Below are 268,590 nucleotides of genomic sequence, written 5' to 3'. Positions count from 1 at the left end.
CCCTGCTCGGGGCCACATGGCCGTGCAGGAACCGCTGGCTATTGCACTGCTCCCCACTGGACTGACCTCAGCAAGAATAATCAGCTGATCGCCCTGTATTCTGAGCCTTTCATATGCTCATACTGAAAAACAAATTTTAAAAAAAATCATGCTTTGCCTTTGTATGTTGCACCAAGCCTTCTCCCCTCGCACAGACACGAACATGTGAATAACAACTTTGTTATGTTTCCAATGCAAGGAAAAGTGTAGGTTAGGATATTAGGTTAATACATGAGAGGATGTTGCAAAATCTCAAATTGTATCGAGCAATTCAGGATCAGTTCTCTGTACTATACCAACAAATGCCACCACAGCAATCTGCTTTCATATATCTTTATGTGAATATTATTTCAACGGCAGAAAACAGCCAAATAAAAATATGTTTTGCTAAAGGGTTATTGACAAGATACCTGATTTATAATCTAGACTGCTTCAGTTTCAGTATGTCAAATGCAATTTTTCGCTATGCGGAAAATTGCATTATTTGTGTGTTTTTATTACAAACATGTCTGTTGCGTTCAGCCCCTTGTAGTATCTTTTGAGGACAGGACAGGACAAGACAGGACAGGACAGGACAGGACAGGACAGGACAGGACAGGATAGGATAGGATAGGATAGTTCTTTTGAAAGGTGCCTACAACTATTATCTGCTACAACTGCCTGGCAGCTTCAGGACTGACCAAAAGAAGCACGTTGTTAAGAATTGCACCCTGAGGAGCACCGCTGGTGGCTGGTCACCAGCCAGATACAGTCCCTCACCCAGCACACCATGAACCCACTGTTGGACAGCATGTTCAGGAGGATGCTGTCAGGGACAGCATCAGAAGGCTTAATCCAAATTTAAGAATTCTTAATCCTTCCTAAATCCAGGAAAACTCCAGCCATGTCCTTCCCTTCAACCACTAGGCCAGTAACCTTGTCAAACAGGACTTTCCTTCTGTGAAACTTTGTTGACTCTGCCCGATGATTGCATTATTCTTCAAGTGCCTTTCAACTGCAGCCAGTGTGATCTTCTCCATATTTTTTCCAGGTAATGAGACTGTACCAACAGGTCTTCCTGGATCTTCCTTCATGCCCTTTTTGTAAATTGAAATAATATTTCCTAGCTTCCAGTCCAGGACCCCCAAAGACTCCAAGATCTGTGGGAGCTATCTGTACATGTATCTCTGTACTTGGGTTACTCAGCCATTTATGTGAGCATTACAACTCTTAGAGAAGTTAAGGGTCCCTGTTTGGTCTGTAGTTTGTAAATCTTGGCAGAATATAACAATATAAATTTATTAGGTTCTGTTTCTGAGATGTTGTATCTAATGGTATCATGGTAAGAAGGTTTTGCAGGCTGTATAGCTAAGTTAAAAGTAGGTGGGTATTACGTAAGTATATCCTATTTCTGGTAAAATTGCGTATTTGGCTAGAGGGGACACAGTTACATTTCTGATGTCTGAATGTCAAATTCAGATACATCTTCCAAAATAAGCACTGACTTAGTCAGCAGCTATATAAAAGCTTTTTAATATAACCCCTGCAAAATTAATTTCTCGTTCCAGTCTTTCGCATGATAGAAATTGTCTGATCTGTCTGCCTTTCAATGTTTTCTCTGCCTTATTGCTTTAAAAAGAAGTACCTGATTTGTTGTGGCAGGGAAGAAAAAAAAAAAGGCATGTATTCTTAATTCACTTTTCCTTGAAAACAGATCTTAATTACTTTTCCTACTGTCCTTCTCCTCCTAACAGTTTGTGAAGCTATTCACTGGTTATATTGGCAAAGTAGTAGAAGTCTTGTACATAATAATTTTGCTCCTTTTAAGATCTGTGAAAACCAGACCAGACCTTGACTGAAAGCTGCGGTGCATCTTTAATAGGAATGAGGAGGTGTTATGGGAATACTATCAGATAGGGAGGCTTCATTTGTGGCTTGCACTTTACCAAATTCAGAATAATTCAGCCATGAGGCTGTGGGCAGATCAGGATACTTGTTTTGGTTTTCTGATTTCATCAGCTCTTGTACCTTAGGTAGTCAAAGAGAGACAGAAATTTCAGAATTAACTACAACTTTCACAAAACTTCACAACCCTTAGTACACCATTAGGGAACTTCAGAAGACCACATTAAGCATGTTTTATGTTAACCATAGTTTTGCCACTGAATTGCTACTTTGCAAATCTGCACTTTCTTTTACATCTAATCTAGAATTCCTTTACATGACCCTGTTCTGTTATTTATAGGTATGTATGTGCCTGTGTGTATTTTAAGACAGTCATTAATTTTGTATCTCTTAGGGAAGGATCCACTGATCAAAGATCACAATGAGGGAGTGCGCAGGGAAACGGAAACAGCGCTCCAAAAATCCAGAAATAATAAAATAAGATACAATGCTGGGAATGCAATACAGGCATAGAAAATGGGAGAGTTACTTGCGTGAAAGCAAAGCCTTTCTCACACCATTAGTGGCTGAAGGGTCTGTGAAGTGTTTGGTTATGTGTGGTGAAGACAAGCTTTGAGTAAATGTATTCATTTCACTCAGATGTGTTGCCATGTATCAGTAGTCCAGAATCTTTCTGTATAAGGAAGCTGCTAAAAATTTCCCTCAATGTAATCTCTAGCTACCCTTCTCTCATTTGTACTCTTCTTTCATTTGTACAGTCTGAGGATAAACTAGTTCCTTGAAGCTTGTTTTTTTTCCTACATAGAGCATGAATTCTCCAGTAATCCTTATGAGTACTTACTAATGTGCTGGGCATGTCCAGGTCCACTTGCTGAATATCTCTGTTTCTGGAAGAGCTAATTGGAATTCTTGTGCCACTGCATGATGGTGGGGTTTTTTAGGAGTTTTGTAAAGTAAAAAGACTGTTTATTTTTTCTCCAGCCTGTTGAATAGCTAAGCTGTGAAAGCTTTATTGGCAGTTTTCTGACCATGTATGATATTCACACTATGTGCCAGCCAATAAACAGTGTGTTTTTTACAATTGTACTTAAGCCAACAAAACTCCTTTGCAGCACTGGGGATTAAAGATTCTTTCCCTGCTATAAATCTTTAAGAACTTTGGTGTTTTGTGTTGAAGAGGATTTGCAGTCTGTCTTTATTCTGTAAATTGCATGATCAACCCCAAATATTTGTAGTTTGGCTATCATTCCCAACAGTTAGATCTGATTATCCAAGATGAAAGTGGTGAAACCCATGATTAATACTGCTGCTGTACTAAATTAACTTCAAACAACCCTTATAAATTGTTCTACTCCTATGTATATTCAAGGACAAGACATGTTGGGACAGTGCATGACCCAACTTCATGCTTTTTTATCTTAAGAAGGTAACAGAACATAGAAGTACATTTCTCTAATATTTGATTAAAGAATGATCAAATGCTTCTGTGCCCTAGGTGGGCTCATTTATGTAGTAGCATTGTTTTTACTACTCTTGTAATGAAAAATATAGCTGAAGAACTAAAGTGTATCATGCCTTACTTTAGCCTTCATTTGTTCCTGTTGTAGGTGTTATTGTAGTTCAAAAAGGAAAAAGAATTATCCAAGGTAGTAAAAGGAGCTGTTCAAATGGTAGGGATCTTTTCATCTCCTGGATCATTACTGTGTTCTGTTATGGTCATGACTGATGCAGGTATTACCTGACTTCTAGAACTGTGGATATATTAGAGGGAAGAAAAGGGAAATAATCATTATCAATACAGCTTTATAAATCGTTGGATCTTTTCCCAGAGGTACTTTAGTGTAGCAGGGAGGATAAGAAATGGGAATCATGGGAAAATACAGCAGCTGTGACATTAGGCCTGGGCTGATTTGGAAAATTTTAGCCATTTCCACAGAGGTCTCATCTCCATTTCAACAAAGTTGAAAGGCACTGGAGAAAGATTGGTAGTAGTAGAAAAATTGGTAGGTTTGAACAGTAATTCAGGCCCTCCACAATGCAAGTCATTCTCTGAAGCTGCCTGCTTATGCTCACAGATAATGGAGGGCTTAAGGACTGAGGATTAAACACCTCAGTGAAATGCCAAACTGAAGTGCAAGAAACACAAACCAAACAGCGTATCTTCCAGTGAATCAACTCCATGTATAGTAGGGGCTAATGTTATTATTTATTCACCTTCTTAAAATATTTTGAAGTTCTTGAATAAAAGAAGCAGTGTTAGCATGACTATTAGTTGAACTTCTAGGATTCAGGTTTTCCTTGATTTTGTAGAAGCGTGAGTTTAACAAGCAACTTATGTCTGTTACAAAGCTGTGTGCAAGTAAGGGTTTTAAATACAACTTTTCCAAGTTCAGGGAGTAGGGTTTCACTTCTAAAACTTCTTATATTTGTGTTTTTACCCTATTCCTGTTTATAGATGTTGGTATTTCTAGTGTGCAGCTAGACATCTCAAAACTGTGTACAACTGAGTTAATTTTTGTCACTTCTTCAGCAGACAAGACAAAATTGAGAAGAGGAATTGACATTAAAGTCTTAAATGACATCCTGTTTTAACTTGACTGATGTATACTCTAAGGTAAAACACCTGGAGTGTACATAAGTCCTTTGTATGTTCTGAGAACTAGAGAAGGAGGTTCTGAGAGCTAGAGAACAAGAGGCCACACTTCTGTGTAACCACCACATTTCATCATGGGAAAGCCCAACACAGTTACTGTTTTCAGAGTTTCTTTCCAAGAACAGTAAGAAGTAACAATATTGATTCACTGAGTGTTACAGCTGCTTTCTGCAGGTCACACTGTCCCTAACTAGGGTTGAAAAAATGTCCCTGGGTAGTGTCTGCAACAACCTCTTTACTTGAACCATCGTGATCTGTGTATTTCGTAAGAATGAGTTCCTGATACTTCAGTAATAATAATAATTGTACTGTTTATTGTTTCAGTACTTTGAAGTGTTCATTACATAGAGTACATCTCACAGCTCTTCTAGTGCCTTTGCTAAATTCAACTTTAAATAATACATTTTCCTCAACAAAATTCCTTTTCATACCTCCAGTGGTTTTGATTTCCTTTTTTCAGGGCACCAGATATTCCACCATAAAAGTGAAGTTGGAGACTCTGATAATATGACATACTTTAGTGAGTCAGGACTTCTGTAATAGTAAGGCACCCTAATTCTAATTCCTTATTCCTTTTTGGGCAAATAGAACTTATGGTAAATTTTTTCCTGTGTTTTACAGCTGTCATTTTCCATCTGAACATGGCAGGTTTTTGTTTTTGTTTTTTTGCTTATAAGTGTTTATGAAGTTTGAACTTTTAATAAAGTATTGTGATCTCTCTGCTGCTGAAAGACACTGTATAAATCTTCAGTATTGATAATGGGGGCCCATTTCAAAATTAATTTACTTTGGAAGAGTAGTGTATGCATGAATCACAGATCTGAAAGGCAGCCAGCATTGCTGGCTGCTTCCTGCTCTATCTTACATGGAAAGAAGCTGTTGTCAGTGGCAGTGGGAGTCTGTACCTTGTGTGAATTCTTAGCTCTATGAAATGGAATGCTTTAACAGCCTGTAGCATTATGTGTACATCCCTCTTGCCTTCTGCTTGTTAGCAAAGGAGTCTTTAGCAAAACAAAAAGAAAATTCTAATATGTTCCCTTACTTAGCTTTCATGCCAGAATTAAAACACCTAAAGCTAAAAGCTTTTCAGCTCATTCTTAGCAAACAAGAATTATTAAACCTAAAGAAGCATCACCACAATTACAATATCTAAACATCAGCCAGCCTTGATGATGATTCTGTTGTCTGAAGTACCTCAGCCTCAGGATCACATGTTCAAATTGTACCGCATGCTCAAAAGAAAATCAAAAAAGTAATTCTACTACGTATAATACATACTACATAATTCCACTATGGAATTTGTACTCATTTACTTCTTCTTAAGATTATAGGAAATAATGTTCTTACAAGAGCCTTCACAGCTGAGAAATCTCATGGACATAAATTTACCTTCATCACAACACTGGGGGTCAGTTTTGCATATGTAAAAATGTATGTTCTTGAAAGTGAATTGTTCATGACACACTTATCATTTTGGGTAGGTGGCAGCTTCTCTGTCCTTGTCAATGCCAGGTCCACTTCTAAGTTTCAAACATATGGAGTATACGTTTAGAATAACATCACTAAGAAGCAACCAACGAAACTTGTACAACTTAGATTGTTACCAAATACAATAGCATGTATCTGATTTGTTTAGAACCAGCTTGACAGAGTAGCTTACAAAGCTCAGACAGCCAAAAGCTGCTGTCAGGATGTTTCACACTGAAACAAAATCAGGTGCTTTTCCCTCAGTTGTTTCTCCATTCTAAGGCATAGAAGAGAAGTAGATTCAAATGCTCATCTGACTCTCTTGGTAACAGAAATTCTGTGTGAGAGCTCAGGTATGCTTTTAAAGGTGGAGGTGTTCCTTGCTGGGCTCGTGGTTTTTAAGAGCTCTGGGACTGATTCTGTACCCTGCAAAGGATCCCAGCCACAGTGAGCAGGAAGCAGTGGGGACAGGCCACTCTGGGAGCAGGCGAGCCGGGGGTGAAGCGGGCAGGCACTGCCAAGGGTGCAGCCCCACAGTGCCTGAGCACGAAGAGCAGAGCAGGCCTGGTGATGGCATCAAGGCTCAGCTCACAGACCAGACCAGGCAAGCCTGTAGGAATGAGACAGTCCAAGACAGAGTAGGAAGTGATCAGGTCAGGATCAGATCCAACAGGCTGGAAGGTGGAAGACCAAACACAAGTGGAAACTAAGGGCAAGAGCCTGAGCTTAGAAGCTGCTGTGCAGCAAAAGTGGACAGAACCCCACCACCTACAGCTTTTTCCCACACCACCTTTTCTAGGCACCTCTGACTCAAGGTCACAGAGTTGCATGAAGCCAGAGGTGAGCTTGAGGCTTTGGCAGCTAAATCACAGAATCAGAGAAAAACAGAATATCTCCAGTTGGAAGGAAGCTTGCAGGATCATCAAGCCCAACTCTCTGCTCCTCACAGGACTGCTTCAAACTAAACCTACTGTGATGACTAAAAGCATCATCCATGTGCTCCTTGAACTCCGGCAGGCTTTGTGTCATGATCATTTCCCTGGGAAGAGCTGTTCAAGTGACTGGCCACCCTCTCAGTGGAAAACCATTTCCTAATGTCCTATCTGAACTTTAATGCAGCTTGATACCAATTCCTTGTGTCCTGTCACTGGGACCAGAGAGAGGAGGTCAGGACTACCCCCTCCCCTGCTCTCCTAGAGGAAGTTGTAATCTGCCAGGAGCTCACAACTCACCTTTGTCTTCTCCAAGCCAAAGAAGCCAAGTGAACTTAGCTGCTGCTCCAAAGTTCTGTCCTCAGGATCTTGCACCATCATGGCCACTGTTCTCTGGACATACCCTAATGGTTTGGTGTTCTTCATATATTGAGGTGTACAAAACTTTGAACAGTGCTTGACCACTGTTCCTGAAGAAGAGATGCATTTGAGGCCCTAATAAATCTCAATATTCCAAGATCCAATAGAGATCTATTTAATTTCTGTTGCTTTCCTTTGATGCCTAGAGAGAGAAATTAAGATCCATAGCTGTGGTTTTGGCCATGGTAAGGTGAACTGCTCTGCCCATAGCCAGAATCAAACAGCATGTGTACTAGGTGGCCACAGGGGACTTCATCTGTTACATATTTAGTGAATATTCTGTTAAATCGAAGCTACTGCTCCTAGTGGTAACAATGCCTGTTGATGGTGGCACTCGAAGAAAATTTTTGTCTCCTATACATAGTTTTTATTTCCAATTAAAAACCATAATTTTATCACTATTGCTTTTGAAACAGTCTTATTCAATATTATGTTACATTGTGTAATGAACCTCCAGATTATGAGACAGGACTCTTTTGTGAGTCTGATTCACTTTATTTCCCAACAATGTTATCTTTCATCTACATTGAATGATGAGGTCGGTGTTCATGCTCTGTGTCACACCTCTCCAAGTTGTTTGTTCTGTTATTTTACACATTATATAATCTTTGCTGGAGAAAGCCAAGGGCTATGACATCCTTTTTGTATGGAAGTGTTTCATAATGTGTTTGAGGGCTATGATTCAGCCCAGCCTTTTATGTCATGTGGATACTGAATTACCTGCTCTCACATTTCAAGACTCCTCAGCCTAATATGACACAATGTCCTTGATTCTGAGACTTGCCAGTAAACTGTGATTAACAAAGAAACCACCTGCATGACTATTTTTGCATTCCAAGTTTTCCTTCATTTCTGTCCTTAAATTTTATGCTTTTTCCTCCAATTTGCTTCTGAAAGGGAAGCGTTTTCTTCCCTGCTGCTATCAGGCATGTATTATAGCAGGCAATGTGTTTTCTCCAAGGAGAGCTTTCACTTCATCAAAAATATCAAGGAAATATTCCAAAAACCAGAAGGCACAGTTTTTCCTGCTCTGATTTAAAAGCATTTTTCACATTAGTCACAGTCCCTTTCAAGGCAGGGAGAGCCATAGTCCCTCATTTTCATTCTTAAAACATTTTTAACCAATCAAGAATATTTATACTCAGTCCTGAAGTTTTAACTTCTCTGTGCTTGTTGTGTTTATTTAATTGCCAAAACATTTCTATAGGAAATTTTTCTCTCTCTGTTTTGGAACAGAGAATAGAAAGAAATGTGAATTCTGGTGGTTCCCACAAACTGCTCCAAGCAGAGATCTCAGACTCCTTGGTCACATGAAGGATATTCATGACTCCTAGTCTAATTCTGCCTTGCCCATGTTGGCGTTGTATCTCCTACTGACTTGACTGGAATGAGAGTCAAAGTCACAAAGATGACATTGAGGAGCATGATGCAAAATACATACTCATAAAAGCATTTTTCTCCATCAGTCTAGGAGGCTGGTATTGAATTATTGGGCTTTTTTGGGAGCTGCATCTTCATTTTACACCACTGGAGAACCTGCAGAAAAAAATAAGTTGAGAGAACCTGCAGAAAAAAAAGAAGTTGAAGGCAGAGAAGAGGGCTGTGTGAAATGCTTAGAGATGATTGCTGAATTTCATGTTGGGCAAGTGCTTTACAAAATGCCTGTGCCTCAGGAAGGCAATAAATTAAAACAGACGTGCGTAATCAAGACAGGTTAAGCATGTAGGAGGACTTCTTCTTTGCACAGTGCTTTACTCAGAAAGTACAAAATAGTTGTGTCCCAATGCCCTGTTATCAGGGATTCAGAGAAGATCCTTTAATACTGGCAGCAGCTGACCAGGGAGGATATGTTCTCAGATAATATTTTCTTTTTTTAACATTCTGGTGGTGCCAGAAAAGTATAAAACATCTTGGAACTGAGGATTGGGATGCCACAGTGGTGGGTTTGTTGATTCCTCATAGGAAATGCCTATATTAATAGTCCCATAAATCATAGGTGGGAAAAAATTGTCTAAGTTAAATATCACCACTTTGCTGCCATGTGGCAGAGCTTGGGGTTCAAGAAGTTACTTGATTTTGGCTCTTTGGAGAGAAATCAGCAATCCTTCCTAAGAGGTGCTGATAAGTCAGACACAATCAATTCTGATTTTTTTCAGAAATCTTCAGTCCTGATTCCAATATGTTCACTGGAAACATTTTTTAAAAGACTATGACTTTCAATCAACTATAGGCTGCAAAAGTTTATTGGAAAAAAAATCTGTTGAAAACAAAAGATATATTGAAAACAACATAGTAAATGCAAATGTAACAAGGTAGTGATTTCATGAAATGGTATAAGTTGAGTGTTCACTTGAAACTTATTTTTTTATTACCTGTCCTTTTGTTTTTTGAAAAGTTGGCCAGTTCAGTACTGTGGTCAGTAAGTATGAAAAAGCACATGAGGTTTGACATTTACCTTCTGCATTAGAGTGCATCACTTCATTCACCATCTCTGAGATGTTTGCTTGTAAGCAGGTTGCACTTTGATCTTGGCTGCAGTTCTCATATAATTAGTGTTCTATACAGAAACTTCTTTGTCTACATCTTAGTCAGGATTTCTCCCATGGCCCCACTTCTTTCCTAGCTGGGGATGTGTACAGTGAGAATGCTATAAAATGGTATGTGCTGGGGCATTATTAAAGCTCTAATTTTAGTAACATTCAAGGCAGGAAATGTCAAACTTATTTTGATATCCCTTCTGTCATTTTGCACTTTTACACCCTAATAGGCTATTGAATTTGATAATCCCAAAACTTCAGATACCAAGATGCAGCGTACCACAGGCAAAACTGAACTGCACTGTTGTCTGTAATAAACCAGGCAAATATATAACTATATGCATATGTGTTCATATACACATATATATAAACATACATATAAACAGAATAGTATTCTATCATACTGTATTTGGGGATGTGTATTGTATGATCATGCAATAAAAAAACCAGTTAATACTAATGTCTACCACTGCTATTTTAAAGACACTTGGAATTATTCTATTCGAACACCAAAGGGAATTCATTTATTTTCTATGCAGAAAGTGGTAAAATAAGGGGAAATTTAATTCTATAAACACAATTCTCATTTAGACCAAAGCTTATTTAAGAGGGACTTAGTCCTATCTGCATTTTTATCTTCTCTAATACCCTGGTATTTTGTTTGCATGATGTAAAGGAGCCAACCTATGGATATATCTGTCTTTGTAGCTAGTATTAATGAACTTATGTTGAAGATTTTTATTGTTTTGATTTTTGTTTGGAGGAGAAACAGTGTATATTGGTTATTACTTGTTTGGTTAACATTTAGAATACAATGCACTAAATTACCTCACAAGCTGCTGAACCTAGACACAGCTCAGACCACTTCAGCTTCCAGACCACTTCACTATTACTTTAGCATTATTGTCTGAATCTTTCTCAGTTATGATTTGTGATATTTGAGAATGTTATTCTACTTGACCACAATTCCCTCAAACATTGCATGTAACTTTTTCTCATCAAAAAAAAAAGGACAGCATAATGGGCAGCTTTCTTTTTACAGTTTACATTCATTTTTATTTATTGATTTTATTTCTGCAGCACCAATTTGATTTTGTAGTATATAAGGATATACTAGTGTCTCTCTAAATCACTCATGGAGCTTTTAGTTACACAGTTTAGTGCTTGTAGTGCTAACAGTTCAGAGAAGCTGCCAGAAACCAGCCAGAGCAGCAGCACGCCTCCAGCTGTATCTTGCATATTTGTGTATTATTTAGCAAGTGTGTTTATTTGGTATATTTGGTTCAATGATACTGCGTGGTTTCTCCAAGCTATGTTCACTGTGGAACAAGTAAAAGATGCACAGTGCCCCACAGCTCTAAGCACCTGTCAGCGTGTATCCTGGTGAAAGCTTTCAAGGCTTCAGTACATAATTCAGAATTCAGTTAATCAGAATTTTCTGTTCTTGGTGCTACTATTTACACATTCTCCCACAAAAAAAAAAAAGCACTTTGGGGACCAGCGTTATGAAACTCCACCTACGCTGTTCTTCATTATTTCCAGCCTTTCCATCTCTCAGGCCTCATCCTCTTCAAACATCATGACAAGAAGAACTGTGTAGCATGCCTGCAATGTTTCTAAATCCAGGGGAATCAGATCCCAGAGCCTGGGGCCTCACTTGAAGAGTATTCTCTTATACTCTCTTATTCCTGAACTTCCAAGCAGTTTGGGAAGTGTCAGACTTTGGGCTTTGCTTTTGGGCCACTTCTATCTAACACATATCTAGTGATAACACACAAGAAATATAAAGAAGAAAATAAGAGATATGTAATTTCTTTTTCTCAGTACTGGTTAGCATTTCTAATTCTGAAGACCAAACAGAACTACATCGTCACAGAGAATGTATAGACTAAAGTGTTTTCTGCTTATTAAATACATCTCTCATTGTTTAGATATTTGAAAAAGGAGAATTTGAAATGAAATAGAAAAGAGAATATGAAGTGTCCATCTGGCAGAGGCCATGATTTTTCCTATGATTTGACTTGAGATTTATTCTTCCTAGAATACGTGACGCACTGGAAAGGGCCAAGTCTTTGACCTATACTTTGGTCCAATACTGAAGATGTACAGAGACTGTGGAAGACACAGACTTCTTTGTGGACCAGAATGAAATATCAAATTTCTTACACCTTGCAGCCTTTCCTAAGAGTTACAATCAGAACCCAGAATTTCCATTTTTTCAGAAACTTTTTCTGAAACAAACAATTACATTAGTTCAGGGCAATTACACTTTGCCTAAAGCAGGAATTGAGATAAGTGTATTTTGGGACAGTTTTTATTTAAATTAATTTTAAAGAAGTGTATAGATTTTTTGTGTTTTTATTAGCTGTGCATTCTTCTACTAACTGGGAATCAAAGTATTTTTATTGTAAAATCCTTGGTGCAAGCTAAAAGATCTCCTTTCCTAAGTTAGATTGCCACCAGATTTTTACCAATGAAATAGCTGGATACTTGGAAGTCATCTATTTGTGACTGTTAGTATAAAATAAAGTCAGACAAGCTTTATAGAATCAGTCTGCTTGCATACATTCATATTGCATATATTTCTCTTTACCTTTTCTGCTTCCAAAGTGAATTAAAGGCAGCAAAGCTCGGTTTTTGTTGGACGCTAAGAAATTTGCAACCGCCATGGCTTTTCAGTTCTCTGACAAATGTTCAAATAAACTCACCTTTTATGATAGGCTAACTTTCTAGCCCATTTTGCTACTCAGTTGACAAATGCCGCCCCAGGTGGAGTGCAGGACCTCCGTGCTGGCATTTCCCCATGCACACGCCACTGCTTCTCCTTCCTGCAGCCAGCGAGTGACACCGTGGCCGCTCGGAGATGTGTGTGGTCAGCCTGATCTCCTGGCCCGTGCCAAGAAGGAATTAGTGCAAGACTGGCCACCCCCTCTCCTCCCCTCGGCCGGGCCTGGGTGGCGGTGGAACAGGGCTGCTTCACTCCCAGAGGCAGCAAAGCTGCTCTGTGCGGCTACTGTTGGAATCCCGAGTTGAGAAATCAGCAATAAAGAAAAGAGAAGGATCACCTGTGGGGCTTCCAAAATGGTTCTAATCCTCGAGAGAGTCCCGAAACGAGTGATGACAAGTACAAGGTTACAGCAGATAAGCATGAGGGAGGGAGCAAGGGGAGGATACCAACTTTAACCACTGGCAGGAAAGCTGGGGAGGAGCGCAGGGGGTATACATTGTGATAACCAATGGGGAACAACAGGGGAGGAGAGTAGACTAAGCACACCAATGGGTATTCGAGGGATACGGGATGGACACAGAAGTATCTGGAGATAAAGGTGGGGTTCCTGTGATGGACAGGGACGAAGGCAGGGTTTCCCTGAGTGGCATGGAAGGATCTGGAATAAGAGGTCAATCTTTAGGTAGGCGGACAGGGGAATGGCAGGGTTCATCTCTGGGGCTAACCAACATGCATGGGGGACAACCAGAACAAGCTACTTTCACTTGTAACAGGAAAGAACAAAACACTTTAAACTCATAATAGAAAAAGGCACACCACCACAAGCCAGGTTTTTCCAAGACACTTTTCCACGTGCCAGGGCATGAAGTGTAAGTAGAGGTGAGGAGGAATTGCTGGTGTTGGTAGCAGATGGCTGTTAAATTTGTTTCACAGTAATGTCAAACCACATTACCTGCCTTTCCAGTGTGATACTCTTCTTATCTCTGTTCATTTTATCATAAACAACTTGGTATTGACCACAGTGCTTTGAAAGAAATTTGTAAACCAGAAAGAAACATGCAGGAGAGCCTTTATAAATACACATGAATCTCTTTTCATTGCATCTGGAAATTAAAAGTGTTTGTATTGAAATCATATGGCAGAAATTAGGGAATCAATTTTTAACATGCATACTTGGTTAACCTGTTTGTCCATAGCGAAAAATACCAATAAGGAAAGAAAAATCTGTCATAAATGAAAAATAAAACTTCACTTATAATAAAATCAGTTTTATTAATGCCAACATTGTGCTGTAAATCTCTATATAAATATGAGTTATTGCACATCACATAAAGGAGAGTAGTCTGGTCTCTCAGGTGAGTACCACCACCCCAAATAACAATAAAAGTAGGGAAAAAATGCTGCAGCACCCTGGCAACAGAATCTCCTTGGAATCATATGATGTGGAGGTGGGATTTTTTTTCATACATACCCACAAAGAAATGCACATGGAAAGGACTTCACCAGCTAAAGGAACATCAGGATGCCTGTCCATTTCCTTGTCTTATTATTCTTTCCCTGTCAGTATGACACCTTCCCAAGTCCCACACCAGTTACTCAGGCCTCTCACAGCCTCCCTCCTCAGGGCAGGGTGTGGGTGCTGTTGTGAGCCACAGAAGAGCTCAAAAGCACTGCCTGACCCTGTGCTGCAAACTGGGATGCATGGGGTCATCTTGACTAGGCTTGCTATCACTTTCCACATGTTTATTTTAGAAAGTGTGTGTGGTTTTTGTGAAACTTTATGCAGGCTGTAAGCACTGTACCATCCAAAAGTACCTTTGTGTGTAAACTGACGAAGTTTTTGAGAATCTCTCTGGAATCTTGTAGCCTGTACCTTCTCACTTAGCCTCTTGTCCAATACCATGGAAACACATAGGTCCAGAACCTGGCTGTGGGATCTGCCATAGCACACACGAAGAAAGTATTTCTCTAAATAATGTTATACTTTTTAAGTATTCCTGTAGGTGCCGAAGCCCTCTTCTTATTGGAAGTCAGCAGCTTGCCTCAGAATATCCTTGAGGTAGCCCAGGGAGATGTTGCTGTAAGTTATTCTTGTTCCTAGTGTGTAAAATGCTTGCATAACGAAAGCACATATTTTCTTTTGGCTTTAGAAGGAATTATTTTCTGTTTCACTTTTTTTTGTATTTGTATGGATAAATACTTAAAATGCAGTGGATGTTGCCTGGGAAAGGATACCCTTGGATTTCTTGGACAGCTCTCACCTTTGTTAGTAAACCATTATCAATTTTTGTTCTGTTGCCCAATGTACTTTACTATTCATAAGAAAATTTTAAAAAAATTAATTGATTTTCCTTCTATTCTCCTCTACCAGAATAAATCCAGTGTTGTATCCATGAAACTTGACTGCAGTCCTCTTTCCTAATATGGAAGTAGAAAGCTAGGAAATAAGTATATGACAAGCCTTTAAAAGTAACCTCTTTCTTTATGCATTCAGAAACTTTTCTAATTTAGCTATTCTTGGACATGCCAAATATTTCCTTTAAAAAGATGAATCCCTATTTTCTGTTGAGCATAAGGAAAAGTTTGTAAAAGGACTTCACAATAGTGACTAAAATATGAGCATATATATTTATAAGAAGAAATTTCCCATCTATAGGTTGATTTAAACTCATGCAAAGGTGACTAACTGCATGATTCAGTGCACATAGAAGTGAGTGGAAGGATTTTTATTAATTTCTGCCTGGATGAATTGGCAATATGGACCTCCTTTTTGGGACCTAATCTGGTTTAAGCTTGGATATATTCATGGATATAGATGTCTTCCTGTGTTCACAAGAGTAATACTTCATAATTTTAAAGAAAATAAAGCAGTGGAAATGGACATTCTCTCCTGCATTAAGTGAGGTTCTGTAAATATTTGCTTTGAATGGCTGTTTGCTTAGTGCAGTTAACATGGAGCATTATCTGCTTTGTCCACAGAATGACATTTCCAAGTGTTGAGTAAATGGCTAAGGAATTACAAAATTAGTTGTTTGAAATTTAGCCAAAGGGATGATGCCAATTTCTACGGACAGTGTGTGTTACAGGTTGAAAGTAGTTTTTATTTCATCACTGAAGTGTAACAAACCAGCTGCAAACAGAAATGTTGCAGATTTTGTTCCCCTGTTTTTAAGAGAAATGCTGTATTGTACCCTTTTTCTATGGCTTTTATTTTTAAGTCATACTGAGCAAGAAGTATAAAAAAATCCCACTGAGACTGTTATACTTTTTAAACTGTGTTTTCCATGCACAAAAATATAATTGTGAATTCAACAGTGAGCACAAAAGAAAACAGCCTTTTAGAGTTTTTTCTCCCCCCCTTGTTTACTTTGTAGAGTACTGTATAGAGTTCTGCTTGTAGGATAATGTTTCACAGCTCAAGCTGCCCTATAGGAAACTGCTTCTTTTGTTGCCACAGTTCTAGTACCTTATCAATTTAATTTCTCAGCTTTTTTTTTTTTTTTTTTTTTTTTTTTTTGATAAGGAATAATTCTAGATGTGTGTTACTGGTGCAGGCCACTTGCAGGCCCTTTGCAGGTGATGAAAGTCTTACTGAATGTACTGCACTCAGTACACAAATAATTGCTGTGGTTTCAGCTAGATGGTCCTAAGGAAACCCTAATGTGATTGTACTATTATCATAAAGCATAATTTTGTGGATAATGATCTATGCTTTAGAGTAGGCACTGTATTTTTTCCATATTAACAAGTTATTTGGATGTTATGGGAATTTAATCACATATCACTGACTTTTAATTATTGGTCAAATTTTGTGTTTCAGTCAATAAATCGGTTTATAAAATAGCTGCAACAGAAATCAAAATGAATATGACTGAACTGGTTACTGCTACTGCTGTTATCACTGAGCTGCATAATGGAACTACCTGCTCATGTGGAAAGTAAAGGCTAAGTTCATGTGGATTTTTTTTATTAGTTGCTGACAAATGTGGCTTGCTGCTTCCTGTGCTTTTCTTCAGGTACTCTTTTAGTCTGAAATTTGTGGGAAAACCCCCCTTCATACCTTTCAACACCTGTTATCTCTAAGTATGATTTCATGTTCAACATCTACCCTCCTTTTCTCATAGCCATGCTGACATATCTGTTGCTGTGGGGGCTGTCATAATGAAATAATTGGTGGTCCTTAACTGCAAAAAACTCCTGAGTTGTCTTAGAAGCAGAGAATAACCTTTTATGGGTGAGCCTAAAGTCCTGGGCCTCAGTATACTGCAACTGCATATAGAGTGGATGAAATCTTGGCTTCACTACATGCAAGTGGCAAAGATCCCACTGCCTTCGTCAGCAGAGCCAAGATTTCACTAATTGGGTATTGAAGTAGTAATGCCTCTCAAAGACATACTTGTGGAGAGGCATCGGCAGACCAGTGGTGATCCTGCTGCAAGCCCTCTCCTCCCAGAATTGGAAGCAGCACCTCCTGTCAGCTCTGATAAGAGGCACTGATTGAAGAGTTTCAGGGTACAAGAAACAGCAGCACAGATGAAGTTAAACTAAAAGAGATAGGATCAGTTTCAGCATACAGGCTGATTGAAACTACTATACAGCCAGCATATTTCAGCTAGATTTGATTCTAAACAAATATATGTGTTTAAGAGCATTAAGAAGGAGAGAAGTGAGAATGATTTGGTGATCTTGGAGTCTTTTCGAACTTAAGTGATTGTCTGAAAGGAATTCAGCAGATGCAGTTGTGAAGAAACATGATAATAAGAACAATGTACTTAGACTATGTAATATGGAGTTGCTCTTAGTCTTTGTACTTCCTCGTTCTCACTCGCATTAGTGTGGTCTTACAATAACCTGTATTCATCTCAATTTTACAAAAGGCGAGATTGGAATAAATGAATGGTGAGGATAAAACATATATGTTCAAATCAGCCTTGAAACATGACTTCCTCAGAGGGAATTCTTACTTCTCCTTACTACCTCTGTGCTTCCCTGCACCCCTCTAATGCTTGTGAGGCCACATAGGAGGATGACTCAAGGATCTGATCCAGAAGATATGTAAACCCCCACAATGAGTATTTCTGCCAGTTTAGCCCCTGGCTCTGTGCTGTCAGACCTATCCCAAGAAAACCCAAAGCAGCTCATGGGAGAATCAGGTGGGAGCAGGGCAGCTCTTATCCAGCAGTCTACTGGCCAATCATTTTTGCCATAACATGAAACCTCATCCTTAGCTGTTCAGAACTTGGCTTGAGATATTTATGACTTCATCCAGAGAATATCCCATCTGATTATGGGGAGAACTGCAGGTGTCCAGAGCTTTTGAAAAGAGACTCAGTGTCTAAAGCAAAGCATCTGGAATTAGAAGCTGCTCTTGAGTATTTGAATCTTTGTGATTCACTCAGAAACAAGCCAGTGGCACAGTCTGAAATAGATCCGCTGCCTCCTGCCTCTCAGCCATGTTCCCTGTGCAGCAATGCTCATGCCAGACCCTGCCATCTCCCACATGCTTTGTGACTCATTTTGTCCCTAAAACTATTTGCACCTGCTGTTTTATTAACAGTGTAATGGTTTAAAAATATGGCTTTCAGAAGAGTTTAATTGAATCACAATAATTTTCTTATTGTAAGTCTCCAAGCTTTTATCCTTTGTATGTTCCCCAGTTGATGCCTAGAGAGGCTGCCTGGAACAGAGGCTAGACAGAGTTAAAGGAATAAAGTAGGTATTTATTGAAAAGCCTTTAAAGATACACCTTGGGCAGCACAAGAGCCTGGCCAGAGCTCTACCCAACCTGGACCCCAGGTACACCCCCCTTGGACATCAAGATGGACAATGGTCACGAGTTTTCACACTTTTATAGGTTTTGGTCCATTTACATATTGGCGTGAATTGTCCAATTACAGCTTCAGGTTATGAAGTCCCATCCTCCCAGACTGCTCTCCTCAATTTGCTGCTTGTACTTTTTGGGCCTGAAGCTGCAATGGTGTCCTTGGTTCTCAGCTGGAAAAGGATTGCTTGGTCTAACTAAACTGTGAAGAGAACTGGCTAACACTTTATATGAAGTTCAGAGTTCCATCCTAAAGCAGTACAGAATCTGGAAAACATGAAAGCTAAAACTGAAGGCATCACAGTACCTGCAGTCTTCCAGGGCAGTTTGCCCTTGACTCTGGCCAGCAGCAGCTATGGGCAGATGAACACATATGGGGGGGAAATGTAGCTTTCATTTTTCTTACCTGTGTTTCCTCCTTGGTTTGTCCAGTGTATTCTTTATTACAATTAAATCCATCTCTAAAATTTTGTCGTTCCATGAAGCTCTCATCTTGTGCTCCTCACCAAAGATGCTCTCTGTTTTTAAATTTCTGTTCTGTGTTGCTAAATCAGAGCAAATATCTTTAGAGCTGGCACAGCATCTATATGCTTTCCTATAACAACAAGGGCATCTGCAGCCCTCATTTTTACTGCTGTCCTGAATCTCCTTTACAACATAACTCTTACCCTCTTTTACAACATAATAGATTCCCTGTGTATTGCTTTTGTATATCTTCTGGCATGACATTAGGCAGACCTGTGTTTGTGAATGTGAGACACATATCCCAAAAAGAGAAAGGAGAAGTAAGCTAGCCAGCTAGCTAGAAATTCTCTGATACAGAAAGCATTTAGGATGCTTTGGTGATAAAGGCATAATATTTACGAAGCAGCAAAGTGAGAACATTGTGAGTACTGTAGGCCTTCAAATTAACATGGTGTGTATGATTGTTTCACTCCTTCCTCTCTGAATGTGTTTGGAGTTTGTGGTGGGAGCTGAAGCATAAGGTGAATTCTGACATTTTTCCTGGGAGAAGAGCTGTGACCCACTGCAAAATCACGCCCTTTACTTGCCACTCTGCTGTCCAGTATAACTTGCTTTTTTTGCTTCATAACCTGTTTCCCAGGCATTTATACTGCCTTCTGAGGAGGAAGATTTGTGGGATCGCTGGCTAATAAGTATCTGAACTTGGTTTTCTCATTTCAGATAAGTGCTCTAGTCCTGGGACTGGGTACATGAGTTACCTGTGCCACTAGGAGCAGCATCGGAAAACGATTAACAGAGCAGTCTGAAAAGGATAACAAATGCAATTGCATTCAGTGAAGGATCTCATTCTGTCATCTCTAGTTAGGTGTGCTTGGAGAACATTTACTGAGCAGGGCTTACATGTCATTCCATGAGTTTCTAGGTCTCATGGTGACACTGTAGGCTGATCTGATGGGATTTAGGTAGTGCTTATGGAATTCTGGGGCCCAGAGGCAGTAAGACTAACTTATAAAATTAGCACTGTGTGGATGAAGGGTGTCATCACAGAAAAGGACTTAAAACACCTCAGTCATGCCTTTATCTCACTCTGTTTGCTCACATTCATCTAACTAAGGCTGCAAGAGATAGCAGGCAGAAAAGATGAGAGCAGAATCAAGGGTGTTCTCTGGACCAAACTTTTCTGCTCAAAACTCTGCTTCATCAAATCTTGTGTATGTAGGTCTCAGTGCTTAAATTTTCCCACTTACTTCAACAGCTTATTTGGCTAAGATAGGGATTTAATGCATTATATGAGTCTCGAATTAATTATTTATTTCAAGATATTTACTGTTTCTGATTTTGGTTCCCAAGGATATCAAAGAAAAATTAAAACATCAGTAGGTCCACTGGGACCTACTGATGTGACATCAGGCTGTCCACTGAGCTCGTCGAATGAGGGGAAACTGGGTATCACCCAAACAGAACACAATTTATCCCTAGCATTTCAACAGTTCACAGTTTCAAGGGGAGAGGAAAAAAGTTTTTAGAAGGAAGTATTTACCTTTCCTGCAATTTTTCAGTTGCAAAGTGTGACATATGATTTCATTAAAAATATTCAATTCATTAGTCAAGTGAAGTACCTGAATAACCAGCCTGAGGTGGAAAGTTTTTGGAGTGACATTTCACATCCTAGAGTGCCATATTTTTACAAATGTGCTAAGAAGTCTTTGTTTGGTGATCTAAAAATAGCATTGGGGGAAAAGATTGGGTTTTGAATGAGGCTTCAAAGTATGCACATAGTTGACTAAATTATACTTTATAGGACAACAGTTTTTTTAAAGTGAAGACAAATTTAGTGCTCTTCTATCTGCAAGCACTGAATCCAGGTCCTTCCTGTCAGCCATAAGTGATGAGGAGTTTCATTCTGTGCACCGTCTTGTGGGCCACAGTTAGTGTATTCACAGCTGTGCAGGGCCTTGAATCCTACTGCCAAAGAAACAGTTCCTTTCTGTGAAAATGTCTGATCTAAACCCTGCAGATTCAGCTGGAAATGCAGATGAAATCTTTGCTGATCATGGCTGGACTGGAAGCTCATCTTTATTCTGAGTTATTGTTATCTCCTAATTTTTTACTGGTTTGGTGTTTTATTTTTAATTTTGGGGAAAATACACACCACACTGTAATGAAGAGTGAAGAATAAGAAATGCTGTTTTGGATTCCTAAATAATTACACCAGTCCTGGAGATGGCAAACACATTAATGATCAAGGAGGGCCAAGAGAGGGAGAACTACCACGTTCTTTCTCTTGCATTTCTTGGGTTACTAGCTGTGTGTCCATTTCACTAGGACAAAGGCATTCTGTATTTTATAGGTTTAAAATGAATTATTATAATGTGGGATTTTACTGGTCGTGGGGAAATGATTAATGATATGCTCCTGTGAGAACAAAAACATTAAGTTGCTAACAAGTTGTAAAGAGTGTGCTTGTAGAGTTTACAGTTAGATATTGGATGTCTGCCATGAAGTGTTTAAGAGTGACTGAGCAAAATCCTGGCAATTCAAGTCAATGTAGCTTTGCCATTTACTGCAGCAGGTTGAGGTTTCATGCACTGGGGAGGGCTACTGGAAAGAATTGTGAGCAAAGTTTTCAGCCTGGTCTTCTCTCATGCAAGAGCTGAACCCAAAAGTCTTAGTAGTTACTTTGTGATAACTGTTTACATATCTTGTGAACACTGGAAAAGGAAGATATTTAATGAAGAAAAAAATCTTCATTAAAAATGTAGGAAGGTAAGAAAATATTATTGCTCATGATCTCCTCTCTGGGAGACAAGGCTGTCCACCACCCTGCATTCCAGTCCAGTTACTTATTTTGGAGAATTCAATTCTTATCAATTTTCCCTCCTGCGTGGAAAGTATTTAACAAAAAATCCAAAACAAATGAAACAATCACACAAACAAACAAACAAAAATCCCAAACAACACACAAATAAAAAGGCGCAAAAGAATGCCTCTTCAATGGAACATTTCTAAGATACTTTATGTTTTCAGTAGCCAACAAGGTGTGTCCAGCCAGTGTGCTATGAAGTGTGTGAGACACAGATGTCAAACAGCAGTACTGACTGCTTTGCTTTGACTTCCTTAGTTTTTAGTTGTTACAATTATTCTCTATTCTCATTTCAGTCTTAGTGATTTTATATTTTTAAATCCCTTTGGACACTGAAATCCACTTGGATCAGAATCTTCTCTTTAATACCAGTTTTCTCTATCAATAGAAAACCAGCTGACAAATTCTCCCCTCTACCCAGCCTTTGCCCATGAAATGAAAGAGTGCTTGCCTGCTCCAGTTGCTAACACACTTGTATTTCTGTGTCAGAAGCCCATGCCACATCTTGAGCTCCTGTACAGAATGGCTGCTGAGAATGACTGGATTGGAGACAAGTCAATCTTTTCAACTTCACATACAGTTTATGGCAGACCCCTGTACTTCGAAAATGCTTTTAAAATTAAGAAACACATTTTGAAAACTACATACTCAAAGTGAAATTGTCTAGTCTTTCATCTCTAAATCAAAAAATCTGGGACAGTGCTGGTAGAAGAGTGCAATCCTAAGGAAAGCTGTATTTCTTTAATTTCAGGGAATTGCTAGGGAGAAATTGACTTTTCTTATCAAATGGTTTTGCAGGCAGCAGTTATAGATCATGCACTACTTTTCTACTGGGGCTGATCCTGGATGTTGTTCATAGCTCAGTATGTCCCTGTGAACAGAGGGGATCAGGGTGTATCTCAACAATGTGCTAAATACCTGATGGGAGGGAATTAAGAAGGAGATTATTCCTGGGTGCTCAGTGAGGGCACAAGAGACAGCGCATACAAATTGAATCACACAAAAATCTATCTGAACACAAGAAAACGTTTCTTACGTCAAACACTGAAACAGGTTTCGCGGAAACATTATGAAGTTTCCGTGTGTGGAGATACTCAAAACCCAGCTGGACATGGTTCTGGGCAAGCTGCTGCAGCTGACCCTAACTGAGCATGGGACATGGATCTGCTTTCACTTTGAAGTGGCTGTTAGTGAAAAAAAATTTATTTATACTTAAGAGGGTCAGGTATGTACTACTGAAATTTTCATGTAAGAAGTATGAAACATCCCATACAAGCTGATAGCATGTAATTTGGAGAGAGACATAAGGACAAAATTGTAAGATTTTGTTTTTTCTTAATTCTTCCCATATCCCTTGTGGTTTTAGATATTTGTGGAGTCTAGATAGAAATGTTAGCCTTTAACACTCATGTTGACATTTACTCCATGTGTAATATATGTAATAGATATAAATAATTTTAAGGTACGTTCCATTATTTCAATGAAAAATCCCATGTCTGAATGGTCAATGTGACAAACAAACACACGTTAATTTCAATTTTTCTGGTATTATTATCAAAAAGGAATTAAAAATGAATACTCTAATAGTTAGATTCACTTTGTAAGAATATAAAAAGCAATAATAGACCCAGGACTAACAAATGACAAGTGCAACGTTAGCATTCTTGTCAAAGATCTGCTTGCCACATTTGCTCTTTAAAATTCAAATTTATTTAGCTAATTGGACAATACATGGCTCAGATTCTGGCTGCATTACAGCTTTGTCTCTTTACAACACCAGTGGCCAGTATATCAGCAATTCTGGAATATTGCCAGGACAGAGCCACTGTAGGCTAAGTCTAAACCATTTTCTGCTTGAGGATGCAGTGGATGCTGAGGTGGTGAAGTCAAAGCAGTCTCAGGAGACTGGGCCTTGAGCAGTCTGTGGGCAGTTGTGCACTGTGATCCCTTGCTGATCCCTTGTATAATCTACAAAGCTGTGGAAAGAATCTTAGCAGGGTCACCCATAGCCCTGTCTGAACTCACATGGTGTGACAGTGTGCACATTGGCCTTTCTTCAGGATGAGAGGAACCCCTGTTGTGCCTCCTCTGTGTCATAGCTAACTTGCCAGGCATTGCAGTTCTCTCTTCACATGCAATAGACAATTTGTTATTAATTGATAGTGTAATATATAATTTGTCAGATATTACTGTTCTTGGATGCAATGGAAAGAGTGTCTCCATGGGACCAATCCCATGTGTCCTATCACTGGATCCCAGGGAGGGGAAACATTTGTCTCTTCAATTCCCCTCCTAAGGAAACTGGAGAGGAATCAGGGTACCCCTCAGCTCCTTCTCTACTAAGTAGAGAAGCCCAGAGTCCTCAGCAGTTCCCCCCAGGACATGCCTTCCAGCCCCTCACCAGCTTTGTTGCCCTCCTCTGGATGCACTCGAGGACCTTCATAACCTTCTTAAACTGTGGGGCACAAACTGCACTGAGCACTACAGGTGAGGCTTCATGGCCCTGACCACAGGGACAATCCCCTCTCCTGTGGCTGGCAGTGCCATGCTCAGGGTTCCTGGGATGCCGTGTGCCCTCCGGGCTGCCAGGGCACCCTGTGGGCTCTGTCCCCTCTCCTGTGGCTGGCAGGGCCATGCTCAGGGTTCCTGGGATGCCGTGGCCCTCCGGCTGCCAGGGCACCCTGTGGGCTCTGTCCCTCTCCTGTGGCTGGCAGTGCCATGCTCAGGGTTCCTGGGATGCCGTGTGCCCTCCGGGCTGCCAGGGCGCACTGTGGGCTCTGTCCCTCTCCTGTGGCTGGCAGTGCCATGCTCAGGGTTCCTGGGATGCCGTGTGCCCTCCGGGCTGCCAGGGCACCCTGTGGGCTCTGTCCCCTCTCCTGTGGCTGGCAGTGCCATGCTCAGGGTTCCTGGGATGCCGTGTGCCCTCCGGGCTGCCAGGGCACCCTGTGGGCTCTGTCCCCTCTCCTGTGGCTGGCAGTGCCATGCTCAGGGTTCCTGGGATGCCGTGTGTCCTCCGGGCTGCCAGGGCGCACTGTGGGCTCTGTCCCCTCTCCTGTGGCTGGCAGTGCCATGCTCAGGGTTCCTGGGATGCCGTGTGCCCTCTGGGCTGCCAGGGCGCACTGTGGGCTTGCCCTGAGCCACTGTCAGCCAGCATCCTCAGAGCCCTTCCTGCAGAGCTGCACAACAGCCACTCCTTTCCCACTGGTTTGCTGGTATTAGATGTCATGATGCCACTGAGGATTGCCCAATGTTCTAAGCCAGCTCAACCCCTCTGCAAGGCCTCTGGTCCCTCCAGAATGCCAACCATCGTCCAGTTCGGAGTCATCAGCCAGTGTGCTCACAGTGCATTCCAATCCTTCATCCAGATCACTGATAAACACGTGGAACAGAGCTGAGCTGCACCCTGAGGAACACCGCTGGTGGCTGGTCACCAGCCAGATACAGCCCCAGTCACTGCACCCCCTGACATGGGCTCAGGTTAGTGACTGAGCTCCCTCAGGCCCATATCAGGTCATACTGTAGAGATTTGCTCTGAATTTAGGGAATAATTCTGCTTTTGATTCTGTAATGGGCATCTTGGACAAGCTGGGGCTAAACACTTCATGTCTTTGTGGCTTCCTTTCCCATTCTGTTGAAGCAGGGTGGAAGGGAATACAGAGACTAGCTCCAACATTAAAAAATACTAGCTTAAGTCTGAAGTCCTGAATTTATTATTATTTAAGCTTTTATTATAATTTTTACCCTTACTCAGCAAAATCATTGAATTCTGTCATGAATACTGACCATGAATTGTGACTGAGTGCACAGACATTTCATACAGTTCATAAGTTCATAAATACCTAAAAATTGCATTTTGCAATCACATTTAAAAGCAAATTTTAGACCTTTTAAATTAATGTTTCTTATGAACACTCATAGAAAACAATTCCAAAATATGTTAGTATCTACAGTGAGTTTTTTATAAAAACAGAGTGTATGAGTACATTTTCAATGTACACAGCCAAGGGCAATTGCTAGTTCTAACCATTGTATTTGAAAAAGGTTATTTTCTGTTTTAGTGCAATGTGCTCTTTTCTTTACTTTAAATGAAACTTTTCCCAACATTGGTAAACAGTAGACAAAAAATAACAGCAGACAAATAATAAGTAGATAGGCTTCCAATGTATACAAACAGCAATTGGATGTGCAGCATATATGACATCAGAAACAATACCTAGTCACCTAGGTTATTTTTTGTTATTTCTTGGGGTTTTCTTGGTGTTTGGTTTGTTGTTATTGCTGTCGTTGAAGAAAACAAGGTGATGCCTTTCTTTGTTTTGCAGCTCTAGAGCAAACCTGTCATTGACTACATTTTCCCACGTGCTTCTTTGAAGTGTATATATATACGTTATATATAAATGGTCGGCTAAAAGTGACACCCAAACATGTCACCTGCTTCAAAGTTATTTTTGCCCTGAAATAGCATGGATAGTGAGGAATTCCCCTGAAGCATTCCAAAAGTAAATCTATTTTTTTTCGGCTTGAGAGAAATAGCTGCTAATTCTAAGGTAGCATTTTCATTTCTCTACATCAGGAATGCACATTTTCCCCAACCATAAAATTTTCTCATAATAGAAATGAGCCATTCCCCAAGGGCGTGGTTATCAAAAGATAATCTCACCCAATCTGATTGGAGGCATAAGGCTCATGTCTCAAAATGCTCCAGGGTATGATTATCTGATGATAACCATACACTGTATCATGTCTTATTGATTAACTAATAAAGGTTCAGCATTATTATTTGGGTGAGGAATTAAGATATCAGCAAGAGGTCTGATTCTGGAATGGGAAAGACTTTTTTGAAGCTCTCCAAATAACCTCTCTTGTTCTGATTGTAGCATTGCTGAAATTATGGGGTCACCAGATGCCAGCTTTTCCTTCTTATTGTGATTATATCAACAGTAAGTTAAAACTGAACCATACCCAGATATGTAAAGACACAATTGCACTCAACTGCATGCTTTGCATCTATATTGCAGGTGTAGGTTACACAGCAGAACAGAATTCCACTCTGTGGAGAGGATTTTTTAGTCTGGACACTAGCTGTGCACTTCATTCAGGGTAATTCTGAGTTTTGTGAGCAGTTACACTGGGGAGGGATCTCTGTTCTCACAGGGAATTGCTCCCTCCTTGCCCACACACTTCTTAAGAAAAGGGACAGTAAAGGCCACCCTTGGGCTCCTGAGTCTCCCAGTCCAAGTCATCCAAGCCACCAGCTTTGTAAAGCTATTTATCCCTTGAATCTCCTAAACAGCAGTGCAAAGAGGCCTTAATCTGGTGCTGGAGCTTTAACTGCATAGCCACCTCCACACTTGCTGTAGTGCAGTTTGTTCTGTACAAAAAAAACTGCTTAATGGTGTGAGACTTGCTTGAACAGGCAATCTGAAGGCTAATGTTGCAGCCAGCACACATTGGACTGCTCTGCATCAGTAAAAAGCTGGAATGATTTCACTGACTTCAGTGGAGCAAACCTAGGTTAATAGACATATCTAAGAAGAAAGTATGTCTGGTGTATGCAACAAAGACCTCACTCAAAATTCCCTTGCAATGCAACGTCTACATACTGAGATTAGAGGAGGCAATATGCCTTTCTGTTAAGAGTTAGATGATTTTTTGGAAAAGGAGGGAATATTTAAGTCTGTATGCAATTTCATTCTTAGCTGAGTATTTAAAACAATTAAACATTAGATCACACCTCTCATATAGGGGTGTGCAGCTTAAACCGAACAAAGGGATCTATGTGGCAGTGCAATCCACACCACAGTAATCCACTACAATGAACTCTTTGGGAAATCTGCTGTGTCTGTTGTATTGTTATCCACTCTGTTAATGGACAATGTTAATTTATGGAACTAGCTGGAGAAGTGTCATCCCACCCTTTCATGCTGCATGGCAAAAATGGCTTGCTGTTCCTACTTGCCAGCACTGCTCCCCTTCAGCTACTCACAGAGGGAATGTGGATATAGACCAGGCTTTGAAAAATTGTGGCATTTGCACTGTCATGAGCCAGCAGTGCCCTGGCAGCCAGGATGGCCAGTTGTGTCCTGGGGGCATCAGGGACAGCATCACCAGCCAGTCAAGGGGGCGGATTGTCCTGCTCTGCTCTGCACTGGGGCAGCCTCACCTTGAATATTGTGTGCAGTTTTGAGTCCCACAGTATTGTAAGGATATGAAGCTATTAGAGAGCGTTCAAAGGAGGGCCATGGAGACAGCAAAGAGTTTGGAGGGGAAGCCATGTGAGGAGTGGCTGAGATCACTCAGTTTGTTCAGGCTGGAGAAGAGGAGACTGAGGGGACACCTCACTGCAGCTACAACTTCCTCATGAGGTAAAGCAGAGGGACAGACACTGATGTGTTCACTCTTGTGACCAGTGACAGGACCTGAGGAAAAGGCCTGAAGACGTGTCAGGGAAGGTTTGGGTCGGAAATGGTCACAGCACCAAGCTGACCAGAGTTGAAAAAGTGTTTGGACAATACTCTTGGGCACATAATATAATTTTGGGGTTGGTTCTGTTCAGGGCCAGGAGCTGGACTTGATGATCCTTATGTATCCATTCCAACTCACCTTGTTCTATGAGTCTGTGATTCTGTTATTATTACATTGTCTATGAGTCTATTATATTCCATGACCTGCAGCATCCTGAGGTAGGTTCACATGAAGTAGGTTCAACAGCAAAAAAAGTTGTTTTCCTTCAGCATTTTCACAGATTCTTCTACCATTGTGACAGTGCTGCCATTTTTAATTGGAAGCTGCTAAAATCTCTGAAAGAGGCAAGGTGTTAACACTGTAACCTGTCTCAGTTCAAGATTTCTTTCAGAATGAGTGATATTATCCTAAGGCATGTACCTATAAGTGGAAGGATAAATTACTTTTCAGAGTAACTCTCTGAGTCTGTTTCTCACTGTTGACAAGAGGGAAAGAATCAAGATGACTAACTTGGATGGGATGCCTAGTTTTTATAGAGCCAGGGGAGATGAAGGGATTTCTGCCTGTAATATAGCAGAGTCTCAGCTGAAACTTGAGTTATTAGTATACATCCTCTGCTGTTGCCATCCTTTCCTGATCTGCATAGCAAGTACTGCTCAGCCAAGCTGCACACCATGGAGCTCTGTGCAGCAGATCCTCCTGTCTTCTGCACTGAAGATTTAGTGCCAGATGCCAACCTTGCTCTCAAGCCTTATCTTTCTCTGTAAGAAAGGTCTCCTGAAAAGAAATGTACTGTTCCTATTAGAGACAAATCTTGCTAAGGAACACTCTTCCTTCAATGATTCCTTTTTGATTAATTGTTGATTTGTAGGAATGGGGTTCATCCTGAGTCATAATACATGTTTTTCTTGTCTTGAATTGGTTACAGTCTAGGTGGCAGAAAAAGAGGAGGCAGGGCAGATTTAAAATCTAGAAATTGAAAAGTGTATATAAAGTGCTTTTTTTAAAAATGTCAAGATATTTGATTCTCTGTTTTTCCACTCCCCATGACAATTACAGCTTTATTTTTCTATTATGTCTATGAAGTACTTTTGCAAAAGTGTTTCTGTTTTTGTCTGTCCTTTTGTAGTGAAATACGTCATGTTCTCTATTTATGTACAACAAGCTTAATCTAGTTCCAAGACAGAAAAAACCCCCACATAGCCATCCTCAACATCAAAAATTAAGTCACTATCTTTCCTTTCCCTGAAACATCTTTGAATGAAAAGGACAGCTTCAAGACAGGGCAAATGGTTGACTACTAAAACAAAGGACTGCCATGACAACCATTGTACAACACACTTTCTACTCATCTTGAGCAAGACCCCACTGTCTGAAATACAGGATGCACTTAGCAGTCCTGGTCCCTTCAATTAAGATGGACAAGAAACCTGACTTGCACTTGAGGAAGAGCTTTTTAATAGTGCCAGAGCCATTTTGAAATTTAAGAACTGATCATCTGTTTTCTACAGAATTACTTTATATGCAGAAAAGATAAAGTGGAATATAAAATCTCTACTTCTTCAAAATCTGAGACATACATTTATGAATGAAAAAAAAAGTCTTCTGGTACTCCCTATCAATTTCAGGCATATATTCAGTGACTGGACTGTTTTTTTCCATGCTGCTCACGGATATACAAGCCAACAGCAGATGCTGTGAGAATGTCCATTTACCTTCATTTCTTTCTGTATGACTTCTCTCCCTCTGCTCCTGTTACTTAGCTGTCCTGGCCCACATGGTATGCTCCTGTGTAGAACCAGCTGCACTGAGGCCCTCAAGGAGTGAGCAGCAAGGAGCTGAGAGTCCTGCGCAGCCTGCAGAGAGTTTCTAGGATTACACGAGATTACTGATCTCCCATCCCTCTTCATTGCCAGCACAGATCATCAGCAACAGAACTGTTATTTCAACAAGACAGATAATACATGTTGGTGATGGCCTAGAGACATGCTGCATTATCATGAGTCTAAATATGTGTGTGTGTGCATACAAAGTGATGCCCTGGAACAAGATATTCTACATTATCATTAGTCTAAATGGTTTTTTGCGTGTGTGTGTGTTTGCGTGTATACAGTGATACCCTAGAACAAGACAAACTACGTTATTGTGAGTCTAAATGTGTGTGTGTGTGTGTGTGTGAAATCTTCAGAAACTGGTAGTACTTCAGCTTAAACTTAACATTTCCCTGACTTCTTGACTCATTTTCCCCTAAATACAGCAATATTTTAAGCATCTTGGAAAAGCAGAGCATATCAACAGACTTTCATTTATGCATAATATTTTAAATTAAGTATTAATTAAATATTTCTATAGAATAAAGACATAAGAGATGCTATATCTGGAAAATACTAATCCAAGAATTCTTATGTAGTTAGCCGCCCATTTAAATGTAAGACCATGCAGGTAACCCACAAGGGAGGGTTTACTGTTTGTTTGCTAATTTGTTTAGGGTTTTTTTCGTAGTCACAATCGTAGGCAATGAATTTGGTTTGGTACATGGCTGAAGTTCCACTGCTGTAATGAAGGGTTAAATGTCAGGATCTTCACTATTCTCAAATGGTGCCTTACTCTGCAGATACTTTCACTGGTTCAATAGAAATAGTTTTGTCCACTGGAAGTTTGAGAGTATTTTTAAAAAATGTGTGTGTTACTTTCATCTCTGCAACAGGAAATGCAACTACTTAAGACAACACATAAAAAGGCATCCTATGGAGTTGAGCATAATGCCTAAAAGTAGTAATGCAAGAGAAATGGCACTTTAAATGCTCCACAGGGCTATTTTTAGCAGAGGCTTTTGACAGTTATTAATTCTTTGTAAAGACCACAAAAGTGTTGTTTTTACTGGAGAAAAATAACAGCTGCAAGGGAGACTGAAATTCTTTTGGAGATAACAAAGAACAAAGGAAAGACTTTGCATCAGGATTTGTGTCATCTTTAACATCTAAATTGTGCTCTTAGCTCAGTGGTCAGGACTGCCACTGAGCACATTGTGGGAGGATGTTAGACCATGCCCAAAGGAAGAATCTGGCCCAAACGGATGACCAAACCCAGGGCTGAGGGCTGCCAGCCAGTGAATGAATTGTCCTTTTGTTGAAACCCTCCAGAAAGTGAGGAGGCTTATCCCTAAATCTGTGTGCTCTTACAGGAATGGCAGCAAGAGGGATTTAAGCCATGTCAGTCCTCCGCCCTGGCTGGCAGTGCAGCCCAGAAAACTCTAGTGCAGCACAAATGAGAAAGGAGCACACAGCAGCACAAGACTGAGTGGCTACACTTCAGAAGAAGTAGGACACAGCTGAATGCCATATTTAGAGTGCAGATCAGTTTTACTACTGCTCAGAAAATGAGTAATATTTCTAATTGGAATCTTTTGTTTTCAGGTCTAGGACCAAACAAAAGGCAATTTGGTCCCTAGATCCCTAAGCCAGAAATGGGTCTCTGTGTATGATGTGTATCAGTCTGGAAGGTTTGTTCTGTGCACACCAAAGAACAACAGCATAGAGCAGAATTTGTTGATTCCTTAATAAGTTAGCACATGTGCCCCGAGGATATTTTCATCTTGCAGACTTTGGTATACCAGGTCTTTGGTCAATGGCTTCAGGTAATTATGCTTTTCTAAGTCTTTAACATAATTTTTTAACAGATGGGCTGGTTCTGAACTTTTTGGCACTGCAATGTGAAATGAAAAATATGAATGCTCTAAGAATGTATTTTTAAAATTATTAGAGTGTGTATTTCATTTCACTCCTAAGACAAAAGGCAGAAGGAGCTAGCAATGTAGATTTCTCTCGGAAGTTGAAGTTAAGAAGCCTCAGATTCTGCTCTTGAATGGTGTGGCTCTGGGTCATGCTGTTGTGGAGGCCAAGGCAGATGAAGCACCCCCATTATGGGGTGGTAGGTTGAGACAGAAGGATGAAACCCCCATCAGACAAAGTCAGTGCCAGTAGCCACTCACAGGTCACCAAAGTTTATACCAAACTATTTGGATGATTTACAAGTTATATTTTCAGCACAACCTCATCTTTTCCTGGCTTTTGCCTTGACCTGAGCAACATGTGCCCCTGTGAAATGTAAATCTGAGCATGTAAATGAATAAATCAATCCAGCATAGATTAATGTAACTGCTAATAAATACACACCTAAAGACAGAGCAAAGGGAATGAGTAGATGCGCAAATATTTGTTTAAATATGAAAGAGATGTTTATGGCCTTTTTGTCATGCTCTCTGTTTACTGCAAAGATTTAATACTAAGCAAGATATGAAGCAAATAAGCCCCTGCACTGAGTCTGTAAAAAAATAAAATGAGCCCTTCATGAGCTACGAGCATCTTTCTCCCACTCCTCCAGTCTGAGCCACCATGGATGAGGCCATGAAGCCCAGGAGCTGAACAGGTGGGGCTAATGAGGAGGGGTAATGAGTTAAAGTTTCTTCCCAACATGCAAGTATGGGACAATGAAAAACAGCCAGGATAGTTCCTGTGCCTTTCCCCTACAAAGCTAAGCCTCCCTGTTTGGCAGTGAACTCCTGATCAGGGAACCCTCCAGGGTCCATTGCATCCAGCAGATTGGCTTGTTTGAATTCTGTGTGCCTTTGGCCCTTAATCTTAATGTAGCACATGCCCTATGGATATTGTTCTAAAACTGGAGTATTTTTTATTTCTTTAGGAAGAGCTGTACTGAACAGCAAGTGCACTGCAGATTGGAAACTGACAGCCTAGGAAGAGATATGGTATTGCTAGCTAAAACATGCGTGAGCAGCCTCTCTGTTTCTCTTTCTATGAGGCCTTTCAGAATCTTTGGTCTGTAGCCAAAGACACTTGGACATTATACTGCTGAAAGTCATAGTTCCTCAGTTGTAGACACCTAGTGGTATTTCTAGCATCCAAATCTGATCCATGGGTATGCTGGAAATCTGGCATCTTGGAGTGGGATTTGTGGAAGGCAGCTGAGTGAGGAGCTGCCAAAGCTGAGCAATACTGCTGCCAAGGGGATAAGGATATGTTTTAAATTGCATCCTTTGCTGAGAATTGACACGTTTACTCTAGGCAAAAGATGCCATTTTCTAATCACTCTACTGGGCATAATCTATTCTGTGAAGGAGTAGAGAACCTCATGCTTGGGTTGCCATGTTGTCTTGGTTCTCTGGAGCCCACTACAAATCTCTGTAGAATGCCAGCTTGTCTCCATCAAGTTATTTTCTTCCATGATGTTTTCAGAGGCCTGAATTAGCCAGGCTGCTGAAGCCCAACATGTACTGACTGATAACTTGTCTGTTACTGACATTATTCCCATATTCCTCTTATTGGATCTTTTTTTGGTTTTGTTTTGGTTTTGGTTTTGGTTTTTATATTAGGATTGTAGGTCATTTAGAGGAGAATATGTCATTTTGTTCTTGGTTTTCCTTTTTTGTCTTGCATGACATTATTTCACTGTGGTCCTAGACCAGGAAAGAAATGCAGATCTTGCTCTGTGTGTGTTCTTGCATCTGTTCAGGAAATAGATGCAGTGTTAGCTGATGTGTAACCAGGAGAGCAGAAATTAAGACTGTTGGTACTGAGCTTTTTACAAACAGTGTCTTGGCAAGGCAACACTTGCTGACCACCATCACAGGTAAGTAATTTGGAAATCTGGAGTGGTATGTAAGTTCAAAGAGTCTATATACTACATACTGCATATTTATAATACTACATACTCTATATTTGTATGTGGCTAGCCACATTAATGTCTGAGCAATTCTTTGTTGTCTGCTTAAATAGCAGGGAGTGGAAGAGAAAAATCATTATGTCTTCCCCTGGGATGTCATGGGCAATGATATCTGGAATGGACTTTGATTAAAAGGCTATCATGGCACAGGATGGAAATTGTGCATTAGTTGTCTTATGTGGTAACAAGAACTGCTGCTAATCAAGACAAAAATCTATAATAGCTGGTTTGACCCATTTCACTACTAAATAAATGTTTGGCTCCAGATAACAGTAAACATTAAAAAGAAAAAATAATCAACATTAGAAGAGCACTTGGGGGATGGTATTACCATGTTTATATTAATCTATATTGAGCTCATCTGACTTAATTTTTGCTACCTGAAGGTTTAGTCTCCCTGTCTAGTTTATGGAGAAATTGCTACATGGGATGAATCACCTGCCAGGGCTGGCCTCTTTAGGATATCTGTCTCAAATGGCATGAATGTGTCTCAGGAAGTGCCTATTACTCTCCTGTGTCTATTAGTGGAGGGTTGTGACTACCCCAGCTAAAAGCCCAACTTTTAAACACACACAGCTGAGTAATACCAACGCCACCTTTCCATGTGGGCACTCCTCATTTTTCCATCTTTTCTCTTTCACAGGAAATGGAAAAGCTTGTTAGGTTTCCTGTGCTGAAGTGGTGTGGTAGTATTATACTGTCCCTCACTTGTCAGGTTATTGTAACCATCAAGTTTGGTTGGGGAAGAGAAGTTCTGGGCTGGCGAGACACCTCATCTCCCATGAGAATTCATGGGATGTGCCAGGGCTCCTAGCTGTGCTAGGTGAGCCCAGCATCTGCTGGTGGGACCAGCAGGGATTCCCAGGTTACCTGTGGCTGTTGTGTCAAGCATAGGTGCCACATGCACATGTACCAAGTGCCAAGTATAGGTACCACCAGTACCACAAGAGCTAAATGAGCTAGGGAAGCACAAGCCAGATTTGCCTAGGGAGTAGGAAATAGATTTTTCATGTGTGAACAGTGATACAGAAATGGAAAAGCATGTTTTTTATGGGAAAGAGAGAGCTGGCAGAACTGCAGCTACATTCCCTCCTGGAGAGCTCCTTCTTTACACTAATTCCGCCTGCACTGGACTCCTCACTTGGGTCCCTTTCAGGAGGTGTGGAAAGAAATCAGGCTCTGTGACTGCCTCTCACTTCTGCCAATAAACAACAGTCATTCAAGTCCTTAGTTCTTGTGTTCAATGAAGTAACAATTAGTTCTGGACAACCATGACGATTGCCAAATTTCAATTTGCTTAGCAAATAATTTAATAGACAGCATTGTGAAGCTCACGTAGAGATAGCCAGCTTAGCCAGTTGTCAAACCTAGCTAGAGAAAAAAAGCATATTAAATCCAATCATGTTACTGCTCCACCTTAGCTAGCCTGTACTGCAAACTTTTTCTCTCCACTTGTCTGCCACTCAGACATTTAGACAGGCTGTCATTATAAGCCATTCACTGCCCCAGCTTCGCCCCAATTTTTTTACGCCCTACAGCACTGTCATTTGATGTGTCTGGTGAGAGAATTAAAGTAGATGAAGACTGAGGATACCACTCCCTTAGGTAATGATATATTCTGATTCCCTGCAGCTATCTTCCTGACAACTCAGTCCTCCTCATCCTGGCCTTACTTTCCACTTCCACAGACCGAAGAATAATTAAAACTCCTCCACATAAAGCATGGCTTCATTCAACATTCAGCTTAGACTCTGTAAAAAAATGCTTCTGACACATGAGGTACATTCTGTGCCCCAGCAATAAGTTAGCTGGCATGCAATAGCCAGCAGGAAAAGAAGACATAAATACCTGGCATGGAAAAGCCAAGGAGGAAGGGAGACAAAAACACTGAAGTGGTGCTTGAAATGAGGCCTCATCAGTTTAAACAAAAAAGTGCCAGACCTTGAAATTATGATGGAGGTGCTATCCTGAATGTCTTCAGCAGAAGTAAAACCACTGAAATATATCTCATGATCCATCAGGTATTCAAAATATTTTAGAATGAGATAGGAACATACAGTTATTTAGGAGATCCATCAGTGCTACAAGTCATAAGAGTTGCAGCTTGGAGGTCATCATGAGTGGGTCAAATTTCCTTGCCCCGAATTGTTCTGGAAATCAAACAGTAGATCTTAAATCAAAGGAGGCACAATCACTTCAAGTCACCAAATGAGGAACCTTGGAAAGAAATTTTCTAAAATAAGTAATTTTAAACACCATCAGCCTGCCAAAAGGCACATGCTGGGGTGATCCTGGAAATTATCATTCTCATAACTGTTCTTCCTACCAACACTAGCACTGGTTGTCCCTGATGTAATTAGTTACATTTAGAGGCAGCATTTAGCACTAGGAAGCATCCTTCCAATCTTAAAAGCACAGTCAAGGGAATAAAAAGTTGTGCCCAAAAAACCCTACAAAACTAATTGTTAACCCAAAGGCATCCACACCCAGCCATTCTGACAAGAAGATACTCTCAAAAAGTAAGGCTCTCATGGCTTGTGATGTTATCACAGCCTTGGAATGTGTGCAGTCTTACTTGCAGTGTTACTCTTTCTTTGTTTGTTTTTTTTTTCTTAATTGCAATGAAAAGCTGATACATTACATGCTATTATAACAAGAAAAACAGGTTTGAGAAAACAAAATAAATATGCCAGCGTAGTTATAATTGCATTTAAGAGATAAAATAGGCAAACATGAGATGTAGGACCAGAATAAATCTGAATGTGCCATGTTTCCCTAATTATGTGGACATAGCTTCATGTTTCTCAAAATTGATTGATACAAAGGATACAAACTGGCTGCCAAATAATTGCTCTCCAAGCAGTTTTTCTTTGTTACATATTGGGCAAGGCAACACACAGGGCTGCAAAGAGAGCCAGGGCTGTGGGGAGCCAGGGAACCCTGCAGTGTGCATTCATTCCACCCTACAAAGTCCCCATCATTTTTGGTGCAACCTGAATTGTCCACTTAATGTCAGTAAAACAGACCGAGAAACAAAAATATTCCCATGAGAGTAATAACCAGGGAAGCTGTCTTGCCTGACAGCTGAAAGCTACTAACAAGTATAGGTGAGCAATTTTAAAAGAGGAAGGAGAATGTCAACATCCAGTAAAGGGGAAGAAGTTCTCCAGCTCATGCTGGAAGAGTGACCACAGATACAGAGGAAGCAGGACTGCTCAGAGGCACTGAGGGTCATAAATTGCCCCAATTTTTTTGTTCAGGTCTGAGCTCTCTTAGGGTTTATTGTTGTTGTTTTGTTTGTTTGTGGTTTGTGCATGGTTTTCTTGCTGACTGCTTGATAGAAAGTTTGTTTGGGAGGGCTGTAAATGCTGTACCCATCATGTAGTTCACAGACAATCAAGCCGGGAGCTGGAACAGCCATGCTATTGACTGCATAATTCCCAGAGAGGGTACCTGCTCCTTAGTGAGGTCCATGAAGACAATGAAGGCTTAGGCACTCTGTTGGAGCAACTCAACTGAGCTGACTTGAAAGCAAATATAATCCAAAAGGCGGATCCAGTACATCAGTCCTGTGACTACTCACAGAGAGGAGCCCAGTGGGGACTGTGGCAAGGCTTCCTGTAGGTAAGAGACTATGGCTGAAGGTGTCAGAGGTTCCTAAAGGTGAGGCAGTACAATCTCTGTGTTTTTTCTTTCTTGTTTTATTAACCTTAATAGATTAATTTTTTTGGAGCTGTAGTTTAGGTATCAAAGGCAATTATGCACTTGATTAAAGTTTATTTGCCTATAATATTTTTTTTTTGTCCACATAATTTAATGAGCTGCAAGATACTGGTTTTCCCCTCTTTGGTTGTTGGTGTTAAGTACAGCTTTTGGTTGCAGGAACTGGAGGGATCCATCAGGATGGTGGCTGGGTAGAAGTTTTATCACCATGTACAAGGTATTCACTCTGCACAGAGTTATATCTGTAACTGGCCTTTTACAGAAGAAAACTGAAGAAGACTGTTCCTGGCTACCTGGTCTTCCTTTAGTGGCTAATCAGAGAGCTTTTCTGCTAAACTCATGAAAAGGAGATATATTTACCCTCTTATCTGAGGAGATATGCAGAAAGTGGCTTCCAAGAATGGGATCTGTTCAGGATTGCTAAGGAAGGCGGTCGGAGCTTGTGGATATGCCTCCTAAAGACAGTTGTGCTGAGCTGGCTGGATTGGGAAACTGAATTTCTCTCATGTGTAGATTTTGTTTTGATGTTTTCTGGTTCACAGTTGACCTTCTTACCTGAGACTGGGAGGAGGTTTTGTAGGAATGCCTCTAGTGAAAGTATAGGGTTTGATATGGAAGACTCTGTGTTTCCTTGTTTGCACGTGTAACTAATAAAGGAAGAGGAGTCACTTTGTGCCCTAGGAACATAACACTCTGTTGCCCAGTATTCATGGAGAAACATGGGATAACAAATGACACACTGAATAGAGAGGGACTGACTATTTGGAAAAATATTCCCAGCAGGAAAGCTGGGGGGTTGCAGGAGACCATGGAATGGAAGAGCAGCCTCATTCCCCAAAATGGCTTTTGCAGACAACCCTCCTAGGTTTTGGTTTTGCTTAAGGAAAATAAGCTACCACAGAGCACACTGCCTATTGATGATTGCTAACTATGCCAGTTGAAACAAATTTGAGATGATATGACCAAAAAAAATTAAAAACAGATCATATTTTGTATTTTCATTTGAGCACATCAATCTGGGCTTTGTTCTTTAAAATAAATACCATATCTAATCAAGTTTGAATGCATTGGAAACACATTTCTACTTTTATGAACAAGTAAAAAATTTAGTATGGCACTCTGACAACAACCTGAGATTATGAGTTTTCAATAAGTTGTAGTGGTTTTGCTTAACTTTCATTACTTGTGTTTGAACATATAGTACATGAATAGTAATATTGAAAAGTAATATTGGAATGAAGAGACCAAATATGAAAAGTCATAAAATTCTACAAATTCAGAGTTCAGTATTAATTTGTTGGTGCGTGTCTTGTATGTTTTTCACAGGCAAGCTAACAACAAACTGCCCTAGGATTTTATTAGGACTGTATGTACCATATGGTGAGAAAACCTTAGGTGTTCCTGGGCATTGTCAGCCACCTGAACATATCTTAGCAAAGGTCAGAGCACATGTGAGACCAAATGGTTTCTAGATCTGCCTTCCTGATGTAACTCCTCCTTCTCCATGTCATTACTTCCCACCCATCTCCTTGGCTATGGGTTCCCTGCTGGAGTTTTTCTCATTGCTCCTTCTGGAAATGATCCACTACCTCCCACATCTCTCCAGCTTCCCTCACCTGTCTAGCTTGTCTAGTTACTTCCCAGTTCCTGTGACAATTCATAGCTCCTGTGGGCCATGAATTTCCACCTTTAAGTTTCATTGCTGAATGCAACAAAAAAAGTGAAAACAGAAAAACTTCAGGCAGAGTTATGAATTCTTTGATGCAGTTTGTGCAAAAAGTCTCAGTATGAGTCTAGATGCATAATCTGCTTTCTGCAGTGTGACTGTGAGTGTGTGAATCTGCTAATCCTAACTCTGTCTGCATCAAAGGCTGGGTTTATTTTCATTACAGAGCTATTTTTCCTCCCCATAGTCTCCTTTTCATCTATCCTTGCACAGTGTAGTAGCAAGCACACACAGAACAGTGTCAAAGAGCAACAGAAATTAATTCTGGCTGGAATGAGAGTGAACTAGTGACAATAGAACATAATAAGTCCACTATTTGTGATTTTTTTTTTATTATCTCAGATGCATTTGGAGATGTAGAACTTTATGTCTTTGATGCAGCTCTGAAGAGATGTAAAACTGCACTCAAACTTGTAAAACATTGCTGTAAATAATTTTGATAACATTGTAAGAGGAAATATTAAATCATCATTTAAGGCCTCTTTTATGTGATATGAGCATTGCTGCCATTATTGGCAGCACTAAGTTTGGGTTGGACAAGATGGCTTAGAGTAGCATGAATTTTGGGGTTAAAATTAGTGGGAAGTATTTTTAGAGATGTCACACTGACTGTAGTTTTCCTCTGTGATTGTTACACACATTCACCTGCAACCTGTTGTTACCACTACAAAACTCAGCAATGACCAAGTGGCAGTGAAATAATTGAAGAATTCTGCCTAGCTCTAATCTCTCTTCCCTAGTCTTCTGTTCTTTGCCCTATAACAGGCGATCTGAAGGCCATCTGATTTTTATGTAGGATATCTTCCAAACTCTGCTTGAAAAATTGCAATCACAGTGGTTTCTTTACTGCTGTGCTCCCTGTATGAAGTGCTGGGAGGTGAAAGCTGTGAATTCACCTTGTGCAGATTGAGATGAATGCAGAGCATGAAAACAGAAGGAGCTGGTGCTTCCAGTCCTGGAGGTAGTCAGGTACTTCTTGACTTCCACATAGCCAGTGATGTCGCTTCCATGTAGCCAGTGATGGGGGTACCTCAGCAGATGGATTGCACCAAATGGTGTAGTGTTGAGCTCTTGAGTGTCAGCAAGATCCATTCTAAGGCAGACACAGGGATAAAAATGCGTTATGCAGGTAATAAAACTCATTACTCCTCAAAAAGAAAACTGTAACTCAACAATCCTGGTGAGGAATCCTCTTTCCATTCCCCTTCTGCTTACTCAGGCACTGTAATCAGCTTAGGCAATTACTGTACAAATATAAATCAGTGATGAAACATGTATGGCACCTGATATTTATTTATGCAGACAAACATGTCATTAAGAAAAAAAGATAACTGCTTAGTGTAATTGGATATTATGCAGATTGCAGTAGCCTAAAAAGTACAATAGCGTTTGAATTCCCTGCAAAATACAGAAGGATGCCCTATCTACTGATTACAGTGTTTGCTGGGATGTGGCCAGACACCCTTCACACCCTGGCTGACCAGCCAAGCTGGTGAACTCGGTCCCATGGTTTGCCACCACAGAGAGGTGTTTTCTGTTTCTCCACAATGAACTGCTTGCTTTATTGGTCTTTAGGAGAAATTGATGGTCTGTGGAATCCCCAAAAAGGATTTGGGAAAGCAGGACTATGGAAGGGTAGCCCCAAATGATGCAGTGAGGGATGTGGTATTAAAATACTTCCATTTGGCCAACAGAATATGCACTTGTTTCTTATCTATACCAAACAGACCAATCTCGTTTTTTAATTTAGGGATTGCATAGGTTTGTGGATGCCAGTGATCTTCAAATTTGAAAGAGGAAGCAAATAACTGCTTTCAAAATGCATTTATCTAAGCAAGAAAGACAAAAGACACTAAGACATTCTAACACCGTAAGGTATTGAGGAATCTACATGGCTTGATATCCATATAATTTCGATATTCCAAAGAATATTGTGTGAGTATTCCAAAGAATAAAGTGGGCTTGGATTCTAGCACAAACCAGTTACTATCTGCCTATTAAATAAGAAACCTATTTAATGACAATAGGTGGTAGCAAGGATACTGAAAGTTTTTCCAACATTACCACCTTGTGCATCAGTTCAATTAGGTTTTTATGCACAATCATCTCAATTATCTTCTTTATTTATTTTACTTTATTTTATTTATAAAATTCCAGTTTTCTTACCAACAAATTGAGCTGAGCAAAGAAGAAAAGGGGAATCATTCTGATTCTCTTCTTTGATCCTGTCAGGAGAAAAAGGAGGTGGCAAAACCCAAACCTTAGTAGAACAGTTCTATTTATTGTCTGTTGGATCAAAGGTAAGAATGTCAGGCTTGAACACCAGCTACATCCTGCAGGTGCCAGGCAAGCCAAGCTCCTGTCCATCATGTCACCATGGTGTTTCGTACTGTAACAGAACCTGTGGGTCAAAATCAGAATTGAATGTCACTGACTGCACAAAATAAAAAGTAAAATGCCAGCTCCTCTCCTATCCTGTAGATTTTCTACATTTATGATATGATCTGATGTTTCCATCTCAGGCAGCTGGGCTGTGGGATCCAGACTGTCTTTGCCTTCACTGGATGGCTTGTGCAAAGTGACACTGCCCTGGGCATTCCTGTTGATGCTTTTCTCGCCCTGCATGCTTGTTTCTTCTCAGTGCCCACCCTGTTGCAGGAACAGGGACAGGTTATGTTGCAGTTGACACCTTTCCCTCTAAACTATGTTTAGCCTATTTATACTTGGGCCCTTGACTAGTGCTGGGCTTTCTTGCAGCTAAGTATTTAGAACAGACTCTAAATACTAACACTGTGCTTTGTGTTTTCTGTATTCTAAAAGCGATACTAAAATGTTGTTGAACTTGCTGTGCTGCTGTTCCTAAATGCACAGCTCTGTCCCATCTTTCTCTGTCTGACTGGAATAGCAAGACCAGACCGGTTTCACTTGCATGTCCTCACTGATAAGTATATCATTATTATTCTTGCCAGAACAGCAGTATTTTTTCATCATTATAACTGTTAGATTCACCTCATCATCCTTTCACCCTTTCTACCATTAAAAATAACAACAAACCTGAAATGTGTCCATCAAGAATAGTAGGTTCCGCCACTGTATCCCCAGAGAACTGGGATACTGTGTAGTCCAAAAGTAAGGAAATACAGTAATTGATTTGATGCTTTTAATGATCTCCTTCTCATAGTTTAAAAAAAATTATTTCTCTGTTTTTCATGTGAAAGTCACAGGCTTTTTAGCATTATTTTCCACACTTTTATGTATTTCCTGGGTCTAAAGATTACGATTACTGTTTTGTGAAGAAGCAGAAATGTGAAACTTGTGCATGGCATAGAAGCAGTAGGATACAAAACTGGCATAGAGATAGTGTATATTTATATAATAAATTTTTGGTTTGAGTCTAATACCACCTTGTAAAAATGCAGTTCTTACAAAATTTTCCACAAATTATCTTGAGGCAAGTATGGAGTAATTGTGTGTTGAAAAAAATGTACTGTAGAAACAGCTCTGGACAAGTACAGTCCTTATTGCTCTGGAAGCTGTAACATGTAAATCCTTTAAGTGCATCTTTGAAGTATATATAAATTCCTAGTTTAAGCACCATCAGTACAAAGATGCTTATTGGCATGGGTAGAAACATTCTGGAGATAGGAACTTCTTTCTTTTTCTCTTTGTTTGGTTAAAGTGACATATATCACTAAAAATGCTGTGGGGATCCAATTTCAACTTTGAGAATTCCAGAAGGCCTTCAGTCATGACAACAGCCTGTCAGTTTTTTGTCCTGTTGGAGTCTGGCTAGAAAACAAGAATTTTGTCTATGAAAACATTCACAATGTCTTTTACTTCTATATTCACCAGATAGTTTATTTCACATTTAAGCACAAAACTGCACTTTCCAATAAAAGCAGGAAAGAGCAGAGAGATGGTCCCTCAATAATGAGGTCCGCACTTCAGAAACACTAGGTGTTTCCAAGCATGGGGAAACTGGATCAGCTGCCCCACAGGGCATTGGCCCTGCCTGCAAGCCCTGCCCAGCACAGCCAGGCAGCCACAGCCTCTCTCCTGCAGCCCACCACAGACAACTTGGGACTATTTCTCTAAAGGGGAGTATCTCCAGCAGAAAAGTGAGGACAGAGAATGGCTCCACAGCCACTGTCTAGGGTAGTGGGAAAACCCCTTTTGTTCCCAAGGAATCTGACTAGTGTAGGTATATACCCTTCCTCTCATCCCACAAAATTGCCATGACCCAGGTTCTTCACGTCTGTGTTCTTGTTGCTGTTGTCAAAACCATGCCATTCCTGGAAAATATTCGGTTTAACCAACTGTCATTTAGATGGAAAAAACCTTTCCTCAAAAATGCTGCTACCCGCTGTACTGAGCACGTACTCACTCCAGTACAGGAACGCGTTGCTTCAGAAGGATTTTTCATAGCAGTTGGTTTTTGTGAAACCCTCATCCTGGCCTGATGCCCCATGATTTTAATTGGGGAAAATAGTAGCACAAAACTGAGGGGGACTGCTATGAATTCTTTGAGACATTTAAGCTGCCACTCAGAAATCAGACCCTGCAAACACAAAGCTACTACAGACATCAAGGTGGCCAGCTAATGAAAAAAACCCATTTTAAAAAAAAATTAGCATTTTTTTCTTCAGATTTCTCAGAATTAGTAGTGCTGATGACATGTCTGCCAGATTTACAGGAAGAGGAAACTTCTGACACTTGCCCATGAAAATTTTTATAGATTTTTTAAAATTTAAATAGAAGCATATGACAAATGACTATCATAATTTAAAATATTGCTGTCTTTGTGCAAATACAGAGCGAAGTTTGCTGATGCCTTGACTGATCTGACAGAAGCATATTCAACTAGGAGAGGACTTAAAAATGAAAAAAGAGGATAGGAGAGGTGTCCGTTTCCATTAGACACTGTCTTGTCAGGAATCCTCTCTCCCTTTGGAGCAGTACTAGTGCTGAGTGGAGCACAGCTGCCTGCAAACCAGCCCAAAATGGGGAGCTCTGCAGATGCAGGCTCATCCCCTGCCTCCCTGCCAAACACAGCACTGCTTCAGAAAGGTGCCCCTGGGAAAGTACTACGAAGGGCTGGCCGGGTAAGAGAGGCAATTTAGCCTGCTTTAATAGTCTTTTCACAGAATTGCTTGGTAATTACAGAAAATGTGTTCTGATTCAGTATTTATATTTAATTGGATTTATCCAGGAAAATAATTTTGGATTTGGTTTGACAAGGTTTGAATTGCAAAACAAGCTTTGCAACTATATTAATCAAGTCAGCCTGCTATGAGAATGACAGCCTATTTTGCCACAGTAGGACTTTTTTGTTGGTGGATCTAAGTGCCAAAGTAAGCATAAATTATGTGCTTATTCTCTAGGGGAAAGTACAGAGCAGTGTGTTTTTAATTCACCCTTTGAAGGCCTTCTCACAAAATCATATAGGTGTAAGCTTTGTCAGAAGCTCCTTGCAGCTGAGAGGTCAGCATGAGAGCTCTTCATGCATGGGTCTGTGGAGCAGGCAGTCATTCTCTTCAGCTGCAGCTCATCTGTGTGGGAAAGCTTACTTTAGGCACAGCATCTTTCTGCACTAGGTGCTTGGGAATTCACCTTTCCATATCCATGATGACCTGTGGGAAGAGGGTGTGTAATGCTTTCACTTCTGAGCACGTTATGATGCTGGGGCAGCGTGGCTGGAAAGCTGCCCATGAGCCAGACTGTGCCCAGGTGGCCAAGAAGGCCAGTGGCATCCTGGCCTGGATCAGCCATGGTGTGGCCAGCAGGGCCAGGGCAGGGATTGTCCCCCTGTGCTGGGCACTGCTGAGGCCACACCTCCAGTGCTGTGTCCAGCTCTGGGCCCTCACTGCAGGAAAGGCACTGAGGGGCTGCAGAGAGTCCAGAGAAGGGCAATGGAGCTGGGGCACGGTCTGGAGCACAAGCGCTGTGAGGAGCAGCTGAGGGAGCTGGGGGTGTTTATCCTGGGGAAAAGGAGGTTTAGGGTGGCCTTATCACTCCCTACACCTGCCTGGAAAGGAGGCTGTGGCCAGGTGGGGTTGGGCTCTTCTCCAAGGTAACCACTGACAGGACAAGAACACACAGTCTCAAGCTCCATCAGGGAACATTTAGCTTAGGTATCAGGAAAAATTTCTTCATAGAAGGGGCTGTCAAGCACTGGCATGGGCTGTCTGGAGAAGTGGTGGTCGCCACACCTAGCAGTGTTCACAAAATGACTGACATGCCACTTAGTCCTCTGGTTTACTTGAAAGGGTGGTGTTTGGTCAAAGGTTGGGCTCAATTATCTTGGAAGTCTTTTCCAACACTAATGGATCTATGAAAGCTGTGGAGCAAGAGTCTGTGAGTGCCCCAACAGGAAGTAATGCTGCTCATTACCACTAAAGATTAGATAACATCGTAACTGCTGCTCTACCATAGTAAGACCTTATGTAAGCACTTGTAATGGGAATGTTCACAGATTAAAAAAGGCCTGTGCCAAGGTCCCAACCTTAACTGAAGCAGTAGTCCTGTTAACTTTACCAGTTTGCTTGCTAAATACATACCACTCTTGTGAAGAATGTGGTATATTATTTAGCCCTAAACAAATTAGAATATGCTAAGGAGATTGGTAGGGGAGGAGACCCTTAAAAGATGAGATCACAGAGTTGGTTTTGAAAATTTGTTTGATTATTCTTTACAAGAGTACAGAATGAAAGATATTCACATTTATTTTTGTTCAAAGTAATCCGACCCTGTGCTAACTTTCAGCAGGCAGAATAAGCCAATTTATGAAATTTTTGATTAGCCATTTTCCTTCTGAAGAGTGGCTACTGTACTACCTCTGGAGCACAACCCCACAGTCTGCTTGCTTTCCTGAGACACTCCTGTGGTGCAGATACAACTGAGATCATCTGGAAAGCCTCTGCACAGAACCTGACAGCCTTTTGGAGACATCTGTGCTCCTTCAGCCTAAACTGGATAAGCAGCAGCTAGAAAACAAAACCTTCTTCAGAAGTTTAGGTGCACTGGTGGTAATACAGGATAAAAATAAAAGAGGGAGCATGATGATTTCTATTTAAATCATGGTTGCAGCTCCTCATAACTTTCTGTCAGAAGGGATATTCAAAAAGTTCAAGCATATTTTTTTGCTATACAATAAGCTAGAGGTGCTCAGCAGAGAGATAGAAATAGAGAGAAATAGAGTAGTTAGTACTCAGCCCAACAGCAGAGTGCCTTCTGCATTTCCCATGAATTTTGTAGTTACTTCAGTTGAATGCTCAGTCTTTGAAAACTGGATTTATGTATACTCTGTAACAATTGTTCATATAAGCATTTGACAATGACTGGTAAAAGCCCTGCAGTCTGCTTTTTACCTGGTTTATTTGCAGTCAGATATTTAGCACTCTCAAGCCAGAGAGGTGTTACATACAGATACTTCTGCCAAAAACACATCCTAGAAAAAAAATTTGGTTGAGCATTTTTTCTTTTTTGAAATTTTCTCTTTCAGTTCAGTACAGATCAGGGGTGTTACTTGCTGGTGTTAGTACATTCCATTCCTTTGCCATCACTGGCTGCTGATGAAAGGGGCCTTATAAAGATATTTAACATTTATTCTAATTCAGTGAGAAACAGTATATCAGATCACTTATTTCACTAAGGTATGAACCTGGAACCAACTTAATCAATGATACAGGGAAAGGATATAAACTTAGGTTTCTAAAGAAGCTGACAAATCAAGTTGGAATTAATAGGAACAAATGATATAATCGAATTTTCTTTCTGCACAATTACTTTCTGTAATTTCTGGGTCTTTGTTTGAGGCCTACATTCTCTTGTAGTGAATATTGTTGAGGATGCAAGGATAGCAAGGAACTCTTCCTCAATAAATACTTTTTTACAAATACCAGGCATACTATTTACTTCATGTAGGTTTTTAGATTAAAATATTAATTTGGACATTTAGGGCAATATAAGTAAAAAGACCTTCAAGGTAACTAATACTTCATTTTAATTGAAGATTTACTTTATTATCACATTTTTATTAAAATAACTCTCAGCAAAATTAATTTCCTTCCAAGAAACAAAAGACTGAATGAAAACAGTTCTGAATCATGTGCGAAGATACCCAGTAGTGGTTAAATTTAATCAGTAAGCATTGCATCTAATGAGCCCAGTTGTAGAGCTACTCAATTAATGTACCCTTGTTATGGTGGAGTTAGTCTGAATTAAATGTAAACTACCACAAAGGAACTAGCCATTTAATCAGCTCTGTTAAGACACTAGTTTTTTTAACCAAATACTACCTAAACTTGCTACATAAGGATGAAAATATATCAGTTAGTAAAGGCACAAACTTTATGTGAAAGGCTGAAAAACCTGTTTTACTACACATGTCCAAACAGCAGGTAAACTTTCTTCGGTACTGGCTTAGCCTAGCCAATTTATATAAAAAAACAAAACAAACAAAAGGATGGAGCCATCGCTTGAATGAATGACTCTGCCAAACTGAAGAAATCTTATTAATTTAAATTTGTTGACATGGGCTGAGTGACAAAGCAGCTTGCAAAACAGAGTGAGTGAAAAAGAAAACTTAAAAATGCTGTAAGCTTTAAATAAAACATAAAACCACTTTGTGTGTATGTGTGTGTGGGGAGGACCATTACACACAAGTCGGTGTTTGATATGTGGCATATAATTACAGGAAGTAAGTAGAAGGTGCCATGATACCTGTCAATTATCAGCATGCAGAAAATGAAGATAACATACATAATTCATCAGCACACTGCCCTTTGTTGTTAAGCCAACTGATTTGGCTCCATAACTGCTTATTTAAAACAAGACATTTAAATTCAAATGAAACACTGTTACCTCTTTTAAATGTGTTGTTATTATTGTTATTTCAAAATCACTTATTATACTGATTCAGATGGATGTATATGCATTTTTATATGTTGGCAAGAAAGACAACAACTACTTTGTTGCTTTTTAAGAGGTGTATGGGTAAATTCAGATTGATTTCTGTAGCATTTAATTCTGCCTGCTTGAAATTAGAGATGGATCTTTAGAAAAAAAGCCATTTAGATAAGGGCTACCGGTACATACTGATCAGATATTATGTGGAGGGTTTTCATGGTTTTTTTTTCTGTCAAGGAATGCCCTCATTTAAGATTAAGAAAGAAAAAATTTTAAAAACCCAACAGCTGCCCAAAAAAAAAAAAACCAAACCAAAAAAACAAAAAAAACCCCAACAAAACAAAACAAAAAAAAAAACAGGATATGAAGACACAACAATTCAATTCAACATTTGGAGGGAGGGAGACAGACCTGAGAGATGATATAAAGAAAATATCACAGAGATATGAGAAAACTCATCAAGGGAAATGGCTTCCACATAAAAGCAGTGTGTTCACAGTTGGAGTTCACTTCCACAAGATGAATGGGAGCAAAAAAGCTCTGTTGCATTAGCAGGATTTCTACAAAGGTTAAACTTTAGGAATGATGAATGCATTCACACCTTTATTTATATAAAGGAAGCTGTGGATGTTCTCATTGTGTATAAATTTCCAAAGTTCCACTGTGTACCAAAGCTAGTACATCTGATGAATGCATTTCACCTAGAGGAGATTGTCAGCACTTGTCTGTGCTGGGTTTGATTCTAGACAGGGGTAGATGTACCGTGCACCCTGAATGCAGTACACTCTGTGTTACTGCTATACAAGCATAACAATTTTCCTAGAGGCAAATTGTTTTCATACAGAAAATTATTTTTCTAGGTAGAATAACAAGATCTAGTAAATCAGATGACATGAAGAAACACATTACATGAAACTAATCTGAAAAGGAGAAGGTAGTAAAATGGACATGGGATCTGTCCTTTCCATGTAGGCTGCAGTTAACCAAAGACCCTCCCTGGCAGTCTGGTCTTGGGCCTGGAACCCCTTCCTAGCTTTTGCATTTCCATTACTGGCCTGTATGAGGCCTTGAACAAGAACAGTCTCTCTCACAGCTGAAAGGGAAGTTCTATCAGTTCAGCTTAGGGAAATGTTTGGGTTAACTTTTCAAAAGACTGTTGATGAGACTAGCAAAACAAAAAGCAATTAATTACATAAAAACCAGGACAACAGTCTGCAAAACCAGCTTTCTGGGAGAGGCTGACTCCCATCCCCATCTCTGAAGATTCCCCTGGAGCCCAGGTACTTTCTCCTCAGCTACTAAGGTGTTTATCCTTGCTGTGTGGGTTCTGGAGCCAACTGATTACTCCATGGCTGGGGTATCCTTTCTCCCTTGAGGAGCAGTTACAGGTACTGCACCTCATTCCATATTTTATGATCCAAACTCACCTCTGACATTAGAGGTGGTCTATTTTTTCTAGCAAATGCCAAACTGAAAATCCATACTTAATATAAGGCTTTGGATATGGTGCTTTGGTTAGCTGCAAAGAAATTCAAATGAATTTGTCATCATGTAAAACAACACAAAGTGTTGCCATATTTGTGTTCAACACACAACATACATTATTTATCTATCCATAGTAGCATTGTAAAAAGTAGAATATTTTGAAGGATGTGTGAAATAGTCATTTCTCATAAGTAGGTAAAACTGTATTCAAACATGTGCTGCATAAACAAAATACTTATTAGTCTCACAAATTATCTGTATGCTCTAAATGTAAAAAAGTACTATACTGCTGATTATTTCCCCTGAGTACACATAAAACAATGCCAAAGGGCAGAACAGTACCAGACTAGTTCAACCACACCTCAGGCTTCCTGCAGGGGCACTGAAACGATGATCTCAACACATTTATTTTTCTTTGTTGTGCTTTCTCTCACCCTCAGTGATTACTTTACACACTTGGCCACCACATGGGAACAAGACGGCAGAGCTGGAAAACAGCTGCAGTTCAGGAAGGGCAGAGGACCTCATCCCTCTGTAGCAAGACAGAGTGACCCAAACGTGGACAGTTTGGGTGACAGTAAGGATATGGGGAGGGCAAGAAAGGGAAGGACAGGACAAGTTTGGGGACATCCTGACTTCAGTTTTGCCATCAAAATAGAGACACTTTGGATGAACTTCGTGGTGTTTTTTTCACCTTGGCTCAGCTGGGTAATTTTCATCATGTTTCTGTTTGTATCTCCAAAAGCCTTCTGAAGGGAGAATGTGCTCTTTTCACATATATTTGGTTCTGCTGTGTGATGCAGCTGCCGCTCTTCTCCAAAACAACCACCCCAGGATCCCCTTACTGGAGGATCATGACTGTCCCATGACTGTAGTAGAACTTGACACATATTTTCCTAATATCTGTCCCAGTCTCTCAAGCACCTTTGATTTCCTTCACTCTTCCTACTCATTCTTGTTTACATATTTCTAGCAAAATTTGAGAATGGAGGAAAAAGAAAAAATGCTTCTTCTGACACCCATCCAGCATCACCACCATTCTTAGAGGGTTTGGGTTTTAGTGCTGGCTAGAATAAAGTATGTGGTAGTGTATTAAACGAAGGGGATGATGCAGAGCAAACACAAAACAACCAGCCCTATAGACATAAAAGATGATCTTTGGGTAGCAGGAAAAAAAATCTTAACTACAGCATTTTGTCATTTATCAATGCTGCTACCTCATGCTTAACAAGAAAAGATACTTAAAAAGTCTAAATGAATGTAAAAACAAAAAGAGAACAAAAAGACACAAAAAGAGAACCAGAGAAGTGATTTCTGAGGAATAAGCTGGAATGAATTTCCTTGTCTTTTCTTGCTGATCTGTTAAGGATGAGTTTAGAGCAGGGACAGAAACTTCTGTTGTTCAGTAAAAGTACCCCACAGGGTATCAGACAGGGAGTATGCCTGAGCCAGAACCAAAAGTGATTTACAGTAGAGATGGTGTTTATTGATACTAAAAGAAAAAACTATAACTGCATATAAATTTAAAAGTAAGGGGGGAAATTTTATACTTTATGGCACAAAGAGTTCTTTATAGGCAACACTGCATAACATAATCTAGGCATATAAAAATGGTGATTTGTTCTGTGTGGACAGTTAAAAAATGGTAAATAAAAGGATGCCTTTTCTTCAAACTTTATTTACAATGTCTCATTATGGAATAGAATCACAGAATGATAGAGTGGATTGAATTGTAAGGGACATTACAGATCATATAGTTCCAGCCCCCCTGTTGTGGGTAGGGATGTGGCCCACCTGATCAGGTTGCTCTAAGTCCCATCCCACCCAGCCCTGAACACTTCCAGTAATGAGGCATTTACAACAGGTGGTGAGGCAACTTCTTTCAATGCCTCACCACCCTCACTGTGAAGACTCTCTTTGTAACATTTAATACAAATCTGTGCAGTTTTGTCTGGGGTAGGGTTAATTTTTTTCACACTGGCTGGTATGAGGCTGTGTTTTGGAATTGTGCTGAACACAGAGTTCATAATATAGAGATGTTTTTGTTATTGCTGAGCAGGGCTTACACAGAGCCAAGGCCGTTTCTGCTTCTTGTGCTGCCACACTGGTGAAGGGGCTGGGGGTGCCTGGGAGGTTGGGAGGAGACACAGACAGGACAGGTGAGCCCTGGTCAGCTGATGAAACAGATATTCCAGACCATGTGGCATCATGCTCAGTATATAAAATGAGAGGGAAGAAGGAGGAAGGGGGGACATTTGGAGTGATGGAGTTTGCCTTCCCAAGTCACTGCTGTGCGTAATAGGGCCATGCTCTCCTGGAGATGGCTGAACACCCACCTGCCCATGGGAAGCAGTGAATTAATTCCTTATTTTGTTTTGATTTGCTTTGCTTGCATGTGCGGCTTTTATTTTCCCTGTCAAATGGTCTGAACCTCAACCCACAAGTTTTCCAGCTTTTACCTTCATTATTCTCTCCCCAGTCTCACTGGTGGGTCATAGTTGCTGGCTGGCGTTAAATCACAACAAAACCTTTGTAATTGTAGCTTAAACCCATTCCCCATTGCCCTATCACTATCTACCTTCGTAAAAAGAATCTCTCTGGCACTCCTGTAGCCCCCTTTAGGCACCAGAAAATGCTAAAAGGTCTTTCTGGAACCTTTTCTCCTCCATGCTCAGCAACATCAACTTTCTCAGCCCTTCCTCATGAGAGAGGTGCTCCATCCTTCAGATCATCTTTGTGGCTCTCCTCTGGCCCCGGTCCAACAGGTCACAGAATGGCAGGGTAAACTAATTTGGAAGAGACTCACAAAGATCATGAAGTTCAACTCCTGGCCCTGCACAGCACCAACCCAAAAGCTGCATCATGTGTGTTGAGAGCGCTGTTCAAATGCTTCTTGAACTCCGTCAGGCTGCTTGCTGCGACCACTTCCCTGGGGAGCCTGTCCCTGGGGAGCCTTCCTTCCACCCTCTGGATGAGGAACATTTTCTTAAAATCCAACCTAAACCTCCCCTGACACAACTTCAGGCCATCCCCTCAGTCCTGTCAGTGGTTACCATAGAGAAGAAATCAGTGCCTGCCCCTCCTCTTCCCCCCAGGAGGAAGTTGTGACTGCAATGGTGTCTCCCCTCTGTCTCCTCCAGGCTGAACAGACCAAGTGACCTCAGCTGTTCCTCATACAGCTTCCCCTCAAGGCCCTTCACCATCTTTGTCACACTCCTTTGGACTCTAATAGTTTAGTATCTTACACTGGAGTCCCCAGAAGTGCCCCCAGCACTGGAGGTGAGGCTGCCCCAGTGCAGAGCAGAGCAGGACAATCCCCTCCCTTGCCTGGCTGGTGATGCTGTCCCTGATGCCCCCAGGACACACTTGGCCCTCCTGGCTGCCAGGGCACTGCTGGCTCATGTTCAGCTTGCCATGGACCAGAGCCCCAGGGCCCTTTCCATGGCACTGCTGTGCAGCCTCTCATTCCCCTGTCTGTACATCCAGCATTGCCCCACATCAGGTGCATAACGTGGCACTTTCCCTTACTCTTGAACTTCATATGGTTGTGACCACCCAGCCCTCTGATTTGTCAAGGTCTCTCTGCAGGGCCTTCCAGCCCTTGAGGGAGTCAATTTTTCTAACATCTGCAAACTTACTTAGCATCCCTTACAGTTCTGCAAGTCATTATGTCATCCCTTATAGTCATCCAAGACATTATGAGACTGCTGAAGAGCTCATGGCTGAGGATGAAGCCCTGTGGAATCCCACCAGGTCCCCAGTCTGATGTCACCCCATTAACTGTAACCCTTTGTGCTTAAGCCATGAGCCAGCTGTTCACCTGTTGCATGATATGTTTGTCCAGCAGTGGGCTGGATATTTTGTCCAGAAGAATTTGATGCTAGGGACTCCAGAGCTGGATGCAGCACTCCAGCTGGAATCTCAACCAGAGCAGCGCAGAGGGGCAGAATCCCCTCCCTGCCCTGCTGCCCACGGGGCTCTGGATGCAGCCCAGGACACGTGTGGCTCTCTGGGCTGGGAGTGCCCATGGCTGGGTCATGTCCAGGCTCTCAGCCATGACACCCCCTAAGTTCTTGCCAGCAGCAGGGCTGCTCTCAATCCTGTTATCCCCCCACCCACTGTTGATATTGGGGATTGCCCCAACCCAGGTGCAGCACCTTGCACTTGGCCTTGTTGGACCTCATGATATTCACATGGGCTCACTTTCCAAGCTTGTCCAGGTCCCTCTGGATGGCATACCTTCTTCCTTAAGTTGAATAAAGCAGAGATCTTTTCCAATTCTATTCTTTTCAAATTCAGAGACCTATTCCTCTGAATAGATCCCAGACCATGTTTTCTGAGAAACACTACAAAGTCTTATCATAATCTCGATGGAAATAGTTTATACCCATGCAATCTCATATTCTTTATAAGTTCAAACTGATGCTAAACTTTTAGTAATATTCATATGGCTTGAAGATGAACATAGAAACCAAAACTAAACCACATTAAAGTGAAAAGCTCAGGTGACTAAAAACTGCATATATGTAATACATGTAAAGTTCATGGTCATGGCTAAAGGTATGTTTAGCTTCTAGCAGAGCCAAATTCACATGCTTTGCTGATAGAGTATGGGCTTTTCCATCTTCCTGAAAAAGCTGCTGTCAAAGACTATGGCAGTCTCTGTCCAACTATCATTTTTGTCAAAATAATGGATAGAATCCCACTCACTCAGATGCAAGGTAAAGGACTTTAAATCTCCCATATGTAAGGGTGTTCTGGCAGTTGAGTAACATGTATTAAGATAGCTAGACTCAGACAGTTACTTACAATTTTTCAAATCAGTTAAAAAGCAGCAGTAGCAGCTGTGTTTTGTTACAGAGTTTTCAGATGCAGAACCTCAGATGGCATAAATCATCAAATCCACTGCAGTCTACTGCAACTATCATAATTTCAGATGAGAATCTGAATTATCATTGGAGATTCAGACTCACTACAGGGATATTAAATGAGAAATGCTGCCTAGTGGATATAGCAAAAAAGTCTGGAAAAGCATTTGATCTGATTGTGTCAGTCAGTCCATATGTTAAAAGAAAGGTGTGATAGTCTGGGGAATGCCTGACAACTTGTGGATTTAATTGTAATTTAAAGTGCAGATTAGACTCACCATTTTGTAGCAGGAACAAGATTTTATCTATGGAATAGAAACAGACTTCAAGAGTACCTCAGCCAGGAATACTTTCAGCCTGGAAAAACAGTTAGGCTTCTACTACAAACACCTGTTATCACAGCATTTTGATATAGGTCTGGTGCGTATCCCAGGAAAATCTCAAGTCAAAGAAACTGGGGCTCTTTCAAAAGACAAACCTCCTTCAGAGGCAAAAAGTAGAACTGGAGAAAGGAGGATAGAAGAGGCTTTGCCTCCTTTCCCCCAAACCATAGATAAAATGTTTTTTCTTTTGATGCCCATGAAAAAGGAAGATATGATGATCAAATGCAGTTGTGAATAGACCAGCAAATGCTGTGCTGCGTTGCAAGGTTTCTCCTTGATGCAAAGTGACCTTGTTGCAACACAAAGAATAGCATCTGAGATGCAAGACTCTAGTAGGAGAAGGCAAAATTCAGCCTGGAGGTGTGAGATCCTAAGTTATCATCTCATAATGTTGTACTTTGAAACCTCCTGCACCAGTGACAATTGTCTAGCAGAGTTTTTCCCAGGGAGGAGACACACAGAGATTCAAAGTTAAAGGTGATTCTTAGAAGCATCTCAATCTTAAAAGCATTTTAAAACAGCAATGGAGTTCCCTAGGTATGGAAACACAGGGCCACACATCCCAGAGTTTCAGACATAAGACATCAGGAATAGTTAAGTCTGATGATTTGCTTATTCTGCTGGTTTTGTCTGGGGTAGAGCTAATTTTTTTCACACTGGCTGATATGGGGCTGTGTTTTGGAATTGTGCTGAACACAGACTTCACAACACAGAGATTTTTTTGTTATTGCTGAGCAGAGCTTGCACAGAGCCAAGGCCTTTTCTCTTTCCATGCTGCCACGCTGCCACCCTGCTTCGCTGTGCAGGGAAGTTGGGAGTGCCTGGGAGGCTGGGAGGAGACACAGCCAGGACAGGTGACCCCAGCTGACAAAGGGACATTCCAGACCATGTGGCATCATGCTCACTATATAAAATGGGGCAAGAAAGAGGAAGGGGGGACATTTGGAGTGAGGAGTTTGTCTTCCCAAGCCACCATTATGTGCGATTAGGCCTTGCTCTCCTAGAGATGGCTGAACTCCTGCCTGCCCATGGCAAGTAGTGAATTAATTCCTTGTTTTACTTTGCTTGCATGTGCAGCTTTTGCTTTCCCTATTAAACTATCTGTACCTCAGCCCACGAGTTCTGTCTTTTATCCTTCTGATTCTCTCCCTCATCCTGCTGGTGGAGCAGTGAGTGAGCAGCTGCCTGGAGCTTGGTGGCTGGCTGGTGTTAAACCACAACACTTACTATGGATTCCCAGAGTAGTTTAAGTACAGTCAAACAACCACTCTGATGTAAAGATGATTAGGAAGGATTTTGACATCACAGGTACCCTTCAATGATTGTCCACCAGTGAAACTACAAGGCAATCTGATTAGAAAAAACTATTGCTAAAAACCAAAAAGAGTATCTTCAAAAGTAAAATAATGTTTAGGAGCTTAGTGAGAAATTGGCTTCATCTGAATAGAGGCTAAGCTCCGCAGCTACTGATGTCAAGGGCAGCAACTAGCCCAGGTCCCTGCTGGACAATGCTGCAGTGAGGAGGTGACCAGAGTTACCTATATGGCAGTGATACTAGTGACACTACTGTGGTTCTTCCATCTCTTGACTTCTTGAGATTATGCAATTTATTAGCTTCTTCAATATGGGACAAGAAAACATTCTTTGTGATGCCTTTTTGTAAATTAAAAAAGTAAAATTAAACACATCCCTTTTTTTACCAGTATCAAAAGAGTTAAAGAAGTCTGGAGACTTGTATAGGATACCAAGGCCAACTTTGTACCAAAGGCCTGTTCATAGGAATTGCTATCAGGTATAAAGTTTTAGCCTGGAGAAAATTTAATACAGAAATTCAGATGATCAGTCATAAAGAAAAATGAGTGACAACAGAAAAACAAATATTCAGTTCTTGTTCGGGACTACTTGGAATGCTGATCTCATTGAAACACGGTTCTTAACTTATTTTAAAATTTCTTATGTAATTATACCCTGTTTTCAAGTTCTTGTCACTACACAGAGGTCCCTTTTGTATAAGTTCATATTCAGGTCAGTTCAGAGAAGCTTCACAGACATCAGAGACAAGACATTGTCCTTCTACCAATGTGGTTTTGCCCCAAGCTGCAAGAAAGCTTAACTAGCCCTTGTAAGGGATATTTGCATCTTTTGTTGCTTGCGGAAGGGAAGTTTTCAGCCAAGGAAGGACACAATTTTAGTTTTCTGTGCAAAAAGAGGGAACTGACTTGCTGTAAATAATGATAACGTAATCTTGGTAATTACTTCTGCACTTTTTATTCAAAGGAAGAAATACCACTTTACAAACAAAAGACAAAGCACAAGTTGGAAGTTTTGGATAAGCAAAAAAACATGTGCCAATATGGACATACCCTTGTTGCATTTAAAATCACACAGGCATATAAGACTTAACAAAGGATCTTAAATCTTAAACTGATAATCCAGAATGGTATTCCACCTTCTGTATATGACAACAGACATATAGTGATGCAGAATCACTATATAAATCACCAGATAAACTATTAATGCAGAAGACTATTGCTGAGAAACTGGAATAAGCAGGACAAAGGAGTGCTAAAATTCCATGTGTGGCTGGGTCTGTTCCATGGACATCTTCAGAGTAGATTCTTAGGCAGTCTGGATCCCTTACCACACTACATTTACAACTGATTATGTCCTTTCTTAAACAGCTGCAGCTGCCCTGTAGTTCCAGTACAAATGGCAGCCTCCACAGGCAAAAAAATGGATAATGAAGTAAATCCATAGGAGAGCTGAAGGAAGAACCAAAACAACTTTGCTCCCCATCAAAGATAAGGCTAGAACATCCATTCTAACCATCCACTGGGCTGATCTGTTCTGTCACAGAAGTCTCTGTGCTGTCCTGAACTATTGCTGAGTTGAGCTACAATACCCATTTTAAGACAGATATCTCTTGAGGTTAAAACTAGAGATGGAAAGCGTCATAATTTACATTAAACTGTTTCAATAGTTAACTGATCTGTATTTAGGCAAAATCGTACCAGTCTGATTTTGTTCAGCTTCCAGGATTCAGCAATCAGATCCTTTTGTCTGTCAACTAGATAGAGAAGCCAGGTATTGAGTTTCTATTTCATTGCAGATACTTTTGGACTGCAGTCTATACATGGTTTTGTTTGATAAAGAGAAAAAACTTCCTTGTATCATGCCACATGAATCGATGACTTTTCTGGCTTTTCTCTCAACCTTTCCTTTATACTAAGCATTCTTGAATCCTAAACTACAACAAGTAAATTAAAAAGAATTTTCAGTGCAGACATATAACTAGTACTGTTCATGCAATCCCCAGGGGTTTCTTTTAGCATAGCTGAGATTTACACAAGGCATTTTGACCAAAGTACCATATTTAGTACTCCATTCATTGTTACCTCTCTTGACAAATCTCTCTGCATCTCTTCATTCCTCCTCCAAATCCCCAAATAATACCTTGTGAACAGAAAAAAAAAAGGAAGAAACCCAGCATTTTCAGTTCTTCTTATGTCCAGCAAAACACAAGTTTCTGGAGATGAGAAAGGCAACAGCAGCATTAGCTTTGCAATAACATGGCTGATGATTAGACTAAGGGAATTGTCTGCAGACATGGTTTTATTCCCTTTTTTGTTACAGCTGTACATGTGAAAAGGTTATGCTAGACAGAGAAATGGTAATAGAAGCAGCGATGAATCTAAGGTATTAGGCATATCTAAAAATACTGGCTCAAATTTCAACAGTAGAGTCAATTTATAGCATGGGGATGTTTTAGCATTACTCAGAGATATCAAAATAAAATTGTGTAAGCATGTAATATAACAGAACACTCTAGAGATGATGAGAAACTAAAATATATAAGGAAACCCAGGACAACAAATTAGAGGTACTTGTTCAACTGGCCTTCCTTATTTGGGTGTCTTGTCTGTTCTGAAGAGCTACAATTTGATGGGTAGACTAAATGTAAAGATCATAAATATAAGAGTAAAAAGGTCATGCTGCTTTCTCTGTTCACAAATATTTTACTTTAATAGTTACCCACAAAACACTTGTCTGTTTGCCCCCAACTTATTAAAGCCATCTGGTCTGCCTTAATGACTTATCTTTGTTTTTTATTATATCTCTGATCTTTAAGGTCATCTGTGCGTATCATTAATAATTTTGTACAATGTTGATGTAATTTAAAACAAGCATTAAATAATAAATAGCAAAAAATAATTATTAAAATAACCCACATATTAATATAATTGCTCAGTTAGGATCCTGCATTTACTTCTCTGGTTTTGGCTGCCAGTTGCTCAATATTCTACTAATTAGCAGGTATATAGTATTTTTTGTGATATGATATATATATAATATTTTATATATATGATATATAAAAAGTGTCCTGCAGCAGTAAGTCAGAATGTTTTCAAGAAATCAAAACATTACATGTTACAGTATTGTCATGTAAACACTATTTGGTTAGTGTGTTAGTAAAATTGCAGTCAGAGCTGTTTCTCCTATACTCATATTGACAAACATTAGCTCTACTGATTTAAAAGCTTTATATATCAGTTGTAATTTTTTTGCCTACATGGATGCTGCCCAATAATCATCTGGATTATCCTCTTTAGCCTTTTTACTGCTAATACTTTTAACAAATCTTCTGTATTGTCTTTCCCAGTTTCAAATTTTTGAAAACAGACAGCAATACAGATAGCTGCTTGTTCAGCTTTAGTATAAACACTGAATTGAAGTTATCTGAATGTGTTATTTTAAAATTAGTTTTGATGGCTAACACACCTGAGTTATTGCTGGAATAGGATGTGTTTTCTCATTTTGTGAAGTGATAATTTTGGTATTTCCCCAGGTGCTTCAAACACACCAGGGCACTCACAAGCCCTAGTCTTTATGGGGGACTTCAGCCACCCCAATACTGGTTGGAGGAACAGCTAGGAGGTTCCTGTGATGCACTGATAATAACCTGCTTCTGCAAATAATAGAGGAATCAATGACAGAGGTGCTATGCTGGACCACATTTTTGCTGACAAGAAGGGAATGTGAAGCTCAAGAACAGCCTGGGAAGTAGTGACCATGAAATGGTGGAGTTTGAGTGAGAAGGACACACAAGAAGCTCACTACGCTGGACTCCAGGAGAGCAGACTTTGGCCTCTTCAGGGGTCTGCTTGGTAGAGTAGTAGGGCATAGAATCCTGGAGGGAAGAGGGGCTCAGGAAAACTGCTTAATCTTCAAGGGTCAAGGTCCTCCAAGTCAGGGGCAATGTATCCCAACAAAAAGGAAATCAGACAAAAGTACAGGGCAACCTGCATGGACAAACAACTTGCTCCTGGACAAACCCAAACACAAAAGGAAGCCTACTGAGGGTGAAATAAAGGACAAATACTCTGGGAAAAATATGAAGAGATTGTCTGAGCAGCCAGGGATCAGGCCAGCTTTTTTACTAGCATAATTTCCATAATTTCTATAGATTCATGATTCTGAAGACTAACTTAAGGCTTCCTAAATGCACCACATTTACCTATGACGGTAGCAAGGGACAGGAATGATGCTGTGTTCTTCGCAGATGTAACTGTCATCAGCATTGTCTTACATGAAGTAGCAACTCCACATAAAGTATTTCATATTTCCAGACTACCTGATATGTTATCCCAAGATGGTGTGTTGTAACAATAAAGAGCCATCACTGTTCTAAGCATCTGTTTAGAGGGCAGGGTCAGCTTAAAATCTAGCCAACTTTCAGAAGTCTGCAGTTCTGCATTTTCCTACGCATTTCCTACATGAATTGTGGAACTTATTTATATAAACACACCTGTCCTGCTAAGTGACAGATGCACACAAAATGAGACATAGACTTAAACTAAAGCAGTGATGTTAACCACATAAAAGTTAAAAGTGCAGGCAGAATAACCAGAGAACTATTTTTTTTCAGCATTACTTGCAAGAGCTGGCATGACTCAATGACAAAGGTGTAGTTATATTGACTCTGCTTCTTCCAGAAAGCAGTGACCTGCAGACAGACATGAAGAAGCAAGCTATAATTCAATCAACTTTAATTCTGCCAGAGCACAACTTCCTGTGTAAAGGATTTCTGCAAAAACATCACAACACGCGACAACAAAAAGTATTTATTAGACAAAGTTTAACTGGTATAGCAGGGGATCAACTCAGATCAAGAACCTCTTTTTATATTATTCTCCTTATTTCTCATTCACCCCACAAATTTCTTCTTTATATGCAGGAAGTAAAACCTTCATCTTGTCTAAGAATTGTCATTTTTTACTTTTTTCCCCAAGTGAACTTGCAAAAAAGATTTCACCTATCTTTACACTATTGTTGATCATAAAAATCTAGTAGTATTTGTATTTTTTAGGTATACTTCACACAAAATTATAGCTGTAATGTGGTGTGAATCACCACTGGATATTGGTATTTATACCATTATGCTTTCACTCATAAAAGATCTATATAAATGATCTCCTGCTGAGATCAGCATAAACTGAACTGCTAAATTTTACATAGTTTTCATGCTGCAGATACCAAAGTGTATTCCCATATGGACTGTAGTCTGAAACATTCTTTTTCAGTTCTCAAGCTACTTTTAAACAGTTGCCTTCTGAATGCTAATTTCAGAATTACATTGGCAGATCCTTACAGACCATGCCCTGAATGTTGCCATGGTTATACTCTTCATTTACTAAACATTTAGTATGGAATAAACCCTCATTCTCAGGCAATAATGCAACTTAGCCCAATCCCCAGGTACTGTTGAAGTGGTTCCTCTTCATTCATGCTTCTTAAACTCTGAGTAAGCAGAGATTGCAGGTTTCATTTCTAGATAGTGTAGGGGACACCACACCTCCCAAGAAGTGCTCAAACTTGGTAGCAATTTTTCACTCCTAGGACCACCACTGTAGACAAGATAATACATTCTGAGCAAAGGGAGAAGTTGCCTTCTCCCCCTTAGCAGATGTGGTGACAGCGACTCATGAGTAGCAGGTGGAAGTTGTCACCACAGTATCAATTATTGGAAGAGAGAACTGCAGCTTTTTCAATAGTTCAGAGCTGTTTGTGGAGGTTTTCCTGATGCTACAATCAGTCCAGGGTGGATCCAATTTCCCTGGTGGTAAATATAATTTAGAGGGTGGAGCTGGTAAGGAAGTGTGTTTTTACATTTATCCCCTCAAATCTTACTCTAGCTCTGCCCTTCTCTTCCTCAGTTATTCCACTCCTCATATCCTAGTAATTTCTTGTTTTCTTTTGAAAGAAAAGACCTCCAGCTTTTCTAGTGAGCTTCAAAAGCAGCCATTCATCTGCAGCAAGCAAAATTTTGTTTTAAAAGAGTCAAAGACTTTATGCTTGCAGAGATAAACTGAAAATCAGAGCAGGGTGCAAACCTGGTCATCCAAGTGCGCACATGGTTGGCTTTGGTGCCTGAACATGGTGAAAACCATGCTCAGGCTATGCTGCTGCTGCTTCTCAGAACCACTGAAACCACAAGAACAAAATTTTTTGTAACAAAGCTCTCAGAATCACATATTAAAATTACTGACTGGGAAGCAATTCTGAGTTAGGAAAATATTCTTCCTAGAGACAGACTTCTGTCATCTTAGGCTGGAACAGTAATGTGACACTGGATCTTTACTACAACTGGAGGAATTCAGAGGCTTTGCCCAGGTCTTTGCCCAGAGGCTCCAGTTTTGGAACCACTAGAAAATACATTTTATGTGAAACACCAGAGGAGATATCTAGCCCTCCTGCTCATGGATCATAACATCTGCAGGATGACTGATTGGGACATCTGCCTAAGCTTGCAGACACTGACTCAGTATCTCCTGCAGTGTTTGAACCACACCACACACAGTGCCTGCATCTATTCCCCCCGAAGGACCCCAATGCAGCCCAGCAGAGGACAGTGCCTAGCAATAGGACAGCTGCCCCACGAGTCCTGCATAATTTATTAAAGCAAAGAAGCATGGGGACATACTAATTACCAAGAGGTCCTTTCCTTTTCAGTGGTAAACCTGCCATAGTAATTTTCCAGAAGTGTAAGACCACATTGTGCCACTATTATTCCAAGTGTTGAAGCGCGGCAGAGGTGTATCTCTTAGCTCATCTTAATCCCTGGAGCAGAAAAACAAAACAAAACAAAACAAAACACAACAACAACAAAAAACCAACAAAAACAAAAACCCCAAACAAACAAACAAACAAACAAACCCCAGACAAACAAACAAAGTTCTCCCCTTCTGTTCAAAGCAACTTCAAAAATTACATGTTTTTATTCAGAGCAGCTTCAAAAGTTAAATGTTGTCTAGTCACAGACCAGTAGGAAAAAAAACCCCTAAATCCCTGCTCTAAAAAAGGGATTCCAGTGAAGCCTTTGAAGTTAGTGAAGTAAAAGGAAGTACTGGTTTCTCTGACAAAATTTTACTGCAGGCTCTAACCATAGCTTATCTCTATCTTCTGAATTTGATTACAAGGCTTAGCTTGACATATTAGCTCCAATACAATTTCCAAGACTGCAGGACAGGAAGAATAGAAAGAAGGAAGGCAAGCGGTTGGAAAATTTACCCATTTTGTCTCTTTAATAGGGACAGACTATACAATGGACTGGCAACAGCAAAGTACAGTCAAAGGAAGATGAGAAAGAAAAAGAAGGGATAGAAACAGGCAACCAGATAATGAAAATACTGTCAGCTGGGATACAAAATACAACTGAAAGTATATCAATGTCACCCAAGATATATGTTAGTAAGCTGTGTTTAACCCTGAAAGCTGACGGCTCTGAACAGATGCAGTATTCCACAGTTCAGTGTTGCAGGGATAGATTGGCAAAACAAGTACACACCACTCTAATTAGCACTTGGGCTACAAAATTTCAAATACTTTCTGAAGTTTTGAGACAAAAACCCAGGTTTTACAAATATAAGATATAATCTGGGTTCGAAAAAAAAATAGGGAAAACAACCCCTCAAAATGTTATACCCTTGATTTGGTCTTTATTAACTATTCCTGAGCATACAGTCATTTTTGACAAAATAAATGACAAGACAGCACAGTGTAATTCTTTTGTCAGACAGAAAAACCTTGGTCTCTTAATTTCAAAGGGTGTCTTAGCTATACAGAACCCCTTGTACTTAGAGCACTACCTTGTAAATTTGTCTCTGATACAACCCAAGAAAATAGTTGTCTGTAAATCTTGATTGGGTGTTTCAGTTCCAGCAAAGCTAGAGACAGGTTTGCAATATTGTTCAAATACCTGTAAACTAAGAATTCAAGTACCAATTGGAACAAAATTTTACACAGAGATCATTAAGAAAAAAAAAATTACAGTCCAGCTTATTTTTCCCAGCTTGCTAAAAGCAATCACTAGGGAAAAAAGTAAGAGGAAGCAAGTATTGTGCCTGAGCTTTTAAAAAAAAATGACAGTTATTACAACAGGAACCATTACAGTGTTGCTTAGCCATCTCAGCCTTTTCTTTGCCTCCATACTTTCTGAAGGTCCTCAGTTATAATTCATGAAGGCTGAGAAGTTTGCAGAAAATTGGCACCTGGAGAAATTGGTGTCCAGTTATCTTTACTTTCCTCTTCCTAGGACTGCCTTGGCTGTGCTGCTGGAGACAAGGATACACCAGCACAGCATGGATCCTACTGAATGGGACTCCATCTCTATAGCACACAGGCAGGAGCTCCAGGTTTTGGCTTATTTAAGCTGTCCCCTTGTATGTTCAGCTCTCTTGCCATCGTGCATTAATGTGAACTCTGGACTTCTTAATCAGTCCTGGCTAATCAGGGAAGTCTGGAGATGTCAGAGATGACTGAAGGTTGGCCAATGTGATGTCCGTCCACAGGAAGGGCTGGAACTCAGATCCAGGCAACTACAGCCTGTCAGCCTGACTTCAGCACCCAGCAAGACTATGGCACAGATCATCTTAGATATTATCAGATGGCACACACAGAACAACCACGGGGTCAGGCCCACTCAGAATAGGTTTAGGAAAGGCAGGTCACACCTGACCAAACTGATCTCCATTTACAACCAGGTGACCTGCCTAGTGGATGTGGGAAAGGCTGGGGATGTAGCCTATTTGGACTTCAGTAAAGCCTTTGATTCTGTCTCCCACAGCATTCTTCTGGAAAAGCCGGCAGCTGATGCAGTGGACAGGCACACCCTTTGCTGGATTGGCCAGGCCCAGAGAGTGGTGGGGAATGCTGCCAGTAATGGGACCAGTTCTTTTTAATATCTTTTTTTGATGATCTGGATGAGGGGGTTGAGTGCATTCTCAGTAAATTCATGGATAGCAAGTTGTGTGTAAGTGCTGATCTGCTGGAGGGCAGAAGGCTCTGCAGAGGGATCTGGGCAGGCTGGATCATGGCTGAGGCCAATGGTGTGAGGCTCAACAAGGCCCAGTGCTGGGTCCTGCCCTGGGGTCACAACCACCCCAGGCAGCTCCACAGGCTGGGGCAGAGTGTCTGGAAAGGACCTGGGGGTGCTGGTGACAGCAGCTGGACATGAGCCAGGCTGTGCCCAGGTGGCCAAGAAGGCCAATGGCATCCTGGCCTGGATCAGCAATGGTGTGGCCAGCAGGCCAGGCAGGGATTGTCAGCTCTGAAATTCAGCACTGGTGGGGCTGCATCTCAAATCCTATCCTGGGCCTCTCAATTCAGGAAGCACACTGAGGTGTAAGCTGGAGTAAGTCCAGAGAAGAGCAACAGAGCTGAGGAAGAATCTGGAGCAAAAGTCCTGAGTGGTTGAGGGAGATGGGGATGTTTATCTTGGAGAAAAGGAGGCTCAGGGGTGGTCTTATCACTCCTTACAGCTGCCTGAAAGGAGATTGTAGCCAGGCGGAGTCGGACTCTTCTCCCAGTCAACCAGTGACAGGACAAGAGCACAGAGTCTCAAGCTGCACCAGGGGAGGTTTAGGCTGGACATCGTAAAGAATTTCACCAATAAAGAGTTCTCAAACATTGAGATGGACTGCTCAGGAAAGTGGTGGAGTCAACTTCCATGGAAGTGTTCAAGAAATGACTGAATCTGGCACTTCGTGCTATGGTCTAGTAGACAAGGTGGTGATCATTCAAAAGGGTGGACTTGATGACCTTAGAAGTCTTTTCCAAACTAAATGATTCTGTGATCCTTGAAATGGGAGAACGAAGAGTTTTGACTTGTTAGGGATTTTTCTTTTTTTAATTTAAGGCCACTTAAAAATCATTCTACCAGCACTTAGCATGTGGAAAAGCTCTTCTGAAAATTTTAGTTTATGTAATTTCTCTTTCTTTGCTGTAGGTTAAAATTTAGGTAAGCAATGTCTTTTACTTCAAGACAATATCAGATTGAGGTTTTGATGTCCTTCACAGAGAGTTCCTGCCCAAGAATTACTGGGCCTGACACTGCAAAGTGATTCCTTGGTCCAATGCAAGGAAGTCTGAAGTGCAGTTAAAAGGGAGAAAGCCCAAGAAGATAAAAAGGGGAGTTGTTCATGTAGGATGCTTATCCACAAGAAGATAGTGCCCTAATGTTCCCTTTTAAACCACCAGCCCATTTCACTTTCTGTATATTTGTATTCCTACACATGCTGGTAGACCAAACAATGGCATTTTGCACCTGATAACTTCTAGACCAGCCTATCCCATTTTTGGTGGAGAATGTCTGAAGATGAAGTTTTGAGTAACATTTTTTTTAAAATCACTTAGTCACAATTAAGTGTATGTATTTGGACTAACAAGAGAGAATAAATGAAGGATGTTTTAATATCCAATATTTTAATAAAATTCTTTTATTTTGATATTAGGAAAAGATAATACTTTAAAAATAACATTTACAAAGACTTGTGAGGGTAATATACTGCTTTTACTTTGAGTATTCATAAATTTTGCAACTCAGATCTAAATAAGGTCACAACAAACCCAGCGAGATACTAAATCTAGAGCTCCCTCTGAGACAAGACTTTCTCCTTTTGACTTTATGCAAATGCTAAATCTGAAGAAAGGTGAGACACTCTTATTCCTCTAGTCTTCCAAGACCTCAATATTCTGAACCATCTAAATGACTGGAATACATTTAATTTTAAGAAGTTTCTTGCACATTATCATTTTACTTGTAACAGTGATGCTTTTATCCCTAGTGACTTAGTAGTGAGCTAAACTGCCCCAACAGATATCTCAACACAAGGCTCCTTATAAGGAAGAAATAATTCATTCCCAGGATCTATTCTCAATAAATGTAAACTGAATGTGCTCAGTCCTTAAGGAAATACAGAGCAGCATTAATTCACACAGCTCTGGGACTATGGTACAAACAATGCCTTCCCCTTCAGTCCATCTGAGAATGACTTCATACATTAAGTATTGAGCCACAGAAAGGCAGAGGACACAGAAATTAATGTCAAGAGGATTTAGCCCAGTTGCAGACATTTGTTTCTTTTAACTGTTCTAGAAAACTGGCAAAGTATGCTTAGTATTTTAAGTAAATTTTCCTAAATGCTTTTAGATTCTAGTCTCTGAGTCCAGTTTTAGAATCAACAAGGAATTTAATCAAAATAAAAAGCTGCACTTTGAAAGGGCTCATTCGGTGCTGCCAGTTTATTTCCACTTCAACAGAGAAAGTCTAAAGAGCTGGCAATATTTATCCTAGAGTATTTGATTTAAAAGGCTAGCAAAAGGCAAAAGTTCTTTTTTTAGGCTTTAAATTAAAAATAGCCTCTGAACATAATGAAAGAAACTGTTTTATGAAAACATCGTAAAACTGAAGACAGTGACCAACTACACTATTTTCTTCACCAACCAATCTTAAGATGGTAATTTTATCAACACTCATCACTTCTGTCTGCTTTTTCTGCATTTAAATTCCCAGTTTCACTGTATTACAAAGTACAGTGATATTCACTACCTTCACATACAACAGTGTTTTCAAGCTTTCACACAATGTTAGAATACATTTGTTATCTCTAAAACATATAGCCTTCTGAGTCTACTACATTCTTCCAAGAAATGAAACCCCTTGTTATCTAAAAAGGCACACAGAAACAGGTTTAAAAAGATTTGGTTCAGCATTGTAAATCCAGTTGTTTCAGTAGACCTATCATTGTTTCTTGTTTTGATTATTTTAGTCCTGTCTCCTCAATTTTTCTTGCCTTTTTTCCCTTATAGCTTTAGCTCCAAGAACCCTCCAGCCTCCATTCCCAAGTCTCCTTCTCTGCCTTTGACCCCCTACCATCTGAGAGTTTAGAAATATTTTATGCAGTGCATGAATCCAGATGCTTGCTCAGCTTCAATGCAGGAATGCCAAGTCTCATCTTTCCTGATAAGATTTAACCACTGGGTTGACTTATGTTGGCTAGCATTATGTCGCCTGCCATCATTTTTCTACATTTAGACCTTGGTGTGTTTCACACAAAGACAACTGTGCAGCTGTATGTGACCTTCCTTTTAGATCAGTGCAACTGGTGGAATGCTCAAGCCTTTTATACTTTACCTTAATGAGCAAAACTGACTGCAACTGGCCTAATGCTCTGAAAAGATTATTAGGAAGGAATTTCACTGCGTGGTGGCCAAGGGTGCTTTTCCAAGCAGCTCACAGAATAGCCTTTTATTACATGCAGGAAGTTAGCCAAGTTAAGCTTGCTGTTTTGCAGCCATTCCTTCCTCTCTGTGTAGCTCTGGAATAGAAACTTCCCAAAACAGTGAGATGGAAACAAGCGGCAAGAAATGCTCAGCTCAGTAAGGTCTTCCCTTGAGAACATCCACTGAAAGAAAAACTAACTAGCAATTAAAATAGCTTAGATATGGCTTTAACACTTCCTAATTTTCTTCTTTGGAGTTAACATATCTTCCCACTTGGTTTCAGAAAGTGGAGGGAACTTGGGGCAAATCTGGCAGGACAAAAGTTCAGCCTCAGATGAAAATTTGCAAGTTGTTCAAGTGCTATGCTGGTGCAGGTGGAGCCTAAAGTGGAGCATATTTGGTGCCTGTGGTGGCATGACAAGAAAAAAGATGCCTCTTGCTTCCTTGGCTGCTCCCCAGCCCAGAAACTGAAAAGATTCACCAGCATTCTGTGTATCTGTTAATATACACAGACTCAATATGAAAAAGATACTCTTGATGAGGGGAGACAGTCGAAAGAGGTGGATCCGTGAGCTCTTCCACCTGCTTTCTTCTGATATTTCTTTAGTGAATTTAAAAATTTCTGCCCAGATCTGTAAAGAAAGAAAAAAGACTAAGTTGAGGTAACTGACACACAAATGTTATCTTATTATGGATGATTTGTTGTTCATTGTCACTCTTCTCACTCTTTTTGGTTTTTATTGTAAAGTTTCTCAACTATGACGTGAAGAATTCTTCCAGTGGCATGAGTGTTATATTTGTTGCAGCAGGTGGCTAAGACCTGGTAAAGAACAGCCATTGCCCAATATGGAAGAGTATCTTTACTGACTTGCTAGATGCTTATTTAAAGCAGAAATAGTGGTAGAACAGAGAAGAAAAATTGCTTTGACATGTGAACAATCATTACTCATGAATAAGTGATGGAGTTAAAAATAATTTTCCTCTCCTCTCACACACATGCAATTATGAAGTTCTTTTTTTTTTCCTTTTTCCTACTGTCTACCGTATTAATAGTAAAAGAAAGTACTCCAAGCTCATCTCTGGTCTGCAGTATTCAGGCTCCCTAACACTTCCAAAATTCTGTTGGAGTTAAGTTTATAAATCCAGCAGAACATTTATAAAACATGCCTAAATCTAAAAACAAGACTGCTAATATTCCAGCAAGCTATCTATGAATTTATGAAACTGGCATCTCAAGAGCAACTATTTTGTGAAGTTCATAGCCAGAAACACAAGCATCAATTTAAACAAATTTCTTACATAGAAGGTAGGTTTCATGATCCCAAAGGAAAAAACCCCAAGCTTATAGTATGTACGAAAAAAAAAACCAAACCAAAAAACCCCCAAAAAAACCAAACAAAAAACCCCACCAACCTAACTGCAGAAGATAATTCTGCCGTTTAAGCTACTTGGTTAAAAAGCGTCCATCATTTTCTTAGTATCAGCAACTGGCAGCAGAAAAACAAACAATAAAAAAGTAAACAAAACCAGAAAAACAAACAAACAAACACAAAAGCAGAAAACCAACCCTAACCCTCCCCCCACCAAAAGCACAGGTCTATATCTAAATGTAAAACAATTCTTGACCCGTGAAATTTCCAAGTACTGCTACTGTTTAATAGTTTAAAAGCATACACTGCCCCCCTTCCCCAATACGTGCAAATTCTAAACCATCTCAGGTTTCTGCCAATCTTTCTTTAAAAATCAGTCAGCGAGTCTGATAAGTTTCATTCAATCTCCCACCCACTTTTAATGGAAAATGCAGTTTCTGCAAAGCTTTCCAATCGCTTGACTACAAAATAAGCTCTTGTTCCAGTCGGAGGTGGAGGGGGGGAAGTTGGCGCAAACAAAAAGGAGACGACAAAGTTTCGAGCCAAGGCGATGTTGTTTGCACCTCTTAGATTTTATGCCGGGCACGCTTGACATTCCTCCGCCGCATTCCCTGAAGGCACCGCCTCCCCGCTGGGGGCGGCTTGCGCTGCATCATGGAAAATGTAGTCTGTCTGGGAAAACCAGCCTGCAGGAGGGAAGCCGCTCCAATTACGGCTTCTGCGGGGCACGGCATGCGAGCAAAGGGCTGCTCGCCGGGCGAGCGATTGCTGTTTTCAACACACAGCCGCCCAAAAATGCCTCTGACGAGCTATAGTTCCAAAATATTTAATTAATTTAAAAAAAAAAATGTTTTAAATTCGGTTAATAAAAAATAGCGACTGCTCTACCATGAAGCATCAAAGCGTAATCCCATTTCCGAGATAAAGTTCCGAAATACCAACATAATATTTATTTTAAAATTTAATTAGTGGAATAGAAGTCAACCGAGGTTGCTCTGCGATGACACGCAGCCCACAGCCTCTCTGCGCAGAAGGGCGCTCTGTGCTGCGCTCGCTCGATCCCTGCCGTGCCGCACTTCCATGCGGCCGGTGTTCCAGGAGCGGCGGCGGGAGCAGCATCTCGGGACCCTCAGCACATGGATGCCTCCATCTATCCATCTATCCATCCATCTATCCATCTCTGAGGCGCCGGCACGGACCCGAACGGCGCGGTTTTTAAAGATCACCGAAAAGACCCTGACCCTCCGCCGTGTCACGACCCACCTGGGTAAACACGGCGCCCTCATCGCCTCCAAGTGACTCACTGCGGATCCGCGCCGCCCTGCCCTGTGTCTCGGCTCTCCCGGAGCAATACCAAGCCCTGACATCTGCAGAGCCAACCGGGTGCTGGCACCGGGATGACGACCTTTACCGTACTACCGCTAGTAGAAGGAAAATGAAACTGCTCACGAAACTCAATACCAACACACCTTGGAGCGCGCCTCACTCGTGTAGCTCAAGAGCTTGTTATAGGCATGCATCTGGGCTCCTGATGCAGGGGCGGATGGAAAGGGCTTCGCCTGCTGCGGCCCGCCTCTGAAGCAGGAGCGCAGGTCTCCCACGGCGGCGCGTACCGTACTTCCCGTCCGCGAGGCGCGGCTCGCCCCACCCCTCCGGCTTTCCCGGCAGAGGTGACCGGGTTCAGGCTGCGGCGGCGGCCCCGCCCCCGCATTCCATTCCCTATATGGCGGCAGAGCGGGGGGCGCCGCCGGCCACGCCCCCCTTTCCCACCACACGCGCGAGGGCGCGCCCGGGCTTGCGCGCGTGACATCAACGGGAAAAGGGGTTGGGAATGCGGGGGGCGGGGGGGAGCGCGCACCCCCCCTTTGCACTTCTCCCTCCTCCGCCGTTCTATTTACGTTGTGACGCCGATTTGCATAAAGCCCCGCCCGCCGCAGCCGGCGAGGCCCCCGCGGCCCCGCCCTCTTCGCCACATAAGGGCTGAGGGGGGCGTGTCCCCGGGGGCTCGCGGGTCCTCGCTGCCTTCCTGGAGCCGTTTATAGGGTACAGCCACTTCCGCTGTCGGCTTAGAAGCGGCGCGATCATGGCGGAGCGCGGTCAGCTCCCCCACCCCGCCAAGCGCCTCTGCTGCAGACCCGGCTATGGATCGGGCTGCAGGCCGGGGCAGCGGGCGGGCGGCTCCGGGCCCGGCGGCGGCGCGCTCTGCGCCGGACCCTCCTCCGCAGCTGCCGCCGCCGCCCTGGGGCTGCTGCCGCTCGGCAAGACCCAGAGCCCCGAGTCCCTGCTGGACATTGCGGCTCGCAAGGTGGCGGAGAAGTGGCCCTTCCAGCGGGTGGAGGAGCGGTTCGAACGGATCCCGGAGCCGGTGCAGCGCAGGATCGTCTACTGGTCTTTCCCCCGCAGCGAGAGGGAGATCTGTATGTACTCCTCGTTCAACACCGGCGCCGAGGATCCTGCCGCCGGTCCCGGGGGCGCCGCCGCGCCTGGCGGGGCCATGGACTCCGCCGCTGCCGCCGATGAGAACCGACTGCCCTTCCGCAGGGGCATCGCTCTGCTCGACGGCGGCTGCGTCGATAACGTCCTGCAAGTCGGTGAGTCACCGGCCGGTTCCGCTCCCGGGCCAGGCCGCCGCCGCTCGGGGCCGCGGGTCTCCCCCTGCGTGTCACCCGCTTGCCGTCCCTCTCTCTCCGCTGCAGCTCACCGCCTGTGGCCCGGTCCGTGCGAGCCCTTCACTCCCCGGCTGTACCGTGGGCCGGGCAACTTCCTCCGCCGGTCTCCTCCCCTTCGTGCCCGGGACGCGCAGTGGCTCCCTGCCTCCGTGACACGGGCACGGCTCCCGCCTGTCCCTTTAACTCGCAGCCCCGCACCGCGCCGTGCCTGCTCCCGGTAATCCAGCCTGTGTAATCCCGTTTGGCTCTGCCCTCCTACCAGCGTCCACCCCCGGTAATCCGGGTCATCGCTTTTCCTCGAGCCACAATAGCGAGGAGATGCCGCCCCCCCCATCCCGAGGGGGACCGCCGGTGGAAATGAATCAGCAGAAGGGCGGCCGGCGGGGGAGGGGGGGGGCGGGATGCGCCGCCGTCCAAAATAAAGACATAAAAGCGGTGCGAGACCCCGGCAGCGGGAGTGCGGGGGGGATCCGCGAACAAAGGCATTTCTAGGGCAGCGGCGACGAGCCGGAGGGAGGGGGCGCGATTCGCCCCGCCGGGGGTGGTGTGGCTGGGGGGTAGCTTCAGGATGAACGGCTTCGTGACAAGTGGGGGGAAAACGAAGCTCTTCTTCCTGCTGGAACAATACCCCCCTCCTCTTCCTCAACCCCAGCCCAGCCGCCTGCCGCTGTTCTTCACCCGCTGCAGGCTCACTTGGTTAACTCCTCCCTGCCAGTGTTTAAAGGGCTGCAGAGGTGGGTATTCCCCCACTTTTGTGGGGGCTGTCTGCCGGGGGCGGCTCCCCTTCCATTTCTTGAATGAAAGAGGAGCCGCCCCCGGCAGATAGTCCCCTCCGCCGGTGGTGATGCTCTTTGTGCGACCCGGCCACTTTGTTCTCATTTTCATGTTTATTTGCGTCTTTTTTTCTTTTTTTTTTCTTTCTTTTTTTTTCTTTTTGTTTCCCCCTTCTCAGTTTTCTGTCGTTTCCCCTCCTCCTCCCTTAAAAGGGGGAGACAGACAAAAGAGGCTGCTGCTCGCCTTTTGTTGACGGCGGCGGCTCGGTGTGTGTGTTTGTGTGTGTGTGGGGCGCCGGGATTCCCTCCTTCTCACTCCCCCAAAACCTCGGTGATGCCTGCTGCGGGTTTGACTTGGCGGGCACCTTGCAAATGTGCTATCAGGTTTTTTTTCCGAAGAGAAGATGTGACCCTGCTCTTAGGCTCAGTGCCCCTCTCTTCTGCCTAGGGAGACTTTATTTTTTTTAAATTTAATTTTTTTAAAATCAAGTTTATTTTAAATTTAATCTTTTGACTTTCTCTTTCCAAGGGGTCTGAGGTGCATTTGTGGTTGCTCAGAACTGGCAGAACCAGAAGTAGGGCTTTTTTAGTTTGGTTGGCAGTGCTGAGATTTTTTTTCCCCTTTTGCTTGCACTTGATTCTGTTTGCAAGCGATTAGGAATGACAGGAGTGCACGTAGGGAGGGTTTCTTGGCTGATTGCATTTAAGCCAGGAATTCACTGTGAAAATAAAGCCAAAGGGCAATAAATAAAAAATGCAATCTTCTCTAGGAGGCAGACACCCAGCGAGGACTTTGCTTTGCTTGCTTTCAGCAGTGGAATAGGCCTCAGTGAGTAGTTGTGGAAGAAAAAAAGTAACTTTTTGTGTGTCTTCAAAGGGGAGGGCATTGAGTAATGTTGGCAAGGGTCAGCATGTAGAAAGAACATGTGCATGAATACGACTTAAGTGTTGACTGCCTTTTCTGGAACCTTTAAATGCATTTCAAACAAATACTGTACCTACTGCTGAAAATACATTTGCTTTGTTGTAGTTCCCCCCCCCCCCCACCCCCCAACCTTATGTGAGCCTCCTTTGAAATTCTTGCAAAAATAGTAGTGGAAACTGGTGATGTGAAAGATGTCAGTTCTTTTGACAGAGGCCTTTGGTGAAGGGAGTTGTGGAGGACTTGGGTAGGTCCTGCTGTAGGAAAGTTCTTGTGTAATTTGGGTAGGTAGCTGTGTCATTAAGACCGGGGTCTTGCTGACAAGATATTCCTAGTGAAGCAGAAAGGTGCAGCTGTTAAAAGCAGTTCCGCTGTGGAGTGAGTTATGTTGGGCAGAGAATGGAATTGGTTCCATATAATACAGCTGAATATGTTGCATTGATGAAAACTTAGAATTAAGTTTATGTAAGTCCATGTTTAATGACCATACAAATGTGAATTTATGTTCTTTGCAGTGTGAGTAATGGAAACTCTGTAAATGTTTATTGTTGAACTATGGAAAAGTGCAGTTATTGGACAAAATACATTTTAATTACATATCAGTTCTAACAGCCTCACTTGTAACCTGAAGTATTACTATAAACAGGGAATGGGGGACTTGTTTTGAGAGATGCATAAGTTCTGGTTCAGCGGTAGTTAAATGGCATCATTTGCTTCTGAATTTTACGTTTAAGTTTTTCAGTCTAGCCGTGAATAAACATTCTGACTATTTTATCGTGGTAAATAATCTTAAGGAGGAAGATTTCCCAAACCTTGTATCAAAGGTTTGCTAAAAATCTTCATGTGATCCTCCTTCATGCCCACTAGCTTAGTCTCTTGTGTATTATCTTGTTGTAAAGAAAATCCTAAATAAAATGAAGATGATGTAGTGATACACAAATATACACACATCTACAAATGTAGATGATAGTAATGATACACACAAATAACCTTGGTAATCAGGCAGTAAGGTTGTTTGCTAGCCGATTTTGCAGTTTATTGGTGCTGTCCTAGCATAATAATTAGCACCACTTAATTTTGAAAGGCTTTTCTCCAAAGAAGATGGCTTCAGAATTCCATTTGCATCTAGCTTATTGATGTATTTTTATCTTTTTGATATGCTTCAACTGGACATGGAAGTTTTTCTTCTTTGATATATTTCAAAAGAGCCAGAGAGTGCAGGTTCCTAAAGCAAGCCTTCCCAACTACATAAAGCAACTCTTTTACCTTGCCTGTGTTTAACTTATTTAAAACCAAGTATTTTTAGTAAAAAATAAAGTCTAAATAAGAAAGCACTTTGTGAGTAAATACAACAATCTGGAAGGAAAACTAGAAATTGACTGTTTCATTTGGCCAAATTTTGGAAATGCCAGGAGCAAGCAGGCAGTTTTAGATGGTGAAGTGTATATTTGGTTTCTGAGGTTAGTCCTGAATTAGTACACAGTACTGTATTGTCACAGCAGTGGCTGTCGAGGTTAGAAGAGGTGTGATCCTTCAATAGCACAGCTGACCTGGTGAGAGCCCTTAATGCAGCTATTCTAGGAGAAGAAATAAACCCCTGTGCCTCTTCTGGTATGACTCTTGCTTGGGGAAAGACAGAGGTTGCCTTGGCTGTAGTGCTGTAAAACTCAGCTTCACTGCTGCAGCCGCATTAGAAGTACTTGAGAATTTTTTGATATATTATATCATACAAATACTCTTACAGGATCCCTGTCTGTTGGTAATTTGACGTAGGTTTGTCTTTGTTGCATAGACCCTGCTTGCTCATACAGGCCTTTCTTAAAGGAGTTAGAGCCCTTTCCCTGGTAGCATAAAGCTCTGTGACTGTGGTAAGTCATGCTTTTAGGTATGAATGGCAAGGGAGTGAGTTGGAGGGAGGGGACTCCTAGGGAAGGAAAATACAAAGAATTCATTGACTGGCACTTGCCACAGCTCTAGAATATGATGTTAATATTATAAGATAGAAAGCTGCCTTGTCTGTGGAAGGAGGTTCAGCTGAAGAGCATCATTAGCTTGGAGCTGCAGGATCATGTTTTGGAAGCCCCTCAGGGATACCTGGTTGGGGGATGTAACCAAAATGCTTCTTAGAGAAAAGCAAAGTAAAATTTCTCCTTTCTTAAATAGTGGTTGAAGGTCACTAATGTTTCTTTAATTTGTTCTTAAGTTAAAGGCTGGAGATTGGTTTGCTTTCAAAACCAGGAGAAGCCTTTTTTTTCACCAGGAGCAAGAGAAGGCTTTAGAAGACCAAATTGGTGGCTCTGTGTAATTCTGGTGGAAGCTGTATTGTAGTCAGCAGATTTCAGATCCTTTTGGTGGACAATGATTTGAGATAAATTTTGATTCTTCCTAGCCATCTTTACTAAAAAAAAAACCCAACCCCAAAACTTTCTGAAATGGCGGAGCAAGTAAAACAAAAGTAATATCTCTTCTTTTGGGACTCAATTGTTTGAGTGCCAGTGGTATGACACGAAACAGTTTTTTCTTGTGATAAAACCATACCAAGTATTTTGTTTGCAAAGGTGACACAAATGTACTGTGTTGTGAGTTGAACTGTGACTTTTAGCAGATATGGTGATCCTCACTGGTGTGTGCAATATACATGTAGTGGTTGATGAAACCTGTAGGACAGATGTATTTAGTAAAAGGATTTACTTAATGAAAGTAATACTGAGTTGTGTGACAAACCTAAGATTGTCATTAGCGGCAGTGAAGGCACTGTGTTTAGTATTAACTTTTTTTGACCTGTGATACCAAATTGTTCTGGTATGTGTAGTGAACTTTTTCCGGGGGAAAAGGTTGTGTTAAATTCTGCCTATTTGAAGAGGAGAGTTTTGTGTGCTGACATGCCGAAGGAACAGTTGTGTTCAACTTAGGGGGCTTGGTTAGGAATGTATGTATGAATAAAACAAGTAATCCAGAATTTGTTAATACAATATTGTGGTATGGGCGTAAACAAATGATGTCTGACTTTTTGCTTTTTATTGACTTAGTTCCAAACATAGAGAGTCTTGTGAAAATACCTTCATCAATTCCAGTTTCAGTTTGCTCTAAGAAATAACTACCTATATTTCTGAGTTCCAGAAGAGAAACTAGTAAGCTAATTTTTAAATGTGTCTTCCTGAAAGGGAGACATCTAATGTGTTTTAGTTTTCTTGTAGGATTTGGAATGCAATGCATTAATTGGTGAATATGCAAGCTATTTTCTGTGTGTGTGCTCTAATACACTATCCTTGACCTTGAATAATTTCTTTGAATATCCTGAAAAAAAAAAGATGCATCTAAAGAAGCTAAAAAAAAGCTGTCTTTCAGGACCAGATTGCTAAAGGTAGAAAAGCTTTTTAGATCAGCTCCTGCATTTAATTCAGGCTTTCTAAAAAAATGTATTCTTGATTTCAAGAGAGTGTAAATATTTTAGAGTGATTTCAAGATAAAAAAATAAAACTTGTATATATTATCTTCCTGTGTAATTGTGCATAGTGGGATAAATGTAATTGGACAATGTCAGTACTACTATAGAATTCATTTAGTTTTTAAGGAAAATAATTGCTAATCACTTGCCATCACAAGTTTTAAATGGAGAAATCTCCTTTTATACAGGAGTGTTGTATTTGGTTCATGTAACAAAATTTTTCATTGTGCGTTTTAGGTCAGTTTTCATGTTTCTTATGTTCCCTTATCCCCTTAATTTCAAGGCTTTCCTAACTTCCAAGAAAACAATTTTCATTTTCAAAGCTGCCATTCCTTTTAGAAGGTGATTCCATCTTTGTCTATGATCCGATGCTTTCGTATGTTGCAATGTTTGAATTTGAGCTAGTTGTCATGCCAGCAGTTGATGCCTGCATTTACTCTCTGTCCCTGTGTGCTAGCTTTCAGAAGTGAACTATTAATTAAATGCAAAATCTGTGTGCGACAGAGGGCTGTTTAAAAGTCAGCATCAGACAAACTGGTTTCCTTAAAAATAATTTGCTAGTTGCTGCATTTTGCTGTATCATTTGCTTTTATAAATGAACCTGTTAAAATCAAATCATTACTTAAGACTCTGGTCAAGTTCTAATTTAAAAAATTCAAGTGAAAAAAATGTAGTAAGCTGTCAGGTGCAGTTCTTACTGTTGAAGGATGAAGTGTAGTAGATGGCATGCTCTTAGATATGTCTGCATGAGTTCAATTTGAGTGTCACCTGCTAAGTAATCTAGGGATGTCAAGATAATGTGTCAAGTTTTGTAGTAGTGTAAATATGAGTGCAAAGTTTAGGAAAGCTGCTGACATTCCTTAACTTGCTTTCTCTTTAGCTTATTTTCTTGAGGGGTAAGGGAGGAGAATTTACTGCATCTTTAAAAAAACCCAAAAGCCAAGTCAAAGAAGGACCACACTATTTTAACAGACAAAGGGTATCCTAATTTATGAATATGCTGTCTGTGTGACATGAACTAATTTGAAATCTAAGAAACTTTCATGTGCAGCAAGGATACAGATTTAATGTGGATTCTGATTGCCTGGAATGCAGTCAGCCTGACAGCACATGAATACTTGAGTGCTGTCCAACAACTGCACTTGTTCTGAGAGATCTGTCTCCTTGAACTTCCAGTTTTTGCTGTTGGTTTAGTGTCCAAGTCGATGTATGTAAGAAGTTCTCAGCTGGGTATATGTGCAGCCCTTGATGGGGCTTCATAACCTTCTGTGACCTGGATCATTGGCAGTGTTGGCTGGTGCTGTACACTGGTTTGCATTCTCCTTCCAGCTACATGCCAATTACCATGATTTATGTGATGGCCTTGCGGCACATTACCCTGCTGTCCTCTGAAGCAGCAGCATGCATCCAGTCTTTGTTGCCTTGGCCGTGCTGTGGAGGGCCAGGAAGTCTGGAAAAGCTGAGATATAAATCACCATCTTAAAATAGATGTTTTCTGACTGAATTCTGCAAATGTGCAAACAGACTGGAGGAGCTTTCTAATAGTAACTACAGTGTAGAGAATTCCTTTGTGGTTAAGTCAGAACTGATAAAAGGCTGGCTGTAAGAGCTGAGTGGGCATACAAAAGACTTTTTCTGATGTGACACAATTCAGTATAGACTAAAGAGTCTCCTAATGTGGAATTTATACCAACACCACCTCTGAAAACTGAAAACCAAATATTCAAAGAGGGCAGACTTCAGCACTGTTTAAAATATATTTTAAAGTAATTGTGATGCACATCATCACATGCTTTAAAAAAGAAAGTGTAATTTTTTATTTGTGGCTTTCAAGGTTTTATTTATTATTATTTTTTACAGTAAACCTCCATTCCTCTTTGCAAGTGAGTGTATTTGACAGTCTAAATATGTGAAAGTTTTGCTTTGGAAATGCAAGTGCAATGGCTGAGAAAGTCTGATGCTAATTGGAAGGATGCAGTAAAACCTGTCAATAAGTTTAAATCTGCACTAGTAGATCTAACTGATCAGATAAATAGTAAGCTCATGTACTGCATTAATGTTCTAAAAATTCAAGTGATTTACCTTTTATAGTAGTTTATTTAACAATCCACCTGTTTACGTAAGTCATCTTTCATAGGTAATTAATGTCAGACCTTTAATACATTTTGGCATCATTGGAAAAGTAATGGGGGAAATGGCATAAGAGGTAAGATATTTCACAGACATACATGTTAATATATATTTTTGAGTCTTTTTTACTTTATTTTTTCACAAAAGTTAATTGCATTCAATAGTTGATTATTTTAAAGGCCTGAAAAATCAACTGTTGCGTAGCTGTATGAGTTCTAAGAAATGAGACGCTTCATTGTATGTGTGCCAAATTTACCTGCTAACTGGTTACTGACAGCTGATAGTAATGCACTGACAGTGCAGGAACTATGCAGGAGTTGTGCAGCTGACTACAATATTTAATTTACACTGACTAATGAAATGAAAAACATTAAACCATCAAGGCACTTAAAATTGGATAAACCCTTACAGAATGTTACAAATGTACAGCCTGTAATAGAGTAGAGGATCAAATTTGCATATATTGTAAGTATTTAAGTGTTTATAAGCTTGAGTTAAAAGCTTGGCTTTGGGTTAAAGGCTTCAGCAGTGGTTCTCAGATTTGTTTCTGTATGTTTAGAGTTTGACTCTTCTGTGCTAGTGGCCTGCCTTCTTTCTGCATCGCAATGTTCAACTATGCGTGCAAGGCAGAGCAAACTTTTTAAACTCACACACTTCAGCTTCTAGCTTGCCCTTGTCAAAAGTGGCTCCTGAGCTTTATTATTAGTTCTTAATTTCTCATTCAACTTCAATATTTTGACTAGGCTGAAGTGCATGAGGCATGGATCCAGATTCAGTGCTTAATGATGGGATTGATATGTTTGTCAGTAGTATAAATATGTACAGGTAGTGTCATCTTCAGAGTTTCATGTGCTTGATGGTTGGTCCTTTCTTTGACTTATGTGCAGCTGTGGCTATGAAAGGATAGCAGATAAAATCTGTGTTAAGAATTCATTAACATGTACACCTAGAGATAATCTTGGTATCTTCTGGAAAATGTGAGGAAATCAGTTTAGTGGAGAACTGTGCTGTAAGTTGTTGGTTGCTTCCACAGCAGTTGCATCAGACTTTGCTTCTGCTATTGGTGGAATATAATGCAGTGTTTTGGGAGGATGGACGGTAGTCTTAGTAAGTGCATATGTACAAAGCTGGATTTAGTGACCATGATACTGGATTAAACATGGCTTGTTCTTCTTTAGGACAATTCAGCAGAGTCTACTGATTTTAAAAGTTCAAGAACAGAGAAAAATCAATAGTCTAAATGAATTGTTTAATATATTAGCTCAAGAAAAAGAAAAAAGCCAGAACACTTTTATTCTGAAATACTGTTATTACCAGTGACAGCTGGCTGTGCTGCTGCTGTGGTACATGCAAAATGAGTCTCAGTTCTTCCATTGATTTAGATCGTAAACTGAAACCTTGCAAACTGTCTACAGTTAGTGTCTTGGGGATAAAATATCAAGTACATTATATTCTGTTTCTGGATTTAGTGTAGCTATATTATACAGAAGCCCAAAACTTCAATTTTGCTTCCTCCACAGCAGGGGGATGAGGATGACATAGAATGCATGGCTGTTTTTTATCTTTTTGTTATTGCAAGCCATGATATGTGAGTGCACCATCATGCAGCTTTCCTTGTCAGATATGAATATGTGCAACTTAATAGAGGTGACTTCAGCTTAATGTGCTAATGCATGAATGGTAGGCAATGACTAGGACTGGGACATGCTGTAACAGATGCTGTGGAAGTCCAGTGGGATCAGGAAGCTGAGAAAAAGTTTCTTAGTCCTGTATATAAATTTTAGAAGCAGCATACCACCTAGTTTTACTGACAGTTTTGGGTGATCAGTCTTTAAACTGTCATGTATCCTGGCAGTAATTTACAGGTTTGATTTCTAGGTAATTTTGTACATGATAAATGTAAATGACTGTTCGGTAGCAGGGAGCAAAGCTGTGTTTAGGAGTAAACAAGAGTTTGTTTTATTAAGTAATACACGCTTGAAGAGAAGAAAGGTGATAAAATGCTAAGTAAAATGCTTTACAGATGAGAGGCCAAGAAGAGAAGTGGGGAAGTGGTACTTCATGATCTAGTGAGGTCAAAGATCTCACTAGATATCTGATGAGATGTATTTAAGGAGGATATAGTCTAAATAACTCTTCCCTCTACATGATCTACTTTTAATCGGTGTTAGCAAACACATGGAAGCTGATAGACTTTTTCCTACAGAATGAAACACAGCTTTCAAGATGGAAAATGGGTTAGCAAACAGTAAACTAGCTGTTTTGTAGCTTTTGAAATTGTAAAATAGTTTTAAGTTATGAAGTGGGTGTCCTCTCACTCTTTTCAAAATGTTTTGTTCCAATTTCAATTTTATAAATGGATGCACAAAGGTAATGCTCTGATTTTTCAGATAATGGTAACTTTCTGTGTGTTTGAAGGGTGTTTGTCAGATTTTACTTCAGTAGAAGCTACTTCTGTTCAGTAATGATGGAAGCGTGGCCAGTGGTATAACAAAACCATTGACTTTGTCTTGTACAACTGTTTCAAAGAGATTTTTTCATAGCATTGATTATTTCATTCACTATAAGCTGTTTCCAAATTGTAGCTTAATTCTTCTGAATAGGCATTAAATGGCTTAGTTTTAAAGCACTGTATATTGCAAAAAGAGACCAGTTTTCTTATTTTGGTCCCCTCCCCCCCGTAATGAGTATTTATGGTACCCCGACTTGTGAAGAACAGATTTTTTTTTTTTTTACCTCAGGACGTGTATATTGTCCTGACCTGGGAAAAGGAGTGCAGACACACATGAAGAGTGATGCACAGTTCATTGTCCAGTTCTTCAGACAAAAGTAGGAAGGGGAACAAGGAAGACAACTGTCAGAGTTGCTGCAGTGGTGATCAGAAGAACTAGAGAAGTTTTTCCTGCTGATAAGAGGCCATATGAAATACAAACTTAACATTGGTAGGGGTATAAGATAAGTGGTAAAGACTAAAAACATAGGACAGATTGTGAGCATTGTAGTCTCAGTACCTGTCGTGGGTTTACAGGAAGCAGGTTTTCTGGGAATGGAGTGGCCAGAGGCCAATAGGTGTTCAGATTTTAAATTGACACTAGGCTTGGCCACTGAGGGTGGGTGCGCCTCTGAGAACACAGGGGTTAGAAGCAGAGCACTCCCTTGGGCTCTCTCTTTGAGTTCCGGCCAGCAAAGAGGCAAGGCCTCCCCTGCCCGGCTTCGAGCTGGGCGGGGGAGGGGAAACCTGCGGCCCGGCAGAGGTAGGCCTGACCCCTCAGGATGGAAGGGTGGTGGGGGCACCAGGAGGTGTTGGGCAGCCCCCCCCCAGGAGAGACAGAGGGAGAGAGGCCCCGAGAAGATTTGGGCAGCCCCCCAGCCAGAAGACGAGAGAGAGAAAGCTGGTACGGGCCTGTGGCCTTGAAGTGATATCGGCTGTGGAGAAGGAGGGGGAAGGGGGGAGTGCAGCAAGGAAGGAGCCTGGCCAAGTGCAGGAGTTTGTTAACCCCTTTCTGGACAATGAAGACCTCACAGAGCATTTGGACCTTTCCCGGAGGGGAGATGGTGTGGATGATAAAGAAGAAATGAGCAAGTGAATGACAGTCGGAGCAGTGAGTGAGGCTGGGAGAGTAAAGAAGAGGCCGGAAAGAGATGATGGAGTAGCTGGTTGCTGGACTCTTTTTGGTACAGCCATGGACAGAACCATGCTTCCTCACGACACAGAGGCTGCATGCAGGGGGGAGGCAATGGCTCAGAACTGAGAGGGTTCAGTTTTGGAGACCCCCCGGCCCCAGGGGGTAGGCAAGTATGGGGGGGACAAGAGGTCCCGAGATGAGAGAAAACTGTGCTTTTTTGGAACTGGTCAAAGCACCCTTAAAAGGATAACCCTTGAAGCAGCTCTGTTCCTTGTCCCCTGGTGGGAGCACTGGGCATGCAAGGAAGAGGTCACCATGGCCCCAAGAAGGACTCCTCTCCTCTTGATGGACTGGAATTGAGTATTTACAGGGTGATGGATGGAGAGTTGAAATTTGGAAGATGTATTGGAAATGTGGTGGGGGGGAGGAGGAAATGCTTTTTGTGGAATTTTCATTTTCCAGGTGTGTGTGTGTGTGTGGTTTGTTTTCCTTTTGTAGTTTAGTTAATAAACTTTTTTTTTCCCTAAGGTAGAGGCCTGCTTTGCTTATTTCCTGGTCACATCTCACAGCAAACACCAGGGAAGTATATTTTCATGGGGCACTGGCATTGTGCCAGTGTCAAACCATGACAGTACCAAAGAGATCCAAGTCTTGTACTTAAAAGGAAGGACTTGTGTCTGCTCAGCAGGACAAGGAAGGGTGCTGCTGTTGTCAGAAAGCTGAATATTCCTAGTATGTAGAATATGCTTAAGGGAGCAAGATGTCGGTAAGATCAAAGCTGCTTCTTCCTGATACTCAAGGTGTGAAATGATGGCTAGTGAAATGTTAGAATGGATGAGTGGAAAGATGTGAATCATGGGTATGTGCTTCAGTGAATCCTGCCTGTTATGAGGTCCATCTTCCCCTCCCTCACTGAATAACAAAAGGAAGTTAAGAAGTAGAGATCAAATCTTGAGAAACATCTGAAAGGCGGAAGCAGAGGAAGATGACTGAGCAATGAGGCACTAAGCTGTGAAAGGAAGTAAAAGGAGAAGCACAAAAATCTGTAAAAATTGAAATTTCTGGGAGGGGAATCAACATTTTGTGGAGGTGCTGAAAGGTTCAGGAACCCTGAATCCAGATGACATTACCACTGGGGACTATGATGAGAGCCATCCCAGTGTGATGCACTGCATTGGAACCAGCAAGGGCCCAATGGCAGAACCACATTCCAGGCAAGGGCCTTGGTGTACTCAGTGACTTCTTGTGGGAGCCAAGAGGGTGATGTGGGACAAGATGGTGTGATATAATGAAAGCACCTCAGGCAAAAGATGAGTGAGGTGGGAGAATCAGCAGCATTAGAGTGCAAGGAGTGTCTGTATATTAGCCTGGCATACATGTAGCTTGATTGATAGGCATGGGGATTTTGTACAGCTGTGTTTTGTTCCAGGAGCCCAGGAGGTATAGCATGTCGTGCAGCCTTGGTGAGACAGTAAGTGTTGTGAACCTGGGGACTGGGCTGTTTGTAGATGACAAAGTTGAGAGCAGATCCACTTGTATTGCAGTTGATGCTGGTTTGAATTTTCAGAAGCATAGTGGGGATGCTGTATTTGTACGGTGGGCTGGAGGTCGGACTGCTGCAGAAGGAGCCTGCAGTTTAATCTTCCATCAGTAGTTGGGTACAAATAATGCGAGTCAGCAGCAGCATGTTCAATGCAGGCTTATTTTCTGCAGAGCATACTGCATACTGCCCTCACACCATACTTTCTGCATTGACCAGCTCCTTTTGCACAGGTAAAAGCAACTTTGGTCAGCTGCTTTCTGTCAGGAATGGGTATATTTGCAAGCAAGGGGCTCTTGCAATGTTTGTGGGCAGTATGTACTGTAGGTACCTAACAGTGGTGTCCAGTGTGGTGGTGACAACTTGCAGGCCCTGATGTGGTGCAGCAGCACAGGGCCTCCACTGACTTGAGCAATGCATGTCAGCTGTTTGGAGGCTCTTGTACCAGCCTGCAAAACCTGTGTAGATGTGGTGTGCTGAACAAGGGCTACGGTAGGTAGTTTCTGGTCTTCGTAAATATGGATTTCAAGTGCAACTGCAGGCCTGATGTCTATCTTTTTCTTAAGGCTGGTAACCTTAGGTTGCCTGACAAAGGTTATAAGTGACAAAGGCCTTAGACTGACAGAAGTTGTAACTATATTTCCAGTTATTCCTTTTTTTAGGGAGGGAGCATATTCCTGGTTGACCAAGCCTGCTGCCCTAAAGAATGCTGCTGATACGGAAGCACAGTGTGGCTGTGAGCACAGGAATTCTCCAAGAGCCTGTTCCAGCAGGCTTGCAATCTCTTGTCACTCAGTGAACTCCTCCAAGGACAGACTACAAAACAGGCCTATCAAAATAATTGTTTTCCATGGTGAAATACTTGTAATGAATATTATAAATGAAAGAACTGACTCATTTGCTGAGCCATGACTCATTTACTTCTCTGTGCCTCATTGTGTAACTCTTAGAACAGAAAATGCACATTACTGTGCTTATAAACTTGTATTTTGGAAAGCTTTTCTGTGATTGCCATTTGTGAACTTCACCCACTGTGATGACCACTGTGTTATTCACCCTGAAGTTATGTCATTGCTTTAGGCTGGCTTAAATGCAGGCTGCTGTTAAAGGAACACTGCAGTTCTCAAACTTTCAGTTTATGCCAGGGCTTGTGGAGCTGCATGGTGAGCCAGATGACTGGCCTGCTTACGAATCCAGCTCTTGCTTGGTGAGTTTTACCTGGTTTATTGGCCAACAAAATGGTACTCTTGATGCCAGGGAGAGAAGATTGCACAAGGGGGCGCTGAGAAAGTCAGGGCTCCTTTCTCTGTCAGTCACACTTAGATTGGTCTAAAGTGGACATGAAGCTGTAAATGCTGCCTGGGGAAAAGGAGGTAGCTGCTGTGTTTGGGAGTTCAGCTGTGGCAAAAGGCAGCCTGTTTCACAGTTACCAAGACAGGCCTTTCCTGAGCTCAGGGGCTGTGTTTGGCATATATAAGTGAGCCATCTTCCATATCACTTCATCCACAGTGGGTTTTTTTTTTTGTTTTGGTTTTTTTTTTTTTTTTGTTTTGTTTTGTTTTGTTTTTTTGTGGCATAAAACCTTGGCTAAGTGATGAGTACCCCTCCCACACTCCATCAGTGGTTTAAAAAAAAGCCAGACAAATGTTTACTTTAGGAGTACAGGAAAGGGGAAGGAAATACCTAACAATTTAGTCCAATTGAGCAAATTCGTATCTGTCTATATTTGCATAGCTGTTGCAAAAGGTACTTTTTGCTTTCAAAGTTCATACATTTCTTCTTCTTTTGTGGCAGTGTTGAACTTCAGCATACTTATAACATAGACTTTTGAAGTAATTTTTCTCCTTATTGTGCAGTTGTTTGGTGTCCAAATTGTGTGTTTTGTGTTTATTTTCATCATAGCTGTTGACCTGTTTATTTTCATCATAGCTGTTGCTAAAGTGTTCACAGCTTTTTGCGTGACTAGACCTGCTGAGCCAACATAACTAAGAATGAGAAGTTTCTTTGCTTCTTGAACTTTCATGTGTTGCTACTCAAGAGTCACTCGAGGTTGCAGGTTGTGGAAGTGTAGCAGAGACTTTGGGTATCTGGCATGGTCTTTTTTTTACTGGTAGTAATGCTTGAGAAAGAACTGATGGAGCACAGTGTGGAGATTTCAAGTAGAGTTTGTAGCGCTGGCTTATGGGTGAGAAAAAGCCTTACTGCTTGTAAAATAAGTACTTTTGATACAGATTTACTGAGCGTCTGAAATAGCTTTGTGGTGTTCCAGTATCATTACTGCTTCCCCAAGTAGAACATTAATTGAGCAGAATGGTGCCTTTGTATAACTTCTGTAGCATGGAAGTTAAATGACAGACAGCTGCTTCGATAAGTGAGGTGTGTTTACTGAAATGATCTGTTTTCAGGACTCCAAGTCAATGTGTGGTCTGTTCCAGACAGAGCTAACAAATGTAGAGCTTTGTTTGCCTGTAACTGGTGGAGGGAAGAAGTGCGTCAATGCCTTGTTGCACACTTCACAGTGCAGATGAGGTAATTTTTTAGGGCAGAAATGGATTTCTTTACCATAAAGAGAATTTTTGTGGAACTTGTCTGTCTGGGAGAGGATGCTTTGACTTTCTTAACTGCTTGCATGGTGGGAGATCAAAGCTTATTACTGGCTTACTTTTAACAGTAGCCTGCTTCAGTGAGGAAGGATTCATCTGGGTTGCTCACTTCCTAGAGGCTTCTGGCAGTTCTGACTAGACAGTTGTGGCTGTCAGGCTGTTAAAGGCACTCATGAGTGAGACACGGGGTCCTTAAGTTGTGCAAAGATTAAGCAGGGTTCTTTACCTCTCTGGGTTGTCTCTTGATGGAAGGTCGCCTGCATGACCTCCAACGCTAACTGAAGTGTCTAGATCCTTCCAAACCTCTGCAGGTGGTATTTACTGGACATGCTTGTTTAGGCTCCTAACCTAAACATTTCTCATTTGAGGAAAGTGAAGTTACATAGGCTGGTATCTTTCCCGCTCTATAGCTCCACTGCTAATGGTATAGCACTAGATGGTTATAAAATTAGATACCTACTTTCTGTTATGTCTTATTTTAGGCTCATCAGAGATGTTTAATGTGATACTTTAGAAGCCGACTGTGACTTCTGCAAGCCAGGTTTGTTAAAGAAGTACCAGTCTGAACTCTTGTCTGCTTAGGAAAATGAAAAGCACTCAGGTGTATCAGTCTGTTAGTTTTCATACCAATTAGTGTGGTTTCATGGTTGTCTTGTTTTTGACTCCTCCACCTCTATTCCTACTTCTACTTTGCTGTTTTGAAGATAAGTACAATCAGGGCAAATTGGCTCTTCAGAACAGAGCTTTGAGCTATACACAGTGCTATTGCTCACATGAAACTAACAAATAGGAAAAAGAACAATCCCCATGGGTAGTGCAGGGGGTTCTTTAAACACACTCAAATACAACAAAACTGTTTAAATTTGAAGCTTGGCTAGGTTATATTCAGCACAATCCCAGGAAGGATGGGAGCAGGGAAGAGGAGAGAAGCAGGAAGAGGAGAGAAGCAGAACTTGTAGACATCCTTCACCTACATGAAATTCTGAAGTTATTTCCTGCACTTTCATTTCTGTATTTGCACAAATCCAAGATTGTAATTAATGTATTTCTAGAAAAAGTATTTTTTGAATTTCACTCATAATTGGGGATGTTTTATCTTTAATCTGGGGAAATTTATTTTTTCATTTGTTTTCAAAATAGGGTTAAAACCCTGCAATTTTTATGTGCTGCAGTTGAGTGAGTCTCTGTAATGCTGCTAAGTGTAAAACTTAGTTGGACTGATGTTTCTTGATGGAACAGGTCCAAGTGGATGTTCTCATCACAGCTCTTGGGTTGAATGAAAGAGTCTGCCACTAAATCCCATGCACTTAGGTCTTTGCATACAGATTTGCTCACAAGTTTGGAATTTTGTGGAATTGGTTCAGGAATCTTGACTAGCGCTTGCCATCCTTGCCAAAGCCCTCCAGAATCATTATGTAAATACCCTCATACCAGCTGTAGGTGAGAATGCTGCCTGTGGGTGTATGGCCAGAAGCTGCTGTGTTTCAGCTGCTCACTGTAATTTTCTTTCTTCACACCTTTATCTTTCCCCTTCCTGAAAGACACCCGACCAGTTTCCACCAAGGACTAAAGTCCTGTTGGGAGACTGTCCACAGGGCAATTTCCATGGAACAATGAATGTGCCACCAGCTGCAGTAAGTGTGAAGTTATGTAAGGTTGTTTGACCTAATAGACAAGTTTAAGACAACTCTTGGATTTTGAATTTGAACATATGAGGAGGGGCTTCTACTGGTTTCAGATTACTACCATCTCTAAAATTGTTTGGATTCAGTTTTGTCCCCTTAGGTGCTGTTTGAATTCAGGTTAAAGTTTCTGCTGTGCAGATGGTAGGCTTAGGTCATGTAGTAGTCCCCCTAAATGTGTTCGTCTTTAAAAACAAAATTTTGTGCAAACTAGGAACTGAGACTCATGAAACTACTTTTAGCATTCAATTTCTGTGAAATGCATCCCAGAAAAATTTAGTGTGTACGGTGATTTGATAAGCTTCCATCGAGATGAATCTGTCACAGAGTCAGGATGCAAGTACTGGATCTGTTCTAGCTCACAGTACTTCAGCAGAAACAACAGGCACAAAATTAATTAGTCTGGGTCTCTGGGAGGCGTTCTTTAGTATTATCTTTGCAAGAACAGTGCAGCACCAGGTAATAAAGAAAACAGAAGATGTTTTGTGCATAATCATTGAAACCTTTGCTGTTGGGAGGCTTCAGAACATAAAGGTCATTCAAATCAAATGTATGAAACTTGCTTTTAGAGAGGAGTTTCTGTCCTTGACTTAGACCATTGTGGACACTTAGTATGTTGAGACATTAAAAACAGAGTGTCAGTTTTAGAAATACTGGCATCCCTCAATGAAGGATAAATATATCTTGAATGATGAGTTATGGTGAATATACAGATTCACACTGTTTCTTAGTGAGCTTCATGATAGTTTCAGTTCATTTCTGAACTGAAATCTTTCCCCCTCTCATGTAGTAATGAGGAGATAGAAAGACAAAGATAAACCCAGACCCAAAGCACAGTGTAGTATGAAAAGACAGCTGCAATTTAAGCCTCCTGTTTGTAATTGACACTGGTCTCCAGAGATTTAGTGGTTGTGAATATTCTGAAATCCTTCAATTCTTAATTGCTAAAATCTTGAAATGTATTCCTGATTACTGCAAGCTTTATCTCTTTGCATTCTGGTTATTATGAATACAATCTGACACATCTTTATTAAGCCTATTTTAATTTGATTCATACAGAGAATGTGAACTGAATGCAAAGGAAGAACCTCTGCTGAAGGCTGGAGTAGCTTTATTCAACCTGGTCACTTAGCAAAAAATGAATTTCCTCAGAAGAGTGGTTAAAGTATGTGTGCTCTATCTTTGTCATCAGTTGAAATTACAATTGAAATATCACACTGGGAACTGTACTATAACTGAGAGGTTGTTCAAGAGAGATAAAAAACACAGCAAGTGAATGGAATCTGTGACTTCTAACAAGTTTACTCAAAGTTACTAAGTTCTTGAGCATATCTGAAAAGTGGAATAACTTACTTCTTCTATTGACAGTGTTCAGAGTTGATAAACATCTACCCTGTTATATTTGTATCAGTTCACTTAGTCCACTTAAAGCAGGAGCAAGACCTCTAGGAAAACCTTCATTAACCCTGTGTGCTGATGATGACTGTGCTGCTCTTCTCATTTTATATTAGCAGTTAGCAGGGAGTCTCACTATAATTTGGCATTCTGAAGCTAATTACATTTACTGTGCTGTCTGCACAGGCTAATTTTGAAGGTTTATAAGATTAGGTGTGAGAGGAAGGGGAAAAAGATCTTCCAGAATATTTATTGAAATGGTTATGTGTTTTCAAGAATTTTGTGCATTGTAAATATAGAAACTGCTTGCCAGCTTTTGTTTTTTGCCTATAGTAATAAATTTTTCATACATTCACAGCTGTTTATTGTACAAACAGCTGACAAAAATGCACACTCTCAGAGGTAAGGTGAGCTGGCTTCTGGGTAGAACAAAGGCCTTTGTCAGAATAGGAAAGAGATTCCCCCCCACACCCTGAACACAAATGTAAAGGCAGCTGGCAGCATGAGTGCAGATTAGAAACATATCTGGGAATTTAATTCCCCCAGTTGTGGTGTTACTGAAGTGCAAAAATTTATTTTTGTTTACTGTCTTTAAGGATTTTAATATTTAGCAAATAAAACTGTATGCTTTTGTATGCTGGTTTTTGGATTGTATAAAAAGCTTTAATGCACAGAGTATAATTGCTAAAAAGGAGGAATGGACATGCCTGCACATGTGGTGTGATTTGTCTTGTGGTGAGGAATGAGGGAGTCATTTGGGTTAAACTAGATTAAATAAATAAACCCTGTTGGTCCTGGAGGCCTTGGGTTTCCCTGAATTCAGCATTATGTGGGAGTGTTATGGAAATAGTCATTCAAAATAAGCAAGCCCTGGTGTTTGTGAACTGGTATCTGATGTGCTTGCTTTTGTCATCTCCTTCCATAGACATGACAACGCTTATTTTGCATACGTGTTATTACTTAGATAACCTTAAAGGAATGCTACTTACTCCCTCAATTTTTCTGTGAGCCTAAACCATTACCACAGTCTTGATCTAGCTGTGTGACTACTTTAGCTCCAATGTTTTGTTTATTCTGCCTTTTCACCCTCTAGCTTGGCAACAGTGTTTGGAGAGAACTTAGTGAGGGAGAAATGCTCCTTCTGCTTTTGAAGGGTAGGTGCCACTGAATCTGGTACTTCATGCACAAAGAAAAGGAATTTGAATGCAACAGCATGATAACAAGAATGGTGCCCAATTGCCCTATACAGGGTAAATTACGTATAGAAAGTTGTGTCTTCCACAGAAGGACCAAGGTACTGATGTACATTCAGCCTGTTCGTTTGCTGAGAGTGTAAATCGCTTTTCCTTAACAAAATGAAAAAGTTTTTATCACAACCTTCAAAATTTGTTGAAGAACAAAACAAAGCTTTTATCACAGCCTTTGTAACTGGCAAACAGTTGTTTTTGTACTTTGGTTTATAACTATTACGAATCTACCTGTTTGGAAAATAATAGAAACTAGTTTCTTCTTTAATTTGAAGAGCATGTCTAACATGCCATGTTACCACTTTTAACATATGTGCTCTTGAATGCTTTGGGAGTCTTCCTTGAGAAAAGAGGTTTAAAGTTAGCTGAGTTGTGATCTCAGACAAAATAACTGATACTTAATATTAAAACAAAAATTACTCAAATTCACTAATGAGAATAAGTTATTATACTATATTAATTAAACTACACTTCTAATCTTGCTCAATTCTGTCCCAGTCATGAAGTCTTAAAAATGGTATGGTTCTCAGTTCTTCTTGCATGTAGAAGACACTAAGCTTAGTTACAGCAGACTTGAGTATTTACGTTGCTTTTTTACAGAGGACAAGTGTGTTCGCTGAAAATATAAATCAGTTTAAAACTGTTAACAGCCACTGTTTTATAAGCCTCTTACACCGTTTTTAAATCACTTTGCTTTGCAATTATTCAACTACATTGTCTGTAAAGAGCAAAAGCTAGTAAGAATTTAGGATTCCTAAAGGGCATAGTAATGCATTTTTGAAAACTGTTTAGACCAGTTCACTGACATGTACAGGGTTATCAAAGCACAGCAGGCTCAACACTAAATGATACAGTGATTTGTACAATTCAAAATGTTTTGTGTTAGTGAGAAAGCCGAGCCAACTTTTGACGTAAGAAGATAATGGATGGCAATCACTGATCACCCCACTACGTCCAAATGACCTATCTCTAATTGTAGACTTAACACTCTTTTGTTTCCTTTTTTTTAATCTTGCTTGTGGCAAAATATGTCAGCTACTTAAGGCACTTCTTGGATTGTGTAGAGTAGCATTTCTGGAACTCAGGGTTCATTTTGGATTCTCTTTGGCTAGATATTGGTATCATAATGTTCCCTTTCCTGCTTTTCTGGCCCTTTCTTCATATCGTTGGTTTGTGCTGTGTTCATCTGCTGCAAATAAATAGTGGGATGAAGTTTCTTGTCCGTGACTGTCACTGTTACAGTTTTTCGTATCTCATGTAATTTGAAAGCTTCATTGGGTTCCTTTTTAGTTTGATGCTTAGATTAGTTCTTTCTATTACTGCGTTTATTATGGATTGGTTTTGAAACTTTGTATAAATGGAGGAATGCACTAGTCTTGAAATGTGATTCATTCAGTGAAGATCTGTATGCAGTAAGGCTTACTAAAAGGTATAGTTTGCTTTGCAGTTTGATTGTCTCTGTAGAAAGGATGGGGCTTGGTTGACCTATGCTGCGTTTGTGTAGTATGTCACTGGACATTGCTGCTACTGACATAGCTTTGGCTGCATCTACAGTTGAAGAGCATGAAACCTTACAGTGTTGACAAGTCTTAAACTGAATTTGCAAGAATTCCATGTGCTGTAGGGCATATACTACTAATATGGAACATCCTGGAAGATGATTAAATGCTTGCAAAACTTAAATCTAATTTTCAAAATGGATCAAGTCAGATTTGTAGAGTATTTTGTACCTAGGTTTGTACACAAGTGTGTAGCACAGCAGTTAGGCAGCTGATAACTTTTGTACGTGTTTGTATTCGTTGGCACTAAGATGGTTTTTAAAAAACACAACAAAAACAGGTCCTCACTGGTTTCTTTCAAGAAATTACTGGTCCATGAAGAATAAGATTCTGAAACAAAAGCACTACCCCTTTTCTTTTGCGCTTTTCAATCTTTTGTCATTAACCACTTGTGGCTGTGTTTGCTGGCAGTTGAATTTAAGCTTTAGAATTTTTGGGCAATTATCAATAGAGCTGAATCCTGAATCCTCCTGTTGTCTCCTTGGACTGTGTTGAGGGGTGGATGATTTTGTGTGAGTTGGTTTTGGTTTTTTTTTTGTTTTGTTTTTGGTGGGATTTTTTTTTGTTGTTGTTGTTGTTTTCTTTGTTGTTTTTTCTTTGTTTTTTTAAATTTTTTTTGTTTGTTTTTGGTTTTTTTGGTGTTGTTTGTGTGGCTTTGTTTGTTTTTTATGTTTTTTCTCTTTTTAAGTGACTAGGTGGAAATTGAAACTCTTCTGTCTATTTTTAATTTTTGTTTTAGTAGAGTTAATCCAGGAAGAAAGATACTTCTGTTTCTGGGATTTTGAACTCTCAGTCAAGGCTGAAGAGTATTACCAGCCTGCTTATGAAACTGTTTGGGCAATAAATGCAAGGTCTTAAGAAGTCAGTAAATTTTGTCTGACTCCTTCCCAAGATTTCTGTTTAGTTTAAAGACATGGCATGGCAGACTGGTAAGGAAGCCACTCTGACAGTAAAAAGTGTTTCCTTCTGCTCAGGAGGAACTTCCTATGTTTTACTTTATCTTGTCACTGGGAATCACGGACAAGATTGTGGCTCAGTTTGCTTTATGCTGTCCCTTTAGGTATTTGTACAAATTGACGAGACCTCCTTGAGCCTTCTCTTCTGCAGGCTGACCAGACTGAGCAGTCACAGCCTTTTTTTTCCTGTGTGAGGTGCTTCAGCTCCCACATCACCTTTGTGGCTCAGTGCTGGACTCACTTGAGTAGGTCTAAGTCTGTTTTGTAATGTGGAGCCCAGCCCTGGACGCAGCACTTCAGAAGCAGCCTCTGTGGTGCTAAGCAGAGGGGAAGGATCACATTCCTTGACCAGCTGGCAGCACTCCTCCTCCTCTTGCAGCCCAGGATACCACTAGCTGCCTTGGCTTCAAATAACAATCAAAAGAGAGCATTTTAAGTGGTTCTGGCCTCAGACTACCCTTAAACCCAAACAAAAGTGGAATAAAAACACTTAAGCAATCACAACTCTGCGTTTACCCCGCCAGTGTAACTGGGACAATTCCCTTCTTAAGAGGAGTTACTTTTCAAGCTTGAATTTTTAACACCAGCATTCTCTTAGTGGATGGAGATCAGAATTGGTGCTGCTTTATTTGTGATGAGCTACAGAATAATTAATGAATTGCATAGTCTGTTAGCATAATATTTTCTTGCTGTTTCTGTCATTTACTTGGATTTCTGCTTACTAGAACTTGGTTGCTTTAGTTCACACAGATAAGACTCTTGAGATATGAGGGTACTCATGTAGGCTTTACTTGGATTGCCTCTTTTCCCCACTTCTCTGGTTCCCTCAGATTATCTTGAATAGACCAAAGTGCGGGTAAAGAGGAATTGAGGCAATTTCTTGGAGAAATTTGGCTATTTTGTATCTTCTCTATGGCAATAAAAAACCTGCTTTGCTTTTTATTGTGTGCTTTTAATAGGACAAGAAGAGAGCTCTACAGTGGTTCGCCTTCTGGCTTCATTACTGGCCTCAGCTGAAATGGAAACAGTGGTGTAGGTGGAGAAAGCTATCTATCAGGATCTGTTCCTTGCCCTTTCTTTCCTCCCCCTTTCACCAGCAAATGTCAAGATAGCTTTGACTGTTCCAGAATGTACATAAATGTTACAAGGAATCTCCTACAACTGCGCATTACCTGAACTCAAAAATTATAGCTGCAAATACATGAGTGGCTACTTTCTGGCCAAATGCTGAAAAATGTTTCAGCCGAGCAGAGAATGCTGTGTAAGTAAAGTAGTTTTCAAGTCAATGATTATTTACCCTTAATAAGTATTATTTTTACAGGTGCAGTTTGTCACAGTTAGGGAAAGTGACAAGCTGCAAAATTACATTTGAAAAGTGAAATTATTTAAAGTTTCCTTTCTTAGCAGCAAATCTTTTCTTGAAAGTGGCCCAGAGGCTCTCAGTTTTCAGTCTGTGTGACTTCCATGTACAGCAAGACTTGCAGCATAAACAATGTCATGCAGGTGAAGGGATAACTAAATACCAACTGTGTACTGATTAGTTTTTTTCCCTTTTATAATGAAAAGTTGGGTTTTCTGTTTGCAGTTCAACCTCGAAACTTGTTTTGAAATGGAGCAGCAGGCAGCTGATCTGTGCTCCCTTCTAGTCTTCCTTCTTGGTGTTTGAGAAGTCACATTTGCAGAAGAAAAATATTGCAATAGAGTTTAGAAAAAAACAAAATTAAAATGTGTTTGTTTCTGTAAAGCTCAGCTTTACAGTGTGCTATTGTTTCTGTTGTTCTCATAATAAACAGATTTGTTCTTTCTGGTTTTTGATTATGCTAAGAAATTCAGGCTTGTGTTTCAGAAGTGTATGGTTAGAAGTCCAGAAAGTAGGGATGAAATAGATACAGACACCACCTTGTCAAAGTTTTAGTCCACGCTCTCAGAAGAAAATTTGAAGTGCAGTAATGCTAGAGCATCACAGATGTTTGCAGGTAATTCCTCCTAAATAAAACAAAAACCTTCTTTTGGAAGTAAGTTGTGGATTCATAACTTCAGATTACGTGGTTGCCCCAGAATTCTAATTTATGTAAATCCTCATGTTTTAAAGTGGTCTTCATTTAGGGGAACTTAGGCCTTATTTTCTACACCCTGCCCCAACAATGAAGATCTTCCAGTGTCTTTGAATGTTAGTGGAAAGCCTCAGGCATGTTATGCCATTACCTCTGGATGTGTAAGGATGAAATTCTAGCCACAACCTAATTGTCAAATACTTGCTGCTTTTTGGGTGTATTCATTTAGGTGGACCTGAATGGACTTGGAATCTCTAAAGCTGTAGTCTTCCTACATACTCTAGAAGACATATTGAGCAGATGGAGATAAACTTGAAGGAAAATGCTAGAGATAGCAGTGCTTTGAGAGTGCTTTCTAAGTGCTTTGTTTAGAATACACTGCAGAAATACTAATAGAAATAGATGCTGTGTTGATCTTTAATGTAATACAAAGAACGCATGATATTTAAAGATACGTTCATATATTCCGTAGTGAATGATTGAAGATGTGAGACTAGGTAAAAATGTAAAATGCTTAGTATGATGCCAGGCACAGAAAAGTATCTCGAGTACAGCGGAGGACTCATTATTATTACATTAGCGACAAGTGAGCTTTGTTCCTTCATGTTCCCTTCATGCTGTGAACCGGTTTTAACAAAGTATTTGTTTCACCAATCCCATCAATACAAAATTTTGCCTTGCCTCTTCCTTAAAATTATTTTAATCCAGTCGTCAAAATAGTTAAGAAAATATCCGAGTACAAAGCAAGTAGAGCAAATTAGATTCTTTGAAGTAAGAATTGATTAGGGAGAGTTTGGAGTTCTACAAGTCTACACTGAAATTAAATAGTACTGGAATTTATGGATTGGAGAGCATATTAATGGATTTGAAATTAATACCCAACCAAATAAGGCAAATGTATATTCTCAGTCCAAAAGGCAAAGTTATTTAGGTCTAAGAAACTTGGTTTGACAGGGCTATTTGTGCAAGTATGTCAGTAGACATACTTGCATACTTTTTGTTTTGTTTTTGTTTCTTTTTTTTCCCCCCTTACTTATGAGGAAATTATCAACTAATAAAATTAATCTTGGCTGCTTCTGTTGTAGTCCTGTGCCTCTACAGGACAGTACCTTTGTCACTAGAGAACAGTATAATTGAGGCAATATTGGGGTGTTTCTGGTCATCTTTAGAAGTTTGGTACATTTTATATGGTTTTGTGTATAAAGATCTGTTTTGTCAAGGTGACAGAAGGATTATCATGCTTCAGATCATTTTCTCTAAGTAAAAGTGACGGGATGGGCTAACTTCTTGCTTTTTCCTAAAATTTTTGGAAGAAAACATATAGCTTGGTGAGGTTCAGGCTTTGTTGAGCAGTTTTGTTTCTATTCAGCCAGAGCTGAGTCCCTATCTTTACTTCAGTGTCTTTAGGTTAATAATTTGTTATTTTGTCCGTAGATTAGACCATGTCTCATGAAGCAGCTAGGATGAAAACATATTTCTTTCCCAGTTCCCTCATTCTGCACCAGGCAGTGAAACAGCAGGAGAAGGTGGTTTGTGTAGATAGTAGATTCTACCCAGACAATTTCTTTTGACTGTAAAGTGACACTCTTGTTCTAGACAACATCCTCTTGGAGGGAGAAGATAAAATACTTAGAGAAGTATTTTCCACCTTAGAAGTAGATATGACTACTGCTAAGTCTGTCATTGTCACCGCTACCAAATTTGTCACAGCAGATAAATATTTTGGTTTCACCTGTAAACCATTAATTTCTTCACCTTCTACTATACTTGTCTCTTTGATCATAAGGCTTGGAGCATGAGACATGGAGTAGATTATCTGTAGGAGTTTTGGCATAGCTTTGGGTAAGATGTTATAATTTATGTCCTTACATACTGACTTAAGTATTATACTAGATAAAATTGGCGGTCACTAGCACCTCATAATAAGACTTGAAAGGCTGCTCTTTGAAAAATACTTCTAAAAAGTTGCATTCTCTGAAGTAAGAGCAGTGAAGCTTTGAAGTAGAGAATTTTGATTATGATGTTATCCTTGAGAAATATGGTAGTTTAGGAACAGCAAGAAGCAAATTCTGTGTAAATGTTCGTATTTCATTATTGCTAAACCCCTTGTATTAAAATGTAGGATATTTTTCTCCAAGGAAGTTTGCCTAAAGGTCTTTGGAGAAGTTGACTTACACAAGGGTGGACTGGTTTCTAGGTCTTAATTTTGCATGCCCAGTTTCTGACATTTTGTCTGTTCAGAAGGTTCAGTAGGCTTCCCAAGAGTTGTTATTTTGAGGTGACTAAGAGGGTGGGTGGCTGCTGGTGTGCTTTGAACTTCATTTTCTCAGTGGGACTGCCCCTTAACAAAGGCAGTCTGGATGAAACTCCCTGAGACCTCCATACTGTTGTCATTTGATGGTCCTTTCTGTTTTTAACATCCTATGCTTAACTTGGGACAAAATCCTTTACTGTGCCATGATACTAATGACCCTTCTTCCCCACACCCTGCCCCAGCATTCTGTAAATGGAAGAGGAATTCAGTGCTTGGTTATTAACTGAACATAACCACTATAGGTGCTGGTGTTGCTGTGATGACATTCTGCAAGTTTTGGATTTTTCTAGTGTCTCTTTTTTTTTTTCTGTAATAGTAGCTTTTCTTGGATTGTAAATTTGTCCATATTTTTGGCATTTGTTGGGTGGGCTTTGAGTCACTAATGCCGCCTAATTTTGTCATATGAAAGTTACCCTTCAGTGTTTCAATGCACTTGAAACACTGTTTAATTTTATTTTATGTTTTGTCACAGCAATGCCATTGTTTATAAAACTGGCTTTTCTATGTTGGTGCAAGGTAGGAATGTTTCAAATTTTTTGTGAACCATTAAAATGTCATTAAGAAGGGGTAATTGCTCAGAACAGTGTGTTTTAAACAGGTAGTTGTCTAGCAGCTTATGAACTGTGTTTGTTTTAAGTATCTGAAATTCCTTTTTTGTGCAATGATTTCTGTGGTTCAGTACACAATTTTAGGACTGTACTGCTGGAGCATAATATACTGTCATTGTATTTTTGCCTTTTTTTTAACCCTGTGATGATGGTGCTCCATCAGTTGCAAGCATTACAGTCCTGAGTAGCTGATGATGCTTCCTTACAGAATATTGCTCTTTATCATTATAGGCAGAAAATGCAAGGAAGTTTGTAGTTTGAACTAGGACAGCTTTTTGTAAGGGATAGAGGATAGCCCAGTAAACTCCAGCAGGTTGCATATGTGGAGTTTGTATCTCTTGTGGATGCTTGCCATTTCAAGAAGACAGGTTTAACTCTTGTTAGATATTTAGAAAACTGTTCTGAAAGAGAGTGACTAGCAATATATGCCCTGAACCATGTCATACTGAAATGCAGAGGTTGAAACTTGGTGTTTTTCACTTGAAATTGCAAGGAGTTGAGTTGTGTATTCGGAATGTCTGTAGTATGTGGAAGTGTTCCTATTAGTACATCGTAGTGTCTTGTTTTAGATGAAGGTAGTCATCAGAGTAAAAATTGTTCAGGGACAGTTGTTTTCTTGTCAGGTGAGTTATTTAACTAACATGTAAGTTCTGGGCTTTTTACTTCAAAATGCAGTAGGGAGAGAATGAATGTTAGTGAGGTGTGTGTTTTCACATACTGTCTTTGTACGGAAACTGTGGCATTTTTAGTTTAGCCAGTTTTACTTTGAAGTCTACATTTTAAACTAGTGAAAACCTTTTAAAATGGCCAAAATATAAATGTTTGCAAGTACACTTTACCATGGGCTGTGGGACTCTGTATATCTTTAATGATTCTGTGGTTTTACTTACGTTTTTCTCAATGTCTGTATAAGCTGGAGTTGCTCTCAGCTGCTTTCTTCTGCCTTTGTGCTATTCCTTTACTTATGCAGAAGTGGTTTGGTTTGGGATTTTTCAGTGTGTGTCCTGGCATGGTGACATGGATCAGGGAATATAACTAGTGAAACATGGTGAGGGTTTTATCTTTTTTGTTAATTTGGGTGGGGTTTTTTTCCCCCCTCCTAGCTGGGTCCATTCACTGATCAGATGAATGACCATGTAAAACCACAGAGAGGAGTTTTGATAAAACTTGATGAGACAGAATAGAAACAAAAATAAGTGTCAGTGGCTGGTACCATCTTCTGCCTTTTCCCTAATGCTGAAAGTAATGCACGAGGTCACACCTGCTGGTATGTTAGCCTGAGGTGCTGTGGATTTCCTAATCCTAATCCTAAACCATTAATAAAACATTTTATTACCTTATTTCTTCTAACCTGTGCTTATGCTAAATCTTTTTCCAAGGAGAAGTGGGGTGTCCCCTTTGTGTCTGGCTTACCCAGTTTCTCCTAGCCAGCTCTTAAATTACAGGAGGCCAGGCTGATGAAGCTTTTCTGAAAGACAAGATGGGAGGAGGAAAAAACTAACCGTGTCCTGCCACCCAAAACTAAGAGGAAGAATAGAAATACCTGACAGCCAAGTTTCCCTTTCCTTGAAGTGACTCCTTCAGGGATTTGGTTTAGCTGATGTAGTTCTGCATGTAAAAAAGACCATGCGAAAGCGTTACTGGACAAACTTCTTCCTTTTCCTGTCTTTTGCTAGTAGAAAGAAAATAAAAGGAATGTAGGCTGCTTTGCTTCTTCAAATATATTTCAGTTGGCTGGAAAATGTTCCCTCTGTAGTATCCGTCACTCCTTAGCAGGGTTCATGAAATAGCCTGATGCTTAAAGCTTTGTGCCACAATGCAAGGTGGTAACACTTGCTTGAAATCACTCTGTGTTTTTGTACTTGGCTATCCATTGCAGGATACCTGTAAAGGTAGGAAAGGGACAGGTGAAGGTTTTTTCAAACTCCCTTTTTAGACCACTTATGAATGGAAATTGGTTTTGTAGGTATGATCAAGAAGAAGATATTTTGAAAGTGCAGCACTCACAGGAGAAAAACACGTCTTAGTCTGCAAAAGTGAAATGCAAGACTTCACTTTGTTATTAAATACAGCTCTGAGTTGCCAGCTTTAAAAAGCATGCAGTTTAGCACTGGAGTTTGTCTTCAAAAATATTAGCAAGGCTAGTGATTTATATTTAATGGCAATAAAAACAGAAGCTATTTTTTGATTATAAGAGCTGCTTTAGTGTTTTTCTTTGGAGGTGAGAATGAAGCTCCTAAATCAATGGTTTTGGAGATTTTAACTGTATCATCTTTAAGCTAAATTGTCCTTTTGTTTCCCCTCACTGCTTTGTTCACATGTTGGGTTTTTTCCTCTCTGGATTTCCTTTTCCATTAGAAGATTTTTTATAATCACTCTTGTCTGTCTTAGAAGGATAATTTGTTTACACTTTAGTCATTGTCTTTAGCTGGTAGTAGAGGAGATGTCAGTAGATGACTAAAGGGTTTTTTCAGTGCTTGAGTACACTGTCACTCCAGTATTTCCCATTCATCTCTGCCATAACCCACCTGTACTGTAGTCTACAGTATTTATTATTTTGTCCGCTTTGTGCAAATTTATGTGTAAACTCAATGAGTCCTACCTCTGAAAAGTTTATTCTTAAATTATGATGCAAAAGGTGCAGCAAAACAAAAAAGTGAATGAGAACAAACATGTGAACTTGTGGTTTCTTTCAGAGTCTAAATACGTGCATAATAACAGGATTGTGTAATTGGCAACTAAAGTCTTCAAAAATCATGATTAACATCTTCTGAAATCAAAAGGCTTAAAAGCGAATGGGAAAAAGCTTTAGAAGATAATTTTGAAATGTCAGTTACTTGCTTCTTGTAATGCTTTAGTTTTTTTTAAAACTTGTTTGAAGTTTTCAGACAGTCCTCTACAGCAAAAAATAGAAGGTTAAAATAATCCAAGGGGTAAAAAGCAGAGAGAAGTAAAATTTATTGTTTTAAACGAGAGAAATGGCAAGTTGAATACCATCATATAATTTAGGAATGTGATTATTTTAAGAAGACTTCTGAAGATAGTAGCAGCCACCCATGTTATTATCAAGATGTTCAGCTTTTTTGAATGGTGAGCTGGTAGTGAAACACAAACCTGGTGATACTAAATGTGCTAGAATCAATAATTTTCCTGCTTTCAATCCCAGGCAGGAGCCAGAAACAGCACATGATGTGGTTAGCTTCTCTGCTGATGACCTTTCTGAGGGCTGCTGAGATAATTAAAATGGTGATACAGTAAAAACCACCCAAAGGACATGGTTTTCAAAGACAGCACTACTTGGAATCACCATGAGAAGGAAATATTATAAACATGGTGAAAAGTTAATCCTAAATGGATGGTGTCTGTCCAAAAGTAATTACTACATTCAAAAGTAATTGTTACTTCAGTTTTGTAACACTGTAGTGTCTCAGGCTGTATTTTATCCACAAAGATGATTTAGGGGCATTATTGCAACAGAAGAAATGGGAGGTTCATGAGGAGGTATTTTTTAAAAGTTCATGCAAGTGTCAGAAATGAAAACTTTAAACTAGGAAGATGGAAGCTCAGTGATGGAAATCTTTTCAATGCTGCTGTCAGTTACTGAGTGGAATATTTTTGTCAGTTTTTGGAGTTGGCATTGTTAGGACAATTTTAGGAGGATTAATGTCTCAGTAAATCTGTGAATTGCATATTCTATCACTGCAGTGATGGAACAGATCAGATACAGCAACAGATCCTGTCCAACTCAGTTATCTATTAAATGTAAAAGAAGTACACAGCCCATGTGTAAAGCAGAGACCAAATTTGTAATCATCAAAGAAGCTAAAAGTCATGGCCCCAACAGTAAGTATTAAGTCATCCCCTACTGTGCTGGAGTTTTGTGTTGTATATGTGTTGTGTATTTATATGTATAAAAATCTTTCCTTCAAAGATATATGTTTTGACAGTTACAGTAGCTTTGGGGAACTTTCCATACAAATAAGTGCCCTGGTGCTTTGAAGGCACTGAACTGATTTATTCCATATGTTTAGACACTGGTGTCATGTTGTATTGCACTAAATAGTTATTTAGTTGTTTGCACTGGGTGTTTGGTAATTTGCACTGTTCACATGATTTATATCCTATGACTGCATGGTCTTCCCCTTCCCACCCCCACCAAGTGTCAGTGTGGTGGTCTCTCCCTGGTTTACCCCTACGCACTTGTATCCCATCGGCTGTGGTCCTCTTCCTCTGCCCCCATTCCCCCAAGTGTAAAAGTTCCCCCCCGGCCCCGAGAGGAGGGGATGGCCTCTTTTCTACCTGGAAATAAATGTAGGACATTCGTCCCCACATAGAGAAGAGCACTTCTGGTCTTTTGCCTTTGTCCATGTAAGATCGTGTGGGCTGGGGTCTGTAGCTAGCCGGACTGGGCCCCAACAGCCCGCCCAGACACGGATTCTTACAGTGTCAGTTATGCATTCAGATAAAATACTTCTTGTAGTTAGCTCCTCAATTTGTCCAGCTTGCCACCACCCATGCAATCTGGGCAAGATTTATAAAACTTAAAGGAATTACAGAAGAGATAGGTATTTTTTAATATTTGAAATTCTTCATGCCACCCGTTAAAATTGTGTCTGCCACATGTGTTGTCGTTTAATTATGCTCTTTTGATGGCTGGAGTTTCTACACTTCCTAAAAGTGGTGGTTACAGAAGCCTGTGAAAGGGACTCTTCTTGAAATCCTGCTTTAGAGTGATACATGGCATGGGGGGAGTGTGAGAAAGAGAGCTCTTCTCTCCCATCCTACCTGCTTATTCAATTTAGAAGCTCACTACAATCTTTCAAATTAAAATATAGCATGAAAGTACTATGGCACAGAAGTCAAAGCTTTTTTGTTTTGCTTTAAACTGTCCCTGAACAATCTTGATCTGAGGAATGCTAGATGAGATGGCTATCTCCCTGTTCTGTTTTCTTAAAGTGGGGAACTTTAGAAATCAGAACTTTTTTCTGGTTAAGAACATGAACATCCATTTTAGGAAATCTAGTTTATAATTAAAAAAAAAATTAACTGTAAGCTTAAGAGTTCTTGCCAGAGCTGTACTTGCCCTTTTTCAGGAAGTACATAGATTTTTTTCCTTTTCCTAGGGACATCTGACATGGTTACAGGGATATGGTTACTTAGGTTGTAAATTACTCTGGAGAGTTGGAAACAGCTGATGAAAATATCTGTGAAAATATTTAGTGTTTTTATAAACTTTTTTAATGTACATTGTTAGCAATTTATTTGCTGACTGACTTAAAAAAACCCATAGTTTTATTATCAGATTAGTTTAGGTGGGCAGTGTCTAATGCTGTGGTACTGAGGTCATGCTGACAGTCAGAGGAAAGGCTTCTATATGATATTTCTTAGGGTGGCCACTACTTTAAAAGAAGTGCCTCTTACTGGCTAAGGTAGTGTGTACTGGATAGATGTTCACCTAAAATGGCAACACCTCTATATGTTCTAGAAACGTATTTTTTCAAGGCGTGCTCTCTAAAAACCAGAGCTTAACTTGATCAGGTGGAATATGAATCTGAATAGAACATGACAGGATAGTATATTGTGAGTTCTTTATTTGGGAATGGTTTCATGCTGTTGGTGATACCTGCGCTTCTCAGTGTTAAACTAGCTTGAGCCCTAGTATTTAACTTAGTCTTAAAACATCTTTTTTAAAAGAGGTTCAGGGATAGTGAAGCTTTCTTTTATGTTTGTCATTATTCTTGGTCCTACTTGCAACACAACCAGTGTGTGTTTGTAGGGGGTGAGTTTGGGCAGCAATAGTTCGTGGATGTAATGGAGCTACAGTCTGGGACCAGAAGTCTAAAAATGGGTTGTTATCTTCAGAGAGTCCCAAAACAGTGTGGGTGGAGTAGTGGAAGGAATTTACTGTACTGCCTTCACAGCTCCAGAATAGGAGCCCTCTTAAGTAAAGTAGCATGGCTATGTGAATGGAAGGTGCAAACGACAGCGTCGTGACCTTCAGAAAGCTTCCTTCATTTTCTTTTGAATTGTAGAGGTATTTGGGAAACATTTGCACATTAGATAGAGCAGGTTCTAATAACCGCATCTATTCTTAGCCTCCATTTCCATCTCAGGTTTTAGACGTGCTTATTCTGAGCCTTCTCTCAGGTCTCCTCCGTGTGACCTGGGTGCATCGTTCCGCGTTCACCCTGTGCCCAGCTCCAGTGCAGACAGAGCCAGTGGTGCTCGGATGAATCAACCTGTGCGACCGGCGGCACCTTCAGGCTTCGTATATATCATATATGAGAACGTGATTAAAACCAGACTGCTATAAGTATAGTGTCGTACCTGGCTAGCAGCATGCGGGCTCGGGTAGAACCGGAGGAAGTTAGGCTGTGAGTAGTCCTGCCCGGTTTGCATCTGCTGGCGGTGCTGGGGCTGGCTTCTCACTTTCCAGCCCGCAGTCACCGGCGACCGGGACGGCGATTCCCTGGTCGGGACAGTTCTTGTCCTGGTGTGCCCGCGGAGTGGGGCCGTGACCCCAGTGCCGCAGGGGTTAAGGGCGGCGGGGCCGCGGCGGTATGCAAAGCCGTGAAGTAAAAAGGAAGTGCATTGCAAAATGCTGAGCTCAGTAACCTGGCTCCCGGCCAAGCCCTCGCCTGCCGCGGCACAGCTGAGGGCTCGCTGTGCGCTCGCTGGCGGCGTGGGCCCGCGGCGCTGTTGAGGAATGCCGCCGGCGGCTGACGTCAGCGCGGGCCTGCGGTTCAGCCGGGGGACAGGCGGGCGGGCCCGGCCGCCACAGCCCGCCTCCGGCCTCCGGGGCGGCGTGCGGCTTAACGGGAATAGACAAGGGGCGCGCTCACGCACCCGCTCCGCCCCGCTTGTTTCTCGTGCTCAGGGCTGCCGTGTGCGCGTGAACGCTCTGAGCTCTCGGCGTTCCAGGATTAGGGGTTTTGGGAGGCACTCCTGGCGCTGCTGCCCTCCCTCTGCTGTCCGCCGGGTGAGAGAAGTACCACAGCAGCAAAGCCCAGTTAGTGGTGACATCACAGCCCTTGATTTCGTAAATCGAGGGAGAGCTTATGCAGGAAGGTGTTTTGAGGGTGGCAAGGTCGTAAACTTCTTAGTTAAAAATAAATATTATCCAGGTTTTGTGTTTGATTGGGTGGTGCATCTTCTGGGTGATACTCTCTTCAGCTCTGTACTCAGATTTCAGGGTGGATCTATGCTTTTGGATTATTATCATGAAACAAATGCAAAAAACAAAAAAGGCAAAAAAAAAAAAAAACCTGGACAATATCCAGGCTTGTGTGTGACAGAAACTATTTTTCACTGTCATCCTTACTGGTAGTATAGTTAAGTGGAACATTACTCAAATGTTTCATCTTACTGAAGGGATTTTGGGAGACTTTCTAGTTGCAGAAACTTCTGGGCTGTCTGGGTACTTGCTTAGCAGATCCCGGCAGCTTTTTTGAAGCTGCTCTCTTGTTTAATTTTTTTTTTTTAATTTGGTTTTGGGGGATCTACCTTTCTCTCCTATTACCAGTCTTGCTGCTTATAGTCTTAACTGTTAAATCTGCAAAACTTCTGGGGCAGTGCTTCACATCACATATCCCTGGTCAGTGTGCACTTGTCATAGTGATATAATGCTTTTATATAAATTAGAGTTGTAGGCTGCAGGACTTTGTTCAGAGTTTAAGTAGAAATACATGATGGAATTTTTAAACTAATAGTTCTGTGAAGGAGAGGTGAGGTGGAAAAAACTTCAAGAGAAGCCCTTTTCTCTTTCCTCTCCCATTTTTCCTGTCCTGTTAATGATGTAGCAGATACTGGTGGCATTGGTATAGACCTGTTCCTGATAAAGAAACTTGTTCTTGCAAGGCAGGCCTAGTTCATGAAATTCACTGTTGAATGGTACTGGGGCCAAGTCTTAACCAGAGCCAAAAAGCATCAGGTGTATTAGTATGGAAAATATCTTTTAAAATTTGATGCATCATCTAGTGGTTGGTGTTTTAGGGGTCAGAAGTAGTAAATTTCATTTGTATTATTGTGGTGCTGCATGACTGAGTCACTCTGCTTTGTGTGTGCTGCTTTCTCCACTGTCTTGTCTGTTGCAGATTATTATTAAATTTTATGACTGCTGCTGGACAGTGCATACCAAAGTGGTGCCTCAAGCTCTGTCTGGAGCATCAGAGCAGTAGTGACACAATGTGATGATGAGGAAGCCTCTGGGTTGCCTCTGTGAATCAGACTAGCTTGTACCTCTTATTCCACTGAGCATGATACGGGGTTTTCTCTTGAGCTGCAAAATGACTAAGTCTAGTTAAATGCAGCATAGATCATATAAAACGGGAGTTTGCATCTTTCAATCTTTCTCAATATTGAGAGCTGTTTAATAGGAATTGCCTTCACTGTGCTCAAGCCCTGAGAGAGTCATTGTGGTTCTGCATTTCTGAAAAAAAAGGGCACCAGATAAAGCTTAACATATTACTTCTGAAATTCACTGTCAGATGTTTAATTTGATATGTGGAGGTGGATTTTGCGTGAATGCCTTTTTTTAAAATTGAATCTATGAATTAACATGGCAGAGGCAATATTGTTGTGTAGTTGGGTTTGGTTTTTTTTTGGTGTTATGATATATAAGTTCCTCATATTTGTTGTTTGACTTCTTTTCAGAGCCTGTTTTTATGTGCAGTACCCATGTTTCCTGAAGTGTCTTGTCATCGTGACTCATAATGAAAGAAACTTAGAAGCAGTTCTGAGAAAGAGGCCCTTTTCCTGTTAAGAAGGGAACTGAATCCACTGCTGTATCCACTGAGAAATCCTGTGCATTTACTATAATTTTGAAAAAAAAAAAAAGCCCCAAAACAAATAACCCCCCCCACACAAACAAACACCAAACCAAAAAACCCGCAAACCCACAAATAAATCAATAAAACCAATCAGCTAAACTCCAAAAGTATAGAGTGGTGCTGCAACACTGGTGCCTGAGTGGCACACTTTTCCTTTTCTGCTCTACTGGCTGATGGTCCTGTCCTGTATTGGTTTTTTCTGTCCATACTGGAGCAGTATTACCAGTTCAATACCAGTACAATATCAGTGTAAGTGTGCAGGAAGAAAACAGCAAAAGACTTTAAAAAATCTAGAATCACATAGTAGCAACCCCTTTGCAATTACAGGCATTGCATCACTCTGATGATGGGCAGACAGTATTAATCAGAAGAGATCACATGTCCAGTAAGTGCCTTGTGTGTGCTAACTGATTTCCCAGGATCCTTATTTCCCTGAGAGTGTATGAAGTGCCACATTGGATTTTTTTCTGTGCCAGTTATTTTGGCAAAGGGGTGCTTGGGGTGAATTTGCATCCATAAGTTTTAATACCTAAAGAAATTTGAAACTCAGCATGTTCTTGTCTCACTTCTTTTCTAGAGACATTAACCAGAACATAACTTCACGTACAGCTTCGACAGAAACTACTTTTGCAAGGGCTGTGATTAAGACATCACATCTTGTTCCCCTGCTTCTCCCCCATTATATCAGTTTTTGGGGGCATCCCATCTGATGAACTCCTGAACCCAGAGAGCTGACAGTAGAATACTCTCACAACTAGCAGATAAATTAGGAATAATAAATTAGGTAGCTATTTGATTAGTTGAGAAAAAAACACTCAACAGAAACTGTTTCCTGAGTAGTATGAGTGGCTAAAAGTGATTGTTGTTAGGTGCAGCAAAGGTATTTCTTATCATTCTGAAAGGAATCCTTTGCTGAAGATGAGTGTAAAAGTTTTCCAAATGTCTCCTACCCGTTGTCCCTCCTCCTTTTTTTCCTGTGCTGTACTACAAAACCGGGTCTTGTTCTGCAGCTGTTTTTCAGTTTGCATGGAGTAGAGATGAAAATGCCTGTCTGCCTTTAAAACATCAGAATGTTTTGGTTGGTTGGTGGTGTTTGTTTTTTCCCCCTCTCTCTCCTTTCTGGTTTGGGGAATGAGGAGAATGAAAATCTCTCTTGATTATTGCCTTGATGGGATTTGGATATGGTAGTGGTGACAAATAAGCAACTTTTCTTTCTCATCCCATTTGCTGTGTATCATTTCCTTTTCCACCTCTCCTCCCCCAGATGTTTGGCAGGTTTCTCTTCAGATCTGTCTGCCCAGCATCCCATGTTGTCCTTATACCAGAATGTGAGACATTGTGTAGGACAGAATTATTGGTGCCCTTTACCAGGACATTCAGGGGGATTGAAGGAGTCTCAACTGAGCAGCAACAAGGAGAAAGTGAATGTTAATGTCTCTGGAAACTCCATACAAAATGCGGTATGTGGCTCAGAGGACTCTGTTGCTCAGCGTAGACTTGATGCAAGTAGCTGGTTTGACTGTCATAAATTATGTACATTTTTCTCCAATTATTTGAGTAACAGTAAAATAACTGTCCCCAGGGACCTGTAGCTAAATGTGTAGAAGGAGCATTTTCTCCAATGTTTGTTGAAATCAGTGCCCATAGAAAATTTATTAACTTTGAAGTCTTTTATCTTTTTGATTCAAACCTTGTTGTGAATCTTGTATCTTTTTAGTTTGAATTTTGATTTGACTACATTCCATTCTTATCCCTTATTCTGTATGATATAAACTGCATTTTATTACCTTTAATATGTAAATGGCACAGGTCATTGTGCTGGGTGAATCTTTTGTGTGCCTACCAAATCAAGACATCAGTTGGTGTGGTTTAGATGTGGCCAGCCTGTGCTAGTAGGAGGCCTGAGGCAGAAAAAGCTGGATCCTGTTCAGTTAGAAAGAATTTGTTAAACCAGGAAATAGAACCTTGTCCTAGCCTTGAAGCATATCACAGAGCTGTTTGGTGGTAGCTGGCAAATTCTTGTAACACAGTGTGGTGCTTGTGTCACAAAGATACTGTAATAGTACATAGAGATACAGCAGTGTGTGCATTTCTTTAATGCTTTGAGGTTTGTTGTATCTCTAGGAACAAACTGGAAGAGTACAGATGGGGTTTCAACTGGCTTCATGACATTTTGAAAACTTTCTCTTGAGGCTGTGCTCTTTGAAATGACAGTTGCTGCACAGATCCTTATAATTGATATGTTGTTGTAAAGTTAACTGAAATAAATAATAAGAAAAAATATTTGCAGGTTTTGATGTAGTTGCTCCTGCCTGTCTGGAATTACATGGTGTTTTAACTAAGAATCTATTAAAAACCTATTAGCTGGAAATTGAGTAATGTAGAAGTACAGTGTCTATTTTTTTATGCTGATAATGGCACAAAAAGAGTAACTCCTCTCTGTTCAGAAACAACTTCTGTGGGTAACTACGTGATAATACTCTCTTCCATGCACTGATGTTTCAACAAATAACACAAAAAACAATCACAGAAGAAAAGTGACAAAGCATTTATAAGCAGCTTTATGCAGGCTGAGTTTTCTTCTTTGCTTGCTGCTTTTTCCTGTTTTGGCAAAAAGCAGTGGCAGATACTCTTCACATTCCCACACAGGTGGGAACATGAAGAAAATTGTGCCTTCACCTGCCTGTATAAGGATCTGTTGTCTGAAATTTTTTGTTGCCTTCAAAACAGCAGCTCTGTTTTATATTATCAATTTACATTTTTTAACATAAACTAGTGCCTAGGAGCTTTTGCTCCTACTGGTTACTCTGTCACTGAGTGTTTACTATCTAGCTGTTATGTGAAGCAGCATTGTTAAAGATACCATGGAGTATCCAGCTTTCTCTAAGTCTTATGCCAGCTGGAAGTGAATTGTTACATTTGGTTAGTGAAACTTGAGCTGTTCCTGAGTCTGAAAAAGTTCAACAGGTGGTTCTTTTTTGGTTGTAAGGTTTGGACAGTTCTGAAAAGTGAATGTTGGCTTGTTCTCCTTAAATAAAAATTACTCATTGAAGGAAGCATTAAAACCCAATTCCCCGTGAATTCTAGGTGATATTTTTTGGCAGTCAGGGAAGTATCCCAGAAAGATTGCCAACATAAACACTGTGTGTGCACTACCATGTGCTTCTTGTGTTTCCCCCCCTCTTTGGTACTACTACGTTGACACTGACTTCATCAGCCACTGTGGTTCAAGCTGCTGGAATTGAACTGGTGCTACCAATTGTTTGGGAATTACTGTCTAAAATTAGAGTTTCTTTTGCCAGCAAGACCTTCATGTGGCGGGGAACATTATCTGCAGGTTGTTGTTCTGTCTGCTGGAAAGGGGACATGAATGCAAGACAACCAGATAAGTTTTGGACAGCTGGAGAAAGCAAATGATAAGGTATGAGCTTTTACTCAGACTGTATCCGATGGGCATGATTTGAGTTAAGTGTGGTATTTTTGTGAAGAATATTTGTGGCTTTGTGAATGGCTTTTTAGCTTGTAAGATTTTCATAGAAATGTAGTTCATAGTTTAGTCAATGCAAGTTGTGAAGAGTTGGTGTAAACCACAGGTGCTTTCAGAGGTGGAAAGCCTAGTGTTAGAGAACCTGGTCCCAAATACTTCCAGTTACCCAGTTTAAAAGCTCATAGGATTTGTTTATTTATTTTAAAACCCCCAACACATGTTCTATAAATACTTGTATTTGTGTTATGAGTTATGATGTAGTTTATTAAAATCAGGACTAGCAAGATGAGCAGTATTGTGTCAATGAAAAGCATGCTTGAAAGCTATTTTTGCTGGTGGGGATTTCACATTGTGAATATTGGAGCTTGTCTCTTGTGGACAGGAAGGAGAAAGTTGTATATCATATGCCAAGAATTATTTAGTAATTAAAAATTAGTTTTATTAGACACTATCTGCCTAATTTCTTAGGTGTAAGTAAGGTATTGTCACCTTGTACTGATATGGATGTAAATCAGTGCCTAATTTGCCTGAGGAGAAGGCTCTTTCTCCTTTGGCTGTGTATTTCTCATTTTCCCTTTACTTCTCCCCCATGTTAAAGAAAAAGTCATTATCAATTTAGAGAGGAGAAGTGAATAGCCATTTTTAAAATTCATGTCCTCAAATGTTAATTTGATGCTTTGAGGCATAAATGACCTTTTTAACCTGCCCAAACAAAGAAATGATAGACATAAGCTGCTTTGTTCTAATACAACCCGCTGCTTCTCAGGGAGAATTTCTAAACAATTCTGCCTCCCTCTTCTCAATTATGTTAAATTAAACTTTGCTGTTTGCTAAATTTGAATTTTGATGTGTATGAGTTGTTGGAGAGATAGTAAGGGAATCTAGACAGCATGTGCAAATTTGCGTATGGGTTTCAGCTCCTGAAACCTAGGGCAAGTGAATAACACTTTCATCCACAGCTACCCCAGCTGGTATTACTTAGCACTGCAAAAGCAGTTAGATGTGTGTCAGAAGCTGAGGAAATAATTAAAACAGGATTTCTTCTTGTTTCAGGGAAATGATTAAAACAGGATTTCTTCTTGTTTCAGAACTAAGTAGTGAGGAAGAAAGGGGGAGGAGAAGAGAAATAAAACAACAGCCATTTCTTGAAACCTTTCATTTAACTCTTTGGATTGCTATATACCCCTTGGAGGTCAGATTTAAAAACTAAATATAAAAGTTTCTTAACTTCTAGGGATTTCATTGAGACTGGAACTGTGATTAAGTGTATACTGTGCAAACAGGAAAAACACTTCGTGCATCAATGACAATCTGTCATTATCAGTTTTACCAGATAAAAGAAATACAGAAAAGGTCAAGGTGGAGGATGTAAGGCAATATTAAAAAATAAGTGTCTTTATACAAGATAATGTTTTCTTTTCTACCTCTATCCAAAAAAAAAAGCAATTTGATACTTTAATAGCAGTCTTCTCTGCCAGCTGTGTTTGTAACAATTGAAAGTAATCTCTTGGAGGAGTGACATGTTTCTGAAGCAGGCACCACATTACAAGCTTTTTCTGTAGGACATAAGTAGAGTTATAGTCTGGTGTTGCAGTTCTTATAGCTTGTCTCTTTTTGCCTTTTCCAACAGTGATCTGCAACAAAAAAGAAAGGTATATCTAATATTGAATTTGTTCTGACTTCAGAAATTGAAATATGTCCTTTAATTGTTCACTATTTTTTCCCATTACTTATCTGTTCAGAGGTTAACTTGGCACGCTCTGCTTATTACTTGTAAATGGCCTTGTTTTTGTACAGCACAAGCCTGCTGTAAGAGTCACAGACAGATGTGAGAATGCAGCAGCTGTCATTTTCAAATACTCAGCAGGTGAGCAGTATCATAACATCTCAGGATCACATTGGTACTATTCATTAATATTTGGTTGCTTGAATCTTTTATGTGAGGTGTTATTTTATCTTAGGGATGAAAAGCGTGTTATGAAAGCATTTGAGGAAAGTTATTGTGGTTCCTTCATTAATTAAGACCTTCTGAAAGCTGCTGTGTATAAGATGAGAAGAGAATACTTACCTTCTTGCTTTCACTCTTAGGCTTATTAGATGGTTCGTGTATAATCCCTAATGATAACTTTCCTGACACTTAGGGATTCATTTGCAGAGATATATAACTTTGATAGATTTACTGATTTCCATGCATATTGTGTGATCTTACCATAACATTGTGTGATACTGAGTTTTTTTGGTTGCTTGTGGTTCATAGCTCTTTTTGGTTTGATCCCTAGCAAGAAAAGTTGTACTTATGGCCTGAAATCTTTTATAAAGTACTCAAATCAGATCAGGCTAGAAGTTGTCCAGATGCTGTACTTCTTTGGGTCAGATTGGACCGCGTCACTTCTCAGATAACCTCAGTGCCTGTGATTTGAGAGATAGGAGGAAAAAAGTAAAAGCCTAGCTATTCCTTCCAAAAAGACTGTTTTTTTTCAAGACATCAACATGTAAACAGTTTGTAGGTCAAGAAATACTGCTCTCTGGAGGAAAACGAAGACTCTTCTACTAAAGTCTCAACAAGATCAGCCTGCAGAGCTGCTCTGGGCTGTAAAGCGCTTGATTATCTGCTGTGTTCATTCAGATGTAGGAGCAAGCTGTTACTGCCACAGGGAATGTGTATGTGTGTACCAAACCATACAGAGTTCCTGGTGGAACATTTAGGACAAAACCACGTAACTGAGCTTATTGGTATAAGTATGAACAACTCTTCTTAATTATCCTATAGCTTATTAAGTTTGCTGTTGATCCAGATTGCTGTCAGACAATATTTTCTTGTGCTCAAACCCGTGTGTTTTTGCTTTAAATTGGTGCAACTGTTTAACTTTGAGGTATGCATACTTAAAGGAGCTGCTTAAAGCAACTGCTAGATTCTCTTATGTTTAGTTATTTAGGTACTGAAGTGAATAAATATGTGGATGGAGCGTTAGCTGATGTTTTCAGCACAGCAGAACTTGGAAAAACACCTTATTACAATTATACTATCATTGGCTTTTGTCCAGCCAAAGTTTATCTACTCTCCAAGGCCACAGCCTGTTTTTAAAGATCTGCCATACACCTGTAAGATATCCACAAAGTAAACTGCTGAAAATGCTTCTTCACCTGTTTGGCCTTGAGTGTATTTTGTGCTACCTTGACAACTCAGTCACAAAGAACCTTGGGTTTGTGCCTTCCAGGCCTGATTAGTATTATGTACTGTAATTAAAAAAAACCCACAGGCTCTTTTCCAATTTAAATATTCCCACTGCTCCCAGACTTCCCCAGCTTTCATTGAGGATTGCTTCAGATTAGTCATAATTTAAATATTTGTTTTGTTTACTATGGCCTGGACACTGGGAAGAACCCCTGGAATAAATCTGTGCCTTCAGTGTGGTTTTAGGGTCTCTTTGAGAAGGCTCTATGATTTGCTGTGTACCCTAAGAATGACCAGAGGTGACATCATTTTCACACTGTATTTCTGTAGCACTGGTACTTATCCAGAATGGAATTGCAGATAATTCAAGATACATTTTTCTTACTTGCTCTTCACATGTTCTTCAGTCACTGTTCCTTTGGGACTGTGACAGTGACAGTGGCAAATGAGTTGGTGAAGGACATTAAAGCGCTGAAATGGAAAATAGAGCAAAACACAAAGATACCTATATTTAATTTTTCTGACTACAACGGTAACTGGCTTCATAAAATAATTTTAGACTTTTCAATTTTTTAATGCGAAGTCCCAAATGGCATTACTTATTTTTTTTTATTACAGCTGCTGTAGAAATGTGTGCAGTAATATTTAAAAAGTTGAGTGACACGGTTTGGGAAGCATCCAACTGGAATATGCTGTGCTTTCCAGGGTACCATAGATTTAGCACACCGTGGAAGACTCTTAAATGTGTTATTGTTGCAGTGGCTTGAAAGAACACATAGACTATTATGTAGAATACAAATAATGCTTATTAAACTTGTAGTTGATTCATTCTGATAGGTGATCCAAACTGCTGTCAGACTGTGTTTACTTAAGCAAATGTGCTTGTGCTCTAAATGAGTATAACTATTCCAAACCTAGTTATGCATATTTTAAGCAACTGTTAAATACTGTGTTTCAAATAATTTCTGAGTTTGTGAAGATTTAAATTATTTAATATATCCATTCCTCACCCTTACTCTGTTGCATTTTCCTGTTTGAAAGGTTGAGACTTGGTACATTTGGCTAGCTGCTGTATGGCTGGAGAACTGCTCTTGAGAGAAGATGATGGGCACAGCATAGATCCTTAGCGTAGCTTGCTGTTCTTTTTGTATTTTTAATCTGTTGGGTAACTGTTTACCATGATGCATTAAAGCAGTCAGCTTAGTGGTTCTGTCTAGTTTCTGAAAGTAAGTTATAGACTGGAAGGTTCTTGGCATCAATTTAGACACAGTCGGACTTACTGGGAGATAATGAATTGGATTCAGTTCTTGGTGACCCATGTATGGGAAAATACAATTATTGGGTTATTAAGTAGCAGATCACCTTTTCTAATACATGAAGTAAGTAGCACGAATAAATGGTGGCAGATTTCTTTCTGTCTTTTTTAAAAGTGGAATAGGTCTTCCTGCGAGGCTGCCTGTCTCTTTCCCCTCCCTTCCTCTCCTTTTGATGTGGGAAAAGTCTGCATTGTGGAACAGTCGGAGCAAACAGCCTGCGCACCCCCCGCCCCCATCCTGTCTAGACTGCCTGTTCCTCAAGCACTGCTCTTCTTTGGGGCTGACATTACTCACAGGTTGTGCTGCTCTCTCCTCCATAAGTGGCAATGTGGACTCTTTTCCTCTCTTTGTTAGCTAGTTCATCTTCTGCTGTGCTAGACATCCTTCATCTGAGGTGGGTCAGTCTGCCCTGCGAACTGTTTCCATATGGACTTCTGCTTGTCAGAATGCACCAAATAGGAAGTAGTTTATTGGCAGCTGTAGCCCGATGTCTGTCTGGGCCTAGGGGCACAGGCATTTCTTCAGTATAGCTGTCAGCCTAGCTGTGGCTTAGCCCACTGCTGTCAAGCCTTCTCACCATCATTTCTCAACAGGATGCTGTGCAATCCATGATAGAGGAAGAAATATATCCCTCTGGCCACCCCACCCTCTGCAGATGATTTTTGTGGATTATGAGTAGAAATAATACTCCGCTGCTGCAAACATTAGCAAACTGCCTCTGGTGTGTTAGAAGGGCTTTTTCTCTGCCCTTTGAAATGGTAGTGACAAGTGGTGTGCAGCATCCAAACATTGGAATGAGAGCCTTCCTTCCAGCAAAGCCTTTCGAGTTCTGAGAAAAAGAGCAAAACAAACTTCATAATGTCATTGAAGGCACAGGTACTTGGTGATATTGCGGTAATTTTCTGTTTCTTCTTGACTCTTAAAATACAGTAAGAAGGAAAGATGTCTCAAGAAAGATGTTTTCTTACTGGACAACTCCAGTCAGGAGCTCTGAATTCAAAATAATGCTCTGTCTTTATTAGGCTTTTTTACTTGCTTAAAGTAATTACACTAGGAAAAGAAAATGGTTAAATAGTTTGTTTTCAGGTTAATATACTGCTGATTTCAATATGATCTCTGAAAGAATAACTACAAGTGGTATATAGTATAGTAGTATTTGTTTCAGCCTGGTCAGATTGTAGAGCATTTTAAAAATATTAATTCCTTTACTTAATTAACCACCATTTCATTACAGCCATAGATCCAATGAATGCAAGTTACTTCCTATGGACAAGTTACTTTTTTTGTTCAGCATATTTCCAGAAATTTAAAAGGTGGCTTCTTTAACTGTCTTGTTTTTCATGGTCTAGAAGGTTTATAATTTGCATTGACCTGTTAACACAAAATGTTCAGATGGTGACATGCTTACTCTTAAAAAAAAAATTCTTTTTCTAGACAGTTTTATCACTGGCAGGGATATTTGAAAATCATAGTAAATTTCCCATGCAAAAATATAACAAATTCATTTTCTGCTTTATGAATTTTGTGTAGATTAATTAAAAATATACATATTAGTCTGTTTTAGAAGTGTCTTGGTTCTGCTTCATTATTTTGGTATTCAGATTGTTTCTCTTCATGGGGACTGCATGGGCGATGTCTTTGTTAAATATGCCTGTGGTAGAAGAAATAGATTTTTTTGGTTTTTCTGAATCTGGCGTAACTTGAGAAACTGACTCTGGTCACCCTCATGTGCTTTATGAATGTCAAGGTGTGATGATGGTCCTTCCTCATCAATACGAGAACCATTGCCTCATCTTGTGAGGTATTGATGGGTTCTTTGAATAGCTTAATGCTTTAGAAGGAGAAACTTTGTATATTCCAGTAGCAGCACACAGAATGAAGATACTCTTATTACTTTGTATAATGTCTGAAGTAAGCCCAAAATGTAGAAGATTAAGTGAGAATTTTCCTGTTGTTCTGTTTGCATACAAATGCTGCGTGTGTGCATACATGTGTAAAGAGCAGATAGATGTTGATTCTTTACTTCTGGAATTCCTTCCAGGTACAGTCTTCTCTACCATTCTTATTCTCATCAGCAGTGCATCACAGGCAGCAACCTGCATTAGCCTCCTGATACCTTTATGCTCTCAAGCATTGGGGTTCTAGAAAATTCTCAGGGCAGAGTTTGAGTTGCACATCAGAGTAGCATTTGTGTGTATTGGGTGAGTAGAAAGGCCCAGTCCATTGGAGTCCTTTTTGTCCTTAGGAATGAAGCTTGTCTACTTTGTAAATAAAGGAGAGTTAGGAAAGCCTTGGGACACCTTTCATATCAAAATAATAGGCTAAATGACTGTTGAATTCTCAGAGCAGAAAAAAGATGACTAGACTGAGGCTCCGCTTGGCCAGTAAGGACTGTCTCTGCTACTCCTTCCTCATCTATAGATTTATTTGTAGCTTATAACAAGGAGAATGGACTGGTTAGAATTTTATTCCTAAAAGTATCCTGTGGGTACACTTAAGTGTTGTTACAGCTCCCAAATCCTTCTAACATCAAAATGGTCTGACAAATTCTGGAGCAAATGTCTACCTGCATAACTCTAAATGCCTAGTTGAGCTGGAGTTCAGAATAATGTAATCTCCTTTGCTTTGAATTTATGTTTGCCTTGCAACAGAGAACAGGTTATCACTTCCTCAAAATCAGATTTAAAGTAGAATTTCCCAGAGGGCATCTCTTCAGTTATGCACAGTAGATTCATTTCCTATACTTTGATTGCTTTGGAGGTATGTAATTCAAGTTGAAATCTGAGCTGGCAACCATAGATGGTAATGCTACTGCCATCTATACTAGATGGACAATCATTTTGCCACCTGGAATAACTGTGTTCATAATCACTTTTTCCTGAATTAGTTGTAGGGGAGTTGTAAGCAAATCGATGAGATTTGCTTAAGATGATCATACTGCAGCCTAGGAGCATAATGAAGTTTTTCTTGTGGGACATGATGCGCCTGACATGTTGGTCCCCACACTTGACTCCTGAACTCTCTAGTTTCAAACTTTGGTTTTTTTTTTTCCTCTGAGGTAGTAAACAAAATTATTTTTCCTCTTGCTCAGTAAAAAAAAATTATTAGTAACTGCATGTGATGGAACTTCTTTGAGTGTCTTTCAGTAGAAAGAACAAAATCTGTTGCAAAGGCCACTGCTCTGAGTATTCATATTCCCAGTGGAGTAGTGTGAGTACATATCTGACCAAATGTCAAGATATGATTCCCTTTCCTGTTTCCTTCATATTGGAGCAATGTAAAACTATAGCCTGGAGTGAGACCGAGGAAATAAACTAAATTATATTACTAGTGCAGGCCCGAAGTTTGTTTCAACCAAGTCATGGGGGTTTTTGGTCTAGAGTAGTGCGTGAGCTTCTTGTTTGGGGCTCTGTTACAAGGAATGCCAGGGAGAAAACCTAATAAAAAAAATACAGTGTTTTTCAAATGGAGTAGTGCTTCTTACAAGCATGTAATATCTGAACAAACAGTTAGTGAACAGCATATAATTCTGCACATTATGCAGTGGCATTAAATATACATATTAGTAAGGTAGCAGATGCTATAGTGCAAATTGCCATGTAAAGTAGCAGTCTTTAGCAGCAGGGTGCTGCTCCATGTGAGACTCCTTTGCATGTAATGAATAGCTAATTTCAGCTCGATAGTGCATGAGAGACCGGAGAGGATCGGGGAGGGGCAGAGTGTTCCAGCAGCCCTAACCAGCAGGATGTGCTGAGATATACTTTTAATGGAGCAACATTTCTGAGTTCTTGGGGGTAAATTCATAAAGAGGGATGCTGTCGTGGTTTAGCCTTAGCTGGCAACTAAGCCCCACACAGCCACAGCTACCAGCTCAATTGCTCCCTGTGGGATAGGGGAGAGAATCAAGAGAGTGGAAGTGAGAAAACTTGTGAATTAAGGTACAGACAGTTTAGTTAAAGCAAAAACCAAACACACAAGCAGAGTGAGAGAAAGAATTCATTCACCCCTTCCCACAGGCAGGCACATGTTCTCCTATCTCCAGGAAAGCAGGACTAAATCACATGTAACTGTGTCTTTGGCAGATAAACACCATCACTCCAAAAGGCTCCTCCCTTTCTTCTTCCTATCTCTTATTATGCTGAGCATCATGTCGTATGGGATGGGATATCCCTATACTCAGTGGGGGTCAGCTGTCCTGGCTGTGTCCTTTCACAGCTTCTGGAGCCCCTCAGCTTCCTCACTGGTGGGGTGGGGTGAGGAGCAGAAAAGGCCTTGACCCTGTGTGACTACTGCTCAGCAACAGCTAAAACATCCCTGTGTTACCGAGGCTGTTTCCAGTGCAAATCCGAAGTAATAGCCCATGCCAGCCCAGTTCTCTTAGGAAAATTAACTGTGCCAAAACGAGCACAGATTCTTAGCGGTTTGTCTTGAGATTGAGGAATTGTTGTGGCAGAGGGACAAGTGGGCATGTGAAGTACCTATTGCGGGGGTGAGATGGTGATTGATTTAGGTGCCTCACCAGGGATGGAAGATGTCTGCTTTTCTTCTGCTTCTTACCATATGTGCAACCAGCAGATCAGCTAAAATTAAGCAAACACATACAGGAGAATTGACACTGAAAAGGTGAGCAATGAATTCCCTCATCCCTCTTTCAAAGCATGTGAGAGTGCTTTTTGATCTGATTAATGTTGGTCACAGATTGAAAGATTCAACTAGCGCTTGCGCAGCTCATGGGTTCTGTCTTGTGGGAGGTGAGAACTAGGAGTTTTCTTTCTGAGAAACAGGATTTTCTTGCTGAGTAAGCAGAGGCCAACCGGGTATTCCAGGTTCATTGCTGACATTTTTACACGTTCTCAAAGTATTTTAAAAACAGTCAGTCTAATGTTTAAATATTTAGGTAGGAAACTGACCCCATTTAACCTCAAAATATCCACATTGCTTGTTAGGACCGAGCTGAGTCTGTGAATCTTAAATTTAGCTTTGAAGACTTGCTTGGAGAATTCCAAAAGGGAGGAGATACTATATAGGGCATATGGCACATTCTTATCCAGAGATTCAGATGACAGAGAGAAAAGACAGATTTCTAAGGAAGTTGCTGATAATGCTTGTAGCTCCTGATACCAGTCTCACTCCTTATCAAAGGGGGAAGCCTCCAATTTGACTAAGTAAACAGGAAAAGCCAGATGTAGGAAACAGTAATCCCTGCTACATAGTCTGTCATGGTATAGTGAATGATTTATTTTAACCATTTCTCAACAAATGAAATAAGCTAAATCGTAACTGACTACCTGGAAGCACAGTGCTAGTTAAACAGTTCTTATCTTTCCTGTTTGTCTGAAGAGGTTATGGATGAATTTGTTTTGGGCATCATTATAATTTTAAAATCTGGACAATCTGACACAGTACCCAGTTGCGTTCCTTCAAATTACTCTGCTCAGAGAAAGCAGGGGGCATTTGCAGAAAGGGATGGGGATGTTGTTGCAGGGGATAAGATGAGAACATTCTTTCTAGATACTTTAAATTTCTTTTGAAAGATTTCAAGTATGAAGAAAGTAAATCTATCTGCTTTTATGTAAGGGGCCTGACTTTTGAAGTATTTGAGTTTATTTTGCTAAAACTGACATACTGATATTCTTAAACCGAGTTTTCAGGTTATGGTTCTTTGTCACTGTAAGAGAGGCCAGATATTGAATTTAACTACTCTGTTTTTGTCTCTTATTGTGATGCAGAACTACTTCAAATAGTAGTAAGTCTCTCAATCCAAGTATATTGAGCAACACTGAAAACTAATTTGTAAGTAATCTATTTAAATGGACTGTGACAATACAACTTTAGGTGACAGTGGTGTTGTTTAATAATCCAGTGCCTTACTGAATTTAGTCTTACTTTAGTTTAAGCTGGAAAACAATCTTTACTTTAGTAATAATATCAACAACTGATGCCAGAGGCCCTATTCCTGTTCCTGGCAGTGTCTTGTCATTACTTGGATGTGTTTCACAGTCCAAATAGACATGATCTTCTTGAAGAACTTGGCGTGATCTTCCCTTTTTTTTCCCCTCCCAATTATATTTAGGTAGGTTACGTTAAAAGTTAAGAGCATAGACAGAGAGCCTTTCATCACTGCAAAAGGTGGCCCTGTAGGCATGAGACTTCCATGTAAAAGGATATTTAGTACCCCTACAAGAGCACTGTCTGGTTTGAGATGAGTAAAATCAATGCACAACACTGAGTCACCAAATCATTCGGCAGTATTCTTAGTCTTGTGGTTTGGGTATCATGTTCATCAGCAAGTCCAGCTCTTCACTGCTTTAGTAGGCAACCAAAGCTAACATAATAAGGCATTAACCACACCTCCACAAGTACACCACCTGGCAGCTTATCACAAATACTTGTAGTCTAGATAGGTTATCAGAAGCTGAGGCCCAGGAAAAAAATTAACACCCAGAAACTGTAGAAGTCTCATGAAAGCAGCTTGTAATTTGGCTTACTGGTAGAGACACTTGCCATCCTGTCAGTTTATTTTTATGTCTCCCTGAATTGCACGATAAAAATTAAATAAGTTGTAGTGGTGGTGTAATTTTTTCATTTTTCTCTATTGAAAGGTAGTGCTAAGATGTTCCTTGGTTTGTCAGTGAAAGTTAGACATGTTGTATGTTACCAGACATGCTTTTTTGTTTTTTTTTGTCCCTCTATAGTTTATGTACTATTAAAACCTGGTCTTTAGGCTGAGATAAAATATGAAGAATTCCAGTAACTTGCTTAATAAATGACAAATTAAATTGTATTTTGCTGTATAAATTTGTTCTTCTTTCTTAGATTGCTTTCATTACTTTATCATGGAAGCTTTACTTTCTTGTTCAGCTCTGGTTTTTGTTCTTCATCCTCCTTCTTTTCCAGACTTTTCACTATCACATTGTTGGTGTCTAGAAAGTTTTATGGTTTTGTGACTGTGGGGCATGAATTAGGAAAATAAAGGTCTTATGTTGTCTTTTGTTGTTCAACCCTGTGCATGTTACTGGAGGCTTGAATAGCATGCATGTTACATGCTGATTTACTATCTAGAACCTTTGATTAACAGTCAAAATAAGTGCAACTTTTTAAACTTCTGAGGGCTGCAGGTTAGAGTTAAATATTGCTGAAAAACTTCTTGGCTTTTGAAAAGAAGAATGGTATGCCTTGCTAATTCAAGGGGAAGTAGTGTGTGACTTTAGAGGATGGGGTAGTTTTCTCAACTTCATCTTAAAGAAAATTGCATGTTAGTCTTACTTGTGTTTGAGGAGCAGCCATGTGCTCTGAATGTGCTCACATTTGCTTAGAATGTGCGTAGGGCTTTCCCACCTGTGCACACCTACCCTTACTTGTTCCAAGTCCTTGCTGTGCACACAGCTCCCAGAAATCAAAAATGCTAAGGAATTCTGGCCTGGAAACATACTTCCCCCCCCCCACCTTTGAGCTAGCACACATTTCCATTTTATCAATATGACCAGATATGTGAGCAACTTACTCTCAAAATTTTTGCTGCCTTTGGAAATCTGTTTTTCTTACATGAAACCTATCATTCTTCATCTGGAGAGAGGCTGTATTCCTCCTCAGTGTGGAGGAATACTGCTGTGGCAAGACTTGCCAGTCAGCTTTGGCAATGGGGTGCACTTGCTATGGCTACTGTATATTGATTTGATTTTATTGAATAATGATTGATATGGATTCAATTGAGGGAAATGGATTAGGATCTAGCTTAGCAACAGTATGGAAAAAACGTGAACCACAAGAACCTGATTTCATACAGCACGTCAGCTTGTGTGGGTTTAGGCTGTAAGCCAGTGTTATCAAGGATGTTCTGGTTTGTAATACAAGTGACCTTTTCTGACCTTTTCCTTAAAACACTTTTGTTGTTATCACAGTAGTATTTTTGGGATTCCAGTCCTCATTTGTGACTGTACTGCAGTTGGCCCTCGAGAGCTAAAAAAAATGCTTTCACCAGTATTGGCTTCAGCCATGGAAGGATGACTCACTTGTGATATTGGTGGATTTCTAGACTTCAGTTCTGGAACTCTTTCAACACTATGGTTTTCATGGCTTTTTCTCTCTTGCTTTTTCAGGAAGTACTCTCTTGTACTTCATTATTTTTGCTGGAATCCTTTGTAATGCTCTGGTGAGCAGATAAAGTTGCTGAAAACCTTTCTCTTGTAAAATTTATAGTCCAAAATGAACTGAGCCCTTCTAAAAGTCCTACTTAGTGACTGTTGTTTTCACACTTAAAAGCCTATTTTTTTGTTTTCTCCTCTGCTTTGATTATTGATAAAGTAGCAGTTCAGTGAATAACCTGACTCCTGCAGTGATCATCAGCATTTCTTAAAAAAAATAGAGCAGTAAAACATTGTGAATGTTTGTCATTGTGAATATTTAGTATACAATTACAAAAATAGAATAATGGCCATAAAGAAAGGGTTTCCCTTACATTCTGTGACTTTTAGTGCCATTTTTCATTTGGCACAAGTGCAGCACTGAGCTCTTTTTTTCCCACTCCCCTGTTTAAACAAAAGAAAATTATTAATTCCACAGTTAGTAATGGAAATGGGAGTGGTAGTTTCCTCTTTTAGGCAAATTATAACATTTCCTGATGGAAGGTCAGTTTAGATTCACAATTACACTGGCTTGTGCTTTTTAATAGCCTAGATTTGAACTGAGTGCAGTCTTAAATTACTCAATCAATTAAATGTTTTCTGTTGTTGAAATGACCTAAGTACCTTTTACTGCAGGATGCCTGTGTTTCAGACATCCTGGGCTGGTTTTTTCAAACTATAAGTATGGCTGTGGAAATCCAGACACACTCTTTCCATGAAGAAGTAATTTTCTAGTATTTTAAAAATTTCTTTCAAAGTTTATATCAGTGATTTCTGTCATCTTCCTTTTTAGGATTTTATTTACTTCCAATTAACAAATACAAATTTGATTAAGTCATTACCATGTAATGTAATGTAAGTCATTACCAGGTAAGAAAAAACCCAGTTTTCCCTGATGATTAAGCAATGAGTCAAACAGAATGTAGTTTTCACAGTTTTTCCGTCTTGCTTTCCCACACCTTCTATTGAGTTTTTTGCTGTTCTGTGGCCTATGTTAATCAAATTAATTTGTCCTTGAAAAACATGTAGACAGCTACTGCTAAAGCTTTGCTAATTAGGATGGACACTAACTTTGGACAATAAAGTGAAGCTGATATAACCTGTGTAACATAAGCAAAGAACACGTGATAGCAGCAATAAAGAATGTGGATAGGGCAGAGAGGAATTAAAAAAAAAAAGACAAGGTTGTTATACTGTGTCCTCTTTCTCCCCCTTTTAAATGAGTAGATCTTGCTGAAGGCTTTCTTCAGTCTCAGGTAATTTAATTTCTCTTTATTTTCTTTTGGTGGAGATAGGCAATTTGTGGTTGAAGATAAACCTTAACTCTTGACATACAATACCAAAAACTTCTGCTGTTAGCCGTAAAGCAGTAAATAGTAACTTCAAAAAATAATCACATTCTATCTATTTGACAGGCAAGGGATCTTCTGAGTTGTTCAAAACAACTGAAAGTCTCTGAGTATTTACCTTTTTGAATGCAAGAGCAACCTGTTTCTTGTTAGGCTTTAAGGATATTTTAATGAGAGGTTTAGTCTGCTCAGTTTTGTTTCTCTTAGTAATTTGCAGTCACTTTCTCATATGTGATATTTTACTTGTGCCCTAGCAAGTAATAATAGTTTCTCTCTGCACATGTGATTAAAATGCAAAGTTGTAATAAAAGCTGAAATGGTCTCACCTTGGGCGATGGATACCTTGGGCTATGGGAGGAATCTCTGCTGCCTGGTGGCTGCAGGAAAGATGTCAGCTTCTCCCCATCACAGCAGGAGTGAATTCCTCCTCGGAAGCTAGAAACAAATACCTGTGCGCTGCTCCTGTGAAGAGTGGTTGTAATCAGTCCTTGTTCTGAGGCACTCTCAGTGTATTCTCAGGGTGCAGCTCCCTGTAGACTGTCAGCACATTCGCCTGTCTCAAGCGTTTCCCTTTGCCATAAACACGGGCCTGTGAAGTTTGCCAGCAGAGTGAAGGTTTGTTTACTAAAGTTAAAATGTAGATTAGTAGTCTCTCCTAACCTCTTGTTTCTAGCCTTCGTTATGGATAAATGTAAACTTGAGTGTGATGTTGGTGTATATTTATATTCGATTAAAATCTACCTATAAACAGTTAAGTGTACATTAGGTAGGTGATTGGGACATCATGGCACGTTAAAAGCTCGCACTTCTTGCAGCTTTTTTGAGTGTTTGTTACTCTTTTGTTACTCCTGCCTTAATTTTAATTTTATTTCCAGTTTTTATTCAGCATCAGAGTAGTTTTGATGACTGCGATTTCTAGTTTGCTGTAGCAAGCTGCTGTATGACAGATCCATGCAGTTCCTCTCACCTCAGCTAGGCTATTAAGTCTCCCTCAAAAGTTTGAGGATTACGATATTCCATGCGTTCTAAATTACAAAATGTTGATTTGCCCACATTCTACAAAGATTATTTCTTCACATTCTTGTTGTAAATTGCTGTTACGTGATCTTTGTGTGTTATATTATTTGAAAAAAAGTCATGTATATAAATAAATCTCCTATCTGCTGGTTTCTCACAGTAGACTGTACTTAGCTGTCTATCAGCTTTGGGGTTTTCAGGCTCACACTGAGATTTTTTGTGCTCCCAGGATATGTGGTACTGAGAGAGGAGCTGTTAAACTCGTAGCATAGGGGAGCATAGTTTCTTTCAAACTGATGACCTTGGAAAACAAAACAACATGGCAAAACTGGAAAACAAAACCAAAACAAAAAACAAACAACAAACCAGTGAAAACGCTTGATTTGTACACCTGAGAGAGAGTGACCTGCAGCCATGGATTCCTAGCCTTGTGACTTGACAAGACTATCAGCATTGACAGTTTAGTGATTCTTGGCACTGTGTTTAGCCTTTAATAGAGGAGATTTGTCTGCTTCATCTCTGCTTCTGCTTTGTGAGCCATAAATGTCATTTGCCACAGCATCCTAGATCACAGTTGAGCATCACTGTGCTAGAGGAAAGCTCTGTTACTGCTATCTGGAAAGCCCCATTATAAATACATCTCTTTCTTATACCAAGGTTTTGCTATTTCCCTTTGTCTAAAAACCTAATGCTTACAAACACCTAAAATGGGCTTGACTATATCTGTATAAAATGAGTGGAAGTGCAGACAACTTTCAGGTTTTGCAGAGATGTGATATGAGGCTGTGTGAGCAGTGCTGATGAGAATGCCATTCCGTGGTTTGTGTGGTGTTCCTGTGGGGTGGGTTGCAAGTTGTTTAACCACAGGGATAGCAGTGAGACCTTGAGAGGCCCTTCAGGCCATGTTCATTTAGTGCGTGTTTTGTTCCAGACAGTGTGAGCTGCGGCAGTCTGCGTCTGTCTTACGCCAGTCCAGATCTGATATAGATGTTGGGTAGGGGAAGGCATTTTCCTGTGTTACTTGCTGTTTGCACAGCCTTTCCTTCTTTCAAGGAAGAGTAATCTGGATGGATTTATACACAGACATCCATGGCTCCTGCTTGGGCTGCAGTGGTATGTGTCTGCTTTTGAGCACCAGAGATAGGATCAAAGTTGGCTTGGAGGGTTAGTGGAGGCCTTTGTCCACCAGACATAATTAGTTGAACAGTTGTCAGACTTGGAGGTTTGGGCTGGAAGACCTAGAAGATTGGTGTTTTTAAATACAACTGTTGAACTCAGTGCTGGGACAAATAAATCTTGTTCAAGTTACTACGGCTGCTTCTGTTGCAGTGTGCATGGTTTTGGGAGTGTATCAGTGCTAGTGAACCTTCAACTTGTCAGTGTCCTGTGTGCATGGACTTAATGCTATTCCCGTTGTCTTGCTTGCAAAAGTGCTGAAATGCCAAATCCTGATTATTATCTTTATGAAAGAGAGTTGTGGAATCCAAGTGGTTAGTTGAGACAGATCCTCTGTTAGTGTTTGGGTGCAGAGGTGATACTAATTTTATTATAGGTGATGTCAAAATGTAAGTTTGTCCATACCCTATCCATTGATCAGAAACAGTAAACATCTTATGTATTGTTCTTAATTTATTTTCCAGCTCGTTAATATCTTTGTATTGGCATGTTTAAGATATGATGGGTGAATATTTTACATTTAAAATCAGTGTTTTCTCTGTTTTATGAAAAGGTTGTTAAAATTAGCTTCAGGCTAAGGTGGCATGCAAAGTTTTGATTTTGTAATAATTTCAAAGCCTGTTGTTGATCTGTTCTTAGAGTGTTCCAATGTTGAGACAGAATTGAATGTAGGATGCTGCTTTACCATTGCAAAGGAAAACCACTTCTAGAAAGACAAAATTTGAATAAGCTAAATATTGTTTAGACTTACGCTTGTCTTGGGGAAAAAAATGTAACCACTGCTATAAGTATGAAAAAGTAACTAATGGGCAGGGTTGGAAACTACTTTCCAGAAGCATTTCTGTCTGTTGTTGTTAGGTGGGCAAGATGAAACAGAGGTGTTTACACTTTACACAGTGATTATGTGTTTGCCAAGTAATATAGCAGTCTGAATAAATGTGAGCTAGTAGGCCTGCAAATTATTTTAAAGATTGTTAAAGACAGAGAGTACAGTTCTGATAACCAATGTAAAGTTATATGCAGGGGAGGTGCCTGTGTAGGTCTTGTGCACTGAATTACCCAGCTCCCAGAACAGAAGAAGTCCTTCTGTTTTTTCTCAGTAAGTAACTTAATCTGTTGGCCTCTTCTGTGAAAGTAGAACAGCTCTTGTGTCTTCCTTACCTGCAGGCAGTATGTATACTTGGGAAAAGAGTCGGTGGATCAATGTTAAGGAGAACATTCATTTCCAAATACAGCTGGTAGTATACTTCCTGATTTTAGGAGAATGTGTACATAGTGGATGAGGCATGGACAATGTTGTTAAAAGGTACATGACAGAAATGACAGAAAGCTAATCAAGAGAACCATTTTTAAGCTTTGGGGTATTACTCTAATGGATTTCTGATATTTTTAGATTTTCTGTGAAAGATAAATACCCAGTGGTGATTTATGGATGTGTTTCAAATTTTTTTTTTTTTGTTTTTAGCTGCTGGAATTATTGACTGAACATGCACAGAGACATAGGCCACACCACCCCCAGCATTTTACATGGCTACTTCTGATAGTTCTTGTTCATTTCAGTCTATATGTTTTCAAAATGTCTCTTTGGACTTGGGCCTATTAAGCATGATGCTTTTTAACACTGGCATTAGAAATGAATTAAGCTCATGAGATGTCATTAATGATGCTTATTTGGTGCAGTAGTTTTGCGACTTACCCTATGAGGTAGTGAGACTCAATATTTCAAACTTTGCTTCTGGCTTGAGTAACTAAAAGCCTACCTGCTACTGCTTCTCCACATGCCACTGTTTTTTCCTACTCCTTAGTGTGTTATAGTTTGAACTTGCTTTTGTTTTACTCTAAAGTGGTGGGTGTTTTTGTTATGACAGGCACATATCCTTGTGCTGGCAAGTACTACATTGTAATAGTGTGAATTTCCAGTTATCAGGTGACTTTAAAGTCCCAGAATATTTTTGGTCAACAGAATGCTGTCTAGCAGATTTTGGCTAAAGTTGCTTTATAAAAATCAGACTTTTAAATGCTTTCTTCTTAATGGCACTTTGGCACAGTTCCCTCCCAAAACTATGACAGCTGAGAATGCTATTTTATTGGCTATTAAATAACACTGAGGTGTTTTTGAAGTGAGTGTCCAACAGAAACAAAGCTGTTTTGTAAAAGAACTTTAGTTTATACGTTGTCTTAGTGCTTCAGCTGCTTTTCTAAACACATTTTTGCAGAGTGCGAAGTCTCTGTGCATTGGACATGTTAGCTGAGCTTGAGTTACTGATCACAGGCTGGTTTGAGAACAGTAAAATGTTTCAAACTGCCAGTGCTAAAGGAAAAGTTGAAACTGCCTGTTCTATAAATAGCTTCTGTAGTGAACACGCTTTTCTGCTTTCAACACTTTTGTTGTCTTTAGCTAATAATGAATGAGCTCTCTAACTGAAAACTGAAATATCATTGTTCTTGGAGTGGTTTGGAATGAATAAATATTTCTAGCAAAGGTTCTGTAACTTAGGGTAAAAGAGAAATTTTCCCTTTGAAGGAAAGTACTTCTTTAGGGTGAGGGCTCACAAGTTTTAGCTGGAGACCTTTTCTGCTCCTTTGGACCTGTTAGTGAAATGTCATTTTCTTCATGTCCCCGCATAGGTCCCTTTGTCTTTTTTCCAGGAGCATGTAACATCTTGCTTCTTGACAGGCTGTAAGTTACTGCTGGTGTACACTTTCTAGCAAAGCACAGTGCATCAACTTTTTACCTGTTCCAACTTTTCCATACGTTAGTAGGAGAATATTAGATGATTAGGCTAAAAAAAAATTAAAGCTATGTGTTCAGTACTCTGCAATGTTGAGGGTCAGTGGTGACAGTGTCGTTTGATTTCTGGTGGGTTAAATTACAACAGCCTTACCATTGCTTCTGAGCTGAAATCTCCTGAATTGGTTGTTCTGATATGGTTAAAACTTTTTAAAGGTCATATTTGCTAACAGCAATTTCTTTCTTTAAAAATACAAACAGATAAAGAGGAGCAAAAAGTGTTTCATAAGTAAGATACTTAGTGTGAGAGTTAATACAGAGCTTCTACGTCTTTAGCCTGCAAGAGCAGCCAGGTGTTTAATTTGTTTAAACTCCCAGTAAGTTAAGAAGGGTAGGTTAAGTAAGGTGACTGTATTAGCATTGTAATTGTTTAGACCAGTGTCTGTGTTTCTAAATTTTGGTGCTTGTAACATGAATTCTTCATATAAAGCCCCCAGTGGAGAGGGAGCCATGTCCTGTGTTTGTATCTAAGCAGTGCAGGTATTTAAGAGCAGGCCCGCTCTTAACTCTGAGTATTTCTGGAGACCTTCATGTTTCCAGGAGGGTTTTAACTTTTTTGAATGCTTGAACAATATACTGATGAATTGAAAGTGGCTGGTTTTTTATTACTTTGCATCAGTTTAACAGAAAAGCTTTCATTGGGCATTTTGCTACTGTATTTAATGGGAGTCCAGGTGCGCTGGCAGTTTATATACAGACACGAACGGGACAGGACCACTGATGGATGCGTCGGAACTGTTTATTTTCTAGAATCTATATAATACATAGTTTTGTCTATGCAAAAATCTTGACAGTTCGCATCTAGGCAGCGAGCTAAAGAAACTCACTTGTTACAAGTCACCAAATACTCATCTTAGCCAATTACACAGAGAGAAAGCATATTGACAGTGATTCTATCCAATCAACATAAGCACACGTAGCTGGAGTTAAAACAATGCTTACTTGTTCATTTATAAGAAAACAAGGCATACAACCCTATTCATAATTTCAACTTTGCTACAGAAACTTTTTGCAACTTAGAAAGTTATTCCGAATCGCTAATACATAGCTCTATTGTTCTATTCCTCACGTCTTCGCTACAGCTTAACAAGATTCATCAGCAATATCTATAACTCTGCTGCACTGAGGCCTGTCTGTTTTCCCACAAACCTGAAACCCTCTAACTTTATGGATTCCTACATTTCCCCCTATTTACAAGGAGTAGGAAGGAGTAGGATTAGGCTCTTTCTGTGTTCCGATGTTAGACTTTTCCTCAGCTCATGGATTATAGATGAGTTTTTTTATGTATGCTTCACAGGAAAGTGGAATTAAAATAATCTCACATGCAGTTTCTTTCGGACCACCAATCGAACTTCCACTTACTGAGAATGAACCAGAAATAAATAGAGCTGGTTAGACTTTTACAAAGGCTTTTTTTTGAGAGTAGGCACTTAAACACTCTGACTACTTAAAAACCAAAAGGAAAGACAGAGAAAGGAGCTCATGATGTGAGGTGCACTTCCACTCCCTTTCTCTTAATGAGGGGAGGGTGGGAGCAAGAATGCTACTTGATCCTGGTCTTGTTCATCCGCTGCCTTTCTTCTGTCTGCACTTTACACTGACTGCCTCTTCGGCCTCAACTTCTAACTACCTGGGAAACACCCCATTGCAAAGTCAATGTTAGTGTATGCATATGACTGTCTTCAGGGTAGAGTGTGAGAGTACTGCAGTGATGGTGACTGCATAACCTGCTCTGAAACATACAGTATAAACAAATGGAAAAAATAAAGGATTTTCCTTTTTGTTGCCTGAAAGATTTAGAGCTTTTCAAAACTGGTTTGGGATACAGCATTTTGGATTAGAGCTATGTATATATTGCTTCCCCCTCTCCCCCAATGTCTAATTTTCATGGGATATGGCTTCCTGCAGTACACTTCTTTGGTATTTCAAGAATATTAGATAATTTTTTTCACGTTGAGGGAGTGTGGGTTCATATTGTTTCCTTTGTAAGTATTTGTTACATAACACCTTACTTGTATCTATCTCAGATTGCATGCGGACTTCCCAAATCTAGTGCCTGGTGCAGCATATGAAATTCAGTTTCATTGCCCTGTGTCTGTGTCTCTGCTTTAATGCTTGAGCTGAAATCAATATCATGCTTATGCAAAATCAAAAAGAAACCCCCTTATTCTGGTATTCAGTGATAAAGCATTGAGAGCCAAGCCTGGGCCTTCGTGTTGGACAGACAGGTGGGTTTAGGTTGAATCTTCAGCATTTGAGATCCTGTGCTGTGCTGACATGTGGTATATTTGCTGAAGGAAGCATCTTGCTTAGGATGTACTGTGTCTTCTTACAATACACACAGACCTAGTTCTTTTGCCTTGTGCTTTATTAAGCTGGTGGAAAAACAGGACCAGAATGCAGACTGCATATGCATCTGGAACAGTGCATATGTGTCTCATTGAGTATTACAAGTCTGGCATGCTGTGTATTGGTAACTGCAGCAGTTTCCATGTCCAAAATGCTGCACAAACAGAGCCATTCTACTGGATCACTTAGGTGACGGTGAGCATTAGCATGAGCTCAGTGGAGGGAGAAGTGAAAGCAAAGAGATGTGTGACTTGTCAGTGAGTCAGCTGGAGTTGAGCTAGAACCTGAGTTCATGCCACTAGAGTGCACTACTTCCTTCTCACTTATTGAGAGAATGCTTAAATTTGCTGGTGGTTGCTGTAGGCTCCCTGGTGGGGGGGTTTGGAAAATTGCTGCTAATTTACTGAGTAGTTTCGTTTTGGTTTTGATGTGATGTTGGTCTGCTTCTGCAACTGTCGTTTACCAAATAAATAGTTCTCTTGCTGTCAAGCTTCTATGAATGTTGTGGGTATGGCAGAGGGCTTGTAGACTAACTTCTTACTCCCCTTTTGATTTATTTAAGATGAAAGAGGTATGCATGGAAAAAAGGATTAATCATATTTGTAATTAAAGCAAGTTCTTTGAGATGTATAGTTTTTCATTAACAAAACTTCCTTGATAATGAGGTATAGTATTTTACACATATCATTAAGTTCTTTTTTTCCCCTCCTGCACAGGTTTCCACTTGAGTGGCACAGTAACAGAGCCTGCAATGCAATCGGAGCCAGAAACTATTTGCAATGTAGCTATCAGCTTTGATCGTTGCAAGATTACCTCAGTGACCTGTAGCTGTGGAAACAAGGACATATTTTACTGTGCCCACGTTGTGGCACTCTCTTTATATCGGATCCGCAAGCCAGATCAGGTCAAACTTCATCTTCCCATTTCAGAGACACTCTTTCAAATGAACAGAGACCAACTACAAAAATTTGTGCAGTATTTGATCACAGTACACCACACAGAAGTTCTGCCAACTGCTCAAAAATTAGCAGATGAAATCCTTTCTCAGAATTCAGAAATCAATCAAGTCCATGGTGAGTTTGATACTTGTCCTTCCTTTTGTTTCATTTCCTCATAAGTTTTGAGATTTTTTTTGTACATTCAGGAATGTGACCTGCCTAGTTAACTTCTGTGCTGAATTATTCTGGTGTCCACTAAAGAGGATTCTTCTACTGAACCTTCATTTTAAGATACTTAGAAAATGGTGCTCTTTGGAATAAAGAACTCACAAGCAACGAGCTTGATGTTTTCTGCAGTTCAGTTAATAAGTGACCTGCTTCATGCTTGTGTTTTCCAACTAGTGAAAACTGACTAGAGGTGTTCTTTGTATAGCCATATTGCTTAAAGAAACTCTTTTTATCCACTTACCAGTGGTGTCTTGTTATTTTGTTCTTTGTACTAGTTTTCTGACACTTCGATTGTGGAATTTTGTTTTAATAACAAAACATAAAACCAAGTAGATGTTACTGTTATTTCATTCATTAAATATAGTTCTAATAAGTTTTGGGATTTGGTTTATATTATATATATATATGTATATATGATGTCAGAAGAAACATAAAAACTGCATTTCAGTGCTTTTTTCCTGTTGGTGCTGCAGCAGTTACAGCATAGCTAAGGTCTTGATCTTTCCTGCTGTCTCTGCTGCACATGATTTTAATGGCTATTTTTTGCTGTGGACAACTTGTTTTTGTTAAAGGGTGCTGAGTTTGACTTGAGGCTTCTGAAATGGCTTTTTTGTGGACCCTGCTGAACTGAGAGTGGGTAGTTGTGGGTTTGAGGTGACCCAGCTAGTTTATTAGAGTCCTGTGTTCCTGTAAGGTCGCCTGATAGAAACGTCCTCTCAGGTGGCCGGGGCTGTAAGTATAAGGGCAACTTAGGGGGGAAGAATAAGTTACCTGATATCTAAAAATATCTTCTTTTCTTTTTTTTTTTTCATTGACAGGAGCAGGTCTTGTGTTAAAAATTTGAGGTGTGACCATTACTCAAAGAACTTGCAATACAAACAGAATCAACATGCTTAATATTAAGATAAAGAAAACCATATGTATGTTAGTTATAGTGTAGGCAGAAAAAACCCAGTCATTTTAATGACAGGATTTATCTGCAGCTTAAACTTTCTCCTTATGCTTCTGTGACCCTAACAGGTGCAGACAGGTGATGCTGTGAGAAAGTGAATTTCAGGAGCTGTGGTCTTTTTTGGCACTGGGGCAATGGAAAAAATCACATAGTTCTTATAAGAAAAAAGTGAGTTCTTCTGTAGAGAAGTGTTCTTCTGGGATTCATACTATAATTCTTTAATCTTTAATCAAATTAGATTAAAAATAATACACCTGACAAAAAAACTCAATGAAAAATAACCAATAAAATGTTTCTCATTCTAATATCATAGGGTGATGAATGTAAGATCACCATTTACTCTGTCATACCTCCTCTGCTGCAGATGTTGAGCTTGTAGCACAAAACTGTCCTGAAGACCTGCCTTGCTTTGAAAAGTCTCACCTCACTGAACTGGTGTTTGAGGAGGAGTTACATTAAATTCTACTTCAAGGCATAGATAAGTGAGAAGAAATACTTGGAAAAACTTGTTTATTGAAAGTAGAGGAGACCTGGCACAGAAAAACCTGAAACAGCTTTGATTAAGAGAAATTCTGAATCTGGAGTTGGATGGGGAAATTATTTTCAATGTTGCCTAGAGGTAGTTTATTTTCAGTGTTGTTCTATATAAGACTTCCATTCTTTTTTTTTTCCTCTGTGATCACTGTAGTAGCTCCAATTTTCGTATATTTTCAGTGGTATGCAAAAAAGTCAGCTCTTGAATAGTATTTAATTGTATGTTTGAATGGTCTGGGACTTGGAAGAGCTTTGACCACAGTTGTCTTGTCTTCCTTATGAGCTGGCTCATGAGAGAGATGATTAGATGAAACAACATCAGTTCTCTCCTTTAAACAAAAAGCTAATTGGATAATGTTTCACCTGCTCAAACCTGTATTATGCAGCATTCAATGACTGTCTTTGGCCACCTTTCAGGAGGTTACTGGGGGAATTAGGGAAGTGACTTATATTGACACAAGTTTATAATAACCAACCTCTTTGAGTTTCTTGGTGGTAACAAGTGATGCAATATCCTTTCTTGCTTCATGACTGAGCCTCACCACAGGGAGAAATAAGAGGATGCTGTTAAAATCAGAAGAATGTGTTGGCTAGTCGCTAACTTCTTCAGAAGAGACAAGTGATTTAGTGGGAATATTTTTCTGTATTTGCCATGCTATTTTCACTTGGTGGTGATTGCAAGAGTGCTCTTCATATTTTTAGAGCACAAAAGCACCTCTTAATTTTGAGAAGTTACTGTGTTCTGATTTTTTCATGTGACACTGTTACAGCTGTTCATGTTCCTGATGATCTCAACTGGAGTTTTGTGGTGTGTAATCCGTACTGAAGACAACTGCATGTATTAATACTGATACCCTCCCTGGTGTTTGTACTACAGAACTGCTGGCTTCACATTGGATTTTAGTTTGGGTGTGCTCTCACAGGAGGCTGGATATAGCTTTGGGTCTTGCTTAGCTGAGGCTTTTTTCCTTCCTTTTAATTTTTGTACCATTGGTAGGAGAGAATGTGTATTCTAGGAAGAGAGCAGTCAGGATGACAACAGTTTGTCAGCTGCATTTGTCATCTTAGATCTGCCTTTTCATAGGTATGAAACTCTCACTTCAGTAGATTGGTTGAAAGGCCATCCTGTGTTCATGAGAATTTGAGTGGAAATAGCAAGTAACTGTGGGATGGGTGGAGGGAGAGGGAAGGTCTGTTTTTTGTATTAGTCCTGTATTAGCATTGGTTTTTTATTATGTGCCTAGTGAAAAAGGCTCTGATGGTTTTAGTGTAAGGACAGCCTGGCAAACCTACTTAAATTTTTACCTTTTAAGCTGTACTCTTTCTTTTCCTGAGTGTTTACTGCTGCTGTTGCAATCTCTGCTCTTGGAGGAAATATATGGATTTCTCCAGACTTTCTGTCTTTCTCTGATTCTCCAACTCACAATAAAAGTCACTTGCCAGTACAGATCCACAGGTGAACTCAAATTTAAGAGGGAGGGTCTGAGAGGAAGCAGCTGAAGTACATTCATCTTCAGGACAGGCACCTTGTTTTCCCTACTTTTTTCTGCATTTGTCCAGGCAAATGTGGGCACATCCTCAACAAATGTTAGTTTGTAATGTATATTAGCAGTGCTGGGGGAGACATTCAAGAAGAAAACATCTACAAGAAAACAAAAAAGCTTTCAAAGAAAATTTCAGAATATCTAATATTATTCCTATAACTATTAAGTTCAAAGAGGCAATCTGGAGGTAGAGGTTAATAGATGTTTAGATGTACTTAATGTATTAACAAGAATGATGGGTGTTTTAATAGAATATTGTGGGGTAGGGTGGGGCTGATTAAAATATATTGCTGATCTGCTAATAAAAAGAATAAAAATAAATTATTTTCTTTAACATTACATAATGGAATCTTTCACATGGCCCTGCCTAAAGTGCAAAATTGATTGAGGGTCTAGTTGCAAAAGATGAACGCAGGAAGTGGAGGTGAATTTCCTTTAAAGAAGAATGAAAGTGCTTAGTATGACAATTGTTTGGTGAGCCAGATCTGGGGAGGAAGTAAGAGTAGCCAAAACTAGAGAAATTCAAGAAACCTAACTAAATGTAAATAAGTAGTAGAATGTAAAAATAAAAAGAAAAGACTAGTAGTGCAAAGTAGCATGAAAAATAATTTATGAAACTAATATTTTTAGGAAAGGTTTTTTCAGATACACTAAACATAAATATAAAACTTGTTGCATAGAAAATAGTGAGATTTTGCTAAAAGACATGGAAGATAAATAATTAAAATAAAGTATGCTTATCTATACTGATAAAGTTCTTCTATCTGCCATGCACAAATAAGTTTTGAAATGTATTGCTATATGATGATGTGGATTTTTGTGAGGTGCAGATTTTAGCAGGAGAGGTTAGATATTGTTAGTAGATAATACAGCATGTTTGGCTATATGTACAGAGGGAATGCAGAACTTTTTGAAGTTAAAAAACTTGTTGGGATTTAATTAACTTTCCTCTTGTTAGCGTTCAGAAACACATAATCACGTAAGCGATTATATGCTGGTGCTTTTATTAAGAGCTCTGGAAATCAGGGGTGCTTTTCACCTCAAATCTGATTCCAACATACATTCAAGGTTAACATGCTTTTATATTCTATCGTTATATAACTTTCATGTTATTAAACTTATATTGTTCTATTGTATACATAGATTTCAGCTAAGCATACCCCCTTTAAGTTTCCAACATAGTTTCTCATGATTCTTCCTATGATTATATAATAATTATATTTCATTACTAAACAATCATCACATCTAACAATTATATCATTTATCATACTGCTTACGCATGTGCAGTGATCTGAGAAAACACAAAGCCTAACATTTTCAGAATCTATCTTTAGCATTTTCCAGGGTCTCACTATCACTCTGCAATTTAGCACAGTCTTCATGTTTTGTGTTGTTACCACTGACTGCTTCATAGCATTTGCTGTTTTCCTTTGGTGCTGTGAACTGCTGAACAGGTGTTAAGTAGTGCATCCAGAAGTCCTGAAGTTACGTGACTTATGTCTCAACTTGGAATAGTTTGGAGAATCAAAGACATAATAATATTTCTGAATCATTATTTTAATGATCTTTGGTTTTATGTAATTATTGTTTAGAATAATTCGAGTATACTGTGTTTTAAAATCAATCACTATTCTGTTGTGGATCAGCATCTAGCAACATCGGTTTCTGGCTGGGTTTCTTTCAATCTTCACATAATACTCATTAAGTAATATTTTTTATTTATAATAATTTTTCCATATCTTCTCCTTAATGCTGCCGTGGGATGACTTTTAATAAAATGTAACTGATTTACTGTTCATTTGTATACTTAAATTAATGACATTTTTATTAGAAAGTTCAGGAAAATATCTGTGTAGATTGCTACGAGTGAATAATTCAGCATGGTTTTATTTGAAGTCAACTCTTTTGATACTGCAGAAATAAGGATCAGGGAAGCAGTTTGCCTTGTTTTATCCAAATCTCCCTGTTGATCTGCCCCTTAGCGGTTGGCAATATAAGAACTTCTTATCCATTTTTAGTCATTGCTTCCTACTTGCTTCTGTTTTGTGAGGTTAAGTTCTACAGCATCAGTTCTTAAACATGGTTGCTCGTCTTGAAAGCAGTTGTTTTTAAATGCTGTGTAAATGAACAAAGTGTTTATTTTTCAAATGCTCCTGCTTCTTAGAACTTGGGAGTTGGTTATATTTAACATGCTATGCCCCTAAATGTAAGAGGCTGCTACCCTGTTTTCAAATACTATTAGGTGTTCAGTGTCACAAACAGTTGTGCACAATCTTCCTGCTTTGACTGCTGACATTGCAATTTAGTAATTATAGTAAAAGAGCATGAGTAAGTCTGTATGTGTCTGTATACTGGTTATGAAGACTTTATTTATTGTGTTTAAATGTATGTACATGATGTACAGTGTATTTCAAAGATCAGTCATGGCAAAAGTTTAAAAAGCCAGAGGCTGGGGAGAAAGAGATTAATATGTTAGTTTAGTGTCTATAAACTGACACACTTTAATTACAGGTTTTACTATTAGCATAATTATACAGTACTTCTCACTTTCATAGTTCAAATGTGAACTCATGTATCATCATGACATCTCTCTAAAGCACATGAGTAACACCTATCCCCAGGTTACAAGTGGGAGACAGGGTTTAACCCTGGTACCAAACTGCCCTGCAGAGTTTAAGTTCAGGGCTTCTCATGTTCCTCTTTCCTCTCTGCAGCCAAATTGTCCTTCTGCCAAAGCCTTGCCAGTGCTGGTCAGGGCCATGCCATACCCTGAGTGAAGCTGCTGCTTCCTTTGAGTTGAGCCTCCAGCTCTGCCTGTTCAATGCTGAGCCTGAGCCTTCCTGACAGCTACTGCTAGGGCTTCTCACAGCCCCTAAGGCAGCTTCCTCCTCCTGCTCATTCAGATAGTTTCTTACCTATTCACCCACTCCTGTGTTTTCAGAAGAGAAATGCCAGTGTAGAAATCCCATCCATGACCTGTTTGAGTGGGAGAGGAAACAGGCTAGATGAGTCACCTGGGTGTAGGTGAACCTAGTGAACTTGAAAAGTGCCTAGAAAAGTGTCTAGTTGAGAGACATGGAAGATGGTCATGTCTTGACCCCAAAACAAGAATGATAAGCAGCAGAAGCTGAGGCTTTTCCAGCAGCATCAGTAGGCTGCCTGGCTGCTGCCTTGGTGGGAAGGTGGCTGGACTTGTGCCCGATCAGACACAGTGTCCCTATGCCACTGCTGAAGACTTCCAACAGAGTTGAAATATGAGTGAATTGCAACTGTAGCTGGTACTGCTTATATGTGCACTGAAATTTCTTTAGAATTAAAAATTTTGATCATACTGAATGTTGCCTATGTAAGATGTTGTAAGAAAGAAAATCATTCTGAGTCAGAATATCTATGTACTGTGCTGAAGAGGACTGTAAGGCGCAGACTCTTGGCATCTTCAGCTTTTAGTTGTCTGGCCTAACAGCTTGCAAGTAACAGTGGTGTGAGTATAGTGATACTGTGCTCCTGGTTAAGATATATTTGGGATCATACTGGCAGGAGTAGCCTTGGTGGAGGCAGTGCTGGTGACCCTGAGTAGCAGGCACACTTATTTTTGTAAAGGAAACCTGTTGTTAAAGAATCCGTGGTAGCTGCGTTGCTTTTCTAACCTTGTAACACAAAATGACAGGTGAACTTTTGATAAAGTGTAAACAGTTGCAGAAGGATTTTTTTCATCCCCTAAAAAGGGAAGCTTAGCTTGGGAATACTGGGCTATTTTTAATTCAGTTTGAACGTAACCATACCAAGATTATTTAAAGATAAATCTCTATTGAAGTAAGGAACAAATTTAAGTGTATCTTGTATAGTGTTGCTTTTACATAGTTCCTCTTCACCCTCTTTGTGTTTTAGAGCAATAAAATATTTAAACTGTTTGCAAGGTGATACTGCAAACCTGGTCTGTGCAACAGCTGCACTGCTTATTCTTGTGTGGCTTGATTTTCTTTTTTATCTTGTTCTGTGCAACCAAAGACTTATCAGTATATGTTTCATGTAGCTGACTCAATTGAAAGCCCTTTAAAACAAGTAAATTGGAGATGGAAACATTTGTAGAAGAGCAGGTTTTTGATTCCTTGGTTTTTGTGCTGTCTCGAGCTTGATTCCTGTCTTCTGAGACATTTTTTGTGTTCCTGTGGAAAGCAGGAGAGCTTATTCACACCTCCAAAGACACAATTTCTTACTAATTAAACACATATGTGTGTATATATACAGGAGTGCATTGTTCCCAGCTTTAGGCTGTGAAAATGAGGCAGTTTAGGAAGTTGCTGAGCTGGAACATATTTTTGTTTACTGTCTCAGCAATTTGTAGGTAAGACATCCCTCTGACCCTCTAAATCTTCTGTTTGCATTTTCATTTAATTAAGAGTTCAGCATTTCCTGTGGTCATTTAAAAGCTTCACCTTCATGGCAAAGCTGCAATTGTGAAACAAAGTCTTGAATCAATAGAATCAATGGGTTTTTTTCCTGTACATTGCAGAGTTGTAGCTATTTTGGTTTTTAAGTTTTTAGGATTTCTATAAAAAATCCCAGCTTTTCAGAAATTTATGTCATTTTCTTTCCCTGGCAGTATTTTCTTCTTTTCTACAGAGGTAACATGGACACAGATTTCAGCGAGAGAGATTGTTGAACATGATTAATTTCTATAACATCTTCTCAAAACATGATAGAGATAGAGATTATGCAGCTGTGATAAATTAAAAATTAAAATGTAAAGTCAACTTGAGTATCAGCCATGCTTAAAATAACTGATATGTGGTATGGTGATTCCCAGCCTTGAGCTGAGTCCAACACTGTAGATAAGTACTTTTCAGCCTGTTCAGTTTGGAGACCTTTTAGAAGATGTCCAGTGGAGGTGCAGGGTTCTTCAGAAAAACATAGTTTACTACATGGTGCAAGAACTTGTTTTAGTTAAGTTTGTCATTCTTTAAGAGAGGGAACATCACTGGTCTGATCTGCAAAAGCTGCGTTATGGCAGTCTGTGGCCAAAGCACTGCTGGATGTGAATCTAGTCATTTCAGTTGATACTGGGCTGATTCAAGTCGAGTTGCTCTAAATTGACTCTGTGCAGATGACATTGCCTATGTAAAAATGCTTCCTTGAAAGCAGCATAGTCTAAAGTATCTATAGCTCTTACTTATGATGGAAATGCCTTTAGTGCTTTAAGACTTGGATTTGTTTGGGGATTTTTTTACTCTTTGTTTAGATTTGCAGAGCCATCACAGCTCAGAGACACCAAGGTGATGATTCTCCTCATGTTCATCAATAGCAGCGCTCACTAGCAGTCATTTAAACCTGAGCAAGATTGCTGAAGGTACAGGAATTACACAGGTGTTTTGGGGAGAGTGGTTTTAACATCACAGTGGTAGAAATATAATTCAAAATCTTAATTTTCCTTGTAAAATCATTCTAGTGTAGCTGCTGAGATGGGAAGAAAAACCCTTACCTTGATTCTAATGTTTTGTCAGAGAAGAGAATATTATGTATTTAAATGCCTTTTCATAGGTATAATTTCTAAGTGCTTAAGACTACTGAGAAGAAATTTAAGTCTATTTTAAAGACTGTTTAGATTAAAATCAAGGCATCCAAAACACAAAAGAGAGAAGGAGAAGACACAAAAAAACCCCTCTGCAGTAATCCTCTCCCCTGGACTCAAGAGCCTCTATTCGTCATATAGAACATAATGATTTCTTTTCTTGCTGTTTGCAGGTGCTCCTGACCCAACAGCAGGTGCTAGCATAGATGATGAAAATTGCTGGCATTTGGATGAGGAACAAGTCCAAGAACAGGTTAAACTCTTCCTTTCCCAGGGTGGATACCATGGATCAGGGAAGCAGCTCAATTTGCTTTTTGCAAAGGTGTGTTGAGTACTCTGAACCTTTTTTCTTTTCCCTGTTCTCCAAGCTGGTCTGTACTTGATTGCATCTTACTCAAAGTTCTAGATTCTGCTATTCTAAAATAACACAAAGCCTTGGGAATACAATGGCAACTTGACAATGAGTTGTACAGCAGTGGACTACAATCTGGTGTGTCTTGATCAGTGTAAGGATATGAAGTAACATTTCAAGCTTCTACAGCTTTGCTGTTCTCTTCTTCCTTCCCACCCCCAAAATGTTGGAAAACCTTACAGCAGCTTGTATAATACACCTGTGGATTGCTTGTGGAAAAATTCTCTAAAGAATTGCAATTGGATACTGGTCCCAAAATTTTGTCAAAAATTGGGAAGGCAGACTGTTTTTTCTACCTAAAAATTTGTCATCGCACATATGAATTGCATTTCTAACTTAGCAAAAGGGGAATATTTAACACTGCAGCATATTGTCTGTACTGCGATTGCTTTGCTTTTTTCAAGTTTGTATTAAAAGACTCATTTCCTAGGTGCGAGAGATGCTAAAAATGAGAGATTCAAATGGAGCTCGCATGTTGACGTTGATAACAGAACAGTTCATGGCTGACCCCCGTCTGTCGCTTTGGAGACAACAAGGAACTACAATGACTGACAAGTATAGGCAGCTCTGGGATGAACTGGGTAAATTCACAGACTCATTTAGGTGTTCATATGTTTAATAAAGAAACAGTTGTATATTTGGAGTTGAGAAAAACTTCTATTGTGGTTCTAGGGTGAGCAGATTAGAGTTTCCTGAAGTTTTCTTTTATTCAGTTAAGTTTGGGTAAAATCGAATTTCTGACCTACAGCATGAGACAGTTGCATTTGGAAGAGAGAGGGAACATGGTATAAAAGAAGTACAATTCCAACGCTTAAGTACTAGAGGCTCTAGAAAGAATAAAGCAAAAAGTGGAAATGTAGCTATACTGCTGAGGTGAAATACATAAGCCTCTAGTGCTGAGCTGGAAAGGTTGAGGAAGAAACCGATTCACAGTTACAGAAGTCAATTACTGAGCAAGAGAGGAGACAAAATACAGAAGACTAACAATTAACATTGCTGAAATGGGCTGAAATGGGAAAGGTATATTCGAACTGATGTCCAGGACCTCACTAATACAGTTTTGAACTACTACTTCAGAAATTTTCAAAATCTATAAGAATCGCATCTCAGGACCATGAAATGGTTTGGGTTGGAAAGGACATTAGAGATCACCTAGTTCCAACTGCCCTGCCATGGGCAGGTACAATTATCACTAGACCAGTTTGCTCAGAGTTTCATCCAACCTGGCTTTGAAACACTTAGAGGGATGGGGTATCCGCAGGTGCTCTGAGCAGATGGTTCCAGTACCTCACCACCTTCACAGTAAAGGATGTTTTTCCTAATACCAAATCTAAACTTTCCAGCTTTCACTATAAAGCCATTCCCCTTTGTCTGATCACTACATGCTTTGTAAAAAATCCCTCTTCAGCCTTCTTGCAGGTCCCCTTTAGGTACTGGAAGGTGCTCTAAGCTCTCCTCAGAGCCTTCTCCAGGCTGAGGAAACCTGAACTCTCTCAGGCATTCCTTTTATGGCCAGTGCTCTGTTCCTCTTGTCATCTCTGTGGTCCTTCTCTGGACCTCCTCCAATGGGTCTATATCCTTCTTGTGCTGTGACCCCAGAGCTGATGCAGCACTGCAGGTGGGGTCTCAGCAAAGCAGAGGGGCAGAATCCCCTCCCTCCCCTGCTGCCCACACTGCTCTGGATGCAGCCCAGGACACGTTTGGCTCTCTGAGCTGGGAGTGCCCATGGCTGGGTTGTGTCCAGCCTCTTATCCACTAGTAACGCCAAGTACTTCACTACAGGGCTGCTTTAAATCCCTCTCAGCCTCTATTGATACAGTGTTATTTGAAGGGAAAATTAATGCGACCTGAATGTGAATGTCAACAGTATTTCAATATGGCGTCATGAGAGGAAAGATAGAAAGTAGCCACATGCATTGTTTTCCTAGATATCAAGTGCTGTAATAAACTACTGACTAGTAGATATGCAAGTGTGTGGGAGATTAAAGACAACCCGATTTAAAATACAGTGGTAAATCTAATTTTTTCCTCTGAGAGGTAATTCACTGAGTGTATGAGTGAGCGTATTAATGTGTCTGTCTTAGCATTCCAAACCTTACTACAGGTGTCTTGGACTTGGAGGCTTTCCTAAAGCAAACTGGAGACACGCATGGCCTAAATGGAACTGCGTTGTGATTCATGGAATTTGGAGTGGAAACCTGAGTACTCATTCTGGAAAGGCTTTTCAAGTCTATACTTAAAGAAGCCTGCTTTGATGTGCTCTGGTTGATATGGCTATGTCTGACTTATGTGGCAGAAAACATAAAAACATTTAATAACAAATAAGCAAAAGTTTACAGATGATGTCCTGTGAGACATTATTAAGTAAAGTTAAGAAGAGAGCAAATATCATAATGCTCTTAATGTAATTTAAGGGTCCAATATCAAGCTAAATGAAATAAAATATAAGTAAGAGTAATATGCTTCATTTAGAAAAGAAGTCTCAAATGCAAAACTTAACTTTTGCACTCTTGGAGGTCAAAAATGATCATGATTGAATGAGATACCAACTGGTGGGATAAGATTGGATATAACCTGTATAGCAAAAATTATGTTCTCTCTAATTGAAACACTAGGCTAATAAACTGCTAATTATCTATACTTCTATGATCAGAATCCTTAATATCGTAGCATGCAAAGCTCTGTTGGAGTCTAGAAATAACTGCAAGTTTAACCACCATTTTTATGATGCCTTGTCTTGTTTTTGCCAAAAATAACAGTTTTTGCCAAGCAAGGCACATGCCTAGATGGACATACATGGAACAAAATTGTGTCCCATGTTACTGAAACCTGGAGGGTCTCATGCTTCATTGCTTATGAGAGTTGAGTTGGTAGGTGGTGGGAGAGGCAGAAATGTGTTCTCCATCTGTTACCTGTAGCAGTCTTGCCACATGCTGTCAATAAACGAAAAAGTTTTTTTAAAATTTTTGTAGCGACTCCTCTTGTTTCATCAGTCTTCTTTAACATCATTTTCTTGACAACACCTATCTGAAGGTAGAGGAGGTGGTATCTATCTGTTTGCAGGATCAAATAATAAATTCTTTTGGATTAATTGAATTTAGTTTACCTCTATTTAATCAGAATTCTAGATGTCACTTCCAAAAAGCAGCCTTACCACTGCCTGAGCTGCTGTATTTGCAGTGTGAGGCTGACCGTACTGTTTCAGTTCTGGACTGCTCTGACACCTCTTAAGAGAATCAAAATATGTTGATCTTGGACCATGGTTTCAGTTGCAAATACTCTTCAGTCGCACCAGGTGGGCAGCAGGCAACAGGTAGAACTTAACTTGGTTCTTCCATCTCCATGATTCTATGATTCTAAACTGTCTATTTCTTCTCCCCACTGATAGGATATCTTGGTTCCTTCCACTGGTGCATAGGAAGTTGCCTCCAAAACGCTGTTAATTTTGTGTGAATTGCTCCAGATTAACTCCTACCTGATGTGAAGGCTACAAGCTTCTGCAGTGTTTTTGCTAGGATCTTACTTTACTTGAGTTTCTCTGTTTTCACATAAAACATTACTTTTTCCATGTGAAACTTGCATCTCAAGGAAAAAAAATAGTGAATGTACTAAAAGTTCAAGTAGATTTTAAGAGAGACCAGAGGTACAATAGCAGACTGCAGAGGGAAAATCAGGATAGCCCCTGTAACATATGGTCTGTTCTAGTAGAAGAGGCAACTCAGACACTGAGTTTAAAGGAGTCATGCTATCGTGGTGTTACAAAGAAGTGTTGGCTTGTTATCTTCTAGAGTGTTAGAGAACTAAAATATTGATGGAGGGTGTGAGACACAGGCCTCTGCATATCTAACGTTTTTATTACCTGTTAAGAATAATCTGGAGGAGGCATATATATATATATGTATATATATATATGTCTTTCAAGAAAAATCTTTTAGCTATACTCTTATGTATGTCGCAGGTAGGTAACCATTTGTTGTAGTTAGGGAGAATTTTAGGGCATACAAAGTAACTAAATATAGACTCTGCTTAATAAAGGCTCTCCTGCTTGCCTTGGTATACTGTCTGCCAACTGCTAGGCATATGGCCACTTTGTCAGTTCCATCTTGGCATAGACTTTTAAGCATACTTAAATTTAACTTCAGCTTTGCTCCTTCACTGGGTCATTTGAACCTTTCATTAGAATTTAAGTGATGCTTCCTGCCTGGCATTGGTTGTCGGCAAGGGTACTGGAAGGACACACTGAGCTTTGATCATAGTTCCTGTTCAAGTTTGTGGTAAATTGCTGATTTCAGTAGAAGTCATTTTGGGTTTGAATGAAGGTGCTGATTTAAAAACAACAATAGTGAAACCCTGCACACCTAAAATAAAAATGAAAAAACCCCTAAAAATCACTGAAATGTCCACTCAAGACCCCCAAATGAAATACTTTAGGTCTAAGTATGAATCTGGCAATTTTTTAGTACAAAGTCCTAATTTCTTGTGCAAAAGCATCGTGTTAATAGAAAAAGGTCTTCCACATAACTAGGCAGTTGTTTTTTAAAACCTCTAGATGGGGAGTAAAATATAATAATTGCCTAGCAGATGTTCCTGTTCTACATCAAGGAATGGGATGAGCTGTATGCTACTTATGGAATGTCAGAGGTATACTGTTGGAAAGGTTACAGGTGAGAGCTCTAAGGCTTGCTCAAATACTTCTCAAGCTAGGAGAATTTAGAGGCAATTTCAGTGATGCACTGGTGATTACTTCCAACTCGCCACAGTAATACATGGATTCCACTTTGCAGAGTTTAAAGCAGAGTTGGAGTTCTTCACATTGCTGTTTAAATGGTATCCCAGTATATAAATTTCACATGCTGTTTTTTAGGTGTTTGACTCATGGTGACCATGGTTGAGGAGTTTAGGATGTTATAATGATTAATTATCTGAAGCCCCTTGGTTTGCCTTTTAATTAAATTGCACTGGTAAAATGGAGTATGGAAATGGAAATGCAAAGCAAATACCTGCTGAGACCTGTTGAGCTGAGATCTCTGATTTGAAGGAAAGCTTTTTTTGTAGTCTAGAGAGAAGAAAAATGGACTGTGTAGATGGGCAAGTCATTAATACTCATCCATGAAAAATAAAGTAAAAGTTGCTTGTGCTCAGCAAAAATAAAATATTTCCCTAAAAAGGGGGGAAAATTGACTTTGTACACCAGCCCAGGGATCATGATGGCTGTGAGGCTCTGTTTTAGAATTAAATGTTGATCACTGCCAGACACTGGGAAGAGACTGTTTTGTTGGCAAATGGGATCTGCAAGTTAATTGGTGTTTTCTGCAGGCTTCTGGCTGTGAAATGAAATTGGAAGCCCTTTAGCCACATGGATATTACAGGACCTGAATACAAAAGTCACATGTCACCATCAGGGCCCACTGTGAAACAATAGTGTTCCCACTTGAGCGCTGTGCCATTACAGATCATTTAAATATGGGGATTGCATTTAAACTAAAAGCCCCATTTGCCTCTTACTGCAATTTAACAGTCCTCTTAGCAAAAGCTAAGTGACAAATTAAATGAAAAAAGTGTCTACATTTTTGAAGCTGTAATGCAAAACAACTTTTTATTGCTTCTCATGTGCCATGAATGAATCATTGTACTTGTCAACCCTAAACCAGGCCATAATTAGACCAGCTACTGTTATCAGAGTAGGGCTGTTCTTGTGACAGTTTAATAAAGCTGAAACTCTTAAATTAAATCCCAGATGCTTAATCTGATGAAAGCAGTCAAGTAGAAGAATCTAAGTATCTACTGCTTGATGGAGTGATGGAGCCCAACACCTTGTCAACATGTAGATTATAGAATCAGGTTTTTTCCTGTGACCTGCCATTTTCAGTATCTTCATATCCTATTGCTTATCTTCAAGGTGAAGCAACTTTGCATAATTTGCATGTTCCAAGACAAACATTTCTAGATTTCCTCCATTTTGATATATAAGAACTCCTAACGGGGGAGGAGAGTTGGGTTTTTTTAGAGTCAAGGATTAGTTTCTCGTGAAGTAGAAATACAATGGCATTGTCATGGGGAAAGAAGTGTCCAAAGAGGTCCTTGGCAAAGCAGGGCAGTGAATAGAGTTAGTGAATGTGTTGTGGTTTTGCTTCATGCTGATCCAGGTCTCTCTTGGTCATCTTATTTTATGATGTTGATGAGAAATTAAATGGTACTCTCTGTGTTCAGCTGGGTACCTTCCACATTTATTGTGTAATCTCTGTACCTCAACCACCTGTTGGAATCTAAAGTGTTTAAGTGTGGGAACCTCTTATGGTACTGAAATGAGCCTCATTCATGTGATAAAGCTCTTCCCAGTGGCATTCTTGCAATCCTTTCTGTTATACACTAAATGTATACTAGCATATTAAATAGACCATTTGTATAAAGGAGTTTCGTGGTGGATAACATGGCTTTGCTGCAGTAGTTCTTAGTAGGTTTTCACTAGTACTTTGCTCTGTTGTATACCATTTTTAATGTTGGGTCAGGCTGATAGTCTATTTTGATTTCACACTTACTGGTATTTTGACCATTTCCTGGATTTGTGTTAAAAGTTAAACTAAAGTACCATTTTACAAGGTCATGTGATACAGAGAAATAGTACAATATATTTCCTCATGGATTATGCTTAAATCTTTATTAGTAATGCTTTGGTCCTCATCTGAAGCTTAGTTCTAAATGTTGAGGTTAGCGAAGGAATCATTATAGACTAACTAAGAGAGATTGAATTACCATTTTGCCATAAGCAAACTAATGGTCAAGTGTTACATAATGTTGGTTTGTTGTTTTTTTTTTTTTAATTTGGAAACCACTCTGAATTTTTTCCTGATAAAAATTTATAGTCATCTCTAGAAAACAGCAAGTTAGATTCTTTTGACCTTAACCGAATGAAGCTATTTTCTGTCTATATTTCTGTCTCAGGCATTCCTTCCCTTTGCAATTAGAGACAAACTTGTATGAATGGGACATGCCAGCTGTTCTGAACAGATTATCTGTGCTTAGTGCTTAAATGGAGGAGGAAAAAGGACAAAAGCAGCTATGGTTGTTGCCAGTATGCCTCTAGAGGAATTCCTTCCTGGTGCCGGGCTTAATGATTACTCCAGGTCTGGCATGAAAAAGAATTGATAAAGTTAAGCATTCCCTACAGTTCTGGTGCTCTAGTACTGTTTTTCGGGACCTGCATATTTCATGCAGTCCCTTTTTAGGGTCAGCCATGTAGTAGAGATAATTACTTTCCCCTGTATTTTATGGTTTTTATAAAACAGTACAGCAAGACTCTGAGTTTGAAATTCAACTGCCAAGTTTATAGGCTTATTGTCTTTATATTGTTGAATACACCCACTTACAATTGTGTCATGTATTGCCTTAAAGCTAAAGAAAGTATCCATGCCTTGCGCTTGTAGAAAATAAAGTTAACTTCAGATTTCTAGGTATAGATTAGTCAGTTGCACATAGGGCATTTCTGGCCTTGAAATGAAAGCTGTAGGAAGTCCTGTTTTTGAAGGGAAAGACCATTTCCCTTGGTCTTTCATTGTGGGACTTTCCAGTAGAGTGGTAGAGTGGTATCTTACACGTATTTGTGTCTTAAACTGTATCATATCCAGCAGGCTGTCTTTGCTTAAGTAGTAGTTACATTAATATTGTTTAGTCTCAGCTGTCTTATGAAACACATGTACCCTCAGGTCATGCACGTAAGGTGACACCTGCTTTTTCACAGAACAAGCTGTTGATTTATGTCAGTGTCTTTGAATGATTTCTGTTGTTAGAGGTGCTAAATTAACAGTAGGTCAGAATTAGCATCACAAGGCAGTTTTGCTGTTCTAAGACCTGAGTTATGGATGACGAGTTAAATTGCTGTCATGTCCCTACAGTGTCTTGGTTGATGCTGTCACCTTCATTTCCTCAGTGAATGAAGCCAGGCTGCTGTTCTGGAAAGATGGATTTCATCCCCCTTCTCTGGGGATCATTTCCTTCTTCCTCCATTACTGACATTGCCATAATAGTATTTGGAATGAGGGTGTATATGAGGCCAGAGTATGACAGTAAAAATGGCTTTTTTTAGGTAATTTCACAGAATATTCTGAGTTGGAAGGGACCCAGAAGGATCATTGAATCCAGCTCATAAGTGAATGGCCCATATGGGGATCAAACCCACAACCTTGTGTTATTAGAACCATGCTCTAACCAGCTGAGCTAATCCTGTGGCATTTATCAGATTTCAGAAATAATGGTCACAGTAATTACCTTTAGTGTGTAGGCATGGCTTGAGGGCTTTATTTTTAATGCCATACAGAAAGTTGCATTTCCATTCTGTTTAGTTGGTTGGAAAGTACTTCAGGTTTTTTGTAAATACCCACATTAAAGCAGTTGGTTTTTTAATTCCTGTGATGTTGAACTGATTTACTTCAAAATGTCCTAAAAAATGATGTGTATTGAAGCTGGTGCACAATTCATTGCAGCCCTAACTGTGGGATCATGTCTGCAAAGATTAAGGACAGAGTTTTACTCTAAGCCAAGCTTATAGTGTTATTTTCCCCTAGTGTTATTTTTCATACTTCAGTAGCATTAGGCTACCATTCAATTTTCCAGTGTCACTTCTAGTAAATACCAGACCTAGAGAGAAATGATAGATTCATGGGGAGGAATTACTGAGTCTTCACTGACTTTTGAGCTTTACGTATGGTTCAGCCATGTAGCCTTGTGCTATTTTCCAATCTTTTGTCTTTTTCCAGTATTCCATGAATACTGGAAAAATGAATTGGAAGCGAGAGGTGCAAGAATATCAAGCCACTTGGGTGTGTCAAGTCAAGACAAAGGAAATCCTTTATAACTATATATTATATAGACAAAAAATTTTGTAGGGAAGACAGTTCTTCAAAACCCACAAAACATAGCTGAAAATTGCAATTGGAGCTGGAGAAATTTAACTAAAATAACCTTAGAATTTTGCATTGTAGTAAGTCGTCAGTAAGCTGTCTAGCCATGTGCCGTGCTAGATTCTTGTATTATAAGTTGTAATTGAAGTCTGCTGTTTTTGTAAAAACTCAGCAGTCATGTTTGGACTGGAAGATGGAAGTGACTTGTGAAAAAAAAGTGTAGGAAGAAGTTCAAACTAGACAATCAGAATGTATTCCTTTGGTCAGTTACAGTGCCTTATTTATGTTCTGTGAGAACAGTTGTGGCAGTTGTAATTCCCAGTATGCCTGGGAGTGTTTGCACTTGCTCCATGTTTTTGATAGTTTTTTGTTTGTTTGTTTGTTTGTTTTTTGTGGTTTTTTTTGTAAAGGAGAGGTATTTTTGTGTCTCTGGTTTATTAATAGCTTGTTTTGTTGGACAAATATCTCCTGTTCTGCCTCTTCTTTAAAAATTAACTGTGAGAGGAATTCATTCATCTCAAGGATAAATTTATATGGAAGTAGCTTAATGCATTTATAGTTACAGTCACATCAACTTTTTGAAAATTCTTGAAGTCTCTGAAGATAGACTGTTCCTACTGAGAGTATATTGCTAGATAAAGTGGTAAAATATCTGATACATATTTTGGTCAGGAGCATACTTTGTGTTCGCCACCTAGCTGTAAATATTGGCATCTAGTTAAAATTGTGAAGAGTTATATTAAGATAAAGGACCGTTTTTGTACTATATATGTTAGCATTAGCCATGCTTTTGCCTTCACTTGATTGATTGTAAACAAATGATTAGATAGTGTTCTAAATATGAGGAAAGTTAATCAGTAAGGTTCATTTGCAGGTTCTTTATACTTTTCTTCAGCTTTGTAGACTAATAGCCCCTGTCTTGCTATGGTGATTAGGTTATAGAGCACTATAGATGCAACAGGGGTATCTAATGAACATGTGACTGATCCTTAATGTTCTCTTGGGGAGATCATAGTCCACTGACACGCTGTAAACTGCACCTTTCAAGCAAATTCCTGTTCTTTGAAAATCTTTGAAATCCTTTGGTCAAATGGCAGAGGGTCTGCAAAGATGCAGAAATTTTTAAAACATTCATGAAAGTTCATAACCCAGAACAACAGGTGCATGCAAAATGTCTGAAGCATGTGGTTAATTCCTTATTCCATTGTGTTAAAAGTTGAAAACACAGAAAGAGAAAGCAGAAGTTTGTAATTACTTGACACAGAAATCAGATTGCGTGGTTGCTGATAGCTTAGAAGAGGATCTCAAGATGTAAATACCTGTTTCAGCCAAATGCACATGTGCCTTTAACCCTTATAGCAGCAGCAGGCAGCAAGAAAGAAAAGCTTAAGGAATTAGGCATTTTATTTTGTCTCTGTTTTACACTTCCCCTCTCTGAAGTGCACGCTCGGACGTTAGCCTACAGACGGGCAGTGATTCCCTCATGCCATCAGTGCTGCAGGTAATCTATGGTGTTAATCAGCCAGCTAGTGTGAAATGCAAGGGGAGTGATTATGCTATCATACACAATACAATCAGCATGAAGCACTTGTCAAGACCAATACATCAAAGTTTAATTCAGTAATAGAATGCATTAGTGCAAAATGAAGCACTCTGTTCTCCAAAAAACACAACACCCAAAGAAAATCTTTTTTTCTGAAGGCTAAATATTGAAACCAGAATGCATTAAGGCATTTTTGTGAATAAAATTGCAACTTGGGTGCAACTGAGTGCTGAGAGTAGTTTTCCTTCATGTTCTGATTGAAGAGGGAATAGTCCTGAAGCACTTTGCCTGTCTTTACCATTCTATAAAGGCAACTGTTTAATTGGAGCAGTCTCCAGTGGGACTTGCAATTATACTTTGTTCTGGTGGAGATCTCTCTGTGCCTGGAGAAGGGCAATGGCTTTGCCAGTTATTCTGAAGGCTCTTGTCCTTCTCATTCAGAAGCAATAAACACCACACAGTACCTTCTTTGAGGTTTCCAAGTGGCTGTCCCAGTGAAAGTGGGTATGTGTTTAAAATACAGATATAAACCACTTTAAAGTCCTTTGCTCACACTTATACTTCAAAGCATTCATAGGTTCTGTCTGCTAGTATTGTTTTTCTTCCAGCACTTTCAATGCTGGAAGATTATGCTTTTGTAATAGAATTGATTAGTCTCAAGTGGAGCACAGTGGCAAGTGTGCAGCAGGTGTTGAAGCTATCTTGTCTCTTGGGCAGAGGGAATGATCTTGATTACCTGGCTACATTTTCTTTGAAATGGTCAAATACTACTGTAGCCTCTTTTTTAAGATGAAGTTGTGCATTAACAGAAAGGGCAAAGAAATGTTACAGCAGCTGTTTCTTGAATATTTTAATTTTGGAAATGCACTGTTTGATCTAAAGCATTTGAAATGTATAATTCCAAAGCAAAGGCCAAGTCCTAGCAATTTATTACACAGGTGTTGTGAATGAGGAAATGCTGACCCAAGCTCAGCTGTACAGCAGCCCTGACAAAGATAGCATGGTGTTTTTTGGAAAAGCAGAGAGTGTAATCAAACAGATGAACAGTATGCTGGGTCCTCAGTATAGCTGGTGTATACATGTGTACACAGGATGTGTAGTTATCCTACTGTTCTATACTACATGTACTTTTACAGTGACTTAATGCTCTTAACATCTTTCAATTTGCGTATTTAAGTCCTGATCAATGTAAATGCATGCTGTCCCATAAATTCAAAGATACGGATGTCTCCAGAGAAACATAAAAGTACTGATATTCCCTTGTATGTACATGGAAGGCCTGCATGTAAATTTTTCCTTTTATTTGGGTCATGTGATGAACACTAAAGATGAATGATAATTGTGCATTTTCAAAAGGAGGTCTGTCTGAACCAAAGGTCTGTTTTGGCAAAGCTGCCTTTTTTTGGGTCAAGAGATTAGTGTTGAATCAAAATAGGCAATTCCTCACTGCAGTGTGACAGCTCTAATACCCTTTCCCTTGTGAAATAAGTATCAAATTGCAGTTGCAACATGGCATATTTTCCAAGTATTTTCTGGGGAATGCTTATTGTGTATTGAATTGTGATTGATTTGGTGCTGTGCTGTGAGGAGTTTTGTAGTGAAAAGACATAGGATAGAGTCCAGGAATTTAAACAAGAACTTCAGTTGTGTTATAGTAGCATGCAGTTTGGGGTTTGGGGGAAGATGTGTCAGCATTCTGAGAACCAGTATGGAAAAAAATCTGGGGAAAAGGAGATAGGAATTGAGAGGGAGCTATGTTCGAGAGAAAGGCAGTCTGTAAACACAAATACTTTCTCTGGGGTTTTGTTGTCTCTTTTTAAAAAGTAGTATTATTTAATGTTCATATTGTAGTTTGCATTGGTGACATCATTAAATGTAATCAAACGCGTAAACTTAAGAATGATAGGAATGTATTTTGGAATGTGTTCCAATTTCTTTGGAGCATGAACTGTTGCCAACAGCAGGTTTTAGGCTGAAATTGCTAGAAATTGATTTCGATACCTTTCTTGCAGATTATGAGTACCTGTCCTTCATTTTGTCCATAGGCCGTTTCTGTAGTAAAGAAAGCAGTAGTAAAGATCAGCAGTTTCCCCAAATGGGAGCCATCAGGCAGAAATAGAAACTCTCTTGTTTGCGACTAGGGTACGCCTTCAGGTTGGTGTTGACATTTAAGGGCTGGTTCAAGGGGGCTTCCACTGAGCAGCATCAGAGTCAAATAAGAATATCCTCTAGGCTCCTGCCATTTGACATATGATAAAGTCTGGGCAGAAGTGAACATTTTCCTCAGATTCTTCAGTGTGGAGAGCAGGGCGGGAATCAGTGAATTGAAACAGCCAGAATGAAGCACATGTCAGGGGGGAGGGAGGGTGTTTCAGGTGCAGAAGTAGGAAGAGATATGAATAGAGGTAAATGCATACACTTGGGGCAAGGATGGAGAGAGGAGAGAAGGAAAAAAATACACACAAAAAAAAACCTGACTAAAACCCAAACTAACCAAAAAGACCTAGAAATCCAAATAGATTGAAGAGTGTGGGGTCAGTGGCATTATGCTTCCTTCTTCCAGGTGGTAACCCTTTGTAGTGCTGCAGGAGCTCTTTCTGTTCCCTTCTTTTCTTGTGAGTTTTATCTCAGTCCTCTTCCTGCAGGGAATCAACAGCCATCAAAGCTGTTTGAGATCTCACATGTTGCATGCAGCTTTCTCTGAAGTCACAGGGAGCAGGGTGCAGTTGTGGGTTCTGTTGAAATTTTAAGTGGGTTGTGAGGGGTTTATTGGAAATACACTTGTTCTTTACATGAAAATTGCCTGAGTTTCAGAGAGAATGACTACTGACGATGTAGGTAGCCTTGACATTGTTTCCCACAGGAAACTACAGATATTTTTAAAGAATGTTAGTACTTTGGGTTATCTTGCCCTCTCCTTACAGGTGTACCACATGTGTTGTGCAGCTTCCTTAAGAGGCTGGTGAATTGTCTTGCGTCTAGGGGTGTTCCTCAGATGTAGAGAAAAAAAAAGGCCACTTACTATGTAGGGGTATGATGCAGCACAGTAGTGTGTGTTCTGCCTTGATGGATGATTGAAATACTTACTGAGTGGGTTTAACATATTCCACGTTGCTTTTGCTTGAGTCTGACTACACTGGGAATCTGGTTACAAAGTTTTACATTGGTGGGTTGTTGGGAGTTCTGGTTTCTTGGTTGTTTTTTGGGGGGTTTTGGGGGTTTTGTTTTGGTTTGGTTTTTGTTTGGTTGTTCTTTTGGGGTGGGGGGTTTGGGTTTTTTTGGTTTGGTTTTTTTTTGGTGAGTTTTTTTTGTTGTTCTTGGTTTTTTTTTTGTTTTGTTTGGTTTTTTTTTTGTTTTTGTTGTTGTTTTTTTTTTTTTTGTTAGATGCTGAGAGGTACAGTGTAATGGCTTCAAGTGATACTTGATTTTGAAAATAAATAAGCGAGCCCACAACTGTTCTCCAAGGCTTTCTGATGTGCTGCATCTTGTGTTTTGTTTTGCAGATAGCAAGAAATGCATACATTTTGTCCTGGGCAGTACTGAATCATTGATACTTAATAATAAGAACCAGTTGTAATTTGACTCCTTTTGGACTTGCCTTTGCTGGCAAGTGTGTTTAAAAAAGAATATGTTAAAATAAAAAAAAAAATGTTTTAAAAGTGGTATTGGCCTTATTCACACCCATGGCAAGTTTCAGGCCCTTCCTGAACCCAGAACACTTGCTGTACTCTAATCCACTGTGCAGTAATAAACTGCAGTAATTTAGTGTCTCTCTGGTGTTCTGAATAGTAACATACTGTATTTTGTTTTGGTTTTTGTATTTTTTTTATATTGCTTCCCCTAATATGTTAGTGTCAAATTGCAGGAGACTTAACCTTAAGAATCATGCTGTGTTTCCATTGGTTTCTGTGTTGTGGCCTACCTGAGTTACTTTAGGAATGAATGTGATGCAATGCCCTGTGCCCTGGGTATCAATTTTGCATTTTTAGTTAGCAAAAGGATCCCAGAATGGGAGACATTTATTATCCTAGAAGAACCAGCTGCATTTTTATTCTTTGGCTTTTTTTCCAGCCTATCATGAACACTGTATAGTCTAAGCATTTTCTTGTGATCTCTTTTAGTGTATAAGGCACGTCCTTAATGAGCAAATGAACTGTTGCTAAACAGTACTTTCAGATGTCTTCATGCTTCTGTCAAAGTTCAAGCTGATGAAGGGACAGCTGATTTAGAGAAATACCTTTCCATTTGAAAATTGCCTCTAGACATTCAGATGCATTTATGCCTGCTGCGCTAGATACAGTCTCAGGGAGCAGTTTATGAAATGGTGGTATGTGATATGTCAGCACAAATTAACCATCCCTTAGAACTCCCTAAACAGAAAATGTAAAATAGATTTTCTAGAATAACCAAATTACTGAAGTAATTGGTGTAAAAATGTCTTATTCTATCACACTGCACAAAACTAGTGTGTACTGGTTATCTGAGACCCAGTTGCATTTGGGAATGAATTACATGAGTACTTCTGATGGGTTCTGAGTGTGAAAGTATGTGTTTGCAAGATGTTTGTCTTACTAATATGTGTCTTTAGTGTAATGTGAAGCTGAAGGATACATAGTTCTCATTAACATAAAACAACACTCATTAACATAAAACAACATTCACTTCTGATACAAGAATTGGAAGAAAAACTTGGTTAATGTAACTTCTGTAACACCTTTTTGCCTTTGACTGATGTTCCTGTCTGATGAACCATACACTGGGAACTCTGGATTTCTAATACAAAAGACTTACTAATTTATGCCTTTTAATTGAGAAGGCTGGCTTGGTACCATCTTTCAGCTGCTTCAGATTGGCCACGCCAGCCCAAGTTCCTGTGTCAGGAATTCAGTCTGTGTGTTGTTAAGCATAACTGGGAAGCAAGCAGAGTAGCCTTTGAGTGGAGAAAAAGTCTATGCTGTAGAAGTTTGCAATTAGTCATTGGCTGCTGCATTTTTAATAGAGAACATAATTTAGCAATTTTTTTAAAATCAGGTGCTCTGTGGATGTGTATAGTCTTAAATCCCCACTGCAAGTTGGAGCAGAAGTCCAGTTGGCTAAGACAGCTGAAAAAATGGAACAATGTGGATGTTTGTCCCTGGGAAGATGGAAACCATGGAAACGAGCTGCCCAATTTAACCAATGCTTTGCCTCAGGGTGCAAATGCTAACCAAGGTGAGCCTAAATGTATGCACTGACTGCAACATATAACTTCTATCTTGTACACTCTAGCCTTGCAGAATTCAGCACTTTTTCCTTGTACAAGTAACTTTCTTGTTGAGGACTGACCAGCAAAAATCAGTTGTACTAATGCTGTCTTTGCAGAAGAACAAATATGTGTTTTTTTGTTATACTGGGGCTGTAACACTTTCAGAGCAGGTATTTGTGTTTTGTTAGGATTTCTAACTTTTCATTTGGTGCTTCTAAATATTGTTGCATGAAAATTCGATGTCCTTCAAGTGTGCCCTGTAAAAGCCTGGTGTTTTTTGCTTGACTATACTCTAGTATCCCTTCTGCTATTGGGGTTTTTATTTTGTTTGCAGTTACAAAGCCTTGATAGCTGTTTAAAGAGGGATTTTTTTAAACTACATGAAACTAGTATGTGAGAAACTGAAGCATCTGTCTGTGGGATGTTCTCTGTATGTGCCGTCTGCATTACTAGGTGTGTGTGAAGGGTGCAGCTGCAGTGCTGCTGTCTTGGGGAGGTGTCTTTGTACTCAGTATCATGCTTTCTAATCTCAAATGTGATTATCAATTTGACAGAAGCTTTGTACAGTCATCTTCAGACAAAGGTGACTACTAATAACTAGGCAAAGTGCAGGGTATTTTTGCAGGTAAAACTGCTCATAGTCCTCAAACCATCAGTAATAATACATTCTGCATACAATTGCAATAAAGTTATGATTAAATTTCTTGGTAGGTGTCAGATCTGCACTTAGTCGGGTTTATTGTTTTTTCTTTTTCTTGGAAGATCACCTGTGAAGGAAAAAACTTGGTTCGTTACTAAATTTCACAGCTAGCCAGGAAGATAAGTTCTTTCGCAAAAGACCCCTTAGAGAGGTATTTTGCTTGCTCATCAGACCAACCTGGACATGCTGCTGATAACTCTGACATGGCTTCTGAGCATTGATAGATGCAGCGCCGTGTCACTAGAGAAATTTTGCCATAGGAAGATGTCCAGTGAGGATTATGTCAGCTCCATGGCTTCAGGACCTCATTTGATTAATGACTTTAAAAACTTTATTTGTTTATGTTCATGACCAACAAAGTTATACAAGTGCTCAAAGTTAGTGTCATTTCTCAGAAAGAAAAACTACAAATATTTGATGAATTTATCCCTCCTTTATTTTGGCAGTTGTGGATCTAAGGAGAGACACTGGGGATGCTTGAGTGCCATATACATTCTAGTTTGTACTTGCTGTTGAATGTCCTTCACCTCTGTGTGGAGTCCTGTCTGCCATCGACTGTGCTGGTTTCTATATCTCTCTCTGAATGCAAGATGAATGACACACATGTTGTCTGAGCTCTTGGGTAGTAATAGGATGAGAAATGTCATCTGCGGGCTGCTTGGTGGAGAGAGGGCAAGGCAGACTGCCCTGGGCTGGGGGTTGGTGAATAGGCAGAAGACAGGAACACTGTGAATGACTGATTCATGTATGAATGAGTAAAAGCTGATGCAGCTTTCTAAACCTGTGAAAATGACAGATTCATCGAACAGGCCACATCGGACAGTGTTTACTCGAGCCATTGAGGCGTGCGATCTGCACTGGCAGGACAGCCACTTACAGCACATTATCAGCAGTGACCTGTACACCAACTACTGTTACCATGACGACACTGAAAACTTGCTCTTTGACTCTCAGGGGTGGCCCCTCTGGCATGGTAAGTGGCTAAACCGGAAAGATGTTTCCATGACTTGCTGCTTTGTTCATTTTCTATGGCATTATTTTGAGGGGGGAGGTGGTGGGGAGATGGATGAAAAGCCTGGCAAAAAGAACAGAGGCTCCCTTGAAATGTTGGCTCAGAAGTAGTCCTTTTAAGTATCTCTTGCATAGTTTTAAAGACAAAACAAACCAGAAGAAGTTGAGACAAAAAAAGCCTTTTTGAATAACCTAGCAAAATAGGCCATTGCATTTATGGAGGCATTGCTAATCTTCAGTTATTTTTCTGTTTTAGAACATGTTCCTACAGCCTGCGCGAGGGTGGATGCATTACGATCTCATGGATACCCACGAGAAGCACTGAGGCTAGCAATAGCTATTGTTAATACACTAAGGAGGCAGCAGCAGAAACAGCTGGAAATGTTCCGGGCTCAGAAGAAAGGTAAATGTGGGGAAGAGGGGGGCAAAGGGTGTGCAAGTTGACAGTAACACCAGGAAGTTCACATGAGGTAACTGGTTTTGAAACTATAGTGAAAGAGATGGCTTTTAACTCTTCAGTCTGGATAGTGGTAAATGTCACATTCTGGATGTCAGAGGTTTTCTGTAAACTTTGTTGTGAGCTGTGCAGGGCTCTTACTAGCCTTCTCCAATATATATGGCATGATAGGGCCTTTATTCCAGTCAGAGGTTTTGGTTACACAATGAAAATAGTCACCGTGTTTACAGGGTCACTTTGCATTTGGCATGTCAGCTGTTTAATTTTTTTTTTCTCTGATCTATAATTTTGCTGAGCTTTATATTCTGAAGTGTAAGTCTAGAGGGTACAATGAGGCAAAGTCTGAACTCCAAAAATTCATCAAATCTGGCAGTATGTTCCAAGAGAATCTCTTATAATGCTTAAAATTTTAGTTTCTCTGTAGAGAGGGGATTGAGTTTTTGTGTGGGCTTTTTTTGGTTGTTTGATTGGCTGTTTTTCTTTTGTTGTTGTTGGTTTTGGTTTTTTTTTCTAATGCCGTTTTTTATAAAATGTTTTGTGGTATTTCACGGAACACTGCCATTGGTTTTTTTGAAGGGGTGTTCTCCTTCAGATATAGTTTCTGTGGCATGTGAGCCTTGCAACCCAAAATAATTCTACTCTGAACCTTTGTAGTTTGAAGAGGCAGTGGATGAAGAGGGTGGCTTTGTGGTAGAAGAGTGTATGTAGAAAAACTGGAATTACTTTCTCAGCAGCTACACTAATCCTTTCATTCAAATTTTATTTTAGATGTTCTCTGTTATTCTAAACTGTGTGTGTCCTCATGCGTTGTAGTCAGAAATACCAGTGTGAAATTATGTGTGTAAATTTTTTAAGTGTGTGTTCAGATGTTTTCCCAGAAATGAACATTTAGAAGATAATATATATGCACCTAGCTGAAAAAAATATTTAGCTGCAGTTCCTATGTGCCTCTGTATTTTTTTCACACAGAAAAAAGGAGTAAGTGGTTTTTTTTTAATTTTTTTTGTTAAGAAGGGAGGTGTCTGTTTCAGTGTATGTGTTCATACCACTGGCAGGTGTGAGAAATCTGTTGCAAGTGTGCTGGTTGTAATAGTGCTCCTTTTCATTCCCAGTTGCTGGTGTAGCATGTAGACATTCAGTACCTCTGTTAAATTCCTTTCCTGTTTCTGTAGCTATCACCTAATATTCTATTATCATTTTTAAAAAGTGCATGAAATGTGATCCATCCTGCCCTGAAACAAAGTAGTTTGCTGTTTCTGTGTTATCACTCACTGCTTTTTTATTTTTTAATTTCATGGGGAATTTTTAAAAGACTCTTTTAGTACCATAAAGTGTACTGGTCTCTATAACCAGAGGCAAACTGCAGCTACAGCCCAGCTTTAGGCTTTTTGTTCAGCAAACACCCCATGCTTCTTCTTGGCTTTTATGTGGCTGATCTGATGTCCATGGAACCCCTTGTGTGATTTTAAGTTAAATGTCTCTGATAAGACGATTGAAGCCTTTGGTTGGCATAACACAAGAGAAGCTCATAAGTAGGCACAACAGAATAAACAGAACAAAGTGAATCAGTAAGAAGTCACACTGATGAATCCTTCTTGGTAATATTTCTTACTTCTGCCTATTGTCTTTATTATTTGTTAGGTAATGGAATGATTTACATGGGTTTTTTCATATTACATACCAATGGATTCCTTAAAAAAGAACTCTACCATCCTGACAGTGTGTCTGTGTTTCATTTTGTAGCCCCCACACATTTAAATAGGAGAAAGCAGGACTTAAAAATTTAATGTGTATGGTTACTCAGATATATGATGCATTGTAAACAAGAGAGAGTGAAGGGAGGTGCAAGTTTATGTGCGACAGGCAGAGAGGCAGAGCAGCCATAATGGCTTCTATACAGTTTTTAGAGGGTAGTCAATAATGCATCTGATCTCTCATCATTTGCTTATGTCTGTATGTCTGGGAGGAAGAAAGCTGTGAGTGTCAAAGGGAAGTTGTTGCCATATGACGTGAATTTGGGGAATAGCTAATACCTGTTACCACAATCACACTTCCTCCAATTCATTGCACTTTATGTTTTTTCTCTGCTCTAACCAAGTAAGAACTTGGGTATGGGCTACAGAAAAATACTGATGAAGGTATTTGTGGACTAAAATCTTAAAATGACCAAAAATGCACTTGATCCTATGAAAAGGCAATTATTTCTTGTATACGTCATTTAAACATTTGTTTTTTTAAGTAACTATCATTGTGAGTTTAGTGCAGAGAGAGAGAGAGGTACTGTTATAAGCTCATAATTTATGAAATTGGAACATATTTTAGAATATTTTCATTTATTTCAGTTCCATCACATTAACTTAAAAATGTAAAAAGGGTAGTGTGTCTTTTTGAGTGAGCAAACTGTAAATATTTTACCAAAAAAAGACCTTCTTGTAATTCTTCAAGGAGACATTTTCAGAAGAGTTCTAGTAGTATCAAGGAAAAGATTTCAAAAGACATTGCCATTGAAATTTTTGACCTATAATACACTTTGGTAGTGCTCAAAAAGTTTGTCTTCCATTCTTTCTCTTTTCTTATTCCTCATTTACATATTCACTAAGGGCAGTGAATTCACCCTGAAAGATGCTATTTTCTCTTTCTATGCAGAAGCTACTGGAAATGGTTTGAATTCTGTACTGAGGGCAGTTTAAACGGTTTCACTTGTGTAATTGTTTTGATGGGCTTACATGAGCTCTCTTTCCCTCCTTCCCTCGTCTGTTTGTGTTTTTGCTGCAGATCTTCTCCACAGGGGAGTAACGTCAATAACGAATCTTGAAGGCTGGGTGGGACACCCTTTGGACCCCATTGGCACCCTTTTTGGTAGCCTGATGGAAGCCTGCAGGGTGGATGATGACAGCTTCCATGGATTCTCCGATTTCATGGGTAAGACCAAGCAAATGCAGCAGTCTGGTACATTTCTTCATTTACTGGAGGTATTTTTCTATCTTGCCTTTTTGAATCAGTTTCAAAGTCACTGTTTCTATAGTATAAGAACTCACATTTGCATACCTTAGGAAAATACAAGGGGGAGAAAATGTTTAAAATAAAAAAAACACTTAAAAGTTACCAGTTACTCATTCTTGAAGAAAATGACATATTTCATGTTGGAAATAAAACCCAGTAAGACTTCATGGCGGCAGTCTTCTCCACATACATTGCACTGTCCTTGTTCTGAGAAATTGCAAGAAATCACAGGATCACAGAGTTGTTAAGTTTGGAAGGCACCTCTGGGGATCATCTAGTCCACTTGGTCTGCTTGTAGCAGGGTCACCTAGAGCAGCACATTGCTCAGGTGTATCCATTTGGGTTTTGAATAACTTCAAGTATGAAGGCTGTACAACCTTCCAGGGCAACCTCCTGCAGTGTTCAACCACTCTCATAGTTAAAACGTGTTTTCTTATGCTCAGATGGAATTTCCTGTATTTCAGTTTGTGCCCATTGCCTCTTGTCCTGTCACAGGATACCACTGAGAAGAGTCTGGCACTGTCTTCTTTACATTCTCCCATCAGATATTTATACATTTTGGTAAGATCCTCCTGAGCCCTCTTTTTTCCAGGCTAAATAATCCCAGCTCTCTCACTCTCGTTATATGAGAGATGCTGCAGTCCCTTAATCATCTTTGTGTTCCCACACTGGATGTCCTGCAGCATGCCCATGGGCTGGGGAGCCCACAGCTGGACACACATTCCAGATGTGGGCTCACTAGTGCTGAGCAAATGGGCAAGATCACCTACCTCGACCTGCTGGCAACACTCCTAAATACAGCCCTGGATGTTATTGGATTTCTTAGCTACAGTGTACATAATACTCCAAAACAATGACAAAACACCTGAAATTGGTAACATATATAGTCTGTAAATGTTAGGAGTTGGAAATTAGTGTTGCTATATCAATACATGATTCAGGATAGGGATAGGATATATACAGCTGTTTCAGTTTCAGTAATTGTTCCCCAGGATTTTAACTGATTGATTCCTTATTTTCAGTCTCTTTCCACCTTTGGGGTAGCTTCTTAACACCACTAGTGTGGACAGAAACTGGATTCATTACTTTACCTGAAGCTCTTTCATATACACATCCACAATCTTCTTGGGCCTTTGCCTCAGGACTCCTTTTATTCAATTAGATTTTCTTCAATAAATTTCTACTCTCTTACCCACCAGTTCTGGAAAAACTTTCAATTAAAAAATTTGGAAATCAGATTCTCTGCTGTTACTAAAAAACCAAAACAACCCATGAAATAAAAATATTGTGTGCTGAAAAGTAACTTCCTTTTGTACACACATGCGCGATCTTCCAAATACATTCAGCCTTTCCATTTGTTGCAGTTACCCATCTCCTTACATCTGACAACTACAACTTTTTGTTCCCCAATTAGACTGCAAAATGCTGCAAGCTGAAATAGCATTTTGTCATATGTTGTGTCTGTGAAGTGCCAGATGAATTGATAGCACTCTATAAAAGAGTTTATGGCTTGGCCTGTGTGGGATTTGCTTGTAATTGTTACTAAAAGTAGGACTTCTAATGTTAACAATATGCATTTTTATCATAAGCACAAGTGTAGCAAATTAAAAGCCTGAAAAGAGTGCTAGCAAACAGAGCGTATATTAAAGGTGAGGAGTTCCTGGGCCTATTGTATTTGCACAATTCTAAGACCTTCAACTGACATCTACATAGGTGTAAAAGCACTTTTCCCTTCCTCTTGCACATCAGGGCTTTAAGGAAATACAGAAATGGGTAGGGAAAGAAATTGGAATGGATCTTGCAATTTTGGCCTCATTAACACAAAGCGGAAGGAGCTGCCTTTTTTAAAATTGAAAACCTTTATTTTCACTTGAGTGGATTATTTAAAACCAAATTATTTTTGTGTATTTCTGCTACGTGGAATCAGATGACCTATTTTAGATTGGAGTGTTGTATTTTGAGACTAGCTAATAATTTAAATAATTCTGAAATAGTAATACTAACAGTGAAAACCTCTGTGAATGTGGCATTGTAGGCAGATTATGGGTTAAAATGGTTTGCTGATGTGTCTTTCTCTTTGTGTCACCTCTTACAGAGAACCTGGGGCAATGCAAATCTCTGGAATACCAGCACCTGCCTGCACACAAGTTCCTAGAAGAAGGGGAATCTTACTTAACGCTGGCTGTGGAAGTAGCATTGATAGGGCTGGGACAGCAGCGAATAATGCCGGATGGCTTGTATGCACAAGAGAAGGTTTGTCGAAATGAGGAGCAGCTCATTTCTAAGCTACAAGAAATTGAATTGGATGATACTCTGGTGAAGATTTTTCGAAAACAAGCAGTCTTCCTATTAGAAGGTAGCTGAATATAGATGCTAACTGCTTCTCTAAACTGTCTGCACTTACATAAGTACACAGAACTAGTGTTCCTTCAGAAAGTGCCTTACATGCTTCAGATGGTTTTTTTGCTTAGAACTTCATGAAAGTTTTTATCAAGTCTCTTACGAGAATTGTCATACTTTAGATATCATGTGACTGCAGAGATAAGGCGTATACTGACCTATAAACCTTTTATTTTAATTTTGAATACACTTTGTTCTTTACATTTGTTGCATGTCATAATCTCAATAACCTGATTATACACTCCAGGCTAACTGTTATATAATACAGACATCAGTTATCAACAGTTCCCAGATACCAAAATTCTAAGTATTCCTCGTATTCTGCGAAAGGAACTGTACTGGCAGCTTTATAATGTATTAAGATTTTGACCACTGTGCCAAAGTGAAGAGCTCAGAAAATTCATGTATAATTGCTGAGGCAGAAATGCAACATTTTATTTGTGAAAATAAAGAAGATTACTTGCCTTTGAAGTTTATGTCATAGGAAATTAAAGTATTTGATCAAATATTGTAGCTTCAGCTCTGGTCTTGTGCCTAAGTTATGACCATGACACACCACTTGTGTTTTGGAATTAGGCAGTGTTGAAATAACATCTGTTCATGGAAGTGCGTACTTTTGACTTAACTTTGAAAAAGGCTTAACGTGTAGCACTTAAGCATCATGTTCAGAGAGTGATGTCATGGGTTCCAAGGTTGTCTTTCTGGTTTTTGTTCTTTTTGAATGGAAGAAAAAACTTCTGGGGAAAAAATTAGCCAAAGGCATAATCCGGGTTTTTGAAGTCTCGGTGGGACACCCAGATTTTGAGTGCATGCACATGGCTTGAAGGGGAGTGTGGTACTGCCCTAGGTAAGTTAAGAGATGGCTGCACAACAGTCAGGTTTTACTCTGTTTTTGTGACATATTAGTCTTTTAAAATGTTGTCTTTTATGGAAGAGGAACAGTATATTGCTTAGGGTTCCCAGCGTTAAGTGCCTGTTTTTGCCTAGATTTGAAGCTGCAGAGAAGTTGCAGCACAGGGAAAATTTTCATCATGGTGTTTCTGTACTGCTGCTTTATGGCCTTTGGACAAGAAAAGCTACTGTCTCAATCTAGCTGTTAGCATGCAGGATTCCTCTGCATTATAAAATCAGTTTGCCACATCTGTTTACTGGTAACATGCTTTATGAGGAAAACGCACAATTTCTCTGACATACTCTCCGACAATTCAGTTTACTGCTTTGATCACTGAAATTCTTTTAATGTTTTCTTAGAGTAGTAAAGAATTGATCATAGCAGGAAGTCTGCTAATAAAACTGCCTAAAAAATTGCCATTGTGAGCAATGTGCAGCAGTTGTCTTGCATTAGTGTGTGATGAGAAATCTGGCTTTTCTGCAGTAGTTTCAGTTTGCTCCACAATAGGCAGGAACTGCCAGTTTACATGGAGGAAAAGCTGTGCAGTGATTTAAGGTGCTGATCATACCAATTGTGAGTTTTTAGTTGAAATTTGGTAGATACAATAATGAAAACGTAATCCAATATTAAGCTGATTTCTATGCGGTTAATGCAGATTAATGCGTGCTGTGTGTAGCTACCATTTGAGTGTGTGGGAAAGCAGATCATAAGACTGTTTTGCAAGAACTGTTCTGGTTTTTCACTTGACTCCTAAGTTAATGGCAAAATATATTTTCATCTAAATGCTTTGTCATGTGTTCTTTGTGTCCTGACTGAGTTTCTGACTGGACCACCAACTGGCAAACATACATGAAATTACTTCTTTCATTCAAACAATGCCAGCTAGATTTGAATAGCTTTCAACTTCATTTCAAATGGTTATGAGACACAGTGTCACTTACTAAATCTTCTTTGACATTTCCTTTGCAATCAGCCCTGTTCTTTAGAAATGCCCACCTATGGAGCTCAGAATTTTTTCATGCCTAGTGATTTCTATCCTTGTATGTTGTGCTAAGGCAGCAGTCAAAAACATTGATGAAACAAAAGCGCACTCACACAGCTCCATCCGTCCATCCATCCATCCATCCATCCATCCATCCATCCATCCATCCATCCATCCTTTCAAGTGTGATGAGTTGGAGTCTTAGTAGAAGTAGTAGTAGCTTCTGGAACTGCTGAGTGCTATCGGTGCAATAATTGTCCTGTAATGTTTGATACAAGATTCTTGTTCTGTATCTTGCTGCATTTAAAGCCTGAACCTCTTGTCACTGAAGTCAGAAACTGTTTGACATGATTTTCCTCTTAACAGGAATAACAGTCTTAAGTGTGCAGGAAAAAATGTAGAAATAGGATTCATACGCACGGTGAACATTTGAAACTCAGCAAGTAAATAGTTGCTTTTAATTTTGTTGTTGTCTGTCATGATGCTGCTGGTATCAAATTGAAATCTACACCTTACTGAGAGAGAAAAATCCACTGCCCCAATGATAGGGATAGTTTTCACATAAATAAAATATATTTTTTTAAATCATGTGGGTATACGGGACTAACAGCTGGCTTTGGTGCGTGATCTGATCTTGTGTTCATCATCATAGAATTGTTCAGGTTGGAAAAGACTAATAGTATCATTGAGTCCAGCCATTAAGCCAGCCACCACTATCTTCGCTACTAAACTGTGTTCCTAAGTGACAAATCCACGCTTAATTTGAACGCTTTCAGTGATGGTGGTTCCACCACTGCCCTGGGCAGCCTATTCCAATGCCTGACCATCCTTCCAGTTATGAAGTTTTTCCTGATATCCAGTCTAAACCTTGTCTGGCGCAATCTGAAGCCATTTCCTTTCATCATGTCTCTGGTTGTCTGGGGCTTTTCAGGCAGGGGTAGAGAATCATAAGGTCTCTCTTGAGCCTCCTTTTTTCCAGGAGAAACACCCCAAGCTCCCTCAGCTACTTCTCAGGACTTGTGCTCCAGACCCTGTCCTGCCCTTCTCTGGACTCTCTCCAGCTCCTCAGTGTCTTTCTTGGAGTGATGGACTAGAGCTGGACACAGCACTCAAGGTGTGGTCTCACCAGTGTCCAGTTCAGGGGATGATCCCTGCCCTGGCCCTGCTGATCCAAGCCAGAGTGCCATTTGCCTTCTTGGCCACCTGGGTCCACCTTAGCTCATGTCACTAGCACCCTGAGGTCCTTTTCCACTGAGCAGATTTCCAGTTACTCTGTTCCCAGCCTGTGGAGCTGCCTGGGGTTATTGTGACCCAAAAGTGGGATCTGGGACTTAAGTCATGACTGCATCCAGACCAAAGGGTTATTTAAATGCCAATGTCAGATGAGATATTTGAGGGATTAGATGCTGCTGTGGTGATTGGTCATGTAATTTCAGTTAAAGATACACATTTTTCTATGGTCATCATTCTTTTTTTCCTGGTGAATTTGTGATGAAGCAGTGGCACATTGACAGGATACATGGGTATTGATGTGCATAATATAACTGTGTGGAGGCAGAGCTAGGATTATGACTTTCTACTTTTGCATACCAGGTTTGCTGAGTGAGTCCTGTGAAGTACTGTAATCATTCTGTCATTTGTATAAGCACTGGCAGTGTGCTGACTATTATACAATTTGAAGTGTGTCTCGTTTTCCTAAATAATACGTGGTATTTAATATAACTGTAACACATTGTGTATATATGATGTGTTATCTGTTTCACTGAAAATAGCAATGTAATTTCACCTTTTGTGTAGGAGGTTATGTCTTTAAATAGCACTTCTAGCTGAAGGGGTACTGAATGCTTTTGAAGGTTCAGAAGTTGGGGCCTAGCAGTTTGTAAAGACTGACATTCTATTTCTCGTTCCTGCAGGTGGACCATACAGTGGCTTAGGTGAAGTCATCCATCGAGAGAGTGTTCCAATGCACACATTTGCCAAGTATCTCTTCACCTCTCTCCTACCTCATGATGCTGAATTGGCATACAAAACTGCACTGAGAGCCATGCGGTACGTATTCATGAGTTATCTAAAAAGAGCACGAGTAGTAGATGTGGAAGGGGGGAAAAGGTTTGGTAATCAAGACCTAGTCTCTTTTCCTAAAATATGCATTCTTCCATTCAAGGAGTCAAGGAAGTACTGTTTTGGTTCTGTCATCTATAGAAGTAAATGGTATTTGTAGTAACTATATTATAATAATTTGTAAATGTCCAATTAGGGTTTATTTATACTTGTAAAACAGGATTTTCTGTTTCAGATACTTCTAGAATCCCACACCTGCAGCACAAGATTTTGTGTTATAAAGCCACTTTAGCATATCGATTCTCCCACCCATGTGGTTGTGTGTCCATGATGATACTGGTAATGAAATAAGGAAAGAGGTATTTTACCATAAGTCTCAGGGTTGTTTGCTGCTTAGTCTGCTCAGCAGGACAATTTATTTCACTCCCCTTCTTTATAAATTGACTCAACAATAGATTTGAGTGGTGTGGTCAGAGCCTTTGCATTGCTTAGTGCTTCATAACATCTTAACCTCTTCTGGGTGAATGCTGGGATCTAAGTAGAGTAAATCCATGACAGCAAAATGTCTGGTTTGCATCCCACTTGTCTTCAGTAATCAGGAAAAAGATGTTTCTCAGGCAGTGTTCAGTGTGCGCTGTCTCAGGACAGGTCAGGTTGGTATGATATCTAAGAAATTACTTCTGAATGGGTTTTCAGGGACCTAAATGATCATAGATAAAATTGTTGTCCACATAGTGTTCAGGAAAGAAAGTGGTCCCGTCTGAATGTCTGCTCACTATCAAGAACCTAGTAGCTGATGGTTGACAAAGAATAGCCACAACTGAACACTAAAAGCAGTCAAGTCTTAGATTATAAAAAAGAAAAAATGCTGAGTTTTCCTGGTCATTATCACCAAGCATGATTGCACAGTGATTGAAGGATGTCGTATCCACGTGAAGAGTATTTAGCTTCGTCAAACAGGTTGTGTCTGTATGGTTTGGAGATGTTTATTCTGGAGCTACTCTCTCCAGAAAGCTACACAGGGAGAAAATAATACCTGTATTCAAAAGACTAAATGGGAGGCCCTGCATAAGAGCAAAATATAGCTGTCAGTTTAAGCCAAGGGTCTGCTTAGCCTGTTGGGTATTTTTCTGCCTCCAAGAATGTCTAGTAATGGATGTTATGGGAAGAGTCTAAAAAATGTGAAGAGTGACCATGCATACTTGCTGGTTACAATTAGCATTTTAGGAAATAGATTGAGAAGACAAAAGTACATTACTGATGAACTATTGAGAACATTCAAATGTGTGATCAGAAAGCTACTCTGGGCCACTTAGGTTTACTAGTCTTCTTTTATCTCAAGGTAAGTACATGAATTACTGATTAAATCAGAACAGGAAGGTAGTACAAAATTTGGTACGTGGTGGTTTTTGGTTGGTTTTGTTTTGTTTCATTGTTTGTTGTTTCTTTGGTTGGTTTGGTTGTGTTTGGTGTGGTTTTGGGGTTTTTTTAAGGAATAAAGTTAATTATTTTATAAGACATACTTGTCGTGTATTTACTTTCAGTTGCTACCTTAAAGTATGTCTCAAGAGGTAGTTTGTATGGATTTTTACACCTTAAACTAAGCTATTGAAGTGATCCTCCAAGGCTGAAGTAGTCATCCATAGGCAGCTTCCTGACTGCCTCAGTGAACATGGAGTCAGTATACAGTTTCATTTGAACAAGGATTTGCCCAGAAACCAGTCATAACTGAAAACTTCTTTTTTGGAAGTTTCCTTTTTCAACTAGAAAAACAAACAAGACGCTGAAAGATCCAAATGATGAAATCTCCAGTTAGTCTTGGGTAGCTCCAGCCCTCATTTGCTATAAAGCTGTCATCTCAACCAAAGAAATGACTTCTTAAATAGACCAGTATATGAAAGAATTGTCTTTTTGTTTCCATCTGGTGAAATCACAGGAGACATCAGTGCAATCAGGGCTATTTTCCCTCCATAGCTATTTTTTCATCACTTTATAAGACAGATGAAGGTTCAGCCCTAGACAGTAATCTTTCTTTTTGCAGTTTGATATTTGGCACTCTTCAGGAATGTGGACTGCTATCTTGAACAGTAGTGCTGGCAGGTTTAGATGCTTTCTATTCCATGTCTGTTCCCATTCTTCTACGTTCCTAAATTCTCCTGAAGAAGGATGATTATTCTTTCCATTCACATCAGAATGTTAGTTCAGTGAATAAAGGACTCCCAATACAAACCAAATGAAAAAGTAATGCAATACCGCCTTGAGGAGACAAGAATAAAGCAAACATGAAGATTGAATGTCTGTCTCATGGCTGAGAAGTTGAATGGGTCAGAAGATAAAAACTTCAGCATCTTGTCTTCCATGGGAGGGAAGAAGTGACTGTGGCAAGGACAGAAATCCCATGTGGAAGTTTGTAAAAGTGTTGCATGGAAATCTCTACAGCTGCTCTCTATGCTTTTAGAAGTGAAGCATGTTTATTTTCTCACACTTATTAAATAAATCAATTTCCCAACACCCCAGGTAGCTGCTCTTCAGATAGAAGTGTTCAGTGTCTGCATGCAAGTCTACATGGGTCAATTACCCATGGCAGCTCAGGAGTATTGAACCTTCCTGTATTCAGAAATACCTGTTGCTGTTTAGTTTTTTGAGTCCTGTTTTAGTGTATGGAACACTTAATATGAAATAAATGAAAACTGAGACCAGGAAGCCTTTTATGTATGCACCTCAGGTCTGCAAGGACAGGGTTGTGCAGTCTTTGATGGTCATTCTATTTAGTTTTCTGCTTGCAGGTCTGAAACATATGGAGCATAGCCTTGGAGAACATGGATCTGCAGTTGACTGCTCACTTGAATGTTTGGCTTAGTTTGGTTTGATCCTTTATTAAGCCTAATTTTCAGCCAGGCTTTGGGACCCAGACTTTAATGGTGGTGTTTATTCACAAGGTGACTTTGCTAAAACCTAACTAAATAATTGATGTTTCAAAAGGAAAAAAAAGTTAAGAATTCTAAATCTACATGTGGTTTTCTGGTGTTCCCTAACCTTGCCAAAATTGTGTGAAAGCCACCAATTCACAGCAGCACATCTTTTAACAGTAAAAGAGCACAGAAGCTGGCAGTTAAATGCGAAGTGACAAAAGATTTCTCCAAAACAGCTTTTCTTTCATGCTTTTTGGCTGTTTACCCTTACTCATAACCTACTAATCCCTTCCTTAATTTAATAGTTAGGATATTTTCTGTTCATTGAAGCTATCTTAATGCACCTCTGCAACCTCACTCTGTGCTTGGAAAAAATCAGCTTTAGAATATATTCATGAAGAGGTGTCTTTGTGCTGCTGGAGAATAGATTTGACTTGATACAAGGGGTTTTTTCCTGTTTTCATGCACTTACATGTGTGTGATAGTTATTTGGGTGGTGTGTTGTGTTTTTAAGTGCCTGCTAGATGCCTTTCCATGTATTCAAAATTACCTTTCTCAGTGAATTCTTAAAGTATATTATTATACTTTATTATTATTTTACTAATATATATTATGCTTCAGGAATCTAAAAATAACCTGATGGAACTCAAATCCATTTTAATGCAAAAAAAACCCCAACATACTCCACAGCTGCTTACAGAACTTAGGTATTCGTTTAAGTATAAGAAATTGTAACTTACATTTAAATGGGCTTATTCTATAAGAAATAGTCTATCATTGAAAAAACACAATGCATTGGATTTTCAATGTTCAGTAGTTGCAGTTTTGTGGACAAAGAGATGCAGCTTCCTTGATCTTTACAGATCACTTCCTTCTAAATAATCCCATGCATATGAAAGCTGGTAGAAATAGAGCTCAGATACTAAGAGACATCAAGAAGCTAAACACTGGAAAAGCTTTTTTTCTGGACATGGCTTTATTACTATTTATTAACCATTGATATGCTGAAACTATGCTTAACTGTATTGAAAAAGAAGCCTATTTTTGTTCTCTCGTATTTTTTGTACTGACATTTATGGAGTAGCTGATGTACTATCAGTATTTAGTGTATTGCAAGGGCAGTAAGGTTATATCTTTGCTGTGGGCTGTCATTTGGATTGTAGTAGTCAACAACACGTTAATTTGAAATTTTTAAGTAAGAATGCTCCTTGTTGGGTAAGACTGTTGTTGATTGATGAATACTTAATGAGAAAATGGAGTCTGAAAGTCATGTTAAAGGAAATTTCTCTGTCATTGCTGTTTGGGACCCTAACATCTGACCCTATAAAATACTGGTAGGTTAAAAATACCTATTGATACAGGAAAGTTTGGCAAATGAACTTTTGAGATTCCGCAAGAAGAGAAGTGGTTTTCCAATTTTTTTTTTCTGAAACTGAAAAAGCATATTTCATAGACAATACCAAGTATTCTTGCAGCTTTAGTTTAGCTCATGAGCAACCAATGTAATAGTGGTTTAATGAAATAGGATTTCATAGACAATACCAAGTATTCTTGCAGCTTTAGTTTAGCTCATGAGCAACCAATGTAATAGTGGTTTAATGAAATAGGATTGATTTCTTATTTCAGGTTGCTGGTACTGGAATCCACAGCTCCTTCAGGAGACCTGTCCCGCCCTCACCACATTGCATCTGTTGTTCCAAACCGGTATCCCCGCTGGTTCACCCTAAGTCATATCGAATCCCAGCAGTGTGAGCTGGCATCAACCATGCTAACAGCAGCCAAAGGTCAGTTATGTGCTCAACTAAATGTGTGTTCTTATTATTGCATGGGTAAACAGATCATAATACTCATGCTTAGGAATCCAGATCACAGTCTGGCAATAGTTTGAAATGGGCACAACACACTGAACTGGCTTAAATCTGTCATGTAACTTCCTAGTATTGTAGTTAATTTAGTTATTGCGTAGCTAGATGAACTTGGTATGAGGCTGATGAGACAGCTTTTTATTCTCCTGATGCATGACATTGACTGTGAGACACAGAAGTGGACAAGTCAGTTCTAAAATTCACAAATCAGAGTGACTTTTGGCCCCGTGCTGCACTAACACTTTCAGATAGAGCAGTTTGTGGTCTCTTATATCTATAATTCGTATGCAATTTAATTATAGAAGGTTTCTAAAAACAGATTGTGTGTAACTGAAACATCATACTATTGCTTAGCAATGTCAGGCTCAGATATAATGGACCTCTGGGTGTTTTGAAAATTGTTCCATTTTGATGATTCTGTTTACACCTTACAGGTGATGTTCGGAGACTGGAAACAGTGTTAGAATCCATCCAGAAAAATATCCACTCCTCATCACACATCTTCAAACTTGCCCAGGATGCATTTAAAATTGCAACACTCATGGACAGCTTGCCAGACATAACTCTTCTGAAAGTTTCTCTGGAGCTGGGTCTTCAGGTATTTCCCTCATTTGTTGTTACTATAATAGAAGAAAGAAATTTGATGCATTGTTGGTGCATGTAGCTTTTAAGCACAGGAAAGGATACTGTCTTTGGGCTCTGTCTGGACTTGGTTTTAAGTTTTATTTTCTACTACAAGGCTTAATGTACGGGTAAACACAGACCAAGAATCTGCACAGTCTCTTTGTGCCATTCAAGTGGAAGGCAGAGCTGGCATTTGTTGGCTGCACTCTTCTTTTCAGGGGTGAGAGAGGACCAGCGTGGTGGGTTCAGGATTTTATGTATGACTAGCTAGAAAGTAAAATTACTCTGCTTGCTGGAAATGCACTGTATTTTCTGCATGGTCTTCAGGGTTTTTTCCCTTTTCTTTTTCTTCCTTTCCCCTAAAAAATGAGAACTGATACATGCTTGTTGAAAGCCAAGGTCAACCATAATGACTGGTTGCTAAGGCAAAACATGGTTGACACCAGCCTTCTCACTTCCATCAACATCCTGTACTCCACAAGCTGTGGTATAGTCAGATGCATCTTAGTATGCTTGAGGTGTACAAGTACTGCAGATCAGTTTTTCAGGCTCTGAGGAGAGACTTTGCAAGCAAAAAGAGCCAGCCAAGTAGTAAATATTACCTGACACTTTTGAATCTTAGAGTTTACGCAATTCATTTCAACAAAAACAAATATCTCCATCCCTCTTCGGGGAATTCTTAAAAAAAAACATGCAAAGATCAGAAAACCAGTTATTACTTTGGTTCAGTAAATAAAGCTCCAAAGACTTCTGGAGAAAGGATATTTTCCCAGTTGCTTCTTATGCTGAAGAAAGGTACTAAAATCTTTAATTAAAAAGCTGAGGGTTCTGTATGCTTTGTTAGGCTTTTATATTTCCATGGTCACTGCGGAAATCTGTTTGTTTCATTCGCCTTAAATGTTTATGTGAGAGAGAGAAAAATCCTTACAATTGGCCTGTGTGTCACCTCAAGTTTTCACCAAGTATCGTTCAATGGAAACAGAACACTTTGGGTATTCATGGATACTCTCGTGGTTGACAGTGTCATCAGAATATCTTCAGCATGATCTAGTGAAAGTAATGTCACAAACCCAACAAACTGGAACTCCTGTAGAATTTGCCCACTGTTCTGTTCCAAACTTAAGCAAAGGTGTTTTAAGAATCTTAAAGATTTGTTTTCCAGAAGGAAGATGCATAGCAGTGTAATTTCCAGCAATTCCCAGCTGTGTAGTTCCTTACAGTAAGGCTTTTCCTGCAAGAAACAGTGTCAGCACTGTCTCTAGTGGCCTATAGATGATTCCCCCTTCTTTTCTCCTCAACTTAATTGTAATTAGGTTGTCTGTGTTCAGTATCCAGTACCTGACTGCTTACAACAATTATATGCCCTGGAATATCACACAATGATTACCAATATAGTTGTGCATAGAGGGAGGAGATGTTACATAATTTAATTTCAATAATTGGTAATTGATTGTTGGTTTTTGTTGCTTGGGAGAAGGCTTTTTTATGGGATGGGGTTTTTTCTTGCCTCCAGATAAAACAGTCTCTGTCCTCTATCCTTGAAGGGTCTGCAGTTGAAATTATGCTCTGCATGCTGTTCAAAAATATCCAATCAGTGTTTTTCAAATTGTTTGACATACCAGCTGAAATAGAGGAAATGGAGTGGAGAGGGCAAGAGGCTGCCTTTTTCAACTCCAGTGTGTTTGAATACTTTAAAATCCCTTTCTGTTTATCTATGGCCTTGGTTTGCAACTTAAATTTTATTTTGTTTGTGTTTTTTTAACAGGTGATGCGGATGACGCTGTCAACGCTGAATTGGCGACGGCGGGAAATGGTGAGGTGGTTGGTAACATGTGCAACAGAAGTAGGTATGTTCTGAAATGTTTCTCTTGTCAGCTACTCTTACAGGGCTTGATCTTCCTTGTGAACACCCAATTTCTGCAAATGCCTCCCTCTTCATGTTCATCTCTAAAATTCCTTTGGTGAGAACACATTATGGCAGTGATTAGTGGGCGTTTTTAGGCACAAAGCAAGTGAGACAATAGTTGAGTAATGCAGTGTGACTGCTTTCCCCCATAAGCTGGAGGTGTGCATAACCTGTGGGAAGCATACCCAAAATACTCAATATAGAAGTTGGAAATCAGTGCTCTCTTAAGTAGCATGTTTGGACCATTTTGGGCTTTGTTATAGATTTCCTGCCTGTCGTCATGAGGCATCTCATAAACCTGCATTAGGGTTTACCATCTTCAAAATGAAGATGCAGGGTCTGAAAATGAAGATGACTGCACTAAAAGCTGTATAGCTGTTAAAAAAATTAAAAATCAGCAGCAATGCTAATAGGAACAATTTAAGTACTTATGATAATGGAGCCATATTAATTGTCAGTAAAGATATTTCTGGAGAGCATGTTTTTCTGTTGCATTTCTTCCTTATTCATATATCTGAGTTGGATTGTATTGCACAGATACTTCTTGAGTTTCAGAACTTAGGAACATTGCTGCTGCTTATTCTCTGGATTAATTCATTCTTTGCTTTATGCTTAGCTGGCCATATATTGTTGTCAATAGCGTGGGGAAATAGAGCTTGCCTTTGTATGCTCTCAGCCAGAAAGTGGTTTTTGTCTGCAGATTTTCATGCAATACTCTTTCTTTATTGCTTTTATATCTTTGGTAAGGTAATTTTTGCTGAGGTTATCTTACAGATATTAGTACCTGAGTGTTATTTTGTGCAGCTGCATCTCAGCAAATAAAATACTGGATTTTAAATTGCTTCAAATTGGTTTACATATTCTAATAGAAGTGTCCTGTAAAGAACCTAAAATGTCATGCAAAGTACTCTTGAGACTTAATCAACACAGAAAAGAATCAATATGGTAATGCTAGGAATCTGTTTATTTGAATGAAGATACCATATTCTCTGGCTATGCTAGTTCGCTGCAAATGAGTGGTGGGGTGCATCGGAAGCATTAGAGTCCTACAGAGAAAATAAAGACCTCTGTGTGTGGTTTAGGTGGGCTCACAAGTGTGTGTAAACTGCTTCTAGCTATAAGGACACCAGTTAACTCTAGGTTCAATTTATGGAACCTGTCAGTCAGTGTTTCCTCTGCCTGTGAAACACGCTGGGAATACAGTGGCACTGAGAAAAATAATATCCAGTAGTTCATATTGCTCACTGTATTCCTCTGATAAGAATCTTGATGATCGCGTACTTATGAATTTGATTGCTTTAAGGTGTGCTTAATAAGTTCTGCTAAGGTATGCCGTGGTGTTCTCTTAAGAAAGCCATTCTGCCTGCTTCTCACATGTGCTGGGCCTTGAGATTTACAGTGAGAAAAGAGGTTGCAATTGCCCTGGTGTGCAAGGTGGGGGCTACTTTTGAGCAAGATGATGAGACAAAATGAGCCAGGATGTTTTACCCAAATTGTCTTCAGTAACACAGCTCAGCTGTCACAACAGGAGATTAAAGCTTATCTTGCAGGCTATTTTTGTTATTTTCTGGGTTTATGTGATTGCTGCAGAGTTTGTACAGTAGTCTTAATGTTCTTTTCTAGCCATGCTGTCTGTGAGCCTTTCTTGCTGGGATGTACTGGTAACCTCTTAGATGTTGTGGGAAGTATAATCTGCTGAACATCTCTATCTGCTGGGTTTTATCAGTTGTGATTAATTCTTTCTCTCCCCCAGGTGTTTACGCACTGGATAGTATCATGCAAAATTGGTTTACACTTTTCACTCCAACAGAAGCCACTAGTATTGTTGCTACGACAGTGATGTCCAACAGCACCATTGTCCGTCTTCATCTGGACTGCCATCAGCAGGAGAAGCTGGCTGGCAGTGCTAGGACGCTTGCTCTACAGTGTGCCATGAAGGATCCTCAAAACTGTGCCCTTTCTGCACTGACCCTATGTGAAAAGGATCACATAGCTTTTGAGACCGCTTACCAAATTGTTCTAGATGCTGCTACAGCTGGCATGAGCTACTCGCAGCTTTTTACCATAGCACGATACATGGAGCACCGTGGTTACCCCATGCGGGCCTACAAGCTGGCCACCTTGGCCATGACACATCTCAACCTGAGTTACAATCAGGACACACACCCTGCCATTAATGACGTTCTCTGGGCATGTGCGCTCAGCCACTCCCTTGGGAAAAATGAGCTAGCAGCTATAATACCTCTGGTGGTCAAAAGTGTCAAGTGTGCAACAGTACTGTCAGACATTTTGCGTAGGTGTACTTTGACCACTCCTGGCATGGTGGGACTTCATGGAAGGAGGAACTCTGGTAAGCTCATGTCACTGGACAAAGCCCCTTTACGGCAACTCTTGGATGCCACGATCGGAGCCTACATTAATACAACTCATTCACGTCTCACTCACATCAGCCCACGACACTATAGTGAGTTTATAGAGTTCCTCAGCAAGGCACGAGAGACCTTCCTAATGGCTCATGATGGTCACATCCAGTTTACACAGTTCATTGACAACCTAAAACAAATCTACAAAGGCAAAAAGAAACTGATGATGCTGGTTCGTGAACGGTTTGGTTGATGAAAATGCGTGAATGGGGGATTGGGGGGAGGGGTGGTTTGTTTTTACTTGAGCCTGCCTTTGTATCCTTTTTAACTTAAAGAAACAGAGCCACACCGGTATTATATGTGTATAGTTATATTGAGTTTGCAAACTAAACTGTCATGTTGTGAAAGTTTGTGTGTTTAATTTTCTTTTCTTTTTTCTGTTTTGTATGAGAGAGAGGTTAAAAAAGGTTTGGTTTACACTGAGTATATGTTGTCAAGTGGCAAAAGCCCACATTGCTCTCCTGTTCTTTCTGTATACGTTCACAGCCTCAAAAACAAACATATATTGCAATGGCTTTAAAAACCAAACAAAACACCTCCATCCTGTGATAAGTACCTCGAATGGATTCAGCTTTACTCCTTTGTAATTCATCCTTACATTTCAGCATATTTAAACAAACCAACAAATGAAATACTAATAGTTAAAAGGCTGACCACGTGGCTTTGCAGTGCTGTTCATCCAGAAGCATGGCACACAATGCTTGTGCATGTGGAAACTTAGCGACTGTCAACATACATTCTCAGGGATTTAACAAAAAATTAAAAAAAGAATGAGAGCATTTATTGTACTGTATATATATTATAGTATATGTCTGAATATTGAAAAATATAACATTAATTTATAAAAAAATCTATGTAATGCAAAATACTTGAAGCTGCAGTAGCTTGGTTTTAAACAAAAAAAACCTATCAGAAGGACTAAAGTGCGCCTTGCTTCAGGGTTGGCTCAGGTGGTGAACTATATGCTGGGCATCTATGCAGAGCCACCTTTTGGATTGCATGGTTGGACTGATACCTATTGGGGAAAATTTTATATATATATATATTTATACAACCTGTGTATACATATATATGTATACACACATACACACATGCTTGTAACAGGCACTATAGTAAAGAGGGACAACAAAAAATACACAGCCAGAGCAGCAAGCCTTAGCATTAAGAATACAGTATGCCAGAATTGGGGTTTGTGCCTCCTAGCCTAGAAGACTTAAAGAATATCCTTTTTGACACAAAACGCAAAATGTTTTCCAAAATTATTGACATGATACGTAACGCCTTTGCAGTGAGCTAATAATAAGCTAACCTTTGTGCACAAATAACATATATATATATTATATATATATATTCTGCATAGGTATTTTGACTTTGTGCAGGACAGAAAGTTGTGTAGGTATGACTGTTCTACTTTTCAGTTTGTTTTTTTAATATATTTTATTTTCTCTAGAATTACTCAAACAGAAGCAGCCTTCTATCTTGCCTTGTCTTAATGCTTTAAAATAACCAAACTGGAGATCTAACTACCAAACTGTTCATTATATTATTAAATACCAACTTTGGTTACAGTGTAGTGTCTTTACTTTAGCTGATGGTTCTGTATCCTTGTGCTTTTTAAAGCAGTTTTTATGTTTTGGTGCAAAAGTTGTCCAGTGTCTCTTGTTCCCTTCATTAGAGAACATGCTAGAGGTATGTTTGTAGGTATTTTTGTTTAGAAAAACTATTTCATGCTCTCCATTTTATTTATTATAATAGGTAAAAAGGTTGTACTTCATCACCCATGTAAACATGCTCATGAAGTTGAAAGTAATTAAGATTTGATACACTGATATCAATTTATTTATGTAACTAAATCACTGTTTTATAAACTTGTTAATGATCAACAATTTTTTTGTTTTGATTAAAATTAGTTTTTTGAAAGTTGATTCTGCCTCCTTTAATGGTGTCTGTTACTGGAATTGAATTGTGTTCATAGATCATGAATGCCCATCTAACGATTTCACTGCAGTGTGGTGGTATGCAATACAGCCACCAAGTCCAGGAAATAGATGTTGTGTTCCTAAGAAGCTCTGCTCAGAAATTGTAGTGTTCACAGCTGCTGGTGGAAGAAGAGCTGGTAAGGAGAGAAGGGGCCAAATGCTGCCTGTGTCTGGAGAGATGTGTTCTGTACATCAAACAGTAAGCCTTGATGTACCATCCTGTTAGGATTCTGGAGTGTGTGTGGGTGTGTTTCCACTCTGGATTATTTGAGTGGCCATGAGCGTTGAGATGTGCTGTGGATGTATTCAAGGACAATTATTCCTGTTCATTGACTGGCTTTTCTAAAGTGTTTTGTGTATTTTGAGTCATGCAGCTCATTCCACACAGTGTGAAGTTCTTGCTCATCAGCTGATAGGTGATATTTCTATTTTTTGGAGCCCTTACTCCATAGGAATTGTGTGAATTTTCGAGCCCTTGGAGAATAATGGAATATGACATGGTTGAAAATTAAAGAGAAGTTTTCTGCTTTACCAGTATTGAATCATCTTAGGAATGTTACTTGATGTCATATTTGATCTGATAATTTTCAATTCCTTTTTTTTTTAGTATCTTCAGCTGAAAAGAGAATTAGTATGCAGCACCAACTAACAGAGATACCAGTGTAACCATGAATTCTGACAGTGAGGCTTGCGCCACTGAAGATTAAGAAGGAAAAGGTCTGAATCTTTGTACAAGTTGTCATGTAAAATATGAGTCTTTTACCAAGTCTTGCTAACAGCTGAGATGTCCTGACCTAATTGTGCTAACATTCTGTGACATTCTGTGACTTCAATTCCTTCCAAGTATTGAATTTTCATTACCTTTTTGGTTCATTACTTTGTCCTAGATGAATTATCTGTCATGGGCAGTAGCACAGGAAGGAAAAGAGGAAGTATCACTTCATTTTGTAATAGGGTTTACATGGTTGCTTTTTTTTGTGGATGTTTTAGTTGTTTTGGTTTTTTTGTAATTTTACAAATAATGCCACAGTAAAGATAATTCTGGATTATTTCGATTGCAAAATTGAAGCCTCTTTGAAGACCAGGTTTTAGAATTAAATGCAGTCATGGTAGCTGTCACTTAGTTTGGACAAGCACGTGGCTGCTTCTTGCAGAACTGATGGAATTCTGTTTGGCTTATTTTCATGACTAAAATCTCTTCTGTGCCTGCACTGGTGCAGTGCAGTTCACACCACATTACAGGCCCTCAAGGACTAACAGAGACTTGGCCAATCTCCCTAGTAAACATGTCTCAATATGTCCTGCCCTTGGTTTGTGAAGGTAGGAGGAATCCACCAAAAAAAGAAAGGCCAGAGGGCTCTTGCTAGAGGCTTTCAAAAGTCTGAAAGTCACTCTTTTAATATTTCTTTAGTGTTCTGTCAAATTAGTTCGAGCTTTTCCTTTCAGTTTTAGTTTTGGTTTGGTTTTTAGCAATTCAGATTTCTGTGTGAGTGAGTGTAAGTAACAAGTGCAGCAAAACTGGGTGCTGCTTACATGGAAATTTTGTCTTCTGAGGTGTAGTTAGAGTGAATTTGTAGTAATTTTGTTTTCACTGAGATGCCTTCATCTCAGTGATTTTGTAAAAATTAGGGGGTTTTTTACTGAGAAATCATGCAACCTTCCATTTCTGCTTTAAAAACAAAAGTTATAGGAGTTCATCTAATTTTAATGGAGGATATGATTTGGAAAAGTAGCAGTATAGCTGATACCTTTACCTGAATTAAGAAACTTGATACCCTCAGGTGTCCTCTTGCTCTGCAGTTTTGACTAGAGATAAAGTATTCAGAGACAAATATTTTTCCACTATTTTAAATGCTTGCCCCATGTAAAGTGTGTACTTTGTGCAAGGCTAAGTGGAGAAACAAGGAACGTAACCACAAAGTGTTTTGCTAGCCCTTGCATTGTATCAGGCAAGACTATACTATTCACTGTATGAATGTGAAATGAAAAGCTTTGTAAGAATCTTAATTGGAGAATCAAAAAAGTGTCAGATACAGCTTTACTTGCAGAAGAGGTTGCTGGGATCTGCCTCCTGTGGAGAAGTGTACTCTCTATATTGCACATGGGAAGGTAACTCTTGCCTCTGCTAGCACCCTGGGCAATCAGCATCAAGTAGCACCTACCTGTCAGCTGAAATGTGTGCAGTCCATCTTTGTGGTGTTATCTGTGTCCCTGCTTTTACTAAAAATAGAGAATTGTGTGCTCTGAGAAAAATAATCTGTCTTAAAAAGAAAATCACGTCAGCTGCTGTATTTGCAGACAACTCCAAGGTCATAGGACCTAAGATTTCTATTAACATATATTGACTACAAAGCACAAGTTATTTCTAAAGCCAACCTTGACTAATTTCCATAGCTTTTTAGGTAGAGAACAATAATGACTAGGAAGTACCACAATCATGAAGCCACCCAATGAGTCATCTTTTGCTGAGTTTTGTGACAAATGCATTTAATTGTTGGGATTTTTTTTTCTTCCTCTTTAAGCCTTTGTTCTTTTGCATATGTCGTTTAAAGAGCTTTGTATTTGAAAAAATGTTTACATGAAAGGTGATGTACTTGTGGTTTGATGATGTAAAATGAGCAACAGAGCTATTGGTAACCATGGTCCGTGGTGTTGGAAGAATCTGTGGAGCAATGAATGGGAAGAGCGAGCTGATGCAGGGGCTGGTGACCTCAGTGAGGCCTAAGGGAGCAGCCACAGTTGACGTGCAAAACCAGTACTGTCTGCCTTTCCACCACTCTGACCTTGGAATTGTATGTCTGACCACAGGGAAGTCTTGGTTTGGTGTCTCAGGCATCAAAGGCACATCACTGTTCACAGAAGGATTCTGCAAAGTCAAAAAATGGATGAGGGTGATTAAGGACAGAGCTAAATATTCCTCTGGTGAAGCTGCTGGAATTACATCAAGGCTAATCTTGGCAGACACTTTTGAGAAGCCTGTTATAGGAAAAAAAGTAGCAAGAGAAGTAGTGCCAAATTCTGCCTGGTCAGTGGGAAGGAAAAATCATTTGGGATTTGTGGCCTTCATTTTCAGACAATCTATATTGCATTAAGCAGCATAATGTCTACTTGTAACACAAAAGTGCCTGGCTTTTCTAATTCCCAGGCAAGAGTCAGGCAGATGACAACTCATCTCTTACCAAATGGTGTCTCTGAAGCCTTCTGTAGCCTCTGAGAAGGCAGGTTGTAGGACCAAAGGCTGGCCTTGCTTGAGCCATCTTGCCAATATCTTGAGGAACCCTGAGCAGCACAATCAAACCAATTCAGGAGGCCAAGGTTGCAACCGAGAAAATGACATTAAATGCTTTCCCAGCAAGATCCCATTTGTAAAACTCTGAACAGCAGTTGGTTACTTAAATGAGTGGAAATTGTGGGTTCTGAAGAAAACATTACTTCTTTTGTGCCTCTGATTGATCCTTCAAACATGTTTAGTAGATAGTAGATTCATTAAAAATATCCCAAATAAACACCAAAGTGGAAGACATGTTAACTTGTTCCTGAAATGAGCAAATGTACTTAGAGGGGAATTGCATCACACTCATACTCTGCCTGTTGCACTGTGAACATGGAGGTGTGAAAGGCAGCTCTCACTAACATCATTGTGACAACCATCATTCCTGTCCAGCTGGTTTTGGTGGGAGAGAGATAAAGAGATCTTTCTGGGTGATGTTTTCTTTCCTTAGTTTAAAACCTTTTTCTCTTTAGCCACCTGATGACTGATTCCAGGTATGGCATAGATGCAGCATGGGAAGACTCATAACTCAGGATGTGTTTGATCTGCCAGTTCTCTGTGTCAATACAAACACATGTGTCAATACAAACACATGTGTCTGACCTAGTGCATAATTTTTTCTCCAGCAGCCTGCAATTTCTACATCTTTCAGGAGGTTGTCTCCACTTGTGTCATGCTGCCAGTTCTGGGGACTTTTAGCTTTGAAAAATGGGCCTCTCCAACCATTCTTGCAAATCTGGAGTCCAATTTAAAACCACTATGTGCTAGAAGGCCTTTGGCTTGGCTTCTACTTAGCAATTTAGCAGGTCTTTCGTATTCTTTGTCTAAATCGTTTAATGAGAAACTGAGAAGCCTAATAGACATGTTTGAAAATTTTAATGTGAGATGATGCCAAATACTGAAAAAGAAACTTAAATATTGCCTTATGGAGTGGTGATTGTAGAGGGAGACTTTACTGAAGAGTTTTCATCTGCTCTGAACCTCTCAGTATTTTATGTGAAGGAAAGTCCATGTGAGGAAAACTTAACTATTGCATGGTGGCTTTAGTTTCACAGCCTGCATTTTCCCAGGTATCACTGTATTCTCCATCTGAAATGACACAGGACTTTTCCTGTATCTCAGCAATTTGTTTTTTTTAATCTCACCAGTCACAATGTTATGTCATGTTCCTGTAGTAACTGCTGGACTGCATTACCTGAGTGTAGTGAGTAGAGTTTGTCCAGACTGGGTTCACTTTGACTTTGCATGGACACCTTGAGCCTAACGCTGGTAAGTTACTGCACCTCACATGTAATTAGGGGCTGTATGTGGTATCCTCATTTGTGGAAGAAGTGGCCATCACATAAAAGGAAGCAATATGGCACTAATCAGAGTTTGATGTCATTCATTTTGTGAGCATTTGGACTTCGTTGCACAGCAAATGCAGGCAATAAAAGCCAGAAGCTAAAAAGCAATTTTTTTTAAGGCAATAATTCACAACATTTGGTCTTTCATCAGAAAGAATAAAGTCAAGAAAACAGTAATTACTAGCAAGAGTTGGAAGTGCATCCATCATTAAGCATATGCACTGCCAAGGCACAAATTCTCCACTCCTAGAAAAGTTCAGGTTAACCAGACAGGATAATTTTGTATTTTAGTTGCCAGCTTTTTAGCACCCAAATGGTCTGTATACAGTTTGTGAGGGTGTGGGGGAGACCTAATTGGATGACCTAAAATAACACTGACTCTGTTGAGCCCAGTATGAAAACACTTGTTTGTGCTGCTGAATTGGAGAGCAACGTGTTTCTGGCAACACTTGCCACACTGGCAATCACACTGGGCTATCTCATTGTTCACCCTGCATGACTTACAATACAATCTAGGTTATCTATTACCAGCAGCAATCCCAAATCTCTGTTTTCTGGTGATAGAAAGTAAAATGAAAAGACATTTCTAGCATTTGGACAGGTGCTTGAGAAGTGCAGCTGCATTGAGAGCTCTGAGCAGAAGCTTGAGCTTTAGTATCTGCTGAGTTCAGGACCTGAATTTGCTACTAATTTCACAGTGGTTTTGTTTTTGCTGCCACTCAAGTGTGGACTTACAGGTGTGTTCAGCAGAGACAAATGGAGACTCACCACATGGTGTGGGGGCAATGTGTGTGTGTATGTGGGTGTCCAAGCCCAGACATGGATATTATCCTTGGGCCAAAACTTCTCTTCAGATGTTGCAGTTGGGTGAAGCATTTGTGGAGCAATATGTGGACCATCTGAGTTGGCTAGCTGATACACATATCCATGAACATCCAGCAAGGGCATGCTAAGGCCAGGCCAGAGGGCAGCAAGGGGAACAAAACAATGAGTCAGCATGTTTGTTTCTGTCCTTAAGTTCATGTCTTGATAAGCCATGGGCTTAGGTAGCCCTGGAGAAAATGCTTCTTCCTTCTTTTCACTAGTACTAATTGCTTCTCTGCTGTACAAATGGTGGTAAAGATTCAGGCAGCAGGTGCATGGCATGTGACTGAGACATCACAGACCTTCCTTACAGCCTCCCTGTGCTGGGCCCTCCCGTCCCATCCATGAGCCTGACTGACTGCTTCCTTTGTTTGGAGTCAATGCTCTTCTGTGCAGCTCTTGGCTTTCTGCAGATGTTGCAACTTGCCTGCAGTTCTGGCAAGTTTCTGTAGGTAAGAATTGGGAGTAATTAAAATACTGAATTGCAACACTGTGGATTTATGGTTAAATTTAGAAAGTACAGAGTTTTGGAATTCTGCTGTAAAGAATATTCCTCGCCTAGTGGAATGCATCCTTGATGTCTGGCTTTTCCAAACAGTGGTTTTCGGCTTGCTACATTTATTTAATGTTCAGCAGCATAACTGCAGAGTCCTTTTAATGTTACAGAAGCACATACAAGACACAGATCTCTGGAAGCTGTAATTCAAGAAGACTAAATATATATGGTTTTGGGGGCTTTTTCCCACAAATTCTTATTCTATATACTAGGGGTTAGAAGTCCTATGGCAGGATCCCTAACATGAACACCAGATGTAAGTCTGGAATTGTCTTTGGATTTAGCTCTGTTTTAGTAAGCTATGGAATCTTACAGCTGAGCTTCAGTGTGTGAGTAGTCAGTGAGGTCGATGGTTAACTTCCATGAACTCCTTCACTATCAAGAGGATTTAGATGCCCAGTGGAGTGCTCAGCCTGTTCCTTCAGCAGCTGGTGGGAGCCCATGCAAAGTGTAGCACCCTAGGGGACATCTGCCCAGAGCTGCTGGGGTGATCCCCACTTCCACCCCTTTCTGCAAAGCTCTACTGATGGAACCTGGAGGAGCCTGTCCTGCTCTGCCTGGAGTGACCTGTGCCCGTGTGAGACACAGCGCATCTCAGAAATGGGCTGCAGGGAGTGTGCCAGGGAAGCTGGAGAGGGAACATCCAGGCTTTCTTAAATGGAGAAATTTTTCATTTAATTTCCTTTGTTTTCATTATAACAGCTTAAAATAAAAAGCAGAATAGGAGTGAAAAGTAAAACTTAGACAAATTGCTTCTTGACAGCTCTGTTTTACTCACTGATGTTCTGCAAATGTATCAAAGCTCTTTTCAGCCAAGTGCTTAAAAAACTCTCCTATTTAAAGGCAGCTGTTTCAAGTGCCTGCTAAAGTAGGTTTTCAGACTACTGGTTGCTTGCTTACCCAATGGCTCACTACAGGCCTGCTGCAGAAATGTGCATGGAGAGGAAAAGGCAGACTCCCTCTTTAGGTGAAGCTCCTGCAGCAGTAATATTAGAACCCTCAGAAGAAGTGGTTGTTGTCTAGCAGCAGCTGCTTTTAAAGTTCTTAAATTACAACTGACTACAGCATGAGAGCAGTGAAAGTAAAAAGTAAAGAGAAAGAATGTCAGAGGCAAAAGAAAATTCATTATTTTCATTTAGTTAATTTTGGGCTACAGAACTGCATTAAAGATTTGGATGCCACCATTGTTTTAGGTGTGTGTTTGTGCATTCACACTTCTTTAAAATCCTGATATAGAAACAGAAGAGTTGTGTCCCTGCAAGTGCCGTATGTTTATAGCTGAGTTATAAAACACTTCAAAGCAGGGGTTTATAATGAAAATAGTAACACATTCTTTAGCATGTTGATGCTAACAGGCACCATCATAAAAGGGTTTAAAACAGACATCTGTCTTTTTTCTGGAAGAGGATATACTGGCTTCTGCCTGAAGTGAAGCTTGTAATTTCTGTTCTTCAAACCAATTCAATCTTCAATGGCATCTAAGAAACCCTGGGTGTTGTCTGACACTTCCGTTGGTGCCAGTATGTAGCAAAATAATGTGTTTGATATCCAAAAGCTTTTACAATTGCAATATAGAAATGCCAGCCATTTTCAGAACATGTAATTTTTCCTGTGTGGGTGATACAGTGCATATTTTTTCCAGCTTCTTCCCTACTTCTTATGTCCTGAAATAAATCCAAATGTGTAGCAACTGTTCTAGTTCTTTGTGTTCCGAGTGCAACCACTACACCTGCTTTTGTTAAAATTCCTCCCATGATAAACTTAGCTTCTAGACATTCATGTGTCTTACTCATTTTCTTACAGATTTAAGTGGGCTTCTGACTGTCTTATAGGCAACAGTTGGCATTTAACAGTGGCTGTAGCTAAAACCTTTCACCCATGCTGTTGTGAGCACTTTCGGAGTGGATCCTTCATTTTTGCTAGCAAAGCTGCAGCCAGCTTGGGACTGGAGCAGAGAGGCTGTGCAGCATTTCACAGCTGCTCAGGAGCATGAAGCTTCTCTGTCACACTTGAGATGGCAAAGCAGATCTGTAGCCTGGATGAAGTGATGCAGTTCAGACATGAGCTGTGATCCCAGGGGATAACATACTCTGCAAAGCAGCACAAGCAGCAAACAGCAACATTAAACACAGGAATGCTGCTATTCTGTTGGACATGGCTGAGCCTGGAGTCACTACCCCACAGTCTTTCCATTCTTTTGCATATGTAGAAACAACATATGTTTTTCAGTGGTTGGTTGTTGTTTTTCCTTGTTGTTCCCCATGGAACATGATGTTCTCTGTCACAGGGTCTCCTGGTCTGTGCCAGCAGCCCACTGCAGCTGGTGCCCCAAGTGAACTATGTGGGCTGAAACTATGTTGACTGTAGGGTGAAAAATATGCCTGGAGAGGCTTAAAGACAAGGCAGGGAGTGTTCATGGTCAGCCTCTGGAGACCATGGAAATAAAAAGGGGACTGTGTTGCTTTGGGGTGAGATGCTCAGCCAGCTACTGATGGGCAGGAAGATACTGAAGAAATGCTTTCAAAAAGAAAAAAAAGTAGGTTTAGATTAGATATTAGGAAAAAATTGTGAGGGTGGTGAGGCACTGGAACAGGCTACTCAAGGAAGTTGTGGATGCCCTATCCCTGGAAGTGTTCAAGACCAGAGCAATTTTATTTATTTAAAGGTGTTTTATTTATTTTATAAATTTAAAGGTGTCCTTGCCCACAGCAGGGGTGTTGAAACTCTATGATCTTCAAGGTCTCCTTTCAAACCAAACCATTAAAAAAATTATAAAAGAAAATCTCAGTGATAAAGAAAATAGAGACTTGTCTGTATCTTCTGAGCTTTGGTGTGATCAGTAGTTTTTACAACTGGGGCAGTAGAAAACCATCTGATATAAGATGGACTGCTTTCCCCTCTGATGGAGGTGCAGTATCACACATGGAGGTGCAGTATAACACAATTCCTTTTGTATCTTTAGCAAATCTCTCCTGCCAAACTCCAGAAACTTCCTAATTTTCAGCGGGCCCCAGCAGGCTCAGGGGAGGCGGGTACTGAGTCAGTTGATGGGCAGATTGGAGAACAAAACCATCTTCAGAACCTCAGGCCGAGGACACGAGCCACAAGCTGGGACAGCACAGCACAGGGTGAGATGAACTTGGGTACCCTCAGTTCATGACTGTGAACAGCAGCTCTGTCCTTTCAATAAGCCAGACAGAGGCTCAGCTGCAGTACTTCTCATTATGATTTCGGATCTATGCGCCTGACGAATGCCTTGGTGCAAACGTTAGGTGACAGCAGTAGTCTGGAGCATAGCCTAGATAGCCTCTGCAAAGCCATCATCTTCCTGAAAGACTGCAGTTCATGCTTGGGGATCTAATACTCTTTCTTCTCCAAAAGGGCACCAGAACCTTTAACTCAAAATCCTGAAGCTCCATGATCTTATTTATTAAGTTTTGCTTCTTAAAGACTCGGGGTTTTTTTAAGTTTCCCTCTAACCTGCTTTCCTTCTGCATCAGTCCCAGTGAGAGATGACTTTGTCAAGTTAGGGCCCTATTCTTCACTCTAATGCTATCCCAGAGGGGACTTACAACATGTAACTCAGGTGGAAACAAAAAGCAAACTGTGCAATGTGTCCAGTCTTTACATATGGCTGTACTTCTGTGAAAGGTGGGCGTTTACTTCACTAAACTTCAGAACTGAAAATAATTATGAGATTTTGTTTTAGACTAATCACAAATACAGCAGTGGTGTGTTACCCAATAAATCACTCATTGGAAGCTGCTTTGTGGCTTCCTTTGATAATTAATAATACCTGAATTGAAGTTGTCAGGTAAATCTCTTTATTACACTGGTGTCTTCTGAAGACCACAGTATGGCCCATGTCTCCTTGAATCACCTATTCCTTCAGAGTAAGTATTGGAATTAGCACAGAAATAAAAACATTTCTCCTATTTAAAACTATATGGCACTTCCCTGGTGGCTCCTTTCCCTCCTGAGCGTGTTACCTTTCTAAGGAAGGAGAATGGCTTCTGCTGAGCAGTATATTCTGGCTAATCAGTCTGTGTTTCCATTGCACAAATAGTATCAGTGTGGTAGCATATAAACCTCAGATGTAAATTGCAATAACAATTTATGTAGCTTTTGGAAGGAAAATTAGATTATATGTCTATAATACTTGTGAGTTTGATTACAGTCTTCCTCAGAGCAAAATTGGAGGGATCAGGAGCAGCAGGATGTTTAACTTTCTGACAAAACTGGAGAAAATCAACTTTATCTGAATAGCATTGCTGTTAGTACTAGGTTTGCTACCCATGCATTTTGGTTCCCAACAGTGGGACAATGGATGAGCTGGATCCCATTATTAACTTGTCTCAAAGTACCATGTAAAATTAATAAGTATGGAGAAAAAGTGCTTTCAGATCTTGAGAAAATTAAAGAGTGTCAGAGACAACACGGACTTAAATACATAATGGGAAGTAAGTTGCATTCAGGGATTTCTCTAATAAAGATAATGGAATCTTGAAATGCAAGAGGGTCAGGGAGCTTTTGTTTTGATCTTATCTGTTCTGTAGAAACTGCTCTAATGATGGATATAGTTACAAACCATTGGTATCCTATTGTGTTTGCAACACGACTCAGGTAATATTGATAGGAATGACCTCTGCCTTGACCACATTCCCTGACTATGGCCCTCTGAGGTCTGTTGTTAAAATGCAATTGAGAATTCAGTTTAAACATAGTCTGGGTTCAGTAAAACTAAGTGATGCTTCTGATTTAGCTGTACTGAGTGACTAACTGGTCTTCTAAACCCTTTTCCACTAGGATGACATTACAATTGTCTTAAATATGGCCTAGCTGAGATAATTTCTTCAGATGGTTTTGACTACTGTTTTCCTCCTGTGTGCCTTTCCAGAAAAAAACAAGTTTAAGTTCTTTCCTAAACTATGGCAATTTGTATGCTGCTCTCAGCTCATAGCAGAACTGACTGTGGAAAATAACTGCTATTGAGCAGCATTTTCTGAAAAGACAAAAAAAATGCCATGGTTTGCTTTGTAGAGACTTTTAAACTAACATAATTTAATCAGGTGGTTTGTTTTGTTTTTCTAGGATAGCCCTCTGTAATCTACAGGACACAGCAGAGGGCAGACAGTCAGGGCAGTCTTAAGGTTTAAGCTTTGGGAATTTCCCTGGCTTGAGTGCTGACAGGAATCTTCCAGCTGACAGCAAGATTGAGACATGAGAGAAGCACCTTAATATGGCTTCTAAAGAGGTTGGCTGGAATGGAAATTTTCCTTCATCCTGCGGTCTTTTGTCAAATTTCTTACAGGTAAAGCTAATTTCTTACACATTATATTCAGTACTAAATATGGCATTGTAAACCAGAAACCTGGGGCAACTGAGAAATCTTGTCTGTTCACTCAAAATGTTTTAAAGTCTGTTGACTTGAAACATGTATTGTCATTCCTGATTCAAACGTTTTCCAGTTGAAGTCATATGCAAAAGATACTGTTCCCAACAGTTGTCCACACAGGAGCCTCTACTTTTCCCAAAGAGCGCTACAAGTCTCTCCTGAGTAAGCAGAGGCTGCCCTTAGTGATGACTTCTGAGCCAGGTGGTGGCAGATTGGAGGATGCTGTAGGTTATTTAATGCCCTTTTTGCTGAAGTATAATCAGTCCCTAGGTGATCCTTCAGCAGTACCTTTTTTTGAGATAGAGAACCATCAGTGTGACCTTCAGCTCATAGGAGTTCCCAGGATGAGACAAAGGGATGTCTCTGTCACTTGGGGGTTTTATGCTCACCCATACATGACCCAACAACCAAGATCTTCCAGGGAAAGGAGGCTGATTGCACCCAAGAGATTCTTCCCACAGCAGGAAGTCTACTAAAGAGCCACGTCCAAAGACCCCTAGGCTGTGTACTGGGACAGTGTGTAGTTTTGCTTTGTTACACTGATTCAGGAGTGATGTGAACTGTGCTCAGAAAGACCAAAGTCAACACAGGCTGCTGAAACTTGTATTAGGACTGGGGCAGCCTTACTGGCTTAATTAACTCATTTTTGCATCACAACCTCCATTGAGTGCAAGGGAATGAATAGCTTCTCTCTTTGATTATATTGATGTATGTTTCCAGTTATTCCAGCTAGTCCTACCCAAAATGCAAGGAGCTCCTCCACTGATGTTCTTTTAATATGCCGCATGAGTAAAAATATTTAATTTATAATTGCCACAAACATAGCTTGCAACTTTTTGAATGTTTGAATATTTGCACTAGCTTTATTTAGCTTGGGAAACAAGGCTGAAATCACAGTCTTCAGCACAAACTACCAACAAAGTGGTCTTGCTCCATATTTACTCACATGATTACTTTGGTGCATAAGTTCAACAGAACAATGAATAATTATTTCCATATAATGTTTCCCTTATTTTCAAATAGTTTTGTACATTCAAATGGGAAAGCAAAACCACTACATTCACCGTTAGAGTAAATGAGCAGAATACAGTATGTGTGACACTGAAACAGACTGATACTCATACATGAAATCTGAGAGATTCATGGCCATTGTGCAGGACACATGCAGAAAACCAGACCAAATGCAGCAACTGGAGTCACTGGAGAGCTGCATAGGAATTTGGAGTGGGGAAAAAAAGCAAACAATGTGTATTATTATTCATTTGTCATTTGCAGTTGAGGAAATGGAACGCCTCTGACACATCTGAAGAAGTTAGTGATTTATATGAAGAAGTGAAAGAACTATGAAGCCAAATAGTAATATAAACCCATGGGGATGAGTTGCTACAGTCTTTTACATAGCATTAGAGCCACTATAAACAGTTGTACTAAGATAAAATCCTGGCAAATATTTGTCATTAAATGCTTGAGATATGAAACTCTTCATTCTTTGAAGTCAAGAGATGTTAGTCTTGTCCAGCATCATAATACTAAGAACTTCTACCTTTATTTGAAAACCATTCCAATTCGCTTTCACCCTTTATCCATCCTCTTTTTGCTGGAGATGCCCTAGATGATAAAGTAGTATTAGCCTCAGCACCTCAGCTTTGTGGACCCGTTGTTGCAGCATGAGAGGCCCTTGAATTTGCACTAGGCATTGTGAGGTTTGCTTTTGACTTGGGAGAATACTATCATCATTCACTTTCAGTAGCCACTACAAAGACAAATATTCCATAGAAACTGGCCAGATGGAACAAAGTACTCAATATCTTAAAGAAATAGTTGTTACCTATATTCAGTAGTCATTGTAGAAATGTAGAGAGCCTATTTGAGCGTTTTTTTCCCAAATATTACCTATTAACTTCATTTCTGCATGCAAGCCTAAATAAGTAAATGTGTACCTTCCTGAACTGGGAATGGCAAATACTCCTGAGAGGCAGCATCACTTCAACAAATTATAAGTATGCAACCATTCATGCCTGGACTTGATCCTCTTCAACCTGACATTCACAGAATCACAGAATCACAGAATCACAGAATTTCTAGGTTGGAAGAGACCTTTAAGATCATCGAGTCCAACCCATCTTCTAACACCTCAACTAGATCATGGCACCAAGTGCCAGATCCAGTCTTTTTTTAAACGCATCGAGGGATGGTGACTCCACCACCTCCCTGGGTAGATGATTCCAGTATTTGATCACTCTTTCTGTGGAAAACTTCCTCCTTAATTCTAGCCTGTATCTCCCTTGGCGCAGTTTGAGACTGTGTCCTCTTGTTCTGTCTGTTGTTGCCCGGAGAAAGAGACCGACGCCCAGCTCACCACAGCCACCCTTCAGGAAGCTGAAGAGAGTGATAAGGTCACCTCTGAGTCTCCTTTTCTCCAGGCTGAACAACCCCAGCTCCCTCAGTTGTTCTTCATACGGCTTGTGTTCCAAGCCCCTCACCAGCCTCGTTGCTCTTCTTTGGACACGCTCAAGCATCTCAACATCCTTCCTAAACTGAGGGGCCCAGAATTGGACACAATACTCAAGGTGTGGCCTCACCAGTGCCGTGCACAGGGGAAGAATGACCTCCCTGCTCCTGCTGGCCACACCATTCCTGATACTGGCCACGATGCCATTGGCCTTCTTGGCCACCTGGGCACACTGCTGGCTCATGTTCAGCCAGCTGTCAACCAGCACCCCCAGGTCCCTTTCCACCTGAGCACTGTCCAGCCACACCATCCCCAGCCTGTAACATTACAGGGGGTTATTGTGGCCAAAGTGCAGGACTCGGCACTTGGACTTATTGAGCTTCATCCCATTGGTTTCTGCCCATCCATCCAACCGTTCCAAATCCCTCTGCAAAGCCTCTGTCCCCCTAATAGATCGACACATGCTCCCAGCTTAGTGTCATCTGCAAATTTGCTAATGAAAGACTCTAAACCCTCATCCATGTCATCGGTAAAAATATTAAACAGAACTGGCCCCAGCACAGACCCCTGAGGGGCACCACTGGTGACTGGTCGCCAGCTGGATCAGCACCATTCACCACCACTCTCTGGGCCCGGCCATGCAGCCAGTTCCTAACCCAGCACAGAGTGCTCCTGTCCAAGCCACGGGCTGCCAGCTTGTCTAGGAGTGTGCTGTGGGAGACAGTGTCAAAGGCCTTGCTGAAATCCAAATAAACAACATCTACAGCCTTTCCTGCGTCCACTAGGCGGGTTACCTGGTCATAAAAGGTCACCAGGTTGGTTAAACATGACCTACCCCTCCTAAACCCATGCTGACTGGGTCTGATACCCTGGCCATCCTGTAAATTCTTTGTGATGGCACTTAATATAAACTGTTCCATTATTTTGCCAGGTACTGAGGTCAGGCTGACTGGTCTATAATTACCAGGATCTTCCTTTGCACCCTTTTTGTGAATGGGTATCACATTGGCCAGCTTCCAGTCATCCGGAACCTCACCAGTAAACCAGGACTGCTGGTAAATGATGGAGAGTGGCTTTGCAAGCTCATTTGCCAGCTCTCTCCTTACTCTGGGGTGGATCCTGTCTGGTCCCATAGATTCATGAACATCCAAGCATTTCAGTAGTTCTTTGACTGCCTTCTCTTGGATAATGGGGGGACTATTCTGCTCCCTGACATCATCAACCAGCCCAGGCGGGCAGGTGTCTTGAGGGCACGTCATCTTCTCACTAAAAACTGAGGCAAAACAGGCATTAAGCACTTCTGCCTTCTCCTTGTCTCCAGATACTAGGTTCCCTCCCTTGTCCAATAAAGAAAAAAGGCTGCTCTGACCCTTCCTTCTAGCATTAATGTATTTGTAAAAACATTTTTTATTATCCTTTATAGAAGTCGCCATTCTAAATTCAAACTGAGCTTTGGCCTCCCTAATTTTTTTTCTGCATACTCTAGCAGCCTTCTTGAATACTTCCTTAGAGACCTGACCCTCCTTCCAATGCTGATACATCCTCTTTTTATTCCTAAGTTCCTCCAAAACCTCCTTGCCCAACCAGGCTGGACGTTTACCCCGTTGGCTGATCTTTTGGCACACAGAGACAGTCTGTTCCTGTGCCCTCAAGATCTCTGTTTTGAGGCATGCCCAGCTTTCCTGAACTCCTTTGTTTTTAAGGGCTGCTTCCCAAGGGACTCTCTGAATCAGTCTCCTAAACAGGCCAAAGCCTGCCCTCTGGAAGTCTAATGCAAGGGTCTTACTGGTGCTTCTCCTGACTTCATCAAATATTGAGAATGCTATGAACACTCACTGTTTGCTTCCTCCAGCTGCATTGCAGGTTACTTGCTTTGCTTTGTAGACCACGAATTCCATGCATTAGAGCGTGGATGGAAAAAAGAGGATGAGGGTTTGGAGAAAACTAAACCAAGAATTCACCTGTAATGGGTCTAAACTCCAGGAAGCACATGCAAGTATGCTTGCTAAGGCTTTCTAAATAGCGCTCAAGCCACTGAGAATAGCTGGGCTCAGACAAAAGTGGTGTCACTGAACAGGTAGTCTGGGGCTGTGTGTTATGTAACTACTCCAAAATTCAGTTCAGTCAAGAAAGTGCACACAGCAAGTAATATGGAATAGTGCTGTGAGGAACCACATGTCAGTGTGACCAGGGTTAAACTCAGGTTTTGTGAGGTTTTGTGGTTTTTTTCATCCTCTTGCAGTTTTAACACAAAGTTCCTTTATCTTTTAAATATTTCTTTCTTGACAAGCACATGTCATTATTAATATTAGACCTTGCCATGGTACCCACCATTATTTTTCTCCCTATATCAGATGATTTTAGCAGCTAGCTAGCTTCAAGAATGAGGGTGTACACTTCACCTGGCTTTAGACACAACAGTTTCAAATTCCTGCATAGTTCATGGTGCTGGGTTCCCGCTCTGGGAACCAGAGTTTGGCCATACAAATCACCAACCATTTAAGCAGAGTTCAAACACAGCTTGGCAATACTGCTTATAGCCTAGAGTGAGCACAGCTGAAGCTCAGGCATGCCTAGTGAGTTATTCCTATGCATGCTGCAAGGCAGGCACATCTGTGTTTTGCAATGTGTGCAGCCAACTAGTCCAAATGACAAATAAAATGTTCCCTTTCACCCATTGCCACTGAAGTCTCTGCCACCCTTCACAAGTGACTCAGAACCTACTAACATCTCTTTTCTGTGAGAAGAGTATAATGGCCTGGCTTTTCTATTCTCATTTTTTTCTCTACTTTTTTCCCCTTCCCAAATAATAGGTGCTTGCAATGCGGTATGATGACTTCTCAGGTGCATATCCCCTGTGCGCAGTCTTTAACATGATTCACATGAGGTTTGCTGTCCATTATGTTCTTCGTGGTTTCTCAACAGTTGAGGCATCTTTCATTATTTGCTGCTGAAAGCGGGATAGCCCCTAGCCTTCCTGCCAAAAGAGTTAATGTTTCTGAATGGGTCCAAGCTTCCCCTTTCTCACCCAGCTGGTTTTTCTGCTGTTGTGCTGGAGTTAGCAATTGCAATGCAGTTACTTGCATATTTCACTACTCTGGTCCCTTATGAGCTATATGCCACATACATTGCCTTTCAGTGCATGCATGGTAAAGATTTTCTAGGACAGAAAAGCCCTAGAAGGGTTCTGCAGAGACTGTGAGTGAAAACATAGATGAAAGTGTAAAAGCTGGATTGAAAGCACTTGTTTAAGCTCATGGAAATAAACATTTACAGCTTTTGTGACCTTTTCCTATAGATCATATCAAGCCCTTCATCAAGTTCACTGTGATTTAAAATTTACAGCAATGCTTCCTTTAAGCTGTTACATTAAAGTCCAGATGTGAGTGAATGTTCAGACTCAATACCAAATTTTCCACCAACTTCCAAATTCTTAACCTGCAGGCAGCAAGAAGGTTGGCTGCACTTGCCTATTCACTGAACCCATAAAGAGACTCTTTGTATGGAATGGCAGAGGGATGATGCAGTTTCCCCATTACTGCTTTGAAGTAGAGAATTTACTAATGATCTTTTGAGACCCTGCTTTTGGCATGTTTTATTCTAGTCTTTACTTTCCAGGATATTTTCTTATTTACTCTACTGAAATACTATCCACATATAGGATAAAGAAATATTTCTTACTGCCTAAAATTTATACTTTGGCTGCAACATTAAATATTCCGCATCCGTTCTTCACTTGCACTACAGACCTGTATCACAATGACTTGCACAGAATCCCTTAGCAAGGGTGATGCAAATAGGACTTTGGCAAACCAGTTTTGACTTTAGTCAAGAAGGTTGGGCAGAATTTAGGAATATAGTTTTGGAGGAGCAGCTCACATTGCTGCAGGCCCAGGGACAGGAGCAATGTTTTCTCCTGAAAACATTGTAAGCATGTTTTCATGTTGTACTCCTTCTGGGGAGAAAGAGTTTCCCCCAGCCTGAGATGCAGCTGCTCAGCCTGACTAGCAACACTGTTTGGCATTACTGGGCTACTATGCTTTTGCAGCCCCAGCTCAAACTTCATCCTTTGCTTGTACTCAGCAATATCCTTTCCTGCTGAAATTTTGTCCAAGAGCTCCTATTTCTACTACTAACTCAAATATGTAATTCTTGTGTCTACAGGGTCATTCATAGACCAGACAGCTGTGCTGCACACTCTTTGGTGACCATCAAGCCTCTGGCCCATTCAGGCCTGTTGGCTGTTTTGGCTAAAGCTGTGAACTCTGCTCCTGCTCTTAGACCATATTCAGGACTGAGGAAACCAGGGGCACATCCTGAATGTCTATGGCATACACCATTTGTGTATGCCATTAAAAGGCATACAGTGATGTAGTATGTTTATTATAGTTAATAATTTGTTGTAACAGGTAATGTAATGTAACATGTTTACTTGGTTTTTTTAGTCTAATCCTCTTTTCTCATAGCTGTAGAAGCGCATGTGGTTCAACACAAAGAGCAGAAATACAGATTCTTGAGACATCGAGGCAGGAAAATAGTTCATGGATTCTTCAAATGGCCATGCTACTTAGAGATAAGAACTTTGACTTCAAATCTTTGACCCCAGTCCCACCACCCCTCTCCTCTCTGAATGTTTCAGGAGATGGAAGTTTGTGGGTGGGTGTTGCCTCTTGACCCTTCCTGCAACTTCATCATTACCGGAAAATATCACTGAATCACTCTGCTGGTGCCTCTCGCACATCCTGTGTTTCTTTAAACTTCCCGATTCCCTTTCTTTCTTTTTCCACCTCCTCAGCCCCATCCAGCACTGCAGAAGCTATTCTGAGGTTGCACTCCCTGCTGCACACTGGTCCTGCTGTTAGGCCACTGCTGTTAAGCCCTGGGATTTCTCTCCTTGCCCATAGTCAGCAGTCTTTGCTCGAACTCAGCTTTCTAACTGAACACTAGCCTGAGCCATAAAATTATGTAGAAACTTTCCAAAATCAGGCACACTTTTAAATCCTTTGAATTTCATATGAGAATGAATCACAGAAAGAGTCATTTTGTTCTCATGCTGAATAGGGAACTGCGTTAAAACTGGGAAGGAAAATGACTTGTAAAGCAACTTTATTTATTTCATGTTAAGGCAGACAATGCAAGCTTTTTCAACTCCCCCTCTTTTTTTGCTTAATTTTGAGAAAAAGACACAATTCTCCTTCCCCCACTCCCTCACAAGAAATCTTGTTTTGAGGTTGAATTAAACATTTTAATCCACTGTGAATGCTCCCTTACCAAAAAACCAGTTTAACTGTTTTAGGTTGACTTGTAACAAAAAACATCTTCTCAATGTCACCAATGAACTGACTGAGTCCATAACTCATACAGCTCCACGGAAAGGCCTGCTTTGAGTCCCGGAGTGGATATTGACTTGATGCTGCATTTGACTTTGGTGATCCTTGAAGAGAGAGGACATTGTGAGTCAGCAACAGCTCGGTGACATTGTCAACCCCCCAGCCGTGCTGGGGGCACAGGTGTGGTTGGCAGTGCCTTTTCACATCCAGATCTTAAGCTCTGCCACAGCAGCCTCTGATTTCTGTGCCCAGGGGCAGGTGAGCTGTGGGTGTGGTGTTTTTTCTCAGAAAAAACACTTTCTCAGAAGTGATGATCGCTACCTCACCTCCCAGGCCCACCGATCTGTGACCCAAGGTAGCTCATCTGAACCAGGCCTGCCATTTGACAGAGCCCTATGTTCACTTACCAGGCTGGAGCTTCCTACTTCACTTTCAAATTTTATTAATTTCAGTGCATATTGTTGTCAGTTGTGCTTCTCAGCAGCTGGTGGGTTTTGCCCTACAGATGAGAAATAGGGGCATACAAGGAGCTGTCTTCAAATGAAAGCCTTGAGGGGCCTGAACCTGGGAGCATTCCTTTGCATTTGTGTTTTGAAACCAAGTGCAGGGGGCAATTTAAAAGCATCTGCATCTCTGTGCACAGGGTTGTGTCCCAGGACTTTTCTCAGTGAAGGGAAACAAAGTGGCTGGAACCTGCACTGCTCCAGCAGCTCCTTAGTGCTTGTGTCCCCAGCTAAGCAGGAGAGCATCCAGGCCTGGATGAGTATTTGCATTTTAATGTTGACACACAATACATCTCAATGCCAGCAAAAAGCAGGAGGAATGTGCTTGAGGTGATGCATTTGAGCATCCTAGGAGGGTGGCAGGTGACTGGGTGGGACTCCTTCAGCTAAAGGGAGATCTGGGCTCTGGGCTGCCAACAAATTTAACATGCCTTGTAATGTCACTGTAGCTTCACCAGCAGAAATTATGTAAGTTGTGATTGCCCTCTTGTTCCCAGCCCCTGGAGAAGGGATTTCTTCCGCCATCTCCAAGGCAGAATGAGGAGTTTTGGGATGCTTCCTTTGCCCTTCACTCCCCATTTTTACTGGGACACTCATCTGAAAGGGATCCTTGCCCACAACAGCAGCTCTGGGGGGCCACTGTATCTCCTGGCTCTTGCTCAGTGGTAGCCCTGGAGAAGGAATCAGCTACTACCATGCTTACATTACATACACTGAGATTTTAGGGTCTGTACAAAAAGCAGCTAAGTCTTGTAAAATTGGAATCATTTTGTCAAGCACAAATTTAACTGAGGTTATCCAATTTATTCTCCTGGTTCTTGGGAGATAAGGGAGGGCAACATGGCCAGAGAATGACTCATTCCATTCCCTTTGAGGAAGAAATGAGTCAAGTTGAACCTCTCCCTCCAGGAGATTTACCATTCTTCTGAGGGAAAATAAGCAGAGAGAAGTCCAAAGTGCAGAAGTGAAGATGTAAGCCAAGATGGAGGAAAACATAGAGGCAGAAGGAAGGGCTGACTGCCATAAAGCAAAGATATCACTGTGAAAAGAAACCCACCCAATGACAGAGGGAGTGACAATAGGAAATCTCTGTGGATATGGATTTGCTGCAAGGGCAAATCATTGAGTAGCTCTGCTCCTCTGACAGCTCCTTCTGCTGCAGAGTGTTGTGTTCAATATTTCTTGTTCAGTGGATACCACAGGTAAAGGTAGACAATGGAAAATATGTGTGAGTTCAGTTGTTCAAGACGGAAAGACTCACATCATATTGTACCTTGTAGTTCAAATGAGTCAAGCACACTTGGAGAAAAAATGCAGACACGTTTTTCAATATCCCTTTCTCTCTGTCACTCTCTGTTATAGTTGGATGTTGCGAGTAACAAAGCACACGATATAGTGCAGAAAGCACCATTATTTTTTGGGGCTAAACCCCTGGTATGTACAAAATCGATAACTTTTATAAGAAACATAGGATCTTGCACAGGTTTTGGGTTTGGTCATGTTCCACTGTTTTGTTGCTTTTTTACAATATAACAGTACCTATCAAATATTGCTTATACTTCTTCCTCTCTATAAAACTTACCTTCACACCTTCTCCCTGGCATTTTCTCACCTTTGGCTTTTCTGTTTCTATAGCAGCTCTTGAAGACCTTCCCCCTCCTCTCAGAAAGGTATTTGTTGCAAAAAGTTAATCTTACTTTTTCATTGGAAATGTGAAGGATGACCTCATACCTTTCCTTGCCTCCGGCCTTGGAGTCCTCCCCTGTCCCCTTCAGTGCATGCAGAGCTGGAGGGAGGCAAGGTTCCTGTCAGGTCTTCTGAGGCCCCACAATGTCCTGCACTTCCCCCAGCTGCCAGGGAGAGTCACATGAGAATTATATCCAGAAGAGCGAAGTAATTGAAAATAGGGCCAAGGGGCCAGGTACAGAGCTTGGGACTTTTGTATAGGCCATGCACTGTCTAAAGATCTAGCTGTCCATCATGGGCAGGCTGTTTCAAAGTCAAAACAGGACCTGCTTGGTCAATTAATGGGAAGGGTAACACAGCTCCAAATTTCCTACACTGGCTAAGCAGCAGTCAGGAATCAGTTGGAGGAGATATTGAGGCAGATATTCTCCTCTCGACCTGCTCCTCCCCAGTGCCTGGATCAGAGCTGTACTGTGGCTGTTCTACATCCCCTCAGGACACAGAGAGAGTGATCTCCTTTGTCCTGGGGTGAGCAGGTCCCGCTGCTTAGAAGGTGTTTTTCACCATACCAGTGACAGTGGCTACCCTCTGCCACTGTCTCCTTACTGCAGCTCAGAGGGTTTCTCCAGAAAAGGGCCTTGGGCTTGGGTCTAGGTCTCCCACCAAACAGGTTACAAAGTTACAAAATCAGATTTTCTTTGTTTTTAGTAATTTCGGTAGTTTGATTTTTTTTTGGTTGGTTGGTTGATCGATTGGATTTGGGTTTGTTTTGTTGGCTGTTGTTTTTTTTTTGTTAGGGTTTTTTCCCTTCTTCTGTGCGTTTTTGTGGTTTTTGCTGTTTGGGTTGGTTTTTGGTTGTTGGGGGTTTTTTGTGTTTTGTTTGTTTATTTGTTTGTTTTGTTTCTGTGGGGGTTTTTTGTTTTTGGGTTTTTTTTGGGGTTTTTTTTTTGTTTTTTTTTTTGTTTGGGTTGGGGGACAAAATTAAATGTGTTATTTGATAGAAAAAGCTGACCTAGCTCTAGTGGAGACCAGCACCAGCTGTTCAGAGACCTATGGGTCTACGTAACATGAATTTATTGTGTGCTAGCAACAGTAACCCAAGCCCAGCAATCACTAGTGGAGGGTAGGTATCATTCACAGTGATGAAGCAGCTTCCAGAGTACACAAGCTTCACCCACAGGCTACCTTCACTGTAGAGTCAGCTTCTGAGTGATTTCCATTTGCCAGGTCGGCTCCCTGGGAGCCTGGGAACCTGTTGGCATGGCACCCGCCAGTGTCTGCAGCGCGCGGTGACCCTGGCGGCGGCTGCGGGCACTCAGATGCAGCCTGGGCCCCCCTCACTCTGCCTCATGTGCAGACCAGCCCTGAGTTAACAGCAGCACTCACTTCATAATCTAAATCGATTCTTACAGACAGTTGTAGGTGCTTACATGTGTCACTCTGGGGATGTTAGAGCTTTGCATGCGTTTGGTGGTTTTACTCTGAGCTGTACCCTTATTCAAATACTGCAGGGCCATAACATTCAAACACTGCACAGCAATAACTCTTCCATCCCTTAAGGCATCCCTCAAAAAACCCTTGAACCATTGAGGCAAAAATAACTCATGACCAACACCTTCTTGGAATTTTATTTGCTATATTATGATCTAGAGGAGAGGGGCTAAAGCTCACAGCTGTTGTAGCAAATTGTTGTTGCTTTCAAAATGTTCCTATGGATGCAAGGCAAAACTTCAGGAAAGTTACTGAAGAGCAGGGGGTAGTGACAACAGATTTAGAGGTAAACAAGAAAAATCAGATCCGTGTAAGATGTTTGCCAAGCCATAACTTGTCATAAAGCTAAACACAGGTAAGTTAATTGAAGTAAAAAGCTGCACATATCTTTATTGATTTTTGATGCATTGTTAATTTTGTCCACGCAGGCAGTGTATTTCAGGCTGCAATTAAGACCTGGCAGTGGAAAAAAGAACAATAGCAAGAAATTGAATCAGTCATTTGTTTGAAAATAAGACAAAAGCAATGGTATGGCAAGAAAGGAAGGAATTTGCGAAAGATCTACTTATTGCTTTATTTTCAATATTCAGCTCCTTAGTTTTAATGGTGCTTAAAATACCAGTCACAATCATGACTCTGAAAGAAAACACAATGTTTTCTGATGATTGAGAGATTTATTTTAAAGGCACCACAGGAAAAGAACATCTCAGGGGTTCAGCAGGTTTGAAATGTTGTACGAGAACTCCGAGTAAAATTGATCTAAAACATGCAGTAAATGGATTTACAAGTCTTATTGACTATCCTGCTGAGTTGCTGCTTCCAAAAAGCCCCAAACTGCAAGTCTGTAATAAAGGTTTTCCTTTCAGATATTTAGCCTGCACAATCTGCTGGCATTCAGAATTGATACAGGCTTTTATTTTTACTGGCAAAATGCAAGGGGCAGGTTGATGCAGTTTTTCTTTTCTCAGGCTTTGGTGATCTGAAATCATAGGTGTTTCAGAGTATCCAGGTTCTTTTTATGAATGCCCTTGAACTTTTGGGATGTTGTAGCATATAGCACACTTTATTTTACTTTGGTTGTTAGAGAACTCCAAAACACTGTGGGTGCATAGCTGTTAGGCTTTATTTAAAACACTTCAGAAATCTGGATCAGGTTGTGTTTTTACTAGAACCACAGAGTTGGATGGGAAAAGCTGGATGATTTTGTTTCCCCTCCCTCCGACCTCCAGCTTTTTCCTGCTGTGAGCAAGTATGTTTGTTATTTGAATGTGTATTGTCACAGGCTCCAGTGCCATGCAGTCACCATGGGATCCTTTATGCCCATGCCTGCAAAAGGCATGTCAAAATGAAGAATTATATGCCAAGTGGTTTGATGAAGAAGCCATGTCTGTAAATTGTATTTTGATTTGCATTGTAGAGTAGCTGTGACCTTCACTTGAGTTTTGATACTGAACTTGTTCTGGCCAGTAATGCCTTATTTGAGAAACTATAGCTGAAGGAAGGGAGTTTGGATTTTTACGGAGGGAGAAAATGTGTCTGAGGGGAAGAGCTTGGGTTTTTGAAAAAACCTATGCTACTGCTTTTAACTGTAGGGCTTTAAGACTATTGTTGTCCCATAAGTCTGGGCCAGAGCTCCCATGGCTAGTTCTGGAACATTCTCAGCTGCTCTGTCACTAAAATTGTGGACAGCACGGATACCTCTTAGAAAATGTGGTATCCTGAGCAGCTCTGGCAGTTGTCCTTCCTTGGAGAAATTCAGCCTGGGACTGAACAGAAATAAAACTCTGAGGACACCACAGAAATACAGAAAGAACCTATGAGTCTTCTAGAAAAGTGCAAAGAAATATCCCATACTCCTACCCCTAAAGTTTGTTTCCTAACCAAAAGAGTTCCTTTACAAACTCTTTCTATGGGGGTGATGAATAATTTTAAGTTGAGAAGAAAAATAAAATTTAAAGTTATTCCAGTTTATTTTTGGGAAATTACAAAGGCATGGTCTATCCTTTCTTTGTACTTTCAACATGGAGAGAGACTGGCAGAGTTCAAGACTTAGTAGAATTTTACCTGCATTTTATCTTGTTGAAGGACAGCCACTATTGAAACGATGAAAGTCTGTTAGGGTTAACAGGGTTAACAAGAATGGAAATATGAGACTAGGTATGGAATCCTTAATATCAACCCTCCTTTCATTTTCAAAAGCATGTTTTTTAACCAAACAGACTTCAAAACAAGGTGTAAAAAGAACACAGAAATGTCTGTTTTCTAAAAGGCAAAAGTTGTGAAGGAAATCTCTCCCTTTTGTAACTCTTCTATCTCCTAGTCCAAAATAGCTATGATATTTTGGGAAGAAGGGAAGACAAGAGTAAACTTCAAAACAATGCAATATTTCATTGTGGGGTTTTTAAGCTGAAGCAATCAATGCCTTTTTTCTCTATTTTTTCTTAGTAACATCCTTTTCCTCCCCAGGAAGTTATCACTGTCACATTTGGAACAGGCTAGCCTCCTTCCTACGCGTATTCCTTCAATGCATTCCTAGCTTTGATGACACCTGTGATGACTTTGACTAATTTCAATAAGACTGGAAAAAGCAAGCAGAGTGATTGAAAAACCCGAGAGCTCTGAGCAGGTTAGCTGTGAACCTCACTGCTCACCCAGGGCCTTCACGTTGAGTTTCATGTTGCTGTGGCACCCTGCTGGCTGTACCCGAGTCAGACTGCTGTCAGACTGCTGTGCCCACATGTGGCTGCAGGAGCAGCTGCTCTCAGCACTGATTGCCACAGTAATGTCCCCGCAGTGCTGGCACTCTTCTAAGGCAAGATCTTTCCCTCACCACAATACAGGCTTACAGTTTGAAGAGGGAACGCTGCAAAGCTGTTACTGCAGACTACTAGTTTCCAAAGGTTTGTTATCAGCAGTGTGAGAACAGCATATTGAGCAAATTTAGATGAAGATTAGAAAAATATTTCCTGCCTGTGAAAGAAGAATACTATGCCAAGAATGTGTATGAAGCCCATAATTTGGTGGTTTTCAGCTCCAAATGGTAAGGAACAACCCTGCATAGTCGTAGAAGGATGTAACTGCTGTAAGTGATTTAGCCTAATCTCTGCTTTTTAAAGTCTGTACTGTGTTTATGAGATGCCTCAGAACCCACTGGTGCCAACGTAACTCTGTATGTGAATAGACTGTGAGGGTGTGTGGGCTGGTGCAAGCACGCCTTGCTCTCAGTGCTATTCTGTACCCTTGCATGGTGGCTCACGTGATGGGGAAAGGCTGGTGGCATACACCTTCAGCCAGAAAGAGACATCAGCATCTTCCCTTTCCATTCCTTCTCCCTGTGGCTGCACTGGGCCTCCTGTGTCACCGGTGCTGTGCTCACCTTCATGGACGTTTGAAACTGGGGAACTGGATACAGACTCATACTGTGCAGGGCAGGGGAAGGGGCAACAGACAGGGAACAAAAAGAGAAATTAAATCCCCCCTGGCGCCAGGGTAAATCTCCGCCTGGAATACGGTCCAGTACAAAGCTCTTCTGGAGCAATTTTTGGCATGCAGATAGACCATGTCAGCTGTTTCTTGATTACAGGCTGAGAGCATGCTCTTGCCTATGGACTACATGGAGCAGCTCCTTCCCTGAGCAGGGAGACAGACTCATGTGTGTGTTTGCCCTGGAGTAAAAGCATCCCCATGGGTGGCTACTCAGAGCAGCTGACAGCATCCTGTTTGTTCTCATCTCAGCTTAGCTTGTGATAAGCTGTTTGTGAACTGTGTGTGCAAAGATATTAAGAAGAAAACAGCTTGTCTAAAAATTAAATATCAGCTTTCTTTTTCAGGAGGAGAGAGGATATTTTAATTTGGAATTTGTTTATAGTATTTACATTTGTATTCAGATAAAGTTATCGACACTAACAATGCAAAATTAGTGGCTCTACAGCAGCATCTCAGACAATTCCAGGAGGGCCTTTGGCATCAATGATATGATTAATAGGAAATTCTCTGCTGTTACAGTACATCACTACAGTGTGATACACTTTTTTCTCAATGGATGCTTAAAGTGAGCACCTTAGGAAAAAATTCATTATTCCAGACACAAAATCCTCTGCTACAAACCACAATATACCATCATTCAAATAAGCCGCTTACAATAAAGAAAATATCCAGAGGAAAAAAAATTCTCTTCTGCAATTTTTTAAAACATAGTTTATATAATTACAAACATTTTTTCAGGCAGATATTTTCAATACTGAGTTACATGGGATACAAGGATATCCTATTTTAGTATGTACACAACTATTCTGCAATTATGACAGCAGCAGGGGCTCTAGTCAGCCTTGTGGCAGAGCAACCTTTTTCTTGTGGTTCATATTTTTTTCAGTTTTTTGTACTGAAAACAATGAAATAAAGTTATTGTCTAAATTTTTCTGTAAATTTTACCTTTCAAAATTTTCTTTTGACCAGTATTAGCCCCTTACATTTTGTATTTTAGCTTATTTCACCAGGTAGTTTTTGTTAATTTTTCTTTTCTATGCTGTTATCTTTCATTCTATATATTGTACCAGGGGAATACATTTTCCTGTAGTATTTTCAGTGCCACAAGGAATGGAAAGCACAGGGCACTTCATGTCGGTTTTGTTCTCTGTGTACAGGCAGGCAATGTTAACCACATTTCAGTGGCTAATTACAGGTTAAGTAATTTTTTGTTTGACTAAAATCCACTCCATTCTATGAAGATAACCATTGTATAACAGGAGAAGATGGTAGGAACAGAGAAAACAACTGCTAAACAAGTAAATCTTGAATGCATAAATTTCACAACAGGATTCATTTGTGCCAGATCTGTTGTATTACTCTCTGCTCTTTATTGCTGGAGTTCACACTGACCCAGCTATCACATAATTATGAAAAACAGGACATGCACAACAATAACTACAAAGGCCCAGAGAGGAAGTTACAGCACCATGACCATTTGCCACTTATACAAAGACTTGCTCCAGGATGACAGATGCACGGCTTGGGAAATGCTGGTGCTGCTGTGGGACTCAGAGGAGCTCATCCAGCGCCTCATATGCCCAGATTCCATACTTGAAACAAGGTCTAGAGGAAGTGTAGCAGTCTGTGATATTCAGAGGAGACTAGACAGCCCAGAAGCCTTCCTGCTTTTGGAGTGTGTGACAATTTGCTCTCTGATTTTTTCATGTTATGTTTCTCACCACAGCAAAGCAAGGAGGAAGCAATGAAGCTGGGAACAGTGTCCATGCTGACATGTTTTGCAACAGCAGTCCCTTGTAAACTAATGAAGGCCCTGCTTGACACCTCAGGCAACAGGGCAGGAGGCATGCTGCTGCAGACATTCATGCACCTTTATTTAATGCACCAAGCTTGTCACACAAGCCCCTGACCTGGGTGTCAGGCACCCCTGACCTGCATGCAGCAGGTGAATCCCCTGGGAGATGGGCTTCTTGCTTGGAGCCCACTCTGCTGGCTAGTTCAGGAAAGAGGCAGAGAGCACACACCCACCTCCACCATCTGGAAGGGAAATACTGATCCTACAGGGAAGCCCTGACCCTCCAGGCGAAGACACAACTTGTATGTGTATGACTCTCAGTGCATACAGGTGCCACCAGATCCAGCCCTTTCCAGCCTGGCTTTCTGGGGGATAGGTGTCACTGAAGGAGCAGGCATGGGTCCCAGCAGGCATCAGGGAATGTCTGTGCCTCTGGGGCTCTCAGGTTGGACATCAGTCAGACCATGTCTGCAGAAGTGTTATAGACCAATACAAGCCCCTGCAGTGGTTTTGTTCCAGCTGTCCAAAGCCCCTGTGGCAGGTGTTGCAGCGTGACACTGACACGAGACTCTTCCTGCGAGCACCAGGGTGGATGCCAGCAGCTCAGGTACCTTGCCATGGGCGCAGCCACCACCAGAGGTGCAGCTGATGGCAAACCCCGATGCAGCTGCCACCCAAGGGCCCAAGAGCAAGAAACAGGGCTGGGCTTGGCTGGCAGGTGGGAAGGGCCCCTGTGCTGCATGTAGGGCTGGTACAAGGTGGTGCAGGTGGGACCCTCCTATGTTTCCTTGCTGACAGTGCCCATCATCCCACTGCTGCAGGGCTCTGCCTCATCTCTCACAGATTGCTGTTTGGAGGATACAAGAATGCTACCAGGAAAACCATGGTGTGCAGAAGGTGGCCCTAAGCAGACTGATCCTGGACTCACTTTTATAGTAAGTATGTTTCCAGAAGTCAATTTTCCTTGCCATTACCTTTTCTTTGTCCTGGTGGGAGCTCCATCCCTCTCTCTTTCTGCTGTGCTCTGAGCCAGCAGGATTGTCCACTGACAGTGGATGGATGAGAAAAGCCACCCCTGGTAAGTGAGAGCCTAACCTCACTCTTTCCAGGGGCTAGTCCATTCCTAGTGGGCTTATAAATTTTCAGAAACTTAACTTTCCAGCTGAGTTTTAGTAAACATCTTCACTGGCAGACATTTTTCTGTTATTGTGGGGGGTTTTGTGTGGTGGTTTTGTTTTGGTTTTGGGGTTAATATATATATGAAATATAAATCTGAGGCGGTGGAGGGGCTGGGTATAGTTTTGTTTGGGTTTTTTTTTTAGTTTCTGTTACATAAGAGAAAGATATTTTTTCCCTAGATCTGGCATGTGATGAATGGTTTTTGTGAGATTGCTTATGAACTTTGATTATACAATAAAAATACAAATTCCAAGTCGTGGTAATGGCCAGCAGTTTGGTGACAGAAGTCTGCTTGGCTGGGAGATGTGGGGTGGAATGGAATACATGTTAATGTAGTGAAGGAGGAGGTAGGGGAGGTGTGTGTGGTGAAAAGGTTGCAAATGAGAATGAAAGGAGTGTAAAAATGCAGTCAGGAATCTAGGCTTCCTCTTGCTATTTTTGTGAAGACATTCTTTGTCCAAATTAGGAATAAGCAATTACAGTGGGCTGGGTGGGGGCTGCTGGAGGTGTAGGAAGCATTTCTGGCACTGAAGGGGATCGTGTGATCTCAGAGGAAGGACCAGATAAAATTGTGGTTGGAACCAACTGATGTGGTGCACAATTTGCTGTTCCATCTCACTCACATGGAACAAATGTTTCTGCTGTAAGGTTGTTGGCTGTGACAAAAGAAAGTCCTAAGACTTGCTCTTTGCTGAGCAAAAAATCACTACAAATATAACAGGTCTGTGGAAAAAACCAGACAACCCTAGCCTAGTGGTGTCAACAGTCACAGCTAAGAGAAAATACTGACTTCAAAATGAATGCCTAATAAAAATGCCTAGGAAAAAATTGAGCAAGGAATTAGCAGCATATTTTTTGTTGCCATTGTAGTGAATTATTTGAACATCTATTCATTCTCTTGGGGACATAAATCTGTTTTTACATTTTACTTAACCTGTTTATGAAACAATAAATTTTAATGCATTTGCCTGGAGCAGCAAGGTCTGATCTCCATGTCCCTTCAAGCCATGTCTTCCATGAAAGCTGTGTTCATTGGAGGCTTCAGTTTCAGTCATGCTGAGAGCAGATCTGCAATGGAGTCAGCTTCTTATATGTGTAAGCTAGAACCTTAAACTTTTTCTACAAACAGCGGAATGTGTATTCATTTCATGATGAATACAAGCCAGACTGACAATAATCATATTTGCTAAGAGTCTCTGTCAAGAACTATTTTATCAAAGTGGAAAATGTATGTATTTATCAACATTTGCAGCTAGAAAGCCTTCAAATCTCACAGTGTTGTGCAGCTCTTGAGTTGGCACACAGCCGGCACTGCCAGACTCTTCTGCCGCTGGCTGGGTACCACCTGTAACTGCATGGTAACACTCCATCTAAGCCACACCCAGAGAGGCGGCAGCTGCTGGTTTGGATGTGACAGCCTTTGTCATGGTGAATCACTCCTTCAAGACACCGAGAGAGGATTCATGTGGGGATGGCAAAGGGTCAGGTCTGAGCCCGCGCAGGAGAGAGTGCTACGTTTTCTGGTTGGCTCACATGTTCATGAACACAGCCATGAGTCAGAACGCAGAGGAATCATTTGGGAATCCTCTATGAAAAGCCCAAGTGCAACTCAGCCAAATTCAGTAGCTGAGACAGTCCTCCAGGGAATACTTCCCAAACTGCAGGAGTTTTCACTTTGTGTGTTTTCTCTTTCCAGGGTCCAAATCTGACTCCCACCCTTAGGATGGCAATATCGGCCTTTGGAATGCTTGTGAGAGAAATAGGCTGATATTTCAACCTTATCTTGACTGGCTCAATAAAATTCTGCCCGTGCATTCAAAACCTTGGCGAAGGTTGTGGAAAAGGGATCAATATCTTAATTGTATCAGTATCTTAAATCAGGGGATCAGTATCTTAAATGATTAAGTCGCTCCTCTCACCAGCAAGAAGCATTTTAAAATATTTTGAAAAAGAATGTTTTACTGTAGTATTTTCAAGGCCACCTTCTCAATTTCTGTCTCCAGTATTTAAACAAAATAACAGCCAGCAGTTCTGCAAGACGCAGTGATTTCTCCTGAAAATTTAGAAATGTTTTGACCTTAGGCTGCTGCAAATGATTATGAGCTTTGCCTTATTGGAGTCATTCTTCTGGAGAAGAAAGGTAGTAGCTATGGTGCCATAGTTCCCATCACACCAGAAAAAGAAATTGTTCTCATTTTAAGCACTGGGGCAAGCTCAATGTCCTGCAGTGCTGGCAAATAAGGGTCAGAGTTGAGCCAAAACTCAAAAGCTTCAGAATTGCTCTAGAAGAGTTCAATTTATTGAGGAAAGAACTCCAAGGCTTTTCTGGGGTTTCATAGGTCTCTTAAAATATAGAGAAAGATTATTCCTTATGAAAGCTACTGTGGTTTTGAATTATTTCTTTAGATTCCTACAGAGCTCAGCCCCACTACTTACAGCTTTTCCAAACAAAGGCAGGTATTAGACCTTTCAAAGGTGACACAGCTGAGGTCTGCCATAACCCTGCTGAACTTAGCACAAAGGTCTCAACTTACTGTCAGGACAAGCTCACCTTTATTCACCTGTTTTGTTCACCTTTGGGCAGCTCTGGTGGAAAAAAATGGGACACTTTTCATAGATAAAAATGGGTCAGGAGTAAGTTTAATGGAATACGGTCTTGAACGGTATAACAATGTACATCCATGGTCACCCACTGGTGAACCCTAGTAGGTTGTGAAGAAAATTATACTCCCATGTTATAGGTGAAGAAACTTAAGAAATGGAATTCAGAATAATATTTAGAAAATGAAAATACTCTTAGGTCCTCTTTAAGAGATAATTTTTTGAAATGAAGGAGTTTCTGGGTCTCAGACCACCAGTTAGGATCTAGGAGTCTAAAGCAAGGTACCTTGGAAGTTCAGACAAAATTTAAAAGTGCAAATAGTGTTAGTGAAGTTCATCTCTATTCGATGTAGTTCAGAAAAGCTTTATTTGTCTTTAAAGGACTAATAACTTGCTCTTTACTTTCTCATGAATGCTTTCTTCAGAAATAAAAAATACTTGATGGTGACTCCACCACAGACAGACCCTAAACCAGTGTTTGACTGCACACCATTGCAGTGATTTTAAATGTATGCAGTATCAAAATGTTTGCAGTATTTTAAATGTATACAGTATCAAAGGCCATGGGGCAGGACTGGAGTCAGGCAGGGCCTCCAGCTCACCCTTGGCATGAGGTGCTGCCTGCAATGTGCCAGAGCCTCTTCACCATCCTTGCACAGCTGGGTGGGCACTGGGCACCTGGGCAGAGACCTCTGCTTCCTGCCCACACCTCCCTGTGCCACCAGCCAGCCGCTGGAGCCAGGCTCACCATGCCCACTGTTCCCAGTCCTTGGAACATCCCTGTTTTTCTCCAGACTGCTAATGAACTCTTGAGGAGCTTCCCTGCCTCCAAAAAAGGCCATTTGCAGTAATTTCTGGCACATGTCTCCCCAGCCCGTTTTCCACTGCTTTTTTCCCCCCAGTAAGTTTTTCTATTCCAAAGCAGGCATTCTCACCTGTCAGAATTTTCTTCTCACACTTTCAGCATTTTCTGTTATATTTTGTCTTATCTAGCCTTTCATCAGGCTGCTTGTAGAATGCAGTGATTAGGAAAGGATCAGGAGCCTGAAATCCATCTTTATGTGTTCATACAAACTCTCCCTGCTTTCTCTGTGCATACTCAGGGACTGGCATGCAAATTCAAAAGCATGTATGGAAAAGGATTACGTAAAAATAAAAAATGAAAGGAAAAAAATGCAAGAAAAAGTGTATATAAAAAGACTCAGCATACCTCCTAACATGGCAGTGGGAAGATATTTAATATCAGCAAACTATCAAAGTGAGCTGAGGTCTGTGACTCTGTGGTTGTACTACTTCTGTCTGTGCTCTTGCCCAACCTTTGAATACTGTTCACTGTGCTCACAGTAAAAGTCAAAAACAGAGCAGGCAAAATCAGTAAACACACAAAACATCCCAGCATGGGAGACTAGTGGAATACCACATTAGCCCATGACTATATAACTGGAATTGGCAGAAGGGAGATAAAGACTGACTTTTCCAAACTATGACATATATACACATTTGTGGATGAACAATGGACTAAGAAGGCATGCAGCTGGGCACACAGAGCCTTCAGATGTGGGAAAAGTCCTATCTACATCTCCCCCCTCCATGAAGCCATGTGTGTGAACTTTGCTTCTGCCTGTTTCTGGGAAGTGCTATGAGAGTTCACTGGTTAAACCTGGAAAAGGAAAAAAAACTATATAGAGGAACTGAAACGGTCCACTTTCAGTATTTCAACTTCCCCAGCATCACAATGCAGAGGGATGTCTGTGTTGAAATGCTCCTGCAGTTCCTGATGCAAACAGACCATGTCCCAGCCAGGGTGTGATCACTGTATCAAATCTTCTGCCTGGTGAGGTTGATGAGCCTTTGTTACCCTACGCTTTAGAGCAGCTGCAGAAAAGCAGGTTTTGCTTGGTGTTATCACTTCTATCATTTGCCTGAATGGAAGTGAAGAACTTGAGAGACTATCTTGTTTATTTCCTTTACTTAAGCATTCCAGATTTTGCTTTCATCCTCTGATGCCCACAAAACTCAAACACAAAAACCCCAGGCACTAACAAACGAAAAGGTGTGCACTTTCATATGCAGTTGCATGTGTTGTACATTTAGTGTTTTCTCCTCAATAAGATTTTAAACCATGGAAGCTTGCCAAATTTCAGTGTTTACTGAAATATCTTCTGGAAGCTGAAAGGTAATTACAAATTTCTGAGTAGCCACCAGAGTAGAGACATAAACTCAGGAAAGGTATAATTTATTTATCTGTATAAAATTTTCTAAAGTGTCCTGCTAACACAGGCACATGGGATTGGGAAGTACTTCCTGTGCAATCCCATTCAGATGTCTGTGTTTGAAAGCAATTGTACCTGAGTAGTACACTAAATATAGGTTATTTTTCTGATTGCACTTCTCTTCTCCCTGTTCTGTTGGAACGACATAGACAGATGTGGCCTCACCAAAAAATGAAGTAGGGTTAGGTTTGTTAAGTATCTATTCCTTGCAGCCAGTTTCAGAAGACCTACTAATGACTCAATCAAATGTTGCCTAGGCAATCATTGTTCTTCATAAGACAAGAGAATCTGAGGTTCTAGTACTCAGATATATAAATCCCCTAAGTGCAGGCTGCTTATTAAGAGGTCCTAATTGATGGAGTCTCTCTACTGAGAACACTGAGAATATACAGAACAAGTCACAGAATTACAGAATCATTGATGTTGGAAGAGATCTCCAAGACCATCAGGCTCAAACTTTGATCAGCAAGCTGTTAATTAGACCATAACACTAAGTGTCACTTCCGGTCATTTCTTATGGTTTGCTATATTGGAAATGGGAATTGGGAGCATCACTGAAAGGAACTGCATCATTCATTTATCAGGTTTAATTTTATTTACAGATGCAAATTATTTGTTAAACAAATATAAAATAAAATTAAAAGAAGTATGAATTTTGTGTCATTGCTGGGTGCTTCATTCTAAACATCTCACTAAAACTTCAGCATTTTAATGTCAATCACACGTTTCCTTGAAGGCCAGGTTTAGACCTGTTTAAGCTGCGTTGTGTGTGGAGAGCAAAAAAGAGCTTGGTGTTATTAGGCAGAATCCCTTTTATATGCAAAGAATTGGATCAATTTGACCCTGATTTTCTCTCTCTCCACTTCTTTTGTCCCATGACTTCAAACCCTTGACATTATCTCCAAGAAGGGGCTGATTGAGCTGTAGGTCTGGCACTTGTCAGTTGTGGATAACACTGGCTTCAGTCAGTCACGTTCGCACATAAATAAGCCATGACAGAAACAGATTGGTGAATAGAAAAAATAGGTTTACTGAAGATAATGTTCTTGCATAAGTGTAACAAATAATAAAATGTGCTCTGTAAGAAAGGTGACATGTATCTTGAAAAAAATAGCAGAAATAGAAATCCTATCCCTTTGCAGTTCTCAGGGGTTTTTTGTTCTTTCTACTTGTCTAGAAGTTAGAAATCTGAAAAACATTATCTTTTATTCAAGCAAAGGAGGGAAAAACACAATTCAAATGTAGACCTCCCTAACTGGGAAAAATTAAATCCATTATGGGGTTATTTATATCCACGTGATGTCACTGCAACTCTGCTATGTACAGTGTGGAAAGAAATTAAAAAGAGAAAGGAGAGAATGGTGAAAGAAAGGAAGGGTGTTTTCCTAAAGCAAATACAACTCAAAGCAATTTGCATAAATGTCTCTCCTATGATTTTTTATTTATGGCCCCTAAGTTTCTAATTAAATACTAATTAATATTATCACCAGAATTGTCTCACATTCTCAGCTCTTCATAGCTTTGTCACTTTGATTAATGCACAGTAATTTATTAACTTATTTAACAAGCTGAGGTGCTTCATGAGAAACCAGATAATATTCCCATAGCAGTCTCATTACTGCCAAAAAGTAGTTCTAAACTTAATAAAATTATCCTCAATAATGTTAAAGCTTTTTTATTGCAGCCTTAAAAGATGGAAATAGGTTTTTTGTTTGATTTATATTATATGGAGTTGTATAAAGCATCCATTAATAAAATTTATATGTTCATTTAAGCTTGATCACTGTACTGTTTCTGTAGTCGTGGGTGCTTAGGATTTAACTTTTGTTGTATTTAGGAAGATAATGAATGTTCTGACCAGTCAGGGAATAAATTACTCACCAGAACGTGATAATTAAGGACATGGATAATGTTTAGGTCTTGTGTTTTGTTTTTTTTAATTATTTGTTCTGTTTTCAAGCTAAACCTGATAAAGAGGAAATCAGATTTTACCTGGGGATTATGCTGACTTTGCCTGAAGTAGTTTGACAGTTCTGGAGCTGGCTGGGGGGCTGTGGCTCTCTGCCCCGTGGTGAGGGGTGCAGCACCACAAATGATGCCCCTGTGCCAGCAGGGCTGGTCTCTCCCCCGGGATCACAAATCCTACCTTCTTCCCTTTCCTCCCTGCTGAGATGAGAACTCACATGCCCAAGGAAGCATCCATGGAGGCCAGGTTTGTGTGTAACAAGGACATTCACAAGGCAGCCCTGCTGGTGCTGCTGTCAGGCTGCCAGGGATGTGGGAGCCCTGCCTCACGCTGTCTGCAGGGTCCCAGAGGACCTGGGGATTTTTGAGCTGCAGCCCTGCTGCTGTTTGATTTTCAGGGGCAGGAAGGGTTGAAACAGGCTGGAAGGCAATAGTTCACTGCATTTCTTCCTAGAGCTCCTGTCTTCCCCAGGCCATTTCCAGGAAGAAGTATTTATTATTCATTCCAATTTCCTCTAGCAAGGATCCTCCCATCATTCTACTTACATGAGCCTTAAACAACATATATTGACCATATAAAAATAACAGGAATGTGTTTGTATGATTGGGAAAAGCCTCCTTAGCACCCAGTTTCCCTCTATTCTCATACACTCAACAACAGGGATGTAGGGGAGCAGCCTCAGGTGGCAATGAGCACAACAGCACAAAAGGGAAGATATGCTTCTGAGCACAAGGGATGTGTAGAGAAGATGCTCAGAGTTCATTGTTGTATCTGAGAAATAAATCAAGTGATACTTCAGGGGAAAATGTCCCTCTATGGCCTGATAAACTGAATTATGTTATAGCAAGTCCCCAGCAACTGTATCCAAAGAGCAGTTGCACACTTAAACAGATAATAATCACTAATTTTACCATCTAGATTAGTCGCTATTTAGGTAAATAAATGTTACCTTCCAAGGCTTTTTGTCCCCTGTGACCTGTGTTTTACTGTGTAACATGATCCAGTAAAGCTGGATCACCAATTATTACGGTGGTCGTTGCACCAGCATCTGATAAATACTTGCAGCAATATGCCACTTTGCAGATTCAGAGGCTTTAGGACATGAAAAATATAAGTATGTGGCAGGTTTGAATTAAAAGCAGATGACAGCAATCTCTTTACAAACTATTCAACAGCCTGTACTACTATTGCGTTTCTTCTGAAGTCACCTTTGCCATATGTTCATTTAGAGCCTTCTCCGTATTTTTCTCTTGTCTCTTCTTATTGTCTCCTACTGGGTTTTTATTTTGTGAAAGCGGAAGATGGGTGATGGCAGATTGCTGTGCAGGTAGAGGTCAAACTTGGCAGGACACAGCACCCATAGCCCTTTCCTGGCTTCAATTAAGAGTTTAGTAATGAGTGTAGAGCCTGGGTTAAACCTAGGTTAAATAAGTATGTCTTCATTTCTGCTGTTAAATAAACAAAAGCACCTCATTCTTCAGAGAAGAAAAAAGCACAGAAAAACAGGAGCTCTTTACAGGATTGCTGTACTGTAATGAATGCTTGCCAAACTCCCCAACTACAGAGAGGGCACTTCGGTGGCTATGCAAATCAGACAGACCCCTCAGCTTCACCTTCTGCATACCTGAGTGGGAGATTTCCATTCTCTCCTCCCAGCTCATGGGAGCTCTGCAGAGACCTTTCACATCTCACTTGGTCCCTCTATGAAGTTTGTGGGTTGCTATGACAGCAAGGGTAGCTGGAAGAACCTTCACCAATCTCTAGTCCCTATCAAAACCTTGAACTTCAGTGCCAAAAACATGGATATGGAAGAGTTCAAGGATTTTGAACACCTTTTTGAATTAGATAGCCTGATGCAGGGAATTGATTGCTGCAAGTGACAATGAACTTATGCCAGATTCAAAAGAAAAAAAAGAACAGAAGAAAAATTACAAAAGAGATCTGCATCAATTTGGTCATAAAGAACCATGGAATTAGTTCCTAACATGGAAATGCCATTAGATATGCCACTAGGAAAACTGAAGGATTAATGTAATGATATCTCTTTTAAGTATCTGATTTAAAAATCTGATACACAGCAAATACAAAACCTCCTTAAGAGTTGATCTTAAAAATAATAACCATAAATAATAAAACTCAGATTCTGATTTCCAGTTTATAGAGGTCCTGTTGAATCTTTACAGAAACCCAACTGGAAGGTAGAAAAGTAAAATACTGCTATTAATAAATCAGCCCCTAAAAGACACCAGTAGACATTACACATGATGCTCAACAGAAGAGGATATACTAACAAAAAAGCTCCAACAATCTTTTTCAAAAACTCAAGAATAAACCTCTGAGTAACCTTTCTCAGGTTAAAACAACAATCAGTCTTATTATTTTAGTCACTGATCTTTACAGCATCTTTTCTCATGTACAATAACTTTCTTATACTTGTTTCAGATCTGTCTTGAATATCAGTTATCAAGGATCCATAATTTTGCTGAATTTTAGGGCAGTTGATATTTTCATGTAGAAATATTTCATTTCTTCTCTTCAATATTCATATGAGAGGGTTGTTTAGCTACCTGGCTCCCCTGGGGAAGATTCCACCTTATTACTATCTCATATTTATGCCTGTCAATGTAACATACATTGGTTCTTGCCCCTGATTGTCTCTTACCTTAAATAGCATTTCTCTACCCCCCTGTTCATAAAAAAATCTCCTTTAGTCTTCATTTTCTCTGCTAACGACATTGAACTCCTTTCTGCCATTTTTCACAGAGGTGTCTACCTTGCTGGTGGTTCAGATTCAACCCCTGCTTTTCTGATACCAAAAACTTTCCTTTTTTTGCTGGTGTGTTGTTCCCAGTCAATGTAATGTTATGTGTTCTGGCCAAAGTTCCTGCCATTGATGTCTCAGCAGATGACCTTCATTCTGACCATACATTTAATGCTAATTGTATTGCAGTTATCCCAAACACCATAAGGTTCTTTTAAAATGGCCTTGTGACGCTTATCTGTATTGATGATGGCTGAAATCCAGCTTATATTGTTGGATTTGATTAATGCAATACTAGAGGTTTGTATCATGTGTGTTCATGCATGTGCATGCCTGTAAGTGCCAATGCCTGCTTGTCTGTATACATACGGAAAAAGGAAAAAAATAAAAAAGCCTTTTTTTTTTAATACAAGAATTTCCACTGTAAGAATCCAGAGTGGATGGCATTTTTCAGCGGGGTGTATAAATAAAACAGTTTAGTCCTATTAAATTTCATACTAAGGTATCTGACCCCATTACTCTCCCTTAAATATCTTAAAGAAAAGAAGTGGAACAGTTTCTTTTATATTTAGTATTTACTATATGCAAGCCATTACTTGTAGGGGAAGAAATAAACCTGCCCGGACCAATTTAACTAAAGGTGTGTTTTTGTCATTAAATCACATATTACATCCTTAATAATTTTCTCATATTTTCTTGGTAAGAGTAACCTGTGAAATTTCACATGGTGCAAAAATGTGCAACATCTATCTGCTAGAATAATTGAATTTCTACAAGCAAAACCAGCATATGGTTTCTTGGGAGAACACGGAATTGATTCACTTCTTGCCCTGCTGTTGGATAAGATGTAAAGTTAAATTTCAAGGTGGAGAATCACCCAAGAGATTGCTCAGACTCCCTCAATGCATGAGATATCTTTGACACCATTGCATATGTTCTGCACTTTTTTACAGGAGAGTTGATAAATGCATTAAATGCTTAAAATATTTATTGGTTTGGGGACAGGATACACCATTACAAGAAATGAGATCATTCTCTACAATACTACAATATATGAAAACTGAAACTGTATTTTTTCCCTTCTCAGGAGCATTATGCAAATGAAAATTTTTCTGTGGAGAATTAAAGTACAGAATTGCTCTGGCAATTGCAAGTTGCAGGTTTTCAGAACTAGTTAGTATTTATTCTGTTTTAAAATAAGTCATTGTGCAAATTGAGGAAGTAACATTGCTAGCCATTTTCTCTTTAGTACACTCCGACTTAATGTCAGCTGCTAGTTAAGATTTAACAATATATGTCAATTTGACTATATCAAATTCAATGACAAGACACTTACTTCCCTGTCAAGAGAGGAATGGAAGTTTTGCGCATGTGGAAAGGGGGTGGTGGAATTGTTCTTGATGCAAGGCTATGTGCACTAATATAGTGTTTAATTATTTAAGTGAATTGAGGGAAGATGCTGAATAAATAGATGTAGATACCTCTGTTTGCATCAGGGTATGTGCAAGGTGACCTCTGCAAGTGCAGCTCCAGCTGCACTGGGACACTCCTGGAGGCTGATTGTTCAATCTCCACATGCACTTAACCCTCCAGCTCAGCTAATGTATCACCCAAGTGAGACAGCTAATGCTGTTCATCAGGGCACATGGACTGTTGTGTTTCAATGCTGTTCATCAGTGCACATGGACTGTTGTGTTTCGATGCTGTTCATCAGTGCACATGGACTGTTGTGTTTGTCATCACCATGTGCAGGCATCACACCCAGCTCCAGCCCTGCTTCAGCTCTGAAACAGACATCGCCCATTTTATGAGCTGTCAACTTGCGCATCTTGGGCTGGAAGAAACACACAAGCTCATGCCAGAGCTGCCCAGAGCTGCAGCGCAATCACAGAGAGCCATGCTGGGAAAGGAAATACATCAGAGGTCAGGATGGGGACCAGGTACATACATACATCAGAGGTGGGGGCCAGGTCAGGATCTCCTGGGCTTTAAAATGGGAACCATCGAGAGACCATTATCCATTGCTTTAGAGTTTGCACTCACACCAAATGGAATTCAGTTGAATCAGTTTCATTTTTCCAGTGAGGAAAATAATAAGTTTTTTTCATGTGTTTGCATGCACAGATGTGTAAACAGAGGCACAAAGGATGATCAGGAGCTGTGAGAAGGTAGAAATCATAAAAAAGTCCCACTATTGACACTTAATGAGCCCTGGTATTATGCTCTGTACCTCCACTAAGAACATAGTTGCTTCAACTCCCCAGGACCTTGTCTAGTGGTGTCACCACTTACACAACCTTGGTTTGCATTTGCTGTTCTTCTTTCACAGACCCTCAAAGTAGCAGTAACAGTGCATTGTCATCCTCAGAAAGATCAGGGTATCTAAATTTTTCTCCTGTTACACTATTTCCAGGTGATAAGCTCCCTGTTTTCTGCAGAAATCTGCATAATTTCCAGGTTCTTGATCTTGCACTGGGAGGGTTAATTTTAATCCTGTTTTGTAATATCAGTCTCACTTATTTTCAGAATTTTTCCTCTGTGATACTCTGATTGGCATTCATTCCACAGCCCTGTTTTCTGTGCCATGGTAAGAGAATGAATTAATATCTGTACTGAAATGTATTGATAAGAGGCCTCCCTGGCAAATCTAAGCGCCTCTAGTTTTTCTGTAGAGATCCATTGTTTTATCTTCCTTCTGTCTAGTTCAAAGCATATATTGAAATTTGACTCACTCCCATTTTCACAATTCTAATAGCTTAGTATGTGATGCATTATTAAATAATATGTAATTATTAAATAACATATAATTTTCACATTTTATTGTTTTACTAAATATTTAATCAAGTTTATTTTTAAAATCTACTATTTCAGTAAAACAGGATAATAAATTGTTCCATCATGATTCACCTTCCCAAAGTATCTGTTGCATGGTCTTCTGTCTAAAAGCCTTTCTTAGTACTGTTGTCAAGTCCCTTTTCTTTGGTCCCCGATGTCAAGAGTCTATGGATGCTGTTCTGCAGTCATGCAACATTACTTTTACTGGAAAGATTTATAAAAATTCCTTGTTTCTGCACACGCAATTTCATGTGACAGGTCTTTTACTGCAATGGTGGTCATCGACCATGCCCTTCTTGTCAAGAGACAGCTTTTCTCCTTGTCTTGGATCCATTATGTGATAGAAGTTTTAGTTTAATCCCAGCTGTGGTGAGCTTTGTTCCCAAATCTTCATTTCCATTCCATCCTGTTCCTACCTCACTGCTCAACCTCTTCTTTCTATTAAAACTAGAACAAACTATCTAAATTTGAACCCCAATTTCTCTGGTCTCTCCCTTCTATAGCTGCAAAGGAAACTACTCCACTATTTTTTTCCTTTTCACTTATATGATTACTTCACTTTTTGTAGTTTATTCCTTATTTTCTCTGTAAAGTATAGCTAAACCTGAATTTTGAGCCCTAAAATGTCCCTATTGGTATTTTTCTTCCTTTTTCTTCCTCTTCGCTGACTTCTAATAGCTTTTGAAAATGACAGCTTATCTGGCCATTTCTAAAGTCTTTAGAATTCTTTTCAGAATATTATCTCTTTTCTCATTTTCGATAACTTTTTTATCTTTCATTCAAGAATATTTCTGGATTTCACATGTTTAATTTCTTCACTATTTCACACTTTATCAAGAACTTGGTTTTTATTTTGCAGATTTCCTTTTAAAATTGACAATGTTCTAGACCTATTTTTATATAAGGCTCCAATTTTTTTAAACTACATCTTCTCCTTTTCAGTCAATCCAAGTTAATCTTATATGACCAACTGTACTATAATTTCCTGAGTACCTATCAAACCCACATCAGACATAGTGTTATCTCTTGTAGGTCTGGTGTTTATTTGGGAAGATATTTGTCATCCATCACATACTAGAATAACTAAGATGTGCCATTAGTTATTTAATTTACTTCTTAATCCACATTTGGGAAGTCAATGACTCAAAAGTGATACATCCCTGGTAGAGTTTATCTCTCTAGCAAATTTGTAGATATTCATCCATTTATAACATCCCACCTGATAGCTGACAAAAGTACTACTCCAGAAGTGTAGAATTTTCTTCTTCAATATAAATCAAATTCCTGCAAGCTGCTCAGTTCCGAACAGTTCAGAAAAATTCCATCCTGTGCCAGACAATAAAGCCTCTCTGACCAATGTTCACCCCCTTAGTTGTATACTTCCTTTCTCCAGACCATCCACACATTGAGGAGTTTTAGCTTATTTCCACCTTTTATTTTTTTAAACCTGATTTTCTAATACCTGTATGCCAGGATCCAAAGATGAGATTGTTTTTCTCCTGACTTTTCTTCATTCTAAGCCCTTTAAAGCAGGCATGGATGTCCAGCCAAATATCAGCTACCTTACAGATGAAAAGATGAGTTACCTGGCAGAAAATCCAGCATGCTCTTCAGGGAAATTATGTATAAATAAATAAATAAACAAATAGCACAATGATTGCTCCTGGTATCTACCACATCGTAGATGTCACTGGGTGCTCAGTAAAGTAAGACCCACTTAGCTTATTCTTACACAGCCTCTTTCCTTGCTTAAATGTCACACAACCACAATACTAATACAAAAAGAGATGTCAAAGGGGTTATAATTAGACAACATTAGGCAAATTATAAAAATTCTGTCTAAGATGCTCATGCAAAATGCTGGCTCTAATCTACCCCACAAAAGACTGCTTTTCTGGGCTACAAAGCAGGTTATATAAAATAAGTACTTACCATTAATGCATGCCACATTAAAAAATATTGTCTCCGAAGTGGCAAAGGAATGATAATGAGCTGATGAACTTGTAACATTGTTAGATGCTGCAGTTGTTAGCTGAGTGCCTGCACAAGAGCCCAAACACTCACAGGTGCCAGGCAAGGACTTCAAGTGTGGAAGTCTGGAAATATATGCAATCTGCAAACTTGCTTCATAATTTTTTATTTCAAAGACAGATGGTATTTTGTCATGAATGGTTTAATTTCATGTCTTATCCCATTGTGATGGAAGCTCTTTCCAAGTATTATTAGTACTGTACTCATACAGTTTGATTAATAATGACAGAGGGTTGAGCAGACAAAGCTATTCTTTGGTCTGTACAATCTAAGAGATAGAAATAGAAAACACAGAGGCCTGGGAAAGACAGAGACAACTCTTAAATATGTCCTCCTATTGTTCTAGAAAATATTATTATCAAAAGAAATGCCCACATACCTGCCAAATCTAAGATCACTGCCTTTTTTTCCCATATAAAGAATTTTCTAGTATTCAATTCTAAAATTTCACAGTCACCATCCCCTGAATACATTCTGTCTCACCTCCCTTTCCCTGTCTATCCTTTATTAGGGATAAATACTGTTCATCATCAACCACATTCTCTCGGCACATTGTGGGTACCAAAGAACAGTGGAGCAGCCTCTGCACAGCTTCTGACTGAGAATATTGATTCAGAAGGGGAACAGCTACTGAGTCATTATTTCTGAATGGGTACCTTTCTCTCCTATTCCTCTTAGGAGCTGAAGTACTCATTAACTTCTCAACATGGGTGCATTTATTAGGCTATTTTAATCAATTTTCTGGCAGCTACCAGCTCATCATAATGTCACAGGTATTACATACCTTGCCTAACTATTCCAGATTGTTGCTAAAAGCATCTTTATATGTAAAGCCTGTTGCTTTAGAACAAATCCATGGTTCAGGAAACCTCCAAGAGTCTCGTTGGGACTGAGGATGTGCTAGCTATGTAGAGTCCCCGAGAGCCTCCGAAAGGTGAAGCTGGGAAAGCTGGAAACAGCCTGAGAGGAGGCAAGAGGGCTGCTCTCCCACCTTGCATGCCTCTACGTATGGAGGATGAAATAACTCATGGTTGCAGCTTGATCCAGGATCAAATAATTTTATTTGTGATGTTGGAGTATAACTGTAAGTTAGGCATCTCCGTCCTCTTTTTTTTTTCATAAAAGGAAATGTAAGCAACAAGGGCAGAGATAATCTGGTGGTCAAACTGTGGTCAGCCTGGAGGTGGGAGGCAACCTGTGGGTGGTTGATTGGCTGCTCCTCCATGCCTGCAGGTCAGAGACCCTGAACACCTGATGCATTTTTCTTGGTGGGACTCAGCAATTGAGGGAGGATAGCTTACTAGACAGTCTGCAGTAAAACCTCTGCTTACTCTCTTTATAGCCATGCTGATGACATGGCTCCCATCCTTACTTGGTGTCACCTCCTCAAGAAGTTTCTTCCACAGATGCACAAGACAGAGATGTGTACATGGAAAAGTACAGCCTTCTATTGGCATTGTGCCTCACTAACTCCAGAACAGAACACACTCAGTTTAAAGACCTTAAATTGGATCTAATTTAAGTTTTAGATTAGGTGTTTGTGACCCTTAACTGATGGAGTTCATGCGAACCACTACTCGTCACACAGCAGGTAATACATAGCACTGAGGTGTTCAGACCAGCTGGTAGAAGGAAAACAGCTTAGTGTCCCTACAATGGTTTATATAAAAGACAAAGGGCTTGGATCCTTTTACAAATTTGCAGAGAAGTTTTGCTAGAAATCAGATTTTCTAGGTCTGATGGGTACCACCTTCCTAGACACTCTTCTCAGCCTCTGCTTGCTTTAATGAGATTAGAAAGGAAGAATATCCATAAAATACTTTAAGACACAAAACACTAAGAACAGCTATGGTTTGGGAACTTGGACTTTTAAAATGTTTTATAATTACTACATCCCTCTGCAAATCAGTAGTCCTTACTTTTATAAAGAGAAGAGTCCTTACTTTTATAAACTCCTTAGCTTTTATAAAGAGAAACATTACTACCCATCCCTGAAGGCTTGTATGCAGCACCATACAGAAATATGTTTTTGATGGAACTGACAACACTTCTGTATGTTTATTTTGTTAAGAAAGTCCTCAAATTAGTTACAGATATTTAACTTGTACCTATAAATTCAGCAGTGCAAGGTGCATGAGAGTAAGTTTTCTACTGGTTCAGGGTCCTCATGTTCATGAAAGATGAATGGTGTATATACCAGCTCTGTTAACCTATTCCAGCTCTATGCAACATAAAATGATACCTTTAGCTGCTGGGGCGCAGTCCCAAAGCCCAGGCTAGCCTAAACAGCACCGGCCAGCAATCGGTGGGGCAGTTGTCTGGGTGCGGGAGCGTCTGCTCTGGGACCGAGACTGGCTCGCACTGACAACTGCCTAGGGTGACCTCCCACGGCTGGTGCTGGGGAGGCTTCACCCCTGGACGACGTCTGAAGGAGTCCCAAGCGGCCGACAAGAAAGGCGAGGCAGGCAAATGTCCGTGGCAAAGTGTTGATTTATTCAACCAACGAGAAGGCAGGTGAGCAAATGCCCCGACAAGCAGGTGCAGGGAGGTTTTAGGGGGAACAGAAAAGGAGGACTCACCCATCCTCAGGCAAATCATACAGTGAATACAAATGATCGGCAGAATACAAAAACCAATGAGAATCCAGTTGGGGAGGGGTTCCAGCCCCTGATCCAATCACCCTCTGCCCCGAGTAGAAGCTTCTAGGGAAAGGGCAGGGACAGAGAGTGACGGACAGGGGACTGGGAGGAGGGAACAGAACTGTTGCTGTGGGGATCGGGGAGGGGTTTAGGTAAAACCATAGAAACGAAGGAGGGGGCAAATGACTGACACAGTAAGGGATACATGGGTGGCGGGAAAGGGAGCCCTGGGCAGAACCATTATAACATAAGAACAGGGGGGAACAGAACATACCAAATTGAATTAACATTAATTATCAACCCAACAGTAAAATACAAAGGCCAAACAAATGAACACACCACAACATTTAGCCTCAACAGAACAAATTTGTAGAGGGATGGCTAGTAAATAAATGGCTAGTAAATAAAATGCTTTTGGGTTTCCAAAAAAGCTTCGCTAGCACCCACTGCAAGAGTGTGTTAGGAAGTCTAAATCATTGCCAGGAAAAGACAATATTCTGTCATAATTTGGAAACTGTCAAAGACAGAGATGAAGAAAGAGAGATTAATTTCCCACATGAAAGGAGTGGAAAGGTGATGATACTATGACTGGCATTATCACATGATTTTTTTGGGTTTTCTTCTATGTACAGTAAGAATAATTTCGAGCCCTCCTTCGGCAGAGATAAAATGTTGATCAAAGCGATCTCAGATATTTTTGCAGAAAACTACTGAGTTGATTTCCACTGATCTTCTGAAAGGTCTTTTTTTGGGTTGTATTTTTGTAGTTTGTTTGTTTGTTTTTAAAAATTCCAGTATTTGGTGAAAGTCTTTCATTGTATAAATTGGGCTAGAGGTAGAAGGAGCAACTTGAATGTCAGATTTAATTTCTTCCAATATCTGTCTTCCTTCAAAGTTCTGTCCTTTTTCATTTTTCCACTGAAAATGGATGAAGAAAAAAAAGGTTTATTTCCAACTAAAAGTTATTTTAAAAAACCAAAACTGCAGGTTCTGCATGTACAAATCATAGATAATAACCAAGCAGGGGAAGGAACAGCTCTGCTGAACTGATTCTCCTCTTGCCTGCCAAGGGCAGGGCTAAGGTTCTCCAGTCCATCATGTACCACTACTGGTCAAACACCAACTTGTAGAGGAGCCTGCAGCCTGGAAGGGAGCTGGGGCTGCCTTCCAGCCTGGAAGTGGCTGGGGCTGCCTTCCAGCCTGGAAGGGTGCTGAGGCTGCCTTTCCAGCCTGGAAGGGGGCCAGGGCTGCTTTCTGTCAGTGAAAGAGCAGGGGAGGGTGGGAAAGGGAGCTGCTCTCCTGTTCCCTCCTTCTGGAGTTGCACCTTGCTGGTGCAACTGGGCCTTGCTTCCCCTGCTCCCAAACTCCATCCCTCTGGGGACACAAGGTCTGCAGAAGGGAGCAGTCAGTGCCACAGCACTGCCCTTGCAGGAATGGCCCCATGGCTCAGTGACTCACCAAGGGTCTCACGTGAGAGATGGGCCTGGGCTTCCTTGGGTGCACAGGACAGCACTGGGGAGATCTCTGGGGAGCAGTTCTAAGTTCTGAGTTCTGAGGAAGTAAGTAAGAAGTTCTGAGTTTCTAACTAAGGAGTTCTGAGGAAACAGCTCAGACAACCTGATATTAGAAGTGAAGTAATAATTTAAAATTAATAATATACTGATGATTTTAATCTCTTTCTAATTACAAATTGTGCATAAACAAGACCCAGTTTATCAAATATTCTCTTTTAGAAACACCAAACTACTGTGAATAATTAATGAGGTACAACTTGTTCTCGTGTTGTTTTAGCTATTTGTACTCAAAATATGAGTTGTTTTGATTGAACACATGAGCCATGTGGTGCAGCTCTGTCATGCCCATGCATGACGCCACACCCAGCACCGAGGCCTGCAGCAAGAATGCTGATGGCAGAGGGCTCAGGGTGCTTCCTGGAGGATTTCCTTCCAGCTTGTCCTTGGGAGTTTAGCACCTTTCCTGCATGTACCCAATGAAAAACACAGAGGGGATGGAAACAAGCCCAGCAGTCATGACCAAGTCATAGCAGAATTATAAAAGCCTTTCCTTGATGTGCAAGCTGGGGACACATGTAGTGTTCTGCCAGGATCTGTTCTGGTTCTTTGTGGGAATATTAAAAATATTACCTTTTACAATGCAAGGTAAACCCAGCTCAAATCACACTCATGCCTCCTTTAAAAATGTTTCATCACAGTGTTTTGCACAGGTGCTGAAACCAAGCAGACCTGTCCCTCCATCCCCTTTCTCCTTCTTCGAAGGTCCTTTTGGAACTTCTGGTTCCTTACCATAACTGGGAAGCCTGCAGGAACAGTGATAATAACTCAGCCTGTCCCCTGAGCATCTTAAGCTGGACTTCATCATGACATGTGAAGATATTTAACTTTCCTCATAATCTCTTATCCAAGGCAAATATTTTTCTCATTTTTCATGCTAACGTCATTTGTACTATGTACCTGCTCACAACTATTATTTTTGTAAAGCTTTCCCAGACCTCTGAAGTTGTACCACAAATACTGTTCTCTTAGTTTCTCATGCTGGACCTATTTCATTCCTATAAATGAGAAAAAGTTTACCAGAGCAGGACTTTGCAGTTGGCAAACAGCTAGAGATTGTGCAAATCATCAGGTCATCATGTCTTCCTAGATTCTGAGGAAAATAATACCATACCTCTTTCACTGTCATTCTGTCTGAAAGAGGGAAAAATCACTGCTCTTTGCACAATTAACACAGAATGGAGGAGGGGCATTGGACAGGATAATCCTAGAAAAGTTAAGCTAAATAAATATGTGTCTGCATATGTCTGTAATAGCAAATCATATGGCAAGTAAGGGAGATTTTTCAGAAATCCTTGCTGTAACTGGGTTTCTCAACTGCAGGGTGAATCAGCCTCAAGATATTTTTCTTCCCTAGAGTTTGGAGAATTACATCTTGTGGACTGTAGTACCATGTCCTCCATATGCTGCAGTGGAACATGTGAAATGGGACACATTCTTCTGGGTTCCATATGTGTGCCCATCTTGATTCATTGCACCATGTAAGGATGAGGACTTGTCCAAACCAGAGGCTGAAGGAGTGATTTTTCTGGTGAGCATCATTAGACTGTCCAGAATGGATAAAGAATGCCAAACTGGGAAAGACTCCCAGGCCAGCAATTCCAGTTATTCCATGCAACGATATTGTAGAACTTGTTTGTACCCCTGCAGAAGGATTAGGTATGGTATTTGCTCCTGCACAGCTACATGGCTGTGGTTATTTCATACATTCACCCTGATTTGCAGATAAGAGGTACACACTTCCACACCTGGGAATGTAAGCTTGCTGTATAAATCCACACAACTTCAAAACAAACAACTGATGTTCAGAGATACACTGTTTCCTCAGCGCCACAGATGTAACATCACTCAAAATTAAATGTATAACTCTTAGGCCCCCTGTTTAAAAACATTGGTCCTAGTCACCCTTCAGTTCAGATGAAGAATCTGCCAAAAGCCATGGGAACAGTTATGAAAAGAGCTGAGAATAGAAAAGAGCCTCCTGACTTGGTGTCTGATTCACCCACTTTGGTCTGATGTTATGTAAGGAAGCCAAGTGAGCTGTTGGTGCCTTAGTTAGCATTCTGTGGCTGCAGGCTGCACTGATCTCATTTAGGGTAGCACAGAAATTCCTGTGTTTTTGGCCTCAGCATATGGATTTGGAAGAGTGAAACAGAACGATGTTCTGAGGAAAAAAAGGCAATTATTTATTTTCTTTCAGTATCTTCTTTACTCTCTCATCTCTTTTGCTGACTTCTAAAAGCTACTGATAGTCTCTGCTATGACCTAAACCTGCTGATGACTACACAGTTTGAGCGAGAACCAAATGGTTTGAGTTCTATATTTTTTAGATTTCAATTGATTTTCCACACAATCTGATTAAAACAAGTTGCTGTCACAGTCTTAGATGAGGGTTTTACCACATTACTATCACTCTCTCCAGTATACCTTATACTTTTGTCTAGAAGCTTCTGTACTTAAGTTTGCCAGCATACACAATAAGGCAGGTACTCAATTTAACAATGCTTTCCCAGGTGCTATTGATCTGCTACAAAGAAATTGGCTTTTGCTTCAAGGGATACTGCTGCTTACCTTCAATGAGAAACTAATTTCAACCTAATCACTAAAATTTGCATGTATAGTACATACTGCAATTAGAGTACTCAATATTGTTAAAGGAAAAAGACTTTTGGGTCAGGAGTTTGTGGAGACTTTGAAGGAGGCAGAAAAAAATGTCTTAATCCTGATTTCCTTGGGGAAAACTGTTGGAAGAAGGCGCATGGAGAAAGGGATTTTCTAATAAAATGAGTGGAATAGGAGAGGATGGTCAAAGTCTGTCTTTGGAAGGGATGTTCCATGAGGCTGATGTCATATGTGAACAACTCTTTTATACTAACATGTTTTCTATTGGAAAATCAAGCCTAACAGGCTTGCCTCATTTCAAACTCTTTACAGATAAAATGACAAAAAACTCTTCAGACTTGTGTCCAGGATATTTTCAGGCTGCTGTTTCTGAGCATGTCTGCACATCAGCTGCCATGCAAGGAGCAGTCAAACTTTCATTCTCCACTGTCCAAGTGGCAGGAACTCTGTAACAGAACCGCAACCAGGAAAAAAAGATGGCATGTCTAATATTTTTGTTTGACTTGTCTTCAAAGGTAAAATGTAAGAAGAAATTGAAAGAACATTTTATCTCAACTTCATTCTATATAATTTTACTTAGATAAGACAGAAATTATTTAATTTTTGAGAAGTGATAGATTTCCCTCTGAGTTTGACTTTTCCCTTGCATTGTCTTTCACATGGCACACCCACTCACAGCCTTGCTGAAGGCTTGGGTTCCAACTGCTTCTTATTTTCCAGTGAAAACTGTCCTACAGGAACATTTTTGACAAATGGTGTTTAAACAGTAAAATTTAAACTCACGATTGAATGAAGAAAGAAGATGCTCTCTGTGCCAGTTTCTAACTGTAGCAGGAAAACTTCAGTTTGCACGACTGTTTTTAGCCTTTACCTTGCCATGAGACTGTTAAAACAACACAACTGGCAAGAAAACAACGTAAAAGGTACTGTCTCCTACCCATGGAGCTAACGCTTGGGAAATTATTTTTTGGGTAATATTCAGTACAGCTTGCAACTTGCTTTCTGACCAGCAGTGATCAGATTCAACAGTAAAGTGTTAAAGATGTCACTTTTGGGGAGATCCAGAGCAGAGCAGTTGTCAGTAATTGAGCATGAAGCTTTGAGAAAGAGGAAAAACATTACTGCAGTGTGAAACCAGCTGTGCCTGGGAGTGTTTCCAGGTGCTGAGAAGGGATCCTGTGCACAGCAGAGTTCTCACTGTGGGCCCAGCCCAGGGTAGTGGCATTCAGCACTGTTCAGGGAACATTACCTGCAGGTGGTTTGCAGGCGTTCGCCCACTTTTGGTGCATCAGTGTTTGCTCAGATGTGGCTGTGGTGAGCCCCTTGGCCTCCTTGCCAGGGCTGATCCCTGACATGAGCCCTTTCAAGAAACTCACAGAAGCAGCAGAGCTGTGAACCCTTTCTGCAGTGCACACATAAGACAAATAAGAGGCAGATCAGGACAAAGAGAAATAATTTTGGGAGAAGACGATAAGGGTCTTTGAAGACCATCACCCTGGCAACACCTTTGTCAGAAGCATGTTTCATATCAAAGGTTTTAAGTTCATCAACCACACATCTGTTTCAGGTTACACGTGCTCCCAAGTTGGCAGTGTTGCTTTCTCTTTTTGTGCTAAGTGTCCTTAGAATGGCTGATCCACTGCATGGAAAACTGTTTTGCCAGACTGACATCGCCTCATACCTCCAACCTCACAGGAATTTATGCAACATTTCTTTCTAAAAGCTTTAAAACAAACAAAAAAACTCAAAACAAAACAAAACAACAAAAAAAAAACAAGAGGAAAGAAAATAATTATGAGATTTCATTTATAATTACAGAAGAAAGCAGTCTGTGCAATGCTTGTTGCAGAGGACTTTAAGTTGCAGAAGACTTCTTTAAGTGAGGCAACGTCAGCACCTTAAAAATGGTTAACATAGAACTGATACAAGGGCTGTTTAAGCTAGTGGGAGACTTTCATTTTGAAAAAGGTCACTTAGAGGTCACAGGTGGAAGTTACTGAATAACTGTACCAGAAAGATGAGAATGAAAAAGATATATTCCTGAAAAGAGAGATGCATGGAAGTCTGCTTCAGAGCACCAGAGCATTCAGAATAAGAGTCTCATGTTCAAAGCATGAGAAGCAACAGATCAGAGGGAATGGAGTGGGGCAGCTGCAGAAACAGACCTCAGTTGTGGTGCTTCAGTGAGATAGGAAAGTCTTGCTGTACCCAGCCTGGGATCATCCATCACCTCCTTTTCCTAAAAGGGCCAATGAGACCAACAAAGGGCTGTGATTAGCAGTCAGTGCTTTTCATATTCCCCCAAATTCTCTCTAACTTCATTGAATTCTGTAAGTGAGCTTCCCAGAGGAAGTGGGGAAAACAGAACTCCTGGTAGCCTGTTGTTCCAGAATCTGCTGGTTTTCACAGGATGAACCAGTAGTCCATGCTCATACCCTCTACATGTGACATCTTCACCTGAACATTGCTGCCCAACTGTAAATCTCATGGCTTAGAGGATTTTAAGGATGGACTCACTCCAATGTGAGTCAAAAAGACATGGCTTCGTATCCCAAATGCCCAGATGAGATAACTTTTCTGCAAATCATTCCTTCGCATGTGTCCTCCTCCTTGACTCATTTCCTTGTGTTGTAAGTAGGATGAAACTAAGATCATCAGGAAATTTTACAGTTTGTGTCCTGTGCACTGACAAAATGTTACTTTTTAATGGGTTTAGTCTTCCTTCACAGCAGGGTTAGTAGTAAAAAAATCACCTGTATCACTAATTATATACAAATTTTTAGTTTATATCAGTTTATTTAGAGCAGGATGCGGGATCTCAAATTCTCCCAGCCTGAAGAAAGTGGGTTTGCAGCTATTAGGACAGCTGTGCCTAGAGCCTGTTTACTTATGCATGAGGGAGTATGACTCTCTCATCTTAAGGAATATGAGGAGGAAGAGGAGGGGGAAGGAGGATGTGATAGTTCTGTGCCGAGTCTTCAGGAAGGAGTAATTCAGCAAAGGGCTGACAGTGATGGGGTTTTTTTTCACAGGGGGGTGGAAGCTTCTTGGTCACCTAAGCCAAAATAGTGAGGCTTCATTCAGTTAAGGTGGTATCTACCTCTTTAATAGGACTGTGACTCAGAGAGCAGCTGATGATGATGGCTGCTTCTCTCTGACTATAGAACTACAATCCTTATCAAAGGCATAAATTACTATTATTTTCTTACCAGATTGAACATCTTTCTTAAATATATGAAAGAAAAATTGTAGGTTGTCTAGTGAATTTTCTTCTTGGAAAACTGCCTATTCTTATTATACAAGTTCAATGAAAGTTCAAAAGTTTATCAGTACAAAGACTCTAGTCTAATAATTTATCTGCCAGCTTCTCAGCTCATATTTTGATACTTTGCAATAAGAGATATTTTTATACTGCCTTCATGCAAAAGTAATCAAACATCACTTTCCACAGGCATATCACGATATCTATTGATTATAATCAAACAACAGATCGTGTTAGTATTGGAGAGCTCCTGTGTAACTCAATTTGTCAATCAGCAAAGCAAGCTGATACTGACTGCCACAGGACATTTTCCTCAGCCAATATAATTCCAACAGGTTTCACCCTATGAAGAATTGACACAAGGCAATGCTCATGAACAATGAGTTTGAAGTTGATTTTTTTCAGGCAAATCAGATGTTTTCACATATCCTGAGCTCAGTGACCCGCACTCAGGGAGAGATAAAACAGCTATTGGCTGTAGTCCCAGTGCTATTGGTAGTATTGTTAACAGCCCGCTCTGGAAAATGTGAGGGAGCAGGAAAAAGCAAAGTCAGAGGGCAGGCAAGAGCAAGGTGTCTATCTCTATGAAATATTATTTACCTTATTTACCAGGGGTAAAATAAACTGTTCAAAACAATGGGCGTCCCAGGCTGTTCTTAGTTCTTGGAAACTGTTGAAAAAAATTAACACAGGTTTTAAAGTATTGGTGCATAGAAGGAAGCATAGATTTGCCAAGAGTAAGCAATGTCTGTTAGTCTTACACCACTTGATGAAGAATTTTCACGCAGAGAAACAGGAATAATTCAATATTTTTATGTTGGGGGGATTTTCATGCCAGTTTGTATGACTTTTTTCTAGCATGACTAATTAAGAATGACCTGGATGAGGCAGCCCTTAAAATGGGGGCAATGTTATCTGGGTGAGAAAAAAGAGCCAGGAAGTACTACTAAAACAAATTTTAGATTATGAGGTTCCTCAGGAGTGAGTCCTTGGTCCAGTTCTCTTCAATATTTTCAATAACAAACTGCAGGGGGGAAAATGAAGTATGTTTAATTGATTTTCTGAAAGCACCTCATTAGAACAGATAACTTGGAAAATAAAGATAAAATTGAGTGTTATCCTGACAGCTGGGGATGGTGCTTTGAAAAAAGTAGAATGTCAATGTGAAATGCAAGGTACTATTCTTTGGGAGGCTTCATCAACTCCTTCTGGACAGAAACTCCAGCACACAGCTGGGCAGACACATCATGCGATGGGAGAGCAGCTGGTTCAAGGGTCAGGCACGAGGGGTTACAGTGAATGGGGTGACATCAGGTGGCCTGTCACCAGGGGGGTTCCATGGGGCTCCACCTTAGGCTCTGTGGTCTTAAACATCTTCATTAAAAGAGACACTCAAAAAGACTGAGCATAGGAAGGTTGTCCCAGAACAGGATGCATGCCTGTGCCTCCTGCACAGACCCCATGGGCTGCTGGCTAGTGGAGTTGTGTAAGAGAGAAGGAAGATGTGAAATAATGCCACCAGCTACTTCATTAAAAAAAAAACAAAAACCAAAAAACAAAACCAAAAAACCACAGAATTTCCATTTGAAGCCCAATTATATTCCTTCCTACCCTAGCCTTACTGATATCAGCCTTGGCAGTTTTTTCTAAGGCAAGTCTAACCTATCGACGTAAAGTGTAAAAAATCCAACAAAATATCCTGAACTGAACTTTCCTTAAAAAAGTAGATTAGATTGAAAGCCATACCTAGAAAAGACTTAAAACTTTTATTGGATGAAACACTTTGTCATTCTGTACTTGAGCTGTGATTTAATATCTGGGACCAAAATTTATTTGATTATACAAGCTGCTTTTGTTTTTTGTTTGTGTGGGTTTTTTTTGTTGTTGATGTTGTTGTTGTTGTTATTGTTGTTGTTTTCTGAGAAAAATATTGATATAGGAGGATGATATTAGATGTTGTTCAGGAAAGAATGCTCTTGCAGAAACAAATTTCAGAGTGGAAATTTTTCAGTCTAGAGGGACATCCATAGTTCTGGAAGTTGTTTCTAAACTCTCTCAAGATGTTTTTTGACAGCTCATGTAAAAAAACACCTTTTATCAAGACAGATGTTTTGAAGTGAAGTCAGCAGAATCATGCTGCTACAGACTTTGGGTGAGCGAGAGGCATGTGGCTTGCATTTTCTCTGACTCATGTCAAAAAAATGATGTTAATGTGCTGGTGGTACATTGCTCCCCTGAATGGAGAGTGAATTATGTTACTTTCCATATGGCCCCCTGTAGAAAAAGCCCTTCAAAAACAATTATGAATGACAAAGAAATGCATTTAAAAATAAGGTTCTTTGTTTTGAAGCATGGTAACTTGGATCACCTTCTAGACTAATACCAGAATTTACCATTTACCAGAACTGTAGACAAAATAGACATCATTACTTGGTTCAGCACTTGTATATGGTGTAATAAACACTGCCATTTAGTGTGGAAAAAAGTCAGTTCTTTTTTGCCATATGCAGTAACATGGAAGAACATTGTGTAGCAAGTTTATTGCCTCTGATCTCATGCTTCCTAAATGGCATCAATAAATACTGAAGATGCCTATGACATATTTTCGGTATCTCAGATTACGCATTTCTAGAGTTTAGGGAATGCCTGACCAGGACTGAATTTCTCTGGCACATCATCTTTTTTTCCAGAACGTATTGTTCTTGGATCTATCCCAAAACATACAGAGATGGTCCGATGTTGACAGTCTTTTCCTTGGACAATTCAACTTTTGTTTTGAATGCAAACTTAGTAATATCATCATCTAAGATTGCTTACTGTCCATCCCTGAAGAAAAAGTAAAGAATGTTCTAGAAAATTCCAATCAATTCTAGTAGAGTTAGACAATGTTAAATCAACTTATTTGTTTTGGATACTTCTTTGTCTTTTCTATTTATTGTTATTCAGATTTTTCACAAAATGGCAAAACACAGTTAAGAACACTCCTTTTCTGTGTTCCCAGTTCATTACCATATCCGGAATGCCCTGTCCTGTTATTCTTGAAGATACTGAAAAACTTGATTGAATATGGGCAGAAAATTACCCTAAGTGGAAGGTTTTGATAGTCTTATTTTTTAAAGGGCTTAGTCCTGTAAATTATTGAATGTTGACAAGCAAGGACTAATGATATTCAGTTTCCACTGAGGGGCTGAGAACACTTAGTAACTTGTAGTACTCAATCAAAATTAGCAGAGAGAAATAATTTCAAGTAAAGTTCAAAATACAAAGTAATACCTTCTCTGGCATCTCTATTATTTTATCACTGTATAAAATCTGAACGCTGTATGGAAATTATCCCTTTTCAGATATATCAACTTTTTTCCAAAGTTTAGACACATTCTTACACTGTGAAATATTTGCCACATTCTGTTCATGCTTGTAAGGTCGTGACTAAGATAAATAGATTTTAGAGAAACATTAGAGTGGGAGTATGTGGGAGGAATTTGATTCATATTTTTAGCAGAGAGAATTTTAAAATCTTGTTGAATTTTGTGCTCGATTCCATCAGAAGGGGATATGACAATGGATCCTGTGGAACATACATCCTTATAGAACAGCACAATTAGAATTGGTATGAAATGGAATACATAATGGAAAGCTAGTGACTAACATCTGAGGAAAACAATTTTAAATCCTGACATTTAGAAGCATGGCAAATGGATGCTGATGGCAACAAGATTTTAAATAACTTTGAAAGGGTGTAAGACTTGGCCCAGTTTCTCTCTGAGCTAGTGACAGGACGCCCAGTGCATGTTAATGAGAACTGGATGAAACACCAGATCCTGAAGATTTTATCTGGCACACCATGAGTCCCCACTGTGGCACAGCTCTGCCAGAACCATGTCCTGTGCTGTTCCTTCAGGACACTGCCACTCCTACTCCCACTGACCTCTGCCTGGTTGCTTCAGAGACCTGTGGGTGACCCAAAGCAAGACTATTTTATGTGTATTTCTGCTGCCGTGGTAGATTCATTTTGAGGAAGGTGAAGATCATATTTGGAAGGCACAAATGAGATTTCCACAGGATAGACAATGGTGAGTAATACGTTCTCACTGTGAGTGAGAATGGACCAGGAGGAAATAGAGCATCCAGCTGATGCATTTAGGTCTTTGTCCAAGTTGTTTGAGTGATATAGGTATAATCTGATCCAAAGACAAGCACATCTCTTGGTAAGATAGGAAAGACTACAAACCTAGGAATAAATATTTGAAGGGTGAGCTGTTGAGGGACAGCAGGGGATGAATAGAGAAAATGTACAGCAGGAGTCAAGGAGAGGAGTCAAGAAGTCCAAGGCTAGGGAAGGCTGGAAAGGTTATCAACAGGCATGGAAATCAAAAAGTATGAGAGTGTTTGGCAGAAAACTTTTGGAGGTTTATGTAACACTATCCTCTGTTGTTTACATCCTGTTGTAAAAGAGTAAAGCTGAATTTGGGACATGACTGTAATGTTTGGTTGATTGAGTATTGTAGCTACAAGACAGTGTCTTTACTGGAGAATGAACACAGGAAGAAAGCTGATATTCCAAACTAAATAACTACCTAAATCACAAAACCAATAGAAACAGGCCTGCAAATAAATCATACTTTTTAAACATGTGATCAGTTTTGCCATGACAAGATATTTCCTGACCCTTTAAATTGCATTAATTGGGTTCCTTAGGAGTCTTTGAGACAAAAACCTCAGAGCTTGACACAGACTCAAAATGCATATTTTTCCATGGCTGCTGGTAGGATGCTTTACAAACGAAACCCCATGTGCAATGTGTTGCATATTCAATTTATTTCACAGTTGGGCTGTGTCACCGACCTTTCTCTTCCCTCCCATGTGCTCAATAACACTTCCAACTTTCCTCAGCCTGGGACTTTGTGTCAACCGCAGCTGCAAAGTGGATGCTTGAGATGATCCTTTGCAGCCAGCTTTAGAGGTTGAGGTGCTCTTAGGATGAAGACAACTACTCCATGCCCAGGAGCTGACTGTGCCACTCACTCCTAGAGCAGTCTGTGCACTGCGCCCCCTTGATGGCTAGCATGGCTTGGGCACTGCTGTTTGCACTGGAAAGCTGAGAAGAGGAAGGGTGTCCTGCAGCACCTTAGTGCTGAGGTGACTTTCCAAGCATGATGCTCAGTCCTGCTCTTCCATCAGGCATGATCAGAGCAAGCAGTGTTGTCATGTTGGCTTGTAGACATAATGCATCTATTTGAGAAGCAAAAGAATGGTTTGTTGTTTAGTGCTAGTAACATGATACTTCCAAGTCCTACTCAGAAGCTGCTGTTAAAGGTTTGCCCATGCAATCTGGAGCTGGAGCCAAGATGCAACACTCAGGGGTGTTGGACCCACCTGTGCTGTTCTTGTTCTTAATATTCTCTGCCTTTAACTGGATTTATTGCATTCACTCTAAGATCACTAACTAAGAATACCTGTCAAGGTGTCATGAATGTTTGCAGAGCAACCATGTTAATCAGCTAGCTTCAGGTTTTTTGTGTACTCACAGCAACGTGGCTGCATGACATGCCTCATGAAGCATTCATGCAAAAAGTGGCAGGAGCCACAGGGAGAATAGAAAAACCTCTTGGGAATACCTGTGAAGAGCTGCAGTGTAGGAAGGACAGTGTGCTGTGACCATTGAGAGCAGATTGCAGGCACTTCCAGGAAGTACGTTTCCTCTCTGGAGGGATTATGTCGGATGTGTTGGCTTTTGTTACATAGGAACTGCATCTTCACTCTCTTAGGTGGTAGTGACACACTGGAAAGGAAGGGCTGAGAAGTCAGGAAAGGGAGTAAAGAAGATCAACAGCAGGATGTCTGCTGTGCTCTGGCTCCTCTGCACTTTGCTTAAGTTTTTAATCCTAATTGCTTTTCCATTGCACATTCATTTCAAATGCAGGCTCAGTGTTTTGAGGGGCATTTTGTAATGATTTTATCCAGATTCAGATTATTTGCAATCCAAAGGGAAAGCATGCATTCTTTGACAGGCAAACAGAAAACATATCTGAGCACAAATCAAAAGAATGTCTATGGCCTGCACGTTCTGTACCCATTACTGAATCTCCAAGGCTCATTCTGTTTGATTAGGTGCTTTTCCTCCTGCTGGCTCTGGTTGGACTGGGTGTAAACTCACCAATGAATTAGAATGGTTAAAATGACATAACATAACTTATTCAAAGATTCCACGTTTCAAACTTAAATTCAGGTGAAAGCTACCAAAGGAACACCTCCCAGCTGTCTCAAGCAGATCTTTCTCAAGTAGATCTTTCTCTAGTAGATCTTCCTTTCTTCCTCTGTATTCTTTAGCACATCAGAGATTTGCATATCCAAAGTCTGTAGGAGCTCTTCTCACATCATTTCAATCCCAAGTAAGCTCAGATTCATTATGTAATGAAAAAAGGGTATTTGCACTAAGTGGAGAGAAAAGGCATTGTTACTACAGCACTGCTTAGGAGAGAGCATTTCATATCCCATAAAAAAACCATTATCTGAAACTTACTGTGCATGCCAGCAAAAGCAACATTGTGCCTTTAAAACAGATGTCTGATCCCTGAAATCATTTTCTCTCTCTCATTTCCCTACCCACCAAGTAACTTCTGTTTATCAGCAAATCCACTCAGCCCCCTAATAAGGACGTAGAGTAAACATCTGACATGCACTGCTTTCAAGATCCTCTTTGTTTGGGCACGTATTGTTCATTTCTGTGTCTTTTGTATACTGCCAAAAGGAAAGGCAAATGATAGAAGGGATGTTTTACATTATCAGTTGTGGCAGAGTTTATTCCTGTGTATATCTGATCCTCTTTTATTGCATTACAAATTATAAACTGCTGAGCATACAGAGGTCACTAATGTCATGGTGTATTTTCACACTGGATTTTTAATTTTAAATGTATAAGATACAAGATAGCCAGTTGTCAAGTTTCCTAATCATTTGCAAAAACCTGTGGGAATCTCATGTAATAAAAAATTTCTTTCTAATATCACTGCTCAACTAATTTTAAAATATGAATGCCTAGTCTGTTTGCATTAGGTGAGATCTCTTTCCCTGCCTGCCCAGTTACGCAGTTCCTGTTACCTGTGTCAGTTTTGGAGTGACTTATCAAGCATACCCCCAATTGCTATGCACCTGTGCCATAAAAGCCAGCAACTGAAACCTGTTAAATGTCAGACAACACGGGGCGGGGGAGGGAAAGAGGGTGCAGGGAAAAAACCCATAAAAGTAGAAAAAAGCCAGGTGTTGATGTTCCTGTAAAATACATGTGTATCTGAGTGCACCTCTGTCCTTGTCATAATTTTCTGCCTTGGGAAATCTTGATAAAATCAATATAGGACTTTGAAGGGGGAAAAAATAACATGGTGGGGGACCATGTGCCTTTTTTGTCACAGACTTTAGATTTCTTTGCTGCATGACAGGACTTGCTGTCATATACATTACTTGCTTAATCTGACAGAAAAAGCTGAAACTCCAAGAATAAATCTACCAATGAAGCAACTTGTTGCCTTGCTTTCCAGCTCTGGATCTTGCAAACAACAGCCAGATTTCAGAGCTAACTGAGAAAAAAAGTGAACCAGGAAATGTTTACAGCAGAGCCTGTGCCTCAGTCTAATATCACCCTGAGAGCTGAACCATCAGCACTGCTGGGGTGGCTTAACACTTCCTAGCCAAGGTACCAGTATTTTCAGCCTCTCATAGCTGAAGACATGTGGATGCCTTATTGTGCTCAGTTTTAAGCAGGTGAAGGGCAATATTTAATGTTGTCTTTTTCTAGGCAGGCCTTTTTAATAATCTTGACCCCTAGATTCCAGACTGGCACCTGCCATACACCTGCATGGCCTCTTCAGAGGACCACTTCCAACATACCAAAAGAGATCTTTCCCCTTCTCTGGGGGGGTCACCTCATTCTTTCCACCAAGAGAGAGGGAGGGTTTACCTAATTTCAAGCACTACAGAACCCGAACAGTATTCCCTTTTCCACAGCAGTTGTGCTTTAATTGCAATGGTCGGGGCATCTCTCCCTGCTGCTCCCCAGCTGGGATCCTGATCTGGTCCCTGGGGAGGCAGAGGGACGGTGATGGCAGAGACCTCAGGGACCCAGGACTCGGTGTTGCACAGCCACATTCTGCACACCCTGTGTGTGGGAGAGGATGTGGCCACACACCAGCAGTCAGCTCGGCAGCTGCGGCTGGGGCTTGAATGATTTCACTGTTTTTTATCTTGCTCCTTGTGCAGTGCAGCTGGCCTGCTTCACAGGGGATGCAAGGTCTTACTGGTTCCATCAAGAGAGTGCAGAAGGACATTGGTGTTAAATACTGTGCAGGACATGGGAAATTTGTGGTGTGCAGCCTCTAGGATGCTGCAAGATGTTGTGCATTTACCCTTTTTTGTCGCTTTCTGTGGCTGCACCAATCCTCACCAGCCCAGCTGCACAGCTCTCCGGGAAGGGACATGATGACAGGCTATTTGCAGGGGTGTATTGTGTTATCTTCAACTCCACTTCAGAATCGCACTTCCCTGGGTGTTGCATCCCGTTTCCATGTCCCTCTCGTCCTTTCATCACATCCTGGTTCTCTGTATGACTCTGCACCTACTTGCTGTTGTGTGTCACCTACACTACACTGCTGCACTGTTGTGCCCCAGTTGTGTGTGTGGCAGCAGCAGAGTCTCACCATCACAAAGCACAGTGCCTGCTAACTGTCCAGGTAGGTGACCTGCTGCCCGGACCGGTTTGGCATTCTGCACTTAACTTCATGCTGTCCCATCCCAGCTTTCCCAGTAGCCAGCTTGGATGTGCTTGACTGACACAACAGGCTCAGCACCTGCTGTAGCTACAGTACACACATACTTCCCTCTAAAAAAATCTAACAGCACAACCGAAGACAATGTTTAAAATAAGTTTACTACTATGGTAATTTCCTTCTAGCCCTTAACCACCTTATTTTCCCCCAGGGTCCAGTGGTTTGCATGTCTATTGAAGGATCCCTGAGACTACAAAACCCCCCCCAAAATGTGCCCTGGGGGTTCTTCCAAATTCAGTTATCAGTCTTGTTATAGATGGATAATGAGATGATTGGCTCTTGCAATTAAAGGATAACTATTGTGTGAATATTAAGAAAAGCTTTAGTGATGTATAGTTGCGTTATTGTGGTTTAGATGTCCTCTCTTCTCCCCATAGTTCCCTTTTGCCCCCCTTTATTGTGACCATCAGACAGCTGGCGTTGTCTAGGCCAGGTAGAAAGAAGGCTGCACATGTGTCCCTCGCATGGGGCAGCTGGGAATGGAAAAGCTTAGGGGGCTGCTTAGGGGGTGTGGCATGGCAACACCTGACCTCCAATCAAGTTACAAGCAAGTAATCTCCTCTGATAAATGACAAGGAAGAGCTGACTTTGGGAAGGGCCAGGGCTGGCTGATGCAACCCACAGGGGTATAAAAGACTGAGCATCCGTCTTGAAGATGAACCAGCCGCGTGGTGTGCACAAGTTCCCAGTGCTGCAACTTTTCCTTATGTAGTCCTTTGTTGTATTTTTGTCCAGGTTTAATAAACCTTTTTAAATTTTCAAAATGAGCAGTTGTTTCTCACAGTCTTATCTCCTTGTGCTCCCTCAGCTGATGTTCAGGAGAGGCAGTGACAGCTGGCCTGGTTTTACCTCCATCAGGCATCTAGAAATCTTCCATTTTCTATCTGGAAAAACTCACTTCCCTGAACTTCAGGGTGAAACTTCTTCAGTTTTGGGTGTCAATTCATACTAAACCACTGCTCTTTTTTCCAAATCAGTGGTGAGCAAATCTTTAGTGGTGAATAGTTTATTCGATGATTGTTGCTTCCTCCCCTACTGCAGCTCAAAGTGAATCCAGTTGTTACTAGTGATGTACCTTAAACATACTCAGTGCCCCATGGTGGGAGGCCCAGAAGCAAGTTGTGAAGCTGAGGAGGCAAATGCCCTGTCCCTTTCCAGAGATGACTCACACCACATTTATTTGCAGAGTTGTACTCTTTCATGTGAAAAGTGAACCTTATTCCTTTTGGCAGCTAAAAATGCTCTTCTTCATGGCCACCTTCCCCATCTCCTGCCTCCCAGCTGCTGTTTCCAGCTGAATTAAGCAGGCTATGCTTTCTGTCCTAGAGGAATGTTTTGTAATGCTTTCCATCATTTCTGGACTCAATGCAAAGAGACCACTCTTTAACAGGAAAGAAACCCAGCCCTGCATAGAGTTGAAGTGCTGATTTATACAGAAAGCTGAGGTCCTTTGAGTAGAGAAACACCATGAAAATATAAGATCATAATCCTTGTCACCATTAAACACACAAAGCATGCAAATTAATATTTCCCTCCATATAATAAAATCACTCTTTTGTAGCGGAACAGTGCAGCACATCATCTTAAGAGCACCACACTAATCAGTTTATTAGACAGTTGCAGTAGCAAGGGGTAAAGGAAGGAACAAAGTGGGGGGACTCTTTTGTCTGTTGCACAGTTGGGAGGACAGAAAGGTGGAGTGGGGCAAAAGGGAGAGAGAAGGAAGAGAGAAGGGGGAGAGAAGGAGAGAAGGAGAAGGAGAGTTTCTCTTGCTGCACTGTGAAAAGGTGCTTGTGCCCATATTCATCCGAAAGTACAGAGGGCCAACAGTTTTCTGTGTTTCCCCAGGGTAATAAAAGAGAACAAGTTTCCTCCCAGCTGCCTGCATAGACTGGCAAAGTACAGGAAATGTTGGAACAGAGGATGAGGGCAGCCTCTCTGGCTGGTGCCCCCCCATTCCAACAAGCAGCAGCGAGGGAGCTGAGGGAATAGAATTCTTTCTAGCAGCTTCAGTAGGCCATACAAAAACACCCCAGAACATCAGATCCTAATTGTCTTGGGGCTTATTATCCAAATGCATTGCTGAAAGTGAAAAAAGTTTCCCTTCCTCCCTACTTTTTCTCTTCCCACTCTTACATTTCTGATCTTGGGATATTTTTCTTATACCCTATATTGTAAATTATGACTGACAACATCATGTAAAAATGTGAAGAAAATAAATTTAGAAGAAAAAGATCGTCGTAACATCAAAACTTGATGGTAAAATAGCATTCTAAAAATATTTTTTCATGTATACGGTTTAGAACGAAAGGGAAATTGTAGATATTAACTGATGATATATGTATAAATATATAAATATATAAATATACGTGACTGGGCAGCTGTTTTGCTATGTCTGAAGGGATTTATCACCCCTAACAAAAAAAAATACTGGGAACTGTTCTTGTGATCTCTCACATAAATTAAAACTACACAGGTGAAAACTGGCCATGTTTAGATTGAATGTATATCTCTTAATTGTTTATGTTTTCTCTAAAAGTAACCAAAAACCAGAAACATTTCAAGTTGGGCAACTTATTATGTAGGATAATTATAATAGAATAATGGAATAATAAACTCTTATTACATAACATTTTATTATTTAAGTAAATATTAATATTTTATTGTTGTATATTATATATTGCTAATAATATAAATCAGATACTATAAAATAACACATATAATAATCTTTATTAATTATATATAATAAATAGTTGTTGCTATTAGTAAATTATTCAATTATAATTATTCTCAAGAATAATTATAACAGAATAATGGAATAATAAATTATTCCAGTAATTCTTGTTACACTGAAATAAAATCTAATAATTTCCTATGACTACAAAGGAAATAGACTTGATGCCATGAATGAGCATTTTGTCAGAGAACTGGCTTTTAATTTCTTTGTTCTCTGCTGGTTCCTTTCTTGTGATATGTGGAGTACAAGGGGGTTGGTCTAGTCAAACAGCTTGTCTTGTGGTCAGCTGCCTAACTGGGTGCCCATCAAATGTCCTGCCAAGGTTGGTGATGATTCTATTGAGCAGGAACAGCTTCATCAGGGATTGCATAAGAGCCTGGGGATTTGGTCTGGATGACAGGCAGGTGTAACCTCAGATACATATAATATGTTCACATTTCTTCAATATTCTCAGGTGTTGCCATTTACAGACTTTCCTGCTAAGCCTGCTAAGTCTGCATATTTATGAAGTAATTGTTATCATACAAGGGATGAATTCTACAGTCACTCTTCTCCTCTCGCTGTCTTCTCAATCTATGGATCTGGCAGGTGGACAAAACAAATCCTCAAGGGGAGAGCATGCAGATCACAATCCTTGCCAGGTTCCTTGATACACATCTATTCTTTCACCAAAGCAATTATCCTGTGACAGAGCAAGTGTCCAGAAAAATCTACCCCACAAAAAGACTGAAAGACCTATCACAAAAATGAATCAGACCCAAGAATATGTCTCAGATACTTTCAGTATTTGTGACTCCCAATAAGCAACATGGATGGAGAACAGAACACGGGTAAAAAGGCTTTTCTGGAAGGTGGGAAAGGGGAGATAAGTCACAGTGACAGGAGATGGCATTTTTCTACTCTCATAGAAGACAGGACTGCTCTTCAAACTTTGACTCCACATCAGTCAACAGCAAATTTCATTGGTAGGATATTGCCAAAACTCAATGTTTTGGCAATATCCTACCAACTCAGTGTTCCCTGTGTCCACATGGATGGGGTGGCAGGTAACAGGTGTGCATGTCTTATATACTGTCTTATTTACTGCAAAAATTGTGTAATTTGTTTCTGTCTGCACTGAGCTCTTTACTGGGGTTTCATCTTATCCCTGAAGCCCTTATGAGGGTTATAGCAATAGGAATATTGGACATATCAATGATGCCTTTTCCTGCTTACCTTCATAGTCTTCTCTGATACACCTGCTCTCAGATTTCAAGTCTTCCCTCCCTTTGAATCACAGCTTTGTGTGCCACGTTTCAAGGCAAATGTTCAATTAATGCAAATTCTCTTTAACTCAGCTGCTGCTGACAGGAGAGGTGGTTGGTTCACACATGTCTGCAAAATCTGAGACTTGGAGCCTTATTTTAGAGACTCCGGTGATTCGGGAGTCTGTGTGTGCAGGGAGCCCTATATTTTGTGAGAAACTTTCTGTTTTCCAGAATGCAGGCAATGGGATTGCAAAACTAGACCAACCCTTTAAAGAAGTTGACTGAAGCCACCTTTGATTGTGTCTAGATAACAAACATAAAAAAGATCAATAGGTCAAAGCAGTGGTGCCTAAAATCAGCACAAAAGGTGTTTCAGAGGTTTTACTTTGAGCTGAGGATGTAGGTATTACTCACTTCTCTAAGATGCTGCTGCCTCAGTCCTAAAAGGCAAACTTAGGTGGACCCTGTTCCAACCCCATGTCATATCACGACAGAGACAAGTCTTCCATGCTGTCTTTATGTTCACTGTCCTGTGCTGAATTTATTCCTGGGAACTGATGGTTAGAGAGGTGATGTCACCACTTCAGGTATTTCTATCTAATGTCAGCTCCCACTGTGAGTTAACTGGTGGGCTTCTTCTTCCCCTCAAAGGCACTTTTTCCTATGAAGCTCAGTTCTGCTCTCAACAAAACATTAATAAATAGGTAGGAATGTGCATAATTTTTGGAGTTATAGAATAAGGAGATTAATAAAGAATGACATCTGTAGTGTACATGCAATTGTTTCTGCCATGTTCCATATGATCCCTGTGTGATTGCCTGGGCACTTGCACAAGTGCAAAGCAAGTCATGCTGTCAGGCTATTGCATTTTTTTTAGAAGTGACTGGTCTAAGGGATTTCCCATCTTAAATAATTATAATTCTGTGCTATTCATCCTATTTGCTAGTAAATTTTTCTTTTTTCTGCTTGTTTTCCCATGACACTTTGAGAAAGCTTCCTTTAAACTTTGAGCAGACACTATCATCATTATCATCCCATCTCTGGGTGATCTTAAAGGATCTTTCGAATATAAATGATTTTAGGCCTGTGTATTTCTTACTTTCACTTTTTCATAATGCCTATAGGAGCCCAACACTGCTCAGGCTGCTGATTTGCTCTAAGTGTTCCTCCCCTGGTAAAAAACAGTACTGGATGTGACAGCAGATCTCAGCTCTTGAACGTATGAAAGCTGGTGACATCTGAAATTTGGGTAGGAAAAGTTTTCTCAATTTTGGCTTTCACAAAAAAAAGAATTTAAAATCCACATGGTTTTTCTGCTCAGAAAACATGTTAAGAAGTTAAGAACTATGGTAGGGGTATCCCAGAAAATTTTTGAGGTAGGGGTATCCCAGAAAACTTCATACTGAAGCTAAGTGATAAACTCTAAGGAAGTGAGCCTTGTGGTTCAGTGCAAGCCAAGCATCAGCACCTTTAAGGAGGCTTAAAGAGAATTCGTTGAGCTGAAGCACTCATAACTTAACTGAAACTGGAAATTTTGGCTGAATGTTTATTCATGAAATATAGTATATTTACCTCTAAATGTGAATGACCTAGAAAAATCTGGCATAATAGTTTTTGAATTTTTTGAATTATAAAACAAACAAACAAACAAAAAACCACTAAAGAACAAAATGGAGTCAAATTAGCACTTTTTTTCAAAAGGAAGTGGTGGCTCCCTAATCTTCTAGAATGTACAAATAAATTCCTATGAGGTAAAAATTATGTGGACTTTAGACAACCTGGTAAAGCCCACCAGGAGAAGTTGCAAAAGAAATAAAGAGGCCAAATACATATAGGAAAAACTCTTCAGTTTTAGAAGGGATACTGGCTAAGGGAAAATAAAGAAGTATAGGAGGTAAATTGCTGACATAGCAAAGCAGAAGCTTTTAAAAGTGTTTTCAGCAGAACAGGTTTCTGCTTTAGAAACAATAAAGTAAAACTATTTAAATCACATTATCTCACATAAACTTGTCAATTTCAATGAAATTTGCCATGAATAGGGTCAAATTGAATAATCTGCACATTGCAGTTTTAAATATGCTGCAACGTTTCTTTATAACTACAATTTAATTTCATGGCATGAACATTTAATGTTGCTATTCTATTATATTTTCAATTTACAATAAAGTAAAACTTCTAAAGCAAGAATATTTGGGCAAACTCATCATAACTACAGATGAAAAGTATCCCAATAGTCCTAATACCTTTTTTTCCCATAACATTTTTCTCTGCATGAAATTTTAATTTTCCTCCTGGACAAGAAATAAAAACAAACAAAAAACAAACAAACAAACAAAAAAAAACCAACCAAACAAAAAAACCCAAACCAAACCAAACCAAACCAAAAAAAAACCCAAAACCAAAACAAAACAAAAACACCCAAGTTTTCAAACCATTAACATTTTATTTAGGATATTGCTTTTTTTTTTTCATTTAATAAGAAAAATATGGACCTAGTCCATCTATAAGTAGCATTCCTTAATTGATTTGTTTATATCAAGGAAGGAGTTGATTGAGGTTTCTAGCAATGTCTCACATTAATGTTAATCAAACTGTGAAAAGATTCAGGAAAAACTCCCAAGCAGGATGAGCATGGGGCACAGTTTTGGCAGGTGAGGTTCAGTGCTGCTATCTGAGCTGTAAGAGGGAACAGTCTACTCTGTGCGCCGGCTAGCTATATACGGACACGAACGGGATGGAACATGCTTTGGAATGCGTCTAGAGCCGTTTATTCTTCAGCATCAGCCTCATACATGATTTTTTACATGTAAGATGTGAGCCCCCTCAGGATCTCTGCCAAGAGAGACAGAGGAGTCGCTGGTTCTCTGCTCTAAGGGCTTGGCAGCGAGCTCGGATCTGAGTAATTTTCTTCACTTTTGCTGGAATAAGTATTATTAAATTTAGACAAATTAGACTGTTTTCGAGCTTTAGATCTCGATTTGGTTTTTGTGACACTTTCTAAAGCATTTTTATAAGTTACACATCGCATTTCTGACTGGGGAGACTCAGTTGGAAAATTGCCAGCGTTAAGCTGTGAGCCTAAAAGGCCAATTTTTCTCTCAGTAAAAACAGAATTAGGTTTTAAGATTCTAGAATCATCAGTTTGTGTTGATAGAGAAGTCTTTTTAAATTCTCTTGCTTTAATCGCAACTCTTTTTCTGGACTGAGCAATTTTAATTTCACTAGCTTCTGGACTAATGCTTAACGCCTCAGTGTCTCTTTCTGCTTTGCCATCAGGAAAAGAAGCTCTATTTACAACAAGAGACTCTGTATCTGAGCTTTCAAAAAACTTAGGAAGATTAGGACAATTCACCAAAAAAGAATTCTTAGAATTGCAAAGCAGCTTGTCTTCTTGAATCACAGTCGAGGACGTATCTCTTAAAGGAAGGGAAGCAGAGGCAAGTTTACTTTCAGCTCTCTGAACAGACAGATCTTAAACTCATTTCAGCTGTTTCTGCTTGTGCACTTTCAGAACACACAATTTTCTCACTACAAAATCTTTGTAAACTTTCATTTCTTCCGCTAACACAGTTTACACACTCTCTTGAGCACATTTCAGCATTAATCACGTTCCCGGAATGCAACGAAAACTCTGAGCACCTTTCTCGACATGGCAAAAGTTCATTTTCTGCGGAGGAACTTGTGGGAGCCGGACAGAAGAAACAGGGACGCAGGGAAACCCGGAAGGAACAGAAGGCACAACTTGAGCTGAAAGCTGATCCGGTTCACAGCCTCCGGGAGACGCGACACTTTCAATTTTATCTGGAGAGATACCGAACTCACTAGAAGAAAACTGACTCCCTGGAGAACCTGAAATTCTCACAGAAGGTGATGCTGCTTCGGTATCGCTTGGATTTAAAGGCTCTGAGCAAGATGTTTTATTTTGTCCGGAAAATTTATGTTGTCCGGAAAAGTCTTGTGTTACAGTCATTTTGTTTAAAGCAGTCTAATATAGCTCGAGAAACAGGAATTAGCTTATATAAGGTCTCTTCTTTTTTGAGAGAAAACAAATTATATATCTTCCAATTTATTTGATCTCAAAATTCAAAGGTAAAAGCAGTCTGCAAGTCAATATTTTGAGTGTTTGCTTTTACTCAGACTAGTAAGTCTTTCAGTTCAGTTTTTGAGATATCAGAGCATCCCTTTTCTTGTAATATTGTGTCAAGTCAGTAAAAAACATTCCATTCTGTTTTGGACAAATGATTTCCCATAGTGTCACCCAAGGGCTTCTAATAAAAAGTTACTTACAAGGACAAGCCGCACCAGTAGATGAAGGGGATGAAATAACTCCTTTTTTAACACTTTGGGCCTCCGACGCCAAACCGTTGAAGAATTTTTTTTTATCTCTAGTCTAAACCTTTGTCCTCACACGAGGAGCACCATTTGCGCTGGCTAGCTATATACAGACACGAACGGGATGGAACTTGCTTTGGAATGCGTCTAGAGCCATTTATTCTTCAGCATCAGCCTCATACATGATTTTTTACATGTAAGATGTGAGCAGCTCTCACTCTAGCTAGCAAGTCAAAGAAACTCACTTGTTACAAGTCACCAAATACTCATCTTAGCCAATTACACAGAGAGAAAGCATATTGACAGTGATTCTATCCAATCAACATAAGCACACGTAGCTGGAGTTAAAACAATGCTTGCTTGTTCATTCATAAGAAGACAAAGCATAAAACTTTATTCATAATTTCAACTTTGCTATAGAAACTTTTTGCAACTTAGAAAGTTATTCTGAAACACTAGACATAAGTCTATTGTTCTATTCTTCACGTCTTCGCTACAGCTTAACAAGTGCATCAGCAATATCCATAACTCTGCTGCACTGAAGCTTGTCTTTCTTTCCTACCAATATAAGACTCTCTAACTTTGTAAATTCCCACACTCTGCACATACATTATTCCTCAGATGTCAATGGCATGTCTACAGGCACATCTAACATGAATTTACTGATTTACTCTACCTAAGACAGCTCATTCCTTGTGCTTACAAATAGTGTTGTGTGGAGATAGCTGTAATTATGTGCAGAAGTTGAGAAAACAGACCCAGAGCATAACTTTCCGAAGTGTATGAAAATCTGGGAGTCACCAGTGTGGACAAACAGACCTTAGCTCAGCAGCAGTGAGTGTCAGCAACCCTACCACGGTGTAAGGATGATCCACAAACATTACGAAAGTCTTTGGACTTTGTGTAATTCTGGAGATGGTGGCAAACGTCTAGTTTATACAAATGTATAACTGTTAAATCAATTTAGTGAGTGCCATTGACAGAATGATATCTTCCAAAGGGCTCTGCTCATTTTATAATAAAGTCTGGGTTTTTTTTCATTTGAACCCATTGTTTTCTGAGTGGGTAAGAATAAAGATTGATAGATGCTCTCTGAAACCAGCTTAGCTAATTTAAAGACTTCATGGGAAGGGCTTTATCCCGTCCACAGTTCCTGTAGGTGAGCCCCTCCTCATGACTGTAGATCTCACATCATGTCAGGAAGGGCTCTGGAGGCCTTGGGCGTTTGCCAAGGACGTTTTCCCTGCAGAAGAGGGAGGGAACAGTGTCTGAGCATCTCTGGGCGACTCTGGGGACGAGAAGAGGCCATGCCCCACTCCAGTCCATGCCCGGCAGGAGGCAAGGCTTCTCACTCCTGCTGGCTCAGGTCTGCATCCCTGAAACCTCATTCTCTGGCTTTTTGGAATGAGCTTTCCCACCCCTGTTAGCACATTCTCTCTGTTTCTCAAGAAAAACTTTTGTGTGACTTGAAAGGACCACCAAAGCAACAATGGTTTTGTGCAACTGAACAGACCAATTCAGTCATATGTAAAAGAGATATGGCAAAATAAGACCCACGGACACCCACATTTGGTGACATTGTTTTTAGATTAATCTCTGACCTAAGGTCTGGACAGCTCTATCTCTTTCCAAAAAAACTGCCTTCTGATACATATCTTTTTATCTAATGGAAAATGTTCCCATGTTTGTTTAGGTGAAATCAATTATTTTGCAAGTTACTTTGCATGCCTTGTGCAAATTTAGGCTCTTTTCTGGCCTATAGATGCCTAAAAGCACTGCTTCAATTTTTCAGTTTTTTTCTTATGGATTAGAAGAATTTCACAGCCTCTTTCTGTGAACAGAAAAAAAGTGATTTCTTCTACATGGCTACATGCAGAACCTTTTCTTAGCATATGGTAGATATCTGTGTGATTTAAGAGAAGCTGATTATTTTTAATGCAATATGAAATACATCTTAATATAAATACATTCCATGTAGCATTCTGTGATAGTGTCTTGAAAATATTGTAATCTTTAGCGCGAAGCCCCAACAAAAAACATGTTAACTCTGTGCTGCTACCCTCCCATTCCTCCCTGCTGGAATAGGTCACATCTGCAGTATTATGTAGGTGTTTTTTTGATATACAGTACTGTACTGCATTATACACATATTCGAAATGGTGAGAACACTAAAGTGTGAAATAGCTTACTCCTGAAAATGTTCATGGCAGGATGTAGGTGCAGCCTCTTGCTTCTGAGCCAGCATATATGTCTGGATCAATGACCTGAACTGGCAGGGGTCTGTTGGAAGGAATCCATTACCAGGGTCTGCCGCTATGCAGTTTTGTGCAGAGAAGCTGAACAGTGAGATAGGACCAATCAAAATACATATACAATAAATCGCCAGTAAAATTTGCTATGTTCAGTTCCCATAACATTTTCCCTCCATTGTTACCTTCTATTACTAGTAATTTAGCAGAACAACGATAACGAAAATGTTCTGCTGGAGACCAGGCCTCTTCAATTGTGCTGCTGCCCTTGGAATCAATTTCTTTTCTCTTAGCCTGACCTTGGCATCTATTTTCCTCTGAATTCATCTGTAAAATCTTGAACTTCTTTAGACCTTCCCCTATCCCCTAGATACCTGCTGCAAGGGACATCTTCACCAGGAAACTGGAGACTGAAAGGTCTTGCAAAGAAAAATCTTAACTAGATAAACAGAAGCTGAATGCACTCTATCTAACATGTGCCTCATTTACACAAACACCATTAGCCCAATCCTGTTTGTTCAGAGTACAGCAGAGGCAACTTAGTTTGCATGTCTGAATAGGGTGCTTTAGATAATATTATGTGTGTCTTCAGACTTGCAAGAATTATTTCCAGAAAAATTTAATCCATCACCAGTGGATTCATGGAGCATAAGTATTTATTTTTTTCCTATTCTTATATCACCACTTGCATTAATATTAGGCTGGGATTGAAGTGAAAATAAAATGCCAATTTCAACATACAAGCTAGAGAAGACAAATGACAAATAATACAGAAAAGGAACCACCCTACCAGACAAAGAAAAAAACCCCATATTTTAAATGGATGACATTGCAAAAGCTCATGCTGTCTCTCCATGCTCCATGCAAGCCGTGCTGGGAAGCCATCAGTGAGGAGCAGTCTGCTGCACTAGGGACACTGGTGACTAGCACAGAGGAGTGAGGAGGTCAGGGTGGGCTGTGCCATCACCAGTATGCCCTTCAGAGGGTGTGCAGCAAAGGCATGGCAGCCAGCAGAACAGCCACAACCCATAGCCTGACACTGTCATCCTTCTCCAGGGGGTTTCACCCTGCAAGTAGTGGCACTCCCAGAACAGGCATGCATACCAGGAGCTCAGCAAAATGAGAAAAAAAGCAACTAGTCAGGAAAGAAGTACAGGGAAGGTGCTGGTTTCCCCTGGTGAGTTCTGCCATAAAGTACTATAATGGTCTGCCTGCAGAGAAGGTGCAGTCACCACCCCTGGATGTGTTTAAGACTGGATGAGGCACTCAGTGCTGTGGTTTAATTGAGGTGTCAGGGCATGGGTTGGACTCGATGACCTTGAAGGTCTCTTCCAACCTGGACATTGTGTGATTCTGTGATTTTGCCATGTCAGTGCAGAGAGCCTGGATTGTGGTTTACCTACTTCAAGCAGTCCAGTCTCCATGGAAATCAGCAAAGAAGGGCTGTGAGTCTATGTTTGGGGTACCTTTGGTTTACAGAGGACACAGCATGATGTTCCAGCATGTGATGCTCTGCTACCATGTTAACCTTCAGCCTTCCTCCTGGGCAGGTTTCTGTTGGGGTGCATCTCATGAGTGAGGGGTGGGTGCAGAAGGTGCCATGGGTCCCTGTATGGAAAGAAATTTGCCCTCTGGATGAGGTCTGGAAAGATTCTTGCTTATGTGTTTGGGTCTGAGATATAACAGCATCCATGCTTTTACCAGGATGCCTCTTTCTTTCCACAGCTCCAAGGCAGAATTGGCTGACCTCCTCCAACATATATATGGCTTCCCCAACTCCGGAGCAACTGTGGGGGTAAAAAAAATGAACAAAGCTGTAGAAACATGTACTTTTTCCATCTGGAATAATTTTCTTAAACCAAGACAAAGTATATTAGCGTGAGACTTTGAAATAAAAGAAATATACTTGCTGTGTCAGGGAGCACAGCTGTACCAGTGACATAGAGAAGTCCCCTGCCTGGCCAGGGCTTGCAGATTGTGAGATCTTTCATTCTTGTAACCACAGTCAAGCAATCTGTCGGTGAACCAGTTTTGCTTTAGCTAACAGCTGGGACAGGAGAATGATTTCACTTACAAGCTACTCTTCCCAGTGCTCAGAGGCAGTCCCGGCCCCTCCTGGTATGCTCCATGCCCCAGGATGGGGTTGCTTCCCTCAGGAGCACTCTGGTTTCGCAGAAGAGGAGTGTGGTCACCTCGGGGCTGCCAAGCTGCTCTCTGACCACCACTGCTGCCTGGTCCCACTGCTGTCTCCATCCAAAAAGTGAATTAATAACCAGAAAATGAGAGAGAAATAGGGAATGGAAGGGTCTTGACATTTGAATGTAATCAGGAGCATGTGGTGTGGGAGAGTAAAAGTTTCTTCCTCTCCCTGTGTTTACCACTGCCTGCACATTAACTTGTTTCCTGGCACATGAGCCATGACTTGAAAGGAATTCAGACCGCAGCAAACCTTGCATCCCACTTGAATGTGGCCTCTGGGATTGAATAAGGGCAAATTTATTACACCGTTGCCATGGTGACCCTGGCAAAGCCACGATGAAGAGTGCTGGTGCCATCAGCCCTGCGCAGGGTGATGGCACAGTCTGGCATGGTCACACCATGAGGGATGCAGTGCCTGCGCATCCCCCTTGCCTGCACTCTGCCAGGCTGCCCCTTGGACAGGGTTGGGCCTTGTGGATGGAGAATCAGAAGACACCAAGTCCCCTTCAGGGGTCTGTCAAAATTAACCCTTATTTTATTTTGGGGGAAATCAGGCTCCTGTGGTAAAGGCGAGAGGTGTGTCCATTGTTTGGTACAGGTGATGTGAATCCTGGGGTCTGGCTCTTGGAGGATCAGTGGTGAGCCTGTAAGGACAGCCTACACTTGCTAAAGAGGGCAATCATAGTGATGGATTTTAATCATTAAAATGATTTTATAACAAAGAAACAAAGGAAGCTGATCTCTCATTTCTCCTCCTTCTCTTGTGAGCAATCTTAGCTTTGCAGATATTGATTCTTCTTGCTCGGGTGGGCTTCATTTATTTTCTGTCATGGAGATGAATATTTATTTTTAATAAATTCTATTCTAGCCTTTTTGCCTTCATCTTTTTCTGTTTTGAATGGTCAGTGATGGAAGACCATATTTCCACTCTTTTCTTGAGCAACAGCAGTACAGTTTGTTGTGACCTGCAGTTGTGACAATAGCTAAATTCAAAGCATCCCAGCTTCAGCTTCAATGTGCAGTAACTAAGTCCAGGACTGAAAAGCACTGACAATGGGAGAGTAAAAACTGCCTCTGATACTTGATGAGATTGTTGTTATTATTATTATTATTATTATTATTATTATCAAAAAGCTTTTGCTTTCTTTTCTATTGCTTTGCAGACCTCATAAGGCCCTGCTCGGATTTCTGCATAGTTAATTTGGCAGTTTATAAATTACCACATTATGTTAACACTGAATGCTTCAAAACACAAATATATGCACAGAGGGCTTGAATATTTGAAGTGTTTTAGTACTATAGGGAAATAATTTTGTCATCAAGCCGTGGCAGATATAGAAGTGCTAGGGGATACATGACCATTTCATCAGGACAGTGTCGATGATGGCCTATGAACATCCAAGGGGAGAAATGATCTTTTATCACTGTTATGTACCACACAGGTCCAGATGGAGGATAAAACATGCATGAGTTGCCCGCAGCTCTGAAAATAATTATACTCATTTGCCAGAAATGTAGAAAGTGCATCCAACCAAGTTACCACCCATCACAGTGACACTCCGTTTGCATACTGATGAAGTTTAAAGCCAGAGACAATGACTTTGGTATCAACAGCAGAGGGGGCTGGGAATCACCAGTGCTATAGGATTAACAGCACCGTCATTTTATGTTATGCAGCATTTAGCTTAGGCTGCACATCAAAAAACTCCTGGCGCTCACACTCACGTGGCTGTTCACAAGATGGTTTGGTTTAAGGCTCTAAACATTACAAGGGATTCTGGGCAGCAGGAACGAAGGCCATTAAACCCACCTCCTGTGAAGGGTTTCTCTGGAATTGCGCGGGATGTGCTGTGAATGTCTGCACAGGTCGGCGAGCGCGGGGCAGGAGCCACAGACGCTCTGCAGTGCGCTCTCAGTGCCTCTCCTCGCCCCAGAAGGATGTGCTTGATGAGAGCCAAAACCAGCATGCACAGGCTGGGTTCTGGTGCCAGTGCAGAGTAATTGATGAATGGGTTTTTAAAGCGTAGAGAGAGAATGAATACAAGTAGGACCCGGGAGTATAATTCTTTATGTTGCAATCAGCGCTGCTTGCATGTAGTTGGTTTAATGGTAGAAATCAGCAGTAAGGAATACAGACTTTGTTGTTTAATCCTTAAAAACTAAAAAAAAAAATTATCTGGGAAATGTTTTTTTCAATTATTGGCTTGTTTTATTTTTAAAATTGAATTACTTAGGGGCATTATTCAGTTTTAAATCACCATCAAGCAAAATTAACATTGCTATAATAAAGTGATTGCTGCAATTTCTTTAAATCAATAATTTTAGTTATATACACATAAAAAGACACTGTGATGTATGTATAATAATACACATATGCCATTTGGGCTCTTCCAGTACTCCTGGTACTCCTTAAAATAGTCAGAGTAAAGTACTGTCCTAATATGCTTTTCCATATGTGTTTGTTAGCACCTTGCTAGTTAAAGTATGCCTTAAAAAATAAAATAAAAGAAATCCTGAAATAGTTATTTCATTCACTGATCTATACAGCACCTTTTCCTCTTATAATGAAGAACCTTAGGTACAGGGGCAAACATGTTGATCATCATTAAGAAAAATAACAAACTAAATCTTGTTAAAGAATGTTAACATAGCACATACCCAGGTCTAGGTGGAAGATCTTGTTTACCTCTACCCTGTAGTATGTTGCAAGCTAGAAGATACATGTAATAAAAACATGTAAATCAGTTATGTTTTATAAAATTGTAATTTAAGCTTCCAACTTTATTTTTTTTCTGGTAAAACTAGTATGTAATCACCATAATGACATAAGGCACTGAGATGATCTCTGATGTAATTCCATGGACAATTTACATGACCCTACTAATGAATCATGTCCGTGTGTTTTATAGTTTGATAGAATCTCAACAGTTTGATACTTCATTTTTCAATTCTTTAAAAAATGTCTTTGAAAAGAAAATGGATGACTAAATAATAAAAGTGCTTGCTCAACAATGCATCAGGCTGGCCTGGATCTACCAGGCACCACTAGGCAAAATTAATCCTTGTCTTACGCAAACAAGAATGGCCTTTGCAATCTCACTGCTTGTGAGCCCATTTCCTTTTCTTGGTGCCACATTTTCCTGAGCAATAATGCAGTTTTTATGAAGTCCAGCTGTCACCAGAGGCTTCAGTTCAGCATACACTAATGCTGCCATTAGTGTACCCTGTCTTATTAACATGCACTCTATGCCAGTTTTAGGGACACTCCTGGCATTCAGCTGAGGAGTAACCAATCAGAAGAAATATCTTGCAGCTCTTTAGCTAGGAAAAATCCAATGATGGTGATTTGAGTAAGGAAAAATCTAGGAATTGAAATGCATCCAGATCAGACCTGAAAAGTAATTCCTGAGCCAGAAGGATTAAAAAAAAAAAACAACAGACAACAACAAACTTTATTGAACTAAGGATGCATAAAGTACAGTAAAACTTTATTATGAAGAAATTGTTCTACCAGAGAAGCAAAACAAGGCCATGAGATTATTTTCAGCCCTAATTTTACAGCTCCACATCTAAATGAAAGGAAAAAAAAAAAGGAAAAAATACCAATACCTACAGGAAAAAAAAAAAGAAAAAGGTTTAAATTGCCCCGAACATAAAAGATGACCTTTCACAGTATTTCTGCAGCCATAGTAAGGGAGATACTCAGTACTCAGTATCTGGGTACCTAAGATAAGGGCAAGGCAAAGGTAGTTGGAGCCAAGATTCATAAGGGAACATTCTGAAGCACAGAGGATGGATGCACAAGTCTCATCCCTGGAGATTTCCTTGTGCTGCAGAAACTTGACTGCCAGGGGACCTTTCCAGTTACCAGCTTATTAATAACTCCTTAACTTACAAACAGCCATGGCAGTGCTGGCAAAAAGGCAAGGTCAGCTACCATCTGATTGGCAAGGGTATTTTCAGTGGGAAGCAGTTCCTCTGGAGGGCTCTGAAATACACCAGTGAGACCATCTCCTGCACTATTCACCAGGTCAAATGAAGCAGAAGTTTGTCAAAACCTTGATTCTAGCCAGCTGCTGAACAATACCAGCCACTACCTATAATGCAAAATTCAGAAAACTGCAGAGTGTCAAAAGGGATCAGTTAAAAACTGCATCATGAAATTGCTGACTGTGGCAAGAACAAGTGGAGATGGTTTAACCAGGACTTTCCCTTGTCTCTGCAAGCTGTAACCACCAACAAAGAGGTAAATTAACAGAAAGAAGCTTTATTTCTGGCAAGGCACGGTTCTCAGATAGCTGTTGTTCTTAGCAGGCTTCACTGAACTCACACAGAGGGGGCAAACTATAAAGATGTCATAAATAAATTTGAGAAATCCTAAACCCTCCATAAGTGTATTTGCTTTCATAAGACTTTTCAGCATATGGTTTATACGTTTTTAGATCAAGACAAGATGAAGAAAGGGAGAAAACAGAAGTCCTCTGAATGACTGAACCCCAAGGGATCAATCTTGCTGCCAGGCTGGAGTGACTAACCGTGCCCCTGATTGGGCATGAGGCCCCTGTGTCAGACAATGTGGGGAGCAAACAGAGGACCCAGAAATAAGTTATGACAAGACAGTCAGAATTTGCCAGGTGAATGTAGTTGGCTACTTCTGCCTGAAGCTGGGGGGAAGCAGAGAGTACTGCACAGTGTGTGCACTGGGGGATCCGAAACAGTACTAAAATTGTCAAGTGCCAAGAAGAGCCACAAATTGATAAAAACTAGTACTGATATAAATACACTTTGGCAAAATATACAAGCCCAGACAGTGTTCAGGATTAAAAAAAGGATTAATTCCAAAGGAAAACACAGTTTCAAAAAGCTTCCAAGGATTTGCGTAGTGCTCAACTTAGAGAGGATGACTACATCACCATTAGCTCACAGGAAACCCTTTGCAAAGCATTCACCAGAATTGTAGCTCAGGGTGGATGGACAATGAACTTATGATGAACACAGAGGAATGCTGGCTAGGAGGTGACAGCTAGTCTAGCCTCCTGCTCAAAGCAGCACTGTGACCAGCACCACGTCAGGCTGACATGGCTTTTTCCATTCCAGTCTGGAAGCCCTACAAGGCTGGGGACTCACAAGTGACTTTCAGTAGCCCACCTCAGGACTATGCTGCCCACCCTGACAAGCTGTTCTCCAAGGCCAGTCAGTAACAACAGGATGGGAATATGTGCCCACGGTGCTATGAAACTGTGATGTGATCATGGCAAGGAGAGAAGCAGAAGAGGTGACTAATAAAACAGAAAACTTACAGAGTAATCTGTTTCTAAAAAAGGAATTTTGATCAAGGATATGAAAGACACACAAAGGAAAACCTTAAATATTGAGATAACTGTTGAGGTCAGACTCTGAGCAAAAGTCTGTCTTACTCACAGGTGCCTCCAAAGGTCATACTGGCACTGTGCTCATATATCTGACAGGTCTAACTTGGAGAGTTTCAATGTATATCCCATAGGTATCAGTAAAAACTGGAAATTGGTATTTTTACATAGGCCAGGATGCTTAGCCCTTGCATGTAAAAGCTTTCAGAACTTTATTTCTGAGAGGTCAGTGTCAGTGCAGAGTGATTATATAACATTCATCATGATGGCCAAAATAGATGTTATTCAAGACTAAAGAGAATTCATTTTCTGTTAAGGTTTATGATTTGCCTCTTGAATGTAATAGTGGTAAAGATCTGTCTATTGCAAAAGCACTTGGTAGAGCACTTGACAATAGCAGTAAAATGAAATCCAGGAGAAAATTTCATGTATTTATCAATGGACTCAAAAAATATCTCAAATAAAAAATTGATTCTGATTGCCATTGACATAGCTGGAAATAAAAAAGAAATTAAATTTAAAGAGGACACATCTAGATTAGATATTAGGAAGAAATTCTTTACTGCGTGGGTGGTGAGGCACTGGAACAAGTTGCCCCGAAAAGTCATGGATGAGCCATCCCTGGCAGTGTTCAAGGCCAGGTTGGATGGGGCCCTGAGTAACCTGGTTTAATGGAAGGTGTCCCTGACCATGGCAGGGGGGCTGGAACTGGGTGATTTTTGAGGTCCCTTCCAACCCAAACCCATCTATGATTCTATGAAGTGAGACCGGCTTGCAGTGTGACACTCCAAATCACTGTAGATGTGTTTATACTCTTGGATAAAGCCAAGTCATGTAGTCATGCCACAGATGATTGTTTCCAACACAAAAGGCAATACAACCAAAAATGTGATCATGCATATCACAGCTATTATTAACAGATGTAGAAACTTTGAGATTTTGTTGTCTGCATCTGTTTATTGAGAAAGACTTTCAAGCATGGAAGCCTTGTTTATAACAAGATAGTCTTGTTATCTTTCATGTGGTTTGACATTTTGGTGGAAAATGTCACCAAAACAGTAAACTTAACTTTTGTTTACTATGGCTATTCACAGCTTCTATTATAGAACATCGTGCAAAAAGGAAAAGTTGTACCACATTGCCATTCTGTTGAGAAAATATGCTATGTCTGGACTCCAATCCAGATTTTGCACACAGGTTTTTGCATGCAGATGAACCCCTTACTTGAAAAATATTCTCTCATACAGGGAACATAGTGAGAAAACTTGACACATGCTTTAAAACTCTGCATTCAAAGCTGCATCAGCACAATTTACTTCAAGGTGTCTCCAGACAAGAACACACACACAAATACACACCAAATGTCACCTGTGAAAAACTCATTCATCTCAACAACTTGATAATTACTTTCAAATATTTACAAACATTTTTCAAACATGAAATCAACACTGACCAAAGACGCTCCAGACACTCAACAGGCAGACAAATGGGGCCCATTAGAGAGCTGGAAGCACATGAGGAGTAGGGGTGCATCACCGGTCCTATCAGGGGATGGGACCGTGCCTGGAGAGGCACTGCTTCCAATGACCCTGGTGTGGCTGAAAGCCCAGGGAAGAATTTGAACAGACATGAACTGATAGCGCTGCCAGGCACCAATGTATTGTGTAGCTTTACCTGGATGAGACATAAATAACTGGCTGTTCACGCACTGACAGATCATCCCACTCGCAGATGCTGAAAGTGTCTTAACAAACCTTTTGTCCACACCTTTTAAGTCCTGGTCTAATTTCACAGCTGGAGCTTTGGCTTTCTGAGTGTAAGGAGCAAGCAGTTAAGAGCAGGCACCCTGACAGTCCATTTTATCCTAGCCCAGCCAGGACTTGAATCTTGTACAGAATCAGCTCCTAAACACACCAGGCTGAAGTGAACTCTTGCTCCAGAAGACATACCTCTGACTTGCTCCACCAGTCCCCCTGAGCATTGCTACCTTGCCCAGCTTTCATGGTGAATCAGACTTACAGGTCAAATCAAAGCACTTTTTGTTCTGCCTGCCTCTGCCCTCACACCTACTGCTCTTCACTGTTACCTATTTAGAGCAGAACCTGAAAATGCAACGAGATGCATCAGCATTTTGACAGCACACAGCAGCTCCTCGCGCAGTCTCCGTGCACTGGAATGTGAGGACCTGAGAAACATTCCTTCCTGGGAAGCCTAACTAGGAATACATGCTTTTCAGCATCTCTGAGATGCAACAGGGGAAAGATACAATAAAAAGTCATGTGGAAGGATTTCTTCATTTTGATTCAAAAGTCACCTGAGTTAATGCTTAAAGAAGTTAGGAAGTTGATTGAGTATCATATCTGGAAAGTGGTGGAGACTGTTGATTGAGCTTTAGTATGGTACTGCACATGCCAACAACCTGCAACATTGCTGTTAGCATTAGAGAAGTCCCTTGCCATGTGTTTTGGCTTAACATGGAAAGAGCTATATACACAAATCTAGCATATTAAAAAAAAAAAGTCAAGTGATATACAACATTTCCACATAGATATAGCTGACACCTCTGCTGTGGAAAAAAATCCTTAAATGTCACCCAACCAATAAGATATTTCTGATAAAAATGTCTCCAATAAAGCAAATAATCTCTGGGCCTTGAAAACTCTATATTACTAGAGCTCTACTAATCTCTCAAAATCTTCACCTCCCTCTTGCCAGCAGTCTATGTGAAACTTTATGAAGTGAAAAAAATATATTATACTTATTTCTAAGAGCACAATAAAAAGAGCTGTGTAGAACTGAGAAATCTTTGAGATCTGGAGTATAATGGAAAAGCAGACAAAATTGCTATTCCTTTTTCTAGGTGCTAAGGAGAAGCACACTGGAGCAAAGTAAAGCCTCTAGTAACTGACCCCCATGGAAGCAGTGAGGCACAGCAGAGTCAGAGAGAGACAGGGCTGCAGGATGGAGCTTCATTCAGATAGGTGGAATACATAACCATGTTATATTGAGCTGTTGAGACCATGTCAAAAGAATTCTCTCTGTCCTTTTTCTACACCCTGTTCCTATGAGGTCAGGCTCTTCGGAGCCCCTTGTTTTACATCCAGATGTGGAAATAGCCATGACCAATTTTAAACTAGTTAACTGTGCCCAAATCTGTCCTTTCACATTTCTGAGCTCACAATTTTTTTTTTAATAGTCTCCTCCTTTTTCCCCCCACCGTTTTGTTTTAATACAGTTCTGGCGTGTAAGTAGTTTTTATAAAAACTCTAATATTGTACCTTCCTAATCCTGTGCTATCACTTTTCATGTTTTGGCAGGTACATACATTTGGTAGTAAACATTTGATCTGCATTATTTTTGTTTAGTGTTTTTGGTCTTTTCTTTACAGATTGAGATATTTCTGGATAATCTTTTCCTCAAAATAAAAGAATAAGAAGAGTGATAGGTCCATCCTTTCCCTCACATGAGGCCACCATGTGCCAGTGCACTGAGCAGCATTTGTGGCTCCAGTAGCCTAACATAAAACCAGACACTGATAGTGCACAACAGGCAGGTAAGGAAATAGGAAGGAGCCACTACTGAGGGCAGACCAAGCCCAGATCCAGAAGGGAACACCGTAGCCCAAGCTGTCTCACAGGAACTGGGCATGCAGGGGGCCAAGATCAGCAGCACAAGGAAAGTGTCAGCTCCAGGCCCTCCCCTGCACCTTCTCAACTGACCAGCTGGCATGTCAGACATTCTTAGTGTGACCTTCAGCAAGTACAAATCGGCGCAAAGGAGAGGAGGGAGGCAAGAGTCCAAGGAGAAAAATGGATATTTGAGGGGAGTTTCTTCCACCAACACCCGGGACAGGATGACAATAAATAACTGGGTGTTTGCTTTAAAATACAAAGGGATGACTGCAGCAGGCAGGTCAGCAGAGACAGGTTCAAGATCACTGTCTTTGTAGAGGAGATGAGGAGAGGAAGGTTTGCTATGGTGGAGGAAGATCAGGATGTGGATGCCCACAAAGTGCCTCTGCAAGGTACTACCTTGAGTGTACAACATATGTTAAAAGAAACCTCAGTGGCATATCTGACATCCACCCCAAGGACTTTTGTTAGAGCTGGTAAAGCATCACACTCCTTTAATTTTTTTTTAATGTGGAGACTCTTTTATTTTTTTTTTTTTTTTTTACCTCACTTGGTTTCTCTAGAACACCTGTCCACCAACTAGTTGCTGGTAGTGCCTATTCCCATTTAAAGAAATTTTTTCCCAGTTTAAAAGAAATACAAAATAATAATACCCCCCCCCAAACTCTGAAACTTAAAACCAAGCCTATAATGTTAACATAAAATTGTTAAGTACATTTAAAGTAGCTGATAAGGTGATATAGGGCTGGACAACGTGACCAGTATTGTAAAATTTACATCAGTTTTAAATCACCACTTATATTCAGGGGACCACAGATGACTAGAGATCAATAATAGCAATGAAATCTTAATATTGCCGTTTTGAAATTACATCCATTAGTGGGCCAGAGCAAATAAACAAATTTTAAAGAACAAAAAATCTGTCCAAATATGTATTATATTTGCAGATACAGTCTGTAAGATTACATTGAATATAATTATTTTCTCTCAACAGTATATTCAGAAATGCACTTCCTACGTACATTTGTGAAAATGTCTTTGAAATGTATTCATTGAAATTAATTATACGGGTCTAATACTTCTCTTCATTTAATGCTATAAAATTAATGGCCCTTCATTTTTATCTCCAACGTAAATGATCATGTCATTTCCAACTGCACACAGCTCTTTCTCTCATATGCTGAATATGATTACTTTTCCTTTAGCAGAATTAAAACATGTGATTCTCTGAGGTTAGGCAAGAGCAATGTCTCCTGGTGTTATTTCAGAGTTTCTGTTATGCTATAGTATTCTGAACAAACAGGGTTTCAGAAATGCACACTGCAAAAATGTGAGCTCTAGAGGCTGTGGCCTTTGGTCAGCGCAGACAAACCAACAATGGCAACTCATAAATCTTCAGAATCTTCACAAGAGATTAACCAGACATTACAGCAAACACTTGTAAAAACAAGAGGAATACAGCTACTTCTGAAAGTACAGGCTGTGTCATTTGGAAATACTTCCATAGAGCTCCAACTGAAGTGAACGTCTTGAACAATTTTAGTGGGAAACAGAAAAAGCTTGTAACAGCCTCTTTTTTAATCAGTAGTCCATATTTGCATGAGAGAGACTTTCTCAGAAACTGGACAGGCATCACCTAATTTTCTAGGAGTTAGACATCTAAGCTCAAAGCCCAGAGATGCGTCCTTACAGCAGAAATTAATTTTCCTCCATTTTGGTTGTCAATCAACTGCTTGTGTATGATGGTGACAGAGCACACATCTAGTATTTGACAGTTAAAAACAGACATAATTTAAAACTGTGTTTCTAGCTTTCAGATATTCTGCTTGCAAACATGGC

At 40.2% G+C, this 268,590-nt stretch overlaps 1 protein-coding gene and 1 long non-coding RNA gene across 3 annotated transcripts; one reads left to right on the top strand and one right to left on the bottom strand.

Moving 5' to 3' along the window:
• Nucleotides 1-66,861: 66,861 nt before the first annotated feature.
• On the bottom strand, nt 66,862-71,664 carry LOC115915508. Of its 2 annotated transcripts, none has more exons than XR_004061502.1 (2): nt 71,505-71,664; nt 66,862-69,297 (listed from the first exon to the last, which is right to left on the bottom strand). It is a non-coding gene; the product is annotated as an uncharacterized LOC115915508 (long non-coding RNA). The 2 variants fall into 2 exon arrangements; XR_004061503.1 differs by lacking the exon at nt 71,505-71,664 and adding an exon at nt 70,079-70,150.
• Nucleotides 71,665-72,088: 424 nt separating this feature from the next.
• ZSWIM6 (zinc finger SWIM-type containing 6) lies at nt 72,089-182,195 on the top strand. The gene is made up of 14 exons (XM_030968994.1): nt 72,089-72,626; nt 133,889-134,245; nt 143,111-143,259; nt 143,780-143,930; nt 158,821-159,000; nt 160,531-160,707; nt 161,002-161,148; nt 163,978-164,124; nt 166,301-166,561; nt 170,393-170,528; nt 175,079-175,236; nt 175,752-175,915; nt 177,707-177,788; nt 179,601-182,195. The coding sequence occupies exons 1-14, from the start codon at nt 72,119-72,121 to the stop codon at nt 180,461-180,463; spliced, it is 3,480 nt and encodes a 1,159-aa protein (XP_030824854.1). The 5' UTR covers nt 72,089-72,118; the 3' UTR covers nt 180,464-182,195.
• The last annotated feature ends 86,395 nt before the right edge of the window (nt 182,196-268,590 follow it).

The sequence above is a fragment of the Camarhynchus parvulus genome, chromosome Z (assembly GCF_901933205.1).
Source record: "Camarhynchus parvulus chromosome Z, STF_HiC, whole genome shotgun sequence".
NCBI classification, from domain to species: domain Eukaryota; kingdom Metazoa; phylum Chordata; class Aves; order Passeriformes; family Thraupidae; genus Camarhynchus; species Camarhynchus parvulus.
The sequence above is the reverse complement of the archived record's forward strand: the minus strand, read 5'-3'. Positions and strand labels throughout refer to the sequence as shown.

Excerpts from the sequence above, each read along its gene's own strand:
- ZSWIM6 (XM_030968994.1), top strand. The coding sequence starts at position 72,119 with ATGGCGGAGCGCGGTCAGCTCCCCCACCCCGCCAAGCGCCTCTGCTGC. Across the intron at positions 159,001-160,530 it reads GGGTGCAAATGCTAACCAAG|ATTCATCGAACAGGCCACAT; the intron begins GTGAGCCTAAAT and ends TGAAAATGACAG. Across the intron at positions 177,789-179,600 it reads AACATGTGCAACAGAAGTAG|GTGTTTACGCACTGGATAGT; the intron begins GTATGTTCTGAA and ends TCTCTCCCCCAG.